The sequence below is a fragment of the Chionomys nivalis genome, chromosome 6, assembly GCF_950005125.1.
Source record: "Chionomys nivalis chromosome 6, mChiNiv1.1, whole genome shotgun sequence".
NCBI lineage: Eukaryota > Metazoa > Chordata > Mammalia > Rodentia > Cricetidae > Chionomys > Chionomys nivalis.
In genome coordinates, this window is record NC_080091.1 from 11,562,023 (window position 1) to 11,840,811 (window position 278,789).

Genomic DNA, 278,789 nt, shown 5'->3' on the forward strand with positions numbered 1-278,789 from the left:
AAAGCCAGAAGGAGCCCTGACAGCTGACAACGTGGGGAGCCGGGGTGCTCTGACAAGCCCACCAGTGACCCCAGGCCTGAGCCAGCTCCTGCGTACCCATGGCTCCTGAGCCACCCACACAGCACACCTGGCTCCCGGCGTGCAGGAGGGGCCGAGGAGGCCACGGCTGGGGCTTGCTTGAACAGCAGGGGAAGAGCAGGTCCTGAGTCCATGGGGGATGGGCATGGGTTTGAACCACAGGGTGGTGAATGGTCCCCAGCCGAGGAGCAGACCCCTCCGCCATTGCAGCCCCCCAGGTCTGGGAGATGAAGTTCCAGCAGGTTTGTAAGCTGGGGCTGAGGGGAGCATTTTAGGGCCTGAGGAGACCTAAGACCCTCAGAACACATGGATGGCCCACCCCAGCCTGGAAGTTGGTCCCAGCTGGCCCTGAGCCTGGGGGAGGGACTTCCAGGGGCCCTACTCTGTACATTGGCACCTTTCACTCAGAGAGGGTCAGAGGAAGCCTCTGGGCTCACAGCACTCTGCGGAGGAATGCTGGCCCCCAGTTGCTGGACAGGCGTCCCCTGACCCTAAGGACTGGCCCTGCCACGTCAGTGTCTGGTCCCTCTGACTCTCTCAGGTTCTTGACCACTTTGCCCAGCTGTGTGACTAAGGTGGGGACCAGGAAGATCAGGCAGAACAAACATTTCTGAAAAGGAAACTGTACAGGTGGTGTGCAGGCATAAAGCCACAGTGGTGTTGGGTGGCAGGTTAAAGGATGGGGCAGGGTGCTCAGGGGAGAGGTGCCTGAAGCAAGACCAGACCCTGAGGTGCTTCCTGTTGTCAAAGGGCTAGGGCAAGCAGGGCAGTGGTGGTGCACACCTTTAGTCCCAGCACTCTGGAGGCAGAGGCAGGCGGATCTCTGTGAGTTCGAGGCCAGCCTGGTCTACAAGAGCTAGCTCCAGGACAGGCTCCAAAGCTACAGAGAAACCCTGTCTCAAAAAAAGGGGGGGGCTAGTGGACTACTCCAGGCAGGGTGCTTACCGTCCATGCCATGAGGACCTGAGTTAGAATCTCCAGGACCCACGGAGAAAGCTACACTTAGTGGTGTGTGCACCTGTAACCCAGCCCTGGGGTAGACACAGGAGGATCCCTAGGGCTTGTTGACCACTAGCCCAGCTCAGGCCAGTGAGACCCTCAGAAAACAAGACAGAACAACGAGGCAGACAGCCAAGGCTGACATCTGGTCTTCATGCGTGTGCGTCCACACGCACACACACGGCTGCTGGCTCATTTCCAGTCATGCTCACATACTCATACATGCATTTGTGCACACGCACACACGCACACACACAGGAATACGGGTTAATTTCCAGGCACCCAGGCACACATACATACATACATACATACATAGGATTTCAGATTAGTTTCCAGTCTTGTACACACACACACACACGTAAATACACACACACAGTACACACACGCACACACACATGCACTCGTGTGTGCACAAACAGGACTGCAGGGCCATTTCTAGTTCCCATGGACAGATGGCATTCTCTGGGATGGGTCAGAAAGGACCTGATGGAACAGAGGCTCTGAACCCCAAGACTCTCTTATCTACAGTTGAGGTTCAGAGTTGGGGTTCAACTAGGACCTGGGCTCAGCCTAAATTAGGAGTCAAACAATGATCAGGGCTCAGCCTGGGGTCAGAGACTCAGCCCGGGGACCAGGGTTCAGCATAGTACTCTGGTACTGTCCTTGGGGTCAGCACCATTCCACCGTCCTGGTAGTCTGGCCTTCACCACCGTGCTGGGCGGCACCCAGGAGCTTCCAGACGGCTTCCAGACTCAGCAGGTCGGGTTTAGGAGCGTGGAAAATTCCTGCCAGCCCTGGGGCCTGCTGGATCTCACCTACTGCAGCCCACACCCCACAGTGACCTGCTGATGGATGGTTGCCTCTTGCTCCAGGGACTTTAGGGGCCTCACACCTGCGTGCTGGTGTGTGATGCCAGCACCCCCACAATCCATCTGGCCAAGGGTCACATGAGAGAGTCTTTCTGCCAGAGGCAGGTGGGATACCCGGAGGCCACCACATACCTCCTCTGAGGCAGAAAGGCCTGCTGGGACGGCCAAGCTCCCCTTGTGGCTTTGGGGACGTCCAGAAATCAAACATCCCCTACTGCTATTCTTTGGGTCGGCATGCTGTGTTGAAGAAGCTGGAAACAGAGTCCAGCTCAGGCTGCCTCTGTGACCAAAAGTCACAACCGCACATACAGACTACACGCCCATCTTAAATGACAAGAGCCCTTTGGCCTCCACTGGAGGACAGCGATTAGGGCTCATTGTATTCATGCTGGGCGGTGGTGGTGCACGCCTTTTATCCCAGCACTCGGGAGGCAGAAGCAGATGGATCTTTGTGAGTTCGAGGCCAGCCTGGTCTACAGAGTGAGTTCCAGGACAGCCAGCACTACACAGAGAAACCCTGCCTGTCTCAAAAATGAACAAACAAACAAACAACAATTATCAACAACAAACCCCGAATAAGTAAATAATTCATTTTATTCTGTGAAATATGATCGAGTACTTCCCAGCCCTTCTGTCTTATCCTCCTTAGCCCAGGCAGGAAAAGCAGGCTGAGCCATCCTACACCCAGGGAACTCAGAAAGCTGGAAGGACAGGGGAGTTATAGGCTGAGGAGGTTTCCTGGAAGAGCTGCCCGCCCATGGAGACTGCAGAGTCCAAAGCTCACCCATCCAGTGCCTGACCACGGGCCTATGTCACCGTGACATTAAGATTGACAGCTCAGAAATCATGCCCAGAAGTCATGTTAATCCAGCCACAGAGAGGGCAAGAGAGCGTCACTTCCTTCAGCAAACCAATTCCTGGGGCGCCCACCTGGCACGGCGAGACTCGGGGTGACACAAAACAGAGCGACTCAGGAGAGCGGAGACTTCAGCCAGTGGCTCCTGTCCCTGGAGAAGACAGACCAGCCGTCCAGAACACGTCTCCATCCACCGGATAGCCAGAGCTCGTGGGAGGAGACACTGGTTTTACAGTCACAAGTACGTGACCTTCCTGTGCCAGAGCCCCTGCCTCTGCCAGGGACAGCCACTGACACCACAAGCCTCATAGGATAAAAGGGCAGATTATTGAATCTACTCTGAAAAGAAAAAGGGAGGATTTAGGTACAATAAGACAAAAGACAGATTGCAGAATCTACTTTTAAAAAGCAACTATTAGTAGTTTTAAACGTTCTACATTGGATCGGACTTTTGTATATTGTATACAAATTTTGTATATTGTTACAAATTTTGTATATTGTTACAAATTTGAGATTAATTTTGTTAGAACATACTGTACATACATTTCTACTCTTGTTCAAGGTTTTGTATCTATGCAACTCATTCAACAATGTAATGCAAATTTCTAGACCTTGAAAATTATTATTACAAACTGTTTAGGGTAATAAGGAAATACAGGGGTAGTAATTAGTCACCTAGTATAACTGAACTTATGGTCACATTTAGGTATGTTTGCAAGGTCAAACAAATATATATTTTAGATAGACAAGTCATCTTCAAATGCTTCAGAGAGCCGGGCGGTGGTGGCGCACGCCTTTAATCCCAGCACTCGGGAGGCAGACGCAGGTGGATCTCTGTGAGTTCGAGACCAGCCTGGTCTACAAGAGCTAGTTCCAGGACAGGCTCCAAAACCACAGAGAAACCCTGTCTCGAAAAACCAAAAAAAAAAAAAAAAAAAAAAAAAAAAAAAAAAAAACAAATGCTTCAGAGATCTACAGAATATGGCATTTAAGATGTTTTAATAACATACGGTCTTTTTTTGTGACAATGAGACATGTCTGCTCCTGGCAGCACCAACCTACTTCAGAGAAAATAACAGACATCGAAGAAACTCCATGGGGAGTTTACTTTCTTTGTGGCAAAAGTAAATCACTAGGGGCTGGAGAGATGGCTCAGAGGTTAAGAGCACTGACTGCTCTTCCAGAGGTCCTGAGTTCAATTCCCAGCAACCACATGGTGGCTCACAGCCATCTATAATGAGATCTGGTGCCTTCTTCTGGCATGCAAGCATACATGGAAGGAATGTTGTATACATAATAAATAAATAAATCTTATAAAAAAAAAAAGTAAATCACTAAGCAAGAAAATGCCCTTGCCTTAACTGCTGACAGTATGCTGTCCTAATAGGGCAAGCAGGACACAGAAGAAAGTGACTGCCAAATATTGTCAAGACAAGGAGAGACAGTCCTTCAGAATGCCCTGCTTCACAGAAAAGTCTATCGGATATGCTAGGCCTGTAGAGCGAAGATGGATGCCCCAACCTTGCAGAGGAACCTTGGGTGTGTGTCCAGGCAGCCAGCTGATTCTGTCATTTCTCACATTTTTTGGAAGTCGCTTGCTTGCACTTTCTGCTTACTCAGTTTGTGTTCATTTGTATTTTAATAAGTAAAGCTTGCCTGAAGTTCAGAGAGTAAAACAGCCACACTGATCAGCCTTACAGACCAGGCACCTCTGGAGTGGTAGCTCAGAGGCTGGCTCTTAGCCAAGCAACCCGGACCAAAGATAGGGATTGGACCTTAAACTTAGGTCACCGTTCATCTGGAAGCTGTGGGCTGGGTCATAAAAAAAACAATTGTAAAACATTTCCTCCTTCCTTTCTTTCGGATCATCATTATTCTGAGAAGGATCCTGTGCTGATCAGATCTGGGCTGTGCCTGCCTCATACTCCAGGTAAGGCCACTTGGGAAGACCATTTCACCTAGCCCACTCGGGAGCACTTCTCTTGGGAGAAACCTCTTTAGCCTGTCCTTCCTCTCGTCTACCCTTAACTGGCTTACATTTTATTCCCAGTAAAGCCGGGGCTGGCCCAGGACTGATGGCCCAGAGCCAGCAGCTTATACTCACAGGCAGGGGCTTAGCAGTGGTGGGGATCTGGGTTTGTGGAGCAGGAAACGGGTCCCTGACTTTCCAAGGACAGAGTCAGGGGAGTTTAAACCTCATGCTGACCCAGGGCTGGTCTGGAAGTCATACCATCCACGGGCCATCCTGGCCCTCGCCCTGTTTGTTCTCACATGACAAAGAAGGGACGATCCCAGACGTGGGCTGTGTCCATTTGTGTCTTAAGTTGTTGCTATTGTTTTTATTTTCTTTCTGAGGGTCTCACATAACCCAGGCTGGCCTTACGTAGCCAAGGATGACCCTAACTCTTGATTGTCCTGCATCTATCTCTACCATGCTTGTTTGGGGGACAGAATCCAGGGTTCCCTGTGCTAGGTGAGCACTGCCCACAATCCCTACCCCTCATTCTCTGTTTTGTTTGGTCCGAGATGGGGTCCAGGTTAGCCCGAATGCTCCACTTTCCTGTCTCAGTGTCTGGAGTGAGTCCTGGGATCAAGAGTGTGTTGCCATGCCAGGGTGCGAATTTACGGCCATCCCCCCTCACACTGTTGGTTTTTAGAGACAGGGTTTCTCTGTGTAGCCCTGGCTGTCCTGGAACTCACTCTGTAGACCAGGCTGGCCTCTATCGAACTCACTGAAGCCCACCTGCCTCTGCCTCCTGAGTGCTGGGATTAAAGGCGGGCACCACTGAAAGACCCCCAGTGCTGGGGAGACTCTCACTCAAGTCTCGGGATAACACGACCCCCCCCCCCCCAGTAACTCACAAGAGACCGTCCTTGCTGCAATCACACGAGGCTTTAATGATGGAGATGAGACAGGAACCAGTGCAATGGGGCTGAGACTCATAACCCATGCAGGGGAAGAGTTCGACCCCGAGTGACCAGGAGAAGTGATTTTTAAGGGAAGAAACCACAGCCCAGTGATCTGGAATTGGCAGGAAGTGTGTCACAGAAAATTCCGAAAATACCAGTGAAGATTACAAGGGGGCAACCCCCTGCCTCTCAGGACCACTCCTAAGGTCATAATCAGCTAGTTCTTTTTTTTTTCCCACGTGGCATGCGAGGTTTATTGCAGCGTGTGGGAGAGGAGGGGAAAAGAGCTCAGCTAGTTCTTAAAACACATTACAAGGACAATCACAAGGGGGAAACTCCCTGTTTCTCAAGATTATTCTCAAGATTATAACCTAAGCGGGGCGGTGGTGGCGCACGCCTTTAATCCCAGCACTTGGGAGGCAGAGGCAGGCGGATCTCTGTGAGTTCGAGACCAGCCTGGTCTACAAGAGCTAGTTCCAGGACAGGCTCCAAAACCACAGGGAAACCCTGTCTCGAAAAACCAAAAAAAAGGGCTGGAGAGATGGCTCAGAGGTTAAGAGCATTGCCTGCTCTTCCAAAGGTCCTGAGTTCAATTCCCAGCAACCACATGGTGGCTCACAACCATCTGTAATGAGGTCTGGTGCCCTCTTCTGGTCTGCAGCCATACACACAGACAGAATATTGTATACATAATAAATAATTTTTTTTTTTTTTAAAAAAAGATTACAACCTAACTTCATCTTCAGCTAGTTCCTGAAACATAGTCACTAACCGGCTAATCCTAGATTTCTGATTCTTCTCTTCCTGCTTGGATTTTTGGCTATTTTCTTCTTGCTGGGGAGGTCTGGATTTATTCAGGTCTTTCACCACCGCCACCTGGCACAGGAAGTCACCCTCCTTTGTCCTCTTCAGGTCGCTGTGTAACTCATCACTCCCTGTCCCTTAGGGCTGCCCACACCAGAACCAAATGACACTGGCGTAAAAACCAAACATTGTAACCTGAGGCACAGAATCCCTCAGAGTAATAAACAGCAGTGACTTGAGGGGACCCACCCAAACTCAAGGCTGGGCCAACTTGTCACCTACTTTCTTTCCAAACACCTTGCTGGGGCCCAGATGAGGACATTACCCACCCACCCTGCCAGGGTTTATAGCACACAAACTTCCAATTCAAATTATATATGGCAGGAAATGTCAACAAGATCACTATGGGATGGAGCAACCCCCAGGACCCCATAGTGAGGGTTTGGGGCGTGGTCAGGGTGGAGCCCCGCCTAGAATCCCCCCAGTGAGGGGTTGGGGCATGGTCAGGGTGGAGCCCCACCTAGAATCCCCCCAGTGAGGGGTTGGGGCATGGTCAGGGTGGAGCCCCGCCTAGAATCCCCAGTGAGGGGTTGGGGCGTGGTCAGGGATATTTTACTATTTGTGTTGTGTGCTTGTGAGTGCAGTGCCTGAAGAGGCCAGCAGGGGGCGCTGGGTCTCCCTGAGCTGGAGATTGTGAGCTGCCTGCTGTGTGGGTCCTAGGAATGGAACATGGCTCGTCAACAAAAGCAGCCTGTGCTTGTAACAGCTCAGAAATCTCCAGTTCCAAGTATCGGTATTTACAGGACCTGTAAGGCAGGCAGGGAGGAACAGCACAGCACCCAAGGAGGCCAAAATAGGGAGATCACCATGGGTTTGACGTTAACCCTGGGATACATGAGGCCTTATCGGAAAAATCCAAAAAATAAAGGCTGGGGAGCTGACTGAGTCTATAGAGTACTTGCCACCCTGAAATTAGGACTTGAATTCAAATCCTCGGTGCTTACATAAAAAAGCCAGTATACGCCTCAAATCCCAAGGATGGGGAGGTAGAGATAGGAGAATCGCTGGGTCCCAATCAGGTGAACCATCAGGACTCTGCCTCCCATCCAAGTACTAAGTATTAACCGGGCCCAACCCTGCTTAACTTCCGAGATCAGACGAGATCAGGCACGTTCAGGGTGGTATGGCCAAAGACGACTCCGTCTCTAAATATAAGGCAGAAAACAATTGAGGAAGATGTTTGACAGTGACATATGCAGCCTCCAACAGCCACACTGAAAGGGCTCTGTGGTTCTCTCATTAGAAAGCACCTAAGGACGGGATCCCCATCATCCTATAGACCCGAACTGTCTGTGGATTGGGGTGACAACTGATAAGTGGGGGCCAGTTGGGGTAGAGGAATGGTTGGCCTGGGTCATCAGTGACTGAATGTACCTGGCTAGACGCATGCCATTCTCTGAGCCTCAGTTTCCCCTTTTGTTAGACGGACGGTTCCAGGGTGCGTAGGTCAGAGACGGTGCGTCTCTGAGAGCAGAGGTCCCTGATGAGCATCATCTCCTGGGTGAATGTGGGACCCTCTTCCACAGCCTCAAGCCTTACCATCTCACGCCTTCCAGCCAGAATCCTGGAACCAAAACTCCAGAGACATCTGTGAGATTTTCTATTCGGGTCTAACTTCCGTGAAACTGGAGAAGAAACTGGGAAAAGGTGGAACCGAGGTGGGACCAGAGTAGAGAGAGGGTCATTTCTCCAGAATTAAGGAGGAGGGGAATCCGAGGGGGCAAGACCTTGGGTCTCTGGATTTTTGCTCTAAGTGTCATTGTTTGAGTTCTGTCTTCTGAGATAGACGGAACGCTAACCGCGTCTATCGAGACTTAGCTGGGCATAGGGGCACATGCCTGTCATCCCAGCACTCGGAAGATGGAGGCCAGAGAGCCAGGCATTAAGGGCATACTTGACTACTGAGCTATTATAGGCCTCTGTGGGCTACATGAGACCCTTTTGAAACTGTCAAATGGCCATGAATAATGTTGGGCCTCATGTTCCTATCCTTCCCTCTCTTCCCAGGTCCCCAGGCCATGCATATGCCCCGAGCAGGAAAGGCACAGTGTCCCTGGCGCCCATGCCTCGTCAGCCTGCTGCTGCAGCTGCTCTTTGCTCTGGGTTTCTTCTCCTACACACGAGTGTCCTATGACCGACCTGGACCCCCTGCTCCTGGTCGCTCCTTGGGACCAGCCTCCACCCCGACTCCCCCTGCCCCCAGACCTCTCCTCATCTTACTGTGGACATGGCCCTTCCACACACCAGTGGCTCTGTCACCCTGTTCCAAGATGCTCCCGGGCACCGTCGACTGCCAGCTGACCGCCAACCGGAGCTTGTACCCCCAAGCAGACGCGGTCATCGTCCACCACCGCGAAGTCAGCGCCAACCCCAGGTCACAGCTGCCACCTCAGCCGAGACCACCAGGCCAGCGCTGGGTGTGGTTCAGCATGGAGTCGCCCAGCCACTGCAGCCATCTGTCAGCCCTGGATGGTTACTTCAACCTCACCATGTCCTATCGCAGTGACTCTGACATCTTCACGCCCTATGGCTAGCTGGAGCCGTGGCCGGAGCCTCCAGGCCAAATCCAGGTCAATCTGTCTGCCAAGACTGACCTAGTGGCCTGGGCCGTGTCCAACTGGAACCCCAAGTCGGCCCGGGTGCAGTACTACGAGAACCTGAAGAGTCACCTCCGTGTCGATGTGTATGGCCGAGGGCATAAACCGCTTCCCCAAGGCAACATGACGGAGACACTGGCCAGATACAAGTTTTACCTGGCGTTTGAAAACTCCCTCCATCCAGATTACATCACAGAGAAGCTGTGGAGGAATGCTCTGGAAGCCTGGGCCGTGCCTGTGGTCCTGGGGCCCAGCAGGAAGAACTATGAACGGTTCCTGCCCCCTGATGCCTTCATCCACGTGGATGACTTCAAGAGCCCAGGGGACCTGGCTCGGTACCAGCAGGAGCTGGACAGGGATAGCCTGAGCTACCAGCGATACTTTCGCTGGAGGAAGACGCTCAGGCCTCGCCTGTGGAGCATGGCCCTGGCCTTCTGCAAGGCGTGCAGGCAGCTGCAATGGGATCAGAGGTACCAGACGGTCCCCAGTGTGGCCTCTTGGTTCCACTGAGGTGGCCAGAGTCCTGCAGGCAGTGTCCAGCCCAAAGTCACTGTCTGTAGCACCTACGTGACAGACACCCCCCTTTACCTGGGACCCCTTGATGGGCACCTTAGCTTCTCAGAACCTTGGTTCTGGAGTCTTCATCTAGAACTTTGTCCACTGTGGGTGTGGGTAGCTAGAAACCTGAGCCATGGAAGAGAACCTGCTTCTGACACACTCCGCTCCAGGCCACGACCTCCCAGGTCCCTCCCATTCGTGGGTAGGGGGTCTGCCTCAAGTGCTAGCTGTGTTTATGACACAGCTATCCCTGCGGTGGCTGTGGGTGTGGAACGGACACAGCCATCTACATGAGACCTTATTCTGTGATTCTCACTCAGGGAGGGAGTTGGTGTGATCAGGAGCCTCAGCCCTGTGGGTGGCCCTGTGTGGCTCCTCAGCCTGGGTGCAGAGCTGAGGCTGTGGAGACGCTCTGTTTACGTTTCCATCTCCGGTAGGTTCCACCCTGCTCTGCGGCTGGCATGCTGGAAGTGGGTGGGAGACGGGACGCCAAGGTCCCCGCGGGCCTGGGTGGGAGCTGCTTCCCTGAGCACAGGGACACACACCCACTTGGGCAAGGGAGCCTTGGGGAGCACAGCTTTGGACTCCCAGACCAACTCTGAGGCTCCAGAGTCTGACCACACTGGGGAAACTGAGGCCAGGAACAATCACTACCAGTTAGTGGGTTCCACGGCACATGGTGGTTCTGGCCTTTCAGCCACCATTGGCCGATTCAGATGAAACAGAATGGGAAATTCATCTCCTCACTCCTGGGGTCTCCGGAAGCTGGGGTGCTGGACAGAGCTCCAGGGCAGGTGTCTGAGTCTAACCTTGGTTCTGGGGTCTTCATCTAGAATTTTTTCTCCAACAGAGAACACCCACGGGCTGGGGCCAGCACCAGTCCTGCAGGGCACCCGGGAGGTCTTGCTGAAAATATCTGGGTGAAGAGGGGTGCTCCTGGGAGCCCCCACTCTGGAACATGGGGCAGAGGTGCATCTTCATCCCACTGACCACTGGAAGCTGGACAGGATAGAATTCCCTAAACGCCAACCTGAGAGTCTGTAGATGTCAGGATCATAGCAAGCTGGGATCAAAGTGTCCTCACCTTTTGTGGTACCCACACGACCCCATCTCTGGGAACACAATACTGCTTGGCACCCTTCAGGCCTTCCAAAGGTCAATGTGGCACCAAGGCAAAGACTCCTGCACCCCAACCTATGGTACCCCTGTCCTTCCACACCCAGCCAAGGTTTTGGGTACAGGATCCAGGTCCTTGGGGACCCAGCTGTGCCCAGTAGATGCTGGCTTGGACTGGATGGGGGCTGACAGCATGCCAGACCTGTCACCACCCACAGGTGGGCAGCGAGTTATTTTTAGCCGGTGGAAGGAGACAGTCAGTGCCATGGGGAGCCAGTCAAGTGTAGGGGTCCGGGGTCCACTCAGACAGCGGCAGAACGGTCCTGTCCTCCACTCGTGCGCCCCAACCCGTATCTGTCACGAGTGGCTCTAATGAGCACAGGTAAGGATGGCATCACTGTCCCCTCAACTTATTTTCTCTGTAGGGGTTTGGTTTGAGAGTCTCGGGTGAGTCTAGAACTCCAGACATCGCAAAGCTTGGTCTCGAACCCCTGATCTTTGCGTGCTTTCCGAATGCTTGGATGACAGGCCTGTGCCAGCCCACTCCGGTGCCACCGCACCCAGCCTCAGCCTTCTCTCTCCTCTGCCTATGTGGTCTCTAGCGTGTGCAACCCGCGCATGCACGCGTGCCAGTCCCTGCTGGGGTAGAAGCTTCTTTGCCCATGGAGAACAGGGTCTCTGGCTGCACCTGGTGCGCTCTCCTTCCGGGATGCTGGGTTTCCCGGAGCTCCCCAGTCCCCGGATCGAGTCATCCCCAGGTCCCCGGCCTCCTGCAGCTTTTCACGTGGGCCCTGAAGATCCAAGTCAGGTCCTCGTGCTCACAAAGCAGACGCAGCAGGCACTGAAGCACTGTCCCAACCTTCTGGTCTCACTTTTCTCCCAGGACACTAGGAAGCCTCCCACTTCCGCCATCGGGCGAGGCCTGCACGCAAGCGCAGATGGGTATGGCGCACTGTCTGCCACGCCCAGGAAGGAAACCCACACGCACGTGGACGTGGGCTTGCACGTGCACTCACCCCCTGCACGTGCATCGCCTGTCTGTGCTGACACTACCGGCCCGAGAAATTCACAAAGATCTGTAGCATAGCCGGGCGGTGGTGGCACACGCCTTTAATCCCAGCACTCGGGAGGCAGAGGCAGGCGGATCTCTGTGAGTTCGAGACCAGCCTGGTCTACAAGAGCTAGTTCCAGGACAGACTCCAAAACCACAGAGAAACCCTGTCTCGAAAAACCAAAAAAAAAAAAAAAAAATCTGTAGCATTTCTGCAGATCTTCGAATCTATCGCACAGCCTGCGGAGGATCTAGGGAGACAGACGGTTCAGGGGTGAGGGGTCCCCACATCACACCTTACCCCCACCCTGCTGCAGTGCACACGCGCCCTTAGGGCCATGCCTAGACCCCTGCCCCCAGTCGGCTCTTCACCCTCCCATCCCGGATGTTGACCTCCCTGCATCTGGGCCCCAGTGTGGCTGCCATTGCCCCTGCCATCTCTCCAGCTCCCAGTCTAGTTGGGCTCAGTGTGCCCGCTCTAGGAGGGGATGCCTTTTTCACTTTTGTAGAAATAAAGGCACGTGTCTCTCACCCTGACACTTGAAAATCTGAGGCAGGAGAATTGGGGGAAGTTTGCCAAGGGCAGTTTGGAATGGAGCGATCTTTTTTGTGTTTTGTTTTTAATCCTCCAAAAAAGGTTGAGTCAGGCGGACCTCTGTGAGCTCAAGTCCAGTCCGGTCTACACAGTGGTTCCAGGTCAGTTGAGCTACAAAAATAAAGAAACCCCGTTTTAAAAAAGAAAAAAAGAAGACATGTGGGGCCTCCAGGTGGCTCAGTGGGCCAAGACACTTAAGGCAGGTTCTCTCTGTGTAGCCCTGGCTAACCTGGAACTCTCTCTGTAGCCCAGGCTGGCCTCGAACTCAGTGCTGGCAGTAGAGGTGTGTGACGTGTGCCAGCACACCAATATTTGCTGAAGTCTAGCCTTGACTGCTGACAGATACCATGTGCCTTAGGGGTTCATTGCTGTAACAACACCACGGCCATAGCGACTCTTATAAAAACAAACATGTAGTTGGGGCTGGTTTACAGTTCAGAGACCGAGTCCATTGTCATGGTGACGAAAGGACACATGGTGGTGCACCAGCAGAAGTGCTGCTGGCGCCGGCGCTGAGAGACAGAAAAGGCAAGTGCGTGCCTGTGCCTGTGCGTGTGTGTGTGTGTGTGTGTGTGTGAGAGAGAGAGAGAGAGAGAGAGAGAGAGAGAGAGAGAGAGAGTGCATGTGAGTGCGGGTGCATGTGTGTGTGTGTGGAGAGAGTGTGCGTACGTGAGTACGTGTGCGTGCGTACACGGTGCGCATACATGTGCGAGTGCGGTGTGTGTGTGAGAGAGAGTTCGTGCGCGTGTGAGTGCGGATGCGTGAGTGTGGGTGTGTATGGAGAGAGTGCGCATACGTGTGCGAGTGCGGTGTGTGTGTGTATGGTGCTGGTGCCAGGTGATGGCGCACATCTGTCTCACACACACACACACACACACACACACACCCCACACTTGAGGAGGATCTGTAGTTCAAGCTTGCCCTACAGAGCCAGCCCGGCAAAGTTAATATATCAGGGGCTGGGTACTCGTAATGCTCCTGCAGAGGACTTGTGTTTGGTCCCAGCACAGACAGCAGCCCATAACTCCAGAGACCCAACAGCTTTGTGATCCGTGGGTACCCATGATCACGTGCACACACCAGTGAAGGCACGTGCACGCAAAATTTTTTAAAGGCAAAAATTCCATATCCAAAAGAATGAGGGTTCACCATGTGAGTAACTTAAGAGTACCCTACCACAGAACCCTGTGTGGGCCTAGAGGCGTGGTCAGGGTGGAGCACCCCCCCCCGAATTCCCCAATGAGGGGCTGGGGGCGTGGTGAGGGTGGAACCTCGCCTAGAATCCCCCAGTGAGGGGCTGGAGGAGGGGCTCAGCCCCCCATTACTTGCCCCAAACCCTGGGTTCCATCCCTGACAGAAGGAAAGGACAGCTTTAGGAAGGAGATGGCAATGAGGCTGCTACCAGCAGCCGTCCCTGGCTGTCTGTCACAAGAACGTTCTCCTCCCCAATTGCACCACAGTTCACCAGGCCCACAAAGTGCACACGCCTTTCGTTTTTTTTTAAGTATGTTTATTTATTGTGTGCATGTGTCTGTTCATTTATGTGTGTATTTTTTTGTTTTGCTTGTTTTTTGTTTTTTTTTGTTTTGGTTTTTTGAGACAGGGTTTCTCTGTGGCTTGCTTGGTTTTTTTGAGACAGGGTTTCCCTGTGTAACAGTCCTAGCTGTTGTTGTAGACCTGGCTGGCCTCGAACTCACAGGGATTCAATTGCCTCTGCCTCCCGAGTGTTGGGATTAAAGGCGTGTGCCACCACCGCCCAGCCGTGTGTGTGCATTTGTGTTTGCGTGTGTGCATATGTGTGTACTGGTGTGTGAGTGTGTGATTGTATATGTATGTGTAAGCGTGTATATGTGTGTGTTTGTGCCCCTGTATATAAGTATGTATTGTGTATGCATACACGCACATGGAGGGCAGAGGTCGGCCTCAGGAGTTGGTTCTCTTCTCCCCCCCTCCCCCCCCCCCCGCGGGAATCCAAAGGATCACCCTCTCTCCCTGGGCTCAGGTTCTGCATTTTTATGCTCTAGAAAACGTCTCTAGGTGATAGTTTCCTTTGTTAGAATAAACCGGCTCATACAAAAACAGCAAAACTTGGTTTTATGGGGAAGCATTTTGAGTTTGTGAAGTTTCAATTTTTAATTAAAAAATGTTTTTTCAACGCGAGGCTCTGATTGTGGGGGTGCACATGGTTTGTCTTGTACTTGGAAGCCCGAGGCAAGAAGAATAGGGGTTCAAGGCCATCCTGGGCTACCAGGCAGTTTGGCATGGTGGTGCGCCTAAAATCCCAGTATTCAGGAGGCAGAGGCAGGCAGATCTCTGTGAGTTTGAGACCAGCCTGGTAGAGTTACAAAGTGAATTCAAGGACTGGCTATATAGCTATTGAGAAACCTTGTCTCGAAAAAACAAATAAATATATAAATAAAAATAAATAAGTAAAAATAAAAAGAAAGAAAAGACAGAAAATGCCCTGGGCTACGTGGCATGGCAGGTCAACCACAGTCAGTCAATCAGTCTTTGTAAAGAGTGAGACTAAGCCAGCTCGCTGCTCCTGCTCCACACAGGCAGAGGCACACAGGATCTAAGGACAGAAACCAGGTTCCAGTATCATCCACCCTCCACCGGCAACTTCTTGCTAATAAGCATGTGACATCATGCCCTCTTTTCTTCCTCTTTTCCCTGGTTTTTTAAATTGGTTTCCCAGTTGTCTTTGAGTCTGGGTCTGGCCTCCAACCCACTCTGTACCTAAGGATACTTTTGGGTCAGATCCATGTACTGCCATTCCAAATGCTGGATGCGGTGTGCCCCCTTGGGGGTGGTGGGTTTGTCCTCATCGTCCTGTGGTGTGTGGGGTGCTGAGGTTTGGACTCAGGATGCTCGTCCACCCTCAACAACTGCTCCACAGGTCGCCTGCTGCAATTCTGGATTCGGGGTTTGGCAATTATAGTTCCTCTTTTCTGTTTAAAGATTCATTTGTTCTACCTGCATTGGTGTTTTGTCTGCATTTATGTCTCTGTTGGATCCCCTGGAGATGGAGTTACACAAAACTGTGAGCTGCCGTGTGGGTGCCGGAAATGGAACCCGGATCCTCTGGAAGAGCCGTCGTGCTCTTGACCACAGAGCCACATCTCCAGCCCACTAGGGAATCCATATATCATACGACTAGGAGGAAGTAATACAGATTGGCTTTTCTAGAAAATAGGGTTCAGTCTTTCACCTCTGGAGGTCCCCGGGGAAAGCAGGCCTGCCCTCGCAGCTCCCTCTCTGTGGCGATGTCCCCACTGGAAGGCGTCCGCATTCAGGAAGTCTCAGGTCACTCTGGTTTGGGTTTCAGTCCTGGATATGTGAGCAGTTCCCATGGCCAGAGATGTTTCATTCTCTGGAACGCTGGGTCTGAGGAGCTGGGAATGGACCCAGGGCTCCGTGAAAGCTGTGTGAACTCTCTGCCCACTGAGCCCCACCCCCAGGGTCGGCCCAAGATGGGCCACTTCAAGTCTGTCCCTGGCCATAGGCCTGTTCACACTTGCAGCATTAGTGACATGCATCAGCAATTGGCAGCCAGCCCTCGGTGCCGGGAGAGAGCCAGCAGCAGCGTGGGGTCTATAGCACCCAGGGTTTTAAAAATTCTATTGCACAAGGATCAAAAAATATAATATTCTCGCTTTTACTTCTAAATGTGTTTCAGAACACAATGAAAGCATCAGAATTTCTTGATTCTGCTTTTAGAGACAGGGTCTCACTCTATGGTCCAGGTTAGCCTGGAACACACTCTGTGGACCAGAGATTGACCTGCCTCTGCCTCTCAGGTGCTGGAAATATACAGGTGTCCACCACATCCAACCAAGTGCCAGGCTAAGGGACAGAAAACTGAGGCAAACGTCATATTAAGCTACATACAAATATGGAGGCTAGCCTGGGCTACAAGATACCTTGACTGAAACGTTTTAAAAAAATGTAGTGTTGCCAGGCGGTGGTGGCGCACGCCTTTAATCCCAGCACTTGGGAGGCAGAGGCAGGCGAATCTCTGTGAGTTCGAGACCAGCCTGGTCTACAAGACTTAGTTCCAGGACAGGCTCCAAAGCTACAGAGAAACCCTGTCTCGAAAAACCAAAAACCAAAAAAAAAAAAAAAAAAATGTAGTGTTGGACATGATGGCACATGCCTGTCATCCCAGCACTCAGGAGGCAGAGGCAGGTGGATCTCTGTGAGTTTGAGGACAGCCTGGTCTACAGAGCGAGCTCCAGGACAGTCAGGGCTGCACAGAGAAACCCTGTCTCGAAAAAAAAAAAAATTGTGGAGTGTTTAACTTGACCATTTTCCACAGAGATGACCAGTGACTTGCTCTGCCTTCCCTCTCTTCCCAGGTCCCCAGGCCATGCATATGCCCCGAGCAGGAAAGGCACAGTGTCCCTGGCGCCCATGCCTCGTCAGCCTGCTGCTGCAGCTGCTCTTTGCTTTGGGTTTCTTCTCCTACACACGAGTGTCCTATGACCGACCTGGGGGGGGGGTCGCTCCCTGGGACCAGCCTCCACCCCGACTCCCCCTTCCCCCAGACCTCTCCTCATCTTACTGTGGACATGGCCCTTCCACACACCAGTGGCTCTGTCACCCTGTTCCAAGATGCTCCCGGGCACCGTCGACTGCCAGCTGACCGCCAACCGGAGCTTGTACCCCCAAGCAGACGCGGTCATCGTCCACCACCGCGAAGTCAGCGCCAACCCCGGGTCACAGCTGCCACCTCAGCCGAGACCACCAGGCCAGCGCTGGGTGTGGTTCAGCATGGAGTCGCCCAGCCACTGCAGCCATCTGTCAGCCCTGGATGGTTACTTCAACCTCACCATGTCCTATTGCAGTGACTCTGACATCTTCACGCCCTATGGCTGGCTGGAGCTGTGGCCGGAGCCTCCAGGCCAAATCCAGGTCAACCTGTCTGCCAAGACTGACCTAGTGGCCTGGGCCGTGTCCAACTGGAACCCCAAGTCGGCCCGGGTGCGGTACTACGAGGACCTGAAGAGTCACCTCCGTGTTGATGTGTATGGCCGAGGGCATAAACCGCTTCCCCAAGGCAACATGATGGAGACACTGGCCAGATACAAGTTTTACCTGGCGTTTGAAAACTCCCTCCATCCAGATTACATCACAGAGAAGCTGTGGAGGAATGCTCTGGAAGCCTGGGCCGTGCCTGTGGTCCTGGGGCCCAGCAGGAAGAACTATGAACGGTTCCTGCCCCCTGATGCCTTCATCCACGTGGATGACTTCAAGAGCCCAGGGGACCTGGCTCGGTACCAGCAGGAGCTGGACAGGGATAGCCTGAGCTACCAGCGTTACTTTCGCTGGAGGAAGACGCTCAGGCCTCGCCTGTGGAGCATGGCCCTGGCATTCTGCAAGTTGTACAAGCAGCTGCAATGGGATCAGAGGTACCAGACGGTCCCCAGTGTGGTGGCTGGCCAGAGTCCTGCAGGTGGTGTCCCACCCAAAGTCATTGATTGTGGCCCCTGGGTGACAGGCACCTTGTGCTGGGTAGTTTATTCATAGAAGCTAGAGTCACGTGGGTAGAGGGAGCCGCAATTGAGAGAATGTCACCACTATCCTGTGGTGTGTTTTCTCGATTAGTGATTGACGGGGAGGACTTAACCCACTGTGGGAGGTGCCATCCCCAGGCTGGTGGTGCTGGGTTCTATAAGAAAGCAGGTTGAGCAAGCCAGTGAGCAGCACCCTCCACGGCCTCTGCATCAGCCAGATTCTCTGGATGATGGAGTGTCACTGAGACGTGTAAGCTGAAGTAACCCTTCCCTCCAGATTGCTGGCCCCCTACAGTGTTTACTGCAGCTGCAGACAGTCTGACTAAGAATACCTGGTACACACACACACACACACACACACACACACACACTCCGTTCCAGCCACTGACTCCCCAGGGTCCCTCCCAGCCTCACACTGGTGGGTGGGGGTCTGCCTCAGTTGCTTGTGGTGCATACGACACAGCTATCCCTGTGGCGTTGGTGGTGTGGCACTATCACAGATGTCCAGATGGGACCATTGCAAGAACTGACCTGAGACCTTATTCTGTGACTCTCATCCTGGGTGATGGTGTCCTTTCCCTGGTGATGATCAGACAATGCCTGGGGATAACTGTGGCTTTTCACTCTGGAGGAGAGGGACTGGGGGCCATCACAGGACCCTTTAAACACTATTACACACAGAGGGGTCTGAGTTCAGATCCCCAGCACCCATGTAAATTGCCATGAACCTCTGTGCTGGGAGTTGGAGACAAGACGGTCCCCGGTGCTCACTGGTCAGTGAGTCCTGCTGAACCAGCAGCTGCACTGTTAGTGAGACACCCTGCCTCGAAACACACGGGGGAGAGCCTCACCGCCTCAAAACACATGGGGGAGAGCCTCACGGCCTCCAAACACACGGGGGAGAGCCTCACGGCCTCCACACACACGGGAGAGCCTCACGGCCTCCACACACACGGGGAAGAGCCTCACCACCTCAAAACACGCGGGGGAGAGCCTCACCGCCTCAAAACACATGGGGGAGAGCCTCACGGCCTCCACACACACGGGGGAGAGCCTCATGGCCTCCACACACACGGGGGAGAGACTCATGACCTACATGTCTGTGCCCATGCATACAACTGGCCAGTCAACTGCCAGCTTTGCCATCTCTCAAGGCTGATGTCCCCTTGGTGAATTCCAGGAAGACGCATAGGTCAGGCTGAGATGGCATGGGTGAGGGGACAGGCTGCCTCACACAGGAGGTGGACGATGTGGCCAAGGTGTTCGGGTAGGAAAGCAGATGAAGCACGAAGGTCAGGCCTGTGTGTGTGTCCACCTTCAAGGAGGAAGTGCACAGGACTTCAAAGAACGGGGTACCCAGTCAGCTGGGAGCAAATGAGTAAGGCTCTCTTCAGCACCTGGGAGGCAGAGGCAGGATGACAAGGACTTCACAGAGAGCTGGAGGCTATCCTGGGTTCCCGGAGTCTGCTGCCAATGACACAAGGTGGGAACTAGTGTGATCGGGAGGCTCAGCCCCGTGGGTGGCCCTGTGTGGCTCCTCAGCCTGGGTGCAGAGCTGAGGCTGTGGAGACGCTCTGTTTACGTTTCCATCTCCGGTAGGTTCCACCCTGCTCCGCGGCTGGCATGCTGGAAGTGGGTGGGAGACGGGACGCCAAGGTCCCCGCGGGCCTGGGTGGGAGCTGCTTTCCTGAGCACAGGGACACACACCCACCTGGGCAAGGGAGCCTTGGGGAGCACAGCTTTGGACTCCCAGACCAACTCTGAGGCTCCAGAGTCTGACCACACTGGGGAAACTGAGGCCAGGAACAATCACTACCAGTTAGTGGGTTCCACGGCACATGGTGGTTCTGGCCTTTCAGCCACCATTGACCGATTCAGATGAAACGGAATGGGAAATTCATCTCCTCACTCCTGGGGTCTCCGGAAGCTGGGGTGCTGGACAGAGCTCCAGGGCAGGTGTCTGAGTCTAACCTTGGTTCTGGGGTCTTCATCTAGAATTTTTTCTCCAACAGAGAACACCCACGGGCTGGGGCCAGCACCAGTCCTGCAGGGCACCCGGGAGGTCTTGCTGAAAATATCTGGGTGAAGAGGGGTGCCCCTAAGATTCCCCACTCCGGGGCATGGGTCAGGGGTGCATCTGTCTTCAGTCCATTGACCACTGGATGCTGGACATGGACAGACATTCCCTAACTCCCCAACCTGAGAGTCTGAAGATGCCAGGGTCATGGCAACCTGAGGGTAAAGTGACTTTGCTCTTTTCTGGGTAGTAATTCCCTCCCAGATGAAACAATTCATCCTGCAGAGAGGCTCCCTGAACTGGAAGATAAACAAAACAGCTTCAAGATGTCCCTGAAACACACCAGTTTCACCAGGCCCCTCCTCACCAGAGTGAGCAATAAAAGCTGTGTGTCATCTCCTGGGGAAGCCGAGCTGCCTGGAGGAGGCTCAGAGCAGCTGAGGCGTCTGCAAAGGATGCTCTCCAGCCTGTTGTGGCCCTGCAGGCTGTGCAGTGTGCTCCAGGTGCCCAGCTCTGTGAGTTGTCATCCACAGGCCTGTCAGTGACCCCAGTAAAGCTCACGGTCCACCAAGTGGGACTTGGGTGGTGTCTGTACTCAGTCTGCTGTGGGCTCCCTACCTGGTGTGTGGCCCTGAGCGCTGCACCTCCTCGGGAAAAGTCTTTCTGGTCACACAACATTGGCACCTGACGAGGTTCTGCCACACCAGAACCAAAGATGAGTTGAGGAGGAGTGAGTGCATGGTCCAGGGTGTGGGTGGCAAGGCATTCTGCTGAGGTCCGTCAGCCTGAGAGGTGGACATGGCGGAGGAGACTCCGGGAGAGTCGTCCTTCCCTGGGTTCTGTATGTTGGTGTACTGTGGTGGTGGTGGCTGCATGGTTTTTCCTGTGGGTAGTGAGATGTGGACCTGAGGCTGAACCACCATGATCAGGAGTGTCCGCAGGAAGAATCCCAGCATGACAGACAAGTCTTCCTCTGGGTGGCATGAGGTGGCGGCCTACTTGATGAGTGGGGTCCTCCACAGGAATACGGAGATGCCCTGAAGACACTTCAATGTTTAGAGGCCATTTTGTAGTCCTAAGATTAGCACAGGAGGGTCAGGCTCGGCAGCAGCAACAGGGGCACCAGGTTGCTATTGTGAGTGCCAGAAATGCACCTGGGGCTGAAATGGTGCCAAGTGGGAAGCCATTTGTGTAAAGGACCGGTTGCAACAAGGGAGATGCAGCAGCATTCTCTGTTAGCCCCGGACCTGGCAAGTGCGTTAGATGAAGGAGAGGATGAGATGGAGGTGACGATGGCTCACAGCTTCTCAAGGCTTGGCAGACAGAAGGGAACGAGCACACGGCAGACCCATGCTCAGAAGCCCTTCCTGGGATCCTTGGAAGCTGTGTGGAGATGCAGAATGAGGAGAACATGGAAAAAGCACCAGAAGATACCCCTTAACAGAAAAACAGGGGAAGCCTGTGATCCAGTGTGCAGATGGGGCATCAACCACAGTCCAGAAGCTACGGTGACCAGGGAACGTTCAGCATCTGCACTGGAAGAGTCTGTGGCAGCCTGACCACAGGCCGCAGGAGAGGATGGACCGCTCTGACTGTGGTGTGGACAGGGAAACTGAGTCATATGATTTCCCCTTAAGGCAAAGGCTGCCTTAACTTGAGCCATTGTGAGGGAATTAGTCCCAGATGGACTGGCTTTTTAGATCCTTAGAAACACCTGGAGTCCCCACAAATATCAGGGGAGCATAGAGCAGGGGCAGACGCTATTGAAGGAACCAGGGACAAGAGGAGCTGTGTTTGAACTGTGTTCACAGTGGGGACCTCGAAGCCTGTTTGCAGCTTTAGTGGCTTTGTTGAGCCAGACGGAGAGAGCAATGTCTTTATAAAGCAGGGAAGACTTTGACAGCTCTCAGCGACTCAGACTAGCAGGTAAAGAACATCTGCATATTGAGAGCAATCTAGCAGAGATGCGAAAATGGCAATGCTGAGGAAGGTCTGTCCTGTGTCTGCTGGAGCTCCTATGGAAGAACTGAGAGACAGAGCCACACTGTGTGCTGAGCCGCCTCTGGAAGGCTTGCAGAAGACATTCTAATAGGACCACACGGGTTAAGACAATTAAGCTATGTCCACTGTGCCAACCTGGGAGACAGAATGTGCCTTGGGGGACAGCAGAGCCTCAGTCCCCTTGGCACTGGGCAGATGTGAGTGGATTCAGTCAGGCCCTCCTCAGCTCAACAGACGGAGAAATGCAGGGAGGCTCCAGGACACAAAGGCTCAGAGAACAGCCAAGGTCTGTGCCATATTAGTTCCTGTTCCACTTTAGAATCTCCTTAGATGTGAGCTTCCGGGGTCACCTGACACTGCTGATAACAGATGATGGGAATTCGATGACACCTCACTGAGTTTCTGCTTGTGACTCCAGTGTTTATTATGGGACATTGTGGTGTCCTACTCATCCTGGACACGGCTATCATAGGAGCCATAACAGCAACCCGAATGTCTTGTGGATTCGGAAAACCATCACAGAGACACCCAGGGGCAATGGTGCCTCTGCCTGTCTCACAGTCCTGCCAGGGCTCGGTTATCTTTAAGAGAATAGCTAAGAATTTAAATCCAGAAGGCACCCTATGTGGGTGGAATGAAATGCTCCCTGAAGTAAGGTTCCTGAATGGAGACCCCTGTTGTGGAATAATCTTTTTGTACACTATGAAGATTTGCCACTCATATTGGTTTAATAAAAAGCTGAACAGCCAATAGCTAGACAGGCTTTTCTGGGCAGGGGCACTGGGAAGAGGAAGGGCAGAGATTCAGGAAGTCAACAGCCAGAAGGAGAGGAAGCAGCAAGGGCAGTACAGAGTAAAGGTAATAAAGCCAGGAGACAGCAGATTGGTCAAAATGGGTTCAGTTATAAGAGCTAGTTAGTAAGAAGCCTGAGTTATTGGACAAGCTTTTATAATTAATAAGAAGTCCCTATGTGGTTATTTGGGAGCTGACGGGTGGAACAAAAGGATCTGCCTGCAGACCCCAGGGCTGGGCTCCCTGTGAGCTGTTGGCCTGGGAAGACCCCGAGGTCCCACAAACATCAAGGCTGTGGCTGCTGCTCTTGATTCTATGCCAGGACTAGATGGTGAGACCCTATTGCCTAAGACACCGCATGCACACACTGTGCCTACCAGACGGGACTGACCAAGAAATCCCCACCCTGCCGGCTGGCTTTCACAGCTGGTGGAGAACTGTCACAATATCTGCTCGGCTATGGACCGTTCATGCGGAGACACCACACTCCAGGCAGGGTGTGTCTGATGTGCAATAGTGGCTCAGCTGTCATGGGCAAGATTAACAGCCTTTAGATTGGGCTTAAGGGCTGCTCCACAAAACGAGCTCCCATCTGGTCCTGTATGCCAGGACAGCACCTGCAGCTGGGCCTCCCCAGGACCCAACAGGAGAGCATCTATGGTTTTTCTACAGAGATGTGATGTGCCTGTCAAAACATCCACAGTATTAGTTTCCTCTGATACTGAAGCATCCTATCCTGCAGGAAGCTCCTTAAGCAGGAAAGTAAACAAAAAAAAAAAAAACTTTAGGAAGTCCCTGAAACGGACCAGATTCACTAGGCCTCTCGCCCTGTCAGAGTAAACAGTGTCTCAACACCCTGACCATAGATCGCCATGGTCAGCCTCAAATCATAACCACTGGTGACGTTCCTCAACATGTGACTGCTACTGTGCCATGGCCTGATTCATGGTTACAGGTGGACGTCTACAGTTACCCCTTCCATGGCTCAGTGACCACTGCAGAAGATGGGGTGCAAAGGATGTATGAGTGGAGAAAGGGGTAGCACGTTGTATAACTGTTTCCTCCAGTGCTGAAGCATTCCATCCTGCAGGGAGGCTCTTTAAATAGGAAGGTGAACAAAACAGCTTCAGAAAATCCCTGAAACTGACCAGTTTTGCGTGTATGTATGTCCCACTCCCAGAGAGCAATAAAAGCTGAAGGTCAATCCCCTCGGGAAGCCGGGAAGCCGAGCTGCCTGGGGAGGCTCAGAGCAGCCAAGGCATCTGCAAAGGATGCTCTCCAGCCTGTTGTGGCCCTGCAGGCTGTGCCCAGCTCTGTGAGCTGTCACCCACGCTGGGGTGGCCTTGGTGACAATTGTCACCTCACCCATATGCCTGTCAATAACCCCAGTAAAACTCATGGTTCATCAAGGAGAACACTGATGGTGGTGTCCATACCTGAGGTGTCTGTACCTTGTAAGCTCCTTCTCTGAGGCGGGTAGACTGTGTGTTGAGCCACCCCAAGGAAAGTCTTTGTTATCACCCACCTATCTCCCACCTTGAGACCCACACCCCCATCTCTAGGAACCCAAAACTACCAGCACCTCCAGGCCTGCCAGGGGTCAAAGTGATACCACGGCACAGACACCAGCATCCCAAATCCCTGGTGCTCCCGGCTTTCCACATACAGTCAAGGTTCCAAGGGTCCTTGGGGACCCAGCCGTGCCAGGCAGGCACCAGCTTGGGCTGGATGGGGCTGGCATCAGCCCCAGACCTGTCCCCGCCAGGAGGTGGGCAACAAGTTATTTTTAAGCTTGTGGAAGGAGATACGGCTCCCGCCCTCTCTACACAACAGAGCGGGCCCCCAGGGATCCAGTCACTCTGTGACCCAGGTTGGCCTCCAACTCACCATCCTCTTGCCTCAGCATCTCCAGAGCTGGGAGAACTAGCTTCACCTACCACATGGGCTATCTTCCTAGTTTCTCCTTATTCCCTACCCACCCTTTTCCTCTCTCTCGACACTGTGTGTGGTGCTTTGTGCACAAGCAAGCCGCTCCCACGGTGTGGGGAGGGAGCATCTGAGCTGGAGTCACAGGTCGAGCCACCACCTGGGTGCTGGGAAACGTACCTGTTGCTCTGACCACTGGGCCACCCTCCAGCCCCCACCAGTGCCTTTGTGTGTGTGTGTGTGTGGTATAGCCAGGCGTGGGTACTGAACTCCGCCCTGGGCCTCTCCTATCTGTCCATGGGCGCAGATGGCTCCTCCAGTGGGCTCCTCCAGCAACGCCATCTCCCACGCCTGGGCTTTCTTTCATTGCATCTATTTTCCCCGTCTCTCCCAGGCCATCGGGAACCGCGACCTCCCACAGCTGGCAACCCACTTCGCGCAGAGTGAATGAGCAGTGACCAGGGCAGTTCCCACACTTTATGTGAATTCAGTTCTCGCGAGGGTCGGCATGGCTCCCGGGCAAGTGCCCAGGGCTGGGGTGTGAGGTAGCTTCACACGCACGCGCACTCCCGCGCCGACAGCTCTTGCAGCGTGTGGTAGCGGCTGTGCACGTCCAGGAAGGAGACCTCGTCCTCGTAGGCCGTCGGGCGGCAGCACGGGTGCGCGCGCACCCGCTCCTTGCGCACGCGCCTCCGCTGGCGCAGGCGCCGCAGGCCCAGGTCGTAGATGCGCAGGGCCGCCTCACACGCGCCTGCGCAGTAGCGGAACAGCACCGTCTCGTCCGACGTGTAGCCCAGGCCCAACTCGCTTACGCGCACCTCGAGCTCGCGCAGCCCGCAGGGGCGCGCGCCCGACCGCGCACGCGCACGCCGTCGCCGGGGACCCGCTCGACGGCGCGGGCCCGGAGCGCGCGCGGCCCACGGGGAAAGTTCTCGAAGCTCCACCGCGTCCGGGGCGCCCTGCAGCAGAGCTCGGTCTGTGGCGGGAAAAGGAAGACAGAGGATTGGACCATGAGAGCTGGCCCCGCCCCTTTCCCTCCGCCCCGCGCACGCGCACGCCTGGGGCTGCGGAGGAGACGTGACTAGGGACGCCTGTGATAGCTGGAGCTCGGGCTGCGGCCAGAAGGAGACAGACGATTGGCCGGTGAGGGCTCCGCCCAGCCTGTCCTTGGCTGCCATTGCTCCCCACTCCATCTGTAGTTGAGGAGTGTGCGGACAGGACGGGGTTCAGTAGGCAGAGGCAAGGGGAATCACGTCAGGGGCATCCTCATCTACTCCGAGGGTCTGAGGCCAGCCTGGGCTACATGAGACCGCACCCCCAGCTAAGTGGCCCGCCCCTTCCGGTTCCCGCCCCCTGGCCCCTCTGGGGCGGGGCTTACACTGCGCCAGGCGGGCGAGGCGCGCGTCCAGGGTGCGTGGCGGGCGTCGCAGTGGCGCGAGCGCAGGTCCCAGGCGGTGGCCCAGCAGCAGACCCTCCTGGCACATCCAGACCGAAAGCAGGGAGCTGCAGACGAGCGACACCAGGGCCGCCGCCTTCCAGCGCCTCATCCTGGGCCTCGGCCTGCGGGGACACGGGGTGGTGGGCGCCGGCAGGTGGGGGCGAGGGTGTGCAGCCATCTCCGGGGCAGCAGTGGGTGCAAAGGCCCTGAGGCTGATGGTGCCTGGCGTATCCTAGCAACGAATACCAGGCCAAGCAGGGAGGGGTAGACAGCAGGAGGTGCCCCCAGCAGGTGGCTAGCGAGAGGGGCTGTCCTGCATCTCGTCTGCCCTTGGTCACTTACTGCGTGCCTCAGTTTACCCTATCAAGCCGCATCTTCCGGGAAGGCTGCCCATCCCAGCCTCTCAGGGATGTCCCCTCCATCAGGGCACCCATACTTCCTGCTTACCGCACACAGTAGGTGTGTAATAATCCGCCACCCTCTAGTTTACCCAGAATCCCCTGCTTCAGCCTGAAGTCCCTTGCATTCGGTTTGCATGGCCCCACCACAGCACAGGCCACTACACGGAGCCCCAAATGTGTACCAGGCCTGACCCTGCACACACCGGAAGGCGTCTGTGTCAAGCTGGGGATACAGACACAGAACAGGCGGAGGCCCGCTGACCCCGAACTCTGTCCCTCCTATCCGCCTTGGACCCCGCCCCCCGTTATTGAGCACCGACTGTACACTCTCCATCCTCTCAGTAAACGACGCGTGAGTTAGTCCACGGCTGACATTTTTTGAGCGGGAGGAGTGTGTGCGGGATGGACAGCCGCACGGGTGCCCGTACATGCGCACATCCCTGCACCGCAGTGCAAAGGCCCGGGAACAGGAGGGTGGGCACATTACTATAGTAAGTCCAGGCTACGTCACTGCTAGGACCCGGCTATTGCCCAGTAGCCGACGCTAGACCAGGGTCTCCGGGGCCGAATGCCAGGGCCCAAGCGCTGAGTGCAGGTGCTGGGAACCAAACCCGGGTCCTCCGGCGCCCACAGGCGGGAATTAACCTCTGTCCACGGTCTACAGCGGTGGAGTCTCTGTCCTGGCATGCCTGCCTCACCCCCACCCCCGCTGTACCTCTATTACCCCCACCTCCTTCCCGCTAACTCCGGACTATGCATCCCAAGCCCCAAGGGTTGTTCCTCCGTTCACCCTCACCTCCCTCCCCCCGTGGGCTGTGCTTCCTTCCCCCCTCTCCTGTTTCCCCTGTTTCCCTCTGTGGACTCTATGAGGAAGCATGATGGCAGAGAAGACCGTGGACCCCCAGCCGAGCTCCGAACCCGTCAACAATGGCCTCTCTGTCCAGGGTCACCCGACTGCTTTGTCTGCCATGGAAGGGGGAACTGGGGGACGAGGTGAATACGCAGAGGTTCCTGGACAGGGCCCAGTGGTCACCGCGTCCTCCTGTCCCCGTCCTGTTTCCCCATCTGAGGTGGTGTCCAGCAGACCCACCCGTGTACGGGGGGGGTGTGTGTGCACACGACCCGGGGTCCCATGGCGCTCAGCCTCCTCACTCCCCTATGATCCATAGGGTCTCAGGTAGCCCAGGTTGGCCTCCTGCCTCCACCTCCTGAGTGCTGGGGTGGTCATTCAATTTTAGAAAATCATTGGGGCCCCGGGGGAGGGGGTTCTGTACATATGCTTTAGGCAAAGTCCGTGCCTCAGTTTCCCCGTCAGCACTGACAGTTTTTCCTCTGGTCTGTGGGGAAACTGAAGCCTCCCGGAGCTCGGGTCCTCACCTCCCTCTGAGGGCCCCACCCGCCGGCGGGACGCACATCTGGGGGCAAAGCAACAACATCTGCAGAGCACAGCTGGTTCCGATGAGCTGTGGGGGCCGCGGCCTGGGGTGCCCTTTGGGGTTTGGTGGGTTGGGGGGCGCAGGCAAGAACTCAGGGCCGCTGGCAGCCCCAGGGATTGAGTGAGGCCTGATTTGTTCAAACTCCTGCTCGGACCTTAAAGCCCCAATTTCAACACGCCCCCCCCCCACACACATACATTTTCGAGATTTCATATTATTGTGGTCTGCGGGAGCACGCGCCGCAGAAGCGTGAGTGCGTAGGTCAGAGGGCAACTGTGGAGTCAGTCTATGGGTTCAGGTGGCCAAGCTAGTGACAAGTGTCAGCGCAGGACACTGACCGCTCAGCGTCACACAGCAGATGGGTTTAAACGTGTGGAAGGGGGGCCCTCGGTGACTGCGACCTCTGCTAGGTAGTGCGCCACCCCACCCCCGACACCACGCAGGCAGGACCAGAGGGGTGGACTGTCACCGCAGGACACACAGCGCCCCCCCCCAGGCCTGGCTGTGCGCATGCCCCGCGGATAACAGGATCAGGCTAATGCCGGCTGAGCCGCTGGCACGGGGCGCAAAGACGGCAGGAACCCCCTCCCCCGTCCCAGTCTGACCATCTGGCTTGGAAAGGAAACTGAGGCAGGCTCCGCGGCTACCTGCCCTCTCCCTTCTTCCCAAATCCAAAGTTTGGCCTCACGTCTTAGATGAAGGCATCGCGAACCTCAGTTTCCCAAGACCGGACGAAGCCGGCGCTCGGGAGCTTTTTCCTCTTGAATTAGCCTCATTACTTTAAATGCACGTGTTTGCGCAAGGCGGGTGCAGGGGCGTCGACCCCTGGCGCGGGGTCCCCAGGGAGCACTCTGCCTTCATTGACTTATTTCTATCATTTTCTCAGTGTTTCTTCTCGTTTGAGTCAATGTAGCCCAGGCTGGACCTTGTGAGGCTAAGGCTTACCTTGAGCCCCTGATTCCCTGCCTCCAGCTCCTTAGTAGCGGTGAGGACAGGCTCAAGGCGTCACACCTGCTCCCCATGCTTCCCCGGCCAACCTTCCAGAACATTTTCTCCTCATCCGTCACCGGCTCATCCTGATTGTCCCCACGCGAACCAAGCTTTCCTCAGCTGTAGTGCCCTCCTTCAGGAAGTCTTTCCTGAGCCTCCCACCTGGCTAGAGTGCCCGTGTCCGTGGAAGGCAGTGTTGCTGCTTCTAAGGACAGCCCTCGGGGCTCACATCTCTCGGAGCATCTCTGGGTTTTGTTTTGGTGCCTAGCTTTGTTGGGTTTTATTTAATTCTGAGAACATGGTGGTGGCGTTTCGGACAGGATGGCCGGATGAAGGGGTACCGGGTTGGGGCGGTACCCGACTGGGGGTGTTCCCAGCCTGTGGGGTGTGCCCGACTGAGGGGTGCCTGGCTGTGCGATGTGCCCAGCTAGGGGTGCCTGGCTGATGGTGTCTGGCTGTGGGGTGTGCTTGGTTGAGGGGGGTGCCTGACTGGGGGGAGGTGCCTGGCTGCGGGATGTCCGCAGTTGAGAGGGATACTTAGCTGTGGGGTGCTAGAGTGTGTGTATTTGGCTGGGGGGGGATATCCGGCTGAGGGGGAGCATTTGTTTTTCACCGCACTGCCACAGTCAGCCCTTTGTGGTTTTTGCCTAGGGGTTTGGAGCCAGCTAGGGACTGGGACCCTCAGAAGTCCCCCGGATGAAAGAGCGGGAAGGGGTGTCCTGCCCGGGGCAAGGGGCTGGAGTGGGACGAGCTGGTCAGGCTGGAATCCGCCCGCCACTGACATCCTGCCATCCTGCCCGTCACGCCCCATGGGGCTTCCTCAGCTCGGGGCGCTGACACACAATGGGTGTCCCAGAACATCAGGGATGTGAGGCTCAGCGAAGGAGGCAGGACGGAAACCCAGGCGACTAGTGCCCAGCACAGGCCCCACCCAACCACTGTATTAGGCAAGTGGCAACCTCCCCACCAAGCCCCCCAAATCCGCATCTCAGCATCCAGCCTGGGCTTCACGATTTCTGCCTCTGGTCCCACCTGAAGTCTGCCCACTCTGCAGCAACCCTGGACCTGATGACTTCTCACCCATAAAACGAATTATCCGGGAGTAATCTGGAGCAAGAACTCGGAAAGTGGGGAACACATACATGGTTTCCAATCTGAGCTTTGCCCTTAAGGGACCCCCCTCATCCAAAGAGCCCCACGCCCTCTTGTGGCTGAACAGCGACTCAGGAGCCCAGCAGCCCGGCCCTTACCGGGGAGGACACGGTGTCCCCGGGCACGCAGCGAACGCGCCACTGACGTGTTTACTTCTGTGCGCCGCGGGGCTGTGCCGCGGCTGGGCCCCCTCCTGGGACTCACTGCGACCTCGATGTCACCTCTCCATCCTCCCTGACTGACGGAGCGCTCACGGGGGTCCGGGGGTCCAGCAGCTTAGCACAGGAATCGCGAACGCAGGAGCCGGGAACGCGCCCCGTCGGGTACGGAACCCCGCGATAACCCGGGAGGGGCGACCTTGGGGACTCCCCCCCACCGCACTGCGTCCCGGAACTCAGCTTACCTGTCGGGGTCTCCAGATGACCCGGTCAGTGGTGACTTCTCCGACCACCCGAGCCCGGCCCGGCCCCAGCCACCGCGTGCGCCATCCGGATCGCGGGGACCCAAGGCAACTCGGGGACCCCGTGCCGGAGGAGGCCACCGCGCAGGGTGCGGGACGCGGGCCGGGCCATGGGGTTCCCCCCCTGTCCTCTCTCTCTCTGGCTTTCCCGGGCTCAGTGAACCCCGGGGAGGCACGCGTGGGAGGCTGGAGCGCGCTCGGGACGCGGGGCCACGCGGGGAGCGCGGGGCGCACGGACGGAGCCACCGCGCGCTCTCCCTCCGCTCCCGCCGCGCACCGCTCAGGCCGGCTGGGCTAGAGGGGGCGTGGCCTTCCCGGAGGCGTGGATGTGGGCGTGGCATAAGGTTTCCCGGGCTTGGGAGCCGCCCTCGTCCCGCCCACAGCCGGAGGGGCGCGCCGGGAGAGCAGGTGGCAGGAACGCGGGAGGCCCTAGACGGCCACACCGATCGATCTATCGACTTCCCCGGGACTCTCCTTCATCCGAGACTTTGCGCCCCAAATCTAGTACACACTAACTTTGCGCACCCCTTCCCCATGTTCCCAAATCCCCCACCTAGACTCCCTAAGACTTCCCACTAGGGTGAACCCCTAGAGCATCGGATGCCCCCAAATTGCTGTCACCAGTGCTCTGTGGCCATCTACGTTGTAACCTAGAATCCCTGGACGCCCGTCTGATCAGCCAAAGACCACTCTAAACCCACTCATGATCCCCCATGAGTCCTTCCCATCCCTCTGTCTGCCCCAAGAAGCCTTCCCAGGGAAACTGGGTTCAAGGTTTCTGCTCAGGCACCCTGGATTATGTAGTACTGCCCAAGAATTCGTGGTCCTCAGTGAACCACACCCATTGTCGCTTCCTGTCACCCTGCGCCTCAGAGTCCCGTGAGGAACCCCATTTCTCACTGACGGTTTTCCCCAAAGCACCCCACCATCTCATCCCGGACCCCATCACTGAAGTCCACCACACCCTACTCTACCACCCGCGACTCGTGAGCGCTTCCTAGTGGAGCCTGATCACTCAGGGGCAGGGCAGGCGGGGGCGGGGTGAGGGATGCTGTGACCACGCCCCTCCACACCCAGTTGCCGAGAAACCACTGCCCTGAGGTCCCGCCCTCGACATCCAGAGCCGGCTCCTTCACAGCACCCTTGGCTGCCACCGCTTGATGTGGGTAGGTGGGCTGACCTAAAGTCAACTTATCCCAGAAGCCTTTTCATGACCAAGCCCCAAAACAATTCCACCCCTTGCCCAGGGCCTGTGCTGGGGATCCCCCATGTCGGTGAAGTGTGTGCGCATGTGCGTGTGGGGTACAGAGGGTAATGTGGGTTTGACTCCGTGGGTCAGAACAGCAGACTTCTGAAAGTCACCTGTGCTCTGAGACCTGAGGCAACGACTCCTCCCTGTGTCTGTCTTTGGCTTCCAAGTGGTGAAGGGTATGCCGCAAGCTTCCCAGGGGTGAGGGTATGCCGCGGGAGCGGGGAGATGGGAAAGGGCCTGGTAAGGGGGAGATGGGGTGAAGGCCTGTCATGGGGGAGATAGGGTCAGGGCGTGGCACTGGGGAGATGGGGTGAGGGTGTGGCACAGGGAGATGGGGCGAGGGCATGGCAAAAGGGACATGGGCGAGGACCTGGCACCAGGGGAGATGGGGTGAGGGTGTGGCACGGGGGAAATGGGGCGAGGGTGTGGGTGGGGGAGATAGGTGAAGACCTGGCACTGAGGAGATAGGGTGAGGGTATGGGTTGGGAAGACGGGAAATGATGTTAGACACCGGTGAACAGCACGCTAGCTGAACATGCACATGCATGTTTGGTGGCAGGGCACTCAGCTGTAGGTCCCGTAGACACTGGACGCACACATGCACACTGACTTTACACACGCTCCTGCTACACACGCGCACACACACACACACACACACACACGTTCTTCTTGGCCCGCACAGAGGATCTCCTCTGAGGCTCAGCTCATTTACAGACACCCCATTCCGGTACAGCCAGGTGCTGGTTGACACACACAGACTCACATGAACAATACAGCTACTCCCTGTCTATGTCCTCTGTCACAGTCATCACTGGTGCAAAGGCCCACACTGACACACTAGCACAACATGCAACACGTACAAGAAAAGCTCCAGCAGACACACACATGACACACATGGGGGGCTGGTATGGCAGACCAGGTCCCCCTTGCACACACAACTGGCCAGAGCCCACCCCCACTGGGCCAGCCACCATGAAGCTGTCACCAGTCACCTTGTGGCCACCTCTGCTCCCCCGACCCAGCCGTGACTGGGGGTGGGGCAGGCAGACACATGGGGAGCAGGACACACACATGTGCCCACCATGTGGACGCTCATAAAATGGTTGCCCTGGCAACAGCAACTTGAAAGATCAGGCTCTTCCTCTGGGATAGATAGGGGTGCAGGGGTGGAGCTGACACCAGCAGGCGGGACAAGAGCAGAAGGTGGGGACACAGGACCCGCACCCACCTATGACCCCATTTCTGGGACACGTGGTTTGTTCCAAACACCCACGGGGATCTCATCAGAGACACAAAGTGGCTGCCGCGCTCAGGGCTGGAAGTGGTCACACCAGAAACGCAGGTGCCATCTATCCCAACAGCCCCCCAAGACAGATGCCTTGTTGTGCTCTGAGTCACGCTTCAGCTGGGAACCGGGGCACACACGCATGCACACACACACACACACACACACACACACACTCGCACCTCTCTTTCCAGCATTCTCCACCCCCAGTGGAGGCCGATCTCCCACTGGGATCTTGTTGGGTGAGGGAGATGCTCCATGGAGACCAGCACTGTTGGTGCCACCCCCTTCAGAGAAGGGTCACAGCCGTGTTCCTGTCCAGGAGGCTGAGCTCAGGGCTAGGCTAGTGCTAAGTCCTCTTGTCCAGATGCAGGCCATGTAGGACCAGGGACCGGTGTCAACATCTGAACTTCCCATGCCAGGGGGACAACTGAGGTGAACTTGGTGTCCTACCAGAGCCTAGCTATGGGGAAACTGAGGCACAGAGGCACAGCTGTATGCAGGCCCTTTGATCCATTTCAGTGAAGATATGGGGCCTAAATTGTGGCCCCCATCCCGTGTTGGCCTGGACTTTGTTCCTCTTTGGTGTCCCACATCACCAGGCAGCACTCCTGCCCTGCTACACGGCCTGCTTGGTGACCGACTGGGTAGTTGTGGAACTTGGGGCTCAGAGAGATCATGCAGCAGGCCCCGGTCACACAGCAAGAGGCTGTGGCTTGGGGACTTTGCAAAACGTCCCACCCTGTCCACCCACCCATCTCCCCCTGCTCCGGAGCGGGCCTGACCTCCTGGAGGCCACCATTCCCAAGGGAAAGCACTCTGTTCTTGGGTGGAGACCCAGGCCAAGGCTTGGGCGGCTGGTGGCCTCTGGCCAAAACATGAACTTGGCTGGTGGGGAAGTTTCCATCTTAGCATCAAGAATTGGTCCAGGTTCAACTGGCTGGGGGCTAGACCCTCGGGGGGACCCCCAGGGACTAGACTGGAGGTGCCTGGGAACTCAGTGTGTCCTCTCTTCCCCTAGGCCACCTCTATGTGACTGGGAACTTCACAAGCACCATCCTGCACAGTGTCTGGAGTCACGGTGAGAGACTGCTCGATCTGTTTCATTTGTGAAATAGCTCCTAGGTGTGTTGCGGACCTAGTCTTGGATACCCCTATATGACAGGAGTGTCCTTGGGCTTTCCTTCTAGTATGGGCTTTCCTTTTGAGAAAGGCTCCTATACCGTAGCCCAGGCTAGCCTAAACTTAACTTCTGATCCTCCGGGCATGTTCCCAGGCTGGTCTGAGGTGCTCCGGATGGAACCAGGACTTCAGCTGTTCCAACGAGGGCTCTACCCACTGAGGGCCCAACCCCAGGCTGACCCTGACAAGGCTTTGCTGTGTACTGTGTGCATAGCCCAGGCTGGCCTGGCGCTCCCCCATCCTGTCCTGCCTCAGTTTGCAGCACTGGCTTCTGGGACTTTGGGGTGATTATCATTTCAATGTGGGAGCCGCAACTGGGCCTCCGACTTCACCTGACACTCTCTGGTGGGGGTGGGGAGTCACGGCAAACCGAGGTCAGGCAGGGACCCTGGGGGCCCGTGGGCGGCAGGAAGGAACGGGACTGCAGATTCAGGCGGGGATGGTAAAAACAGGACCGGGCAGTTCCCCCGGGGGCCATCGACAGCCCAGGGTCAGAGGTCAAGGCCCGGTCCCCACGGGTCCGGGGTCAGGAAGGTGGGAAACACATCAGGCCGGCCACCTGGGCAGCGAGCGACACCCGCGGAGGGAGCAGGGGAAAGGGGCGGGGCTGAGACGGGCTTGCTCCCGGGTGGGCCGTTCTGCGCACGCGCACACTTGCACGGGCGCGGGCTTTCCACAGCCGGCTTGGCCCCGGCTGCTTTAATCCCCCTGCTCCCGACCTGCAGCCCCGAGATAAGGACCCAGCTGCAGACGCAGATAAAAGAATCGCTGCCACACAAATCCGGGAGGCCAGCCGTGGGCACTCGGCCCGGGCTGCACCTGCTAGACCTGGGGGAGGGGCGGGGGGAAACCCAGGCAGGCACAGACCTGGAGATAGAAATGAAGGGAGCCAGACGCGGACAGGGGGGACTGCCGTGAGTTTGGGGTTGCCGTGGGATAGAAAGTGAGCCTTTGCCACGAAAGGCAAAAATAAGAGAATGCCAGAATCAGGAGTTCAAGGTCATTTTCAGCCACAGGTAGAGGCTAGCATTGGCTAGGTGAGACCTTACCTCAAAATAAAGAAAAAAGAAAGAAAATCATTGAGGCTAAGCAGGAAGAATAGGAGAGACAGGCAGAGAAGAAGGTGGAAGGACGCAGCAGCTGGGACCCGGAGTCTTCCCTGCGCCCACTTGGTGCCTCAGTCTCCCTCCTGACCCCCTTGTTTCCCGGTGTGAGCCGAGTTCAGGTCTGGGTACGGCTTGCCACAGCTCCGGGGGATTATCCGGATCCCACTGTTCAGGGAGCACGGACGCCCCAAAGGCGACGCCGGGGTACCCCTGGGTGTGGAAATGCCAGAGAGAAAGGGGCGGGTGTGCGGTGTCCCTGGAGGAGGGAACACCGTAAGCGAGGGGTGGCGAGGACTCTGGCTGCGCTGTGGGGCGGGGCGGCGATGGCGGCTCGGGCCGGAGTAGGAAATCGAGGCCCGGTACGCGGTAAGCGCTCGCCAACGGCGCCGTCGCCGCGGTTAACGTCGGTACCGTACCGCGGCCGCGGGCTGCCTTGCGCGGAAGGAGGGGGTCGCCCTCTGCGGGCCTCAGTTTCCCCCACTGTGTCCTCGTCGCAATCCAAGGGACACTACAAGGAGCCCCAGCCTTTCCAAGCGCATCGTGTTATCCCCACGTCGTCCTGCAGGGAGAGGCAGAGAGCAACAGGCCACCACCGAGGTCTCAGGCTTATTAATGCCTTTCTCTCTCTGGGCCTCGGTTTCCCCTTGTGTCTGCTTCGTGCGTTGAGGACCAGCCTGGGCTACAGAGTGAGACCCCCTGACTCCAAGAATTAAATGAATATACCTATTGATTTGTTGGACTTGGCTTCGGTTTTTGAGACGTGTAGCTCAGGCTGGTCTCGAAACCGGGATGACCTTTGAACTCCCGATCCTGATGCCTCCACCCCCTCCCCCAGGTATCCGGATGGGGGGGCACGGGGCCTTGTGCGCAGTGGGCTCCATCCCGAGATCGGTGGGGAGGAGCGCCTGCTGCAGCCCGCGCGGGAGAGCTGAGAAGCCCCCCCATACACACGTGACACAGAGGAGAAAGGAAAGGCGACAGTGGCACCCGTCTTTACTCCCAACACTCCGGGGACAGAGGCAGGAGGATATCTGAGAGTTCGAGGTCCACCGGTGATCGGTGTGTGAACCCCGCGGGAACCCTCGGGCACTTCCGGTTCCTGGAAGAGCCAACGAGCCGAAGCCCCGCCCCCTGAAGGGCCGTGCGCACGCGCCCCTTAGCGCCATTGGTGCGGTCTGAGCATGCGCACTCCGCTCGGTAGGCTTTGGCGGACACGCACGACCCGGAAGACTTTCGTGCCACACTCCAGAGCTGCCGTAAGGGGCGTCGATGGCGGAGGATGCAGAAGCGGCAGCCGAGAGAGGTGGTGGCGGTGACTCCGGAGTTGGCGCGTGCGAACGGGGCGTAGCGCCCATTAAAGCTCAGTGAGTCACTGGTGCGGGCCGGCGAAGCTGATGGGGGCCTTCCCGGCGTCCGTAGCGCGGCGAACGCGGTGCATGCCGGGAGGTGTGGCGGCCCCACTGTCTCGATGGAGAGTAACACGTTGTCGGCTGTCACAAGCCTTAGAGACGGCTGTGCGCGTGTGCAGTGTGAGGACGCTGCCTCGAGGCTGCGGTGCATGCTGGGGCTTGTAGTTTCCGAGCGCGGGCCAGAAAAAAAAAATGACGCGCTGCATTGCTACTTCCCGATGCGGTTATAGACTGCGTCTCTGTAAGCGGGCCGAAAGGCTACCTGGGAAGCGTGGCAGCTCGAGTCTAACGGCCAAGCGTTCTGGGACTTGTAGTTTCTCTGTAGTCTAACGTGATTTGTTGGTGTTTGTGCATTACAACCTGTAATAGTGCAATTCTCTGAACAGAAACACAAATAGGTGTCGCTCAGTCGCTGGGGTGCCGCAGGGTGAGAGCTGACCTAAGCAGCGAGCCTCTGGTCTATAGAAGTGTGTGAGCGAGGACATTGGTCGCCAGGCCCCTTTCCCTATGCCAACCTCTCTGGCAGGTACCGCACCACCAAGGAACAGTTCCACCAATACCTGGACGCAGACAAGCCGGAGGATGTGTGCCAGGAAACACCCGCCGGAGACCCTGATGGCAGTGACCCAGCCGAGCCCAAGGCCAAGAGGATACGCCTGGAAGATGGGCAGGAGAACGGGAAGACAGAGGAGCCTCCTGAGCCTCCTGAGCCTCCCGAGCAACGACAGGTGCCCAAGAGGGCCCGAGGCCAAAACAAAAGCCGGCCCCACATGAAGCCAACGCACTATGACAAGGAGCGGCTTTGCCCGTCCCTCCTCCAGGTGAGAGGGGGTCTGAGGGTGCACCATGGGCCTGTCATCTCAAAGCCTGCTGCCGCTGTGCTGGAACATGCACACGGCCTTTGGCTTCTTGCTTTCTCGCGGGCGCAGAGTGCTGCCTTCAGGAACTCCTGCACTTAGCCTGCCCACTGCCGCGCTGGCATCTGAGGCCACACTGACCTTTTTGTGTCTTCTGTGGCCCATGCTGGTCTGATGAATCTGTTTCAAGTTTACCATGATGCTGTTTCCAAAGAGACCTAAAACAGAGAGACCTGTCCTTTAAAGAGGGCTTTGGCCACCCTAGTACCCGAGTTACAGGCTGTTGTGAGTCGCCACACGGTGTGGGAATCAAACCCGATCGTGTGCAAGAGCAGCCGGGGCTCTTGGTCACTCCTGAGCCAATGTGATCTCCAGCCTCACGTGAGCCTGGCACGGTTCCAGCTTTAGAGCTGGCCCCACAGGCACGCTAGGGTTGCTCACACACACAGCTGGGAGAATAATCCCTCGCAACCACCCTGGCCACTTTCTCCTCTCCCGGCCCCTCCCTCATGTCCCTCACAGGAGTCGGCCACGTGTGCCTTTGGTGACCGGTGCCGCTTCCTGCACGATGTGGGGCGCTATCTGGAGACCAAGCCAGCAGACCTGGGCCCCCGCTGTGTGCTCTTCGACACCTTCGGCCGGTGCCCCTACAGCGTGACCTGTCGCTTTGCCAGGGCACACCTTGGGCCCGAGGGCCAGAACCTGGTGCAAGAGGAGGTAGTGGCCCGCTGTGCGGACCTCCCGCCAGTGCGCAATGGCCTCAACAGGACCCTGCAGCAGCAGCTGAGGAAGCGCCAAGTGTGCTTCGAGCGGGCCGAGGAGGCCCTGCGCCGCCTCACCCAGGGCCCCATGCCCATCCCTGAGACCTCTGTAGCCACGGTTACCCTAGAGCAGATCAGTTGCCATGCCCAGCTGGACACTGCGGGAGGGGCCAGCACCCCGCATGGCAGCCCTGTGTCCACCTGTGGCCCCTTGACGGACGAGGACGTCATTCGGCTGCGACCCTGTGAGAAGAAGCGGGTAAGAATGCAGGCATGGGAGCTGGATTGTCCATAATCCTGTCTCAGGACGGAACCTGAGGGGCGAAGGGAGCAGCATGGAAGGTTCCTGAAGGGAGGCCATTGAGACGGGTTTTAAAGGTTGAATAGAGCCCTTCAGTATAGGAGCCTGGGCGCTGGTGAACTTGTCTCCTAAGAGACACAGACATGGTGTGCACAGAGGGAGGCCCAGGTGTGGAGGGAGCATCGTTGTGGATGGTGTGTGTGTGGGGGGGGGGGCTGACTCCAACAGACGCTCTCTTCCCCTCCAGCTGGACATTAGTGGGAAACTGTACCTTGCTCCGCTCACCACGGTAGGAGGTGGCTATGGGGGGCAGCTCAGGGGTTTTCTGGGCATTGCCGGTGGCTGGTGTCCCGGCTTTGCTGACTTCTGAGGCCTGAACCTGCCCCTGTCCTGGCAGTGTGGGAACCTACCCTTTCGCCGCATCTGCAAGCGCTTCGGTGCGGATGTGACCTGCGGTGAGATGGCCGTGTGCACAAACCTCCTGCAGGGACAGATGTCCGAGTGGGCCTTGCTCAAGCGCCACCCCTGTGAGGACATCTTTGGAGTGCAAGTCAGTGTTTGCCCTGAGGGCGGTTGGAAGGCGCTGGAATGTTGGAAAACAATGCCTCCCCATTCTGGTGTCTGTGGGCTGTGTGCTAACCCCAGTGGGCTGGTCACTAACCACACTTTGCCTGGGGCAGCTGGAGGGGGCCTTCCCTGACACCATGACCAAATGTGCTGAGCTCCTGAACCGCACCATTGACGTGGACTTTGTGGACATCAATGTGGGCTGCCCCATCGACCTTGTCTACAAGAAGGTGATGAGCCGGGGAGGGTGTGTGGCCCAAGCCGAGGACCCTGTCCTCCTGTCCCTATCTGGACGTGGAGCACATTGAGCCAGATGGCAGGCAATTCAGCTATGTACGGGTGCCCATCGGGAGAGTCTGCCTTTCTCAGGGAGTCACCAGGGTGTCCGTGTCCCACAGGGTGGCGGCTGTGCACTCATGAATCGCTCAGCCAAGTTCCAGCAGATCGTGCGGGGCGTGAACGAGGTAACCTGGGCTCTTGGGATGTGCCCCTCCTCCTCCCCACAGGGTCCTGCCACGTGCTCCCCTCTGCCCTGTGCCCACAGGTGTTGGATGTGCCTTTGACTGTGAAGATGCGCACAGGTGTCCAGGAGCGTGTGAGCCTAGCGCACCGTCTGCTGCCTGAGCTGCGGGACTGGGGTGTCGCACTGGTCACGGTGGGTGTCAGGGGCAGTGTGGTCCTGTCTTGGAGTCACTATGGCTCTCCTGGTTCCTTGCTCTCTGTCTCTCTTTGGTTCCTTGCTGTCTCCCTTGCCCCCACCCCCTCCACCCTTGGCCCCTCCACCTTCCCTCCTCATCACGGCGCCTCCCTCCCAGCTCCATGGCCGCTCCCGGGAGCAGCGCTACACCAGGCTGGCTGACTGGCCCTACATCGAGCAGTGCGCCAAGGTGGCCAGCCCCATGCCCCTGTTCGGTAGGTGCCCAGAGCTTCCGGGGCCACTCAACCCTGCTGTGTCTCTCAGCTAGGAAGACGGGAGACATTGGGTCCCTGGGAAATCCCACTGCCAAGACCCCCCTCTGTCTCTTAAGGAAATGGAGATATCCTTTCGTTCGAGGACGCCAACTGTGCCATGCAGACAGGGGTCGCAGGGGTCATGATCGCCCGGTGAGTGACAGCTGAGCTTGGATGGGGATGCTAGAAGTTTCTACACCTGGGGCTGCTGGGTGGACGAGGCAGGTGCTGAGGTGTCTGGCAGGAGGCAACGGATCCCCACTGACTGCGTCCCTTTACAGTGGCGCCTTGCTCAAGCCCTGGCTGTTCACGGAGATCAAGGAACAGAGGCACTGGGACATCTCGTCCTCTGAGCGCCTGGACATCCTGAGGGACTTCACACACTATGGCCTGGAACACTGGGGCTCCGACACGCAAGGAGTGGAGCGGACCCGGCGCTTCCTTCTCGAGTGGCTTTCCTTCCTTTGCAGGTGGGCATCAGCCAGGGAGCGGGCTCAGGCTGGGGGTCACGGGCTCAGGCCTTCCCGGCCTATGACCTCCTCTGTCCTCCCTGGCCCGCAGGTATGTGCCCGTGGGCCTGCTGGAGCGACTCCCACAGAGGATCAACGAGAGGCCGCCCTGCTACCTAGGCCGTGACCACCTAGAGACACTCATGGCCAGCCAACAGGCCACGGACTGGATTCGCATCAGGTACCCGCCGGCCAGGGTTCTGCGGGGTGATGCTAGGAGGCCCGGACCTGACCTGTCTGTCACCCTCCTCACAGTGAGATGCTGCTTGGACCAGTCCCACCTGGCTTCACCTTCCTGCCCAAACACAAAGCCAGCGCCTACAAGTAGCCAACCGAGACAATAAATTCATTCTTCTACGACTTGTTTTCTGTGCTGTGTTTTTGAAATAAAGCTTTGAGTTTCCTAGGGTGGCCTTGAACTCCTGGAACTTTGGGCAGGCACCTGCCATCATGCTCAGCTTTCTTTACAAGTCTGAGGCAGTGTCCTTCCCTCTTCCTGCAGGTCCCCGTCTGCCCTGTTTCCTGACTCCTGGTTATCCTGTTCTTCTGGCCAGCGCCCTTGTAGTTGTGAATTGGGGTGACCTGGCCCAGGGTGTGTCTGCCCAGGAAGTGGAGGGAGTCACTGTCCTGTCCACCCCCACCCTGGAACCTGGGTGGTGTGCCCACCCTGACCTGGAACCCTCCACCTAGCAACAGGGCAAACAGAACCTAGTGGAACTCTGTCCCCAAGGTGCCTCTGCTGCCACCCGGCGCCCCCCGGGGTGGCCTGTCTCCCCCATGCAGCAACCCAAAACCCTTTACCCCCCAGCCATACCCCAGGAAGGCTTCGGCCCACGGGGCCTGGAGGGCACCAAGGTGCCAGCTGTCCCTGAACCCCTTCCCACCATAGGTATGATGGTAGTGGTGGGCGGGGCATATGATGGCCCTGGGGCCCGGCTCCGCTCCACCCACCGGCTGCCTTTGTCCACAGGCAGCGCCAGCTTGCTCTATCAGACTCCCGCAGACCAGGATGCGCTTTCAGGGCCTCCAGCAGGTACTGGCCAGTGCCCAGAGCATGCCATGCTAAGAGCAGTCTCCATCCTGACCCAAGATGAGACCTTGGGCCGCCTCTGTACCCCAGACAGATCCCCCCATACTAACCCCTGTGCCACTAGAGAGCAGGCTGAAGCTTGCCTTGGTGACAACAGCTCCCACTAGGTAAGGCTCTCCACAAGGCCCAGCCACTCACAAGCTCAGGTTGCGGCTCCCCTGAGAATAGGAGTCTCCCCAACAGTCTCTGAGTGTCGTGTCCCCACGAGTCCCCAGATGACTACTGAACAAAGCCAGTATATATGCAAGGCACTTTCGAGGTGAGGGCTATGTCCTCCGTGCCCCCATGCCATGGCCTGGTTTCCCCATGGACACTCAGAGTGTCTACCACCTACAGGTTTCCAGATGGCTCCCTGCGGCTGCTTCTTCGACCCTCGCATCTACCGAATCGAGTGGGCCCCCTCTGACTTCGGCCAGTCATCTCTGTACAAGGTGGCGGTGGCTGGGGGTCCCACCTTGTCTGGCGGCTACGTGCTGGAGGCCCCATCCTACCTCAAGGCCCCAGGGCCTCCGCCTCCTCTCTACCCCCACTACCAGCCGGCTCCTGGCGGGCCGCAGTACCTCACACACTACCTTCCATCTGAGGAGCCTGGTCCCGAGGCACTGGGCTTTGTGGGGGACGGAGGGCCCCTCAATTTCATGGAGATGCTTAGAGACGGCCTGGCACCCCTCCCAGCCCCCAAAGAGACTGAGCCGTCTTCCTTGCTCGTCACTGTCCCCACAGCACCCGGCCTGCCACCTGGGCCCTATGGCCAACTCAGTGGCCATGCCAGCCAGTTCCCAGGGCCCCAGGTGACCGTGAGGCCCATCGAAGCCCCCAGGGAGCTGCAGGGCAATGCTGTGGCCAGGCCGGGTCTGCAGTTCCCTCCTGGGCCTGTGGAGCCCAAGGTGGTCGGGACAGAGGATGTCACCCCAGTGGGCTCGGGTGAGACCATGCCTCCCGAAGTGGCCCGTGCGTTCTTCCTTCCGGACAAGGTCCTTCTAGAAGATGCCATGAAACTTTTCGATTGTCTCCCTGGTGGCACTGAGCCGGAGGCGGCCCTGCGCAGGGGCTCTGGGCCTGGCCCACGAGGCAGTGGTGGCGGTGGGGACGATTGCTCAGCCGACATCCGCTCCCTGCACTTGCCGGATGAGCTACTGTCCTTCGACTATGGTGTCCCCGAGGTCTTGGATGCCGTGGCGAGTGTGGATTATGTTTTCAGCTTCAAGGCCCTAGATGATGAGCCGCTGCCCCATGTGGGGGTCCCTGTCACTGACATGGCCCCCGGCCTGCAGTCCGATCAGTTGGGGAAGAAGACTGCCGCATCCACCAAGAAAGGGAAACCAGGTGGCAGACACAGGCAGACCGCAGGCCTGGCTGGCCCCGCTGGCCCCGCTGCCACAGGACCCAGGCTGGACCCGGGAGCTGCCCCCAATTAAAGCGATTTGATCTCTGCTGTGTGCTGCTCAGACTGCACGGTGAGGCCAGGAGGACCTGGCAGTTGCCAGACGCCTTCGGAGTTCAGCCGGGAACCTGAGGTCAGGGTTGGCACTGAACTCTTACCCTGTACTCAGGAGGCTGGGACAGGGGAGATGGAGGTCATTTGGGGCCACAAAGGACAGCCCAGTCTAAAAGAAATGAGGACATAGGGGTTGGACTGTACCTCAGTAGGGTGGGGTGTTAGGGTTCAGTTGGTAAAGTACTTAGGGCTCAGCTTGGGCTCAGTTCCTCATACAAGGCCCTGGGCTCCACCCACAGTGTTACATGAAGCACTCATGGTGGTTCACGGCTGTAACCCTAGTGCTGAGGAGGTGTCCCTTGTATGTTCCTTTGGTAGTCCAGAGAGCAGTGGACACCTGCCCAGAGCCACACAGTGTGCAAGGCAGGTCCTGGAGGGTGGCTCTCCCCGACTCCCGCCAGCTGTCCACACCTCGTGTCCCCATGAGGGAGCACAGGGAGGTTATTGCTGCTGTTTGGGGCTGTGGGGTATCTGGGGAGCTGGGTTCAACCTCAGCGTGATTGCTGACATCCGTGTCATGGAGGACATGACTGCCAGAGCTGCTGGCTTGTTTGTGGGGCAGGCGTAGGCTTTGGGGGAGGGTGCCGCGCTGTGGGAGCTTTTCCCAAAAAGCTGAGTGTACCAGAAGGGTGTCTGAGCAAGAACGGCGGGATTCCCAGACCAGACCTGTGTGAAGGTGGAGAGAGCCAGCTCCAAAGAGCTGTTCTCTGACTCCATACCCCCTGCTCTGTCGCGCTCAAGCCTGAGGCCGCTGTCCCACATGGCTGTCATTCTCTCTTGAGACAGGGTCTCGGTGTATAGCCCTGGCTTGGCCTGGAACTCACAGGGATTAGACTCCCTCAAGGCATGTACCACCATGCCCAGTTTGCTTTTCTTTTTCCAGACAGGTCTCTTGTAGCCCAGACTGGCCTCAGACCTCTGGAGTTGAGAGTGGCCTTGAACCCCTGATCTTCCTGCCCCCCCCGCGGAGTCCTGGGTATGGGCAAATGTTCTGCCTGCTGAGCAGCCCACCTTAATTCCGCTGTGATGCGAGACCGCCATCTCCTGGCACCTCCTCCCCTCCAGTGCTGGCTGAGCACTGGGGTGTCGGGATTGGGAGATGTGGCTGTTTGACTGTAGAGCGATGTACACAAGAGCTGGGAATCCTGGGTGGAGAACACCGTAAGGCATGGAAGTGCTCCTCATCGGGCTGGGGGACCCCCAGGAAGCTTCCCCGATGAAATGTCAATTGAGATAAATGATGAAAGGGCTGGGGCGCAGTGGGGAGACCTTTGACTGGCAGGCACCCTCCAGCACCTCAGAGCTAAGTGGGGGCAGGAGGTCAGGACCTCAAGGAAATCTGCTGCTACTCAGCCTTCAAGACCAGCACGCGGGAGGCAGGGGCTGGTGGCGCTCCGGGAGTTTGAGGCCAGCCTGAGCTACATAGTTCCAGCTACATAGTGAGTCCCTCTCCTTGAAGATAAAAGCTGCAGCCAGATAATTCAGCCAGATAATTCCAGCAGCACAGGGATGGAGACAGTGCCGGGTGGGGGTGGGGCTCGGTGGGCATCACCTACTTCCAGTTTCAGCCAGAGACCTCCTCCAAGGTCCTCCTTTGGCTTCCACATCACACACCATTCGGGGCCGATTAGTGCTCTAAACTCCCCATGAGCTTGCCCCAGAAAACAGGAAGGGGAGACACTCGGCTGAAGGGCGATGCCCAGCTGCCTGTCCTGTGAGTGTCTGAATGGCAATGCCACACCTGTGCCACCCCACCCCTGCCACCACTCCAAGAGTCTCTGGCATTTCTGAATTTCTGTGTGCTGTTGCTGAGGGCCAGGTGCTGGCAAGCCCAGCATTCCTGAGAGTGGATATCGCTATTTCTAAAGGGGGTGGGGGTGGGGCAGGGCCTGGAGCAGGACCCAGGGATGGGACACACACCAGCCAGAGATGGGAGGAGAACCAGGGTCAAGGGCATGTGCTTCAGGAAGAGAATGTTTCCCTGGGAGTGGGCATCTCGTTTATTAAGCAACAAGTTTTTGTTTTGTTTTTTTTCCCTTCGAGACGGGGTTTCTCTGTAGCCTTGGAGCTTGTCCTGGAACTAGCTCTTGTAGACCACCAGGCTGGCCTCGAACTCCCAGAGATCCTCCTGCCTCTGCCTCCTGAGTGCTGATGCTTTCTTTCTAAAGCTGCCTTTGTCATGGTGTCTCTGAGTGACCAAACAGGAACTAAGACACAGAAGAGCCAGGCTTCTATCTTATCCCTACCAAGGGACTTCCGTCTAGAGGCCCAAGGTGGCTGGTGGTGTTCCAGCCATCGTATCTTCATTCCAGTGAGCTCGTCCTTCTTGGGACAGCATGGAAATGGTGTGCAGCCTGCTGTGCTCACAGGGCCTCCCAGAGGCTTTCTGTACAAGGTCCCAGCACCCTCAGTCTTGCCAGTATCCCTGCCTGGGACCTGATGGGTCCTGGACTCCAGTGTGACCCTGTTTCAGCCCCAGGGCGTCATCTCCCGTCTCAGAAGCCTCCATTCCCTCACTGCTCACAGAGCACACCTGGCTCTGAGGGAGGCTGGGGGCCGCTCTCCTCAGGGGAGGCTGGGAGCCACTCTCCTCTGGCCACATCGAGTTTCTTTTTTCAACTTTTTTTTTTTTTTTTTTTATTATGTGTACAACATTCTGCTTCCCACACACCAGAAGAGGGCGCCAGATCTCATTACAGATGGTTGTGAGCCACCATGTTGTTGCTGGGAATTGAACTCAGGACCTCTGGAAGAGCAGTCAGTGCTCTTAACCTCTGAGCCATCTCTCCAGCCCCATATCGAGTTTCTGACTTGGCTTTGCCACTTCAGTGGGAGACGAGGATGGTCTGAGCCTGTTCCCCAGAAGGAATGAAGGGCTGTGTGGTTCCTGCTGGACAGTCTGGAGAGTTCTGGTGTGAAATGGGCTGGCAAGATGGCTCAGTGGGTAAGGGTGCTTGCTGCCAGGGCAGATGACCTAAGTTCAATTCCTGAGACCCACATGAGGATGAGAGACTGACTCCCAAAAACTATCCTTAAACCTTCACACACCGCACGCACACATGTGTGCACAAACGCACACGCGCACACTCAGTGTGAAGCAGGAAAAAGCCAGCTGAGCGCCCAGATACCACCTCATGCTCCTGCCTGCCACCAGGCCTTCCTGCATGCCTGGCTGCATTCCGTGAGCCACATCAAGCCCTTCCAGCCTTCGGTCGCTTTTGCTGGTTGGTTTTGTCACAGCAGCCAGAGAAGGGACTAAGATGTCACCTCTGTCCCCACTGGGGTCCCCCAGGGCTCCCTTCCTGGACTAGAGGGTCTGGGCTTGCTGAAGCCTGCTGTCTCACATGTGTGGACCTGGCCCCCGAGCAGCAGTTTGGGGGTCATGTGTCTACCTTCCTGGGGTGTCCCGTAAGGAACAGGGGCCACCCCAGGAGCCTATTCCCAGTTCCACCCTGAAAAGCTCTCCATGGGCAGAGCCACTTCTGGGATACATACTCACCCCAAATCCCTAGGAGAGCCAACATTTGCGCCCACCATGGCACAGACAAAGCCCTAAGAGGTGCCTATCCGGTGCCGGGGACAAGAGCGTGCATTTATTCTGTTGTGTCTGGAAGGGCCACCCCATGCAAGCTTGTGTCCTGCTGTCACCAGCTTGGGGCTGACCTTGCTAGGGTCACCAGCCTGTCACTCCTGGAAGCAAGAGACCCAGGGGTCAAAGGGCTCGGCCTTCTCTCTCTGGTGAGCCAGCCGGCCAGTGCAGGGGGCTGGTTGCCCAAAGCAAGGTGTTTTGGGGGTACCTACATGATCCCCTGAGACTGGAGCACAGGTGACCCACCTACCCGGCAAAGGACAATACAGTGCAAGGCAAAATGCCGGTGTGTATTGGTTTCCAAAAGAGAGCGGGCCTGGCCAGCACCATGTCCTCAGGACACCATCCTTGAGAGCCACTCTGAAGGCTCCACGTGACCAGCGCCGCGTGAATGAAGACAGACAGACTCTAGGTGTGTTGTGACGGACACATTCACAAGAACTTTCCAAGAACAATTACAGCACAAAACTATTGGGGGAACATTTTTTTTCAAAAAGAGGAAAACTATCATATTTCATGAGGCGCTTCCTAGGTTGTGGGAGGAGCTTGTGTTTGGGGCAGAATCCCATCATGGCAACTGTGGTGAGGTGGCACAGCCATGTGCTGGGCGTCTAGAATTCAGGGCCCACACAGCCTTGGTGAGCATTCGTCCCCAGAGATTTTGGGGTCTGGGGTTGAGAAGGAGTCAGCCACAGGCCAGAGAAGGCAGCATAACTTGTTTGGGGGTTGTCTGGAAGACTTCAGGACCCAGGCCCTGTGGTGTACACAGGTTGCAGGATGCTGCCGGGAGGTGTGGACATAGTGCTGACCGCTGCGGCCAATTGGGCAAACCCAGCCTAGACCCGGCCCTGGGCCAGTGTGGTGTCGACCTTGAACTGGACAGTTTGACAGGCTGACACAGGTGGGCCGAACACGGAGCCTGTTTTCTTCTTGGACTTGGACCTGTCCAGGGTAAGACAGGATGTCTTAGCATCTGTGATCCACCTAGGGCCAGGGCCTGCACCTGGAGGCCTCGCCTGTTCACAAGAGGCCATGAGGTGCATGGAACAGAGCACGGGGTCAGTGCCCAGCGAGGGTTAGGTTTTCTTTGAAATGGTGATCTAAGTTGAGAGCAGCTGAGTGGAAAAGCCATGGGGGCGGCCGGGGCTATTCGGAGGGATATGCCTCACAACTTGTACATGGAGCAGGGAAGTTGTTGGGACAAGGGACAGATGGATCCCTGTATCTCCTGGGGATACCTTAGCAGGGAGTGGGCAGCTTGAGCGGCCACCAGCATTCCCCACAGTCTCTGGCCTCTGGGGTGGGCACCGTGGGTCACAGTAAACATGGCATCGTCTAAGAGGCACTAGTGTGAGAGGCTGAGAGTCCAGATCCCTGAAGGGCCAGGCGACGCCTTCCGGAAGTGCGTGGAAGGCGCCAGGGAAGGGGCTAGATGCCCTGTAGTGGGTGATTGGGGTCACTCCGTTCCCGTTTCACCAGGGGCTCGCCCAAGCTGCGGCCATCCACATCTGCCTCACTGGTGCGTCCATCCCCAATGTCCTCTGCAGGGGTGAGGGGACAGTAAGAACATAGTGGCCTGTAAGACTTTCCACCTACCCCCACGTCCTGCCTGACCATGCGGGCGCACCCCCACATCCTGCCTGACCATGCGGGCGCACCCCCACATCCTGCCTGATCATGTGGGCGCACCCCACGTCCTGCCTGACCATCCGGGTGCACCCCACGTCCTGCCTGACCATCCGGGTGCACCCCACATCCTGCCTGACCATCCGGGTACACCCCCACGTCCTGCCTGACCATCCGGGTACACCCCCACGTCCTGCCTGACCATCCGGGTGTACCTCGTGTCCTGCCTGACTATCCGGGTGTACCCCGTGTCCTGCCTGACCATGAGGGTTCACCCCACGTCCGGCCTGACCATCTGGGTGCACCCCACATCCTGCCTGACCATGCAGGTGCACCCCATGTCCTGCCTGACCACCCGGGTGCACCCCCACGTCCTGCCTGACCATCTAGGCGCACCAGGGTCTCCTGTGGCCGCTGGCCTGGGTGCTACCCAGTCTGGCCAGCAATGAATTCTTCTCAACCCCATTAAGCTGTGACAGAGTGTCACAGGGGCCCACACCAAATGGCCAGGATTCCCACCACCTGCATGCCAGTTCCTGGGGTCCTCAACCCACCCCAGAGGCTGTCACAGTTGCTCTGCCCATAATTACGTGCAAGAGAGAGGGAGCCAGGGCACACACCCACCTTTGTCCAGCAGGGTCAGCGACAGGGAGGCCAGATCATTGAACTGTAAGAGAAGGGAGGGGCCTGAGATGTCAGTCAAACCCCTGTGACATAGCCAGAGCTGCCTCTGCCGGGTCCTGGGGGTGGCTCGAGGCTACTGGGCAGAGTGACACAGTGTTCTTGGGGGTCCTGATGCCGGCCGTACAAATTACAAGCATGGCTTCATTTCTTTGCCTTTAGTCTAAGTGTGTGTGTGCAATACCTACAGAGGCCAGAAGAGGATGCTGGATCCCCGGGAGATGGAGTTATAGACAGGCGTGAGCTACTTTATGAAGAATTCCAGGGGCTTTGAGAGACATGAGCCAGCATGAGGGTGTCTGGGTGGACCTGGGCCTCTAGGTCTCCCTGTCTCACCTCGCCCATGACGGCAATGGGCGTCTCCCCAGTGGCCTGAGCCACACGGTGCTCCACCAGGTAGAACATGTACTCGTCATACAGCAGGCGGATGAGGTGGAAGGAGCCGAAGCTGGCGGCACTGCGAAGGGTCAGGTCCCGGATCACCATGGAGCTGGGGCAGAGACAGAGAAAGCTCTGAGCCTGGAGCCAAGCACTGTAGGGACGGCCCCAGGAGGTCTCAAGGTCCCAGGACAGCCTCCACAGGCAGGGGATGCCCGCCCAGCCCCACAAACACACAGGAAAGGAGGGGGACATGGGTGGGTAGAAGGCAGCAACCCAAGTGCTTCACTGTCACATTTCTGCTTTGTTTTTAGCTTTTTTAAAAAATATATTTACGCCGGGGGGTAGTGGTGCACGCCTTTAATCACAGCACTCAGGAGGCAGAGGCAGGAAGATCTCTGTGAGTTTGAGGCCAGCCTGGTCTACAGAGTTAGTTCCGGGACAGGCTCCAAAGCCACAGAGAAACCCTGTCTCAAAAAACCAAAATAAATAAACAATAAATAAATAAATAAATAAATAAATAAATAAATAAAAAAAATACATTTATCTGTCTGTCTGTCTCTCTCGCTCCGTAGACCAGGCAGGCTTCAAACTCACAGAGATTCTCCTGCCTTCCAAGTGCTGGGATTAAAGGCTTGCGCCACACACAGACACCTACTTTTTAAATTAATATTTATTGAGCTCTGCATTTTTCTCTGCTCCCCTCCCTGCCTCTCCCCTTCCCCCTTCAATCCTTCCCCAAGGTCCACATGCTCCCAATTTCAGGAGATCTTGTCTTTTTATACTCTCTACTTCCCATATAGATTAGATCTATGTAAGTCTCTCTTATTGTCCGCATTGTTGTCTAAGTTCTCTGGAAATGTGGTTTGTAGGCTGGCTTTCTTTGCTTTATGTCTAAAAACCACCTATGAGTGAGTACATGTGATAATTGTCTTTCTGGGTCCGGATTACCTCACTTAAAATAATGTTTTCTAGCTCCATCCATTTTCCTGCAAAATTCAAGCTGTCGTCATTTTTTCTGCTGTGTAGTACTCCATTGTGTAAATGTACCACATTTTCCTTATCCATTCTTCAGTGCAGGGGCATTTAGGTTGTTTCCAGGTTCTGGCTATGACAAACAAAGCTGCTATGAACATAGGTGAGCACATGTCCTTGTGGCACGATTGAGCATCCTTTGGATAAGGACCCAAAAGTGATATTACTGGGTCTTTTTTTAAAAGAAAATATTTATGTTTTATTATGTATACAATATTTTTCCTGCGTGTATGCCTGCAGGCCAGAAGAGGGCACCAGACCTCATTACAGATGGTTGTCAGTCACCATGTGGTTGCTGGGAATTGAACTCAGGACCTTTGGAAGAGAAGGCAATGCTCTTAATCACTGAACCATCTCTCCAGCCCCTATTGTATTTGTTTAACTCTGGGTCTTGAGGAAGGTTGTTTGCAATTTTTTTGAGAAATTGCCACACTGACATCCAAAGGGGCTGTACCAGCTTGCATTCCCACCAACAATGCAGAAGTGTTCCCTTTTCCCCACAACCTCCCCAGCATAAGTTGTCATCAGTGTTTTTGATCTTGGCCATTCTTAACGGGTGTAAGATGCAATCTCAGAGTTGTTTTGATTTGCATTTCTCTGATGACTAAGGATGTTGAACATTTCCTTAAGTGTCTTTCAGCCATTTTAGATTCCTAATTGAGAGTTCTCTGTTTAGGTCTGTACTCCATTTGTTTTATTGGATTATGTGATTTATTGGTGTCCAATTTCTTGAATTTTTTGTATATTTTGGAGATCAGACCTCCGTCTGATGTGGGGTTAGTGATCTTTTCCTATTCTGTAGGCTGTTGTTTTGTCTTGTTGACCATGTCCTTTGCTTTACAGAAGCTTTTCAGTTTCAGGAGGTCCCGTTTATTAATTGTTTCTCTCAGTGTCTGTGCTGCTGGGGTTCTATTTAGGAAGTGGTTCCCTGTGCCAATGCGTTCAAGTGTACTTCCCACTTTCTCTTCTATAAGGTTCAGTGTGGCTGGCTTTATGTTGAGGTCTTTGATCCATTTGGACTTGAGTTTTGTGCATGGTGATAGACAGGGGTCTATTTTCATTCTTCTACATGTTGATATCTAGTTATGCCAGCACCACTTGTTAAATATGCTTTCTTTTTCCATTTGATATGTTTTGCTTTTTTTTTTTTTAATCAAAGATCAGGTGTTTGAAGATGTGTGGATTGATATCCGGGTCGTTTATTTGGTTCCATTGGTCCTCCTGTTTGTTCTTATGCCAATACCAGGCTGTTTTCAGTACTGTAGCTCTGTAGTAGAGTTTGAAGTCAGGGATTGCGATGCCTCCAGAAGTTCCTTTATTGCCCAGGATTGTTTTGGCTATCCTGGGTTTTTTGCTTTTCCAAATGAAGTTGAGTACCGTTCTTTGGAGGTCTTTGAAGAATTTTGCTGGGATTTTGATGGGCATTGCGTTGAATCTGTAAATTGATTTTGATAAGATTGCCATTTTTACTATGTTAATTCTGCCTACCCAAGAGCATGGGAGATTTTTTTCACTTTCTGGTGTCTTCTTCAAAGATTTAAAGTTCTTGTCATACAAGTCTTCCACTTGTTTGGTTAGAGTTACTCTGAGATATTTTATGCTATTTGTGGCTATTGTGAAGGGTGTTGATTCTCTGATTTCTTCCCTAGCCCTTTGATCAACTGTGTACAGGTGGGCTACTGATTTTTTTTTTTAGTTAACCTTGTATCCTACTACATTGTTGAAAGTGTTTATGAGTTGTAGAAGTTCCTTGGTAGAATTTTTGGGATCACTTATGTAAACTATCATATCATCAGCAAACAGTGAGAGTTTGACTTCTTTTCCAATTTGTATCCCCTTGATCTCCCTTTGGTGTCTTATTGCTCTAGCTAGGACCTCAAGAACTATATTGAATAGATATGGAGAGAGTGGACAACCTTGTCTTGTTCCTGATTTCAGTGGAATCACTGGGAGTTTCTCTCCATTTAGTTTGATGTTGGCTGTTGGCTTGCTGTATATTGCCTTAATTATATTTAGGTATTTTCCTCATATCCCTGCTCTCTCCAAGACCTTTATCATGAAGGGATGTTGTATATTGTCAAATGCTTTTTCGGCTTCTAATGAGATGATTATGTGGTTTTTATATTTCAGCTCATTTCTGTGGTGAATTATGTTGACAGATTTTCATATGTTGAACCATCCCTGCTTCTGTGGGATGAAGCTGACTTGATCATGGTGGATGATGGTTCTGATGTGTTCTTGGATTCGATTTGCCAGTATTTTATTTAGTATTTTTACATCAATGTTTTGAGTGAGTTGGTCTGTAATTCTCTTAGTATTGTCTTTCTGTGGTTTGGGTATCAGGGTAATTGTAGCCTCATAAAGAGTTTGACAATGTTCCCTCTGTTTCTATTGTGTGGAATAATTTGAGGAGTATTGGTATTTGTTCTTCTTTTAAAGTCCTGTAGGATTCTGAGCTGAAACCATCTGGTCGTGGGCTTTTTTTGGTTGGGAGACTTTTGATGACTGTTTCTATTCCTTCAGCACTTATAGGTTTGTTTAATTTGCTTATCTGGTCTTAATTTAATTTTGGTAAGTGATATTTATCCAGAAAGTTGTCCATTTCCTTTAAGTTTTCCAATTTTGTGGAGTACAGGTTTTCAAAATATGACCTGATGATCCTCTGTATTTCTCCATGTCTGTTGTTATGTCCCTCTTTTCATTTCTGATTTTGTTAATTTGGATATTCTCTCTCTGCCTTTTGGTTAGTTTGGATAAAGGTTTGTCTATTTTGTTGATTTTCTGGAAGAAACCACTCTTTTTTTTTTTTTTTTTTTTTTTTTTTTTTGGTTTTTCGAGACAGGGTTTCTCTGTGGTTTTGGAGCCTGTCCTGGAACTAGCTCTTGTAGACCAGGCTGGTCTCGAACTCACAGAGATCCGCCTGCCTCTGCCTCCCAAGTGCTGGGATTAAAGGCGTGCGCCACCACCGCCTGGCTAAGAACCCACTCTTGATGGAGGAAGGTCATTGGTTAATTAATAAAGAAACTGCTTGGCCCTGATAGGTTAGAACGTAGGTGGGTGGAGTAAACAGAACAGAATGCTGGGAGGAAGGGGAAGTGAGGTAAGACACCTCAGAGAGATGGCATGCCTGCTCCTCTCCAGGGCAGATGCGATGAAGCAAGCCACCAGGTCAGACGTGCTGAATCTTTCCCGGTAAGACTGGTGCTACACAGATTATTAGAGATGGGTTGATCGGGATATGAGAATTAGCCAGTAAGGGCTAGAGCTAATGGGCCAAGCAGTGTTTAAAAGAATACAGTTTGTGCGTTGTTATTTTGGAGCATAAGCCAGGCAGCTGGGAGCCGGGTGGCAGGAACGCAGCCTGCAGATTATTTACTGCTGTCTAGTTCTCTTAGGTCAGTTTGCTTCTTTTTTTTTTTTTTTTTTTTTTTTTGGTTTTCGAGACAGGGTTTCTCTGTAGCTACGGAGCTTGTCCTGGAACTAGCTCTTACAGACCAGGCTGGCCTCGAACTCACAAAGATCCGCCTGTCTCTGCCTCCCAAGTGCTGGGATTAAAGGCATGCGCCACCACCGCCCAGCCAGTTTGCTTCTTTTTGTTCTAAAGTTTTCAAACATTCTGTTAATTCATTAGTGTGGAATTTTTCCAGCTTCTTTATGTAGGCATTAGTGCTATGAACTTGCCTCTTAACATGATTTCATTGTGTCCCATATATTTGCGTATGTTGTGTGGTCATTTTCACTGAATTTCAAGAAGTCTTTAATTTCCCCCTTTATTTCTCTCTTGATCCAGGTGAGCATTTTTAATTTCCATGTGTTTGTGGGTTTTCTGGAATTGGTATTGCTGTTGACTTCTAGTTTTAAACCATGGTGATCAGATAAGGTACATTGGGTCATTCCAATTTTTTGTATTTGTTGAGGTTTGTTTTGTTACCGAGTTTGTGGTCAATTTTTGAGAAGGTTCCATGAGGTGCTGAGAAGAAGGTATATTCTTTTCTGCTTGGATGAAATATTCCATAGACGTCTGTTAACTCCATTTGAGTCATAACGTCTGTTAGTTCTCTTATTTCTCTGTTCATTTTTTGTCTGACTGACCTGTCCAGTGGTGAGAGGGGAGTGTTGACGTCTCCCACTATTAGTGTGCGGAGTTTAATATATGATTTAAGCTTTAGAAGTGTTTCTTTGACATATGAGGGTTCCCTTGTATTTGGGGGTATAGATGTTCAGTATTGAAATCTTCTCTTGATGGATTTTTCCTGTGACTAATATGAAATGTCCTTCTTTGTCTCTTTTGACTGATTTTAGCCTTAAGTCTATTTTGTTAGATATTAGGATAGGCACACCAGCTTGTTTCTTAGGTCCATTTGATTGGTCTATTTTTTCCCAACCTTTTTCTCTGAGATGATGTCTGTCTTTGAGGTTGAGATGCGTTTCTTGTATGCAGAAGAGGGATGGATTCTGTTTTTGTATCCAAACTGTTAGCCTGTGCCTTTTTATAGGTGAGTTGAGTCCATTTACATTAAGGGATATTAATGACCAGTGGTTGCTATCTCCTGTTAATTTAGTTTTCATCGTTGGTGATGTTAATTTGTGCATTTTTTCTTCTTCAGGATTTTCTGTACTGAGATCATCAATTGTCTGTTTTTGTTGGTGTAGCCATCTTCCTTGGGTTGGAGTTTTCCTCCTAGTATTTTGTGTAGGGCTGGGTTTGTGGCTAGGTATTGGTGAAATCTAGATTTGTCATGGACTATCTTGTTTTGTCCTATGGTGATTGACAGACACTTCTTCTTCTTCTTCTTTTATTTTTTTTTTTTTTATTTTTATTTTTTTTTGGTTTTTCGAGACAGGGTTTCTCTGTGGCTGTGGAGCCTGTCCTGGAACTAGCTCTGTAGACCAGGCTGGTCTCGAACTCACAGAGATCCGCCTGCCTCTGCCTCCCTAGTGCTGGGATTAAAGGCGTGCGCCACCACCGCCCGGCCTTCTTCTTTTATTTTTTTATTTTTTAATCACATTGCCTGCCTGTAAGCGCACCCTGAGGATGCAGCACCCCAGGAGGCCACTGCCTGGAACTGCAGTTACAGCTGGGAGCCCCATGTGCATGCTGGGACTCCAGAGCAGCTGCTGCTGGGCATCTTCCCAGCTCTGTCTGCCTCGTTTGAGATGGGTTTGTCTGCACCTGGGCTTGGTGACTTGGTGGTCAGGGAGCCCTGGGGTTACCTCCCATCCCACCTCTGCACGGACATTACAGGCGCGGGCTGTTGTGTGGGCTGCTCGCTTGGGGTCACGCCTGCTCAGAGGCCTCTCGCCTGCTGTTTTTCTCTATTTCACATCCCCACCTCTTTCTTTCTTCTTTTGGGAAAGAGCAGTGTCTTATTCTGTGGCCCAGGCTCATGTTGAACTTAGATCCCCCTGCCTCAGCCTTGCAAACAGCACCTTGGCCAGCTCATGTTTTCCTCCATGAACCCTTCCATATTGACTTTCCCAGTTTCCCGTGGTGCATGTGGTTGAGGGGCCCTGCAGCCGTGACTGAGGGAGCAGTCTGGTGCTGCATCTCACCCGCCCTAGGAAAAGCCTCATACAGAAACAGCCGTTTCCCCTTGAGCTGCAACTCTAACCCCAGCCTGAGTTTCTGCCCCGCCCTGCTGACAAATTTCATGTCAACTTGACACAAGCTGGAGTCATCAGAGAGGAAGGCTCCTCAGCGGAGGAAATGCCTCCGTGGGATCCAGCTGCAGGGCATTTTCTTCTCATTTAGTGATTGATGCGGGAGGGTCCAGCCCATGGTGGGTGGTGCCATCCCTGGGCTGGTGGTCCTAGGTTCTATAAAAAAGCAGGCTTGGCCTGGAGATGGCTCAGTGGTTAAGAGCACCGGCTGCTCTTCCAGAGGTTCTGAGTTCAATTCCCAGCAACCACATGGTGGCTCACGACCATCTATAATGAGATCTGGTGCCCTCTTCTGGTGTGCGGGCAGACATGCAGAGCACTTATACATAAAATATAAATAAGTGAACTTTAAAAAAAAAGAAAGCCGGGCGGTGGTGGTGCACGCCTTTAATCCCAGCACTCGGGAGGCAGAGGCAGGCGGATCTCTGTGAGTTCGAGACCAGCCTGGTCTACAAGAGCTAGTTCCAGGACAGGCTCCAAAACCACAGAGAAACCCTGTCTCGAAAAACCAAAAAAAAAAAAAAAAAAAAAGAAAGAAAGAAAAAAGAAAGCAGGCTGAGCAAGCCAGTAAGTGGCACCCTCCATGGTCTCTGTACCAGCTCCTCCAGGTTCCTGCTCTGTGTGACTTCCTGTCCTGACTTCAGGACACTGCCATCCCTGGGGTTTTCTGATCTGCTGGCCCAGTCTCATCTCTTGTGTCTCCACAGGGTTTTAATGTATTTGAGGCTGATTGTCACAGATGTGCACCTGGTATGCCAGACCTGGCAGGGTGACTCTGTGGGGACAGCGGAACTCAGGTGCCCCCGTTCTCCTCCCCGGCTCTCTCTCCCTGCATCTTAGAGTCTTCAAGGCCCTAAAGGCAGCTCACCATCGGGAAGTTTCAGGTGTTGTTTTCTATGGTTTCTATGTTTCTATGGAGATAGTGTTGTCTGAGGCTATGCTGGGTTCCAGTCCTCCCTTTGCCCACACGGCCCTATCTGCTACAGGCTCAGAGGCCCAGAAGGTGTGTGGACTTCAGGGGTGGCACCTCCCACTACCCAGCTCACCTGTAGAAGGACCACTTGAGCAGGAACTGGCGGGCGGCCTTGGGGAAGCTGGGGCTGCCTGCATGCTGCTTCAGCACCTGGGTGACCACGTTGTCCAGCCAGCTGGCCCACTGGTCCAGCGAGCTCTGCTGCTGCAGGGTCACCTTGAAGTCATGCTCCAGACGCTGCACCAGGCTCTCCTCACACTGGCACACCCACGAGGCCTGCTCCTGGGAAGGGGTAGTGTGTGAGGTTCTGGGGGATTCTCTGCTGTGTTTACTTGAGGCCGGGTCTCACGTAGCCCAGGCTGGCCTTACATTGTGAGTGTAGCCGAGGGTGACCCTGAACCCCTAACCTGATGGAGCCCTGCGTGCTAGGCAGGGCTCTGCCCGCTGAGCCTCACTCCAGCTTTCCTTACTTATCAACAGAGTCTCAAGAGGAATCCCAGAGGTTGGCCTAAGACTTCCAACCTTCTGTCTTAGTCTCCTGAGTGCTGTGATGACAGGAGTGTGTCACTGAGCCTCACAGGGGTCCTTCTTCAGGGCACAGAAGTGTGTGCTGACAGACTGGCATCAGCCGTGCCACAGTGTGCACTTTTCTGGCAAGACAGAGTCAGGAACACAAGGGCCAGTGGCTGGGAGTGTTTGGAATGTGAGCAGACAGGAGTGCGGCTGGGCTAAGCCGGCTACAAAGCGGATCTGCACCACAGCAAGGCGGGCAGGTGGGGCACGAGCCAGCCTCAGGCTTCCCACTGCCGATGTACAGGCCAGGGAGGGATGGCTGCCCGCTGTGGCGCAGCTGTGGGTTTGCGGGCCAGCCTGCGCGGTGAGCACCCAGTGGAGCACAGCAGGGCAAGCAGACAGCACTGCCAAGTCACCTGAACATTGGCAAAGTCCACGCGGTTGAGGTCGCTCAGCATCTGGTTGATCTGTGATGTGTTCTGCAGCACAGCGCGCGCCGCCTGAGCCAGGTGGTTGAGGGACGTGTAGCGCCGCAGGGTCTGTGCAAAGGCACTCACGACGCCCACCTGTGAGGGACGCGGTAACACAGTCAGCAGAGGCCCTGCATGAGGGACGTGGGAGCAGGCAGCGGACACTGGCACACCTGTGCGCACCTCATCACCCTGCTCCCGCAGGCCTGTAGGACTCGGATGTCAGAGGGAGGAAGGGGCGGGGCAGAGGAACCTGTAGGTAAGGGGGCCTGTGACACCACCTATGTGGGCGTCTTAAACGTTGGCCTGACAGAGACACGCTTCACTCGGCCCTTGAGGAATTAGCCAGATTGCAAAACTGAGACAAAAAAACCTATCCCACTGTGGCAGAGCAGCTCCACCATGGCAGACTGTCTCTAGGCACTGCTCAGTGCATGACCCACTGTGCCTCCAGCCACACTCCATGATAAGCCCTTCCTCCACGGCACTGCTACAACAGGCAAGGGACCCATACATAAGGACTGGGGGCGGGAGGCATGCATGAAGGTCTCAACTGCCGCCAGCTGGCTCATCATGGGGAACCTCTATAAGGGCTTTCCTTCCTGGTGGTGTGGTTGTCCTTGCTTCTAGAAGCCTCAGTAGATGGTAAAGATGCAGATCCTGGTGCAGTGGGATGTCCTAGCACTCAGGGAACTGAGGCAGGAGGATCATGAGTCGGAAGAACCTTTGGGCTAAGGAGAGGTGGGGGCCTAGAACCCTCAGGCCCACCGTGCTAGCTTGTGTGTGTGTGTGTGTGGTGGTCAGAGGCTGGGGGTCTTCTCTCTCCACCCTAGCTTTTCTTATGCATGTCCAGGTGCACACATGTAATGGTATGCGTGTAGAGGTCAGAGGTGATCACGGGAGCTGGTTCTCTTCTTCTATCATGTGGGTCCCAGGAATTGCATGCAGGCCATCAGACTTGGTGGCAAGTGCTTTTACCCACTGAGTCATCTCGCCGGCCCCTGCATTGCATTTTCTGAGCCAATCTCTCTGAAGCTGGCCCGGCGAGCCCCCAGGAACAGTCTCTGCCCCCCAGCTCTTGTGGTGCCGGGGCTCAAACTCAGGTCCTCACATTTGTGTGGCAAACACGTTATTTCCTGAGCTGCCTTCACCCCCGCGGCCCTGTACACACGTCCTGGACTGCCGGGGCCTCACTTGCACTTCACGCCGAGGCCCAGGTTTATAGTGAAGACTCTGATTTATGGCTGGGAGGAGATGGAAGTCGGAGCTGTCCACTCTGCAGTGACCCAGGAGCGTCACCTCTGTCGCCTCCACGGCCCTCTCCCCGCCAGCTCCTCCACCCTCACAACATCCCCAGACACACAGGGGAGGTGACCTGAGGGACACAGGGGTCTTCTTGTCACCGTAAAGGCCGAGGGGCCCCACGGACCCATTTGTGCTGGTACCTTAGTCTGGATGACCTGCTGAGGGAAGCCGCTCATGGCACTGATGAGCCAGCCCTCTAAGCTCTTGGCGAAGTTCCTGATGGCCTGGGTCAGAGAACCTGGAGGTGGGAACCAGAGGCTCAGGGTAAGTGGGGTAGAGCACACATGGCAGTCACAGTCATGGAGCTCCTGGCATGGAGACCAGGGACACTTGCCCAGCACCCAGCACTGCCTGAGCTGCCCTACAATCAAGATGCACACGTTCCCAGTATCACGGCCTCAGGGTCAGACACGCACGCGCACACACGCACACTCACTCATATGCACAGTGCATATAGACACACACACGCACAGACGTATATACAAAGTGTATTCTGTCAATATCCAAATTTATTTTATCCTGACCTGCTGTAAGAAGAAAACTGGACTTCCTGTTTTTGTTTTTGGGAGAGGGTCTCTCTACTGGCTATCCTGGAACTCACTCTTTAGCCCAGGCTGTCTCGAATGCAGAGGTCCTCCTGCCCCTGCCTCCTGAGTGCTGCGATAACAGGTATGTGCCACTATGCCTGGATTATCAGGCAATTTATATTTTCAATTTTGTTTTTCTTTTGATTTTAATTTATTTTCAGACTGATTTTAGTGGTTTTTAATTTTAATTTATTTTATTTTAAGAAAATATGTTTTCAACATCATTGTCTTACTGAGAGGCAGAATGGCACCCTGGCCAAGCCCCACATACACACAGCTTGCCTGCAGAGAAGGTGTTCAAAGCTGAAGCTGGGCTCCTTGCCCACTCTGGGGTTGTGGCACTGAGCCCAGAAGGGCCTGTGCGGGTCCTGGCTGTCTCTAGCAAACATCCCTGGTGCCCATGGTGGCCTGGCAATGCCCTTGAAAGTGAGGTGGCCACAATGGTTTTCCTAATAAGTGACTCTTGGCTGCCCTTACCTGCCCTTCAGGGAACCTTCTGGAAAGCCCGGCACCTGCCCTGGCCAGCTCTTGGCACCCTGCTGCCTGGCAGAGTCTCTGGGGGTCAGGAATGGGGAGGAGTCGGCAGGTGAGGGAACCACAGAGCTGAGTGGTGGCTCTGGGGGCAGGGCCTGAGGACGGGGTGGCTTACTGGGGACAGGCCGCAGCACGTCTGGGATAAGGGTCTCCACCAGCGCCTGGTACAGGATGTGGTCGCAGCTGCGCATCCACTGCAGGATTGGCTCGCACCTACACAGACAGATGAGCTTGTCCTTCGGGAGGAGGGTGACTTCTGGCTCCTCGTCGCTGTGGGAGGGGGAGACAGGGTGAGCACAAAGTGACAGGGCAAGGACCAGGATCGGGGCCTCTGGTTCCCCACGAAGCGGCACTGCTCCCTCTCTGCCTGTGGCTCAGGTAACGCAGTCACTGCAGTTGCTGCGCCAGCTCACAACATGGTAGCCCAAGGCTATTATCCTGACTCTCAGGAACCTGAGGCAGGAAGATGACAAAGCCATCCCCAGTCTGGGCTATGGCAAGAGAGCTGGGGGCATGACTTGGGGTAAGACACCCTGCCCAGCATGTGCCAAGGCCCTGGGTCCCCAGTCCAGCAGCAGAACAGGGTGCTGGAGAAGGAAGGCGCTGGCAGGACGTGGGAGAAGGGGTGTCTAGCAATGTCTCAGGCAGCTTAGACACAGGGAAGGGATCAGAAGATTGACTTGGGATTAAACTGGGGAGCATACGGCCTGAACATTTGCCTGCCCTGTCCTGGGGTTGGGGTGTCACCTGGAAGGCAGTGAGGCACGGCCATCGTTGGAGGTGGCCTTGCAGTTCCAAAAGGATAACCACAGCTTCTCGATGTACTGAAACTGGAGGCTCATGACAACGTCTAAGGTGGCCTAGGAGCAGAACGGCCTGTCAGGGGATAGGCCCAGTCACATGCCTGGTGCGCTGGGAAGCGGTGGGAGTTTCTGAGGTCCCCAAAGGGGCTAGTGAGAGAGAGTGGGCAGAGGTGGTGCCCAGGAGGGGGCCATGTTGGGGGGGATGTGGGACCCAGATCTGGCAGTGGTGCCTGGGAGCTGCAGGTGGGGGTGGGTCTGGCCAAGTAGGGCGTCACCTCACAGTGCCTGCGATACACCAGCTGCAGGGCCTTCACATCATGAGGGGTGATACTCTCCTGCAGCAGCGCACTGCTCAGGTCAGGGGCTGGGAACTCTGGGAAGACATGGGACACATCTGGAAGAGACAACACATGCATGTCATGTCACACATACAGGCTCCAGGGGACGACACGGGCTGGGCTTGGATCCTGGCTAGAGCACTTGCTGCGATGCACGGGGCCCTGGGTCCCACCCGCAATACCACAGACCCGTCACCCAGCATTCGGGAGGACTGGGGGTTCACAGTCAGCATGGGGTACAGAAGGGTCACTAATAATTAGCTGTTGTTTGGGCACACAGCCATCATTCCGGATTCCCAGTGATATCAGGAAGACGGTTCATCTAGAAGTTCCTACATATCGGAACAGGTCCCATGCTCACCTATGTACTGCTGGTGATGTTGGCCCTGAGTGGCCATGGCCTGCTCAGGTGTGCCATGCAGGCTGCCATGAGCGCCGCTGTCCCCAAGGCTGTCTGACTTCTGGGCTGGTCGGTACCTGGTCAGGGGACATATGTGCCACCTTGAGTCCTAGGCAGCACTGTGTGGGATGGATGTGCTGAGGCCTCCTGGGGGAGGGAGAATGTACTCGGAGGTGCACAGGAGCTATCTGCAAAGTCCCTTGACAAGGGTGAAGGTTTGCTTCTGTCTTGCTGGTTCTGGAAGGAACCAATGAGGGGCTGGGGGTGTGGTCAGGGTGGAGCCCCGCCTAGAATCCCCAGGGAGGGGTTGGGGTGTGGTCACAGGTGTCGCCCTGCCTAGAATCCTCCTGTGAGGAGCTGGGGAGCTCTGCCCCCTCTTAGAATATTTGAGGTCCTCAACACCTCAATAAAACAAGACAATTAGGGTCTGTGGTTTCAACTACGTGGTCTTCTAGAAAATATCAGAAATATAGACACCCAAAAAGAAAATAAATGAAAAAATTAGTGTTGCCAAGGTCTGGGTGGGAAGCGGCACAGGCGGAGGACAGGATCCCCACATCTGACAGCACACGCCACTGCGTATTTGCCCAAACACACAAGAGGCAGAGCAGGAGACTTGGAGAACGGCCTGTCTTGCCTGCCATGTTTGGGAGACACTGTGGCGGCACCTTAGGTCTGGGGCTGTGGGTCCGGCAGCCTGGCCGGTGTCACCCACCTGGGCTTCTGGTGTGTGGGCTGCTGCCTCATGGCCATGTACTGTGTGTCATCCTGCAGTCGGTTCAGAGGGGAGTCCGGCTTCAGGCGGATCCCATAGTAATGGTACTTCGAGTTGCCCCTGGAAACAAATCAGCACAAGGTAGGCACTGTGTGGGGACATTCTCCTTAGGCTTGGCGCTCATGGGGACATTCTCCACATAGCAGCCACTGACGGGCAGGCAGCTGGCATTGTAGGAAAGGCCAGCTGTGTCCAGCCCAGAACTGCCTACTATGTTTATGGCTGACGATTCTTCCCCAATCTCCCCAGTCTCCCGAATCTTCCCCAAACCCCTGTCTCCCAGCTGGCCTGAATGCACTGTAGCCCAGGAATCTGCCCACATGTCCTGAGTGCTGGGAGACAGCTGTGCAGCACCACACTAGGCAGGAGGAGGTGACCCTGCCACGCTCGGGGCAACACGGACAGATGAGCCCCAGCCTGGAAGCTGGCCTTCACGGCAGAGATGGCTGTCCTCTGCCACTGTCCCCCAGTGCCTCCCTCCTTCATCTGTTCCCAAGGAGAACCCACTTTTGCTAGTGCACAGTGACCCCGTGACTGGACAGCATGCAGGCTGGCTACCGCAGCACTCAGGAGGGCAAGGCAGAATGACTGCCTGTTTCAAAAAGAGCTGTGAAGCTGAGTGATGGTGGTGCACACCTTTAATCCCAGTACTCAGGAAGCAGGAATGGGTGGATCTCTGGGAGTTCAAGGCCAGCCTGGGCTACTTAGTGAGATCCTGTCTCAAAAACAAAACAAAACATAAAAAAAAAAAAACCCAACCCCACAATACAAACAAAAAACTCAACAACAAAATTTACAAAATGAGAGTGAAACCCATCTCCTCCTAGCATACCCCACCCCCACTCTGGGCGACTGCAAGTCAAGAAGCCTCCGCTGGAACTGGGCCTGTGGGCTCTGGGGAGCCCTAGTCGCTGTCACCCACCTGGTCCCCAGGCGCCGCGTGCGCAGGCCCATGAATACAGAGCGGATAAGCTTGCCGAAGGACGCGGCATTGACAGGCTCCAGCTTGTGCTCCTGGCAGTGGCGCAGGTAGTGGTTGTACAGGGAGCTGCGGGGCAGGCTCACGCCCTCCGCTGTCTCGTAATTATCCAGAAGCCACTGGAGCTGGAGGACAGATGGGCATCAAAGGCCTGGAGTCCCAGGGAAGCGGCTCACTTCCCTGTGCTGGCAAGGGTAGTGACAGAGCCACCTGTGTGGTACTCATGTCTGTCCCCTGAACACATATGTCAATCACTTCTGTCTATTCATCTGCCCACCCACCCACCATCCATCCACCCACCCATCCATCAATACATGCATCCACGCATCCATCCACTCATTGCTTCTAGGCATGTACACTTTGGCCTCTGTGTTCTCTGTTGTATTTTATGAGCCCCCATACGATGGAGACAGATCGGGCTATGTCTCCAGGCTGAAACAGACACAGCACCACATACCCAGGAACACCAAAGTCTCGAGGACCCACAGTACAGTGACAGATTGGATGCAGAAACAGGACAGTGGACATGGAGTCTTGCACTCCAGGCCACAGGGGTCCCTGATGGCCTGCTGCCCCAACCCCCAAAGTCAGAGGGCTCTGGGTAAAACCTACACCTAGGGGTGGCTCGGAGGGTCAATGAACGGCACAGGCTGAGGCTGTGTACAGAGGCTGTGGCTTCGGGAGGCGCCAGACTCTACCACCTGCTCCCTGTGGGTGCTGCGCCCTCCTGTCTTGATTCTGTCTCAGGAGTCAGTCATGTGACCTGACCCAGTGGCTGTCCTGTGCCCGTGTGTACGCACCCCGTTGGACCCAGACTGGGCAGCATCTCCAAGGGGAATCACTGTCAGGGAACAGGCTGGCAGCTGCATGGCTACATGGCTGGGTCCCCACTGCAGAGGGGAGCAGGTTGTGATCCTCTCTAAACAGGGGGTGTACTCTGGGGTCAGGCAAGGTGCCCCTGGCACAACCGCTGCACACCCATGTGGCTTCCCCCTGGCCTCCCTCCTCCCGAGTCCCTCCTCCCTCACCCTGGGAACATGCTCATCGTAGAGCAGAAACCCAAGTCAAAGGGCTGCCCTGGGGACACAGCAGAGGTTCCAAACAAAAATGCTGGTGCCACGCTTGCAGGGCAACTGGCAGAGTGGATGGAAGGCTGGAGCCATCTGTGGCTGGAGAGCTCAGAAGGCCCAGGCATGTTTTTCTGGCACTACAGAACCAAGAGTTGGCTCTCGGAGATGGAAGGCCACAGTCTGGGAGAGGTGGAGGGCTGGCTCTACCTCTGGCTAAACCAGGCGGGCTTAAGGGGCTGAGTAGGAGTCGGCCTCCAAGGCTGCTCACTCATCAGGGGCATGCAGATCTCCGAGCACTGAGCTAGGGCTCCTGGCCATACTCCCTCCCTGCTCGCCCAGGCCAGCAGGTACACACGGCCCTCCTGTCAAAAGTCTGACATGGCTGGCACTAATTAGGGTGCCAGGCTCTCAGCTGTGCTGTGCCCCAGGAGTAGAGGTCCTGGGGACAGAGTGCTAGGGCTTTCGTTCCATCTTGACGCCTATCAGTTGGCTTCACTGCCCATCTCTGACTGGCTGGGGACAGTGTCCTTTTCTCTTACCCATCCTGATGCAGAACCCAGTACTTTAGGGCCATCCATGGGCCTCCTACTTGCTAGAACACTGAGGACCGCCGGGCATGATCCGGCCCGAGCGCAGCCCGATGCCACAGGCCCATCGCTGCACAAGGATCCAGAGAGAACTTGGCTCTCACACATCAGGGCCCTTGACCTCCTCACAGCTCCATGAGGCAGCGGCAGAGCTGGAGTTGTTCATGCAGGCGCCCAGCACCTTGGCACGAAGGACACTTAAGGACCAAAGTCCAAGGTAAGGGGTCGTAGAAAGGAGGGGACACTTGTCCATAGGAGCCTGCAGGGAACCTTTGGGGTGGAGGCTGCAGGTGTCCCCGCAAATGTTTTGAATGTCCTACAAACACAACACCTTAGGGACTCTGTCCCCACAGATGGCTTTCCTGGAGTGCCTCCTCCGGCTGTTGATGGTCACAGTCATTTATTTGCCTTCAGTCCGAGCCTGTGGCCAATCCCAGGCTTCTCCTCAAGGTGTAACCTGGGTGGTGTGTGGCCTTCCCTAGAACATGCCAAAGGCTCCTTGGATGCTGTCCCCAGGACACCGTCTAGCAGTGGAGGGTGCTGTCCCCAGGACACTGTCTAGGAGTGGAGGGCGCTGTCCCCAGGACACCGTCTAGGAGTGGAGGGCGCTGTCCCCAGGACACCGTCTAGCAGTGGAGGCGATGTCCCCAGGACACCGTTGAGCAGTGCAGGGGCTGTTCATCCTGGAGGGGTGGAGCCAACCCCGGAGGAAGGAAATGTCCTTGTCATTGCCTCCTGAGACAGAACACTTGCCACACACTGCCTGGGACAGCACCAACCTTATAAACCCTCAAGACTTCTAGACCTTTCTCTAGATCAGCATTTGCCCCTCTTCCCAGAGAGTCACAGTCTCCTACACCAGTCCACTGTGAACCTAGGCCATCAAGAATATATGGGGGGGAGGGGTTCACAGGATCAAGCTGGACAAAAAGCGGATGTTAGAGGCCTCAGGGAAATGCCAATGGCCACAGTCCAACCCAGTCAGAAATGGTGGCACACTCCTGTCATCCCAGCCCTCAGGAGTCTGGGACAGGAAGCTTGCAAGTTCAAAGCCAGCCTCAGACACATAGTGAAACCCAGGCCAGCCTGGGCCACAGGAAAGTCTGTCTCAATAAACAAAAAATCAAATACCTAACAGTCAGGCCTGTGGTCCCAGCAGCTACACCCAGCCCTGGGCAGGAGTATGTGGAGTTTGGGCCAGTCTGGGCTACATAGCAAGGTCCTGCTTCTGAGTAAACAAATACCAAAGCACGGGAGGCCCACCAGCTAGACAGGAGGCATTTGGGGGTGTTAGAGAGCTGAACATTCCCTCTTAGCTCCCCAGGCCAAACACCGAGCCTATGGTGTTCTAGTCCCATCCGGCCATGCTGAGTCTGAACCAGGGCGCTCAGCTCCCTGAGAGGCCTCCATCACAGAGCAAAGCCAAGAATGTCTGCCGCCTGCTGCCTGTCTTACATTTCCAAACTACAGAGCTGAGGGCCTTCATGGCCACCCAGTCCCAAACCACCTTCCCCCTTTAGAAAGTTGTATTTTTGTTTCATTATTTAATTTTTATCATCACTATTTTTAGATGTATCTTATTTCATGTGTACAGGTGTTTGCTTGCATGTAAGTCTGTGTACCATGTGCATGCACTGCCCTCAAAGGCATGAGATACCCTGGAAATGGAGTCAGATGGCTGTGAGCTCCACATGGTGCTAGGAACTGGACCAGGGGCTTCTGCTAGCCTCAGACCTGCTGTGCTGTGGAGGGTGACCTTGACCCCTGACCCCAGACCTGCTATGCTGTGGAGGGTGACCTTGACCCCTGATCTCCTCCCTCAGTGTGAGGTATGAGCCACCAACACCTGCTTTGCAATGGTAGCAAGAATGGATCCCCAGGTCTTACGCTTTGTCCATCTTTTCCATTTTAAGACAGGATATTGTTATGCAGCACAGCTTAGCGGAAGACCTGCCAGCCTTCTGTCTGGGTTGGCAGGGACAAGCCTGGGACATGGGTGTCATCCTCAAGTCTAAAATCCATGCAGCAGTGTGAGGGCGGGCATGGGGGTCTTCCTCACCGGCTAAGGCTTCTGGGATCTTTGGCTAGTGTTTTTCTCTCTCCCGTTAGCCTCTGCAAGGCTGCATTCTGTCACAGCCCTGGCTTTTCTAACATCTGTGAACACTCCAGACAGAGCAGGGTGTCCGGGGCCCCAGCGCACTTACGTGGCTGTTGAGTAGGCCGCCTTTGTGGGGGGCGAGGCCTTCGCTTTTTTGGAGAGTCTCAATCGCCATTTCAAGCTACGCAGATGTGTACAGAGACAGGACAAAACCAAAGAGGTGGTGGGGTGGGTGGGGGGGGGGGAGAGAAGGAGATCAGATGGTTAGCGGCAGGCAGCCACACCAGCCCCAGCCTGTACTAGCAGCTAAACAACAGCAGCAGCGAGCAGCAGGCATTAGCGCGAGTGAAGCTGTGGCAGGCGCAAGCCTGCTCCATGCTCCTGAGCCAGAGCCCAAGACAGCAGCAGACGGGACAGTGGTGGCTGACATCACATCTCAGCATAGGACGCAAGGCACCAGGAGCCCAGCTATGCATCTCTCTGCAGGCCGAGGAAATAGCAGGGTCCTCCTCAGTGGGTCTCCTCACTCACGTGTGTTGCTCTTTATGTATGTGGGTGTTTGGCTTGCGTGTCTGTCTGTCAGTGCAGTAAGTGCGTGTCTGTCTGTCAGTGCAGTAAGTGCATGTGCCTGGTGCCTGCAGAGGCCAGAGAGGGTGTCATATTCCCTGCAACTGGAATTTCAGATGGCTGTGAGCCACTGCAGGCCGGGTCCTCTGTGAGGGCCACTGAGTTACTTCTCCCCCTTATCTTTTGACACAGGGTCTCTCTCCTGACCTGGGGCTCGCTGACTCACTAGCAAGCTCCTGCGATCCTCCTCAGCACTGGGGCCGCAGGCAGACCCCACCATGCCCAGTTTCTCAGGTGGGGGCTGAAGGGGCCAGAAACGTCACCACTAAGCCCTCTCCTCAGGCCCTGAGAACCAAACTTCTGCACAGTTGTGTGAACTCAGATGTGAGCCAGGCCAGAGCTACACATCCCAAACCGCCCCATTGCTGGGGACAGCAGGTGACACTGAGCCCTGCTCAGGGACTGGGGGTCATGCCTGATGAGGAGCTGGGGGACACAGGGGGACGGAGTAGTGACCTGGGCTGAGGCCCCGGGTGGGGTGGAGGAGGGGCGAGCTGCAGTTACGATGCCTGGCTGTGGCAGTGCCATGTGACTGTGGAGCACGAGCTGGCCCTGCAGCAGGAGCTAACATCCAGGACAGCAGAGGCTCCCGTTGGGTTTCGCTCACCAGGCTCCCTAGAACTGTGTTCGGGAGAGGGGGCCCAGGGTGGGTAAAGGTGCTTGACACCAAGCCTGGTGACCTGAGTTCAATCCCTAGGATCCCATGGAAAGAGAGAGTCCACTCCCACAAGCGGCCCTCTGACCTTCTGACCTCACAAGCATGCACTGGGATGTGCACGCACACACAATAAACACAGACAGTGTGATAAGAGAAAGTGAGGCCACGGCTTCGGAGGCCCTGGAGTCATGATGGCCCTGTGATCTCCCACAGTGATACCGGATGAGCCAGGACATGAGCTGTCACACAGCACAGCAGGCACTGCGAGCACCTTCTGCTCCTGCCAGTGTTGGGCACGCTGCCAGTGTTGGGCACAGGCGGGCGTGCCAGCAGCAGAGGGCAGCAGGGGTGACTGGGTGAGTATCTGAATGTGGAGGAGGAGCCCTTCAAGACAGCGTCCAGGAGGTGGACAGTGAGCTACAGCAGGTTTGAACCTGAGCTAATAACTCGGTTACACTATTAAAACTGCTGAGGTCCCCAATGAAAGAGAGCTGGGGGATTGCGGTGGGGAACCTACAGCCTGCTAACTCTGCTGGGCTTGCCCGCGGGCCCCAGGGACGCTCCTGTCCCCGGTTGGGATGACACCTGTGCACCTCCATGCCTTGCTTTCATAGGGCCCATGCTTGCTCAGTAGGCCCCTTACCCACCATCTACTTACTCCCCAGGCCCTATGTCTGTCTGTCTGTCTTTTTAAATTTGAGACAGGGTCTCACTGTACAGCGCTGGCTGGCCTGGAACTCACAAAGATCCTCCTACCTCTGTCTCCTGAGTGCTGGGATTAAAAGTGTGCACCACCACATCTGGCCCAAATTTTGTTTTTAAGGGTTATATTTATCAGGCCAGATGTGGGGGAGGAGCACCATTGCTTGGGAGGATGAGGCAGGAAGATGGCAAATGTGTCTCTCCCAAAACAAAACCCAAACCTCTCAAGCAACAAGAAGGAATTAAACCTAACAATGTTTCCCACAGAATTTATGGTGGAACAATCAAATCTATGTATTCACTCTTTTAAAAGTAATTGGCCCATTATAAGTCACCATTAATGTATTAAAAATAAAGATAACTATCTTCTCTAGTTATCAAAAAACTAGAGGACTTGAACGTGTACATCTGTACGGATCTCTACTATCTCTGGGTCTGGAGGGTGGCAAGGCCTCCGCTCTGCGTCTCCACCTGCTCTCCCAGCTTACAGGGACTGTGTGGAAAGAACCCTATCCTCACAAAAGCAAGCAGCTGTCCTTCCTCACTGTGAGTCGCCGTACCTAACGTCACACTCAGACTGCAGGGTTGGCAGTCTCTAAACTTAGCTGCAACATGGAGTCTTGCCACATCTGCGAGCTCCCCACACGCAGTCGGCATGTAAAATAACCACATCTGGAGCGAGGGCGAAGTCGGGACCACCTCCCCTCCCAGAAGAGCGGTGGATACACAGGAGACCTCATGCAAGTAACGAGTGTGCAGCCACCGGCTGACACCTCATCCAACAACCAGACGGCGGCAGCAAGAGAACCCAGACGTCCCACATGGCCCCTAGAGGCCGGTCCATCAACGCGGCTGGTTCTCGGCTCCCAACAGATTGCAGGGCTCACCATGACAAAGAATACAGATTTCACTGTGGCCCAGAAAGGTAATCAAACAATTGATCAGTGACAACTGCTTCAACAGCAAACCCTGGGAGGACGGAAGGATGGGGCAGCTAGGGCTTCCACACAATGGTGCTGAAGAAACTCTTTGCTACAGAAAATGATGGCACATCCAAATACAGACAGATGAGTCTGCACACAGGGCCATCCTGAGGCCCAGGACAACACAGTGGGCTTATGACCTAGGTCAACTTTCTATGGCCAAGGAGCTAAGAGCAGAAGGACAAACAAGGACGAGGTCCCATAAAACAAAGACCCCACCAGTGGTTCTAGAGCAGGGGAAGGAGAGCAACTTGGAATCTGAAGAAATAATATCTGAAAACATCCCAGACTTGAGGAAAGACACCAGTCCACACATTCAAAGTTTCCTCCATGTCAAACTGCCAATGATAATGATAACAACAATAAAAGACTTTAAAGATAAAAAAGATACAAGGAAACAAAAAGAACTGTTAACTTGAAATACTGTCTACCCCTTTAAAGTACGTGTTTTTGATGTCAGTGTTGACCGCAGCTGCTCCAAGCATCCTGTCTCCCCCTCCAGAGGCAGAAATGACCAGTGGGCCCCATGCCCATCAGTCCATCTGGCACTTTCATGGGTTCTGGGGACCCAGACTCAAGTGCTCATGTTTGCACATTCGAGACACACAGTGGACACTGCGGTTCCTGGGGGGGGGGGGCGATGGCATCTTATAGAAATGCTCTAGGCTGTGAGAACTCCACAGTAAGTTCCCCAGCCCGCCCACTGAGGGACAGGGTTCTATGTGTCCCATGCTGCCAGGCTCAGGTGTCTGCTAGAGCAGCAAGCACAGCACTGGAACCTCACAGCTCTCAGAAAGCAAGTGGCCTGATCTCACACCTGTCCTCGGGGCTGGCTGCTGGGGTCTCGATGGATATAGGAAGAGAGAATATATGGAACTGGCGTGAATATTTGCACGTGTGTGCGCACACGGTTAGGTCAAGGTCCATAGTAGGAATGATGCTTTAGGTTGCTCTTCCACTGTCTTCAATGAGGCAGGCGCTCTCAATCAAACTCAGAGCTCACGGATATGGCTAATCCCTAGAGAGCTTGCCCCAGGGACCCTGGAGTTACAGGTGTGCCTCCCCAGCACTCACAAGCATTTGAGGAGCCAAACTCAGGTCCCTGTGCTTGCACATTTAAGCACTGAGCCATCTCCCAAGACCCTCAATTTAAACAATTTAGAAAAGAAAGCACAGACACAGGAAATGTTTGCAAATCATGTGTCTGATGGGAATTTGTGTCTGGGACATAAAGGCTTCTCCACACTCAGGAGCAGGAAGACACCAGCTGAGCCTTAAGCAGACTATTCAAGTGACACTCAGCCACAGGGCTGGCACCTGGCTGGCTATCGTCCCCAGCTAGAAAACCCAAATTATCACCACAGAGAGGCTCCATGATTCGCCTACCAAGATAGAGAGAATCAAAAGAAATGTCAAGAGCTCCAGTGCTGGCAAGGAAGCAACTCTGACTCCCGAACAAGGTGACTAAAAGTACCGCTGGGCAATGGGAGGTGGACTGGACAGCAACCCCACTTGGAGGCATTTCCCACCCCCGCCCCCAGGAGCAAAGACAGCACCCTGACTGCTCAGCCTGAATTGCTCACTGTGCTCCCAGCCAGAGGCCTCCAGCTGGGCACATAAGGAACTGTGAACTCAAGTCAGGGTCTGATGGCCGCATGGTGAGGGCAGGAAGCCAGCCCCAGGGCAGCCAGCGACTCTGCTTCTGACAGCCCACAAGTGTCAGAGCAGACACAACAGACCCACAGCTGCCAGCATCTAGGCCAGGGTGTTTGTGGGGTTGGTGGAGGATGTGCCATGGGAATCCAGGAACCTACACACATCAAGTCCCACAGGGCTCTGCGTCAAAGAGCGGGTGTGAGTGTGTGGTGATTTAAAAGATAATAAAATAGCAATAAACATCAAAAGCAGAGATGCAGCTGGATACCTGGGAGGCTGAGGCAGAGGACTGGGTCTGAGGTCAGCCTACATTTCAGGGTAAGTTCTGGACCAGCCTGGGACACAGCAGAACCCTGTCTCAGCTCCCCTTTCCTGTAAAACCCCAAAGTCCAAATGAAGTTTTATGTAAAGCAGGAGAGCAGCGAACTGAACTGCATCAGGAGGCTGCAACCTGCTGCAGCACAGCCTCGTGTGTGTGTGTGTGGGGGGGCCTGGGAGGCTGCCAGTGAGAATAGGACCACCAGCAGGGGCTCTGCTCCCCAACATTCTCACGGCCTGGTCCTTCCTGCTCACCTCCCCGCGCGTGCGTCAGATGCCTAGGCTAGCAGGGCTACAGCTGCCCGCAGGGCCTCTGTACATACCGTGGCAGGCGAGGAGCGTGCAGTGTGGGCCAGGGAGTGTCTTGTGCTGTCCATGCCCCCATGGATGAGGTAGGCTCCTGCTCCAGACACGATGGGAGTCCCTGCAACATCCATGGTGATGCCCACCATGCCGTGAGAGGGGACTGCCGGTGGGGACGAGGCTGCCACTGTCACCTGAGCACCACCTGGAGTCTCAAAGTAAGACGCTGCACTGCTGGGGGCGTAGAGCTGAGGGTCTGGGTTGTAGGCATAGGCCGCTCGACTGTGGGACAGAAAGTGCCACCATTTTATAACAAATACACACCAAGAAGACACAGGGCTGGAGGGCTTGCTGTTCCTGCAGAAGACCCAGGTTTGGTCCCAGCACCCACTCCACAGCTCACAGCCACCTACAGCCACCTGTGACTCCAGCCCCAGGAGACGTGACACCCCTGCCGGTCTCGATGGGCACTACACTCAGGCGCTCTCTCTCTCTCTCTCTCTCTCTCTCTCGCTCTCTCTCTCTCTCTCTCTCTCATACACACACACACACAAGTATGCATCACCACTACAAATGCACACACACAAGAGAGAGATAGAAGAAAGAAAATTCTAGAAAGTTTCAGAAGAGCTTAAAAATTGGAAAAAAAGCTTTGTAAATGGCCTAGAGGGAAAGTTCCCGGGCTATTGTTCTCCAGGGGACTGTGGCTTTGGTTTGATATTTTTATAAAGTTTTCTAGAAGCTAAGAGCATAAGGCCAGTGGTTCTGAACTCAGATCTCAGGACAGGAAGGGACATAACCCTGGGGGCATGATTCCACACGAGCCCCATAGAGAACACTGGAGTGGAGAATCTGTGGTGTCCCGGGCCCCACGGGAGACACGTACATGGCTCCATTGGCATAGACTGCATCCCCGCCCTCCACGTACTGCACCTGCGCCGGGTACACATGCTGCACCTGCAACGACATGTAGGTGCAAGTCACACAGGGCCTCGCCACGGGTGATGCTGCTCGGGTCCATGGACACAGAGCTTAGTGATGTATGCATGTACCTAAGTATCCATGAGGCAGCCTCATGTAGCTGAGGATGACCTTGAACTCCTGACCCTCCACCTCCTAAGTGCAGTGCTGTGCCTGGTTTAGGCAGCAGCTAAGCAGCCTCTGTCCCATGTGGGTTGGACTAGGGATGCTGTGGCTGTCACGGAGGAAAGCTACCTGTTTCAGGTATGGCAGAGGGTGTGTGGTCCCCTGCAGGGGTGGGAGATGGGAAGACGAAGACTGGGGTGGAGACAGAGACAAGTCTGGAGAGGGGTTGAAGAGGGACAGAGGCACCTGTGATACCACTCCACTGTCCCCCACATCCTGCCTCCCCTCCCCCCACCCCTACTCACATCCCCCACTCGGCTGCCCCATCCCCACAACCTCCTCTCCCCTGTGGTGGGCAGCCTAGCCCTGGGCAGAGGCCTTAGAGTAGATATCCAGTGTGCTGTGGCCCAAACTTCAGCCTCTTCCCCAGCCAGTCTGTGGGGAACCATCTCAGCGGGCTTGGTGGTGACTTTCTGGGGTCCCAGAGTACAATGCCCACACACAACTTGGGGGCTCTGAGCTCTAAGTGGAATCCCCAAGGAGAGGGAGGGAGAGGAAGCCTGACAGGGGCATCCAGACCTGGGGGGCGGGGCCTCTAGGCTTGTGCTGGTGTTGGTGTGCCTCCTCCTACAGTGCCATTGGCCAGGTCCTGGTGATCCTGTAGACCCCTGGTGCTTGGTGCTTTCTGGGAATCTGTACACGTTCCCCAGTCTTTGACAAGGTCACGGTCACCCACTCCCTGCCTACAGCCAGGAGGCAGCCCCTCAAAAGCAAAGGCCACTTAACCCTGGGACTTTTTGTTTGGTTTTGTTTTTCCAGATGGGGGTTTCTCTGTGTAGCCCTGGCTGTCCTGGAACTAGCTCTGTAGACCAGGCTGGCCTTGAACGCAGAGATCCTCCTGCCTCTGCCTCTCGAATGCTGGGATTAAAGGTGTGCGCCATTGCCCGGCAAGCCCTGTGCCTTTTACAGAGCTTCAGGTGGCCCGAGGCCAGCCTGGCCTGCTGCGGTGGGCAAGTGCCTCTGAGAACAAAGAAGAAACCACTTTCCTTCACTTACTGCATGGGTAAGTGGCTTTTCCTTCTTCTTCTTTTCCTTTTTGAGACAGGGTTTCTCTGTGTAGCCATGGCTGTCCTAGAATTCTCTCTCTAGACCAGGCTGGTCTTGAACTCACAGAGATCCACCTGCCTCTGCCTCCCAAGTACTGGGATTAAAGGCATGCATCACAACCACCCAGTGGTGAATTTTTTTCTCTTTAACACGGCTTCCAGAGCTTCCTGGTGACCCTAGACACTAGTAACAACAGGAAACAGCTCACAAGCCAGAGGCTGCTCACAACTGCTAGGTGCCAAAGGTCCTTACCTGGGGTGGCACCGGCTGGACTCTGGGAAGTGTGAGTGGCTGCATCGGGGCACCCTTGGGAGTTGAGCCTGTGGCTTGGACCAGCACCCTCTGAAACAGACAATGGAACAGTCAGACTTGCTGGAGATCAGCACTGTGGAAGACCCACTCAGAACCATGGCTCGGCTGTCCCACTCCTACTGGGACCCACGGGAATGCAGGCACAGGTAGGCACACAAGCCACACACACGTATGGACACACACAGAAACATCCCTTTGGGAATATGAAGTTCAGGCCCAGGAGCTGGGGTAGGAGGTGGATCTTTCCCTGTCCTGACCCTGTCCCTCACTGACCAGAGCAGTAGCTTGGCTGTTAGACCAGATGTAGGGGCAGAGGCAGCAGGGGAGGGGACACACACACACACACACTTTCTAAGTAGTGCGGAGAGAAGGAGGACTTGTTCCTCTCTGGTGTGCAAACAAGGTCCTGTCAGGACTGGCTGGGCCAGTGGGTGAGGGGCAGCCATTGTGAGCGACAGTCAGACAACCCCACAGGGACACAGGCCACGTAGGACCCCAGCACATGAATGCAGGCACACATGGTGTCTCCTCACTGCTGGAGGAGGCGGGGCTCTGACACCCACCACAGCATGGAGAGAACCTGAGGACGGACGTGGGGCTCCAGGACAGAACCCAGAGACAGGAAGTCATTTGGGACAGGGAAGGGAGGCACAGCTGCTGATGGGGGAGACTGATGGAATATTCTGGAACTAGAGAGAAAGGATGGCTGACTTCTGTGAATACGATAAAAAACAATCTACTCTCAAGTGATTCATTTTATACTGTGCCAATCCTATCTCAAGTAAAGCACAGGGTGGGGTGGGGGCTGGAGAGATGGCTCAGCAGTTAAGAGCACTGGCTGCTCTGTCAGGAGTCCTGACACAAGGTGGCTCCCAACCATGTTAATAGGATCTGACGCCACCCTCTTCTGGCCCTCAGGCACACACGCAGACAGAGTACTCACACATAAAACAAATACCTAAATCTTTACAAGGAAGAGGCCTTAGGAAGGGCTTGGAGAGGGCTCTGGGTAAGAGCCCTCGCTGTCCAGTGAGGACATGTGTTCAAATCCTAGTACCCACACAAAAAGCCAGCGTGGCCTCGAGCTCCTGTGACCTCAGGACACAGGAGGTGGAGACTACAGGGACTGGGGCTCGCAGCCTGGCTCCTGCGACAGAACGTGTCTCAGGGGAATAAGGCGGAGAGGGAAAGAAGCCCCACACTCTCCACCTGGGGGCCACACACTACACACACGTGTGTGCCCGTGTCCAGCACACTCCCTCCCACCATGGCAGCCACACACTACACACTCGTGTGTGTGCCCGTGTCCAGAACACTCCCTCCCACCATGGCAAGCACCTGTAATTCAGCACCCAAGAAACGGAGGCAGGAGAATTAGCTGCGAATTTGAAGCAAGTCTGCACTAAGTGGGAACTCACTTAAAGCCCCACAAAGTATGGTGGCCGCACTTGTCTAACATGAACAATGCTCTGGCCACCATTTCCAACACCGTACAAATGGGGCTCAGGCACCGTCAGGCCCTGTCTCAAAACCCAGAAACCACAAATAATAGGGATAGGGTGGTATGATGGTGACCCTGTGACCCCAGTATTCAGGGTCAGAGAAGGAGTGAGGCTGAGGCAGGAGGATTGCTGACAGTCCCAGGTCAGCCCTGGCTACATAGTGAGAGCTCATCTCAACAAAATAACAGAACAGAACAGAACCCAAGAGTTTGTACCCACAGTTGGGCAGTTAGAGCCTGGCAGGGAATAGCCATTGACTCAGAACCCGGACACGCGGCTCGGCTCACATCTAGGGTGAGCTTTCCTCTGCACCAGGACCCAGGGACCTGAGCTGCGGGGGAGTGGTCATGGCCTGGGGCAGCTTTGAGAGCAAGCTGAGTCACAGCCCCTGAGAGCACCGAGGGCCACATGCACAGGAGCCCTCCACCTCTGCTGCCCTGAAAAGAGAAAGCTACAGGACACAGTGCTGGTGGAGACCCACAATTCCAGGCCCTAGGAATTGTGGAGGCAGGGCTGGGTTACAGACTGAAATTCTGTCTGAAAAGCCCAAGACCTGAGGAGGGGAGGGGACTGGGGAGGTGAGGGACTAGGGAGGTGTGGGAACTGGGGAGGGGAGGGGACTAGGGAGGTGAAGAGGTAGGGGTTGAGGAGATGATGGGTTGAAAAACACTCAAGACCTTGGGCTCTATGCCTATGTGGGAGGGGGCTGGAGAGGGAGGAGAAGGAGGTGATGAAGGAGGAGATAGGGAAAAGAGGGGGAGGGGATGGGAGAGGAGGAGATGGGGTGGGGATGGGGAGGAGTTGGAGGAGAAGAAAGTGAAGGAGGAGGAAGAAGGTGGAAAGAAGGAGGGAAGGTGCCATCCCCAAGAGTCTGTTCACAGCTGTGTTTTCAGGTTTTTTCCTAAGGCACACAAGCTTCCAGTGCAGGAGAAACAGTTAACAGCTGGGGTCGGCCTCTTCTGATCTGTGTCCTGGTTCCTTTGGTGGCACCTTCCAAACCCCAGGGGGGAGCGCGGAGGTGGTGGGACAAGCAGTCACCTGTGGGGAGGCTGGCACCGGCTGGGCTGTAGGCCGCAGAGCCACGGATGCTGGTGAGTCTGCTCCACCCTCGGAGTTCTGCATGCTCGGACCTAGAGTGGAAGAGAACCATGATGAGGAGGCAGCCACACCCCTGGGGTTCCCCAGGAACTGACCTCTGCAGTTGGCTTCTAAACCCGAGTTGAAGCTGAGGGACCCTGGCCACTGAGACTGGGAGATGCTCCATGGATAGAGCACCTACCCCAAAACAGTGAGGAGCTGAGTTCAAATCTCAGAACCCATGTATTAAACAGTCCTGGATGAATAGGCAATCTGGAGCCCAGGTTTAGTGAGGCACTGTCTCAAAGAAGACAACAGAGGTTGGTTCCCGGGCCACACAAATGTATAACTAACTAATACACTCATTTGCGTGTGCATGCACATGCATGTGTTGTGTGTGGGGGTGCCTGTGAGTGTGGGGGGAGGGCACCTGCAGGAGCCGGTCCTCCCCTTCCGGGTTTGATCCCAGGCCTCAGGGTCAGCGCCTTTCTGGCTGGCCATCCTGCCCACAGCCTTCCTTGTTCCTGAGGCTCCTGGTCAGTCCCGAACTCTACCGCAGAGTCTCCGCCAGGCCACATCCACTGCCCCTGTACCGAGTTCTGCAGTGCCGGCGCTTGCACTTTGCCTGCCTAAAGTTGATTATTTAATTTTTATCTTTAAAAAATCTTATTTATGCTGGGTGGTGGTGGTGCACGCCTTTAATCCCAGCACTCGGGAGACAGAGGCAGGCGGATCTCTGTGAGTTCGAGGCCAGCCTGGCCTACAAGAGCTAGTTCCAGGGGCTGGAGAGATGGCTCAGTGGTTAAGAGCATTGCCTGCTCTACCAAAGGTCATGAGTTCAATTCCCATCAACCACATGATGGCTCACAACCATCTGTAATGAGGTCTGGTGCCCTCTTCTGGCTTGCAGACATACATACAGACAGACTATTGTATACATAATAAATAAATAAATAAATATTTTTTTTAAAAAAGAGCTAGTTCCAGGACAGGCTCCAAAGCTACAGAGGAAACCCTGTCTCGAAAAAAAAAATAACAAAAAAAAATTTATTTCACGTGTGCAGGTGTTTGCCTGCATGTGTGCACGCACCATGCTAAGTTGGGTGTGACCGGAACCAGGTCCTCTTGAAGAGCAGACGGCGCTTGAAACCGCTAAGCCGTCTCTCAGTCCCTAATCCTAAATGCTTTTTTTTTTTTAATGTTTAAAGACATAACAGATTAAAAGAGTGTGCCCCCACGATAAACCCCCCGGGTTCCACACCCCGCCTGCACTGCCCCAGGGCGAACACTAGATGGCGCCAGAGCCGCGCAGAGCAGGGGCACAGCCACGGAGGACCGAGGAGGTGGAGACAGGAGCGTGAGGCGGTCAAGATGAGGGGTCTGAAGCTAGCCTGGTCTGCCCATCAGACCCTGGGCTAGAAAAGCGAAACAAAACATTTTGTAAGAAAAATCTCTTGTATATACATCCGCTGGAGTAAGTATCTTTAAGGAGTGCTGAATGAATAAGTCAGCAAAGCGTTCCCCTGAAGGCAGGGGGACCTTGCCTGGAATGCCGAGTTCCTTGCATTCCAGAACCAAGGAGAAAGCACGTGCTTAGCTTCCCAGCGACTGGGGCGAAGGTGGGGGTGGGGGATGAGATGCGGGGGGAGGGCTGGAGTTCATAGCCAGCCTGGGCTACTGAGTCAAACAAATAAAACTTGTCACCAAAGTCTCACAAGAATTAAATGACTGGGGAGGCAGAAGCAAGCGGATCTGGTCTACAAGAGCTCCAAAGCTACAGAAAAACCCTGTCTAGAAAAACAAAAACAAAATAACAAAAAAAGAAGGAAATGACTAACACCTGGCTACTTCCATGTCTGAGTAACAAACACCTCAGCGTCTCTCCAATCACCTCAGCGGCTCTCCAGACACCTCAGCGGCTCTCCAGACACCTCAGTGGCTCTCCAGACAGGCACCTCAGCGGCTCTCCAGACAGGCACCTCAGCCGCTCTCCAGACAGGCACCTCAGCCGCTCTCTAGACAGGTCTAACTGAAACTCCCTCTTCCTCCAGCTCCTTTGCCAGTGTTCATCTGAGAGACTTGGAGACAGTGTGTGAGCATGGGCCCACCCAGGCGGGTGTCTTACTCACCCTGACCAAGAACAAAAACTCTAGAGTTCTTCCTCAGAAAATGGATGAGAACTGTGGACTGAGAACTTTAGTTCTGAGCCAGGGTTTCCTGTAGCCTACGTTGGCTTCAAAACCCTAGGTAGGCCAGGCATGATGGGCACACCTCTAATCCCAGTACTCAGGAGGCAGAGGCAGGTGGAGCTCTGAGCTTGGGGCCAGCCTGGGCTACAGAGTGAGTTCCAGGACAGCCAGGACTACACAGAGAAACGCTGTCTTGGAAAAACCAAGTCCCTATGTAGCTGATGTTGACCAAGCCCTAACCCTCCTGTTTCCACCTCCTGAGTGCTGGAATAGCAGGCGCGAGCCACAGCACCTGCTTTCTGTGAAGCGGGGACTGAAGCTGGGACTTCACAACTTGCATGCTCCACCCGCTGAGCCCAGCGAGTCTAACAGTGGATCAGGTGTGGTGGCCACGCCTCTGTAAGGGCCAAGGAGGTCGGGTCTCTGAGTTCCAGGCCAGCAGGGCTTTTCCTGAGTCCCTGTCTCAGAAACAAACACCACAAGGGGAGAGGGTGGTGAATGGCCTCCAGCCCCGAGGGACAGACCAGGTCTGGCTCCATCCCTGACTCAGGGTGGGAGCCCTCTGTCACTGGGTCCCCTCCTGGCTCAAGACGAGTGATGCTGGAGACGACAGGTGAGGAGTGTGTGATTCGAGTGTGTATGTTCAAGCTTAGCATGTAATAAGGGAAGGACATGGATGCATACCACAGGTGACAGGCTACACATGAGGTGTGCTCGCATGACTATGCCTCTGTATGTGTCTGTGCGTGTGTGCATGTGTGCACATGTGCGTGCGTGTCTGTGAGGGTCTGAGGGACTCAGCAGCAGTGTGAGGGCGGGCATGGGAGTCTTCCGCACAGGTACTCAGCTTCTCTGCTTGTCTTGATCCTGGTTTCTCTCCGGAAGGGCTGTGAGCACCCTGCCATCCTGCCTCTCTGAGACTCAATCATGGTTCCCGGGTGGCCCAGCTCTGTCACACACTGGTCAGTGTCCAAGAGGGGTCTGGAGTGCCCCAAGCCAGTCCCGAGTCCACCCCTGCATTTCTCCTTGACCTTGACAGAGTGCCAAGTGCAGCAACTGCACTGCAGGTCACAGTGGCCACAGCCGCCTGCGGTCTCCAGGCGACTGCAGGGGCAGCAGCTCTCTCACCAGCCAGTTGCAGTGAGCTGGCTGGGGCTGGACGGGGGCCAGGTGGATCTGCTGGGGAAGCGCCCTTTGTTTACAGGAAAAACTCTCCGGTTGCCTAGCAACCAATGGGCAGGCAAGGAGGGGTGGGAGGCTGCAAGCCATTTCTGGGCTGGGTTCCTGGCTGCCCTGACTCACTGTGACCTTAAGCAATCTCTCTCTCTTCTGTCCCCACCCCTACAGGGAAGCTGTGGCCTCATCACACCTCACCTGGAATCACCGGGGTTGGAGTCTGGCTGGTTAAGTTCCGCTTGGGGGACCCAGGCCTCAGTTGGTCTTAGTATGGTCTGGTTGGCACCTGGATAGATGGCACTTGAGGTCCCACTAAGAATGCAGCCGGTATCCCCCCACTCTGAGCAAGAGGGGACAGACCCAGCCAGGTGGGCCCAGGCTCCAACTCCCCATCAGGCCTTCCTCCATGCTCCTGACGTAAAATCTCAGGAGCTGGTGGCCCAGATGTGAGGCAGAACAGCGGCGGCCTGTTGGGGGGAACTGCCCCCTCAGCACAGGTGACACGCTGGATTTGAGGAGGTGGCCTTGGTGGCTGCACCTGGTCCCTTCTTGTCAGAGAGTGTGTCTGTGAACCTAGGCTTCTCTTTCCGGGGCTCTGTCCCCCACACCTCAACTGACTCCAGCAGACATCCAGGGCTGAGAGTGCTGAGTGGCGTTCACACCAGGATCACATGGGTGAGAGTCACACATGTCCCTCAGGTGAGACCTCCAGGAACACTCAGCCTTTCCTAGTCTTTACCTGCCATAGCCAGAGGCCAAACCCACATGGAGACCCATACACAAAAGGAGGGAGACAGATCTGAGAGCTGGGGTACCCTAGCCAATGTCTGTCTCAGGCACCCCATAATCTTTCCTTCAGTTGAGCTTTTGGGGTGCTTGACTCCACTCCTATTTTTGTTTCTTAGAGTTTTGGAGCCTGGGTCTCCAGGAGCCCTGCTGAGGCTGACCTTGAACTCCTGACCCTCCAGCATCCACTACTCCAGGGCTGCAAGGGCAGGTGTGTGACGTCCATCTCCACACCTGGCTTACGCTGGGGGCGGAACTGCCAGCCGAGCCACAGCTGTTTTGTCTTTGGCACCAACAGGGTTTCCAGCTGGAAGTGACATCTATTCCTCAGCTCTGAACCCGGAGAGCCCATTCTTCTTTCCAGCCCACGAGAGGGCTCAGTGGCTCAAGGCACTTGCCACCAAGCCTGACAACCCAAGTTCAACCCCAGGGCCCACTGAAAGCTGCAGCCTGTCTTTTGGCATGTATGTGTGGCACCCACAACACACACACATATAAATATAACAAACAAACCAGGCAGTATTGGCGCACGCCTGTAATCCCAGCACTCGGGAGGTAAAGCCAGGTGGATCTCTGTGAGTTCAAAGCCAGCCTAGTCTACAAAGTGAGTTCCAGAACAGGCTCCAAAGCTACACAAAGAACCCTTGTCTCAAAAAAACAAAAAACAAAAACAAAAAAAGTGAGTTCCGGATAGGCAGGGCTACACAGAGAAACACTGTCTCAAAGAAAAACAAATGATTGTGTGTGCGCGTATGTGTGTGTACGTGTGCATGTGTGTGTGTTTGTGTGTATATGTGTGCATGTGCATGTTTGTGTGCATGTGCGTGTGTGTCTGCCATGAGGGAGAAGCCGTGGAAGGAGCTGTGCCTGCAGAGGTGAGGGACGAGTTTCAACACTGGGAGGTTGGAGTGCTGCAAGCCCTAACTCCAGCTTTTCTTGTGCCAGGCTTAGCTCCTGAGAGGCCATTTCTAGCCTTTCTGTATCAGGTTTAGCATTCAGACTAGAAAACCTTTGGTCTGTATCAACTTAACAGAACCCCGATTCCCACCAACCCACAGGCTGAATCGCTAAGAACATCGAGGCCCACAGCTGTGGCCGCCACTCAGGCCTTCGCCAGTGTGTGTGGGGACCCTCAGCTGGGATCCCCTTTGTTCCATCACCACAAAGCTTCCTGGAATGGCTTCCACATTTGAACACGGAACGCCAGGTAACCTGGTCCATGGTCACTCACATTTGGTTTCAGAATAAACTCCCCTGTCTGAGTAGAGAGCCATGTTTTTGTGTCAACATGGGAAATGTAAACTCACCCCTGGGTCAGGGTGCCCCAAGGCCACCATGCTGGTGACAGGGTTGGGGCTGGGCTGGAGGACACCAGAGTTTTGCCCCGAGGGAGTGGGTAGCAGAAGTGTCACAGGACAAGCTTGAACACAGGCTCCCCCTAGCGTGGCTGGGCACTCCAGAGCATGGCTGTTTCCACCTGCACACCTGAGCCGGACCCTGGGCTGGGAAGCTGAACAGGGCACTGAGCCGAGGTAACTTCTGACCTTGCCCAATGGCTGGGCAACTACCTGCCAGACCTCTGCCCACAGAGCTACCATCCGAGGGGGACACCTCTCCCAGCCCGCTGCTTCCCCAAGCCCTGGTGCTGGAGTCCCTGCTTCTCTGGGCTGGCACCCGATCCTGTCCCCTTATTCCCACCTCCATCACCGTGGCAGCCACTTTAGGCAGGCCTGGCCTCTTTAGACCTCGGATGGCCATGCCCCTTCCCCTCCATGTCTGCTAGCTCCCTTGCTCTGTGGAGACTCAGGAGATGGAGAGCCCGGCGGGATGGTGGAGGATAGGCCAGCGCCCAGGACTGCACCCAGCTAGTGAGAAGAACGTCTTCTCAGAGCAGCGAGGAACTTCAAAAAGATTTCTTATCTATACTGTGGCCTTTTGGAGAGCTTGCTTCAAGGCCACCTCCAGAGTGTGCAAAAAATCCACAATGTGGCAAGGGCTAGACTTTTCTATCTGAGGAGTAAATAAGGAAAGCATGCTTTCTGATGGTAACCTTCTCTTTTTCTTCATCTTGAATAATCTCTCTTGACAATCTCTCTACAGCTACATCTCCCTTACATACATGCATCTTTCTCCTGCATAGCCATGCACTTTTGCACACAGTTCCATCTCCACACGCATTTCTCTTCCATACAGCTACATCTCCTGAATCTACCCACTCAGCTAATCTACTTCTCTCTGCACCTTCAGCACACGTGCGCGCACACACATGCACACTCACACACATGTGCGTGCACTCACACACACGCGCACGCACACACACATAGCTCTCACATCTCCCACCTTCCAACGTCTCTCACACTACCCTCCCCATCACACATCTCCCCTCACAGCAAAGCCTCTGGACAAATATGGATCACATCTGCAGGGTCACACAGAGTCACTTCTAAAGTAACAATAAGAAATGGTCAAACTGATCACACAGTTTCTCTTAGGCCAGAGAGTAAAGTAAGCATGTAGCTCTGAGTGCTCAGGGCTCCCCGACAGGAAGTGACATCGAGATTCAGGACTTAAACAATAAACAGGTAGTTGGCTGAACCTTGAAGTTGGGGAGTATGTGCAGAAAGTCCATTGCTAAGAAAGTTATGTCTACTAAAGTTGCTTCATGCCTGACCTTGAACCAGCAATAAAAACCTTGGAAATTGACCTCATATAATCATCTCCAGGGGCAACCAATTTGCTTTGAATTTGTTCTGAAAGTCTGAAATTAGCTGTCTTAGTGATGGAGAACACTATCACTTTTCTATGTCAGTCTGAGTCATGGAAGATATCCTAGTGTTATTTCTGTCCATCAGAATTACACAGTTAAGCAGAGGTCATCTTCCTGACCACCCACAGCTACATGTGTGCCCAGCAGATGGAGATAAACACACAGGTAGCGGGGAACCCACGGCTGTTTTTAGTGGCATGTGAGAAAAGTTACAAATAGTCACCTACACTCAGTGACCCCACGGCTTTCCCAATGGGGCTCCGTCAGACAGTTACTCAGCTGGCAAACACTAGCTGTCACCTGCAGTATACTCTCAGTGGCCTTTGGCAAACAGCCCTGCCCAGTGCCAGACACAGCAGTCCTACATGCCCGGTATGGTGGTGTACACCTGTTGTCCCAGCACTGGGGAGACTGAGGCAGGAGGATTGCCATTTAAAGCCAGCATGAGCTACATAGTGAGAAACCATTTCAAAAAAAACACAAATGACAAGGCTGGGAGCCCTGGGTCAGCTGGAGAGGGGACAGAGGATGGAGGGCAATGAGGACATGGAATATTGTGTCATAAGGAATCTGCCCCAAGCCTGGGCGGGAGAGCTTTATAGGACTCTATGGGGGTCAGAGGTCAAGAGCCAAGGTGGCAGTAGGGGTGGGGTGGGGGCAGACAGTGGTCATGGTGAGCGGGATGGGGCCAGGGCAAAGCCTGCTAGGCAGAAATGACAACCTGCTGCTACTGCGTACACCTGAGAGTTCAAGACCAGCCTGGTCTACAAGAGCTAGTTCCAGGACAGGCTCCAAAACCACAGAGAAACCCTGTCTCGAAAAAACAAAAAAAAAAAAAAAACAAAAAAAAAAAAAAAAAGAAAAGAAAAAAGAAAAACTTGAGGGACATGAGGTAGGGCTTGTGGAGCTGACTATGCCTCCTGTTTCCATCCTGTCCTGAAGGAAAACAGTGACCTTAGTTGCTCCCTTTGGAAGTTTCTAGAGCTATCTGTGGAGATATATACCTATACACCTCCTAGCACTCAGGAGATGAGACAAGAAGGAACTCTAGTCAGGGCTACCCTGGGGCTACATAGAGATGTCCAGGTCAACCCTGGGAAGAACAAAAGCCATTTGGAATGTGGTAGCTCCTATCTGTCATCTCCATACCCAAAAGGATTGTGAGTTCAAGGCCAGCTTGAGCTACATAATAAGTTTGAGGCCAGCCTGGGTTGCAGATGAGACCCTAGCTAAAAAACACTGGCTACTTTTGCAGAGACTCAGTTCTCAGCACCCACATTGTGACTCACAACCACCTGTAACACTGGCTCCAGGGAATCCAGTGCCTTCTGACCTCCGTGGACATCAGGCACATGCAGGGAACAGTCATGCGTGCAGACAAACACACACACATACACAAAAAGGGACGCTCCGGAAGTCAGCTCATGTTACAAACACTGAGTTAACCGAAGGAATGCTTACAGAACCCAGCTGGCCAGGACGCCCCGTCTTCATACCCATGAGAGATTTTCTCAGAGCAACACTGGCTTGTGGGTGGGTCCCACAGGCTCGTGAGGTGTGGAACGGCACGCTGGATGCCTGCAGCTCCCCTCCACTCCCACCATGACCCTCATGGATCCCTGGGGACAGAAACGCTGGGCTGACAGCCATAGACCAGGCATGTTCCTTCACTTCTGTCTTCCTGTGTTCCTATCTGCCACACTGTCCCCCTTGAAGGCAGTGACGGGGCCCTGTGGAGTCTGGGCCCTGAGCTCAGCTTGTTTATCCATGAGCCCTGAAGCCTGGTCTTGCTGAGGGGCAGCCTGCCCGGGGCCCACTGCCTGCTACTCCCTGGAGCACCACCCCTCCTGCTCGCCTGACTCCTGTTCCTCACGCTTCTGCCCTGGTCCCATTGTCCCTTATGGCAGCTGGGACAGTCAAGGAGAAGGTGGAGCAGGAGTCACTGTCCCCCGCCACGGTCCCTCCTGTCTATGGTGGTGACCACAGGTCACAGCGTCTTCCGGGGTCTAAGACTGGCAGTGGTGGGGAGGGTCATGTCTATCCGGTGACAAGGTCTTGGTTGGCCTAACTGGTACTTCCAGCCCACTAGGGACCTCTCTGACCATGCGGCTGTGCCAATGATGGGGGCTGACTCTCTGGACTCCCTCTCTCCACACTTGCATTGAAGTAGAGCAGCCAATGAGTTGTGCAGGGATTCCCACCTGGAAGCACTCTGAAGCTTCCTGGGAGATCACATAGGACCCCACCACTAGACACGCGGACTCCACCACTAGACACGCGGGCTCCACCACTAGACACGCGGGCTCCACCACTAGACACGCGGGCTCCACCACTAGACACGCGGGCTCCACCACTAGACACGCGGGCTCCACCACTAGACACGCGGGCTCCACCACTAGACACGCGGGCTCCACCACTAGACACGCGGGCTCCACCACTAGACACGCGGGCTCCACCACTAGACACGCGGGCTCCACCACTAGACACGTGGCGACACTTTGCAACCTAGGGTCTATGCAAGTAGCAAAGCCGGACTCATAAGGAACAAGAATTTCCACAGGGAATAGAAAAACAAAAATCAGACGCAGTGGGATGGCTCAATACTTTCCCCAAACCTGACAACCTGAGTTCAATCCCTGGGACCTGCATGGTGGAAGGAGGGAACCAACTTTCAAAAGTGGCCCTCTGGCCCCTACAGGTGAACTGTGGAATGCCCAGGTACACACACACACACACACACACACACACACACTACCATAAATAGAAAATGTAAAAAAAAAATCAATAATAACAATAATAATGATGATGTTTTGTTTGTTCCTCCTTAAGACTGAGGCTCACGCAGCCCAGGCTGGCCCCAAACTCATGATATAGGGGAGGCTGGGTGTGACCCCAGGTGCCCCGCCTCCACTCCACCTCCCAAGTGCTGGGGTGACTGGGGTGCACCACCAAGCCCAGCCCACTAGACCTTAACCATGGTATATGACACAGAGGTGCTGGTTTGCCCTTCAGTTTTTCATGCAACAAGCTGGCTTCGGTTTTTAATAGGACACTGCCACGTTCAGCTGTAAGAACAACCCTGAAAGCTGAGAAACTCCTGCAGGCTGCTTTTAAATGTCCCAAGACAGGAGCTGAGCCACTTGCATAAAGGTTGGGGACAGCCCCCACTCAGCCATCAAATGGTGTCTTTTGAAGGGGTGACAGGCCCTGGGGATACTGTGGAAGCAGCTGAGATGCAGGTAAATGCCCCTCGACCCTGCCCTGCTCTGCAGTATCGATTTATATCCCCCCCTCGGGGGCAGAGCGGCTGGAGGAGGGCGGCAGCTGTGTCACCAGCCCATGCTCTAGGACAGCGAGTGTTTACCTCAGCAACGGAGCTGGTAAATAGTCCCCATCTCCAGCTACAGTGAGTGGGAGGGTCGGATCCTGATCCAGCCAGGGCTGGAAAGTGGCCTGCAAGGGGCACCTGTCAGCGAGACTGTCCCCAGCATTTCAGCATGCCGTGTGGGGTCACTCTGGGTTTGGATTCCAACACCAGCCGGTCTTGTCTTGAGTGGGACCTGCCTTGTCTGCCATCGGGGTGGCCCTGATGGAGGCTCTAGAAACACCAGGAATTAGATATTCTTTAAAATTCCACCAAAAACTTAACTTCAAAGTCAGCAGGGCAGGGCAAAAACTTGAGTGTGCACAGGGACATCAACACAGACCCCGGCAGACACCAGCTACCTGCCATCCCTGAACCCCCACATCATCTAATCAGAGAAAAACACATGCAGATGCTGGATGGGAACCGGGCAGGCTTCTGGCGCCGCGTGCCCAGCCCTCATTGTTTGCTGAGTAACAACAGTTGCCAGGGGCAACGCAGTCCACTCCCGTTTCCAAGCGCCCGTTGCTCAGCAACCAAGAGAATACTTCCCAAACCAAACAATGTCATCCCCAGGGCAACTTCTCTATCTCACGTTAACCAGATCTAAAATAAAAAAATAAATAAATAAGAAGAAAGCCCTTCCAAATATGTAATCTATTATTTTCAGAGGCCTGAACAGCAAGACAAATAATTTCTTCTCTATAGTAACCAGGGAAGGCCGACAGCTCACCAGATCTGTTCTGAGGCCAGAAACCCAGGAACCTGACCAAGGCAGCTCCCAAGGATCCCGGGGACTGACAGGCTGCCACCCTGCCTAGCCCTGGGCTGGGGAGGAAGCAAATCACACACAGCTGTTCTCTAGGCAAAGAACTAGGGCTTCTATCTGAGAAAAGCGTGAGACCAGAGCAGTTGTCTAACATGAAGGACTCCATGGGAGCCCAAAAGCGTGGGAAGAGTCACTCAGCACCCATGGCTCACGGTGGCCCTGCCCCAGGGGACTCCACAAGGGTGGGGACTGTCCCTCTACCTTCCACCCTCCCAGAGAGAGGAACTGGGTGACTTCAGAGCTCCCACCTCGAGGGCACGGTCTTGAAGGTCCTCGTGAGGGACAGCCCTGACCCATGCTCCACGCCCAGTGAGCTTGTCTTCAGTGACAGGGCCAAGGCTTTAAAGCAGTCTCCTGTTTGTTCCCTGTTAATTACATTTACTTACATGCATGCATTCAATTTGCACGTGGAACTCAGAGAACTTGTTGGAGTCTGTTCTCTCCTTCCACTAAGGGGATCCTGGGGATCAAATTCTGGTCTTTTAGTGTCTTTACCCTTGAGCCATTTCTGCATCCCTGAAAGCATTCCAGTCAGACAGAGGCAGGGAGCCCGCCCCCTGGCCGAGGCTGACTCGGGCACCCCCCAGTAGAGCATCCCTGTGGCTCCCGGAGCAGAGAAGTATCTTTAAGCTCCCACCTGGGAGATGAATATATATGAAGGAATGGCTGTCCCTTCAAAGATCTGGGCTGAAGCGCTGCTCGGTGAATGTGGGGTGGTCACAGGCTGGGGGTCACTGCTGCTCTGCACTGGGAAGGAGGCATTGGAGGTGCAGTGGTGAGGCCCCTCAACTTCTGACCCAAAGGAGGAACAAACTTGTACTTAGGCATCCACCAAAACCAGGACTGGGGCAGCAGCAAGGTGGCTCAGAGGGTAGGGGTGTTTCCTGCCAAGCCTGAGGAACTGAGTTTGACCAGAAGAAGCACATGGCGGGAGAAGAGAACCAGCTCCTACGAGTTGTCTTCTGACCTCCACACAGAACCATGACACACATGTACATGCACACATGAATAATTACAATAAATACAATCTGAATGTCTGCATGACCCAGGCTTTGCCTTGAGATCAGAACACACAGACAGACAGACGCACACGCCTGTGTGAAACAGCTCCTCTGTGTGCAGTGTGGTGCCAAAGGGGTGCAGACACTGAGACAGGTGACAAAAGCCACAGTGCTAGGTGGCAGAGGGGAAGGGAGCTGGTGTAGGGCATAGTGGGCTTGTTGGGGTTCAGCGCCCAAAGGGTGGCCTGCTGCCTTCCTGAGCAGCAGGAACAGACACGAGAGCTGAGATGGAGCTGAGGAAGGGGTGGCCCTGGTGGAGGGTTGTGGCTACTAAGCAGAGCAGATTGGACCAGAATGTCACCACAGGTCAACTCAGGGTGAAGTCAAAGTGAGCAGGTGTGACTGGCACCATAAGCAGCCCGAGGCTGACAGCTTAATGGAAGGAGACGGAGGACAGACCCGGAGCAGGGACCCGGAGCAGGGACCCGGAGCAGGGACCCGGAGCAGGGACGATGACGGCCGTGTCGTAGGAGGCAGACCACCCATGGGGCACGAGTGGCACAGGGGTTTGCAGGGGCAGTCACCTGCTCTCTGATTTGCTGTAAGGCCAGTTCTACAGGCCTTAAAGTTTACCAACTCACACCTGGTAAGCCTGGCCAAAGACCCATGGCTGGGTGCCTACAGGCCTCATGGGCAAGCCTATTTCCATCATCTTGCTACTACATGGATGCAGTATCAGCCTGCACCATAACAAGCAGCCTTCTCTTTGCAGACGCGAGCCCAGAGATGAGGACAGTTCTCAGACCTCATCAGAGAAGTGTCTTCATGTAGCGGACAGTGGGCATCACAGAAAAGCAGAACCAGCCAAAGCGCAGAGAGCAAGAGACCAAGGGGTGCTCAGCTAGAGATGGGACATCTATGCCACACCCCTCCCCTCTAGGGACCACCAAAGAAGACAGCGAGAGCCAGGGGTCCGGCAGGACCAGAGCAAACTGGTGTGTTCTGGACAGGACGGGACCTACAGCAGCTGTGGTTGCTGCATTGAATCAGGCCAGTCAGCCTCGAAGCACGGTGGGGGAGAGGGCTCAAGACCACACTCCTGACGGAGGAACTATGGACAGCTGATGGCAGGGAGCAAGAGACAGCTTTCTTAAGGGATGTGGCTACCAGTAGGCCAGCATGTCTAGCGGTCAGCCCCACACCCAGCAGGCCAGCATGCCCTGCAGTCGGCCCCACACCCAGGAGGCCAGCATGCCCTGTGGTGGGCCCCATACCCAGTAGGTCCACATGCCCCACGGTCGGCCCCACACTGAGTAGGTCCACATGCCCCACGGTTGGCCCCACACTGAGTAGGTCCACATGCCCCGCGGTCGGCCCCACACCAGGAATGCGTGAGCAGCACACAAGAAGACAGTGAGTTTAGTGTGGGGGGTGAATCCGTGAGGAGTTGGAGTGAATGTGATCACGACAAACACTTTATTTTAAAAGGAACCTGATTACATGTAGATCTGAGAACAGACATCTCCCCTGCTCCACCTTCCCCTGGACAAGCAGGACACAAGTGTGACCCTCATGCTGCCCAGGGTAGGCTCAGGTCTGCTTTGGTCTGTTTTTGGTGACTCCATTTCTAGCTCTGTATTAAGTCAGCTCCCAAAGAGGAGCTCAGGATAATTTGGGGAAAATGGGATAAAATGTTCTAAGCCTCTGGAAAGTCAGAGAGAGACATGGGGACTCTTTGAAATATAACTGGAAAATGCTGTTTGTTTCCGTGTTGAGACAGTGTCGCACATAGCACAGGGTGGCCTCAAACTCTCCATATAGCCCGGGATGACCCTGAACCAACCCCCTGCCTCCCAAGTGTCCAGATGACAGGTGTGCACATGCACATTAAACTTCCTCCACCGACCATGTTCAGTTCACATTTAAGACTTTACATAGCCAGGCAGGAGTTTGAGGCCAGCCTGGTCTACAGAGTGAGTTCCAGGACAGCCAGAGTTGTGAAGAGAGACCCTGTCTCTAACAACAACAACAACAACAACACAGTGCTGGGGATGCAGCTTAGGGCTCAGCACTCAACTGGCATGCAGGGCCCAGGTTCGATTCCAGGCACCCAACAAGAATGGCAGCACTGTGGCCGACACATGATTGTCTTCGCACTCACTGGGGCTGAAGGCTTCTCACCTGGCTGTTGGCTGCCCATCCTCCTGCCGCCTCCTAATGGCCTGTGTGGGTTTTGTCCGGACACATGGGTTGCCACGGATAACAATTCAGCACTGTAGCATCTCCAACAGCACTGGCCAGGGAGCTGGCATTGGGCTCTGTTGCTGCAGTCATACCAACTGCCCATGTCAAGGTCAGCAGTGAAGGGAGTGAGCATGGCAAGACAGTGGGTCACACAGACACCTGAGACAGTCGCTGAAGTCGACATGAGGACGAACGCACAGGGACACAAGGAGCAGTCTGTCATCTTTCCCTGCCTCTACCCCGTGCCGTGCTCACCAGGAGGCAGAACATCATGTCATTGCAAAACCTTATGTCCCCATGTGTCCAGAGCCCTAAGACCTCCCACAGCACATCACACTCGGCAGGTATTTGCCATGTGCTGCTCCAAGTTTACAGAAACCTGATAGGAATAGAGCAGACCATCCTGAACTTGTGATATTCCAGGGAGGAGGCAGGTGACACCAAGGTCATGGAAAGTCAGGTGACAAACATGCTCTGCAAAAAAAAAAAAAAAAAAAAAAGATGGCAGACAGAAGATGGAGGAGGAGATGAAAGAGGAGATGAAGGAGGAGGAGATGGAGGAAGAGGTGAAGGAGAAGTTGAAGTTGGGGAGGAGGAGGAAGAGATGGAGGAGGAGATGGAGGAGATGGAGGAGGAGATGGAGGAGGGGATGGAGGAGGAGGAGAAGATGGAGGAGGAGATGGAGAAGATGGAGGAGGAGGAGGAGATGGAGGAGATGGAGAAGGAGATGGAGGAGGAGATGGCAGAGGAGATGGAGGAGGAGATGGAGGAGATGGAGGAGGGGATGGAGGAGGGGATGGAGGAGGGGATGGAGGAGGGGATGGAGGAGGAGATGGAGGAGGAGGAGATGGAGGAGGGGATGGGGAGGAGATGGAGGAGATGGAAGAGATGGAGGAGGAGATGGAGGAGATGGAAGAGATGGAGGAGGAGATGAAGAAGGAGATAGAGGAGGGGATGGAGGAGACTGAGAAGATGGAGGAGAGAACAGAACAGGGAGATGGAGGATAAGATATAAGGACATACATGGGTCCCCATGAAAGCTCCCCCCGCCCCTGCCATGGGTGTGGTGAGAAGCCACTGGAAGGTGTCTCGGGACACTGTGATACACATTTAGAAGTATCAGCAGCTGCCATGCGGAGAATACTGGCTGGTCCAGAGCCCACAGGACCTTGGTGGTGCCACACTCTGGTTCCAGGAACTCCAAGGCCCCAAGCAGGGGGAGAAAGCAGGGGAGGCTACCCTGACACCAGACATTAGAGGAATGGAGAGACAGATGAGGCAGGGCCAGGCACCCATGCAGCAGCAAGAGCCTAGAGTGTTGTCAGCTGACACCCAAGGGTAGCTGCCCAAGGGGTAGACACTGAGTCTGGAACTTGGGTGCAAGCCAGGTTAGAGGCTGAACTTAAGGAAGAAGCCGGGTTTGCTTCTTGGGAACCATGGGGTCCCCAGAAGAATAAGGCAGAGGACCCAGAAGAGAGTGTTCCTCCCAGCCAATGGTGCAGCGGCTAGAAACTGACAAGAGGAGGTGGAAGATGGGAGGGAATAAGGAGAACTATGGCCATGGGGAGCTGGACCCAGGGTCAGAGGATGCACAGCTCAAGGTCACCTGATCTGCATTTCGGCTAGGTGACCTTGGCCAGTGTCTCAAAACTCCTGTCTCTTCGGCTTCTTTCCTGATTAGTGGAGAAAATAAAGCAAGCTTTGGGGGTTGGAGTGCATGGGAGGCGGTGAGCACATGACCACAGCACAGAGGCTGCCTGCGGGCTCAGCACAGAGCAGGTGCCCAGTGAGTGCATGCTGGGGACACCAAGGAGATGGAACCCAGCTCATCTACTGCACCCCACCCTAACACACACAGGACGTGTTCTCGAAGACACAAGGCAATTTCAAAAACAAACCATCCTGATAAAGGGTTGGTCCAGTGAATATTTGTGTAGCTCATCATCCACATGGACTCCCTCAGCGTTCTCTCGCCCAGCATCAGGCTCACAGTAGCCACTCAAGTGCAGAGCACCAAGCTGTCCTTGGAGGGACCCTTTTTCTGAAGGACAGCGTGCACTGTCCCATCTACGACAGAGGGAGGAGAACACGCGGGGCAGAGGGAATTAGAGTCCACGGAGATCAAGGATTTACTTCCTCTCTCCAAATGAATTCTGCCCCTGCCTCCCCACTGATCCTGGGGTGGACTCAGCCTTTGCCAGAAGAGCCAGGATGGCTCCACCACTCAGGAGCTGCCCTAAGCCAGGTGGGAGGAGTCAGCTGGGAGGGATGCACCCCAAGAAACACACTGGCCAGGAGATGTGGGCCACACCCACCAGAGTGCCTTTCCACACTGGGCCAATACTGGAGGATGGAAGGGCACCCAGTATGCTCCATCCCCTCTTGGAATATCACTCAGCCATGAACAGCAAGGCCCTGACATACACAGCTACATGCAGCCAACACTGAGGCTACCACACTCAGTGAGAGATCCAGACACAGAACAGGAAGTAAACCTGTAGGGCTGAGGCTGGAGAGAGGAGAGCAGGAAGGTGCAGCTCACAGGGATGGAGTTTCCTTGGAGATCATGGAATATTCTGGTCAGTGGTGATGACTGCATAACTTTGTGAATATACAAAAGTGCATTCTTTTTTTGTTTTGTTTTGTTTTTTGAGACAGAGTTTCTCTGTGTAGCTTGGGTGCCTGTCCTAAAACTTGCTCTGTAGACTAGGTTGGCCTCGAACTCACAGAGATCTACTTGTCTCTGCCTCCCAAGTGCTGGGATTAAAGGCATGAACCACCACTGCCCAGCGAGCAATATATTTCAAATGGGTGAATTTTGTGGTCTAAAATATACCTCATAAGTCTTTTTTTGTATTATATTTTGTGTGTGCATGTGTGTGCTTCTGTGTCTCTGCGCACATGTGAACTTTCAGGAACTGGTTCTCTGCTTCCACCACGCGGAGCCTGGGGCTGAATTGGTAGCCAGTGTTGGTGGCAAGCACCCATACCCACTGAGACACTTTGCTGGCTGCAACAAATATGCTTTAAAAATACATATATGGGACCCAGGAGTGGTGGTGCACACCTTTAATTCCAGCACTTGGGAGGCAGAGGCAGAATATCTCTGAGTTCCAGCTCAGCCCAGTCTACAGAGCAAGTTCCAGGACAGCCAGGGCTACAAGAGAAACCCTATCTCAAACAAACAAACAACAACAAAAAAGTTTTTGAGTGTGCTAGGTGGGACTCTACCCCTGACCACGCCCCCAGACTTCTTTTTATCATGACATAGCATCTAACCAAAGGGCCCAGGCTGGTCTTTTTTTTTTTTTTTTTTTTTTTTTTGAGACGGTTTCTCTGTAGCTTTGGAGCCTGTCCCAGAACTAGCTCTTGTAGACCACGCTGGCCTCGAACTCACAGAGATCTGCTTGCCTCTGCCTCCCGAGTGCTGGGATTAAAGGCATGTGCCACCACCACCCGGCTCAGGCTGGTCTTCGAATTCTCCAGTGTAACAGAGTCCTGCTGGGCTAGCACCGGAGGGTTAACAAGCTTCTTTCTCTAGCCAGTAGCCACATTCCCCGCTGGGCCATACTTGGCCTAGCTCTGAAGTTAGCACCCAGCCCCTAATCCATCCTTTGTGTTACAGATACCTATGTGAATCTTGTCTGGGAGTTTCCCTGGAAACAAACCCAATGCAAAACCTGGTTTAGAGGAAACTGGAAACCATGGTTCCTCATGAATCAGGTATTTGCACTTGGCATTGCATTTTTGGAAGCTTCATTCAGTTTGTCTTGAGATATGGAAATCTACTAGCTGAAGTGTAAACACAGGAAAAAATAAAGATGCTGAAGGGCCAGGAAAGCCTTCAGTCCACAGAGGTGGAGCCCCTGCAGCCAAGAGGCTAAGTTCAAGCTCAAGTGTCTCCTAGGTGAGGCCACACACCTGCACCACCAGGCCCAGCATAAAGGCTTTCTCCCCTCACGGTGCGCCAAGGCCTGTCTCTCAGCATCCCACAGGGCAGCCAGCTAAGGGTTCCATCATGAACTTAGATGGAAGCAACGGCGGCTATGTGTTTTAATGTGGGTAATTACATTCACAGTAAAATCATCACAGCACAAAACATTAGCGAGCTTATTAATTCAGTGTTAAATACCTGATTGTGTTTCAAATGTCTTTCGAAAATTAAAAAATTTGTGTGCACAGTACTTTTTATGTAAAGAGGAGGTAGATGCCTGTAACCTTGGCATCTGAAAGCAGAGAAAGACTGGAGGATCATAGTAAGACCCTGTCAGAACAAAACAGGAAAAGGACCAAGGGGTCGGAGTTCAATCCCTGGGACCCCCCCATGGTAGGAAAGAGAATGGATTGAAGCAAGTTGTCTTTTGACCTCTGCACACATGTGGACGCACAAATACAGAAATAATTTAAAGGTTAACTTTATTTTATATGGATTTTTATTTCCATATGTTGACTAAATGTTGAGGATCACTAACCCCCAGAGCAGGGTGGCTGTTTTCCTCAGAGAGGGCACACATGCATCACCGGTGACCAAGAGACAATCTGGCATGAGAAGTCAGAGTCAAAATCCTTCTGACCTTTGCAGCAATGAACCTGGGGACCAAACAAGTGGAGAGGTCTTGGGGGAGGTCTCCTGCAGAAGGGGAGGGAGGGGAGGGGGGCGGCTGACCTGTTTTAGAAAGGCCACTTGGGCTGCCAAACACTTGCTTAGGCAAGGCCCATAAATAGCCTAGCCCAAGGGGTGAATGGGGAGGAGAGTGGAGGGGGAGGGGCACTGCACAATGCGGATCCCAGAACAACCCAGCCAAGACTTCCAGCCTTCTGGGTCAAGCTCAGTGAACCTTACCACTGGAGTGGCAGTGGTGGGGGATTGAAGCTGGTAGTTTCTGGAAGATTCTACAAGTTTCTTGAAGATTCTAAAAGTTTCTAGGTTATTTATGGGCAAGTCAGAAGAAAATATTTGAGATTAGTGTCTTAGAATGAACGTATTTTCAAAATATTATCAATTGACTTTTAAAACGAGAGGGGACAGTTGACACTAGGGCTGTGTTTCTGTCACCTGGGGCAGCAGGTGCATCTGTGCAGAGCCCGTCACTGGGCAGGACACTGTGGCAGGGTCCGCACTCACAGGAGGACTGGAGGGACAGGAAGCCTGGCTGCTCCTCCAGCTCTGGTGTACTCAAAGCGACAAGCACGGGCCTGTGGCGTGGAACCAGCCTGGCAGGGGTGCAGTTCCTACTGAGGAATGTAGCCAGGCACGCGGGGACCATGAGTGGGTAGGGTGGACCTGACACAGTGAGGTGTGCCTCAGGGAGGGGCCTCAAGGGCTCTAGAACCTTCTCTTGTGCCTTGCTGGGGACGGCACAAGTTTTCACGAGCCGGTCACAGGACCTGTTACCTGACATTTTGGAACAGGTAGAAAGCAGGAAGCCACGAATGGGAAAGAACACACACGTGGTGGGCAGGGAGCCATGAACGGGAAAGAACACACACGTGGTGGGCAGGGAGGCAAGGGCAGCAGTGGAGTCATCTCATCCGCAGGGCAGGAGGAGGAGGTGGGCCAAGGCAAGAAGGTCCGGAATCAGTTGCTTCCTTCTGGACACAGGCAGTGCCACAGCTGCCTCTGATCCGGAGCTCGTGGCCACCCCAGGGCGCATCCGCACAACAGAAACATACGCAGCAAGGCTGGAGCACAATCAGCAGAACAGCCAGGACAGAGGGTAGGAATGTGGCCGCCAGGCTGCCAGAGGGGCATTCTTTCCATGCACAATAACAAGGCAGTGTCAGTTCAGCCTTGGGGGCCTGCTACAGCTCTGACCCCAAGGACATCAGCTTAGGAAGACCCAGATACCAAAGGCCAGAGGGTGTCGGGGTCTGCGACACACATCTAGGGAAACCCAGAGACAGGAAGTGGATTCATGGGGTGATGGATGGAGAGGGCTGTTCAGGAGATGGGGTTTCTTTGAGAGTGATGGAATGTTCTGGAATTAAATGGTGGTAATGGTTACACAAAGTTATTGTGACTATATCAAAAGCCACTGAGCTGGGTCTAGAGCAGGAATATTAAGCCGAGGGCCTTTAGTGGGTAGAGTCTAGCACACATGGACTCTTAGGTTCATCCCTAGCATCACTTAACGATGGGGCCCATGCCAGTCATCCAGCACTCTGGAGGCAGAGGCAGAGTTCAAGGTCAGCCTCAGTTACAGAGGGGCTTTGAAGCCAGCCTGGGAGGAAGGAGGGAGGGAGGGGGAAAGGTGTAAGCTTCCCTGGGATGTGGTTCAGGAGTTAAGGGAGAGCATGAATTCTGATCCAAGATTCTGACCAACCATCACCATGGACAGTCACCCACCATCTGACCCACTGTCACCATGGACACAGTCATCCACCGTCTGACACACTGTCACCATGGACACGGTCACCCACCATCTGACCCATAGTCAACCATGGACACAGTCACCCACTGTCTGACCCACCGTCACCTTGGACACAATCACTCACAGTCTGACCCAGTGTCACCATGGACACGGTCACCATGGACATGGTCACCCACCATCTGACCCACCGTCACCATGGACACGGTCACCCACCGTCTGACCCACAGTCATCATGGACACGGTCACCATGGAGTCATGGCTGCTGTACAAATCTGGCTACCAGCTGTTTGTTTCTGCATCATCTGCCAGCTACTTAGGGTTTCACATTTCTTTCAAGTGGTTGGAAGGCATCAAAAATCAAAACATTTTGTGACAAGTTCAAATAAAAGGAAACTCATAGTTCAGCATCCACAAATAAAGTTTTATTGGCACATGGCCCTGGCTGTGCCTACACGCACTGCTTTTAGCTACAAATGAGAAACATCAGTGGCAGTGGTATGGCCCATGGGCAGTGGACACTGGCAGGAGGATGGACAGGAATTTGAAGCCAGCCTGGGCAACCTAGGGAGACACTACCTCATAAAAAGATAATTTCCTCCATTCTGGTGAGCAGCAGCTCAAGAGGCAGAGGGTCACAAAGTCAGCCTCAGATACCCAGCTGCAGCATCCAAGACCCAGGAACATTGCTAACAGCCATGGAGGACTTTAAGAAGCCAGACCAACAAGATGCCAGGAGCCACAAGGCACAGGGGTGCCAAGGGCCAGCTGCAGGAGTCTGTCTCCTGCGCCACTAGAAACAATCAGCAGTATTTTGCTATCCTTGAACTTGCTGGGGTTTCTTGTTTGTTTATTTTTGCTATATTTAGACAAAACTCAGGCCTCACTTATTAGGTGGCCACCTTGCTGAGCCACGCCCCCAGCCCCTCGCTGGTGGATTCTAGGCGGGGCTCCACCCTGACCACGCCCCTAGCCTCTCACTGGGGGATTCTGGCGGGGCTCCACCCCTGACCACGCCCCCAGCCCCTCACTGGGGGATTCTAGGGGTGTTGCTCAACTTCTGAACTAAACCCATCTCTTTTTTTTTTGGTTTTTCAAGACAGGGTTTTTCTGTGTAGCATTGGCTGTCCTGGAACTCACTCTGTAGACCAGGGTGGCCTTGAACTCACTGAGATCCTCCTGCCTCTGCCTCCTGAGTGCTGGGATTAAAGGTGTGCGCCACCACCGCCCGGCTTCAGCCCACTCTTTAACTGTTTTCTACCTTGAGTGTCACAGGCTGTGGCCCATGGGGAGAGAATGTGCCAGCATGTGTGACCCTGGCTTCCAACCCCAGCACCGCATTACATTACGTCTGGCCCTTGGGAGGTGGAAGCAAAGAGTTCAGGGTCATCCTCAGCAACTAGGAGCTGGAGGTCAGCCTTGGGCTGCATGCTCTCTGTGATCTGGAGTGGGCATTCGCCAGGCAGCAGATGCTGGGGTTTGAGGTCTATAAACAGCAGCAAACCAGACACTCAAGCAACTTTACAGCAATATGAACACTCGGTAGAGATTTTTCTTTCATAATGGACATCTAGCTCAACAGGGAGTCACAGAGAGAGAGAGAGAGAGAGAGAGAGAGAGAGAGAGAGAGGAGGGGGTCTCTGGGTGTCTAACATCCCAAGACCAACACTGCAGGGCAAGAGAGAGCTGAGTTGTGAGGGAGAGTGCAGATCCAGGGGTACATAGCCAGGGGCAAGCTCTGGTAGCATAGCCCCAAAATTCCGATTTACAAAATCAAATAGAACTTTAAACAGCTCTCTCCAGTCCAGCAGCTACTTCCTTCCAGGACACCGCCTGCATCAGGACCAACTTCTGAGATGACCCTGCAGCTCCTACCAACCTGCCAGAGGGCTCAGGGGAAAAGACGCTTGATGCTAAGCCTGCCGACCTGAGTTCTGGCCTTGGGACCCACATGATGGAAGGACAGATCCAATTCCTAAAAGCTGTCTCTGACTTCTACACACAGACACCAAAAGAACTTTCAAAATGTAATAAAGTATTACAATGTCAACAAATAAATGGAAAAGATGTAATGAAGAAATAAAACTGCAATCCTTGGGAGTTTCCTCCCAACTTCTTTTGACTCCAAGTCAAAAAGAAAATCTCCCCTGGTGTCAGGATGGATGGACGTCGAATGCGTGGACAGACAGAAGACAGAACTGCTCTGTCTGCCCAAGGTCTGCATTTGTTCCATGTTCAGTTTTAAACAAAGTGAAACCTCCGGAAACTCCCAACCTAGACCAAGCGGAATGTGGGCACTGCCATTGGCCAAGCATAACCAAGCACTTAATAGCCTCCACTGTATGCTCAGACCTCTGTACTCGCACACTAGGACTTCATATGTGCTTTGAGACTCTAGAACTTTCTGGAAAAAGAACTTGTAACTCTGGGCGCCTGAGCCCCAGGGGTTCCACAGTGTGGGCATGAGCACATATGCCACTGAGGGCTCAGCAATAAAGGCGCCTGCCGCCAAACCTCACACCTGGGGTTTCATCCCTGGTCCCGAGAGTGGAAGGTGCCCTGACTCGCAGGTCTGCTGGCCTCTGGTACTCATGTGTGCGTTTGAGGCGGAAAGACCAGTCCATATAGGAAATTGCTGGGGGCACCATGTTTGGCCTATGCGAGGCTAGGAGCGTGGTTGGCAGTCCCTGGCTGGGAAGACTAGGCTTCTGCAGGTCTTTTAAGGGCGTACACAGCACGCACTCCTGTAGCACAGGCCCGGCTCTCACAGGGGTTGCTAACACTCAACCGCCTCCCCAAGCACCTTCTGCCCTTAGCTTGCCACACGGTGAAACACGGGCAGTCACTCAATTTAAGGGCCTCAGATGATGGCTGATCGGGCACACAAATATTTGCTGGACACTGGCTTCAGAACACTGGACAGAAAAGAAAGGCCCGAAGGAGTCTTCTAGAAAAGTAGGGGGGAAATGTGTTCAAATCAGAACTTTACCGTCCTGGGAACCTGAAGCTCCTGTGCATTTCTGATCTGCTGGTGGCGTCCCAAGACGAGGGACAGGAAAGAGAGGCAGGTACACGGAGAAAGTAGCACGCATTTCTAGAAACTTCTTTCAAGAACCTAGCCTATAGACTACCTCTTGGATCGTATTCTGGACAACGTGGTGTTTCTCAGAGGTAAACGGTTTGCAGGAACAAGATGGCAGGGCTAGGAGGAGCCTGGCACCTGCGACTTCCACAAGTGAGCCAGGGCTGAGGCAAGAGAGCCACCTTGTCTTTTGGGACACAGCCCCTTCCCCTCCAGAGATTTCTCTGCTTTGATCTTTCTGGTCTTCTTGGTGTGTTCAGTCCGGGAAGAGATTTCCTCCTTCCTTTGCCATCCACTCTACTCAGTTCCTTCCGGTCAGAGACCTCGGTTCAACGTGACTCGGTGTCCGGATGGAAACAGCGAAGGATGGACGGGTGGACCGATGGGCATGACTGACGGATGGATGTGTGGGTTGTGAAATGATGAGCAGAGGGTGGGTGGATGGACGAAGGCACAGGCGTAATGTAGCCCATCCACATTCAACCATGAGAATGAAGAAAAGTCTTACACTTGATCCAGCCGATTTCCCAGGGTTCTCTAAGGAACAGAGCTGACAGAATGAACACACACATACATGGGATTGATTAGAGTTGCTCACAGGCTGTGGTCCGAGTCGTCCAACCATGCTGTCTCCTGATGTGGCCGCAGCGGTTCTTTGGTCCCCGAGACTGGACATCTGGTGCCAGAGGCCAGGGAGGTCCCAGAGCTGCCAGGTTTCAGTCCATGGGATCCTGAAGAAGTGGGTTCCAACACCATCAGAGGAACCATCAAGATAAATAAACTTGCCAACGAGTCTGAGGGTGAGCAACAGAAAGAACAGCCATTCTGCCCCACGTCCCTTCACATGTGCTACCTGAAGATTTGGCCCAGATTCAGGGTGGGTCTGAGCTCACAGGTGCCCAGTTGCTCAGGTTCTAATCAGCTTCAGCTGCAGTTGAGTTAACACGATGAGCCATCCGGCCAGCAGAGGGACCTTGAGGACACAGTGCTCATTTAAAATGAGCCAGACACAGGAGCCTGCCTCCGGGGGGTCCCAACATCCCCAGATCCACAGAGACAGGGGCTGAGAGCTGGTGCTGAGCTTCTGAGCTTCATCAGGGCAGAAGGGGGCTCTGGAGATGAAGGTGGTCACAGCGATGACACGGGCCTGCCGTGAGGTGGACATCACTGATTCCTCCGTCCTTGTTTCTCTCATTGTCCACCCATTCTGGAACCTCGTGCACATCAGCATACACCCCTGAAGCCTGACCTCTGGCTTGGATACCCCTCATTCTATAGATGCTTCCCCCTCCACCAGCTCCCTATATTACTGCTGCCCCTCAGTGTCCTGAGCACACAGCTGGCTGCATGGTCCCTGCTGGCTCCTAACCCACCCCTCCACATTCGAGGTCACTGAATTATTAGGCTTTGCCTGGCCCTGAATCCAAACACCCAAGAGGTCACTTTCCTCAGGGTCTGGGACACCGTGGTGAGCACCCAGACCCTGGAGAGCCCTTGGAGACTGACACCTTGGTCCTTGTCACCTCTCCCACTGCGGCTGCAGTCTCCAGTGCGGATAGCAGAAGCTCTGACCCCAGAGGCCTCCAGTCCAGCAAGACACAAAGACAGCGAAGGACCAGGCAGATGTAGCTCGGGCCGAATGATCACATTTGTCTGTGTCACAGATGCTCATGTCTGTCACTGCCTCTTACATGAAGGATTCTGGGGTCCGTGGCTCCGTGGTAGAGTACTTATCACGTAAGGAGCCCTAAACAGGGTGTGGTGGCACTTGCCTGTCATCCCAGCACTCAGGAAGTGATGAGGAAGTCTAACGTCATCCTTAGCTACAAAGCAAGTCTGAGGCTACCCTGCTATACAACAGCCACCCTGCCACACACACAATTTAAAAATAACCACCAGGGCCGGGCGATGGTGGCGCACGCCTTTAATTCCAGCACTCGGGAGGCAGAGGCAGGCGGATCTCTGTGAGTTCGAGACCAGCCTGGTCTACAGAGCTAGTTCCAGGACAGGCTCCAAAGCCACAGAGAAACCCTGTCTCGAAAAACCAAAAATAAATAAATAAATAAATAAATAAATAACCACTAGGCTTTGACCCAAGAGTCATCGTTAACAACCCCTGCTTAGGCAGTTTGGGAAGTCTCCTGAAAACATGGCTATGTCCTCTCTCTCCATCAGCCATTGGCAACCACTGTGAGGTTTGCTGAAGCCTTGGCTACCTTCCCACTTGTCCTGGTCCTCTAGGCAGAATGGTGGCTGGCATCTGATGAGCCTTCCAAGACACAGCTCAACACCCCCACCTCACACATGCCAGCTGATCTCCATGGCTCCACCCCTCCCTCACCTTCCTCCAATCAGCAGGTGGTTCCCAGCCCCCCAGTGGATCCAATACAGCACTACCCCAGGGCTTTTGCCCTTCCTGATCTTCATGACCTAATGTGTAATATCTAATCATGTGAGGCCACAAAACCTCTATCTTGGGGGTAGTCTCCTGTAGCCCAGGCTGGCCTTCATTATTTAATCAAAGTTGATCCTGAACCCCTGATTCTTCTGCCTCTGCCTCCCCAGTGCCGGTTAACAGGCATGCTCCACACACCTGGTTTCTGGAGCCCGGGACTTTGTGTATGGCAGGTAAATGATCCACCTACTGAGCCCCACCGGGCACTTTATCTTTACACTTTATTACTTTATGTGTACGGACGCTTTGCCTGCCTGCATCTGTGCATCAAGAGCATGCCCGGTGCCCAGGGAGGGCAGACGAGGGCATCAGATCCCCAGGACTGTAAAGGGTTCTGTGTGGAAGCAGGGACCAAACCCAGGGCCTCCACAAGGGCAGTGCGTACGTGAGTGCTCTTAACCCCGAGCTGTCCTCCACTCTACCTGTTCTAACGGCTGTATACTACTCCTTGAGTTAATCAGGGCATCCTTGGGTGTGCACAGTAGCAGCTGCAGGCCCTGACTCTATAAGGAATTAGGGGCCAGTCAGCCATCTTGGCAGGAAATCACAGGATTCGCAAGGGCCCAAAAGAAGAAGCCAGAGTTGCCAGGGTGCTGGGCAGGGTGGCAGAACCTGCCAGGCCTACACCTCATATGACAGGAATGTGGCTGTAAGAAAGAGCTGAGGTGCACAAGGCTCGGTGCCTGGTCCTGGGGGCTGAGTTCAAGTCCTGGCATGAGCCAGCCAGCCTGCCTCGCTGTGGCTCCCTTCCAGACATCACAGTATTGGCACGAAAAGCTGGTAAACTCAGAAGTCAAAGTCGCCCTGCCGAGTGGGCTGGCCACCCAGCAAACTTATGGTCACCATGATGCCCGAGGCCAGGGGGGAGGTGGGGGGAGGACACTCAGCACTGGTGGTGAGGTTTAAGTTCCAGTGGCTTTTTTGTAGCTGGGGCCATGGCTCAAGGGTGAGCACCTGACTGGCTCATTTGTGGTCCTGACTCAGTCCTCAGCCCTGCAGATAAACTGTGCACACGCAGAACCCCGGAGGAGACGGAGCAACATGAAACACTGTCATTTTCCAGTATGGAGACAAATGGCACTGGAGGGATGGCGTGTCGTGGGAGCAGCTGGTGGTCCCTAGGTCAGTTGGAGGGCTTCACAACCTGAGTGCCCAGCTGCTGCTCACTAGTAGAACAGTAAGGAATGGGAGGAATGGACTTGGGGGACCGTGGGGAGCTGGACTTGACCACCTCAGGTATCAGGAACAATCTACAAAGGAGTAGTCACCCACCCATCCACAGATTAATGCTGGACGTAGGTGGGCTGGGTAGTCCCACACAGCACCGAAATCCCAGTAAAGGGTTGGGGTGGTGGCACATGCCTTAATCTGAGCACTTGGGATGCAGTGAGGCAAGCAGATTTCGGTGAATTCAAGCAGATTCCGGTGAATTCAAAGCCAGTCTAGTCTACACAGCAAGTTCTAGGACAGCCTGGTCTAAAAGTGAGACACTGTCTCAAAAAATACAGTAAAAATAAAAAGAACTTGCGTAGCATATGCAAAGCCCAGCACCTCAATAAATAAGTGGGCAAAAAAAAAAAGAAAGAAAGAAAACAAAGCATATAACATGCGATTCCTTCTAGCTAAGGATTTAACAAGTTAAGCAATCATTAGTTTATAGATGAACTAATGAATATAGGAATATATTAGCATGTGCTAATAAGCTAATAAGCATATATGAATATTCGTATCACCACTGGAACTGGGAGAGGCTTGCTGCCAAGCCTGATAACCTTTGTTTTTTTTTTTTTTTTTTTGGTTTTTCGAGACAGGGTTTCTCTGTGGCTTTGGAGCCTGTCCTGGAACTAGCTCTGTAGACCAGGTTGGTCTCGAACTCACAGAGATCCGCCTGCCTCTGCCTCCCGAGTGCTGGGATTAAAGGCGTGCGCCACCATCGCCCGGCCTGATAACCTTTGTTTGATCCCCATGTGAAGGAAAGGGCAAACTCTCGTAAGTGGTCCTCAGACTTCCGTATGCATGCACAACAGGTGCTGCACACTCACTGAAATAATAAAGATTAAAAACACCACTACTAGCCGGGCGGTGGCGGCACACGCCCTTAATCCCAGCACTCGGGAGGCAGAGGCAGGCGGATCTCTGTGAGTTCGAGGCCAGCCTGGTCTACAAGAGCTAGTTCCAGGACAGGCTCCAAAGCTACAGAGAAACATTGTCAGAAAGAAAGAAAGGAGAGAGAGAGAGAGAGAGAGAGAGAGAGAGAGAGAGAGAGAGAGAGAGAGAGAAAGGAAAAGAAGGAAAAAAAGCCAGCGACTAATGCAGTTTAAGGCACCAGGGACCCTTCATGCAGCAAGGGAATTAAAAGCTGTATTTTAAAGGCTGAGAGTGGTGACATCGTCTATAACCTATCATTTCCCTAGGGCTCAAGGATCCACACAGAGACCAACCTGACAGGCAGTAGAACATTGTAGTATTGTTAAACCATCACTGATTCAAAGTATCCAAAATCCTCTCTCTGGCTCCTGCCCCTCAGTGTGTAATCCCCTGGATATGGCTGCCTGGTGGTAGGAGCCTTAGATTCCTTTCCCTGAGGCCGAGCTCTCGCTTCTCCAGTGGAAGTGGAGAACATCCGGGTGTGGCACACCCGGGTGGATTTTCCAGTCCATTCCAGTCCTTGAACCCAAGCGGGAGGAAGGGCAGGTCAGCCGCCAGACTCACCGAGCCCTCCCAGTAAACAAGCACACTCCACAGGCTAGCCAAAGAGGTTAAAAAGACAACAGGAAAGGTTCTAAAAAGTTCTGTGTCATTATTTTATTATCAATACCATGACTGCTCTGGAAGTATCTTTACTTCACTTTCAATTAAATCTCATTCCACAACCCGGAGGTGGCTTGGCAGGTAAGGGATCTTGCGGCCAGGCCTGCTCAACCGAGGTCCCGGAACCCATGTACCCACGTATGTGTGAGCACATGCGTATAGTCACACTCAATAAATAAATGCATGTAAAAAGTTAAACAAAAGTGAATCACTTGACAATAATCATCTGATCCCTGAGGACATTTAGGCAGTTACCGCAGCTGCCGCAGAGGGAGCCATTGTCACCCGTTTAAACCTGTCTCCCTTTTGAACCTGTCTCCCTTTCCATCCTTCTGATAGCCAGATGTCCTAGGCTATCGGTATCGACTGGACACAGAAGGGTGGGGTCCTTCTCGTGTGGCAAGATTACTTTTGTTACCAAGGTTACTGGATGCAGCCTTCCTATCTGGCAGGGCCAGATGGGTGTGGCAGCCTCTAAGTGGGCAAAAATGTTCTCTTAATATTTCTCCTTAATAATTTTCTACTTCACACAATTTCTTACTTAATTTTCTATTTTCTATATTATACTTATCCTTATACTATAGATTTCTTACTTTACCTACACTACAGATTCCCCTTTTTTTACTCATTCAGAGGGATCTGTTTCCATGCTCATTACAACTCTCTTCAAGGAAAAAAAGGCAAAAAGTAGAGGAGGGTCTGGGAGGAGGGGTCATCATGAGTGGGCAGGAGTGAGAGGTGAGTGGTGGAGGGTATGAAGGTAACGGTCAGAGGCCACACTTACACAAGTAATACAAGCTCATAAAATTATTTAACACCCAATCATCGTAGGATTTTTCTCGGCGGAACAGGATTCCCATGTAAAGCTGAGAGCAAAGCAAGGCAATGACTGGGGACTACGGTGTCCCCTAGACGGGCTAAAGTAGGGATGAGGTCTCCGGAGTGGAGCGGCCAGCTGCTTTAACAGTGCGCCCCCCCCACCCCGCCCCGTCCCGGTCCCGTCCCCGGGGCGTCACCCCCCCTGGGGTCTGTCCTGAGGCGGCTGAGCTGGGGAGGGGGGGCGCGGAGGAGACAACCGCGGTTCTAGCGAATCCCGACTGCCGACAGGGCCCATGGGGAGGGGCGAGGAGAAACACGGGTGTTTGGGGGTGAGCGTGCGTGTGCACGGGTGGGTCCACACGCACAGGCGCGCACGCACTCGCACTCTCCCGGCCGGCCTCCAGGGTTTCTGCAAACGGGTCACACAATGTTTTCCTTCAGGAAAGTTTTCTGGATTGCGGATCCCCGCGACGAAGAGGAAGCTGCGGATGCGCGTGAGCTTCCCGGGGCAGCGTGGGAAAGGACCGTGGGTCCCGAGATACCCCCAAACGCGTACAGTGAGGTTCCACGCGGCAGGGGAGGGGGATCCGAGGATCTGGGGCGCCGAGGAGTTTGGGATGGACAATAGAGTGCGAAGGGCGGGGAGGAATCCTTTCCAGAAGAAACACACTGACTATTTTGGTCAAAGCAAAGCACAAGAAAGGGGTGCCGGGGGCGGTGTCCCCCAATCCAGTGTGCCTGAGTCAAGGAGGAAACCGGACACTTCGAATTTCGGGGGTAAACAGAAGGATCCCCTGTGAGTCAAGTTCAGTGATGACAGCCGGGGTCCCAGTGCACCCCGATTTCAGAAGTGTAAAGGGGAGACGATGCCCTTGATTTTCAGAGTTGGGTGAGAATGGCTGGCTCTGTGGGAGCCCTCAACCCAGATTTCGATGATATGACAGTGAGGAGCAGACTTGGGGGAGTCTCCAATCCAGGCTTTGGGGGTAGTGAGAGTGAGGAGCTACTTTGGGGGTGCCTCCGCGCTCCCGGAGTTTCGGGGTAAAAAATAAGAGACAAGGGAGCCTTCTGGAGTCCTCACCCCTCAAAGTTAGATTTAGTGCGTCAAACCCAAGAAGAGATCGCTACACTTCACAAACTTTGAAGAGTGTGAGCGGTGTTCCCCTCAGTCCAGGGATCCCCAAATCATTTGTAAGGTTCAGAAGTGGGCGACGTTGGCGTCTGCAAAGTTGGGGCGCTGGGTCCCGCTGGGCCCGCCCCCGCGACTCCCCCAGCGGGGTCCCCGCCAGCCGCTGCCCCCCGCCCGGGCCCGCAGCGCTCACCTGGAGTTCGGCGGGGAGTTCTGGTAGCGGCTCCCGCGGCTGCGGCCACTGCGTGTCGCTCCGCGTTGGCAAGTAACAGTCTCCACGGCTACAGTCTCTATGGCGGCGGCGGTGGCGGCGCCGGCCGCTCCTCCTCCGGCTCCCGCCGCCCGCCCGCCGGCACCTAGCGCCCGCCCGCTTCGGCCGCGCGCCGTACTTGCAGGGCGGGGCGTTGCGCCCGGCAACGGTTACCAAGCTGTGCGCCCCGCCCCCCCAACGGCCCGCCCATGCCCGCCTCCAACGGCCTCTGAGAGGGCGGGCGCTCTTACCATTGGCTTCTCGTGGTGCCCGTCATGGATGAACGGGTAGCCCCTCGAGTAAAAGCCTGGCCAATCGTTGTGGGGAGGGCGGGGCCTGGCAGGAGGTGCGCGGCTCCGGGTTGTCTCCGAGGAGGCGCGCGAGGGCCGGCGCGCTGAGCGCGTCGGTGGAGCGCGCGTTTTCCAAGTTGCGGTGAGTCGGTCAGACGCGAAGGCGTTGACTGTCTAAGAGAGGAGCAGCGGACTCCGGCTTTCCTCCCTTCCACGACTCACAGACTGAAAACCTTTTTCTTTTTGGATAGGTTTTTGTCGGTGAGTGTGCGTGCAATGCCCACGGGGACCCGAAGAGGGCGTCGGCTCTCCTAGCGCCGGAGTGACGGGCGGCTGTGAGTTGGCACCGGAACTCGGGTCCTGGGCAAGAGCAGAAATTGCTGTCACCTGGAGCCTCCTCTCCGGCCTCCTCATTTTTTGGAGACGAGTGTTCTGTACCCAAACTCACTATGTGGCGGAAGCTGGCCTTCAACTCCTAATCCTCCCTAGTGCTGGGATGAGGGGTGCGCGCTAAGCTGAACCCCCATTCTCTCCCTCCCCCGCCCTCTCTCTCTCACACACACACACACACACACACTATATATATGTATGTATGTATGTATGTATGTATGTATGTATGTATGTTAAGAACAGGTCAAAACGTGGGACTGTCACAGCTTTTATTTTGGTGACACCGACAACTCAGGGACACAAGCTGTGAGCAGGGGCAGGCAGGAGGTTGAGGCCCCTTCGACTTTAATTCCACTCTTCATTCCCTGAACAGGCAATTGCGCCAGTGAACACTGGCTCGCTTGTGCTTATGTGCCCAAAGCAACCAAGCTTTTCTTTCTTTTTCTCGGAGGTAGGGTCTTGCTAAGTAGCCCGAGCTAGACTAGATCCCCCTCAAGCTCATTACTTTCCTGCCTTAGCCCCGACTGCTGGGGTGACAGACGTGTGCCAAGCGTTTTCACACAAGTGAGTCTGAGAGAGACCATGGACTCTGTTCCCAGGACTGAAGCTTCCCAAATAAATCTGTCCGAGGAATAGGAAACCTGAGGCCATGGTGCCAGGTTGTTGGCTGCCCACCCTACTGACAGACCTGGTCCCCACAAACTCACCCATAACTGCTCTTGCAGGCAAATAGCTGCACAGGCGAGAACAACAATCTGTGTTTCGACCAAACGGAGCCCCTCACCAGTCAACCCCTTTGGAGACTAAGGGTGCATCCCCGAGGGTCCACGAGGGTCCACGGTTGGAAGCCGGGTGTTTGGCAAGGGGACTCTGGGAAATGATGCCTCACAAGCATAGAAAGACCCGAAACACTTGAGGGCAGGAAGGGAGGACAGAGGGGCCTCTCATCTCACCCTGATCTCAGAGTCCTGAGCCCCTCGCTAGCTGATGGCAGGATGTGGCACACGCATGTCACGACACACATGTAGATGTCAGCTTGAAGATGTCACTTTTTACCTTTTGCCTCGTGTGTTCTGAGCAGCAACTCAGGTCATTAGCTTGGCCTCTGAGCACTCTCTCTCTCCAGTCCCTCTGTCCACATGTACATATTTCATGTCAGGCTGGAGTCCTCAATGTGTGTGACCTTGAACAGGGCCTGGTTTCCCTGGTCAGCCTGGACAGTTTCTGAGAACTTCGTCAGAGCAGCCTGTGGCCGGGAGCCACGAGTTTTCTTCATTGGTTGTTCTCGTGTGGATGCCCCGGGATACTCCTGTAAACTCAGGAGCTTTGACCCCACCCAGATCCTGTGAAGACTTGGAGCCATGGCCCACATCAGAGAAGTTGGCCCCTGAATGCTCTTGGCTTTCTCTCTCTTACCCCTTGTGCTTGAAGTCTTTGGTGCGGGATCAAGACAGGGTTTCTCTGTGTAGCCCTGGTTGCCCTGGAACTCACTCTGTAGACCAGGCTGTCCTCGAACAGAGATCCGCCTGCCTCTGCTTCCCCAGTGCTGGGATTAAAGGCGTGCGCCACCATGTCTAGCTTTAAAGTCTTATTCTAAAGTGTCAGCTGGAGAGATGACAGCAGTTAAGAGCACTGACTCTTCCAGAGGACGCAGGGCCAGTTCCCAGCAGGGTGGCTCACAACCAAAAATAAATACAGTTCCAGGGGATCGATACCCTCTTCTGCCTTCTGTGGGCACCCAGGCATGAATTTGGTGCCCAAATACACATGCAAGAAAAACACACATGCCCAGAAAACAAAAACAAGTCTTTTTCAAAGATTTAAATTTAAATTTAAAAAAATCTTTTAGGGGCCAACGAGATGGCTCAGCAGGTAAAAGTGATTGTCTGTAGGCCCATATTTCGGTTTGGCACAAGAGCCATTAGCCGGGTCTGAGCTGATCACGTAACTGCAGACAAACTGTCTCTGTTTAACAATAGCCAGGATGTGCTGCTCCTAGTTTCTTTTGTTAGAATGTGGATTACCTGAGAAGAGATGTTGGCTAAAGCTGATGACTTAAGAGTTTAGAGGTTCGGTGCTTCCTCCCTTTGTAATTTGGAGGATGTCCTATAGAAATGCTAATTCATGGCCTACCTGACTGCTAGACGTGGATGTGACTTGAGCCCAGGCACCTGGTTGCCTAGGAGACAGCCTAATGTGTCCGTCCCGTCCTGTCCCCACCGTCGCCCCCATATATAAGATGTTTGGAGAATTTTTCCATGATGGCCGTGTAAGCTGTGTCAGTTTTACTCCTCGCGACTCCGCTCCAGCCGGGTTAGGGAATCTATGTTGGACCCACAGGGCTCCGACAATTGTCGTGAAGCCTGAAGACTGAGTTCGATCCCTGGGACTCTCATGCTGGAGGGAGACAACTTACACACGTTGTCCTCCAACCTCCACCTGTACCCCAATACATAGATAGTAAATCAATCAACAGATGTCCTTACAGTGTTGTCTAGTACCAGCCTGCTGCCTCATCCTGGAATTCTTTTCTGGACCAGTGAGTCTTGGTGTGCTTGAGCCAACACCCCCAAAGATTAAGCAAAACGCTCAGGCTGCTGTGGTGGCTGTGTGGGGCTGAGGCTCTCTCCCATTACTACTGCCAGCCGACCTTTAAAAACGGGGTTGTGGGCCAGCCCTGGGAGCATAGGACTTTACTTATAATCAGGAAGCAGAGGTCATCTTGGCCTACATAGGGACACCGCTCCCAAATCAAGTGAAAGAAAAAAGAGTGGAATTTAGGAGTTTGGAGATGACTTGGTGAGTGAGCACGGAAGCCCGCCCCCAGCGCTTATGGATAAAGCCCAGAGAGGCGATGCTGGCCTGTGACCCAGCACTGTGAGTGGGGGCAGTAGATCCTGGGGGCTCCCAGCATCCAGCCTAGCCTAAACAGTGGCTCCAGGGTAAGGGGAATGTCTGCTGGCTTATACATATACATACACGCACACGCGCGCGCACGCACACACACACACACACACGCACACACGAGTGCACCACATGCAAGGGAACAAAAGGATTTAGGTCAAGCCTGGTGGTAAGACACACTTGCCACAATAGCACTGGGGAGACTGAGGCAGGATCCTGAGTCTAAGCCTAGCTTGGGCCAGTTGTCTTTTCCTGCCCCTTTGTTAGCCGCTTGCCAGTGGCTCCATCAACAGGATCTTGGAATTCGGCCTCCATAACTGCGAGCTAATTGAACTTTGTTCCTCAGCCCCAGAGACTTCGTGCCAGCATCAGAAAATGGAGAAGGCCATGCACTCAGCCAGATTTCTGTCGTGCTTCCATTTCACCAAGGTTGATGCCCACATGCTCTTCTGACCAGCTTGAATGTGAGGTCTGATCTGAAGCTTATTTGCTTTGCAATAACCATCCCCTTGGGGCAGACTCATTTTGTTTGTTGGTGATTTGGGTTTTGTTTTGTTCCTTCATTTTGAGACAGGATCTCCCTCTGTAGACCAGGCTGGCCTTGAACTCACCTGCCTCTGCCTCCCGAGTGCTGGAATTAAAGGCGTGGGCTGCTAACTGGCTGCGCCATTCTTAGTTGGCTCTGATCTGCCAACTGTGGTGGGCACTCAGGATGCTGCCTAGACAGATTGCATTAGGGAAGTTCACCATGGGGCAGGTTTGGGGTGGGCAGGTGGGCTTGACTCCCGGGACCAGGGAGATGGCTCAGGGTTCAATTCCCAGCACCCACATCTGTCAGCACACAACTTTCTGCAGCTCCCGCTGCAGGGGATCCCAGCCCTGAGCTCCACAGGCTCTGCTTTCACACACGCGTGTGCACCACAGCGCACACACCAAAAGTAAAGTGAACCGGACATCACCAAAGCTAAACATGCTCTGGTATTAGAGGGTGCTACCAAAGTGGGAATGAGCTGAGGCAGGAGGATTGCTGACAGTTTTCAAGGCCAGCCTGGGCTACCTGAGAGCTGGGAGATGGCTTAGCCTGATGAACTGCCTTGGACCCTCCAGGGCCCACACTGTGGGAAAACTGAAGTTGGCCTCTGACCTCCACATGCAGAGATCCCCACCCCCACAAATAAGTAACAGTAATAAACAATAATAATTTATTGTTTATTTTGTTTTAGAAACAAAATTAAAGGCGCATTCAGAAGGGAAGAGCCGGTGAAGCCACGAGACCCAGAAAGCAACCTCTAGGGTGAGAAGGAGGCACCCACAGATCTCCCAAGAACCCTTTCTGGACCTTTCTCTTCTCTCTGACAGGCCTTGTCCTATTTGCTCATGCAGGGTCAGAACCTTACAGGACACTTGGCCCTAAAAGCGAAGTTCCTGAACATTCTTCCTCCACACACACAGTGGGATCCCGCCCGTGACTCCCTGAGAGGAAACTAACGGGGAGGAGCCCTGGGAGCGGGCTCTGCGTGGACAGAGGGTACTCGGGGCTCAGCATCTCCTCTCCACCAATCCCCACCGTCCTCTGTGACCTGACCCAGAGCCACAGGAGGCTGCATTGGCAGTGGCAGGTGGACAAAGACCTGCCCAGCCACGGACAGCCTTAACCCTTTCCAGACAACCTGGGGAAATAAGGAAAAGCTGACTGGAAATGAGGTGGAGGAAGATGGACGGTTGGGAGGACCAAGGAAGAAAGATGGAGACCTGAAGGCAAACGAAAGAAAGGAAATAGGAGCGAGAGACAAAGGGATGGGGGTGGGGGAGCAAAGTGGGCATGGTCGGCCGCACTTGCCATCCTGGCACTTAGGAGGTAGAGGCGGGAGGATGTGGGATTCAGGGTCATCCTCGGCTACATAACAAGTTCTAGGTCAGCCTGGGCTACCTGAGACTGTGTCACATATGAAAACGAAACCAGGTCTCATATCAGAGACCAGGTAACCTATAAATAGCTCAAGCCAGGGATGGAGACACAAATCTGTTTGCCCAGATCCTGGAAGACTCAGGCAGGAGAGTAGCAAGCTGAAGGCCAGCCTGGATTACATCGCAAGACACTGTCTCAAGGAAAGAGAAAGACTAACAAAACCACCTGGGGGGGATGTGGCCCATTGGTTCAGCACTTGTAGGGTTCATGAAACTGTGTCTGTCCCCAGCCCCCCATAAACTGAGTGTGGCCCCCTGTCAGCCTAGCACTCAGAGAGGAGGGGGCAGGAGGGTCAGTTCAAGGTCATCGTCCACTACGTAGCGATCTGGAGGCCAGCCTGACAGGCATGAGTCCCCGCAAAACCCACTGCCCAGGGCCCGTGCCCAGTAGGCTTAGCACTAGGGTTAATCCGGGACAGGTTTCTTCCTCCCTCCCTCCCTTCCTCTCTCTCTCTCTCTCTCTCTCTCTCTCTCTCTCTCTCTCTCTCCTTTTTTTTTCCCTCTTTCCTTTTTTATTTTTTGTTTTTCGAGACAATGTTTCTCTGTCTTGCTATGGTTGTTGTCCTGGAACTAGCTCTGTAGATCAGGCTGGCCTGGAACTCAGAGAGACCCCCTGCCTCTGCCTCCCGAGTGCTGGAATTAAAGGCGTGCACCACCGCCCGACTGGGGAGGGTCTCTTAACGGTGACCTCTGGGGCTGTACTCCAGCTCCCTCATATTCCTGAGAGCATCAAGGGTCCCTGTGGACATCTGTGAGAGTCCGAGAATCGAGAGACACACCAACATACTGGAGGCCAGAAAACATAGTCTCAAAAACTTTCCAGAAGGCTGGGCCATCTACAAGGTAAAATTTAAAATATTTAAATATAGGAAATAAGCTGGAGTCAGCCTCTGGGATACAAACCACGGGCACCTGAAGAGGGCGCTAGAGACCGCCTGCGACTTCCGTCCACACAAAGCAGACACCAGCGTGTCCCAGAGGCATCCAGTGACAGACTCTGGCCAGGTTAGTGTCTCTGCGTCCACTTTGCCCTTTGGAGTTTGACAACCTCATGACAAGAAGATAACAGAGCTAACAGGATTAGCTATGCCTCCTATCAAGTCCTCAAACTGCCCTGTGCTCTTTATTTTTTTTTCCTTCCTTCAGGATAAGGCTGCACATAGCCCAGGCTGGACCCAAATCTTCAAGCTGCAGAGGGTAACCTTGAACTCCTGACCCTCTGTCCTGCACCTCTTATTGGGACAACAGGCGTGTGCCATTACACCCAACAGTGGTGTTTCCAGCGATTTCTGACCCAAGGAAGTGAGGAAGAACAGGGTAGCATTGTCCTCTGCAGCAGTACTGTGAGAGCCTTGAGTTTGAATCCCTGGCAACCCTGTAAAAAGCTGGACCTGGGGATGTGTGTCTCTGATCCAACCAGTGGGGCAGAGACGGGTATCCTTGGGGCCGGGTGATGGGAAGGTCATTTGTCAATCTGTTGTTTCATTGGTTAATCAATAAAGAAACTGCTTGGCCTTTGATAGAACAGCAGCTTAGATAGGTGGAGTAGACAGAACAGAATTTGGGAGGAAGAAGGCAGTGAGCAGACGCCATGCCTCTCCTCTCCAGGCGGTCGCCATAGCGCTCCTCTCCGAGATGGACGCAGGTTAGGATCTTCCTGGTAAGCCTGGTGCTACACAGATTATTAGAAATGGGTTAATCAAGATGTAAAAATTAGCCAATAAGAGGCTAGAGCTAATGGGCCAAGCAGTGTTTAAAAGAATACAGCTTCCGTGTAATTATTTCGGGTAAAGCTAACCATGCAGGAGCCGGGTGGCCTGCCGCTCCATACTACAGGTGAGGGGCTCTGTCCTAAACACTGCAGTGGGGAGCTCTAGGGCAAGGCACCTGACTTCTGGCCCCCACACACATGACACATACCACACCACACAAACCACACCACACACATACCACACACACCTTACACCACACACACACCACACATACACATACCACACACACTTTACACCACACACACACCACACACATACCACACCACACAAACCACACCACACACACACTGCACCACACACACACCACACACACACACCACACACACCTTACACCACACACACACTACAACACACACACACCACACACACCACACACACACCACACCACACACACCACACATACACACACCACACACATGCCACACACACCTTACACCACACACACACCACACACACACACAAACATAGTTACAGCAGACACCAAAATCACCACACAAGGAGTCCAGGCAACCAAGCCTCCAATCTCAGGAGGGTGAGCCCACAGCTGACTGCAGCACCCTGCTCTCCACACCAAGTGCAGTGGCGTTTGCACCTGGGAAGAATGAGGCTTCAAGGTAGCAGGGAGCCTGACCACAACTTATTTGAGGGTTTCCATGCTGCTCTTGGGAAGGTGTTTTGAGGTCAAGTTCTTCACACCTCTGAAGCATTTCTTTCCCGAATACACAGCCCTAGGGGAGGAGAGCCTGCTGTGGCAGACTGCCTCTCACAGCCGGGAAGGTTTGTCATCTGGGGTGCCTCCTTTGTGGGCCTCCTGTTTTGGAAGTTAAGGCAGCACCGACAGAGAAGCGGGGGACATCTGGCCTCTTCTGCACAGGAGGGGGGCTCCTAGGCGGGGAGTCGCCCACTAAGATGAGGTCTACCTGGGAGAAGTTGGAGAGGAGGGGGCCGAGTTAGTCTGTGGGGTCCCTGGTGGGACACCCTGAGGCTCCAGGTAGTAAATGCCCTGGAGGGAAAGAGCATCCAGCGACCCTGAGAGAACAGCCATGTGGACACCCATGGACACCCGTGGACACCGTCTGCAGTCACAATCCAGTGGCGGGCTAGGAAGATGACCTTGTGGGTAGGAGGGCTGCTCCTGCCTGTGACTAGCGCTGTAGGCCATCAGCCTAGTTCAGTCTCAAGGGAGTAAAGTCTCAGAGAAAGAGCAGGGCGCCTGATGTCGTCTTCTGGCCTGCATGTCTCTCTCACACACTCTTTGACCAATATTGACCTCGGTTATCCCTTTAAACCTTTAGGCTGAGCCTTTCAAGGTGAAGGGGTTTGTGCATGCATGTGGGTGGGAACAGCCCCGGCCGGCTGCTGCTGCGCTCTGCAGCCCCGATTCTCTGCGGGGCAGCTCTTGGCTCTCTGTGAGCTGCACTCTGCACCCTGCTCTGCCTGGCAGCGAACCCAAGGGCTGAGTGCTGTGGGCCAGTGTGCAGCCGGAGCCCCCCCCCCCCCCCCCCCCCCCCGTCTCACGCTGACCTTATTTGGAAATGAGGACCAGCGGGTGAGCCCTAATCCAGTCTGACAGTGCCCTTAAAAAGGTGAAAGGGCTGAGGAGATGAGGTGGCTCAGTGGGTAAAGACTCAGCAAACTTGAGAGGGAGGGGCGGGGGAGAGGAGCTAGGAGCCAGTTACTTGTGGTGCACACTCGTACCCCCGCACATTGGTTCTCTAGCCCACTTAGCCTACTTGGCAGATCCCAGGCTAGCGGGAGACCTCATCTCAAAATACACACACACAGCTCTGTCCGTGTATGGAGGTGGACCGGGGCTCAGCTGTGGTGTTCCTTCCTGGGCAGCCCGCGCCTCAAGACAAGGCGTCAGCTGACTTAGAGTGGGTTATAGGTGCTGTGCATGCACTCAGCACCCCTCCCCCATGCTCCCCGTGGACCCGTCCTGGGGGTGCAGATAGCAGGTATGGTGGGTCAGGATTTCTAGAGCCCAGACCTCCTCTGAGCAAAAGCCTGCGACCCAGCAGGTCCAGCAGGGCTCCCTCGGAGGGGGGCCTGGAAGGTGGTGGGCCATCAAGGCCGGTAGCCACTGTCCCCTGACCACAGCAAAGACAGAAGGGGGAGGACGCTCTGCCAGCGGCCCTCGCCACCCAGTCCCGCTAAGCCAGGCCATCAGGTCTCACCATGAGGGCGGCCAGGACACTTCCACTCCAGCAGTCACAAGTACATGGTTTCGATCTGGGCTCTGTATTTCTGGGTTATGATACGTCTCCGGAGTTTCGCTGTTGGCCCTGTGGAGAAAGGAGAGGTTAGTCAAGCTGAGGAAGGCAAAGTTCCACACTTCTTATGGGCACCTAGGGACAGGGTCCCACGGCTGGACTGGGGCTTTTCCTGCTCTCAGTGAGAGGGTGAGATGTCCAATGGACTGGTGTAGTAATGGTTTGCCTAGAAGAAAGTTTTTAACTGTGTGTGTGTGTGTGTGTGTGTGTACATTTGAATGCATTGTGAAAAGAGGCCAGGAGAGACTATCCGATTACTTGGCAGCTGGAGTTACAGACTTTGGGATCTGAATTCTGGCTGGCGTGTGTGTGTGTGTGTATGCATGCGCACACACAAACCACACACATGCACGTGCATGCACACACGCGCACACCACTGAGCCACTTCTCCAGCCCAATGTGTCTGTCCTAGGGAAGAAGTAACACGGGGAGGCCAGTCGGGAGCTGGACGCTGCTGGTAAATGTCCCATGTTCTAGCTGGTCCCACAGACCTGACCACCAGGGAAGGGTACAGCCCAGAGCTGCCCTCTGAAGGCCCAGGCCAGGCTACTCACCCAGCTCTCCACCTTGGATGGAAAAGTCTTTCTCCAAGATGGTCCACTTCCGAATTCTCTGCGAGTCAGAGATCACTTCCTGATTCACGTTGTCTATGCCACGCTGGATGGCTGTGTAGATCAGTGGGTCTCGAAGCTTCACTACATCCGACACAGTGGCTGCCGTGCTGCCCAGTGTCCGGCAGAAGTTAAGGGCCTCCAGGTTCAGTTTGTCCAGGGGCTCCCCACTCATTCGGTCTGTCTCACACTGCCCCAGGACAAAGCTGTCACCATGCACGTTCCCTGGTCATCCCGGACCCCAACTCAGACCCAGTCACAGAGCCTGAGCTCCGGCCGCCTACGGCCCCGCCCCCTGGGGCTGGGACCGCCCTGGGTACCTTTAGCGTCAGCAGCATGCTCAAGAACTTGGCCTTGTCGCCCACCAGCACAGCGTTGCTGATGATGGGAATCTTCTCCTTCACTAGGGTCTCGATGGGAATGGGGGCCACGTTTTCACCAGCAGCCGTGATCAGCATTTCTGGAACGAGACCCCAGCTTGGTACAGGCCCCCCCCCCGGCCCTCCCTGCCCCCCCCCCCCCCCCCGCCAACCTTAGACCAGGGCAAAGGTTGATATGGCTTCCTTGCGAGCACCCCAAATCCCCACCCACTTCTGCTTCCCTCCCAACATTTATGTTCTCAGGACCCCATGTGGACAGAATCTGTCCTCTTAGCTTTGGTCAACTTGTCAAGCCAGGGGTCTCCTGGGAAGATGGACCTTAGCTAGAAAATGTCTCCACAAGATTGACCTGTGGGGCATTTTCTCAATTAGAGATTGATGTGGTAGGGCCCAGTCCACTGTGGGCAGGGCCACTCCTGACCTGCTGGTCCTGGGTTCTATAGAAAGCAGGCTGAGTAAGCAAGCCAGTAAGCAGCACCCTTCTACGGCCTCTGCATTAGCTCCTGCTTCCTGCATTGACCCCCTGGATGATGGCATGTGGCCTGAGCTGTGAGCTGAAGAAAGCCTTCCCTTCCCGAGCACTTTGACCCTCACTGTGCAGCCCAGGATAGCTCCAGGCTGTGGCTCTCCAGCCCCAGCCTTCCCAGTGCTGTGCTGGTAGGGTTGCCCCCACTCTCTCTGAACCTTCGCTGGGACCTCCTGGCCTCAGGCTGCAGTCTCACTCTAGAGCGACCTGTCCCCAGTATGACAGGTCCCCATGACCTGGGTTGTCCCTAGTATCAGGCACCCTAATGTCCACCATACTGCCTGTACCCCTGGTAACCTGTCAGTTCCCCTAGCACACCTGGCTTTCTTTGCTCCAAAGGTGTGCCGTACCTTTGATTCGGCCAGTGATGAAGAGGAAATCTTGACTGTCCATGCGGCCCATATCCCCAGAGTGCAGCCAGCCGTCCTCATCCAACACCTCCAACGTGGCCTCCTCCCTGTCCAGGTAACCCATGAAGACGTGCCGGCCCCAGATACACACCTCGCCCATGCCGTCTTTGTTCTGCTCGTACAGCATGTTCCTGCAGCCATTGAAGACCTTGCCGCAGCTGCCGGGAGGAGAGCATCAGGGATACAGTGCTGCCGACCCTGGGTCCTCCCACACCAGCAGCCCAGAGTCCTGAGCCCATGTCCCAGCTAAACTCATGTCCCTCCGACACCCAGTGGTCAGGTTCTCCATATTCTGTGCATCTGGAAGCCCCACAGGACCAGAAGTTGTTTCTACATCCACTTATCATTATTGTTATTATTATTATTATTATTTTGGTTTTTCTCGAGACAGGGTTTCTCTGTAGCTTTGGAGCCTTTTCTGGAACCAGCTCTTGTAGGCCAGGCTGGCCTCGAACTCACAGAGATCCGCCTGCCTCTGCCCCCGAGTGCTGGGATTAAAGGCGTGCGCCACCACCGCCCAGCTCTACACCCACTTACGTGGAGAAAAGAAATCCCTGAAGACCTCGGGATGGTGATGTCACCTCCCCTATGAGAACACTGGGGCCAACAGCCCTGTGATGGCCAGGACAGCGGCATAAAGCACCACAAGGTGGAATATCCGCAGAGGGGGAACGTACGGAGAGCTGCTTTCGACCTCATGAGAAGAGGTACGGGATGGAAACTGAGGCAGCACTCTGCGTTCACTGGCTTAGAGACATGCACTGTGTGCTCTATCAGCAGCCATATGCCTGCCCTCCTAGTGCTGGGGGTGGACACGGGAGCATCCTCCTCAGTCCAGCCCACAGCACGACTAGTGTCCTGGTAAAATGGCATGATGTGGCCATGGTGGAGAAGCCTTGGGTGCACCCAAGGGTGTCTGGAGTTCAGGGACACCATCAAGTTCTGGCCATTCCTCTTCCATTTTTATCATTATTGTTATTCTGGTCCCTCGTTTGCATCCTGTACGCTAGAAACCTCAAGCAAAGGCAGAAAGCCACCACCCCAGAAGCGTGGTACGCTGTACTTGGGAGGAAGTGTTCTCTGGTATTTTTGGCACTCTATCTGGGCTAAACACACATTCGTTCAGGTCGCCCCAGGAAAAGTCACACAACATGACAGGTGGTTCTCGAGCGAGTGCCCCTCCTGGAAGGTTGTGGGATAAGCCAGAGGGCTGGAGAATGGGACGGTCAGGATACCCAGGTCAGGATGGGTCTCCACCAGAGGTCACCACCCCCTTCGTGGCCTCACCCCATGACACTGGGGACTTGGGGTACCTCAGAACTCTGTATCTGCTCCGGCTGGAGGCTGTGTGCGGTCCGGAGCACTCGCTCATCCCGTAGATCTCGCCGATAGGGATGTCCAGACTGAGGAAGAACTCCGAGACTTCCTGGGAGAGCGGAGCGGCCCCACTGAAGAAGGAGTGGCAGTTGTCCAGACCCAGGGAGGTCCTGACCTTCGTGAACACGAGGGCCTTGGCCATGCGGTAGTTCATGGGGATATCGCTCTTCCTGGGAACGGCATCATCAAGGACAGCCAGCTTCAGATGCTAGAGCTCCTCCGTGATCCCTCTCCCCCACTCCAGGATACCACGCCTACCCCAGCATCCGCTTGGTGTTGACCTTTAAGCCGAGTATCTTTGCCCATACAAACGCCTTCTTCCTCAGACTTGAGGACCTCGACACATTTTCCTTGATGGTGTCCTGCATCTTTTCCCAGACACGAGGCACCCCCAGGAAAACAGTAGGCTTCACCTCCTGAAGAGTGTACACCAAGGTGCCCTGCGCGGGACAGGGCGCATGAGGCCCCGTGACACCTTCAGGAGTCACACATGTCCCTCTCCCTTCCCCCAGAGCACAGGCACCAACCCCCACCCCGGCTTCACAGCAGCCAGTCAGACTCGGATTCATCCACCCCACCCCATGTGTGCATGTTTGCATGTGTGCACATGCGTACAAATACATGAGTGTATACATGTGTGCACCTGGGCATATGTGCGCATGTGTATGCGAGAACATACAAACAGGTTCACAGACAACATTTTACACTTATGATCACATGCTTTCAGCATGCATCCCCTGAGTAGCTTCCTGCGTCTGGGAAAGGATATTCATGTACAAAAGCAGACAGCCCTGCTTGGGTTACATACAGTCCTCTTTCTCACCTAGCATGATAATCAACTCTAAGTGAGGAGCTAAGAGCAGACGGCACGTCGAGGAAGACGGGGACGCTTTGTCCTAGCAGAGCATGGGGGATATCAGCAAACTGAACTCATCAAAGCCAGACTTCCTTTGCGGGGCGGTGGTGGCGCATGCCTTTAATCCCAGCACTTGGGAGGCAGAGGCAGGCGGATCTCTGTGAGTTCGAGACCAGCCTGGTCTACAAGAGCTAGTTCCAGGACAGGCTCCAAAGCTACAGAGAAACCCTGTCTCGAAAGAAAAAAAAAAAAAAAAAAAAAAAAAAGACCGCGACAGAAAGAACGAAAGAGAGCAGATGACAGGAGAATGGCATCTGGTAAGGACTCATTACCTGAGAACACCTGAAATGGAAAAGATCTGAAGAGAAATTAAATCCAAGTAGCCCTCCATTTCCCTCCAGAGAAGAGAAAGCCTCCCAGCAGTGTCAAGCAAACACAGCCTAACAAGATGCAGCGCGGGGGCTGCGGTCAAGATGATTGTATGAGAGAAGAAGAAAGAAAAAGAAGAAAAGAGAGGCACAAACAGCTGGAATCTAAGAAGTGAAACCCAAGCAGCAGTGTGCCCATGGGAAGATGCTCATCATCATTTATAACGAAAGAAGAATCAGCAAAGGTGGTGACCTGCCTGCCAGCTCACCCCCTAGAGACTACATGGCTTGCACTGGAGGCGATGGAGAAGCGGGCATCCGCACTTGATAGAGATTTCCGGAAAGGGGAACTTTCAAGCCCCTCGGGGCAGTGGAAACACCTGATACACTCAGAGGTGTTTCCACTGCATGGGACTCCGTGCTGGGCACTTACCCTGCATCCCATCCCTCTACAAACAAAACACCCGAGATCAACATGGCCACACACACAAGGGCAGAGGAGGAAGGCCGTGTTCTGAGGCTACTCAATCCCAGAACCCGAGGCTGGGCGGCCAAGTGATTCCCAGAGACCTCCTGCTCCACTCCACAGCACCAGGGTTATGGGTGTGCAGGTGGCCACGCTCAGATTTTTACCTGAGTGTTGGGCATTTGAACACAAGCTCTAATGGTGATGCAGCAAGCGGTCTTACAGCTGAGCTGTCCCTGCAGCTCTACTGTTTGTGGTATGCAATGCCCCTGAGGCCTGGAGGAGGAAATGCATGCCACCAGAAAGGCTGCATGTGAAGACATCGCAGCAGGTGTCATTCTGAAAACCTCAGAGCCCTGGTTATCTGGATCACTCCTGGCCACATATGGCTTTTCTTTTTCCTTCACTTTCTTTATGGTGCTCCTGTGCAGATCAGGGGACACCTGGAAGGAGTCAGTTCTCTCTTCTGTGTGGAGACTGGGGATCACATTCATGGTTACAGGGTCCTCATCAGGCAGTGCGGCTCTGCGTCCGTGCGTGACTGTGTCTGCGTGTCTCTGTGTCTGCGTGACTCTGCGTCTGCGTGTGTCTCTGTGTCTGCGTGTGACTCTGTGTCTGCGTGTGTCTCTGTGTCTGCGTGTGACTGCATCTGCGTGTGTCTCTGTGTCTGCGTGTGTCTCTGTGTCTGCGTGTGACTCTGTGTCTGCGTGTGACTCTGCGTCTGCATGTGTCTCTGCGTCTGCGTGTGTCTCTGCGTCTGCGTGTCTGTGTCTGCGTGTGTCTCTGTGTCTGCGTGTGTCTCTGTGTCTGCGTGTGACTACATCTGCGTGTGTCTCTGTGTCTGCGTGTGTCTCTGTGTCTGCGTGTGACTCTGTGTCTGCATGTGACTCTGCGTCTGCATGTGTCTCTGCGTCTGCGTGTGTCTCTGCGTCTGCGTGTCTGTGTCTGCGTGTGTCTCTGTGTCTGCGTGTGTCTCTGTGTCTGCGTGTGACTCTGCGTCTGCATGTGTCTCTGCGTCTGCGTGTGTCTCTGCGTCTGCGTGTCTGTGTCTGCGTGTGTCTCTGCGTCTGCGTGTGTCTCTGCGTCTGCGTGTGTCTCTGCGTCTGCGTGTGTCTCTGTGTCTGCGTGTGACTCTGCGTCTGCGTGTGTCTCTGCGTCTGCGTGTGTCTCTGCGTCTGCGTATGTCTCTGTGTCTGTGTGTGTCTCTGTGTCTCAGTGTCTGCGTGTGTCTCTGTGTCTCATGTGTCTCTGTGTCTGCGTGTGTCTCTGTGTCTGCATGTTTCTCTGTGTGTCTGCATGTTTCGGTGTCTGCACATGGCTCTATGTCTGCGTGTTTCTGTGTCTGCGCGTGGCTCCGTGTCTGTGTGCAGCTCTTTGTCTTTGTCTGCATGTAGCTGTGTCTGAGTCTGCATGTGGTTGTGTCTGCATATGGCTGTGTCTATGTCTCATGTGGCTCCGTGTCTATGCATCCACATGCTTCACTGTCCCCCTGGAGAACCCCCTGTAATTGACACTGACGCCTTCACCCCCCACCAGTACTCACTGTAAATTTAAACTTTAATACAAGTTCAAAAAGTAGCAATAAATAAAGGATCTTGAGAAGTCAGATGTTCTGGATGATCAGGTGGCTCAGTGTCCGGTCCAGGGTCCACATGGGAGGGAGGCGGGAGCCTCAGCAGGGACTGAGGCTCATGTGTGTGCCGTGTGATCACACTTGTAAGTATGGTACCTGAGTGTGTTTACATGCTCATGTCCGTGTTTGTGCTCTTGCACTTACGTGTTTGTCACTGCCTGTGAATGTACATTTATGTTGTGGGAGCTGTGGGCTGCGTTCCTGCCGCCCCAGCTCCTGGGCCGCCTGGCTAGCTTATGCCCCAAAATAACAACACACAAACTGTATTCTTTTAAACACTGCTTGGCCCATTAGCTCTAGCCCTTACTGGCTAATTCTCATATCCCGATCACCTCATCTCTAATAATCTATGTAGCACCAGTCTTACCGGGAAAGATTCAGCATGTCTGACCTGGCGGCTTGCTTCATGGCGTCTGGCTCTGAGAGGAGCTGCCCTGCATCTGCCCGGGAGAGGGGAGCATGGCGTCTGAGCTCACTTCCTCTTCCTCCCAGCATTCTGTTCTGTTTACTCCACCCACCTATGTTCTAACCTATGAGGACCAAGCAGTTTCTTTATTTTTTAACCAATGACCTTCCTCCATCATTTCCCCTTTTTCTGTTTAAACAACAAAAAAAAAGGCTTTAACTTTAACATAGCAAAATTACATATAACAAAACAGTTATTAAGTAAAAATTACAATATTTATATCTATTTTATCTTTATCATAACTAAGGAAAACTATAACTATAACTAACTAGCTATTCTTCAACTCCATCAAAGACTCGAGAAGGATACAATATTACCCAAGCAAACAAAAAATAAGCAACTTTCAAACTCTAGAAATGACAGAGACATCTCGCTGCCTTGACAGTCACCCAAAGTTTCTCTGTACCGTTGGGGTTTCTCTGTACCGTTGGGGCATCCATCTTCGGCCTACAGGCCCATAGTTTTCAGCAGACATTTCCATGAAGCAGGAAATTTCAAAGGCAGTTTAGTCACTATCTGCTGTGTCCTGCAGAATGTCTCGCAGACTCTTTCATGAATCAGGAACCCCGAAAGATCATCTCACCTTTAGGCAAGTTCAGCAGTCCTCTCTCTGCGGGTTCTCTGTGTCCAGTTTATACAATAGTCCAGGCAAGAGCAGTTTCTTGCCCAAATGGCTATCAAACCCCATAAGGATCCTCTTTGATGCCCATCTTTTTCTTGAAGTAGATTGGTGTTGCCAGGAGCAGAGTGTCTCATTGTCATGAAAAGTCCTAAGTTATTAAAACATTTAAAATGCCATATTCTATAATCTTTGAAAGATATGAAGAATGCCTATCTAAAATATATCTATGTACATCTAGAAAATCTTAACTAACATGACTACAAGCTTGACTATTATGATTATCTATTAACAACCTATATACATTACATTTTTAAGTGAACTACACAATCACAATACCTTAATCAAGATCAGAAATACATATACATATAACAAAATTGACCTTAAAATCTATAGCAATGTAAATTATTGTATGTTTATTGTATGTGTTTATTGTATGTCTAGGCTTATGTTTGTATGTGTTTTTGGTTAGTGTTTTGTCGACTTGACACAAACTCGAGTCATTAGGAAGAGGACTCCCAGTAGGAAATGCCTCTACCAGGTTGGCTCTAGGGCATTTCCTTAATCAGTGATTGATGGGGAGGCACAGGCCACCCTGGGAGGGGCCATCCCTGGGCTGCTGGTCCTGGGTTCTATAAGAAAGCAGGCTGAGGAAGCCAGTAGGCAGCATCCTCCATGGCCTCTGCACCAGCTCCTCCAGGTTCCTAGTCTGTGTGTGTTCCTGTCCTGACTTCCTTCAGTGACAGACTGCGACGTGGAAACGTGAGAAACCCTTCCCTCCATAGCTTGCTTTGGGTCCAGGGGTCTTCTTATCACTACAATGGAATGTCTAACTGAGACAGTGTGTTTACATACATATTTGTCTATGTCTGTTTGTGACTGCTTAGGGTATGTTCACGTGTTTGAATGCGTGAGTTGTGTTCATGTGTGCTTTTCTGTGGTCACATACATGTGTGATGAGGAGTTACTTTCATTGGTTAATAAAGAAACTGCCTTGACCCATTTGATAGGCCAGCCCTTAGGTGGGTGGAGTAGACAGAACAGAATGCTGGGAGGAAGTGAGGCAATTGCCATGCCTCTCCTCTCTGGGTCAGACGCCATGAAGCTCCAGCCCAAGATGGATGTACACTAGAATCTTCCTGGTAAGACACCACCTCGTGGTGCTACACAGATTATTAGATATGGGTTAAAGCAAGATGTGAGAGTTAGCCAGAAAGAGACTAGAGCTAATGGGCTAAGCAGTATTTGAATGAATACAGTTTGTGTGTTGTTATTTTGGGGTATAAGCTAGCCAGGCGGCCGGGAGCCGGGCGGCAGGAACACAGCCTGCTGCTCCTTATTACACATGTGTGTTCATTGATGTTTGTGTTTCTCTGCCTTGTTAGTGGTGAACCTGGCAGGTAATGTGCACCCGGCTTTACAGACAGGGAGAGGAGGCTGGAGGCGGTCTCCCTGCTTAGAGGGCTGGGTGCACCCGCACAGCCCCTGCGTGGAAACTCTTAACCACCTGGAACTTCAGCTCCAGGGGACCAATGCCCTCTTAGCTAGTATGGACACCAAGTACACAACGGGGCACATATATACATGCAGTAAACACTCACAAACACACACACAATGACATGTTTTAGAAAAGTGGAGGAAGAGGCCACAAGCCGAGGAATAAAGGCAGCCTTTCTTCTAGAACCTGGAAAAGGCGGGAGCGTGCATCTCCCCAGGGCCCCACGACAAGCACGTTGGCCACGAGACAGCCTGGTTTGAGCTGCAGCCCAGGCCTCGCGAGGACGCCTGTATGTTGTGTTAACTGGCTTCTCTTGTCGCCAGTTGTCAGCTAGGGGTGATGTGGACTCCAGACTTCTCATGCAGTTTCGTGAAGTTTGGCAAAGTCTGGAACGAAAGGAGCCGGACATTTCTTTCCCATAACTATTCTGAAAAGCCTACCAGAGGGTCATCTCCAGAAACGTGAAGGAATGGTACCAAGAAACTAGGAAGACAACTGCAAAAACCCCGGTAAAGAGGCTTAGGCTGGGGGCCAGGGAGAGGCCTGCAGGGCAACATGCCGAGGGCACCACTCAAGCCTGCCCTGGCCCCTCATGGCCCACAGCATCTTCTTTCCCACAGCACTGCCTTACTGGGCAGATGTACTTGCCCACAGGCACAGTCACGTGCTGAGTTTGTGTCAGTGTTCACCTTGCAGGTAGACGACACACAGGTTCCGTGTCCTTGTGGTCATGCCTGACACTCCTCTCCCCAGGGGTCCATCTGCACAGCTCAGCCTTCTGTTCATGGCTCAGTCCTCTCCCCGGCCCTTGCTTGGCTCCCTTCCTTCCAATAAGTTACAAGCATCTCAGGTCTTGCTTTCAGTTACCCCAATCTAGAACAAACAATGAGCAACCCAACTCCCAGTGGAAGAAAACCTGAGAGGCAAATATTTCGCCTACTGATCACTCTGAGAAATCCCAACAAAACTGCAGCGGAGTTGGGGCCTTGCAGTCAGCCCTTTGTTGCCGTGACAAGGGACAGTTTCTTTTGAGAAGACAGAGAAGGGGAAGAGGGTGGAGACAGTGAAGGAGCTGAATCCTCCTCTAACACATAGGAAAACACCAGATGATGAGTCCAGAAATGGTAACATTATATACTCCAGAACGCTGGAGTTGAATACAAAAGAAATCACTTCTGAACTAAGTCTGCTAAGGGGGTAAGCTGCAACACTGGTCAGGCTTTTGGCTTTTAGATTTTATATATATATATATATATATATATATATATATATATATATATATATATGCATGAGTTTTGCCCACATGTGTGTATATGGCTGGCCCCATGGAGGGCACTGAATCCCTGGAACTGGAGTTACAGACGGTTGTGAGCCGTCATGTGGGTGCTGGGAATCGAACCTGGGTCCTCTGCAGGAGCAGCCGGTACTTCTCAGGCCAAAATCTTCTCCCCAGACTTGAGCCTAAAGGTTGGGAATTCACAGGAGCATGCTCACTCACACACACTCCAAGCACACACTTTTTAAAAGGGAAAACTCACAAGTTGGCTGTGTGGGTAAAGGCACTTATCACCGAGCCTGATGACCTGAGTTTGTCCCCAGAATCACAGGGTGGAAGAGAGAATAGACCCTCAAATGTCCACTGACCATCATATGCACACCATGGCACGCATTCCCAGTAAAACACAAATACCAAAAGTACAGACATTCAACGTCACACAGCCTGTAGCTGAGCTTGTTTAGGGTACAGTCCACACAACTGCACCGCACAGCAAGATAAAACTAAGAGAATTTACTCAGCTGTTTTCAATGCTGTGGAACAGAGCGGAAAAATGAAGATGGAGAAAAACTTCTTAGACTTTGTCCAGTGGACAAATAATATCCACTCCCCTGAAGGCCCCCAGATACTTGGTGGGGCCCACGCCCAGCCTTACCCTGAGTGCATCTGGCTGAGCAAAGAAAGTGAGCGCCCCAATCTTGATGGCCACCCAGAGGTCCATCATCTGGGGTGCAATGTGGCTGAGGGGCAGGTAGCTGACTATTATCTCCTGCTTCATTGAGGCGTAGCTCAGCTCCAACTCCCGCCATGAGGCCGTTGCGGTCCACGTGATCTAGCAAACAAGGATAACCCAGAGCTCTGGTGCCTTACCTGAGGACCACTGTGCACGTGTGTGTGTGAGTGTGTGCGCGTGTGCGTGTGCGCGCGCATGTGAGGAGGCCCGAGACCGAGGACTGTTTCCTACCTTACTGTTTTAAAATTTTATTTACTGGGGCTGGCGAGATGGCTCAGCGGCTTGCTGCCCCTGCAGAGGACCTGGTCAGCTCCCGCACCCACGTGGTGACTCAGATGCCATGCAAAAAGAGCTTTAGCAGCTGAGCCATCCCCCAACCCCTACAGGGTGGCATTTGGTCTCCCCAGCCTCGTTCCTTCCTCCCACCTGCTGGATGCTTCTGCATATGTGGGAGGCCATTGGTGTGCAGCGTGGGGAGTGTGCAGTCACTCTTCACCTTCTGGGGACTATCACTGAACCTGCTGCTCACCTGTGGTTAGGTTGGCCAGCCACCAAGTCACACACACACACACACACACACACACACACACACACACACACACATGCATTTTCTTAAGATACCGACTCTGGGGCAGGCTCTCTTCTCAAAGCAGCTACTCCTGCTCTGTGGCCAGCCTAGAAAAGACCCACCAAGCTTTGTAACCCTCGTGTCTCTGCCGCACTCGCAGCTGGAGGTGGCAGCTTCATGTAACACCCGGACGGCTATGTGGATGCTGGGTTCCAAACTCCACCCCTAACTACTGCGCCATCTCTCCAGCCCGCTCTGCCTTGTCTTCTCATTCAAGGTCTCTCACTGGACCTGGGGCTCCACAGTTTGAGGAGGCTGCCTGGCCAGTGAGCCCCCAGGATCTTCCCATCTCCACCCCCATCACTGTCACGGTTGGGTGTCGCGGACTGAACTGGGGACCTCGTGCTGGCGGGAGAGCACTGCACTAAACACACCCCTCCCCCCCGGACTACGGGCCCGCCTCTCACATTTGTGACACACTACTGTCACACGCGGGTGGATACAGGAGGAGCCAGGGGACTTGGTGGCTGGCCAACGTGGGGAGGAGAGGGTTTCTTTGGCTCACGCTTACAGATAACAGACCATCACCGAGGGAAGTCAGGACAGGAACTCACACAGGGCAGGAACCTGGAGGCAGGAGCTGGTGCAGAGGCCGTGAAGGGTGCTGCTTACTCGCTTGCTTCTTACGGTTTGCTCAGCCTGCTTTCTTACAGAACCCAGGACCAGCAGCCCGGGGATGGCACCACCCACCGTGGGCTGGGCCCTCCTAACTGATCACTGTTGTTGAACATTATTTTAACTGTGTAAAGTTATGTTACTTTTGTGTATGCTGTATTTGTTTAACAATGTAAGAATGTGTCTAATTCTTTTTTTTTTTTTTAAGATTTATTTATTATGTATACAATGTTCTGTCTGTCTGCTTGCTGGTCAGAAGAGAGCACAAGATCTCATTACAGATGGCTGTGAGCCACCATGTGGTTGCTGGGAATTGAACTCAGTACATTTGGAAGAGCAGTCAGTGCTCTTAACCTCTGAGCCATCTCTCCAGCCCCAGAATGTGTCTAATTCTATAAAGATGTGTTGCGTCTGTTTGGCCTTGCCTGCCCAAGACACCCAATTGGTCTAACAAAGGACTGAAGTCAACAGCTAGACAATGGATAGGCAGGGCTGGCAGGCAGAATACATAGGAGAAATCTAGGCTGCAGAAAAGGAAAAACGAGAGAAGGAGGAGGAGGGGGAGAGAATGAGGGAGAGACAGGGCCAGAAGCTAGGCAGCCCCCCCCACACACACACACAGAGCAGGACACACAGAAAGAAGGTAAACTGCCCCGAGGCAATCGGTAGATAAAAGAGAAACACGTTAATTTAAATTAAAAGAGATAGCCAGAAAAAAGACTAAGCTAAGATCAAGCATTCATAACTTAAAATAAGTCTCAGTGTTGTGATTTGGGAGCACATTAGTGGCCCAAAAGAGAAAGCCAGATCTACTACAGATCGCTAAGCAAGTGCCCCACAGGCTTCTCTGCAGCCCAGTCTTCGGGAGGCATTTTTCTGGACTGGAGGGTCCCTGCTCTCAGATGCTCCAGCCTGTGTCAAGTTAACAGAGAACTGTCCAGCACAGTGTATGTGTGGTCACCCTCAATCCCAGTCACTTGGAAGGTCAGACACATGAGCTGAACCTGTGACCCTGGGTCCAAATGGGAGGCCTAGCAAGCGAGAAATACATCATACACACATGTTCTCACAAGCACGCCATCATCCCAACACGCAGGAGGTGGAGGCAGAAAAATCAGGGGTTCAGGGCTATCCTCAGCTACATACAAGCACCCTGTCTCAAAAAATAAACATAAAATGGACTGGAGAGATGGCTCAATGGTTAAGAGCACTGGCTGCTCTCCCAGAGGTCCTGAGTTCAATTCCCAGCACCCACACTGGTGTCTCACAATCTTCTATAATGAGATCTGGTGCCCTCTTCTGGCCTGCAGTCATAGATGCAGGCAGAATACTGTATACATAATAAATAAATAAAATCTTAAAATACAATAAACCAATGAGGCCGGTGAAATGTCTTGGTAGGTAAAGAGCCTGTCCTACATAAAGCCCTGAGTTCCAGTACCCAGAGCCCGTGTGGTGGTGCTCACCAATAGAGCCAGCCTTAGAGAGGTGGGTTTCTAGACAGACAGCCCTGAGGGACCACAGCTGAGGTCAGGCTCTGGCCTGCACACACACAAACAGACACACACACATTCACTCAGACTACACACACACGTACGTACACAAACTAACACACACCCATTCAGACTACACACACACACTCAGACTACACACATGTGTGTGTACACACACACACTCACACACACACTCACTCAGACATCCACCTGATAGAAACCACAAAGCCAACTCCCATTTCACAGACAGGTAAACTTGCCCAAGATTGCTCAGCCCTGTTTGGACCCAGGCCTACTTTTAAGCCTTCAGTTCCACCAACTGTCCAGGTCCCCTGGAGGAAGACCCACACAGACCCCCCCCCCCATATTGCTCTGGTTTGCCCAGGGAGAGCATGCTCCGGGGGAACCCTGGCTTACGTTGTCATGGCTCAGCATCACCCCTTTGGGGTTCCCTGTGGTGCCCGAGGTATAGATGAGGACCGCGCACTGGTTGGCCTTCTGGCTCAGGATGATGCGATCCAGCTGCACATTGGGGATGGCATTCCCCAGCTCCATGAAGTCATGCCACTGCGGACGGGAAGGAGGGTGGAGGGTGGGGACCCAGATGGCTACTGTCAGACCCTGTCCTGCCATCTTACCCCAAGGCATGTTGCCAGCTGGTACTGAGGAAGGGCCAAGGGGCTGGGAGAGACATGCCCAGGACTTTCACACTCCAGCCGCCTCCCCAGGTCCTGTCAGCTCAGACAGGCCTCACCCACACACAGGGATGCTAGCCCCTCTCTTTGGGCTGTCCCGAGAACTGACTGACTGCCTGGCTGTGCCTGGCTTTGGACAGCACCTGTGGTCTCTTCACAGCCCCTCTGGTGTGTACGTTATCCCGAAGGAACAACACGGGTGTAAATAACAAAAGACTGACCCCTCAAAACACTTAAACAAAAACTTTTAAAGTTACATTTAATTACTTATTTTGGGGTGCATGTCTGGGGGATCCCTCCTGCCACCATGTGAGTTCCCAGGATCAAGCCCCTTTACCTGCTGAGCCCTCTCATTGGCCCCTCCCCCAGGAGCCGGTGACCCTGGGAGGGGAGCTCCTAGGCTTTCCTGAGCTCACATGTCCAGGCTTTCTCACCTCAGCAGTCATTCCTGACTGAATGAAGCCGGAGTATCCCGTTGATCCAGGGCTAGAGCTCATGAAGAGGAGGAATGCAGCGAGCACAGCCTGGACTGCAGGGTCCACAGGGGCTGCAGGGTTCCCAGGGGCTAGAGAATAGGACCCCAGAGGATGCAAGCCCCTGGCCGCAGCCCTCTGCCTAAAACCAGCCCTTCTAAGCTGCAGGGAAAGGGGCCGGCAAATGACCTTCCTTGCTCAAGACATTTGGAGTTGGCCTTTTGTTTTGTTTTTCGAGACAGGGTTTCTCTGTGTAGCCCTGGCTGTCCTAGAACTCACTCTGCAGACCAGACTAGCCTTGAACTCAGATATCTGCCTGCCTCTGCTAAAGGGCTAAAGGCAATGGCATCCTTCAAGTTTAGATGATCGTCCAGGGCAGCTAAGCAGACTGAGGCGCTGGTCCTAAAAAAGTGTATTCTTAAACTGAATCTTAAAACCTAGGCTTGAACCCCTGTCATGGTCCCAGCACACAGGAGGTTGAGGCAGGAGGATGTCAAGTTTTAGGCCAGCTGGGCTGTGAGTTCAGGACTAGCCTGAGCTACATACATATCTAGATCTATCTCCACTCCAACCTCATGGGGCCACCCAGCCACCTTAGAGTAGATAATACATTGCTATGTAACAGAACCACCCCCTGTGTGTGTGTACCAGTGAGGGGCACCGCCGCCCAGAGGGAACATGCCAATCTATGTATTGACTCGTTCCTCTGGGACAACCGCTGCTGCCACCTAGTGGCAGTGGTCAGAGGCAAGGCTCCAGGACTATCCCTGCCAAGGGTCCTCTGCCCCAAATTCAAGAGTGCCAAGCGTGGTCAGGGGTACATCTAACTAAGGAGGTTTGCTTTTGCTTTTTCTTTCCTTCAAAGCTCAGCATTAAAAATTGAACCCAGGTTCTCCCATCACACACCAGGCAAGAAGACACCAGACAGCTACACTCCCAGCCCCTCAGTGGGGATTCTAGGTGGGGCTCCACCCTGACCACGCCTCCAGCCCCTCATTGGGGATTCTAGGTGGGGCTCCACCCTGACCACGCCCCCAGCCCCCTCACTGCAGGATTCTAAGTAGCCATTCTGAACCATGCCCCAGCCCTCTTCTTTTAGCTGTTGATCTGGCAGGCCTTAAACTTAGAATCCTCCTGTCTGAACCTTCCTAGTACCTAGGGTGGCAGGCCTGTGTCCCCAGCCTTGCTTCCAACATAAACTTTAAAGCGATCCAAGACTCACGATATTCTTGCTGTAGTGGCATGGGCCCTCTAATGACCCGTGACTGATCTGTGCCTGAAAAACCCAGCAGCTAGAGGAAACGCTCATAATTCCTGATACACATAGTAGAGTAGACTTGAACACAAGCAAAACACTGAAACTGCCTCTGCTTCCTGAGTGCTGAGATTAAAGGTGTGTGCCATTACGCCTGACTTGTCCTGGAACTCTCAATGTACACCAAGTCAGCCTTGAACTCACAGAGATTCTCCTGCCTCTGGCTGCCGAGTGTTGGCTTGGAAGTGTGGCCACTATGCCTGGGGATGAGTGGTTTTTTTTTTTTTTTTTCTTAAGATAAATATTTGAAGCCATGTGTGTTAACTGCCTCAATGTAGTCATTTCACAGTGTACACAGATGTTAAGTATTAGATTGTAGACAGGTGTGACAGCTCAGCCAAGCCTGACGACCTGCATGATGGAATGGGGCGACCTTCCTGACCTCCCCGCATGCCCCCTCCCACAATACATACACGCCTAACACAAATAAATGCAGTAAGATTTGTAAGAGAAAAGAGAAAACGCATGTACTAGGCTCTAAATAACTGTGATGCAGAATATCTGTCTCAAAAAGATAAAACATGCAAATATATATGCAGGCCCCGCCCTTCCCACAGAACACGCCCCTCTTGCAAGCCCCGCCCCCTACACAGAGCACGCCTCGCTCCGCAGGCCCCGCCCTTCCCAGAGGCCCCGCCCCACAGGCCCCCTCCTCCCGTACTCACCGAGTACACCTTCCTCAAGCTGTTTTCCTCCAAGGGCAGCTTGAATTGCACGATGGCTTTCACGGGCTCCATCTTGTCCGGTGGAATCTGAAAGAGTTCCCTGTGGGCTCAGGGTACTGGGACGCAGGGTCCACACCGGACTGCTCGTAAAGGCGTTTGCACATGATGGAAGAGGAGGGCTGACCCCACAAAGCTGTTCTTTGTCCTCCACACACCGTGGCAAATATACGGACACATTCATACGTAAATAAACGTTTGTTTTTTTGTTTTTTTGTTTTTTTTAAAAAAAGGAAAGTAATTTTTTATAAATGAAGGCTGGGGCTGTGCTCAGTGGGCAGAACAGTCACCAGCACTCATAAAAGCCCTGGGGCCTGGACCCAGCACATGTCACCCCAGCTCTCAGGGGGTGAAGGCGGGAGGATCAGGAGGCCAAGGCTAGCTTCAGTTACACGGTGGGCTCGAGGCTCAACCTGGGCTACATAAGACCCAGCTCAATGCTGGCAACCAGGAGTCAAAGGGAGCTGTTGCACATGTCCTCAGACTCCAGCTACCCTAAGGAGAAATTCACTGGGGACACATGACCAACAGCTAGACCACCGGTAGACATACATGTCCCTGCTCACGTTGTTTCTAGAGAATGTTTGATTCGAGCCTAGAGACACAGAGCCAACTGTCGCGGCAGCTCTTGCGTTTTGTTTTTTAACTTTTGTGTCTATGTGTGTGTCTGTCTGTCCGTGTGTCAGAGGACAGTGTCGGGCGTCTTCCCCATCACTCTCTGCTTGTCTTTTCGGGCGGTGTCTCTCAATAACTGACTGGCCAAGGGTCCTGTCTGACATCCTCACACTGTGATGACAGATTCAGGTCCTCACTGAGCCACCTCCCCAGCTACTGATGGCCAAGCTGAACAACATATCCGCCTGGCCCCTTGGGCTCTCCTTCCAGGGACTGTCCCTCCAGACCATCCTGCAAACCCAGGCAGGTGCTGGGCACCTGTGCACAGGTGAGGAATGAGAGGCCTTTCTGGGACAGCTGTATGAACATCTGTATGAACATGAATGCTAAAGGATAGTGCTGGCAGACAGACATGTCAGCCTCCTGTGAATGCAGTCTTCAGAGGGACGCTGGAAAGTGAGGTGAACCAACACCCACAATCACCTTCCCCGCCCCCAAGCAATTTTTTTCTGTGGATGCACCGCAGACAGCGCGCCCCAGCACCGACCCGCCCCAAGTCCCACTCACCGACAGGATTTTCTGCAGCTGTTGGTCATTTTCGACCAGCAAGATGTTCACCTTGGCATGCTTGATGACGTACTGGCAGGCCTCGGCCGAGTTGGTGACATAAATGCCAACGCAGAGGCCCCTGGGGACAGCAGACACACTCAAGTGTGGACAGACTGAGTGCTTTTGGAAGAATTCATTCTTCATTTTTTTTTTAATGTATGTGGGTGTTCTGTCTGCATGTCTGTGTATCCCACATATGTAAAGCACCCAGAGTGGCCAAAGGGACACATCGTATCCCCTGGAGCTGGAGTTACAGACGGTTGTGAGCTGCCATGTGGTGCTGGGAGAACATGGGTCCTTCAGAGGAGCAGCCAAGGCTCTTCCTACAATTTATTCTTTTTCAAATCACAGGTATTTGTGTGGATGCGGTGACTCACCCTGCGGCGAGCAGTGGAGGTGTGTGTGTGGGGGGAGCCAGCGGGTTCTCTCCTGCCACCCTGGGGACCCAGTGCATGGAGCTAAGATCAGCAGGTTTGATGGCAGGTGCCTTTGTCCACCGAGCCGGCATCTCCCGGCCAGTGCTAGCATCTTCTATGGCTTCTCAGAATTGAACTTGGGTTTTCATGCTGGTGCCATAAGGCCGTTAGCATCCAAGCAGCTCCCCTGCTGCAGCTGGGGGTGGGCGGGGGTATGAGGCTCTCTGTACCACAGAGCCCCAAACCACCAGCCTTCCGTAGAGGTCGCCAGCAGTGAGAGCTCGGCCCAGGCTGGGGATGGTTCAGTGATTAGAGAGCTGGCTGGTCACTCTTGTAGGGGACCAGTTCAGTTCCCAGTATCCACTTGGTTCAAAATGGCCTATAACTCCAGCTCCAGGGGATCTGACCCCCTCACCCCATCTCCTGGCCTCTGTAGACATCTACACACACACACACACACACACACACACACCTGCACATCTGCACAAATCTTTACATTTAAATTTAAGAGATTATTTTTAAAAGAAAGATGAGGTCAAGGCCACGGGTGGAAGGTGTGTTACTCTTGACCTCCGAATCTGAATCAGGTTTTTTGTTTGTTTGTTTTTTGGTTTTTTGAGACTGGGTTTCGCTGTGGATTTGGAGCCTGTCCTGGAACTAGCTCTTGTAGACCAGGCTGGCCTCGAACTCACAGAGATCTGCCTGCCTCTGCCTCCCAAGTGCGCCACCACCACCAGGCTCTGACTGAATCGGGGTTTGTGCTAAGTGTGGAGTTCGCAATAATTCAAAACCACTAGTCACCTAGCCTGCTTCTTCTGCCTGAGTGTCCCATATTCTCCGCAGTTATAAAAACAACAGCTGGTTAAACATCAGGACTCTAGCTGTGTCAGGAGCTGTGTTACCATAGCCTTGCGTCAGCAAGCCCCTCTTAAGCTTACGGTGGCTCTGAGTTCTCACAAATTGGATCTTCTAGTTGTAAAGTGTTACTGAGTCGTAAGCTCCTGGAAAGTACCGTCACCGTCACTGGGACTGAACCTCAAATTGTAAAAATCCTTTCTTCTATCACCCCTGATCCCCTTACTCGTGACTTTTGGTTTAAAAAGAGACTACTCCCTCTGTTCGGGGTCACAGTGTCAGAACCCGAGCTGCCCATGACCCTAACTAGTCGGAAGTTCTGGTACCCCGTGGTGGTGGAATAGTTGCCTTAGCTCATCTAACTTTGGTGGCCTCGTCCTCAATATTTGTGTGACTCCCAGACTCAGCACTGCGCAGCTGGTGGTTCGTCCACATGACCCCACGGGGGAACATACCCAGCCAAGACAGCACCAAGGGCACTGATGGCCCATTCAGCGGAGTTATAACCCAGGATGCCAACGCCATGGAAGCGCTGCAGGCCCAGCTGGAGGGAAATAAATCAGAAGGAAGCCACCATCAGCTCCTGGGCATGTCTGCTTCTCAAGATCCGACTGTGAGGTGAGAAGTAAAAGGAAAGCGCCTGCGCGGAGCAGGAAGTTGCCGCCCAGCCTGCACTCGGGTGCCATAAGCTCGGTCACCTCTCTCCGAGCATCCACGTGGAACCTTCCATTGTCCCCACATGAATCTCCACCCCCATTTGACACGAACTCCATCCCCCCCAGGCCTCCTGACAACGTGGGTCTGCTGCTCTGTGAACCCCTTGGGATGGCATCTTGCAGTATGTGTCCTCTGTGTAAGACTCACCCACCGTACTGAGTATCCCGTCCCCGGGGGCCCTCATGTCTTTTCAGACAAGGTCCCGGGCTTTTCCCTGGTGCTCAGCATAGAGGCCAGGCTGCTGGTGGGAACCCAGGATCCACCCTTCTTCATGACCTTTGTTTTGATTATGAGGATGTGTGTGCCTGTGCATGGGAAGGTTTGCAGACAGCGGCTGGGGCACTGTAGACTGTGGAGCCCTAGCTCGAGGGGCTTCAGAGGGAACAATATTAGCAACAGGGTCAGAGATCACTCTTAGGATATTTTGATGAGGGCTGGAGAGATGGCTCAGAGGTTAAGAGCATTGCCTGCTCTTCCAAAGGTCCTGAGTTCAATTCCCAGCAACCACATGGTGGTTCACAACCATCTGTAATGGGGTCTGGTGCCCTCTTCTGGCCTGCAGGCGTACACACAGAAAGAATATTGTATACACAATAAATAAATAAATAAATAAATAAATTTTTTGTTTGTTTGTTTTTGTTTTGTTTTTCGAGACAGGGTTTCTCTGTGGTTTTGGAGCGTGTCCTGGAACTAGCTCTTGTAGACCAGGCTGGTCTCGAACTCACAGAGATCCGCCTGCCTCTGCCTCCCGAGTGCTGGGATTAAAGGCGTGCGCCACCACCGCCCGGCAATAAATATTTTTTTAAAAAAAGATATTTTGATGAAAAATGTACCTGCTTTCTGCCTAAGGCTAAAGTGAAGAGACTTGAACCAATTTGAACCAATGTTGTGGGCAAAGGAGACTTCAAGACAGCCTAATATTGACTGTATCACATGGCTGTTGGTGATTTCAGCAAGTCCACAATGAAAGGAGTGAGCAGGGCAAAGAGAAATGCAAAATGTGCACTGAGCGGCATCAGGAAATGTAATGTTGGGGTCAAGTCCTGTGCTCAAGGGCACGAGAAGCTTAAAGAAAAGCCTGATGCTAAAAAAAGAGGATTGGCACTCACAGAGCAAGACCCCACCCAGTCAATCTTGCAACTAAGAAAGGAATTAAAGGAAGGTTTATGCAACAAAGGACGGTAGCAATGACTCAAAGCGCAGACGCATTGGTCCGGGGTGGCCAGGGCCCATCCCAAGCAAGGAGCGGGACTTGGCAGTATCAGTCATATGGTTCTGGACTCCTTCCGTTGTTAGAGAAGCTGCTGAGGCCAGGCATGAGGCAGGGGAGTCCCCACATGGGGGCTGTGACAGAGAAACCTGGATTGTACTGGAGACCTCAAGATGATGGAGACGCCAGAACTATGGGATACTTGCCAAGGAGAGCCGCAGATCAGGTGGGGAGCCAGCCCAGGGAGGGAAGTGTGCTACTGTCATCGAAGCTGGGAAGAGTGGAGACCCAAAGAGCTGTCCGCGCTCTCTGACACCAGAGTGACGCGACATGGAGTAATCCAGCTCGCCGCTGGATTTCCATCCTTCTGGGGCAGGGTTTCCTTGCTATGCCCTCTTTGCTCCCTTTTGGAATGACGACATACGTTCTGAATCACTGCACGCAGGAAGAACGTGACAGATTGCACTGGGTCTTAGAAGAGACTTTGGACTTTGAAACAGTGTTAGACTGTGACAGACTATGTGGACGTCTGGAGTTGGACTGAATGTATTTTGCATTCTATATCCACAAGCAATGGGTCAGGGAGTGGTGTTTGAGAATGGCCCCCACAGGCTCATACGTTTGAATGCTTGGTCCCCAGTTGACCGAACTGTTTGGGAAGGATTAGGAGGCATGGTCTTGTCGGAGGAGGTGTGTCACTGGGGGTGGGCTCTGAGGTGTCAAAGGTTCACCCCAGGTCAAGTCTTGTGCTCTGCCTCCCACTTACCCATAACATGTAAGCTGTCAGCTGCGGCTCCAGCACCCAGCATCCCGCATGCTCCCCACCGTCATCGCCATGGACTAACCCTCTGGGACAGTAAGCCAGCCCCACAGGTGTTTCCTCAAGCAGCCCAGGCTAGATCCTCCAGCCCAGGCTAGGTCCTCCTGCAGAGGATGGCCTTGAACCTCCTTTGCTCCAGCCTTTCCTGAGGGTGATGGGTGTGCACCACCACACCCAGTTTTATGAGGTACTGAGAATGAGGCCAGGACTCTGTGCACACCCAGAGGCCACTGCAGTCACTGAGGCTCTGCCCAACCTCTTTTAAACCTTATGTTTGTTTTCTGTATGCTAGGACCCCAGAGTCTGCCACTCCACCCTATGAACCACTGCTTCTGAATGGCTGACGGAGGCGGCTGCTCACCTTGAGGAAAGATCTGGCCGCCTTGCGGCATGCTTCGTAGTACTGGCTGAATGTCAATGTGTCCCACCTCTTGCCGTTCTTCGAGGCCAGGGCTGGGTAAGCGCTGAATCGCTCAACAGACTCCTGAAACAGCTCAGGAATGGTCATCGGGGTCTCATGGCCTGGCCCGTGTCGCGAGAGCCTCAGCAGCACCTCTCCGTCGCAGTGACTGCTCCACAGCTTGAGAGGAACTGTAAGAGAGAGTCACGGGTGTTCTCCCAGCGGTGGCGGCGCGCGCCTTTATCCCGAGAGAGTCACGGGTGTTCTCCCAGCGATGGTGGCGCACGCCTTTATCCCAGCACTTGGGAAGCAGAGGCAGGCAAATCTTTGTGAGTTTGAGGCCAGCCTGGTCTACAGAGCGAGTTCCAGTATAGCCAGGGCTATACATGGAAATCCTGTCTCAAAAAAACTAACCAACCAAACAAAAGAGTCACAGGTGTAGGCGGTGCTGGGTTGGAGCTAGAGGCTTTGTATACACCGGGCCAATACTCTACAGTCGAACCACAGCCTCAGCCCTCACAGGCATTTTCAAAAAAGTTCTGGGGTTTTTGTTTTGGTTATTTTGTTGTTTTTTGTTTCTTTCTGAGACAGGATTCCTCTGTGCAGCCTCGACTGTCCTGCAACTCGAGATGAAGTCTAAGCACTTTGCACTTGCAGTACCCACTGTGGCCAACAGAGGGCACAGTAAGCATTCTTTACTGGGCAGCATCTCCAGCCCCCACAGGGAGTTCCACCCAGACTGGAAGGGGCTTGGAGGCTCAGTGGCTAGGCACAAGCTGCTGCCCTGAGTTCAAGCCCCTGAAAGCCCAAGGGGGTGGAGAGAGCTGGCTCCTGCCAGTGGCCCTCTGGCCTCCACATGTATACAGTACAGTGGTATGCCCCACCCTTAAAAAGAGACAAATTTAATTAATTTTTTTTTTTTTAAAGAGGAGCCAGGCACAGTGGCTCCTGTTTATCAACTCAGTACTTGGGGACTACGAGCAGGCTCGCTCAGTGAGGGCTTGATGCGCATGCGTTTAGGTCCATATGTGTCCAGGTTAAAAAAACAAAACAGGGGCAGCATGATGTGCCTGTAACTCAAATAGGCAGGCAGACAGACAGACGTAGATATAGATAGACAGACAGACAGATAGATGATAGATAATAGATGATAGAAGACAGACAGACAGACCAGAGAGTGGCCAAGGGAGACACCTGTCTCCTGGCCTCCATGCGTGTGCATGCACACACACACCACACACACACACACACACACACACGAGTTTGAGGTCATCCTCAGCTTCATTGTGCATTCAAGACCAGCCTGGGTGAAATGAGACATGGTCTCTAAAAAGAGGAAACAAAACAACAGCAGGAAGTGACAATGGCTGTATCAGACAACAGGATCGTGGGACGTGGGTGCACTGTGGTCTGAAGACAGTGAAGTTCCCAGCTGTTCCCAACCCTCCGAACCCTGCGCCCCTTTAACACAGTTCCTCCTGTTGTGCTGACCCCAACCACAGCCACTTCTGTTGCTGCTGCACAACTGTAATTTTATGAATAAATCATAATGTAAAGATCTGTGTTTTCCTATGGTCTTCGGTGACCCTTGTGAGAAGGTCATTAGACTCTTCGCGACCGGCATTGAGGACCACGGCTAATCATCTTGAAACTTTGATCGGTTGTGGTGTTGTGGGGGGAGATTTTAGGGGTGAATTTATTTTTTAAAATTAAAGAGGGATTCCCAGGGCTGGAGAGATGGCTCAGCGGTTAAGAGCACTGAGTCTTCCAGAGGACCCGGGTTCAATTCCCAGCACCCACATGGCAGCTCACAGCTGTCTGTAAGCCCAGTTCCTGGGGATCTGATACCCTCACACCAATGCATATAAAATAAAGTTATATTAAAAATAAAAATAAAGAGGGATTCGCAGCTAGGCCAGTCCTTGCACATGTAGGGGTCTTGAAGCGAGGCCGCTCCGTGTGTGTTGGAACTGTTTTGCAAGCTGCTCTGGCTAGAAGCGGAGGGCACTGAAGCACTCAGAGAGAGAAACTGGGGTTCAACCTAAAGGTCAGAAAACAAAGCAATCAGCCACTGGCTCTTACCTTAGTCTGAAAATGGCGATCCTGTCTCCAGGAATCGCAGAATGAGACTGAGACTGAGCTGTCTCCTTCAGTTTTATATTCCTCTCTAGTTCTTGGATTAAAGGCGTGCACCACTGGGGTTAAAGGTGTGCACCGCTCGGTTTCTATGGCAACTAGTGTGGCTACTGGGATTAAAGGGGTTTTGTTGCCAGTGCCTGGTCTGTAAGGCTGACCAGTGGCGCTGTTTTACTAGGATCTTCAGGCAAGTTTTATTTATTAAAATACAAATTAAATACAGGCACACTGGGAGCAGCACAGGGCTTTCCTAGGTTAAAGGTCGCCCCCGTGACACCCTTCCTGCAGCACCGGCTGGGGGGACCCGAGTTACAATGCCCCGGACTGGACCGTGAGGGAGACTTCTCACTCGAATCCCCACAGCCGGATCAAAGACTCAAACTCTCAAACTGTGCCTCGGCGTGTTTTCCTTCACTATGACGGCACCTCTGAGGCTGGGAGGGCTACAATATCAGCTCACGATCCTGGAGGCCAGGAAGTGGAAAATGAGCCTGTCCCCTGCAGGGACCTTGGACTAAACTATAATCGGTGTGAGTGCAAGCAAAACACAAACAACTTAAAGTAAGAGCTCCTCTCTTGGCTGCATGATGCGGGCTCTGTCCTGTGGTTAGAGAGACTGCTCTCCGTGAAGGTCTACATGAGAAAGAGCGGGCAGGGCAGCGAGAATTTCAACATGTGCAGCGTGCAGAGAAAAAGAGCGCCAGGAAACTCGATGTTGCCCTGCAGGCTGGTGCTGGGGAAGAGCCCCCCCACACACACACACACTGGAATCCAAGGGAGGGCCCTCAGGGAACATGTTACCCAGCTGAGCTCTAACTCCTGAGGGCATCTATGCTCCTGGGAAGATGGATGGGGAAACTGTAGCTGCCGTGGGCCCAGGGAGCTGTCCGTCCCAGGCTGGTAGCACAGGGGACCATGCGGGGCTGACTTTGAAAGGACAAAGGATGCAGGCAGGAGTGAACGAAGCCTGGATTCTTTGTCTGTGGCTTCAGAGAGGTGCTGGCTACATTTGGGTCGACTTGACACAAGGCAGAGTCAGCGTCATCGGAAAGGAGGGAGCCTTGATTGAGAAGACGCCACCTGAAGGTTTGGCTCTTGGGCATTTTCTTAATCAGTGATTGATGGGGAGGCACAGCCCATGGTGGGTGGGGCCATCCCTAGGGTGATGGTCCTGAAAGCAGGCTGAGCAAGCCATGGGGAGCAAGACAGTGAGCAGCATCCTCCGTGGCCTCTGCAACAGTTGCTGCCTCCAGGATCCTGTTCTGTCTGACTTCTTGGGTATTTTGAATGAGAATGGCTCCCATAAGCTCATGTTTGAATACTTGGTCCCTGTTTCTGATACTGTCTGGGGAGTGGTTAGGTGTGGCCCGGCTGCAGGAAGTATGTCACTGGGGCAGACTGTGCTACTTCTGCTTTGTTCTCTGCTTCCTGCCGGTGGCTCCGGATGCGAGCTTTCAGCTTTCTGTCCCTCCCACAGCATAGGCTCTTATTCCTCTGAACCGCAAACCAAATAAACTCTTCCTTAAGTTGCCTTAGGTCGTTGTGTCACTGCATCACAGAAAGTGACCATTGCACCAAGGATCAGAGAAGCCAGAGGGGAGGTCCTGGGCCACAGAGCATCAGCAGAGCGTGGACTTGAACTCCAAGCTGGAGGGGAGTGGCCTTCAGTATGTGTGCTTATGGACATTGTATTGAGTAGATTAAAACACTCTGCCATGCCCAGAATGCTCATGAACGCGGAAGTAAACCATTCGGAACCTTCAGGAAGTCCCTGAAACTGACTAGGTTCACCAATTCCTCCCTCTGTATGCTGGTTGGTTTTTGTCAAGCTGACACAACCCTAGACGTGTCTGGGAAGAGAAACCTGGACTGAGAAAATGCCTCCATCAGATTGGCATGTAGGCAAGTCTGGGTAGCACTTTCTAGGTTAATAACTGATGGGGGAGGGTCCAGGCAATTGGGGTGGCACCTCCCTGGGCAGGTATTCCTGAAAACAGGCTGAGCAAGCCACGGGGAGCAAGCCAATAAGCAACACCCTCTGGGGCCTCTGTTTCAGCTCCTGCCCTGATTTCCCTCATGATGGACTATGAGCTGTAAGATGAAATAAACCCTTCCTCCCCAAGTTGCTTCTAGTCACAGTGTTTGTCCCAGTAACCGATACCCTAAGACCCTCGCAGATGTGTGTAGTGGTGAGGACAGCCGAGAGATGCTTTTAGAGCCGCCCAGCTGCCTGGAGGAGGCTCAGAGCAGCTGAGGCGTCTGCAAAGGATGCTCTCCAGCCTGTTGTGGCCCTGCAGGCTGTGCAGTGTGCTCCAGGTGCCCAGCTCTGTGAGCTGTCACCCACAGGCCTGTCAGTGACCCCAGTAAAGCTCACGGTCTACCAAGTGGGACTTGGGTGGTGTCTGTACTCAGTCTGCTGTGGGCTCCCTACCTGGGGAGTGGCCCTGAGTGCTGCAGCTCCTCGGGAAAAGTCTTTCTGGTTACACAAAGAGAGTGAGTAGGTATTTGTTCAGGTTCCCCCAAGAATAGTGTTACATGGCTGACGGTATGTGTGTGCATGTGTGTCTGCGCATGTGTGTTGATGGTCCTGTGCTTACTTACGTGTGGATACCTGTACCTGTGTATGCACATCTGTGTGAATGAGTGCGTGTATATACAGGTGCACATGTAGCCCAGAGGTCAAGAGCTGTGTCCTCCTCAGTTGCTCTCCACCTTGTGTTTTGAGGCAGGGTCTCTCACTGAACCCAAACTAACTCCCTGACTGGTTAGGCTGGAGCCAGGGAGCCCCAGGGACCCTCCAGTCTCTGCCTCCTCAGTGCTGGGGTCACAGTCGGGAGCCACTGCATGTGGCCATGGGCTCTGGGTCCAACTCAGGCCCCCATGCTTGTGAAGTCATCTCCCAAGCCCTGAGACGAGTTTTTGCAAGACCAGGACTGCTGGAGAAGGGGTCACAGAAGCTGCCACTTACCCCAACCTCTCTGAGAAGGGCTGGTGCAGGGGTAAGCAGAGCCATTCAGATCACACACTGACCCCGAGGTTTGCTCAGTGCATCTTGTGATCCCTGCATGGTGACCACAAGTCACTAACAGGAATGGCTCCTGGGATGTCACCCACACCCCGGCACTGTCTCAACACATAGGTACTGTCAGCTCTTCATGGTGGAGATGCGTGTGATCATGTTCACGTGCACACACATGCACACACATGCACATGCACGCACACAATCTTTTTTTCAAACTTTACGTTCAAGAACGTTGTGTTTGAATGTATGTCTGTGGCTGATGCCCATGAAGGTGTGGCAAGGGCGTCAGAGAGTTACAGGTGATCCTGAACTACCACACAGGTTCTGGGAAGGGAACCAAAGTCCTCTGAAGAGCAGCCATGGATCTTACCCACCAAACCCTCTTTCCAGCCCCATATAGCCTTTTTTTTTTTTTTTTTTTAAGTATTTGTGTGAGCAGGGCAGTGGTATCACACTCCTTTAATCTCAGCACTCAGGAGGCAGAGGCAGGTGGATCTCTGTGAGTTCAAGGTTGGCTACATGGAGAAACCCTGCCTTGGAAAAAAGAAAAAAAGAAAAAAGTATCTGCGTGATTAGTTTTGTCAACTGACACTATTTAGCCTGGCAAACTTCAGTGGGAAGCTGTCCAGACTGCGCCTGAGGCACGCCTGGGGTGTGGGGTCACCCACCTCAGCTGACCCTCTCCCTCTTAGGCCAGTCTTATCATCACACCAGAAGCTAGATACTCCGTAAGTGACAAAGGCCCCTGGGTGTCACCTGTGACCCACGTGACCAAACTTCAAATTGCCAATCACTTGCTACTTTATACCCAACCAGGAAGACTGCGATAGCCCGGCAGGTCAGACAAGCTTGGTTGAGATGGCCATATGGCCCTGCAGGCTGAGGCGTCTACCCCCTCCCCAGTGCTCCCTGGCCATCACAGACCTGGGGTGGCATCCATGCCTTTCTCGGGGTCCTCCACCTTCTTTTCTTGAGCCATTGATGGTTCAGTCTTTCCAGGTCACAAGAAGTATGCGTCACACACTGCACAGGCGCTGAGCCAAAGAGGGAACAGATGAAGTTTGGCAAGAAGAGCAGAGACGCCGACCGCCGTCCGTCCGCTGCGATGTCTCCTAGACCCTGGCTCAGGACTGTGTAGTCTCAGCCGGGAATGATTTCTAAGTTAGAAGGTATTCAGTGGTGAAGATCTCAGAAACCTCTCCCCTCTTCCTTTCCCTCTTCTTTCCATCCCTCTCCTCTCCTCTCTTTTTTTCTCAGAATTTTCGTTGGACCATCCAGACAGCTTGTAGGGAGTTCAATCCCTCGGACCAACATGATAGAAAAACTGCCCCAAGTTGTCCTGTGACATCTAATGTGCGCAGTGGCACACCTGTGACAGGCACACACACACACACAGATAATAAAGTAAGTTGTAAAAGTCTGTCGCTAGGCAGATGCGCGCTGTGACCACAGCTGTCTGGAAGGCGGTGATCAGAGTCAAAGGCAGCTTGAATAATGCAGCAGGACCTGCTCTTGAACAATAACAATAATCCAAACATTTTAATTCTCCACAAGGTTAGAAATATAAAAGGCTGCCAGGCGGTGGTGGTATGCACCTTTAATCCCAGCACTTGGGAGGCAGAGGCAGGTGGATCTCTGTGAGTTCAAGGCCAGCCTGATCTACAGATGAAAGTTTCAGGATAGGCAGGGCTACCCAGAGAGACCCTGTCTCAAAACAAAACAAAACAGAGTTCAAGAGCATGGTCGGTCTGAGGCGATGTTTCTGTGGGAGAATGTGTGCAGTCCAAGCACAAGGACCCGAGTTTGAAACACCGGCAGTCATGCCAAGTCTCAGGTGTGGCGGCATGCATCTGTAACCCTCCTCTGGAGAGGCAGACACAGGGGCATTGCTGGGAAACACCGGCAGTCATGCCAAGTCTCAGGTGTGGCGGCATGCATCTGTAACCCTCCTCTGGAGAGGCAGACACAGGGGCATTGCTGGGAAACACCGGCAGTCATGCCAAGTCTCAGGTGTGGCGGCATGCATCTGTAACCCTCCTCTGGAGAGGCAGACACAGGGGCATTGCTGGGGCTCACTGCCAGCCACCCGATCCACTTAGCAAACTTCCGGTTCTAGGAGAGACACTGTCTCCAAACACAGGGTGAACGGTGCCGGAAAGGCGGCAGTCAGGTTGATCTCTGGCTTCTACAGACGTACACAGTGGCTTTCAGACACTGCCCGTGTACTCCCACAGACTTCAGGACAATGAACCCTGCTACAGCACCCACGACAGGGCATCTTGTTTGACACTGCAGTCCCTGGTTTGCACAAGGGCCCCACCGTGCCTGGCTTTTGTGTGTGTCTAGGAACCTAAACTCAAGCCTCACTCCGTGAGCAAGTACAGGAGCATCAGAAGTTCAAGGCCATCTTCCCTCTGTGGGGAACACAACTTCTGCCTTCCCTAGTGTGGGTTCTGTTCTGAAATGGTCACGTGCCCCACACAGGGATCGTCGCGGGAACCTTACCAAGCGCCATCCTTCACAAGATGCCACTCTGGCCGAGGTGGCCAGGGGTCACAAATGGAGACATTTGGTCACCCAGGTATTCCTCCTTGCACAGAGTTGGTCAGTGGCAGGTCGCCCCAGAAGCTCTGGTCACGCCCTCAGTCTAGCCAGGGTGATGGTGATGGTGGAGGGTGGGACGAGAGTAGATGGGTTTTTCCTGCCCCACAAAGCTTTTACCATTCAGGCTTCTGGAACCTTCCACTCAGGTCACCCCTTGTGACATCACTAGCCATCCTCTCCTGCATCCAGCTGTAGGAGGAAAGTGCTTCTGGGGAAGGGGGAGCGTGGGCTCCCTTTACCCGGCATTCACCCTGCAATGCACTTACTTATCTACTCACCCACCCTCTCGTTCATACAATTTGTGTTTGTGAGGTTTTTGTTTATGTTTCTTTTTACAGTTTCAGGGCTGGGCATTGTGCCTTACACAGGTTAGAAATATGAATGAAACCAGACAGGCCCATTCAAGTACCTGTTGGGAGTCCTAAAGCGCGCGCACACACACAAATCTACCATTGCATCTGGGGCTATAGCCTAGTGGGTGGCGCTTGCGCAGAATGAACAAGTCCCAGGCCCACGCCAAATGTCACACAAATTGGACGTGGTGGCACACACCTCTCCCAACACCAGGGAAGGTGGAGGCAGGAGAATCAGGAGTTCAAGGTCATCCTTGGACACAGTGAATTCAAAGGCAGTCCCAGCTAAATGAGATCCTGCCTCACACAAACAAAACACCTTCACACTGTGTAACCCCGTCACTGTCCGGTGCCGGAACCTGCCTTCTGTCTCGCCACACTGAAGCTCTGCCCCAACCCCCTCCCCTCCAAGGACCCCTCCAAGCACTTCCTGTCTGTGACTCGCTCAAGTAGCCTACAAGTGGCCTTTGGTGCGCATGCCCTCATCTGGGACATTTCTTAGTGTCGTCACTGCTCCTTTTTGGGGTGGAGACTGGAGGGCCCACACCCTCCCTCCCTCCCTCATCTCTCCTTGAGCGTGGGCCTGGGCAGCTGCAGCATGGGTGTGGATACGGAACGTCCCCAAGTCCCTTCTTTTGATGGTTTCTGGCAAATGCCCAGAAGGGGGACTCAAGATCACAGGGTCATTCTACGTTTTTTGACACAGGATCTCATGTAGGCCGATATGCCCTTGGGACACTGGAGTCCCACAGGCTGTCAGACCAGAACCCAAAACTTTGCCACCAGCCTTTGGGGATCAGGGCCTTGGGAGCTCCCTGGCTGGTGGCGGTTAGGCAAAGTCTCCTGTCTTGCACCTGTTCTTGTCCCCCCAAAGCTAGCTTCTTGAAAAGGGGCCTTGGGCCACGTTGCCACTGCGGCCCTGGCTCATGGAATGTAGTGATGTCACAAGGGCCAGGCTGCAGAAGGGAATTGTTCCGGAGGACATCCAGTCTGGGTGCTTGAAGTCTCTGTGGCTAAAGCGGGAGGCGGTGTCAGAGCCGGACGGAGTCACCACCGCCCTACGGATGACAAGGCAGTGAGAGCCTGTGGGGAGAGGGAGGGCTGAAGGCCCCGTGAGCCCCAGCCTCTCTCGGGAAGCACCTGGCAGCAGTCCACTGGGCACAGAAGGTACTGAGAAACCCCATTCTTGCCTCCTCTTTCCCTCCGCAGGGTCTCCTGTAGCTATTCACCTGAGGATCTGCGTTCAGTCCCCACGCCCGGGTAAAAGCACACCCCTGTGAGAGGAGCCCTAGTTCGCACTGGCAGCCAGCAACTACAGGCAAACTCCAGGCTCGGGTCGGGGGCATGGTGGGGACTGATGGTGCGGCCGAGGAAGACAACCTCTGGCCGCAACACGCCTGCACACACCTCCCACGCAGGAAATGCCCTCGCTAACACCCAGTTTGTTTCGTCTCCCGTGCCAGCACCATAGCTGGTCTGTAGGTTCTCCCATCTTTGCCGGGCCAACTCCGCCACCGTCTACTTAACTCTGTGAGGGGGCAGGACCTCTGCTGTGTACACCTGACCCCCCCACAACCCGACCCCTGTCACCTTGTGTGAACACCCGTGTGCCTGGTCCCTGGCAAGAGGATGTCTGACCCTAAGGAACAAGGTGACTCAGAGGGTGGGAATATCCACCATGCAGCAAAAGCCATTCTGAAGACCAAAATCTACAACAAAATGAAGAAGTCACAAAGACCTCAAGACGCAGAGACAAAGGCCCCAGGTGGGAGGCCAGTGGGGGTGAGACCTTGTGAAGGGGCAGCTGTACCGGGGGAAGGATGGTATCTGTGGCCAGGCGACCAACTATCCAGACCTTGTCGACCTGTGGTTGTAGTTACCGTGACTCCATGTCCTCCTTTCTGTGGGTCAGGGGACAGGGAACATCAACCCTCCTGTCCTTTGGCCTGTCCTCTCGGAGACAGTGACCCCTGACCTCTACGGTCCAACCTTCACGGGGTGGGGGGGAGGAATGACCTCTGACCCCATGCCCTCTTGTGTTGGGGACAGTGACCACCATCCCTCCTCCAGTCCCATGGAGTGATCTCTGACCTGCCGCAGGTAACTGCTACTGGACGACAGAGCTTGATGGTGAGGTAAAGCTGCGCATGGGCAAGAATGTGGAGAATGAGCCTCCGGTCACCGTGCCCGACCTAATCATGAGTGCTGCCACCAAGTACTCGCACTACCTGGCGATAGGCTCCAAGTACAAGAAGAGCTGGCAGCTGCTCACCTACATCGAATACTACGAGGCCTGCCGCCGCGCAGCCAAGGCCTTCCTCAAGGTACGCCGGCAGCATGGGACCACGTGACGTGGCTACTGTCGCCCTCGACTTCCGGTTGCTCATTCGCGCCACTGAGGGTCACACCTGCCATTAGTCACGTGGATTACTTGCCACTCCCTGCCTCAGTTTCCCCACATACAAGAGTCATTCTGCATATCAGACGTGCATTAATGTGTGAGTCCACAGAGCTCGAGGGCAGTTTTGCAAGTTTCTGTATTACATGTATTTTGTGTCTTTTAATCTTATAAGTGTATAAAATGCAGAGCTCTATCAGGTGTGCCCCATGTGTACTGCCATATCATACAGATAAATATATTCATATAAATATTGAAATCTAGCATGTGATACTCATAAATATGAGAACCTTCACACAGGGCATATGTGTTGTGTGTATATTGTATGCCTTCCTACATGCAATATAGAGAAGTAGGGACTGGAGATGTGGCTCAGCGGTTAGCTCTTGAAGAGGACCAGGGTTCAGTTCCCAGCCTCCATGTGGTGGCTCCCAACTGTCCGTTGTTCCAGCTCCAGGGACCCAGATGCCCCTTCTCACTTCTGTGGGTGCACACGGTGTACAGGCACAAATGTAGGCACGTCTTTTAAGAAAGACTGATTTCTGTTAAAAACTCTCAGTCCGCGCAGGATTGAGCGTGTCTTATGTGTGTGGCCAGAACAGCCATCTCCTTGCCCTGTCTTTCTGGCTACCTGGTGTTGTGATAGCATATTTGCTAGTTGGCTGTTTCCATTGGAAGTTACCATTCCACCCTCTGGCGTTTGTTGAGTAAATGATTTTAAAAATGTCCATCCTTCAGAATGGGGAAGGGCACAAAACCTGAAGTGACCTGCTGGGTCAAACTGGTAAATAAGGTCAGGATGGGTGATTTGGAGCCTGACGAAGAAAGAGCAGGAGGTTAGGGGCCCTGGGCCAGAGGCTACATGCTTTGCAAAAGATACAGCCTGGGGAGTGGGGAGACAGGGGAGATGACAATGGGTGGGTGGGTGGGTGGATGGGTGGGTGGGTGGGTGGATGGTGAGTGGAAGGGTGGGTGGGTGGGTGGATGTGTGGGTGGGTGGGTGGATGTGTGGGTGGGTGGATGGATGTGTGGGTGTGTGTGTATGGAGAATAACAGGCAGGTGGACAGACGGGTACGGAAGAGTGTGGTGGAGATGCCCTGCTTAGCACTACTACTATGTAGCACCTGGAGCTGGAGAAGGAATGGTCCAGAAGGAGGCTGAGATTACCAGCTAGAGACTCCTGTGAAGTCAGGGTGAGGATAGCTGAGCCGAGTCTCTCAAAGGTGTCTCCTCTCTCAGGTGGGCCTGGAACGCTTCCATGGCGTGGGCATAATGGGCTTCAATTCCACGGAGTGGGTGATTGCCAGCATTGGAGCTATCATGGCAGGGTAAGGGGCACTCAGCCTGGCCCAGGTGGAATCAGCTCTTGACAGGGTTTGTCAATGACACAGCCCTTAGTATGCTCATTCTCCCTTCCAAACATTCTCTCCCCCATCAAACTCATATGCACTCTCTGGAGCCCAACATTCATGCCCCCGCCTCCAGATATTCTTTCAGTACCCCAGCACTGAGCCATCCCTGAGCTCACGTGGGATATTAGTGGAAGCTTTGAAAGGGGTTACCCTGAACCCCACTTTCCAAGGAGGTATGAAGGCCCCCAAGAACCACACAGTTCCCCAAAGCCCCCACTCATGAGGTCTGCAGCCCCTGAATTCTGCTTCCAGCGGCATCTCTGTGGGTATCATGTGCAGCAACTCACCCAAAGCCTGCCAGGTCATTGCCGAGGCCTCCGAGATGGACATCATCCTGGTGGACAATGACAAACAGCTCCAGAAAGTCAACCAGGTGAGAGCCTGGGGCGCAGGGCTCTGGGATGCTCTCAGTGAAAGAACAGGTATCGGCATAAGACACCCAAAACCGAGAGACAAAGAGAAGGCAGGGGAAGGAAACAGGGAGAGGGGCAGGGTGTTTGTCCCAGAGGACAAAGGACAGGACTGCCTCTGGATACAGGAGACAAATATGACCAATAGGAAAATTGTGGTTTATAAAGGTAAAATTGGTAGGAAGAGGTGTTTAATTTTAATTGGCCACGTTAATTAGGTGAGCCAAAGGGGGGTTCTGACTGCTGGACTTCCATACTTTGATAGCTGGACCTTGGTAGTCAGTCACAGAAGGAGAAAGTGGGCAAGCAAGGGAACAGACCTTGGCGCGTAGCTTTAGCAATGCAATCTAACGGTTTCTAGCAAGGCAGAGGGAGTAGGGGAGAGAGGCCAGGCCTGCCCCAGCCACATGCTTGAGTGAGCTCATGCCCCTCCACTCAGGTTTGTAGATCTGGGACTCTGTTGGGCAGTCCGTGGGGTCTGGGACCCCGGATGACCATGCCTGCATCATGCACACAGTAAGAGAACTAAATTTTAAAAATTCTATGGGTGGAGAGCAATAGAGGAAAACAGCAATGCCATGCATTGCATGTGTGAGCATGCGCATTCGTGCATGTACACACACACACACACGAGTCATAAGTGAAATAAGACAGAAACGAATGGTAAGAAACCGGGCTGGTAGCGTGTCTCAGCAGTGGGGCCTGCTGGGGCAGGGGCCTGCGAGCTGGCTCAGAAGTGGGTGCACTTGCAGCATTCTGCTGGCCGCACCTGTAGAGGACCCAGGTTGGGTTCTCATCACCCACACAGTGGCTCGGGACCACCTACTGTAGCTCCAGTTCCGGGGACCTGACGCCCCCTTTGGACCTCCACTTTGTACATGAGCAGTGCAGATGCACATATGATAAAACAAAAAAGAATGAATATGTATTTTAAGAATATATATATATATGTATATGTATTCAACACTGGGACTGAGCTTGGTGGGCACAGTGCTCACCTGGCATGGATGAGGCTCTGGGTTCCATGCCCAGCAACATGGAAACCGTCTGTGGTAGTAAGACCAGTCAGGATTTCAAGGTCACTTTCCATTATATAGTCAGTTTGAGTCCAGCCTGAGCTACAGGCATCCCCCCTTTGCTGGTGTTGACCCCACGGTGTCCTGCAGATCCAGGGCTACCTGAAGCATCTCAAGGCCATCATACAATACAGAGAAGACATCCAGGAAGTACAGCCCAATCTATACTCGGTATGCCCAGACAGGGACGTCAGAGATGGAAAGCCAGCCACAGGCCCAGACAGAGAGGCCAAGCCTGGTGCTGGGTGACATTGAGAGTCCAACGAAGCCAAAGTGGGATTCTTTTTTTTATTAATTTCCCCACCCCAAGTGGGATTCTTTAAGTGTGTGTCCTTACGTGTCTGGCACTACGTTCTTGTAATTCCTCTATCTTGGAACATGTATCAAATGGCCTTCCTTTTCCTGACTGATATTCCAGGGTACAGATGGAGCTGAGGTGGCTGGGCTGGGCGGGTCTCTGGGCTAGCCTTGACTCCCCCAAAGCCCATTGGCTAGCCTTTCTACAGTGGAAAGGCTTCCTGGACCTCGCAGATGGCATCTCGGATGAGAAACTGGACCAAATCATCGACTCACAGAAGCCTAACCAGTGCTGTGCTTTGGTGTACAACCAGGGCACCATAGGGACCCCAAAGGTCATGATGCTCAGCCATGACAACGTGAGTGCTGCTCCCTGAGGGACCCGAGGGACTGGTCCAGCGTGGTGGCTCTTGGAACTAAGGGTCCAGGCCTGACTTAGCGAAATGCCTTTCAGATCACATGGACCACAGCAGCCACCGTTCAGAGCCTGGGGTACAAGTGTCCGCCTGATGGTCAGGAGGTCCTTGTGAGCTACCTGCCGCTCTGCTATGCTGGGGTCCAGATCTTGGATGTGTGGGTGGCCATCTCTGTGGCTGGAACAGTCTACTTCCCCTCATCGGAGGCAGGGAAGGGGAGTGGACCACCACGAGCCCCTGGCACGGTGAGCTCTGGGGGTGAGGGCAGCAAAGGAAAGGGGGCTAGGGATCCTTTGCTGTCTCTGGGCCAGCTGAGGCAGGTATGAGCATGGGGTGAACTAACAAGAGCTGGTGCAGGCTCTGTCCCTGTTTCTGGCCCTTTTCTTCTCTCCCTCACTCGGGACAGGGGCCTCTGTGGCCTGGCACTGCCTGTCACCTGCGCTGTCCTTGGCCCCATCCTGGCCCCCACGCTGAAGCTTCCCGCCTCATGACCCTTGTGTGCGTGGGGGTCCCCCAGCGCCCCATCCCGTCCCATCCAGGGCTTCCTGACAGAGATGCTCCGCGAAGTCCAGCCCACCACGTTCTGCGGCATCCCGTGGGTGTGGGACCGTATGCTGGACAACCTGAAGACCAAACACCTGGACTCCACCGCCTTCCGCAGGAAGATCGACCGCTGGGCCATGCGCGTGGGACTCAGCACCCACAGGAGGCGGCTGCAAGGGTGCGGCGGGCGCTGGGGGCGGGGAGGACGGAGACGGGGGTGGGGCAGTAATCACACCGTGGCCATGGCTCTGCTTCTAAAGGCAGATCCACCAGCCACTGTGCTTCGGCCTGGCCAAGAGGCTGACCTTCGACCCTGCCAGGAAGTTCCTGGGTCTCAACCATTGCCAGCAGTTTCTGAACCTGGGTCCGGGGCTGCCAAGGGCCACGGTGGACTTCTTCCTCAGCCTGAACATCCCCATCTTTCAGCTGTACGGCTTGACCGAGTGCAGCGGAATGCACACTCTGTCCAGCCACCAGGCTTTCCGACTCCTGAGGTGGGTCGGGTGGGAGGCTCTGTCTCCTCCCCACCCCTCGGGACAGCAGCTGGTCAGGGGTCCCCGGGATCCAGGCTACCCCTGAGCAAGGGACTGCTGCGTCCCGTGGGCGAAGTTTCCCTTCACCTTTCTCCTGGATGTTTCTCTCTGCGGCGAGGGGCAGAGGTGAGAAGAGGTGGAATCCAGGTCCCTCTGAGTACCAAGCAGATGCTGGGCACCCACACACGAAGGGCAACCTCCCTCAGACCAAGCCTGGCAAAAGACTGGGAGATGGGGCCTCTCTACACATTGCTTCGGGTTGTGCTCGAGGCGAGACACAGAAGTTTTGAAGGGTTTCTCTGTGTAGCTTTGGAGCCTGTCCTGGAACTCACTCTGTAGACAAGGCTGTCCTCGAACTCAGAGATTCGCCTTCCTCTGTCTCTAAGTCCTGGGATAGAAGGCGTGCGCCACCAACCCCTACCCCTTCCCTGGCTTTGTTGCATTTTGTTTTCTGAGACAGGATCTTCCTGCACAGCTATGCTTAGTCTCACACTTACAGTAAACTTTACTGCTTCACTTCCTAAGCACTGTGACGACAGGCAGGTGCCATCACATCCAACTTTGGGCTGAATCCTAAAAAGAGCAAACCCATTCTGATTGGTTGTTTAGGATGCACCCAGTGGAGAGAGGTGGATGACCAGCCTGTCGGGCCTCGGTCTGATCCTGAGGAGGCAGGGGGACATTTGGTTGTATGTCCTGACTGCACGCTGGCACCTTAACCTTAATTATTTCATGTTTTTCTGCACTGTTTTGTTTTGACTGAGAGACAGTAAAGGGGTAGGAGAGGAGGAGACGGGAGGCCCTAGGGGTATTATGTCCTGGTGGGGAGCATGCCATCCCTGCTATCCCCTCCACGCCCACAGCTATGGGAAGGCACTGCCCAACTGTCACACAAAGGTGGAAAAAGAGAACCGCGAAGGCATCGGGAAGTTGTGTCTGTGGGGCCGCCACATCTTCATGGGGTACCTCAACGACAAGGCAAGCACGAAGAAGAAGATGGACAACCAGGGCTGGCTACACACGGACGACCTGGGCTTCTTGGATGTTGACAAATTCCTCTATATCATGGGGAATAGCAATGGTGAGGAACGTGGCACAGAGGTGCAGGCTGCATACGACACAAGGAAGAACAGCTGGCCCCACTTCCTCCAGGAGGGGATGTCAGGGGATGTCCCCCACGCAGCCCCAAGAAACCACTCGATGTGCCTTTTCAGAGACAAACGCTTCTCGTTCCCGCCACAGATATAATCACACTGAGTTCGGGTGAAGCGGTCAACCCGAGTCCCATTGAGGAGCGAGTGAAGACGCGCATCCCCATTGTACGCTACGTGATGCTGGTGGGCCAGGATGCCCCATACCTGTGCGCCCTCCTCACGTTAAAGGTACCCAGTGGCTCCCCCAGAGCAAGGCTCTGACAGTACCGAATGAGATGGGCTGGATGGGAGTCATTCAGCTCTTCAGTCACCGTTTTAGTGGCTGTTGTCTCTGTGACTAAATACCTAACCAGAGCCATTGAAGGGCAAAGGGAGATGGTCTATAAAGTGAGTACCGGGAGCCTGGGCACGCTGGAGCACACTGTATGGTCCCAGTGCTGGGGACACCGGCGAATCTGCAGGCCAACAAGAGACCATGCCTCAAACTAAAAAAGGACAGTGCCAGAGGAATGCACTGATGTTCTCTGAATTTCATGCACGCACACACACACACACACACACACACACACACACACTTTTGTTTTGGCTTTAGTTTTCAAGACAGGGTTTCTCTGTGTAGCTCAAGCTGTCCTGGAACTCACTCTGTAGACCAGGCTGACCTCGAACACAGAGATTCACCTGCCTCTGCCTCCTGAGTTCTGGGATTAAAGGTGTGCACCACCATCGTCTGGCTTAATTTTTAATTTTTTTTATTATGAGTGTCTGTGTTCATGTACCACAGCACCTGTGTGGACTGCATCCTCTCCTCCCACCTGTACACAGTCCCAGAGATGGAACCCACTGCCTTGGCCTAGTAGGGCCTTCACCCACTGAGTCACCTCTCAGCCCTGCTCTCCACAGGGACCCCTGCCCACATTCCTCTCCGTTATGCTGGAAACCCAGGCATACTCCAGGGGTGTGCTGTCGTGGTGACTGCAGATTCTGTTCTGTCAACACTGAACATTTACCCTTTAGCAGCTTGCATGTGGAGTCACACCCCAGCTCCGGTTGTGGGTTCTGTGGAGAGGTGCAGAGTGCCTCAGAGCATAGAAGAATCTAAAATATTCCCTGTAGACCAGTGTCCCTCAAAGCATGAGCATGGGGCCATTGACATCAAGGTACCAAGTTGAGGATATCAACCACAGCCTGGCTGAGGGGAAGGTGGGCTGCACTGGAGAGCTGTCTCAGTGCCAAGCCTGATGACTTGAGTTCCATCCCCAGGACATACATGGTGGAAGGCGAGAACTGACTCCCAGATGCCTCTGTAGGCTCGCGTGACCTCTGAGCTGCATGCTCTGCCCCTTCCTAGTGGGTTTGGCGGGACTTTCTGATGCACTGGCCACTGCAGCCTGAAGGACGCGCGTACCATGGGAATGGGCCCGGAAGGATGCTCACAGAACACCAATTCTGCCCGCCTGCCTCCGCAGTGTCAGATCAATCCGGAGACTGGAGAGGCTCGGGGCGCCCTGACCAGCGAGGCCGTGGCCTGCTGCCGGAAGCTGCGGAGCCGGTCCACTTGGTTGACAGATGTCCTAGAAAACCGTGACCCCTTGGTCACAGAGTTCATCAACCAGGGTATCCAGGATGTGAATGCGGAGGCACCCTCGGAGGGCGCCAAGATCATTAAGTGGGTCATTCTAGACAGCGATTTCTCTGTTGGCGGTGGGGAGCTCGGTGAGTGAACGGCAGGCATGGGTGGGTCATGGGCCCGCTCGGCCTCCCAGCCCCAGGCTTCCGCTGAGTATGGGAAGGGTCTGTGGTCATGTGGCTTTAGCTGATTTTTCCAACAAAATACATTTAAAACAAGTGTGGTGGTACACGCCTATGAGCCGAGCACGTGGAAGCCAGGCAGGAGAATCTAGAGCTCAGGAGCTGCCCAGGGTAGAGTGAGAGTGAGACCCTGTTTCCCTGGGGCTGGGGAGATGGCTCAGTTTGTAAGGGTGCTGACTGCACAACCATGAAGACCTGAGTTTGAGCCCCCAGAAGCCATTTACAAGCAAACAACAAACCAGAGCATGCTGTTTGACCTTTAAAGTTACTTTTATTTTTATATGTATGAATGTAAGAATGATCTACCACGTCTGTCCTGTGCCCACAGAGGCCAGACGAGGGTGTCAGATTCCCTGGGACAGGAGTCACAGTGGTTGTGAGGTACCATGTGGTTGCTGAGAAGTGAACCCAGGTACTCTGCAGGAGCGGCAGTGCTCTAACCACTGACTTCTCTCCCAGGGCTGGGGAGGCTGAGACTGGAGAATCCCTGATCCTCCCTGAACCATCATCTCTGCCTACTTGGTCAGCACCAGGTCAAAGAACGAGACCATTTCCAAAAACCAGGGGTGGGGCTAGAAGTAGAAGCGCACACCTTTAACCTAGCACTCAGGAGGCAGAGGTAGGCAGATCTTTGTGAGTTCGAAGCCAGCCTGGTCTATAGTGTGAGTTCTAGGACAGCCAGGGCTACATAGTGAGACTCTACCTTGGGAAAAAAACCAAACCAAACCCATTGGGAGCTCAGGAGATGCTAGCTAGGTGGGCTAAGAGAGTTGGTGCATGAGGACCACATGGGCTCACATAAAAACGGGTGCTGTGGGGACAGAGACAGGAGGATCCCTGGGGTTCGCTGCCAAGCAGCTTAACTCAGGGCTGAGCGAGAGCCCCTCTGAGAGTGATGAAGCACGGCATCTGATGCCCCCTGGGCCGGGTGAGCACACGCTCCCACATCTGACGCCTCCTGGGCCAGGTGAGCACACGCTCCCACATCTGGAACCAGATAGCTCAGAGGTTAAAAGGATCTGCTGCTCTTGTAGAAGATCCAAGTTCTGTTTCCAGTGGCCACACACACACTGGGCAGCTCACAACCACCTGCTAACCCCAACTCCAGGGATCTGACGCCCACTTGTGGCCTCCATATGCACACACACATAGTGTAATATAAACCTTTAAAAACACTTCCAACACCCAAATCCCTGCTTGTACAAAATGCAGTGTGCTGATCCAAATCCCAAAACTTTCATCACAGATGAAGATGGGTCAACTCCAGACATAATTCCTGACTTTTTTGGGGTGCAGAGGCAGCATCTGAGTGTTGGAGGATTTGGGGCTGGGTCCACAAAACACTGCACAAGGCTGTTTGGATCCTGGGCCCCTGGGATGACGTCTCTAAGCCTGTTTTAACCACTGGCCCATGGCTGGAGGAAAGGACTCACGAGGTGCCTTAAAGTGGGTTTCTACTCTCCAGTTCTCTCCCCTACCCCAGTTCCCATGCATCCCTAACATGCACATGCTCAGGCGTCTGTGAAGAACTCCTGGGGTAGAATATGAGGAGACTATCACAGCCTTGCTTTTGTCACAGGGCCCATGTCCAAACTGAACAGGACCATTGTGACGAAGATATACCAGGAGGACATCCAGAAATTCTATGAGATAAGCACCTAGCAGCCCCGTGCAGCCCGTCTTCACTCAGGTGCTGGTAGTTCGTGGTTTTCACTCTCCCTATTACAGGACAATTTCTACAGTGGGGAAGTGCTCTGGGTGAGGGCCTGGGCGGAAGGCATACCCTGCCCTCTCGTGTTGGGATCAATTGTAAAGGAATAATTAAATGTGTTCTCTTTAAGAGGTGGCTCTCACCCAGGGGTGATTTTGTCAACGGACACTGGGTGACATCTAGCTGTCGTGACTGGTGTGAAGCGGGTGGAGGTCCAGGACACTGCCCAGTGCTCAGCAGGGCTGAGGCCCCCTCAGATGCCTGGGTAAGATCCTAAATTGTAGTGACCTCTGACCCAGGGATCATGTTGACACCTCAAGCAAAACTCCCAAAATGAAATGGCTCCCACCCTAGACTTTTTTACTTTGAAAACTACATTTTTCCCCCCCTTGGCCATAGTTTTCAGTCAGGCCTCCACCATGACCACGCCCCCCAGCCCCTCACTGGGAATTGTATGGGGGCTCCACCCTGACCACGCCCTCAGCCCCTCACTGGGGATTCTAGCCTGGAGCTTGAGTTATAGTGTTGTGAGCTGCCATGTGGGTCCTCTGTAAGAGCAGCAAATGCTCCTAAGCTCAGTAGCTGCTTCTCCTAATCCACTTATACACTATACTAAATGAGAAGTTGAGGAATTTGAGACCTACAGTTATAGTGCAAACACTTCCAGCTGCTGCGACTCTGGTAAAGGCACCTGACAGCAGCCCTTGGGCATGAAGTTTAGGGAGCAGACTTAGATCTCAGGCTATCTTCATCAGAACCAGCTGGGACTGCCCACCCCCAATCCATGCTCTCAACACCTCAAACTACATTAATGTGCTTAAACTCTTTGGTTTTTGTTTTTCCCAGGCAGGGTTTCTGTGTAGTCTTGAATGTCCTGGAATTCACTATGTAGACTAGACTGGCCTCTGCCTCACTAGTGCTGTGATGTGTTCAAGACAGCATGTGCTAAAGTAGCTCTGGGACACATGGCTGAACACGTTCTGATAGGAGCTAAGGACTCCAGGGAACGTCCTATGAGCTGGGGCAGACCGTGCACACACACACACACACACATTCACAACAGAGGAAATGGAATGCATCTCCTGGTGTCCTGTAAGTCTCATTAAAATGTAGGAAGGTTCTGGAAGAGACAAGTTTCCTGAGACCCCATCCACACGATGTATGCAGTCACGATGGCTGGGAGGGTGGGGAGTCAGCAGAGACAGCTTGGAATGGGCAGCCATGCTGGAGTGGGCTCACAGTGACAGTCCAACTATCCTCAGCAATCTCCCTGACTCTCTAAGCTAGCTGATGTCTTTGGTCCGTCACGGGGACCCTATCTGGAGTGAATCCGCACTACCCAGAAAGTTGTAACAAAGTGCACGGTTCGGGTTTCTGGCTCCCAGCCTGACTTGTAACTTGGAAGACACTTCATCCTCAAGAGAAAGAAAAAAAATAAACAAAAAAAAAAAACCAAACCAAAACAAACAACAACAACAAAAAAAACCCTGAGTATGGGTAGTTCTTGTACCTGTCTAGAGGTGGAGATGGTGATTAGACAATGCTGGCAGTCCAGACCAGCATTAGTAGTAAGGGACACCTCTGTGTGAGACAGACTAGTGGTTCATGGTAAAGTTTCAAGGCAAGGCTTTGGTATGGTCCTGTAGCTGTGTCATAAGGTAGGGGACACTGGCAAGAACACACATGAGAAAGAATATGGTGAGCTCAGGGGATGGGATGGCCTCCAGGATAGCAGTCATGTTCACATGAGAACATCAATGATCCCTAAAGGGATAACATCACCACCACTGGGACATTAGCTGAGTAAGCACTACCACAGGCTGCTGCTGAGTGCAGGGCAAAGTGCTCATCTAGTGCAGGGTCCTGGGCTCTCATCCTCAGTACCATACAGACCAGTGTGGGGTGCACACCTGCCAGCCCAGCATTCAGGAGGGAGAGGCAGGAGGATCAGGAGTTCAAGGCTAGCCTGGGCTATACAAAACTGTCTCAAAACAAAACTACTGTAACAAAAAATGACTGATGGGTCAAGCAGGAGCTGGAGTGTGAAGAGGGCGGGGCTGCAGTCTGAACACGGCCTGTCCTCAGCAGCGCTCTCTCAGAGCTTGGCTCTCCATGGCTGTTGGGAGGTTTGGGGATTCTGGGTGCACAGCTCTCTTCATGTGCACACCAACTCTTCAGGCACTCATGGAACGCACATAAAGACTTCGCCAGAAGCCAAGCTGATGTAGCAGCCGGACTGGAACTCACTTTCGGAACTGCAAGCCACACGAATCTTTTCTTATTTACAAATTACCCAGTCTCAGGTCATTTGTTATAGCCACAGACAGTATTATTCAGTGATCCAGATTCCCAACAAACTTTGCTAAGTCCAAATTTAGTAAATTCAAACTTTATGTGCATACATGTCTTTAATAAAAACAGTGCACATGTATGCTTGTGGAGACCAGAGAGCAAACCTTTGTTCTCATTTGGGAACTGCTCTCATCTTTTTAAATACAACAGGGTCTCTCACTGAACTCACTGGCTGTCAGTGAGCCCCAGAGAGCCCCCTTTTGCTGCCTTGTTTGGGGATGGGGGTGGAGAGGGCTCAGTGCTGATGAGTGCTTGTTGCCCTCCCACAATCACACTACACAGCTCACAAGGACCTGCAGCTCTAGCTGTCCTCTGGCCCACACCAGCACTTCCCAATCACTTCCCAAGACAGACAGACACAGACACACACACTTCGTTACACATGGACTGTGGATTCTGAAATGGAACCCAGGTTCCCAGGCTTATACAGTGATTTTTTTCTAAATGTCTCCCAGCTCTCAAATTTTTTGAATTGCCCATGGATCTCTCTGCAGGGCCCCTGCCACCTGAGGTAGACAGCAAACATGAGTGAATACATGTCTGACAGTTACCACACCAACAGTTTTCTGGAACCATGTCTACAGGCTGTATCCTGATAAGCAAAGTGGTTTGGGAAGGTAGTGTCAAGCCCTAGGGGCCTGAGAAGAGTCCATTTTCACTGCTGAGCATGAACCGCCAGCTACTACCTGCTAACAGGACTCAAGAGGTGGCTGCCCCATGGGCATGGTGGCCAAGATTTGGGTTTCTGTATGCCACCCATATCCAAAGTCTGTGAAAATAGGTCCTGTGAGGGTGACACCAGAGGTTCACAGGCTCCACAAGGTGCAGGAACTTGGGTGTCCCTGCAAAGGTGCCCTCCTTCTACTCCACACCCTCCTTCCCATCTCCACCCCTCTGCAACCCCAAGCTATGTCTGTAACCAGCCCTCAATACCTGTTCCCAAGGTATGCACAACTGTCATCGCCCCCCCAGGCTCCTGGTGTGGCTCTTTCCAGTGTGACTGAATCAAAGGTGGGCCACCCACTACTCCCATCTCACTTTATTTTCTATAAAACTCCTCCATAATTTCACAATTTAACAAAAAGTTTAAAATGCGGGACAAACAGCCCTGCAGCTCATTACAAATACGGCTCTCTTTGTCCCTCTGTCCAGGGCTTGTCTGGGCCGGTGACATGTCTATTCCTGGAGACACGTCTGATGAAGCCCTGGGGAGGGACAGGTATCCAATACCTTTGCACCCAGTGTGGTGAGCTGGTTCAGGAGGCTGCAGCACAGGGACTCGGGATGGGGGTGGTCCTGGTGCCACCCCTTCCTATGGACCGGTCCCTAGAGCCCTCAGGGCTCTGGGTGCAAGCTGCTTCGTTAGGCTTCCAGACAGCCAGTATGGGCCCCAGAGTGGCTCTGGAGGACAGTGGTGTGGCCTTCTGGCCAGAGGAGGTAACTGAGATGGGTGGGTGCTTCCAGGAGGGCCCCGGAAGCATCTGGAAGGGCAGGACACTGAGGCCCAGGGTATCAAGAGGGCTGGGCCACTGGTGACCGCAAGAGGAAGAACGGTACCCCGGGCTGAGGCTGTTTGGGACCCTGGCACATTCCCTGTGGATGCCGATGGCTGCCACGATGCCAGGGCCTTCTGACCAAAGGCTTGGAGGCTGCAGAACGCCTGGTGGAGAGTATTGTCGGCCTGTCTGGGAAGAGATGTGGACCCAAGCCCTGCCTCCTCAGCTGGAGGGAGTCAGAAAGGGGCTGGGGTGGGGGGGGGGGTGGGGCTCTCCTTTTCCTGGGGGTAAGGGAAGCCTTAGAGGCTGGGATGTTCCTGACAGGGAGAGGGAGCTGGGAGGCCAGGCCTCCAGGGGTGAACCCACATTGGGGAGGAAGCAACATCAGAGAGGCAACTGTGAGCCAGCTTGGGCTCTGGCCACTTTCAAACACCTTGGGGCACGAACACTGACAACAATTGGACTTGGGGTTGGGGTGGTCCAGGCTCAGGCATGGGAAAGGGGCTGGCCCGGCCCTCGGCAGTTTATAGGGCATAAGCCCAAAGCCTCTCAAGGCCCACTGTGGAGACAGAGGCAGTCTGGGGCTGGGCCCGCCTCGCATACACCATCCTATCATATTTGGCAAAAGCTCGTTTTCAAAGTTCAAAGACTTGATCAGCGAGAGAACAGAGGAGGTGGCCCATGGGAAATGGTGGCCCAGGCGTGCCAGCACGGCCAGCCTTGGAACTGTGGGTGCTTGGCTGGCACATGGCTACAGAGGTGGCCCTTGGGAGCCCAAGACTGGTGCCCATCGTAGTGTTCACTGGCCTGGGGCCATGAGAGGCAGTGGCATCCTGGGATCTAGAGGGGAGATCCTTCATGCCTCCAGCAGGGGGTGGCATGAGCCTCCCCGGCTGCTGGACACACTTGGAGCACACACAATACACAAGGCTGCATGGCAGGACACCAGGCACAGGGCCTGCCAGGAAGAGCCATGTGTCCATGGCCAGCCCTGGCCATGCTGACAGACCCTCGAGTCTAGGAGGCAGGCCACAGAGGGAGGTCTGTGAACTGCATGGAAGACTGTGGTCATCCTGGCCACTCAGCCCCACCCACAGTGGATAACCGGCAGAATAAACAAGGGGCTGCAAGCCACATGTGTCCTGTGTCACCCCCTCCTGTGGAAGTGTGGCCCACAGCCCCTTTAACACCAACCACTGAGGGGCACCAGGGCACCATGGCGAGCTGGGGGTGGTACCAGGAGCGGGAGCCATGGTGGGCCAGCCCTCATGCCCAGCCCCTCCCGTGCCCATGCCCACCGTGGCTCCACAGTGGTGGCCGGGGTCATGTGGCCACGGCCTCCAGGCAGCTCTGCAGCTTGCGAACGGTGCTCTCGTCCAAGGAGAAAAGGTCAAAGTCGAAGGTGGTGTTGGTGACATTGAAGTGACCAGTCTCCTCAATCAGGTTGACGATCTGTAAGGTGGGTTTGGTGGACTCAGAGGACAGAGCTGGGTGCCCCATGCCCAGGCCCGGGAGGGGAAGGTGCAGTACCTGCTGCAGCACATTGCGCTCACGCAGAGCCATCAGCCTCCGGTGCAGCTCCACCAGCTCATCCGTGTAAGCCTGGGGAGAAGTGCGTCAATGGGCTGTGGTCACTCAGGCGCAGTACAGCTCCAGGCCCCACCCGCCCCCATCCACACAGGCCCAGACACGCCCACCTTATCATAGGTAGCCTTCTTCAGAATCTTTTCAGGTTTGCTGCAGGGCTCGGGGCTCCTCCGGCCAGAAACCTGTGGGGACCCCAGACCTGTGAGCTCGAGCACGCCCCCCCAACTCTACCAGGATAACCACAGGGCCGGGCTCAGAGCCTGACCCCACTCACCTTGCTGCTGGGAGGAGGTGGCTTCTGCGGGTGCGGGGGCTCGCGGCCAGGCAGGCAGGAGTCAGCACTATTGTCACTTTCGCTGTCGCTGAAGCTCAGCCTAAAGAGAAGGCAGGGTGCTGTCAGAGCTGACTCATGTCACACTACACTGGTGGGAATGGAGTGCCCCGTGTTCACACTGCCCTGCCTTCACCCCTGGCTGAGCTCCAGAGCTGTCTGACCTGCCCCTAGCTGCAGAAGACCCCATGCTGACCTTGAACACTTTAGTGACCAGCTCTGCTGGTCGCTGTCCTTAGCAGGGGTGTGTGCGCTGAGGGCCAGAGACCCTCGGGGCAAGTCTCAGCCCCTGCTACAGCCCTACTGTAACCCCTCCAGCAAAGCAGTCCGTGCAGACATCACACAGAATGATGTCCGATCTGAGTACCTAAGTGACAGGTATCTTAGCCCACTGTAGGCAGTAGTACTGAATCACATGATACCCTGACTAGAACATGTCCAGTCGTCACTCACTGATTAGACTACACTCTCAGCCCACTCCTGCTTCCATTCTCTCAGTAACAGGGTATGCAAGAAGTTCCTCAGGGACCCTGGACAAGCACAGTGGCCATAGTCGTCTCCTGCAACTCAACAGCACACTTTGGTTCCAACAAGCCCAGCATTAGTCCTTGCACCATGTGGGCTCTGGGCTCAACCCAGGTCCTCAGGCCTGGTGGCAAGTGATTTTACCCACTGGACCATCCACTAGGGCGGCATCTCCTCCCTCAGCTCCCAGTCAGTTGGCTCTGCTCCAAGGCCACAAGTGGGGCTCCGGGCCAGGCTGTTACCAAGCAACCACAGCCTCAGGCTCCCCTTACTTCTGCCTCTTTCTGTGCTCAACAGGTGGCACCTGGGGATGCTGGGCCTCAGATCTCTTTAGGGAGCAAGGCATCCTTGTGTGCGACCCTTTCCTAACAACAGGGACAATTCCAGCTCTGCTGGCTAGCAGGCTCCCACCCAAGGCCTTCACAAACACCCTGAAGATAATGTCCCTACAGGGTAACTATGGCCCCTTTGGAGGGGACTGCCTGTGACTCTCAAGAACCTGCTTCCCCCTTTTCTCTCAGGGTCAAGTCCTCTCTGTGAGCAGAGGCCAGATCCTTGTGGGAGATAGGCTTGAATCTCATGGTTCTTGGGTGTAGGGTGCTGTGCGGGGGCTCACTTGTAGATACGCAAAAGCTATAGCCCTAGATGACACAGAAGGAGCTATGGCCAGAATGTGTCAAAGTTTCTGGGACTCTCCACAGTAAACTGTTAAATACACTAACCTAAGCAGCATGCCCAGTTCTGCCTGTCACAGCCTAGTGCTCAGCCTGTTGGAGGCCTGAAAAGGAGACCCCAGGCAGATCTCCCATTCTAGGGACCCAGTGTAAGGACATGCTTACTAGGAGTGAGGAAAGGTTGCCTTAACCCTGACTTACCTGGGTAAGGCCACACTTACCACAGGGGAAGATTATGCTGCTCTGTCTCTGTCTCCCCTAAGTAAGGACACGCTCACCATGGGGGAAGGCTGCCTTAATGCTGGCTCACCCGGGACCCCATGCATCCCACTCTCCAGCACACCTCTGCTATGCCCAGTTCTCCTGCAGACAGCTAACCTTAGGCCAGGGTGGTGGATGCCATGATCAAAAGGACAGTCTGGCCAGCTCCAGAGTCCCCCAACCTGCCCTGACAGTGAAGGCCAACACTCAGACGGCTTCTGCACCACCCAGACCCCTCACCTGGACTCTCGGCCTGGATTGGCCTTGACAGTGGTCTCCTCTCCTGACGACGAGTCATCCTCATCCGACTCCTCAGACTGCAGATCCTCCACCATGGAGCGCAGGGGGCCTGCAGCAGATAGGGGAGAGCTGAGCCTCTGGCTGCCTACCCCGGGGTCACCCCAGACTAAACACCATCTGTAGGGTCCCCGACCCATACCTTCCTGGCCCTCCTCACAGATCTCAGGCTCCTGATCTGTGACTGGCCTGAAAGACCTCTCCATCACAGCAGCCAAAGCTCAGAGTCCCAGGTGGCCCATAGATCTGTCTGGGACCACAGCCCCACCCAGCCTGCACCCCTTTGTGAAGGTACTCAGCGCCTCAGAAACCCTGTATAAAGCTCTGGGTCCACCGTCCTCCCCTTTCTCAGAGGCACCCAGTTCCAGTCCCCTACATTCGGCATCTTGGTTTATATTCCTGTTGCCAAGGCAACAAAGGGACACAAAGCCCTCAATTACCTTGGTCATGTGATGCCAATTCAGCTGATTCCCTCTCTAACTAGCAGGCAAGAACCTTGGAGTGTATGAATTTCAAGGACCCCATCCCCCAGTCAACCTTCTGTCCCCAAAGGAGGCTGCCACCATGGGAGGTAGGCTCATCAAAACAGCTTGGCTGTGCTTGGGCCTGATCCCAGTCTGCTGAGGCAGAATACAAAAGCCAGCCTAAATGCCCCTGGGAAGGCCCAACACACAGATAGATCATCCTGATAGATCAGAACAGGCTGGCTCTACAATGCTGAGTGACCATTTCTCAGGAGTGAGCACCTCTCTGGCTACAGGCCTGTGGTTCCCAGGGAGTGACGTGACCACAGCTACTTGTCTTTATCACTCAATCTCTACAGCACCAGGAACTCTGGTAGGTTTCCCGGTTGATAGCATGGCCCAGGAGAAGGGATGCCAGCCCAAAGGAAGGCTTGGCTAAAGAGCGCAAGCCCAGGCTCAGTCTTTCTAAAGCAACAAGCAGTCCGATTTCCCGAGAGCCATGCCTCTCAGGCTGTGCCTACTGTCCACCTCCCCCTCTCCCTCAGACCCACCTTGGCTGTGGTTCTGAGATGGTTCGAAGTCTGAGTCGGAGCTGGAGTCAGAGCTGGAGCTGGCGTTGGCTGGGCTTGACTGGGCCGACTTCAGTCCATGCCAGGGCAAGCAAAGAGGGAGAGAAGAGACTGTCATCTTGTCAGTCGGAGGAGCGGCAGTGAAGCGGCCACACGGCCCCAAGGAGCTAGGACAGGAAGCACATGCTTCCCTGGGGCTGAGTGATGACAATCAAATGTCCAGACTCTACCCAAGCCTTCCTACCACCCACCAGATGCACAGGAGTGATGGTGGGAGCTGTGTGTTTCACGTCCTGGAGCAGGGCACACCTTGCCTGGTCTTCCTGTGGCTGTACAGGGATGGACTTGGCCACTAGGGGGCAATGACAGCCAGGACAAGACAAGGCAGGAGGCTGCCACTGAGTCCTTCAGTGAGTGCTGGGAAAAGCGTGTGTGGTGTGTACAATACCTCAGGTGTGATCTGTGGTGTGAGGTCTGTAGTATGCAATGTTGTATATGGTGGGGGGACATGATCTTGACACACATTCACGGTGGGGGTAGACTAGTTACTGTGGTCACCAGCAAGAGGCTGGCTACGGGAGGAAGCTGAAAAAGCAGCAGGTTAGTAGATCTTCTAGAGCCTGTCCCTTACCTGGGACTGAGTGGCTACAGCCCTTCCCCTGGTCAAAGGTGAGTGTGGAAACAGAATACACCTGTTGTGGTAGAGTTCAGGACTGAGCTGAGTGGCCCTCAGCCTTGCCCAGAACATGGGGCAGGACAGGACCTAGTCTGCAGAAAGCAGAGTCCCCTGCCTGGGAGGGAACACTCCAGGCTAAAGGCAGAACTGTCCTGCTCAGGGCCCACTGCAGCCTGGCCTACTGGAGGCCAGGTGTGCCTGTGAAGTCTCTCCTCACCCACCTTCCACTGGCCAGTAGGAGTCCCTAGGGAACCTGTCCTAGCCATCCATGACTGTTGTCCACTGTAAGGCTCTCAGGGTAGGACCTCACAGCCTGGGCCTGGAGCCAGGGCACCTCCCTTGAACACACCCAACCCCATTTGTTTTCCCTGGGCAGCAAAATGAAGAAAGATGGCTGCTACCTGACATTGCACCAGGTCAGGGTAGGCTCTAGTTTCAAGCCTCAATTTCCCCACCTATAAGGGAGTGGTCCTGCAGGCTTAGGCACAGGCTAGGAGCTGATGGGGACAGGTACCCCTCCGAGGCTTCAGTGGGCTTGTGGTGGTCCACAGACCTGGCACCTTTCTTACCACAGAGAGCCCAGGAGCAGAGTACCGTCACCTACTGCAGCCACGCTTCCCACAGCCACAAGAGCCTGGGGTGTGGACAGCAGGACCAAGCACAGTGGCGAGGCCACCAAGCTTACAACAGCAGCTGCGGCAGACACTCTGACTGGGGTGCTCCTGGGCCATATACTGTCTACACTCTGCTCCAGTCTGAGAGGGAAGTACCCACAGAATGGCTCGTGAGCTCCCTGCCTGGGACCAGAATGCCAGCCCACAGCTCAGGCAAGGCGGGCTAAGTGCAGCTGCCCTAAGTGCCGTGTCCTGCCCTGGTACCCGGAGGAGGGTGTTTTATCACCCAGAGCCACAGTTTCATATAGCAGAGGCTGAGGGATAAGCCCTGGGAGCTGCTAACAGACTGCTCTGCTCTGTCTCTGCAGAGCTGAGACACTTCCCTGAGAACTGTGGAAGGTGGCCAGCACTCAGCAGGCAAAGTGCCAGAACTCCAGGGGACAGAGCACTCACCTCTACAGCTAGGAGCCCATGTCCCTGACACAGGCAGACAGCCCCCCAGAAAAAGGTAGACTGAATCTGTACCCTGCTGCTCAGCACAGGTACAGGGGACTGGAAGCTCCCAGAGAAGCTCTGGATGGCTCCCTTCTGATGGGAGAACAGGGTCAAGGCACACCAGAAAGGCAGGACCTCAGAGAGACTGTCAGGTTCATCTTGAATCAACAGTGTCTGCCTAGCCACCAAAGTCACAGCCTGCCCAGTGGATGGCACCAGGGCTGGGGTTCTGAACTTCAGTACTGCATGGCCCATAGCACCTAGGGACCTCAGTTACTAATGCATGGGCAGGGGAGACGGCAAACTGGCAAGCAGCACCCAGCATGACCTGCTCACCTCTGACCGGAAGGAGGCCTCATCCTCTGAGTTTGAGTCCTCAGCCTGCTGGGTCCGCTTGGCCTCCCGAGCCTCACTGTCTGCCTTCCCCTTGTCACCTTTGCTGCTGCTCTTGTCCCTGGGCACCTTCTTGTCAGGGAAGGAGGAGGAGGTGCGGGGTGAGGTGCCAGGGGCACGCCGTGTCCCCTTCGATCCGCTCTTCTTAGGTTTTTTGGCACTGGGCTTCGGTGAGTCCGTGGCAGCGGGCCGCTTGCTGGAGGCCTTGGGCAGGGTAGGGGGCTGGGGTGCCCCCTTGGGGGACAGGCTTTCCAGCTTTGTCTCCTTTAGGGCCATTTTGGGTTCCTTGAAGGCAGCCTTGGGTGCTGGGGCCTTCTCCTCCTTGGGCAGCTTGCGTACAGCATCCTTGGCACTCTTGGGCTCGCGCTCTGGCTCCTTGGAGCAGCTCCTGCTCTCTGAGTCCTTGCGCGGCCGCTCGCGGTGCTCCCTGGCCACCTTGTGAGGTTTGGACGCCTTACCACTCTCTTTGTTGGCGTCCTGCAAGGCCAAGGGCAGGGAACGTGAGGAAGATGTGTTAGAGGCACCTTAGGGTTGCCGGACTTAACCACCCAGGCCCAGGCAAAGGTTGATTTGCCTGTCTGAAATGTGTAGAGAGAACCTGCAGAGTGAAAGGGTACAGCCAACAGATACAGTAGAGCTATGCCCACAAACCTGTGTAGCCACTATGGCCACCAGCGCCTACAGCTACCTGTGTCTGGGAGACCCAAGGCTGCACCAACCGGGAGGTTGTGGTCAGTCTCCCTCGAGGCCCTAGTCCACATTCTTGGTGCTCGCAACCCATCCTGGAGCTGAACCATCCTGGGCAGCCAGCACCTCCAAGCTGATGGGGTGGGCACAGTACAAGGCACACGACCCCGGTGGCTCTGCTAAAACTAGAAGAGCTCAACTGACAGACATGGGCACCCCAGGGAGACAGAGGCACCCCCCCGGCAGAGCAGTCCTGTTCTAGCCATGGAAACCAGTGGGGAATGCCCAGCTTTCTGCACCCATGTTCCCCCCGAATGTGGGAAGGAGTGCCTACTCCAAAGAGCAAGAGCTCAGCAAAGAGGCCAGTGCCCACGACAGCGTCAGCAGGGCCACAGCCCGAAAGACAGTGCTCTCGCATGCCCTCTCCACACCCCAGTCACCAGATCATTCTGGAGTGCTCAACTTGTGCCTCCACCAGTCCAACCTTCTCTTCAGCAGGTACAGCAGTGGCCAGGCAAAATAGCTCAGAGCTCGCCAGGTGACAGCTCTTCCCATGCAGGCCAGACCCCAGGACACAGACAAGGGAAAGTACCACAGAGGACACCAAGCTGGTGGGACAAGCCCCTGGCAAGAAGGGCTCTGCAACACGCTTAGACCACTCAGGTGTCTAGGGACAGATGAAGCTGCCTCAGGACTGTGGCCTGTGCCATGGCCATGTTCCTGCAAACTTAACAAGGAACACTGCAGGGCGATGAATGCACCATAGGAACTGGAGGGAGGAGGACTGTGTCCCAGCAAGCCACAAGGAAGGCAAGAAACGGAAAGCAGGCGGGCCTCACCCTCTCTTGCTGAGGACAAGTCTACAGGCAAGAGTGGCCGACGAGAATGCGCCCACAGTTGTGAGAGGTTGACAGGAGCCACTTCCCTAGGGCCATGCCTGGGCAACTACGAAGTTCCACAATAGCCCTCCACAGCGAGACCCAATCTCGAACACTGCGAAAGCAGTTGGTGTGGATGGAACCCTCACGGGCTCGAAGCTGCCCTCTCCTCAACAGTGAAGACGGGCACTTCAGAGAGGCTGCCAAGGGCTGGTGGCCTGGTGCCCATCAGGGTGACACAATCTGTGCCTCCAGGGGACAGGTCTGGGTGGTCCTAGCTCCAGTCACAGGCCATGAGAGACTGCTCAATCAAGTTAGTAGAGGGGCTGACACTCAGGTCTGGACCATGCTCTAAGGCTGGGGCTTCTGGGAGTCACAGAGAAGAAGCTGTGCTGCCTAGAAATCTGTGCGGCCCCAGGCAGCACCCACAGAAGTGGGTAGAGAAGATCTGCCCACCAGGGAGGCACGTGCACAGGAGACACAGCACCCTTAGTCTTCAACACTTCCCGGGACCCCAAACAACAATGGCTGAGTGAGAAGCCCCAGGCTGCTAGCAAAGCCTGGCCTCTCCTGCAACCTTCAAAAGTCAGTCAAGGGTGACATCAGGGCCTGGTTGGGACTCGAAGATGTGACCAGCTTGAGGATGATACAGGCCTGCTAGCTTTGTGGAAAGAGCTGGAAGGAGCCTGCCTAGCGCTTGCTTCTCTTCCTGTGGTATCCATGGATAAGCCCAAGGGTGCTTGAGTCTCACAGATGCCCCGCTGACAATGCCCTACAGGCAAGTGAAGCAAGAATATGCAATGAAGGATAAACAAGGTCACGCCGAGAAGTGTCCCAAAAAAGGCCAAGCCCACATGTTGTAAGGGATTGGGCCCAGGGTACTAGGTTCAGATGTCATGGTGGTGCTGATAGCATTGGGCAGCTTGTGGCTGGGGTGGCTGCTCCAGGAGGCCCACCGAGAACCTTCCGGAAGGCCAAGTGATGGACCGAAATACGTGTCCTTGGGATTCAGCTCAATCGCATACATGCTATTCCCTGCATCCCCCAAATCGGTTTCAGGCCAGCACTGCTGAACAGCAGAGCTAGAAATGGCAAGGGCAGGTTTGGCCTGGCCTTGTTGGAGCTAGAAGGTAGCCAAGGGACCACTGATGGAGATGCCCTGCTCAGTGACCAAATCACTGCTGGGCAGGAAAGAGGGCCCAGGAGGCCTGACTCAAGAGGAGCAGGGTGCAGGATGAACAGCCAGATCACAAGCACTACTCCTTGATGCTAGCTAGCGAAGCGACAAGGATCAGGAGCAGAGGCTCGGGATGTAGGCGGCAGGTGTGCAGGCCAGGCTCAGCAGATGGTGGAAATGGCCTGCAATTGCCAGTGGCCAGGTCCATGCTCCGTAGCGTTGGCCTTCCACCTCACTAACCTTGGAGCCGTGGGACGGTTTGTTCTTCTTGGGGTCAGAGAAGGCAGAGAGTGGAATTGTGGGTAACATGGGGTAGTCGGGGCTGGGCCTGGACACCGTGTCCACTCCTTCGGGCATTACCATCACCTAGTGACAAAGAAGAGACAGAGGTTATCCACAGGCCCCAGGCGATGGGCTGGTGGCCGTGGAGCTGGCCTCCTGGGGAGGGAGAAGGGAGCCGGAGGCCAGCTGCCCAGAAGAGTCACAGGCTTATCCTTATGATGGACAGTGGCAGAGGACCAAGATGGCCTTAAGGCCTCCAGGATGGACCCTAGCCAGCAGACTGCAACCCTGGTTAAGAAGATTCAGAGTCTGTGGCAAAGCAAGAGATGCAGCTGGGGCCACAGGCTATGCTGAGCACAGAGGAGGAGGCTGGAGGGAGACACAGCAGGAGAGGCAGAAGCTGGTGGCAGCAAAGTGGCTTCTGAGGGGTCAGCACAGATGTGGCTGGGGAAACTCTTCTCACTTCAGGTACAGGCAGTTGCAGCTGGCCACACAGAGCCCAAGCAGCAAGGCAGAGGCCAAGAACAGGGCCAAGGGCAAGAGAGGGCAAGAGAAAAGCTTAAGTGGCCAGAGCTGGTCACTGCGAGCACCAGCCAGCTCAGGGTCGCGGGCTGAGATGAGGACTGGCCTGAAGCCCAGAAGTACTGCCCGGCTTCAGCAGATCCCAAGACACAAGCAGTAGTTTGGGACTGGACTCCAAACAGCAAGGTCACATAAAGATGGAGGCCAACCATTGAGGACACGATACCGCATAGAATGCAGCAAACAGAGGGAGGATGGGGCATAAGAAAAGGGCTCAGGCTGGCCAAAAAAGTGACGTTTAGCCCTGAGCACCTGGGCTCTGCAACCAGACACACCTGTCCTCTGGGGATGCGGATGCCCCACACCACTCGACACTGCACTGGAAGAGGGCAGGAACTTGACCTGCCCTGCTGTGACTTGCTCACTGGAGCCTGCCCAACCACAATAGAGGTGAGGCTCCTACGAAGGCTGTGTGTCCCCAGCTGGGCCTTGTGAACACCAGTTCCTAGAAGCACCTGCGAGGTTCGAGTCCCAGGACACTGGTCCTATGAGAAAGCGACTTCTAGGACAGGGTAGGAGCACAGTGCAGGAAAACCCAGCTTCAGGGTAGCCAGGCTTCAATGGTCCCTGCATGGCTTGCATTCTTTTCCACTGCCAGCCAGCTTGGCCTCCAGGGCCAGCAGCTTGTGTTCCCTGCCAAGATGCCCGAGGCCAGATGGGGACGGCACACAGACAAGACGCCACATGGGCCAGGTTACCTGGTACAAACAACCCCAGGCCACAAGCGGACGAGACCAAGCTGGGCACTGCTGGCTGCCTGGCTATGGCAGTGATGGACCCCAGTCTGCTCCTTCCTAGGGACAAAGTCAAGTATAGAACCTGGAGCCACTGCAAGAACATGTGACCCTAACATGATATCACCTCCAGTTCCCCAGTGCCCACAGCTCCTAGACAAGCATTACCCCCACAGACATTCACAACCCAGAAGGCCAACAACACAGAGTCACAGTTACCTGGTCCCGGGAGTCACCTGAGAGCCATCGTCCCATAGCGAGGCCACCTGAGGCTGAAAGTGTCTGGCTGGCCAGCTCCCTAGGAGCACTCTAGGACCTCACTGTAGTTTCTCTTCAAGGCCGGCTGAACACAGCTTCCCTCCCTGTTCCTCCTATGCTGTGTCAGGTGATGCCCTGAGAACCTTCTCCACAGTTCGGGTAATACCTCCCCTGGCACCTGAGAGGCTTGGAGAGGCCTGAGACGCTGACGCTCCCAAGAAGCTGACCTGGGGCCCTGGGGACGCCCACACACGCTGTGGATGCGCAGTTCCTAGTGTAGGGCAGCAGAGGGTGGAGCTGCCTCTGCACACACCCACATACCCTCAGTCATTCCAGGACCTGAATGCAGAGCAGTATCGTGTCTGCACGTCTATCCCAGGCTGCCACTGCCCTGCCACCACATAGGCAGTCAGAGAGCTTCATCGGCAGCACGCAGGGTTTGAAACCCACTTAAACCCTTGCCTGGACACAACCACTTCCGTTCTGAGGAGGGAGGTCCTGAGAGACCTGGCTATACAGAACCAAGAGAAAAGGGATGCCTGACTCCAGAAACATATGCTGGCTGCCATGTACCTGGGGAAGAGGGCTAGCCACACACTCAGATACCACTAGAGCCCCAGTCCTACCATACCACAAACCCCCATACCTACACACATACACACACACACACAAAATCTCAGACACTACCACATACTCTGTCCTATGTTTACACACATCCCAAACAACACGACACCACACAGCCCACCCATCTCTACCTCTGTACCTGATACACCACATGATGTGCTTACAGCTCACAACACCATGATCTCCTAAGCAGGTGCCACATATAACCTGCATGCACACTTGTGCACTGACATACAGGCCGAAAGGCAGCCATACAAACTACCCTCTGCCCCTCCCTATATCCTCACACCCCTTGCCAGACCATCACAGGCCTAGGCTAGCACCTGGTTATGCTCTGTGACCTTAGGTCACCGAAAGTGGCTTTGCGACCTTTTCCTTCAGCAGCCAGTTGAGTCGTAGTTGTCTGCCCTTGGCCATGGGCCCCTCCACATCCTCAGGCTGCTACCTGCCCCACCAGTTAAGGGCCACCCAGGCCCAGCCACACCAGCAGCCAGCACAGAGCAGAGGTGGCGGGCAGGCACACTCACCCCGCCAGCCATGAGCAGCTTGCAGCGAAACTCTGTGGTAGGGTTGTTGAAGGTGAGCTTCTCACAGCGCAGGTGGTTGACAGGAGGGTTGCCCTCCAAGTTGAGGAACAGGTCGTAGGTGAAACAGACCTTCCTCGGTTCCTCCTAGAACACAGAACATGGAATTCCATCAGCAGTGAGCAGGAAGCCAGAGCACTGGACAGGACAGGGCCTTCCCAAGCCTGCCCCACGCCTCCTATCTCTCCAGTCATTAATAATAGAGCCCTTCGCTCCCGAGAGGGCTCCAAGCCTCTGGGATTCCCCTTCAACTCGCGAAGCACCAGTGAGGTTGCTCTTCAAGTCTCATACAGCGAGGCACTCCCTGCGCTTTCCTTACAGACCTCCACATACACACTCCTCGGGTCTCAATCCTGTGAGCAGTGCAGGAATGGGGGTCAGATCCCATGGTTTTACCACAGGAGGTCCTCAAGAGCCACCACAGAAACCAAAACCCAGAGGCTTTTTATGTGCAGTAGTGTGGAAGCCACAAGGAACCATTTTCATGGTGAGTAGTTGCCCCACTGCCAGGTATGTGTAAACAAACTACACTCCAGGCTGGCCTTGAACTCCCAGTGTTCCTGATTCCACTTCCTGAGAGCTAGGATAAGCTGAGCACTGCCACACCGACACCCATCCCCAGATACAGGGCAGACAACTGACTTGTGACATGGGTGTGAGGGCAGTTCCATGGAGGCAAAACAACCTCATCAAACAACGGTGTTGGTACAACTAGATAGCAACATGAAGAGAAACAGAATGGAACCCACCTCAGACCAGGCAAGCCTGAGGACCCATATGGTGGAGGGATATGGTGGAGGGAGATGGTGGCAAGTTTAAGAAACCAGGGACACCAGGTGGTGGTGGTACACGCCTTTAATCCCAGAAGGCAAAGGCAGGTGGATCCCTATGAGTTCGAGGTCAGCCTGGTCTACAGAGTGAGTTCCAGGATAGGCTCCAAAGCTACAGAGAAACCCTGCATTGAAATACCAAAAAAGAAAATAAAAAGAAAGAAAAGAAAGGAACACATAAACCAACCAGGAACAAGAAAAGAGGGATAGTCCTGGTTCCTAAAAGTTCCAGAAGCTGCTGAGACCTGAAGGTCCAAGAGCTGGTGACTGTAAACTGGGGGCCATGACATCCAAGATGCCCAAGGCCCAGTTGGGAGCTGTAATTGCTGCAGTCATTCATGGCTGATGGAAAGTAGTCATCACATAGCAGCCAAATATGGGCACGCAGGGTGGACACCTTCAAGCCGAACACCAGAGGCTCTAGCAGTCTCCCGTCCGACTCATGGCGGGGAGTGTCTAGTCAGTCTGTGCAGTCCCAGGTGTTGGGGATTCTTGGGTAGGCAATGGCCAGTCTCAAAGAGCCCCTCCTCCCTCTGATTTCTTCTTTGGATGTATTAGTGGGAGAGCACAGATACTTCAACATCCCTGATGGAGGACCAGTACTCCCTGAGGGATAAGAGGCCTTTGGCCGCACTTCCCCGCTCCCAATTCTATGGAGATGGGCCCAGCTCAGCAAATGACAGCAGCGGGAAACTTAAACCCACAGTGAGCTTCATGTTAGCTAACACCTCACACAGAAAGTCAGGCCGCAGGATAAGAAACCTCTGTGAGCGGCAGCAGGGCAGGCCCCAGTCTACCAAGTGCTCCTCCAGTAGGTGAGGGAAGGGGCAGGGTCTCCCTGGTTTCCTGGGGATATGTAGGTCACAGTTTGCTCAATGGTGGCGTATAAGCTCTGGAGACCCAGGGTGACTCACAGCAGGGTCAGTCAGCTATGTGAAAACCCTCAGCAGCAGAGTGGCCGCTGGATGTCCTTGTTCATCTAACACTAACACTGACACTGGATGGGTCCTCTAGTAGTTGCGAGTGAAGGGCAACAGGGGTGAGGCTAACCTTGAGAATGGGGACCTCACGTTTGGACATGGGTTTCTGCAGAGCCTGTGGAACAGACAGGCTGGCCTAGATGAATGGGGACTGTGCACCCCTCTTGTTCAGGCCACAACACGAAGCAAATGAGGGGACAGGCTAGCACAGATGCAGCAAGAAGCCAGCATCTTGCACTGACTCCCTCCCCTGGCCACCCTTAACTGGGTCCCAGATATCACTCCATTCACAGAGGGGTCCTGTCTGGCTGAGGAGATGACCAGCAGTTAACCTGCATTCCCTATAAAATGGACATCAGGGAGACAAGTAGGCCAAGGAGGGTGACAGAAGAGGGAGTTGCTACTGTGCAGCACTGGGTCTGTGAGCTCAGACAGTGCCCTTGGGACCAGCGAGCCTCAGGATCCAGTGCCCAACTGAGAAAAACTGCTCACAAGATGAACCAGCACCCCAAGTGGATGGGACTGGACAGCAAACAGATACCTTGGGTGCCCAGCAAATGATCTGAGAAACAAAGTGGGGGGAGGGGCTCAGAGACAGTGACGGGAAGAGGAAAGAGGACTAACCACCAGTTTAGTCACCAGTGGCAGGGTCAGGCCAACTGCACCCCATCGTTTCCAGCTGCTGCTCTCTGGGTTGTGCAAAGCTGGCCCATCAGGGGAAAAAGGCTAAGTTCTTGGACATGCGTGTGCGTGCAAAATGTCTTCCTCAGTTACTCTGTACCCTATTTTATGAGGCAGGATCTCACCAAATCTGGAACTTACCCTTGGTCTCTATCAGAGCATAGGGATTATAGACACACAACACACACTCAGTGCTCAAGTCCTCATGCCAGTGTGGCAAGCTCCTTCCTGGCTGAGCCCTGTTCTCCACTTTAGTCACCCCTGCTGACTCAGGACAGGTGAGGGATGACAGAGGGAGACAGGGGCCTCCCCGAGGACACAGTATCTGAAAGCTACACTCCAGGACATGAGGACCAGCAGTGTGCTAACCATCCCCCAAGTTTAAGGCCCACAGACACTTCAGTCGATCCTCAATTTGCCTCAACTCCAAGCAGCTTCGGCACAGGCCCCTCGTGTATGCACTGCAGCCACCTGTACTCACCACAGTGGGCAGCGAGCCAGCATCTCTCTAGCCTCAGACAACTGCAATGCCACCCAACTGGCCAGACCAGTGCTGGTGCCAAGGAGGCCAGGAGTGCACACAGCTCAGGAGAAAGGGCTTTGGGATAGGCTGGCCCCAAGCACCTGAGCCCATCTCCCACTCTGAGTGTGAGAACAGCAGCCACCATGAGGACCCCAGTATGCTGCGAGCCTGGGGTTCACAGACTCACAGTTAGCAGTCAGATAATTCTGAGTGTGGCCTGAAATGACTGCAAGTTCACAAGAGATGCTGTAATGGGGCCATCCTCAGCATCATGCCCTTATGTGACAAGCAGCATCACTGAAAAAGAATGAACAAGGATGGGAGGTGGCAGAGAGAGGAGAAGGGAGGGAAGGGGAAAAGGAGCCTCTGAGACCCAGCCAAAGAGCCAAGACCTGTCCTGATTGCTGATTTAAATCCTGAGCAAAATGGACTAGTAAAACATAGATACAAAGCGGAAAAACCATATAGGCAGACAGACAGACAAACACAAATACACACAGAGAAAAAGAGACAGATATACACACAGACATACAGATACAAACACAGAGTCAGACACACACCTGGGTTAGGTGAGGCTCAATAACAGCGCATGTACTTGGCATGTAAGAGGGCCTGGGTTCTACCCTCAACCACCACTTCAGACAGGCTGACCATCTATGAGGTACCAGAAAGCGCAGTGCAGGTCTGCAGACGCCCTGATGAGGCATCAGTCTTATCTCCTACAGACACGCAGTGGACTGTTTACAGGTCACACATTGAGCCAGCTGAGTCGCCAGGGCTCACTTCCAAACATTGTGGGAGTAGCGAAAAGGCGCTGCAGGCGAGTCGGCAGCTGGCAGACTGCTTTCCACTTCTGCACAAATTCTACACTTCTCTATACTACAAACTGCTCAGTGCATACACCCAGCTCTGTCACATTCTCCTCAGAGCTCTTTGGTACCCGATGTGTCCTATGGGCTTTTCTCCTGCCCTCCCCTGGGTCACCTGTGCCACCAGGCTTTGCTATGTGCCCAGGTTTCCGTACCATCAGGGACAATCTGAGCCCCACTGGCATCTGGTCAGAATCAGGCCACATGTAGGTATACCACCCATACCCACAGGGCCTTCCCAGAGACCTGGTGAAAAAGCTTTCCCTCTAGGGCCCCAGCAATGTGCACTGGCACCTACTTTTGCTACAGCGAGAGAAGTGTCATCTACCCTGAAGTAAGACAGGACAAGAGACTGGAGGACAGGAGGTCCTTGGGTGTGAGGGACAGTGAAGTCACGGCAAGAGGAAGACTGAACAGCAGCGGACCCTGCAGGACAGAGGATCCATGTGACGGTGGGAGCATCCTGAGACAGTTCAGGGACCCACCACCTGGCCTGGAGATGACTTGGATTAAGAGCACTTGTTCCCAGCACCCATAGCATGACTCACAATGGCGTGATAACTCCAGCTCCAGAGGACCAAACACCCTCTTCTGGTCTGCACAGGCACAAGCACACACACGGCGCACAGATATACACATAGGCAAACACTCACACACATGAAACAAAAATAAACAAATCTTGCAGAAAAGAGAAGAATGAAGGACAAGCACAAAAGAGTTCAGTCATCCTTGGCCACACAGAACTTGAGGATAGCCAGATTGCACAAAGCCCTGACCCAAAATAAAGCCAACAGACAGGAGGAGGAAGGACTTGGGCCACCGAGGAACACTGTGATAGCAGGGCAGTAAGGAGAGTCATAGGAAGCGTATAGTGCACAGCTCAGGTGAGGAATTACATGCTGGGAATCCCTTCAAAAAAGCGCAGAGCCTGAGCAGACCTAGATAAGAACTGGGAGCTTGGAGTAGCCACAGCTCACACATCTTGCCCCGATAAACCGAAGCCCAGTGATAAGTGTTTATAAAGGCATCCATTGCCAAGCTAGGCCCAGACCCACACACAGCAGAGCTAGAGCCAAGGGCTCCTCACACCACCGCCTGACAACCCAGAGGCAGAGGTGGAGACTGGAAACAGATGAGAAGTTGCCAGAATGAGTTCAACAGGCTGTGTTTGGGGAACTGGGGGATCAGAACCACTATAGACCCAACATGTGGGCCCCTATATAGTGTGCAAGTGTGATGGGTATGTGACTCCAGGAGAGACTGTGGTGGGACACAATGGACCTAGGAGACTGAGGACACATGGGTCTGTCCATCTTCACAGTCAGATCACATCAGCTTCTAGGTGCACAGCCCTAAACCAAGAGACTTACTGGCTGGCATGTGGTTGTCAGCAGGGAACGACTATCTCAGAACCCGCCAGAGATCAATGTGGCTGTGAGAAGGGCTTTCCTGGTTCAGTCCCCAAGAGGAGCGGGACAGGGACATTGAGTACAGCCCTGGCTGGCGTCAGCCTCCTGCCCTCCAGTGTAAGGCCCAGTGGAGGTCCCCTGGGACAGGTGCAGGGAAAGCGTGAGGTGGAGACGGGACACAGGCTCCTCTCCGAATCACAACACGAGAAGCAGCTCCCAGCAACAGCACAGGGTTCAGCAACAGAATGGGAAGATGCAGGAGGACCCCAGGAAGAAGGACTGCCAGTTGTTCCATGGAGATGGGGGAGAGGCGGGGAAACCTCACGCCAGGCCGGAACCATGCGACACACTCTTCAGCAAGCAAAGACTCAGACAAGAGTCACCAGGGAGCTGGGCACAAGGTAGCACTTGTCATCCAGCATGCAGGAGGCTGAAGTAGGAGGATGCAAAGACCAGGTTAGCCTGAACAGAGTGAGGCTTTGACTCGGAATAAAAAAAACTGCAGCCGGGCGATGGTGGCGCACGCCTTTAATCCCAGCACTCGGCAGGCAGAGGCAGGCGGATCTCTGAGTTCGAGACCAGTCTGGTCTACAGAGCTAGTTCCAGGACAGGCTCCAAAGCCACAGAGAAACCCCGTCTTGAAAAACCAAAAAAAAAAAAAAAAAGAAAGAAAAAAAGAAAAACTGCACTGAGAGCAAAGATGACGGGGGACTCATTCAGCTCCAACTGGCTTGCGTGAGGACATTTACTGTAACCAGCCTGTAGCAGTAGGCAAATCCGCCAGGAGACAGCACGGCAGGCAGTTAAGAGCGCTCACGTGACCCAGTACCAGCTTCTGATCCCTGCTGGTTCTGGACACATGGTACACACACTTGTACATTAAAAACAAACAACAAACAAAAGCCCATAAAATAAGATACCTTCTTAAAACAGAACATACAAAGACCCAAGTGTGAGAGCCAGGAATGGCAGCACATGCCTGTATGCCTGTGGCTCCAGCCATGGAGAAGCATAGACGGGGGCCCTGGAGTTTATCCATCAGCCTGTCCAGCCACCAGTGAGCTCAGGTTCAGGGAGTGAGACCCTGTGTCAAAAATTAAGGAACAGAGGGGCTGGAAAAGTGGCTCAGTGGTTAAGAGCACCCACCAACTGCTCTTCTAGAAGACCTGGGTTCAATTCCTAGCACCCACATGGCAGCTCACAACTGTAACTCAAGTTCCAGGGGATCTGACACCCTCACATAGACACACAGGCAGGAAAAATACCAATGCACATAAAGTAAAAATAAAAAAGCTTTTTTTCTTTAAAAGATAAAGTAAAAATAATTTCTTAAAATGAGGGGCAAGGCAGGGAAGACACTTATGTTGAACTGTGGCCTTCACACACCAAACACAGAGCACATACAATAGAGTGGAACTTAAGGGGACACTATGAACAATGCGCATGGACAGATTAGTCACCTGGAGAAAACATGCATCTTTCTACAGCAAAGCAGACCAGTCACAAGAGAGCCAGCTCAAAAGCTAGAGGCATCCAGGTCTGGTTCCCAGCACCCATCAGTCTCTAGGCCCAGGGGATCCAATGCCCTCTTCTGGCCACCTTGGGTACCAAGCACACATATGGTGGTGCACAGACAGACATGCAAGCAAACACTCAAATGCATAAAATGAAATTTTTCCCTCACACAAAAAAGTAGAAATTCTCAAAAGATTCACCACACACAAGAGACTCAGGCGGTTGTCAGGAATTCCCTGGAAACAACAGGCCAGAGGTAACACCTGCATCTCAGTACTGGGCAGGCTGAGGCAGGAAGACAGTGGATTCTAGACTATAAACATATCCTGACACAGACAGACAGGACCTAGAACCACAAAGCCTCCCTGGCACACCCTACAAAACATGCAAAGACAACAGCTCATCCTACTGAGCTCAGCAGGGTAAGAAGAGGGGTGACCACTCCCTAACACAGTCTATGTGACTGGCATCAACCCACATAGAAACAAAGGACACCACAGGAAGCCACCAACTGACACTGCCTATGAACACAGATGCAAGTACTCTGGGAAAACACAAGGCAAGCAAGCGGACTCAAGCTCTGAAGACGGTATACATCACACACCCAAGGAGAGGCAGGGGTGCAAGGCAGAGCACACAAAGACACCTGCAGTGGTGCACTGGAGACAGGAAGGGAGCAGCCTCAGGGTGTTCTTGATAGTGGCAGAAAAAAAGCCCCTGATAAAGTTTAATACCTCTTCATCATGAAAGAGAACTGCACAGGAAGGTAGGGGCAGGTGTGATATAAGAAAGCTGTGTTAGTCCCTGCCACCTCCTCGTGGTCAGGAGACAGCTCCCACTGAACTGACACAGATGTTGCTGAGGTTCCTGCACTCACAGGTGCTGTGTGCAGACACTGAGCAGGACCAAAGGCGGGAAAAGCTTTTGTTTTTTAGTTTTACAACTGGGCTTCCTAATCCAATAGTGGCATTTACAATGGACCCATAACAGATGTCCCGCTCAACAGTAACAACTGGAAACTCACCAGAGCAATGAGGAGCTGGCTGTGGATGACAGGAGGACACACAGGAAACCCTACCCATGCACACGCACCTAAGCTCAGCACTAATGACCCCACTGAAGCCGCAGCTGTGGGGCTGTGATGGCTCAGCCAGCCGTCACATCGCTAAGATCTGGAGGTACCTGGGAGGCAGGACTCTGACATGCCCATGCGGACTACCTTGATTAGGAAAAGACCTGCCCACTGTGGGAGGTATCACTCCCTGTGCCGAGACCTTGTGCTGTATTAAAATAAACCAAACAGTTCAACAAGATGGTCCCAGAGGTAAAGGTGTTTACTTCCAAGTCTGAGTTTGATCCCCAGGACCCATATGGTGAAAAGCGAGAATGAATTTTTGTATGTTGAGCCCTGGCCTCCTGGTGAGCATACACACAAAATAAGTAAGCATAATAAAATGTACGCACATAAAAATGAAGTTGGGCATGATAGCATAAGCCATTGATCTCAGCACACCAGAGACAGACTCATCTCTGTGAATGGAAGGCCAGCTGGGGTCTGATCTACATAGCGAGCTCTAGGCCAGCCAGGGCTACATAGTGAGACCTTGTCTCAAAAAAAACAAACAAGTGTGAAAACACACTGTCCCTGGAGGGTGGGGGTTCCACAGGTGAACACATTTCCAGGCATGTGTGAAGCCCAGTCTCCTTCCCCAGCACCAAATTAGTCCACAAGTGAAACTTGTGTAGCGTTCAGGGTCAGCTTCTATACTGGCTGGTTTTGTGTCAACTTGACACAAGCTAAAGTCATCAGAAGACGGAGCCTCAGCTGAGGAAATACCTCCATGAGATCCATGAGAAATGTAAGGCATTTTCTCATTTAGTGATCAATACAGGAGGGCTCAGCCCACGTTGGGTCCTGGGTTCTATAAGAAAGCAGGCTGAGCAAGCAAGCCATGGAGAACAAACCAGTAAGCAGCACCCCTCTATGGTCTCTACATCAGCTCCTGCCCTGTTTAAATTCCATCCCGACTTCCTTAGATGATGAACAGCAATGCTGAGGTCTAAGCCTAATAAACCCTTTCCTCCCCAGCTTACTTTTTGATCATGGTGTTTGTCGCAGCAATAGAAACCCTAACTAAAATAGCCTCTATGACCTCAGACAGCAACTGAGTCCACAGACCTGATACCACAGTCATTCACACACACAAAAACCATGCTTGATGGCACACACCTTTAATCCCAGCACTCAGGAGGCAGAGGCAGGCGGATCTCTGTGAGTTCAAGGCCAGCATGGTCTACAAGAGCTAGTTCCAGGACAGGAACCAAAAAAGCTACAGAGAAACCCTGTCTCGAAAATCAATAAAAAAAAAAAAAAAAAAAAAAAAAGAAAGAAAGAAAGAAACCCTGTCTTGAAAAAAAGGAATCAGATAACCAAATTTCATAGAAAGGTGCAATCTTTGTACATAAGGGCACAAATAAGAAAACAACTGCAGACAGAAGAAGACACCTGCCGGCTGCACCAGGCCAGGATACACAAAGAGCTTGCAGCAACAGCAGATCTGAGAATGCAGCATGTTCTCTAAAGAGAAATTACCAGTGACCAGAAGATACCAGCCCTGTGAGCCAATGGGGAATGTCAAGAATCTCAACAAGAGAATCCATCCATCCGTTCTTGGGGAGGGCCATGGCTTAAATAGAGAACAGGCATGGCTGAGGCCACACAGACACAGGAAGTCTCATCACAGGTGAAAAAAAAAAAAATGGTGCAACCACCACGAAGGAGCTGGTCACAGGTGAAGCCAGAACCCAACTCCTCCCACTCACCCCACTCCTCCCAGGTCCCTGCCAGTGCCTCCACCAGCATCTCCCAGAACGAACCAGTACAGGTGTGTAGATGCCACTGTGGCTGCCATGGTCACTCCATTCCCAACAACAGGTGAAAAGCTGCAGGGCTGATCCCCACCTGGGGTCCCATGTCTGTAACTTCTGCAGGACAGCCTGACACGCAACAAACCTGTCTGCTGCCAGTGCCTCTTGACAAATCTCATCCTTTCTGACAACAGGGTGTTTAAGGTAGCCCCTGAGAGTATGCTGAGTGCAGGAGACAGGCGGGATGGACCTCAGGTGTGGCTGGCCACGTGCAAACAGCCAAGGTGCTCTCTACATCCTAACAAACACTGTTAGACTCAGCGTGATTCAGGCCGGTCAAGAATGGCAGCTCAGTCACCTCAATGATGTCCACAATCAACAGACATTAAATGAGGGATCTTTAAAGAGGCACATACAAAGTCACCCACTGGCCAGAGACAAAAGGGCTGATATGAAAAACATGGTTTCCCCTGGGACTGACTATCCAGTCTCTAAACAGAGCTGGCGCTGAAAGCCCTGGAAACACGTGAACAGATGTGCATGGAATGCACCATGAAGGGCCCTTGCCCACTAACCCATTAGAACCTAAGCTCACAGCCTGAGACCCTTGAGAGGTCACTTAGCCACTGTGACACCATCAGTCCTGAGATCCAAGCATAGTATGCCAACCAGAGCCTGTGTTTTTTCTGCTGTTGTTGAGGCAGGGAGTGCCCCGTAATCCTGCCTGGCCTCCAAGAACACTGACAACATCTGAGGACCATGTACATCTGCACGTCATGTGCAGTTCGCACATGAGGGGTATGGTGGCAGGTAGATCTGAGTGCCTCCAGTGTGTCACCTACACGTCTAGCAGCCACCTAGAGCAAGATGCAAACCACAGCTGTGTGACTGGCATGGCGCCACCCTGAGGCTGGAGATGGTGGAGAATGGTGTAGGCCTACAGTCAGGAAGCTCGTGACTGCACTAGGTCCTGGCTCAAAATTTTTCCGTGTGGTGCTTAACTGACACTCCTCCCCAGCATCAAATCCTCAGCAAACCTCCCCAGGAGAGATCCACAAGGCAACGTGCGAACACAACCTGCAGACCACACTGTGGTCACGGCACTGACCTGCAGACTCAGAGCAGCTCCTCTCCCTGTCTCTCAGCATGCCAATATCTACAGCATGGGTGGTGAGGAGGCAGGACCATGCTCAACTTAAGCACTGTTGGTATGACCACAGCTCAGGCTGCTCCCTCCAGGGGACTCATTCCAGAAGGGACACAATTCCCTGGGCCAGCCTTTGTCCTGGGAGGGTGTGCACAGGCAGGAAACCATCATATAGATGTCCATACAAACTCCAAGAGCCTCACCACTTGAGAGAACCTGTGAGGAGTTCAAGAACTGCCCCAGGACATATGGGGACGTAACACTGTGTGCATGATCAGCAGCCCAGAGACAACAAGGGGTTCATGACAGCGCCTGACCTGCAGCTCATATGAAGCCCTAGGGATCCCTGAAGAACAATCAGGGACAGAGAATTCAACCACTTGTCTTGCACCTTCCTGAGGTCCCAGGGCAGTACCTCTCCCCTAAGGAAAGGGCATAGGGACAGAGCTGCCTTGGTTCCTGGTGTGGTTGTGGAGTGAAGCAGACCTGTACACAGGCACCTTGAGCTCTGGGCCCAGAGGGCATGGTGGCACATGAGCAACCAGCTCAGCCTGTACTTCATCACACCTGTGGGCTGCTGGAAGCTTGAGAGTCCCTCCCCAAGGAGCATGAGAAGCAGAGACCAAGCTCATAGTGCAGCCCACCCCATCTTGCTGACAAACTTGACCAGCCAGGTGCAGACACAGCTCTGCTTTTGAAGCCCAGGAATGTGCTGGGTGCTGCCCCGTGGCCCTGATTCATCCCACCATGGCTAAAGTAACTAAGAAGCACCAGGAGCTTGACACTCCCTTTATTTTAAATGGTGCCTGGCCACCCTCAGCATGAGATCTGTCCAAGACACCAGGATACAGATGATAGTCCCACCCTAGGAAGTGCCTCAGATAGACTGGGGGATAGCAACAGGGGAAAACAGCCTCCACCCAGGCCACTGTACAGCGCCCCAGTCCAGGAACTCCGTGTTGTCCCACCCCTGGAAACTGGGAATACCAACAGCATGTAAGGACACAGGGACATATCTGACTACGACCTTGCAATCAGAAAGCCAGACCACTCTGTCCTCTGCCAGCCACAAAGCCAAGACCCTACCCATGCTCAGAGCACTGTGCTTTCCATGGCATGACATGCTCACCACAGTCCCCCCAGCCGTGAGCACGACAGGCTCCAGAGAAAATCTCTGAGGGCTGTGGGGAGCTGGGTTGGAACAGTGCCTAAGAACCAGAGCCCAGCCATCCCACATGCCTGGCCAGGCAGGGAGTTGCCCACAGATGTCAGGGACACAAGGCCTCTGAGCACAGGGGGCTTACAAACAGCCCTTGTGACTCCAGGACGTGGGAGCCTGTCAGCCCAGAAGTGGTTCAACTGCCCCAAGACAGGCAACAGTCCCCTGGCCTGTGCCTAGACCATAGCAGGAACGACTGCCGTGTGTGTCCTAATGCTCAATCACTGAGGGCTGCAGGGAGGAACTCATGACCTTGGCTTCATCCCTGCTGCCACGGCATGGCTGAGACTTGGTGTGCTTACAATCCACTGAAATGGCACTTGGTCCCATGAGGCAGCACATCTGAGCCTGCCCCCAGAAGTCCCTGCCAACAGAATGGTTCGTTGCCACTCTCAATCTCCTGTAGGCCTGATGTAAACAAGGACTGAAGACTTGGGGCTTCAGAGGGAACAAGACCCCTAAGCAGCAGAGGCCTTTTCCAACAGAATGAAGTGTGATGCTCCCAGATGCGCATCAGGGCCTGGGCAGGCAGCTTCATTGTGAAAGTTCACAAGCATGAGGCTGCTTACTCTTGAGTCTGAAAACTGGGAGACAATGCCTGGAGCTCATTGCAGCCAAGCTAGAGAGGCCATTTTCTCACACGGTAGGACGGAGAGCCACTGAGTCTCTGAAGACACACTCTGGCCTCCACGTACGCACATGTAAGCGTACCCACACACACTTCAGGAAAACACACTCTCGCTGCACCACCATTCAAGTCCACAAGGCACCACAGACCTCCAAAAACTGAAAGAGGGCGTATAAGAAGGTTCACTGGGTGGAAGTGCTTGCTGCCAACCCTGAAGGCCTGAGTTCAATCCAATTACCACAAGTTGTCCTCTGGCCTCTAAGTGAGTGCGTGTTTGCACAAGCGTGTATGTGTGCCTCACTCGAGTGTGTACACAGAGTAAACACTTATAAGAAACACAGAGAATTATAAGAAAACTGGCACGGCGCAGATTCCCAGCGTACAGAGTGGAGACTCTGAAGGAAAATGCCTGGGTGCCCTGTGCCACTGCTGGCTGCTCTGTGCCGCTGCGGGAACAGTACAGATGCAGGCTGTTGAAAATGCACTCACGCTGTGTGCTGCCCTAGCTGACCCTTGCAAAAAAAAAAAAAAAAAAAAAAAGGCCCTTCTGCATGTCCACTACTCCTGTGTGCCCCACTCACTCAGGAGCACTGACAAAGCTTCCCCAGCCTCCCCACTTGCCAGTCTAGGGCATTTAGAGAATCAGTAGGTCTGTGCAGGAGAGTGGGGTTCTTTCCTAACTCCATAGCCAGAGGGATAGGAAAGTCTTAGTTGGGGGACACACCACACAGCAATTATAAATTCTCCCCTTGGGTGCTGATAGTCTACAAACTGGTCCCCTACTGAGATTGCTCCTATAGAGAGTAGCTAAATGTGCTTCCCTGTCACACTGTGTGCATAAACATCTCCCCACCCTGTCCAGCCTCCCCGCTCAGTTCACTGGATTGGAGAACTCTGTGCCCTTCTTCATTCCCACTCTGCTCCCTTACATCAGGTGGCCTAAGATCCACTTGCTCCTCTGGGCTGATAGGGACTGAAGCTCGCCCAACCTCCGGTTTTGCTTCTGCTTTTCTTCCTGTCAGTGTCCCTCTAGGCAGTGTGGGTTGGGACCATGATCCTTGCCTCAGCCTCTGAGCTGGGCTGACAGGTGCTTGCCCCAGCTCCACCCATAGTCACAGGTACTTCCCACCCCCTACCCACCCAGTCTCTCACCTTGTTTTTGAAGTACACTTCGATGAGCATGATGAAGCCTGCATAGCCCGATTCCTCCACTTTGTAGGGGGGCTCCTTGCACACTGTAAAGAGAGTAAAAATCTTCCATCAGCCCACCACAGCCCCTCCAGGCCCTCAGGCTGCTCTGCAGGAGAGCTGGCTCCAGGGACAATGGAGCTCCAAGTTAGGGCTTCTGGGAAATGACAGGGGAGAGTGGGGTCAGAAAGAAGGCAAGGCAGGGCCTCTGCATGGTCAACAGAGGGCACATCCAGTGACAAGCACCTTGGCACCAGGAATGCCAGGCAAGGGGCTCAGGGGCACCTCCCCAAGATCCTCAGACACACCAGCCTGAAAAGCCTGCCCTACTGTCTACCCAGTCTCCATACACCCTGCCCACATGAGGCTGCTCAAAGACAGCAGTCATGGAAGCAAAAGAGAAAGGAGAAAGGAAGATGAAAGAGGACAGGGAGCCGGAAGGAGTCATAAGGAGATGACAATGACCTTCTACACTTTGTGTGACTGTGGAGACTTAGCAAGCAGGTGACCTATGGGGCTTAGGGACCCCTGAAGGCAAGACTGAGCAGACAGCTTTGTATGGGACCCAGGCAGGCAACTCCAAGGGCTGGTCTAGCCTGTGGCTCCTCAGGACTGGAGCTGCAGGGCAGGCATGGGACAGGCAGGCCCAAGACTCCCTTCTCCCTCCTCTGCCATGGTTGGGCTGTGCAGCACACTCACTGTTTCCCTGCCCTAGCAGTAGCTCGGGGACACCTGCACCAGCACTTCCTGGGGACAACACATGAGTCACTACAGCCACAAAGCAATGCCTATGCTTGCTCACTCCTTCTCCATTCACTGCGGTGTTCCTGGGGCAGAAGGGCTAGGACAATGTCAGACGGGCCACTGCAGCAACCACCACCCCTGCTTTTTCCTGGGAGAGCAGCATCTTTGAACTGATGGAGGTGGAGAGTGTGGCCCAATTCCTGGTTCCCACTAGTATGGTTTCCATTCCCCATACAGGCTTCCTGCTGGAGATACCTTGGCCTCCTGGTGCCCGAACTGTTCTTCCTAGTGTCCTCAGTCTTGAAGCACCACACCCCACTGTTTCTCCTAAGGTCCTCAGTCCTGGCTCCCCCCCACCCCCCATTCAAGGCCACCAGGCTGTTGTTCTCTGGTCAACTTCCAAACCTGCCAACAGCTCCAGATGGGCCCACGGCGCACTAAGTGCTGCAGGTAGGGTTTTTTTGCTGTTACCCACCCCTGTACTGTCTAGCACCAGGTCCTGCTGGGCAGCTTCTGCTCAGTCAATCAGCCAACAAAACCAATCAACCTATCACCTGAATCCTGCACCTGGCTCCCCTTCATGGTGCCCACTGTGGCTCTCCACCAACCCAGGGGCCACCTCCTGGCTCCAGCTACCTGCAAGGTACTTCACCACTCTTAGACTCTCCAAAGAAAGGCACTGGTTCCTAGGTCCTAGTCCTACTCAGCAAGCAATGGCCAAAAGTCACCCCCCCACACACACACAGAGCTCAGTACTGTGTTCCTCACACACTGGGTGTAAATCTTGCTCCATCCCTCCAAGTCACAAGCTGCTTTGCTTTAGTCTTATCTCTAGGACTCTCCACAGACAGCAGTTCAGAAAGCAGCCACCACATGCCACTGGCTAAGGCAAGCCAGTCTCTCCATATCTTCCTAAGAAAAACAAACCAGACTCTCCACTGCCCAACCCACTGACAGTCTGAAAGCTTCAGAGCACTTCTCAATGAGGTCTGTGTCAAGATGAAGGGCAGAGAAAAGTCCTGCTACCTGCTGAGAACAACCCTTTTCCCTTCCTCCCTTTCTTTCTTTCTTTCTTTCTTTCTTTCTTTCTTTCTTTCTTTCTCTCTCTCTCTCTCTCTCTCTCTCTCTCTCTCTCTCTCTCTCTCTCTCTCTCTCTCTCTCTCTCTCTCTTTCTTTCTTTCTTTCTTTCTTGTTTTTTTGAGACAGGGTTTCTCTAGCTTTGGAGCCTGTCCTGGAACTAGCTAGCTCTTGTAGACCAGGCTGGCCTCAAACTCACAAAGATCTGCCTGCCTCTCCCCCGAGTGCTGTGATTAAAGGCGTGCACCATCACCGCCCGGCTGTAACAATCCTTTTCTACACTATGAATATATATTACTCTCATTGGTTAAAAAGCAGACAGGCCAGTAGATGCGCAGGAAGTTAGGCAGGAAAGTCAAATGGGATGGGAAGGAGAGTGGAGTCAAGAGAGACGCCAGTCAGCCGCACAGGAAGCAGACATGCTAGAAGACAGGTAAAGACTCGAGCCACGTGGCAATATGTAGGTTAATAGAAACAAGTTCAGTGATAAGAGCTAGTTAGTAATAAGCCTAAGCTATTCAGCTGACCATTTATAATACTAAGCCTCTGAGTGGTTATTTGGGACTGGGCAGTCAGGACAGGAAAATCTCCATTTACAGTCACCACTGAGCCTCATCCCTACCCACATACTCTAACCCCAACACCTTTCAATAAGACCTTTAGGTCTCATGTATGAAAGGCCACGTCCCAGCAGGAGAGGTCTGGGTTCCCAGGGTCTCTGACCTTCAGGTCACTAGCTGCTCAGGGGGAATCTCTGCAAGTTTTTCACATCTCAGCCCATCCACATAAAGGAAGAAGCCCTCCTGTGTGTCTAAGGTTCCAAAAAGACCTCACACCCTCCTCCAGTGTCCAGCAGAGACAGACAGGGCTCTACAGGGACTCCTTGTGCCACAAAGTCTCACAAAGCAAAAAGGAAACTGAAATCTGGACTAGCAAGATGACTCAGAAGGAAAAGGAGCCTGCCATGGAACTGACCTAGAACCCACATGGTAGAAGAGAAAACACTGTCTTCTACCTTCACACAGGCACTATGAGCACCCCTCCCCCAACACACACAAAAGAAATTACAACGTAATTTTTTTTTAGGAGCTGGAGAAATGACAGATCTTGCAGAGAATCCCAGTTCAGTTTCCAGCACCCTCACAACTACCTTTAATTCCTGCTCCAGGGGATTCAATGCTCTCTTCTGGCCTAATGGAGCACCTGCACTTTGGTACACACACAGACACAGAATGAGAAATGTAAAACTGGTAAAATATTTAAAGAATACAATGTTAAAGATGAGTAAATTCAATGGAAGCTGCTTGGGCACGAAGTAAGCAGGAGCAGCAGAGCCCAGGTAACTGACAGCTGTTTGGTAAGCACATGGCAGGCACTACAGCATGAAAGCCAGTGAGCAGCTCCTCAGTCAACCATGAGTGCGAACCAGAAGGAAGCAAGTGGGACTGCCAGGCAAAGTGGGCATGGCTAAAACATGAGCCTGGCTGCCCTGGAATAAGAGAAGGTTCCTAGAGCTCAAGTGGAGAGTGCTATGCTGTGCTGTGCTAGGCTGTGCTGGGTTAGGCTATGCTGGGCTGCGTTAGGCTGTGCTAGGCTGTGCTAGGCTGTGCTGTGCTGGGTTAGGCTGTGCTAGGCTGTGCTAGGCTGTGCTATGCTGTGCTATGCTGTGCTGGGCTGTGTTAGGCTGTGCTGGGCTGTTCTGGGCTGTGCTATGCTGTGCTGTGCTCCCAGCACAGCATTCTAGGACAGAGGAGAGTCAGGAGTACAAGTTCAAGGTCATTCTCAGCTACAAACTGGAAGTCAATTTAGGCTGGGGTACAAAACCCTGACTCAAGAAAATTAAAACAATCATGAACCAGGCAGTGGTGGCTCATGCTGATTGCCACAAAGTTTGAAGCCAAGTTGGGTGACATAGTGACTCCCTATCTCAACAGGTTGGGCCTGGCTCACTTGGTAGTCTTTATCCAAGGAGCATAAAGCCCTGGGCTCCACCACCCAGGTGTGGCAGTCTGGTGCATTCAGACCTGTCACCACAGCATTCCAACAGCAGACGCAGGCAGGTCAAGAGTTCAAGGTCATCTTCAGTTGCAGGGCTAGTTCGAGGCCTCCGTAGACTCAAGAAAAAAAAAAAAAAACTAACAATAAAGGTCTAACCTCACCAGCACAGTGTGACTGGGTGGCAATGGCCTTTACAGTGAGCCAAGGCTTGTGGTCATGGAGGCACTGGGTTGACTAGGAACTACCTCCTCATTAAAAGCGCCCCCAAGATCCCAGAGTGCGAGGGGCGCAGAGGAAGATCTTGTGAGGGAGGCCTGAGGGTAGTTGCGGTGCACCACCAACTCTACAGGATGAAGGGAGGGCAAATACACCCAGGGAAAAAGCAAGTCCAGGCCACAGAAGATGTCACTGCGGGGCAGGGTGGGGCACCTGTGACTCCAGCACTCAGGAGGCTCAGGGAACCACAAATGAGGAAAAGCACCTGCCTTCTGACCCTGCAATGACCTCAAGTGCTCTCACCTCAAGTCAGAGGTGAGGTCCAGAGAACAACCAGCTGACCCTACCCTGAGTCCGATCTGTAGTCAGAGCTGCAATCTGTACAATCAGCCTCACTATCCACCACCCCCTACTCTGGAAGGGGGATGCGCATGAGTGTAGAACCATGGTGGGGTGAGGGGCAGGCCCCCAAGAGTACTGTGGAGGTTCCTAGAGAGACAAGTCTATATCACAGGTCCTCAGCCACCAGCCAAAGCTGACAGGGAAAAGAGGCCATGTGTACTCAGTAAACACTGTGGAGGACTCAGGTCTCTGCAGATGCCAGTCCCACAGACAGGGCAATTGATGTGATCTTGGCATTGAGCATGAGCAGGACTAGCCTAGATAGCAACACAGGGCCTCATCGTATAGTCCAGGCATATCCATCAATGCATGACCCTCTAGAGTACAGAGGCTGCAGGGAATGCACCACTGCAGCCAGCTGACCTCACTTTAAATCACAGGTTGACAGGCAGCTTGCACCGCTGAGCTGACTGCTCACCTATGAGGGCTGTCAGGAGATAGGTGCCCGTCTGACACGTCCACAAATACCTGCTATGTTCTAAGATGGAGGAAACCAAGGTGCTGGGGGACGATGAGGGGAGCGGACGGGTGGATGGCCGTGTGGCTAGGTAGATGACTAGAAGGATGGATGGGTGGGCAGGCGGGCAGGGATGGGGGATAGTTGTGTGGCTGGGTAGGGGAGCGAGTAGATGGCCAGGATGGGTGGGTGGGGAGAGTGGTGACGAATGTGTGGGTGTGGGTGGGCGATGGAATGGTAGGTGGCAGGCAGGTCAGTAGATGGTACCTGACGAGAAGGAAGAAGAAAGGCAGGTAGAAATAGAGAAGATGAGCACAGGGGGAGAATTATGACGGACAATACAAAGTCAGAAAAAGAAAAAATAGTAAAGCAGAAAAAAGAAACCCCCGCTGCCCTTAGAAACGCTTGGCCCCAAGCATAACCTTCAATGTGACATATGTCACCCACTGCGGGCCCATAGTCAACATAGCGGGCTACAGTCCACATAGCAATGTCGAAGGTAAATGATCCGGAAACAGCTCTCTCCATCTGAAGAATAGATCTTCACTACAGAAAAGCATTCTGTCCATTACTAATATACCCAAGAAAACAGTATTTGTTGGTAGCTGATCCCACCCCCCTAGTGAGGAGCCCATAGAATCCACCATCCTTGGAGTTGGGGTGTAACCCAGCTGTAAGCACCCCCGTGAAGTGCAAATCTGTGTTCCACCATCACATAGCAAAAGAAAGAAAAGTGCTATGCACTGCGGGACAGGAGCACGCTCAGCTTGAGCAGAGCGGAGACTCAGCAGTGCAGAAGGCGACCCAGCCTATACACATACTTGATAGAAACTATCTGCCAAAGTCTGCCAGGATGATCTTCCACAGAAAGTCACCTTTAATCACAAATCCCAACAGACTGTCCCCCGGGAAATGTGGAGAAGAGTGATGGGAAGCAGGTGCCACAGCCTCGGTGAAACGGTACCAGAAAGAGATGCATGCGCAAGGACAGTAGATATAGGAGTGCCTGGAATCCTACCCTAAAGAGTATACGGTTTTTATTGAAAATAGATTCTTTCATACATTATATTCTGATTAGTTTCCCCTCCCCCAACCCCTCTCAGATCCCCACAACGTCCCCACCCACCCAAATCCACATCCTTTCTTCCCCTCTCTCATTAGAATACAAACAGGCATCTAAAAGCAACAATACAAAATAAAACAAAAACAAACAAACCAGAATAGAAAAAAAGCAAACAGTAAGAAAAAAAGGAGCTAAAGAGAAAGCACAAGTAGTAGTTACAGATGCTGAGACATACACGTTCACACACAGAGAAATCCCACAAGTAACATAAGCCAAAGATCTGCAAGAGGGGGAACCCAAAGCACTGTGAGATAAGGGGAAAAAACCCTCCCAAAATACTACTGAGTTCATTTTGTGTTGGCCATCTACTGCTGGGCATGGGGCTGCCCTTAAGAGTGGTTTGTCTACCCAGCGAGACCCTCAGAATCCTTAAACCATAACCCTGACTGCTTCTGGCCTGTGCTGGTTCTTGGCTATTGCAGTTCCCATGAGTGGGCAGAGCAGTCACTAGTCACACCACCAGGCTGGAATTGGAGGGGCACTGGTAGGGTGGACCAAGGAAAGGGCACTCACCACGCTTGGGTTTGGGGAAGCTGTCATGCAGTCGGAAGATGACCTTCTCCACGAAGTGCTGGATGTCACACTGCTCAGGGCCACGTACGAAGACCATCCAGTCATGGGTGAAGCCCTCAGTGGTGGGCTTCTTGCGCAGCTGGGCACGGTGCCCCAGCTCTAACTTCACCTGGACAGTGCACTGAGCGGGGGGGGAGAGAGAGAGATAGAGAGGCAGGGCCAGGTCAGCATGGAGGCAGAGTTACACACTGCTACCCTGCACTCTGGCCTCCGGGACACTGTCAATGCTGGCTGTGGGTGCTTCTGTGTGCTTCTAGGATGCAAACACACATGTACTACACTCTCAGCATGAGAAAGGGCGCAGGTCCTGGCTCCTCCCACCAGCACAGCAGCTGTGGCCCCTTCAACTCCATGGACATCCCAGCTGATTCATTCATCACTAAGAGGACAGAAAGGTCCTCTCCACAGGGCAGTTTTCCCTGGTCACCTCCCACAGGCTCTGTGGCCCCTGCTGACCACTTGGACCTCACAGAGCACAGCTAGGTCCTCAGCTGAAGGGCCCACGGTGCCGGCCTAGCCAGCACAGCAGCTCCCGAGGGAGCGCTCTCACTCTCCCCACTCCTGAGGGTGTATGACAAGGGATCCTGAAATCCCAGGTGGCTCAGGCCAGCCCCAAAGTAAATGCAAAGACACTAAACTCCAAGAGATTCCCAACACAAGGGCAGGGCCACCTCCAAAAGGCAATCAACTAGAATGTCTGCAACACGGAAAACCCTCTCTAGACACATTATGTGCGCACACGTGCGTGTATGTGTGTGAGTGGTGTGCACAGGCCCTGAGTTGACAATGGGTTCTTCCCCACCATTCTCCACCTTACACATCGATGAAGGGCCTCTTGCCTGAGCCAAGAGCATGTTTGTCTGGCTATTACATGTTGCTAGCTTGCTCAGGTGGTCTTAGTTTTTAACAACCTGACATAAGCCAGAGTCTTCTGAACAGGGAAGTTCAACTGAGAAAAGGCTTCTATTGGATTGGCCTGTGGTGTTTCTTGATTAATGATTGACATGTGAGCGCCCAGTCCACCATGGGCAGGCGGTCCTGGGACGTATAAAAAAGCAGAACTAAGGAAAGCACGGGGAACAGGCATCAATTTCCCTCCAAGATGGGCTGTGATTATGAGGTTGGCAAAATCAACCCTTCCTTTCCTGCCCCAGCTATCTTTGGCCATGGTGTTTACCCCAGCAACAGAAAGTCGGACGAACAGGCCATGAGACCTCTGCCTCCCCAGTGCTGGCCTGCCTTTGATATGAGTGCTGGGAGCTCAACTCCACCTTCATACTTGCACAGTGAGTGTTTTAGCCAATGAGCCATCTCCTCAGCCTTTTTACGTCTTTAATGTAGTGTATGTGCACAGGTGGTGAACATGTGTGTATACATGGAGGTAGTGGACGGCTTTGAACGACACCTCAGCAATACTATTTACCTTTTCTAAGATTTATTTTTACTTTATTTACGTGTTTATCTGTGTATCTGTGTGTGTGGGGCTAGGGGCCGGGGGAGGTCAGAAGAGGGAACCAGATCCCCTAGAACTGCTGTTATAGGTGCTTGTGAGTCACCCTGAGGATGCTGGGAACCCAACTCCAGCCCTCTGCAGGAGTAGCAAGTGCTCTTAACAACTGAGTTTCTCCAGCCCCCCAATTCTGGAATCATGAATACACACCACATCTAGGTTTTACTCTTTACTGAGTTACCCCTTCAGCCCAAAGAGAACTTTCTTTGGGGGGGGGGGGAGTTGTGGTGTGTACTGGGTATTGAACAGAGGCTCTAATGCACGATAGGCAAGCACTGTATCACTGAGCTACAGTACCAGGCGCTCCCTAGACACTGATTTTTGAAACAGGGTCTCACTGTGGAACCTGCCCTGTACACCAGACTTGGATGCAGGGCTGAGACTTAAGGTATGTACCACCACGCTCCACCCTAGCCTTCTCCCTCCACTCACCACCAGATAGGTTTCTCTATGTAGCCCTGGCTGTCCTGGATCTCACCCTCTATACCAGGCTAGCCCTGAACTCAGAACTCCTCCTCCCTCGAGTGCTGGGATTATAATCGTGTGCTATCACTACCAGCTATCCTAGGCTTCTATTTATTTATACATTTATTATTTTGGTTTTCCAAAACAGGGTTTCTGGAACTCACTCTGTGACCAGACTGGCCTCAAACTCAGAGGTCCGCCTGCTGGGATTAAAGGTGTGCACCACCACACCCATCTTTACCCCAGCCTTTTTTTAAAGACGAGGTCTCACGACGCAGCCCAGGCTGGCCTTGAATTCCCCACCCTTCTGCAGCTGAGGGCTGGGATCTCTTTCTCTCCTGTCTAACCCGACAGTCACCCAGGCTAAGCTGGCTTGCTAAGTGCTCTACCTAGATAAGCAAGACAATCAGGCAGGACGTCCAGGCTGCCTGCCAGGAACTCCACACACTGGTCTCTGCTAGCCCTCTCCAGGGGCCCAGACCCTATAGGTCCCACCTATGCCCCAACTCCTCTCCGACACCTGACCACATAGCCCTCCAGAATCTGTGTACTCAGATCTCTGCCAAGACAAGCATCCTTTGGTTTCTTACGAAAAGTTCCATGGTTCTAGGTCTATTGGAGGGCTGGCAAGAGGGCAGGCAGGTAGGAGATGCGAGGGAGTGAGTAAAGGCAGGGCCACCTGAAAGACGTGCTCGACCACAAATGGTGAGTGGGGTAGAGCTGGAGAAAGGGAACGGAGGACTGGCAGGAGAAAGCAGCTGGACCTAAGCGCAGAGACCTATCTCTGGGACAATGGGGGCAGGGCTGCAATTCTGCAAGGAGCGGAGAGCAAGTACTGGGGACGTCCAGGGGAACTACACATCAACTCCTAGAAACACATAGCTGGGTCTGGTGCCTGCCAGTGACTCAGCAGAGGACCAGCCTGTGTTACATGGATGCCTGTGTGGACACACTGAGCACAGGATGGAGAATGTTCAACCTGACTCTGGAGCAATACTGTCAGCACCCTGGCCATTTGTGATCAATAGGGCCACTGCTGGCTGGAGGCTCCCTGGACTCCTAAACACTGGTGACCCTACTCTCTGAGCCACCTGGGAATTTCGGTCTGCTGTGGGCCTGTCTCCCTCAATCTACAACTTGCAGCAGAGCCCTGGGCCGGCTGTCTGACAGTACTGGTGACATGGGGTTCCCAGTCGGGTCACAGCACAGGCAGCACAGTGGCTACTGCGAAAGAACAAATGACCACAGTTCCATTGGAGCTGGGGACACAGGCGCCAGAACTTCATGGCACAAGCCAAAGTAAACAGGAGGTTTCAAGGCTGTGGTAGACTGTGCCCAAAGCACTGGCTGGCGACAGCGATGCCCAAGGGGCCGGTGTCAACTGGGGCCACAACACCCCTAGCCGAGGACGCCACAGTCTGGCCCAGCAGCGTCCCAGTCTCCCATACTAACCATCTTTGTCCTTCCTGAGCTGGACCCTGAGAGGTCACAACTTTCCAAAAATAGTGGCAGTGGGACAGCACAGGACCTGTACCACCAACATGAGAAAGGCACTTGAAGCTGCAGCAGCTTGAGCTGAGCCCCAGCCACCCAGGGGCCATTATCGCACAGGCCCCTCCTTGCTGTCCTCTACCTGGAGCCCTTGAGCCCGCAGAAGTAGAGCCACACTTGAGCAAAGCGGGCAGCTGGTTCTCCAGGAGCGGTGCTGATGCAAGCGGCACTCCCACAGCCAGCACAGCTCTCCTCACGCTGTCTTGCCCTAGAAGGTCCTCCGCACTGTGAGCACTTGTTGCACAGATGCCTCTGCACAACCCAGAACTGGGAACTAAAGCGACCCTGCTGCCTGCACCCAGGAAACCCAGGACCTGCCCAGGAAAGTGTCACCCATCCTGCTGCTGGAGATCAGAAGCCAAGGGATGCAGTGGCCTGAAGGCTCAGAGTGCCATCTGGGGACAGTTAAGCTTGGGCTGGAGGCTTCATGCTGCCAAGTCAACTGGCAGAGGGCATTCAGACCTAGAATCCCAATCCAGCAAGCCAGGCAAACAGCATGTGGGGCATCTCATAGGCCTTTCCTGAGCGAGACTGCTCTCTCTAGGTGTGGATGGGCAAAGGGCCAAAATATCGTATTTCACAGGTCTGTGTGATTCCAAATCCAGCCATCCACCCATCCATCTATTCACCCACCATACATTCACATATCCTCCAATCCACCCATGCACCTACCAATCCATCCATTCACCCACCCACACACCCATGCATCAACCCACCACATCTACCCATCTGTCTTCTCCCACCCAAACACCCAGCCCAGCTGGGGCCCAGGAGGCAGTCATTAGCTGTTAATTTTCCTATAGGCTTTCACCGGATTTCTGGAGGGAATTCTTTGTAACAAATGCCCTTTCCTCTGGGAATTCACATGTTACCCTATGGTGTAATTACACCTATCACCTGGCTCCTGGAGCCAGTACCTTGGTATGTACCTGGCTCTCCCCTTTAATGAGAAAAAACGTCAGGCCCACCCCATAGCAAGGTCCACACACACAGATGGGGAAGGAGCCAGAACCCAGACCCAGGACCCCACAGAGCATCGGTGACACAAGACCAAGTCAACTGAACTCTCTAGAACCTTGTCCCTCTAATCCCAGACAGGGCTCCGGGGGAAGCAGGTGCCCTAAGATGATCAGTAAAGCGAAAAGCACCAGACTAAAAGACAAAATGAGTCTGGAGGACAGCCAAAAACAAACAAACAAACAAACAAACAAACAAACAAAACTAACCAGCAGCTCTGGCCCCGGGCTCCAACCACTACCACCCCTTCGGAAAGGGCACAAGGCTCAAGACAGAGGGACGAGAAGAGGCTGGGAAGGAAGGGGTGTGCTGTCCACATGGGTATGGCGGTACTGAAGACAGATGGGGAGTGTCCACAACACTGGGACAGACACCATGTGTCTCCTAGGGATGTGGCAACAGTCCTGGGCAGGGGTGTTTCAACTGTCAGCAATCCCAGTCCAGGCCCCTCACCCCTGCAAAGCAGAGTAAGAAAGCCTGAGACTAGCTTCAGAGGACCAGGGATGTGGCTCCAGCACCTTACCCACAGCCTCCTATGGAGAGGCAGTAACACTCAGAACATCAGGAAAAGATGCTGGCTCCGACTGTCCCAACCTCCCCACCTGAGCCAAGTCTCTGCTCCCAAGCCAGGCTGTGGGCCTGTGTGCCACCTGCGACCACACTGCACCCCTTCTGAGGCCAGGCCTGTGACTCTGGGAAGGGGGCTCCCAGGTTCTTTGGGGATCAGGAACACTGGGATGCTGACACCCTCTCTAGCTGTCTGCTGGGGAATCCCACTGGACTCTCAGACCCTTCCCATTTTCCAGCATTGTACCCAACAAACCAATTCCATTCCATTCCTCCCCAAGGTGAGTAGCAGTCCTGGCCATGTCCCTGCTCAGCACAGAAATCCAATACAACAGACAGCACTGGAGGGGACAAGGTGGCACGAAGGGAACATCTCAGACACTTTCCCGGCCTTCCTATCCATAAGGGAAGCAAGAAGCCCAGGGGAAAAAGCAAACTACGACTTATGTGCTTGCCTCTGCACTGACCTCTGGGTCAGCACCCAGGGTCCAGTCCACTGCTTCCCTGCAGGGTACAGCCCTGGATGGAGGGAGGCTGGGACTCTACCTGTGCACCTGCACTCCCCACACGGGTCTCCCAGCTGCAATGGGGGCAGCTACTGGGTTCTCTGGAGCTGGCAGAGAAGGAAGGGCAGATGACAATGCAGACCAACAACCCAGCTCAGCGCCACCAGAGCATTTCCGATGGCAGGGTCCTGTCTGTACAGCCTCCTGGATGGCCAGGTGCTCAGTCATGGTGGCTGCCTGTGACCTAAAGTCTCAATTTTTCACGTTACTTGGTTAAAACCTAAAGGCAGCTACAGTCACAACTGAGCTCAGGCTGAGAGGAGCCTTTTCCCCACTGCCCCTGAGACTGCCACCTTTACTCAGCATCCCAGCCATGAAGTGACAGCACCCAGCACATCACAGAGGGAATGGCCTCCAATCTCTGGTGGAGACTCTGGTAGGGACAGAGGCCATGCCCTGCACTTTTGAGTGCAGAGGGTGCTGAAGGGACTGGGACTTTGCGTGTGGTTCAATCAAGGAAGAGCCCAGGTAGCAAGCAGGCTTGCAAAGCAGTCTGTCTGTTCGCTAGCAGAAAGCCAAACACACCAGATCCAAGAGTGATGGCACCTGCCACCTGCCCATGGATAGTGGGAAGGTTCCTGGCCCCTGCAGCTGAAACTACACAGCCACATGGCCAAACCAGACAAAGCCGCCTCCATGGCGCCAGCAGTCAGGAATGCCCCAACCTGCCCTTGCGAACAGCAGAGGAAACCATCAGCTGCCACCCCCACAACCCCATACCTTCCCAGGACGAGGCCCCTGAAAACTTGGGCTTGGGAAGGAAGGGGGAGATGTGACCCTGGTGGGAGTAATTTGAAGATGGGGAGGAACTCACTTGGTGAGATGTGGGTAATACGGGCACAGGGCCAGAAGGGACTCAGGAACCAACAGCAGCGCTGGTTACCAAGTGGGAGGGCTGCCAGTGGGAGCCTGGGGAATCCACCTGTGCCTAGGTGAGGCTGACAAGCGAAGGGAGTGTGAGGTGAGGGGTGGGGTGGGGTGGGGGAAGGAAAGATGGTCCAGACAGAGGACAAAACTGCACTAGGATCACTGGACAGTCTTAAAACAGGTCCAGGAGCAATGGCGGCCAAACCCAAGGGACGTAACAGGAGTCTTAGGGTCTGAAGAGCTTGTGGGTACCAGATCAGAGCAGAGACTGCCCTTGGTCTGTCTGAAGGAAGGTGCCACCCTCGGCACTGGGCACAGAGGAGGGTGGGCAGCAGGGTGGGTGAACGGGGCTGCAGAAGTCAGTTCCCCGGGGCAGTCCTGTGCACAGGGGTAGGAGAACAGGGGCAGGCCATGCAGAAGAATGGGAACGTGGCCTGAAGTAGTATCTCAGATGGGAGCGGGTCTAACTGGGGCAAGAAACATTCAAAACATTTGGGGCCAACCAGTACACAAGTACCTGTTTGGGGGTTCATGGAGTTTGGGAAGCCTTGGGGCCAGAGGTTCAGGAAGAATTCCCTCCACAGAGGGAGGGCCAGATATGGATAAGTGTGTGGCATGTAAGGGTATGAAAGGGGATTTGGGCAGACCGAGAGTTCCTGGACACTTTACTCGAGTCTCCACAGGTTCAGAGCCACGCTGGGACCCCAGAGGCTGGAAGTTCCACTGGAGCTCTGAGACATGTTTCCAAGGGTTCTGGGCCAGACAAGGGTGCCAGGGGCTGTGGGATGCACTGGAGTTCTGAGGGGAGTCTGCCTATGATCCACAGCAACTGTGAGTACCCTGGAGTTCCCAGACAGCCTGGGTGGCTCTGGAATTCTTATGGACGCCAAAGGATTCCTGAGGATTCTGAACCAGAATAGGACCCCTAAGGTGCTGTGGGTGGTTATAGCGTTCCAAGTCTTCCTGGAGAGTTGTCGACCCGGCGGGGGAATCCCCAGGGTGCTATGGTAGCACTAAAGCTCCAAGGGGGAATCCCAAAGGGTTCCCGAACAGGCTGGGATGTCCAGGGTGCTAAAGCCCTGGGATCCTGAGAGGCGCCTCGGGAATCTGTGTGTACACTGGGGTTCTAAGGCATGCCTCCGGGACCTCTGAAACGAAATGGAGTTTCCCAGGGTGCTGAAGCCCTGAGGTCCGGAGTGGTGCCCAAGGGGTTCTAAAGGGTGTCTCAGAGGGCTCTGGGCCAGGCTGTGTCGCCCAAGATGCCGTGGCGGCTCCAGAGCGATGTAGATTCCTCACTCAAGAAAAGGGTTTTCCGGGGTGGAGTGGATGTCACTAGGGTGCTGGAATGCCCCCAGGGGGTTCCGTAGCAGAGTTGGGGTCGCGGTGGGGGAGGGGCGCGTGGGGTCGCGATGGGGGAAGGGCGCCCCGATATGGCGATGGGGGAGGGTCGCCCCGGGGTCGCGGTGAAAGGGGGAGGGGAGAATCGGGCCGTGCACGCGCACATCGAGCGCGCGCGGGGTCGTGTGCGCGCAGGGCCGGCTGCCGCGCCACGGGAGGCCGGTCCCGGGCGGCGGCTTCTCACCTGATTGTCCATGGCTGGCGCCCGCCCCGCCCCCGGGCCCGCGTCGCTCCCGCCGCCGCCGCTCAGCGCCGCCCCACCGCCCTCATTGTCTGTCGGGCGCCACCGCCGCCGCCGCTCCGGGCCGCCCGCCCGCCAGCCGCGCTGAACCGGAAACCGCCGCCAGCCCGGGCCGCTCAGCGACCGCGGGCCCCCAGCGGCCGACTCGGGCCCGGCCTCGCCAACAGACACGCCGCCGAGCCTATCGGAAGACCGGACAGCCGCGCGCGGGGCGGGACTTCCGTACTGGTGGGGGCCCGCCAGGCTGCAGGCCGAGCGACGAAGCCGTCAGCCAATAGGAAGCAGGCGCCATAGGGGGCGGGCGGAGGGAGGGAGGAAGGCGCGAGGCGAGCTCGGCCGAGCGGCGCGAAGTGTGCGCCGCACGTGGAGGGGGCGGGGCCAGGCGGCGGTGTGACGCCTGCGCGCTGGGCCCCGAGCGTCCCCAAAATGGCACTACGGCTTCGGGTACGAGCCCTGGAGAGGGAGGGGACACCGGCGACAAGTCGCTGCCGTGTGGTGTAACGAGAGATCAGTTTACCGATCTGGGTCGTACAAATCTAATGGCTTGAGCGCGTTTCTCCCTCCCAAGCCTACAGTTTGTGCATCTGTAAAATCCGGACGGTGGCGTCAATCCCGGGTCTCCCGCAGCCGAGGCACATAACTTCAGCGCCCTCTTATGGCCTCCTCGGGCACTGCACACAGGTGCAGGAGCTTGCACACAGACACAGAATTTAAGATGTCTTTTAAAAGATTTATTTATTATGTATACAGCATTCTTCCTCTATGTATGTCTGCAAGCCAGAAGAGGGCACTAGATCTGATTACAGATGGCTGTGTGGTTGCTGGGAATTGAACTCAGAACTCTTAACCTCTGAGCCATCTCGTTAGCCCCCTAATTTAAGTCGTTTGAAAAACATACATGCAGAATTGTCCAGTGGTTCTTCCTGTGGCTGTAACAGTGCACATTGAAGTGGTGCCATTCTAAATGGTCAGCAGTCTCAGCACCGGGAAAGGACCCAGTCAGTGCTCTTTTGTAGACTAGAGCTGTTTGCTGTTTGTTTGTTTGTTTTTGGTTGGTTGGTTAATTTTGTTTGTTTTTATTCAAGACAGGGTCTAACTGGGTAGCCCTGGCTGTCCTGGAACTCGCTCTGTAGAAAGGGCTGGCCTCAAACTCACAGAGATCCTACTTCCTCTGCCTCCAGAGTGCTGGGACTAAAGGTGTGTGCCACCACAGCCAGCAAGTATGACTATGGCTGTTTGAATACCCTGCCATACTGAAGATTGAACCCAAGGCCCCCACTTTCACGCTGCACACACAGACCTGTTCTCACTTTTTATTTGGAGGCCAGGACTGGGGCTTAAGTCGTTAGCCTAGACTCAATGCCAAAGCCTTGGGTCCCAGCCTCACACCCCATAAACCAGGTTCAGTGGCACATGCCTGTTCTCCTAGTGCTTGGTAGGTGGAGACAGGAAGATTGTGAGTGCAAGAGCACGGGGAGGAAGCTCCCTGCCCTCCCTTGTTTGCAGAGTCAGGGTGCTAAGCCACTTTCAGAGAGACTAGGATGGGTAAAGGGACATAACCGAAGAGGGACAGCCGTGCGAATGCTGAGAGGGGCTAGAAGGGAATGGCATCTGCATACTGTCCTGGAGACGTGAGCCGAGGGCTCGGGTCTAGTTGTCCAGATCTCACGTTAGACTGGAGGGATTCAAACTCCTGAATGTTCTCCTCTGTCTTCCACGTGTGTGCCATGACAGGCATGCCCACGCGCCCAACAAGAGCCAATGGGGAAGTCACCCCAGTGTGGCTGGTGACTGACTAAACACGGCATTCGACAGAGTAGCAGAGAAGAAGACGGCACGCTAGGACATCTGCAGACAAATGGAAGGATGTCCTAGCTCCAGTGACTTGATGCTCAGTGGCGTGGACCAGACCCAGAGGATACACACTGCAGTATCCCACTTCCAGGAGGGAGGGATGGAGTTGGTGTGGAATGGGGGTGGAGCTGGAAACACATTGGAGCAACCCTTGAGAAATAGAGGCAGGACAGTCTCAGGTCCAGCCTGAGCTACAAAGTAAAACCATATCTCAATAACCCTATCAAAACACCAACCTTGCCCAGCAAAATCCCAGAAAAATTCTTCAAAAACCTCGAAAGAATGTTACTCAACTTCATTTGGAAAAGCAAAAAACCCAGGATAGCCAAAACAATCCTGAGCAATAAAAGAACTTGTGGAGGCATCACAATCCCTGACTTCAAACTCTACTACAGAGCTCCAGTACTGAAAACAGCCTGGTACTGGCATAAGAACAGACAGGAGGATCAGTGGAACTGAAAAGAAGACCCGGATATCAATCCACACATAATCGAACACCCGATGTTTGATAAAGAAGCAAAAAATATCAAATGGAAAAAAAAGCATATTTAACAAGTGGTGCTGACATAACTGGATATCAACATGTAGAAAAATGAAAATAGACCCATATCTATCACCATGCACAAAACTCAAGTCAAAATGGATCAAAGACCTCAACATAAAGCCAGCCACACTGAACCTTATAGAAGAGAAAGTGGGAAGTACACTTGAATGCACTGGCACAGGGAACCACTTCCTAATTAGAACCCCAACAACACAGACACTGAGAGAAACAATAAATGGGACCTCCTGAAACTGAAAAGCTTCTGTAAAGCAAAGGACGTGGTCAACAAGACAAAACAACAGCCTACAGAATGGGAAAAGATCTTCATTAACCCCACATCAGACAGAGGTCTGATCTCCAAAATATACAAAGAACTCAAGAAATTGGTCATCAAGCCGGGCGGTGGTGGTGCACACCTTTAATCCCAACGCTCGGGAGGCAGAGGCAGGCAGATCTCTGTGAGTTCGAGACCAGCCTGGTCTACAAGAGCTAGTTCCAGGACAGGCTCCAAAACCACAGAGAAACCCTGTCTCGAAAAACCAAACCAAAAAAAAAAAAAAAAAAAAAAAAAAGAAATTGGTCATCAAAAGAACAAATAATCCAATAAAAAAATGGAGTACAGACCTAAACAGAGAACTCTCAACAAAGGAATCTAAAATGGCTAAAAGACACTTAAGGAAATGTTCAACATCCTTAATCATCAGAAAAATGCAAATCAAAACAACTCTGAGATTCCATCTTACACCTGTAAGAATGACCAAGATCAAAAACACTGATGACAACTTATGCTGGAGAGGTTGTGGGGAAAAAGAAACACTCCTGCATTGCTGGTGGGAATGCAAGCTGGTACAACCCCTTTAGATGGCAATGTGGTGATTTCTCAGAATATTAGGAAACAACCTTCCTCAAGACCCAGTAATACCACTTTGGGGTATATATCCTAAGGATGCTCAATCGTGCCACAAGGACATGTGCTCAACTATGTTCATAGCAGCTTTGTTTGTCATAGCCAGAACCTGGAAACAACCTAAATGCCCCTGCACTGAAGAATGGATAAGGAAAATGTGGTACATTTACACAATGGAGTACTACACGGCAGAAAAAATAATGACATCTTGAATTTTGCAGGAAAATGGATGGAGCTAGAAAACATTATTTTGAATGAGGTAACCCAGACCCAGAAAGACAATTATCACATGTACTCACTCATAGGTGGTTTTTAAACATAAAACAAAGAAAGCCAGCCTACAAACCACAATCCCAGAGAACTTAGACAACAATGAGGGCACTAAGAGAGACTTACATAGATCTAATCTACAAGGAAGTAGAAAGTAGAAAAAGACAAGATCTCCTGAGTAAATTGGGAGCATGGGAACCTTTGGGGAGAGTTGAAGGGGGGAGAGGAGCAGAGAAAAATGTAGAGCTCAATAAATATCATGAAAAAAATAAAAAAAAACCCCACCAACCTTTGAAGGTGATGCCTGTCTTAAGTCCTTCCCTCCACTTAAAGGCACAAAATCAGCCTTAGTGAAAGAGCTCTTCAGACAGAGAAAACCCAACCCAAGCAATAAAAATAGAAAAGTCAGGGGGAAGGGGACCACCATTTTGAAATTTCTAATGAGTTACATGTCTAGTTATTTGGGTTTTTTTCAACTTTTGAGTTTTCTTTTGTTGAAGACACCATGTAGGCCTGGCTGGTCTAGAACTCCCTCTGTAGGTCAAACTGGCCTTAAACTCACAGACATCCACCTGCCTCTACCCCTTAAGAGCTATGATTAAAGATGTGCACTACCACATCTGTGATATTTGGGGGTTTTGACTGAGTTTCTTGCTGCACTCCAGCCTGACCTCAAATCCCTAGCATCCTCCTGCCTCTGCATCGAAGGTGCTGAGACGACAGCCGTAGGCCTGGCTCTCAACGACTGCTTCTGTTTTCTAGCAGGTCCCTGCAAGGCTCTGCACTGTGTCCGTGGAGGCCAGAGAGCTTTGGGTCCCCTAGAAGTGGAGTGGTAAGAGGTTGTGAGGGCCCAGCATAAGTGCCGGGAACCGACTGTGGGCCCTCTGCGAGAGCTGATAGTCTCTGCAGCCCCTACGTCACCCAGTCATGTGGCAGTAACTGCTGTGTGCTAGCCACTCACCTGAACGGCAGGCAAGCCTAGGCGACAGTTTAGTGCTCTGGGACTCCCACTGGGTTTGGGTTATGCTCACCCACTTCTTTTAATAGTTCACTCGGTGGCCAAATTCCCGAATGTACTCTACAAGCACACCTGCTTCCAAACAGTACACAGAGCAACCTGGAATCCTTGGTCCACATCTGCATCAGGCTGCACACCTTCCCTTCCTCAAACAAGAGGGGACACCTCCCCACCTCTGGTGACAATCGAACTGGAAAGTGTGTTCCCAATGTGTCCAGGGTTGACGATTAGAAGGGCCAGTCTGCCCTGAACTGGTTTGGGGTGCATGCACACAGTAAGGCAAAACTGTGTCTTCTGGCAGCCTTCTGGGGAAAGCCCTTATTTTCCATTTATTTACCATTGTATGCCTATGTGTGATGCATAATCACATTATGGGAACGGACATGGACAGTAGAAAATGCTATATGACCTAATCTACCAATCAAAATAGAGAACCAGGACCTGGGAGGATGGTTCAGATACTAACAACACATCCTATTCTTGCAGAGGACCATGGTCTGGTTCCCAGACCCACCTCAGGTTGCTCACATCCACATGAAACTCCAACTCTAGGGCATCTGTATTCGTACTTTCCTAGTGCTGTGATAAAACACCATGACCAGGACGACTTACAGAAGGAAATGCTTAATTGGGCTTGCAGTCCCAGAGGGTCAGATGTAAATGAAGGCTGCCCCAGACCCAAACAATCACACAGAAACTATACTAATTACAACACTGTTTGGCCAATGGCTCAGGCATACTTCTAGCTAGCTCTTACACCTTAAATTAACCCATTTCTATTATTTTATATTTTACTATGAGGCTCGTGGTTTGTTACCTCTTGCTTCTTGGGCACTACATGGCATCTGCCCGACTCTGCCTTCTTTCCTCCTCTGTCTCTGCTTGGATTTCTCACCTTGCTACATCCTGCCCTGTCATAAGCCAAAGTAACTTCTTTATTAACCATTGGTAATAAAACATATTCACAGAGGGCTGGAGAGATGGCTCAGAGTTTAAGAGCACTGCCTGATCTTCCAAAGGTCCTGAGTTCAATTCCCAGCACCCACATGGTAGCTCACAACCATCGATAGAGAGAAGTGGTGCCCTCTTCTGGCCTGCAGTCATACATGCAGACAGAACAGTGTATACACAATAAATTAATTAATTGATGCCGGGCAGTGGTGGCGCACACCTTTAATCCCATGGGAGGCAGAGGCAGGCGGATTTCTGTGAGTTCGAGGCTAGCCTGGTCTACAAGAGCTAGTTCCAGGACAGGCTCCAAAGCCACAGAGAAACCATGTCTCAAAAAAACCAAAAAACAAAAAAACAAAAAACAAAAAACAAAAAAATCATATTCACAGCATACAGAGGGGACTCTCACATCATTCAGAATTCATCATGGCGGAGCAAAGGCAGGGAGGCAGGAACTGCTGAGAGCTCATCTCTAGATCCACAGCTAGGAGACAGAGAATGAAAGCCAAATTGCAGGAGTCTTTTGAACCCTCAAAGCTCAACTCCATGTGGCAAACTTCTTCCAACTAGACCACACCTCCCTAATTTTTACCAAACAGTTCCACCAAGTGGGGACCAAGTATTCAAACCCATGAACCTGCTGGAACCACTCTCAGACAAACCACCATAGGATCTGATGTGCTCTCGGGTTTACACAGACTCTTGCACGCACGTGGGGTACACACACACACACCAGATAAATAAATAAACCAGGCGTGGTGGCACATGATGATCCCAGCACTCAGGAAGCAGAGGCAGACAGATCTCCGAGTTCAAGGCCAGCCTGGTCTATAGAGTGAGTTCCAGGACACAGAGAAACCCTCTCTGGAAAAACCAAAGCCAACCTAATGAAAAATGATAAATAAATAAATAAATCACTCCTTTTTGTTTGTTTTTGAGACAGGGTCGTGGCACTTGCTCTGTAGACCAGGCTGGCCTTGAACTCACAGATAGCTACCCGCTACCATCACCCGGCAAATAACTCTCTTTATGAGACAAGGTTTCACTGTGTAGCACAGGCTGGCCTGGAACTCACTCGAGATCTACCTGCTTCTTCCCAAATGCTTCAATTAAAGTAAAGTAGCCTATAAACATGCCATGCCCAAGAAAACAGAATATTTACTAAGATTTATTTATTTATTTATTTACTTTACTAAGATTTGGGATGGGTGGTGGCGCACACCTTTGATCCCGGCACTCAAGAGGAAGAGGCAGGAGGATCTCTGGGATCTGGAGTTCAAGGTCATCCTCAGCTAAATAGTGAGTTTAGAGCTAGCCTGAGCTATATGAGCCTGACTCTCAAAAAAAAAAAAAGAAAGAAAGAAATGTCATCCTGATGCCTCCTGAGACTTAGGACAACAGTTGATTTCCCAACAGAGACACAGAAAAGGAAGAAAGCACACAAAACTGTCCGCAGAGCTATTCCTCTCATCCCCCTGCCTCAAAAGCTCTTTTAGTGGGAGTCTTAACTTTCTGGGATCAAACACCTTTCCCTCAGACGCAACAATTTTACTGATAACATCACAGGTTCACACCAGGTGGTGGCGGCGCACACCTTTAACCCCAGCACTTGGTATGCAGAGGCAGGCAGGTCTCTGGGAATTCGATGACAGCCTGGTCTATAGAGCGAGTTCCAGGACAGCCTGGGCTACACAGAGAAACCTTGTCTCAGAAAAAAACTAAAGAGAGAGAGGGTCATAGGTTCACAGGAGTTCCTCCTTCGCTCAAGACTGGACATCCTGGGGACACACCTGAAGAACATCTGGATTTGAAAACAGAAAGAGGGGGCTGGAGAGATGGCTCAGTGGTTAAGAGCATTGCCTGCTCTTCCAAAGGTCCTGAGTTCAATTCTTGGCAACCACATGGTGGCTCACAACCATCTGTAATGAAGTCCGGTGCCCTCTTCTGGCCTGCAGACATACACACAGACAAAATATTGTATACATAATAAATAAATATTAAAAAAAAAAAGAAAACAGAAAGAGGGAACCTAGAAGCAGGGGCCCCGGTTCCATCCCACTCGAGCAGTCCAAGAAGCTTTTGGGAAGGCTAGATCTGACGTGAAGTCCAGGCTGTGTTCTTGGGCAAGGCATTTGCCCTCTCTGAGCCATAGTAGTAAAAGGAAAGTATTCTCGTGCGTCTGAAGCACTGCACGGCAGAGGGTTAGTAGCATGTCCAGACATTTGTGGCGGATGCCAAACGAACCACAGATGAAAAAAATCCCATCCATTGTGAGAAGCCAGGCACAGTTAAGCCTGCTTGTTAGCCTGGGCTAAACAGAAAAGCCCTGTCTGCAAACTCACAACACCTGATGCCACGAGTCCTTCTCCCTGAATGAGCTGAGGAAACACATTCCTGCCGCTTCAGACCCGGCTCCAGGCAGCGACAGCTAGCCTGCCTCTCTTCCCAGGTTGTCTGTGCGGCCAAGGTACTGGAGGGCTTGCTAATTCTGAGGAGGGCACTGCCCCCCTTCCTCGTCTGTGACCCTGTGTGTGTGACCCCGCAGCAGCATCCCGCCTGCCACCCACAAAGGGAGCCCTTTCCCCCATGTGTGACCCCGCAGCAGCATCCCGCCTGCCACCCACGAAGGGAGCCCCTTCCCCATGTGTGACCCTGCAGGAGCATTTTCAGTCACTCTGGTTTTGAAGCACATGTCAGTACCCACGAGTGCCCATGCAGTTTCATGTCACCGCTACCATGTCGGGAGTAGGGGCTCTATGTCTGCTGTCTGACAAAGAGGATAGCATCCTATAGATTAGAGTGAACTAAAAATAAAATCATTTGTGATTTCTTAACTTTATTTTATGTATGTGAACGTTTGCTTGAATGGGTGTCTGCACTTCATGTGTGCAGTGACCGTAGAGGCCAGAAGAGGGCATTGGATCTCCTGGGACTGGAGGTACAGACAGTTATGAGCTTTCAGTGGGTTCTGGGACTCAAGCCTGGGTCCTCTGCAAGAGCAGCCAGTGCTCTAATTGCTGAGTCAATGCCTCCAGCTCCTTATTTGCATCTTTTACGTTTTAGGATTTTTGTCTGTAAATCTACTACACTGGTCACAATGTGTGTAACCACAGCATATGTGCGAAGGGCAGAAGACAACTTGTAGGAGTATCTTTCCATGCCACTTCTGTGGATCAAATTCAGCTCGTCAGACTGAACCACAAGCCATCCGAGCCTTCTCACCAACCCACACTTGCAACTTTAATTTATGTAGGTGAATTAAGGGAGGGAGGAATAGAGGGAAGGAGGAAAGTGGGTGGATGGATGGATGGGTGGGTGGGTGGGTGGGTGGATGGGTGGATGGGTGGGTGGGTGGGTGGATGGTGGATGGGTGGGTGGGTGGATGGATGATGGATGGATGGATGGATGGGTGGGTGGATGGATGATGGATGGATGGATGGATGGATGGATGGATGGATGGATGGGTGGGTGGGTGGATGGATGATGGATGGATGGATGGGTGGGTGGATGGATGATGGATGGATGGATGGGTGGGTGGGTGGATGGATGATGGATGGATGGATGGGTGGGTGGGTGGATGGATGGGTGGGTGGGTGGATGGGTGGGTGTATGGGTGGGTGGGTGGGTGTATGGGTGGGTGGATGGATGATGGATGGAAGGATGGGTGGGTGGGTGGGTGTATGAGTGGATGGGTGGATGGATGGATGGATGCTGTGGGACAATGGTCTGTATCCTGTTAATTATATTTTAAATGAACGCTGATTGGCCCATAGCCAGGCAGGAAGTATAGGCAGGGCCACCAGGCAGAAAATAGAGTCAGGGCAATGAGAACAGGAGAATTCTGGGAAGAGGGCGCAGTCCACAGTCTTTACCCAGCCGCAGAGGAAGCAAGATGTGACTGCCTCACCAAAAAAGGTACCAAGCCACGTGGCTAACATAGACAAGAACAATATAACTTATAATATAAGTTATAAGAGTTAATAAGTCTGAGCTACTAGGCCAATCAGTTTATAAATAATGTATCTCTGTGTGATTTCTTTGGGACTAAATGGCTGTGGGACCTGGTGGGACAGAAAACCTCAGTCAACAGGTGGGTGGATAGATTGGTAGATGGATGGGTGGGTGGGTGGTCAGTGGGCAAGTGGATGGGTTGTTGAATGGATGGATGATGAATGGGTGATGGGTGTGAGAATGGATATTTCCAAGGTAATACTTCACACACATGAGCTAATTTTAATCAACAGAAACCCCAGGAGGAAGAAAATTTTATTTAGAAACAGTGTTTGAACATCTGCACTAGGAAAGGCCACACCCTTATGACTATCCAAGCTGAATACTGTGGAGCAGAAAGTCAGATGTAGGTATGTCTATCTCCATACTCTTCATCACCATGGAAACCACCTGTGCTCAGTAGCCTTCCTTCTAAGTGCCTAGAATGGCCACCATGCTCCCCTCTCACACATCCTGCTCCGTGATGTCACTCAGGTTGGTCCTCTGTTCTCTCCCGCGGCTCTCGTGTGCCTCCAAGGCCTGGGTGTGAATGGCTCAAAGAGTGTATATCCCTGCGCCTAGGGGTGGAGTCTAGAATGTTTTCTAGGATACTTCCCACCTTCCCAGAACACGGTCATGCTCACATTGAATCTATAACATTCATAAATAGTTCCAGATGTGTGAGATGCCAGAGAACAAGCACCGTGCTTCAAGCAGGTGCTGTATCAGCCACATACCCTACCCACCCACCACCACATCGTGGCTGTGGAGAAGCTGCAGCTCCAAAGGCTGCAGGAGGACACAGGCCAGTCATGCAGCACACCAGGCATCCCCTGCCCCTCAGTCACCAAATTAGCTCATCTGGTGGCCACAGCAGGACAAGGAGTGTGGATGAGGGAAAGGAGAAGCAACCACAAGCGTCCTAACTGAAGTAAGTCCTGGCCTTCCGTCCTCAGAGTGCAGACATCTGAGTGGCTGGTCGGAGAGTGGAGAACCCACCAAGGCTCAGCAGTTTTTGTCGTTGTCCTGGATCTCCACATAGGGTAGCCCAATGAACCAACTATCCCGGGGCCAGTAGTGGACTTTGAGGGTTTGACCTGGCATCTCGTACTTTGCGTCCAAAAGGGCCATGGTCACGATACCGTAAGGGAAGGTGATGCTTATGAGGACATGCCTATGGGTAAGGGAAGGGTGATAAGAAATGAAGAGGTGGCCTGGCCCAGTCTTCTTGGATTCTTGTGGATGCTGAGTGGTATCTATAGTTCCAGACTGCTAGGTGTAACCTCTCGCCACCACCACCACAGCCCAGTCTCTGGGTCTTGTTCCTCTTCCCCTCCTACATCCCAGACCTCTGCTCTAAACTCTGGCATCTTATCTCTGACTTGGGGGGTCTTCAGATCCAAAATGGGTGCTTTACCAAATGCTATGCAGGTAGGAGAAGTGGATCCGCTGCCAGAAACTGCAAAGCACACGGTCGCTTATCCAGCTGGTCAACGCAGCAGCCCATAAGATCACAGACATCTCAATCAGATGCCGAAGGTCCCCATTGCTGGTCCTGGGGATAAAAACAATGGCTGAGTCAAGGGTGTGTGGGTGGATGGATGGATGGATGGACAGACAGACAGAAAGATGGATGTATAGGGGTGTGGTTGGGTGGACGGATGATTGAACAGGTGGATGGATGGGTGATGGGCGGATGGGTGGATGGATGGATGGGCAGGTGGATGGATGGATGGGCAGGTGGATGAATAACTGGATGGATGGATGGATGGATGGATGGATGGATGGATGGATGGATGGATGGATGGATGGGCAGGTGGATGAATGGGCAGGTGGATGGATGGGTGGATGGATGGATGGATGGATGGATGGATGGATGGATGGATGGATGGGCAGGTGGATGAATGGGCAGGTGGATGGATGGGTGGATGGATGGATGGATGGATGGATGGATGGATGGATGGGCAGGTGGATGAATGGGCGGGTGGATGGATGGATGGATGGATGGATGGATGGATGGATGGATGGGCGGGTAGGTGGATGGATAGGTGGGTGGGTGTAAGATGGAGGAGAGGTTTGGTGAGTACATTTGCATTAACACAGTGTCCTAAGAGACTGATGGGAAATTCCTCTATCCAAGAGATGTATCTCATAGGTTGGGAGAGGGAAGGAGCAGAAGTGTTTTCTAGGGACCTGGTTTGCTGTAGGTTGGCTCTGAGATGTCCCACAAAGTCCCTTGTATTAAAAGATCTTTCTTCACCTCCACTCTGTAGGGAGGGGATGGAACCTTTCAAAATAGGAGCCTAGATGAGGTCTTTAGGTCACTTACAATGTGTTCTCGAAGGTGGTTGTGGGAATCCCATCCCAGTCAATAGGGTCAACCAATCAGTCCCCAAACCTCTTAAAACTGTCAGCCCAAACAGGAAACACAAAATTGATTGGTTTTGTTTGTTTGTTTGTTTGTTTTTGTCTGTTTAGACAAAAAATGATTAGTCCAAACCAGGCACAGAAAGACACATCTGTCATCCCAGAACCTGGGAGGCTGAGCCAAGAGGATGATTGAGATTTTGAAGGCCAACCTGGGCTACATAGTAAAGGCCTGTCTGAGGGGGAAAAAAAGAAAATTAAAAATACTGGAATGATTCTTGTGGTCTCTGTCTTTTTCTTTCTCTCCGTCTCTCTGCTTCTTTGTGTGTTTCCCTCTGCCTCTACCCTCTGCATCTGTCTGTCTGCCTCTCTCTCCTCTCTCTCTCTCTCTCTCTCTCTCTCTCTCTCTCTCTCTCTCACACACACACACACACACACACACACACACACCATATCTGCCTATATGTTCCAACCTTGCTTCAAACTCCTAGGCTAACCTAATCCTCTTGTTCAGCCTCCACGGTACCTGAGACTGTCTAGGTCTCCATCCTGTGGAGTCATGTGAGACTAATCTTAACTCTTCTTGCTGTTTTAGCTGTGTTTCAGTAGCATCAGAAAGCTAACAATGGTGTCTACTGTGTGCTAACAGCTAAGACTCACTAAGGTGTGTGTGTGTGTGTGACATTTTCTGGTGGCCATGTCTTGAGACCATTCAATCTGGGTTCCTGGCCAGCAGAGTCAAATCCCAGTCCCCAGGAAAAGAATTTCTGGAGATGAATGAGGAAATCATCCTTTATCAGTAGACACACAGACTCTGCCTGCTCACCTCATGATGAAGAAACCATTCACTGGATTCTCTTTGACTAGTGGCTTCTGATTGGCTTGACTAATGACATCTACATCACTTTGTTCAATGACTTCCAGCTGGCTTGACTAACAGTCTTCACATGTGCTGCTCTGTGGTTTCTGGACATGATCAATGGCTTCTAATTGGGTTGACCTGTAGTTTACAGTGTGTGACCTATGCTTCATAGGAATTTCACTTATGAGTTCTGGATGGTTTGGCCTATGGATTTTAGTTGACTCAACCTATGGTACACAGTCACTTAGACCTATTTTATGTGGTTGGCTTGGCCTCTGGTTCACTGCTGGCTTAGCCTACGTAGTTCACTGTCTGCTTGTACTATGGTTTGCTGTTGTCTTGACCTATGGTTCACTGTGGGCTTGACTTAGGGTTCCCTGTTGGCTTGACTTAGGATTCCCTGTTGGCTTGACCTATAGTTCGCTGTTGGCTTGACCTATGGTTCACTGTTGGTTTTACCAATGGTTTCCAGATGGTTGGACTATAGTTTCCAGTATGGTAGACCAGTGACCTCTGCCGGGATTGGCCAATGATTTCCAGTTGGCTTGGCCAATGTGGAGTCCCAGCAGGAACTGGAAGGATTGGATCAGGGCCCTGTAAAAGGACACTCTCCCTAGCCACCTCCTTATGGCTTCTCAATCCAGCTGTCCCAACAGCTGGAGGCCAGAATCTCTGCCAAAGTGGTGCTATCCTGAGGATTACCTATTACCAATTCAAGTTAGTTTAGTTGAATTTAGTGTACATTTTCATTTTGAGGCCAGGTCTCACGATGGATGTTAAGCTGCCCTTGAGCTCACCATGTAGCCCAGGCTGGCCTGGAACTCATGACTCTCCTGCCTCGGGATCCTGCACTTCCGCTGCTCATCTTGCCCAGTCCCCCAGTACCCTTGCCTCAAGTCTCCCAATACCCAGAGATGCCACCCTTATGGCCACAAGGATCCAGCCCCACTCTCAGGATTTCCTTCACTCTGTCCTCTCTTTTTGTAAAGAATCTCCTTTTTTGAAATGTTTCTCAGTTGGTCCTATTGAGTAGCCCTGAATTGCTGAGACCCAGCATGAGTTACAAATACAAAACATAATTATCGCGGCTCTATCTCAGTGGTAGATAACTTGGCTAGTGTGTAAGGGTTCTAGGTTCACCGGGGATGGTGGTGCACGCCTTTAATCCTAGCACTCAGGAGGCAGAGGCAGGCGGATCTCTGTGAGTTCCAGGCCAGCCTGCTCTACAAGAGCTAGCTAGTTCCAGGACAGGCTCCAAAGCTACAGAGAAACCCTGTCTCAAAAAAACAAAACAAAAAAACCAAAAAACAAAAAAAAAAAAGAAAGAAAAAGAAAAAAAGAAAAAGAGGTTCTAGGTTCAATTCCCAGAACTTGGGGCAAGGGAGGGGAACTATAATTATCAAAAAAGTTAAATTCTGCTTTAATACAAGGGCAGGCAGAGGCAGGAGGATTTCTGTGAGTTCAAGGCAAGTCTGGTCTACATAGAGAGTTCCAGGGCAGCCAGGGAGACACAGTGAGGCCCTGTGTCAAAACAAAGAACCAAAAGAACATGTGTCTTAAGGAAAGGGGGGTGAGCTGTGAGCCTCTTGTGGTGGCGCACACCTGTATGGCCAGGAGGAAGGAGTAACAGGAGGTCAAGGTCCTTCTCTGCTTCACAGCCAGTCCAGGTGCACTGAGTCCGTGAAAACCCAAAGCTAAATTTAAAAAAGACACTTTCTGGGCGGCTGAGATGGCTCACAGGTGAAGATGCTTGCCGCTAACCTGATGGCTCACAGGTGAAGGCTACTCTGACAACCCCAGTCTGATGAGCAGGACCCACTCGTTGACCTCTGGCCTCCACACATCACTGTGATGCACTTAAATAAGACGAGTGAATGACTATAAAGCCTGTTTTTAGGTAGACAGTGTTTCAGGCAAACAGACTGACTGCTCTGAACCCGTCCTGTTAATTGGTCATCATGGGGAATGGGCGCCCCCTGCAGGAGACTGGAGTCAATGACCGCTAAGAGCACAGAATGCTGGAAAACAGCACAGGACTCCAAGGGAGAACCAAAAGCCACTAGGCAGCTACACCACCACTTGCGTTCTAAAAAAATTAATTGCTTTTTTTTTTTTTAAAGTGGTACTGGGAATAGAACCCATATACTACTATATATTAAGCAGGGACTTTACGTTTGAGCGCCCAGCCCCTCACTGAGAGATTCTAGGCTGGGACTCCACTCTGACCACGCCCTCATCTCATCACTGGGGATTCTGGGTGGGGCTCCACCCTGACCACGCCCCAACCCCTCATTGGGGATTCTAGGCAGGGCTCCACCATAACCATGCCCCCAGCCCTTCACAGGGGGATTCTATGTGGGGGGGCTCCACCTCTGACCACGCCCCCAGCCCCTCCCTGGGGGATTCTAGGTGGGGCTCCACCCTGACCACGCCTCCAGCCCCCAGCACTCACTTCTTGTACTCCTTGTGCACTATGTAGAGAATGTGTATGGCGATGCTGTTGAGAGCATATGCATTGATCGTGGGCTTCACAAACGTCAAGAAGGTGCTGATTATGGTGGTCGTAATTACAAGGCAGCTGAAGTAGCACCTGAGGGAGGGAAGGGATGGGCAGGTGTCCCAGAGGTGCTGGAGGATTCAACGAGGTCACCTTGGGCAGCCAAAATGGATTCTACAAACCAAGAACTCTGAGGAGTTCAGCTGGGCTCAGGAGGAACCTCCGGGTTCCCTCGGGTCTGCTCAGGAAGGACAAGATTCAAGAGAACCCAGAGGTACCAGACCAGAACTAAAGAGAGCCTGGAGTGAGCTGGGAGGATAAAGGAGTCAGAGGACTCAAGGGGCCTGGAAATGTCAGATGAGGGGTTCAGGGAAGTTTGGAGAGTTCAGAAGATGGGGCACAGGTATCAGTGTAAGGATTACGAGGGTTCTTTGGGTGTAGAGAACCCTTGGCATGGGTTACTAGGATTCCCCTTCCCACAGGTGACTTAAAGCTAGGAAAAACTTCCTGCCTTTCTGGCGGTAATGGACAGGTATGTGGAAGCCCAGGAAAGTCATGAAAGATCTTTGGAGAATTCTCAGGTGGCCTGGTGTTGAGAAGGAACTTGAAGCGCTCTCGAATGGTCTCGAGTGGAGGATCTGGGATGGGAGACGGTCACACGGGGTCCAGAGAGGCCGCGCTACCTGTTTCCTTTGATGAACTTCGGGAAGTAGCAACGGGGCATCCAGACGCTGTAGCCACTGGCCAGCAACCACAGGATGGAAATCTCATCCAGCAGCTGCCCCAGAAAGCTGAGTGTCATGTGGAAGTACATGGAGAACAAACCTGTGGGGAGGCGGAAGCAAGCGGAGGCCGTCAGGAGGGGGCGCTGTTTCCAGAACACTTCCACAAATTCACGCACCAACACATACCTATGACCATGAAGAGGACCGAGACGCCGTAGATGGCCCAGGTCCGTTTTTGGGCATAAGGATGCATGAGGAACATTATGATAGGTCCAAAGATGAGGAAGAACACATTGCTGAACTGCAGGAGAAGCAAGAAGCAGGCTGGTTAGACGAGAACAGAGCAGGGACTCCTATCCACCTAGAGCTCCCCACGGCGGTTCCATCATCTGGGCTGTCCAGGAACGAGCCTGGATTTGTCCGTCACTCAAATGTCAACTTCCCAGAGCATCTTCCTGATTTTAATTTACTACTTTTTAAAAAACAGGGTCTCACGATATGGCTGTCCTGGAACTTGCTATGTAGACCAGGCTGGCCTCAAACTCACAGAGATCCACCTGCCTCTGCCTCCCAAATGTTGGGATTTAAGGTGTGTGCCACCAACCAGCCTTCCCCTCATTTAAAAAAAAAAAATGTTATTCATTAGTATTCCTAGACTTTGTTTGTTTCTTTTTTTTTTTTTTTTTTTTTTTTTTTTTGATTGTTTTTTCGAGACAGGGTTTCTCTATGGCTTTGGAGCCTGTCCTGAAACTAGCTCTGTAGACCAGGCTGGTCTCGAACTCATAGAGATCCGCCTGCCTCTGCCTCCTGAGTGCTGGGATTAAAGGCGTGCTCCACCATCGCCCGGCTATTCCTAGACTTTGATCCTAACATTCAGAAGTCAGAAATAGGTTGATCTCTGTGAATTCAAAGCCAGTTTCATCTATATAGAAAATCCCAGGCAGCCAGGGCTGCACATTGAGGCTGTCTCAACAAACAAACAAACAAAAATCATTGTTTCTAATGGAATCCTGAACCTTTGGCATACTGTTAAAAAAGAACTCCACCCCGACCATGCCCTCAACTTCTCACTGGGGGATTCTAGGCGGGGCTCCACCCATACCCACGCCCCCAGCCCCTCACTGGGGGATTCTAGGTGGGACTCCATCACTGACCATGCCCCCAACCCCTTCACTGGGGGATTCTAGGTGGGGCTCCACCCTGACCATGCCCCCAGCCCCTCACTGGGGTATTCTAGGCAGGGCTCTACCCTGACTACGCCCCCAGCCCCTCACTGGGGGATTCTAGGTGGGGCTCCACCCTGACCCCGCCCCCAGCCCCTTCAGGGGGGTGTGTTCTAGGCAGGGGCTCTATTCTGACCATGCCCCCACTGATCCTGCCATCCATTCCTTCATTCCAGCCATTATACTGTTGGTTCTTTCATTTACTCAGTGAGGGAAGTGTTGAGGACTCACTAAATCTTTTGCAGATATTCTCTCTCATTTTTCCCTTAGTGGAAAAATGTTCCCTTAGTGGATTAAAAATGTTCAGGACAGACATGGTGGCGCACACCTTTAATCCCAACACTCAGGAGGCAGAGGCAGGCGGATCTCCGGAGTTTGAGGCCAGCCTGGGCTACAGAGTGAGTTCCAGACATGTCAGGGCTACACAGAGAGACCCTGTTTCAAAAACCAAAATCCATACATGCATTTAGTTCAGTGGGGTGATACATGCCTGTAATCTCACAGATCTGGAAGCTGAGGCAGGCGGAATGCCAGGAGTTCCAAGCCATCCTGGGCTATGTTGTAAGACCCTGTCTTCACTGGATGGTGGTGGCACACGCCTTTAATCCCAGCAGAGGCAGGTGGATATTTGTGAGTTCAAGACCAGTCCAGTCTACAGAGCAAGTTCCAGGACAGCCAGAGCTGTCAGAGACAAGTAAATTCAGCAATACCTGTGCACAGCATCCATCTTGTCTAAGGAAAAGGGGAGAAGGCTATCTAAACGATATTTAAAGACTATGGGGGCATTACCCAGTCTCGAAACTAACATTCCACCATTGTCTAAAAGGGACATGAGGGCCTGAAAGAGCTCAGCAGTGAAGGTGCTTGCAGTCAAGTCTGATGACCTGAGCTAGATTCCTGGAGCCCACATAGTGAAGGGAGAACTGACTCCCACAGATGTCACCTGCCAGCACTGCCAGCATGCATGCATTCCATAACCACAAAGCCTGAGAGCCAAAATAAACTCCTTTTTAAATTGCTTTTGCCAAGTATTTTCTCACAGAAACACAATAGGTAACCACATGAGTTCCTCACTGCCATCCTCTCTTCTTCCCTCTTGGCTAAATGGTGATGTGTTGTGGCTTAGTCATGTAAAAGGTAAATCCTAGAGAATAACAACACCTAAGCCATGCTGATCTGAGTCTCTGCTTTCTTCTATTGTAGCGAAAGTACTTGTCCGGCTCCCTTGCAGCTACACACAGCCATGTGACTTGGTATTGACCAATGAGATGCAGGCATAACTGTTGCTTCCTGTTTGTGTTTCTAAAGGTACAGGAGTTGCTCTCGCTCTCTCTCCACTTCCTGTCCCTCCCCTCCACTTCTCTCTTTTCCTCTTCTCTTCCATTTCCTCTCTCTTTCTTTCCTTCTCACTCTTCATCCTGACTCAGCCTCCTGAGGGCAGATGTTACAAATGTGCCCTGCCGTGTGAGTAGGAATGTAGAAAGGTAGAAACGGGCTGCCAGCAAGAGGGCCATGTGGGTGAAGCTGCTTATGATTGCCACTAATCCCATCCCCAGGACCGCATGTGGTGGAAGAAAACTTACTCATGAAAGCAAGCCTCTGGCCTCCATATTTCATGCTGTGGCACATGGAAATGTGTGCACACATGTGAATTAATAAAGGAGGAATGAAGCAGTGTTCTCCTTAGTGCTGTGAGACAGCCCAGAATGACCTTGAACTCTTGATCCTTCTGCCTCCATCTCACAAATGCCAGCATGGCAGGTGGTGCCACCATGCCTGGCTGAACCAAGCAATTTGGGCTTTATGCATGCTCAGCTATGCCCAGCTTTTTATGCAGGTGCTGTAGATTTGAATTCAGGCCCATCTGCTTGAAGAGTATGTTTATCCCTTGAGCCGTATCAGCAGCCCCTGGAGGTTTTATTGAGTCACAATTAACAGGTGTGGGGGCCGAGTCCTGCACAGACTATTCCTGGAGACTTGATAGGGGCCATGAGGGAATCAAGAAAAGACATAGACACAGACACTTAGAGAAAAGTTGGGGCCAGATGGGCCATGCCCTCTGATGGAGATGTACCAGCAACAGCCAAGATACTCCACACGTTTTTTATTTGTCTGAGTGAAGGAGGTGGGACTGTGGTACACAGCTGAGATGTGGTTCACCTGGTTCCCAGGGAGGTCTCTGTAAGGGGACCATCTCAGGCTGTGGCGATCTCGGAGGAAGGAGTCGAGATCGCTTGTTTTTGCACACAGTCAGGACCAGTAGCCGGCACCACCGGTTCCCTGAGTCTCACCACAGAAGGCTTTGCCGCTTCCTTGGGTGTGAGGCATCGGGGTCCTTGACACAGCTGTGATCATGCCAATCACACACAGTCTCAGGGCTTCCTCTGATCCCCACACTTAGGGTCTAAGTGGCACGGGCTTTAATCCCTGCTACCTTGCTGACTAACCATGAGGCTCTAGAATGGTAACTGGTTCCCCAGCACCCACATCTGATCTGTGAAACAGGCACAGTCTCCCTTCGCGTTGCTGCCTCAAAGGCTCCAGGACTTACTGGCCTCCATGGCTACAGTTTCCGTCTAGTCAAGAGCACCTGCCAGTTAGCAGTTAAGAGCACTGGCTGCTCTCCCAGAGGACCCAGGTTCAACTCGTGACCCCCATAGGGCAGCTCACAACTGTCTGTAACTCCAGTTCCAAGGGATCCAACACCATCACACAGACACACATGCAGGCAAAACACCAAAGCACATAAAATAAAAATAAAATAAATATATGAGAACACTTGGCGGCTCTGGAATGGCCCGTGAGCCCAGCTACTCCAGAAGCTGACAGAAGAGACCAAGACGAAAGGCAGCCCCAGAGACAGTTTAGTGGGTGAAGTGCCATGCATGAGGACCTGGGTTGAAATCCCCAGAACCCATGCAAACCTAGACAGGCAGTATGCAGCTAGAATCCCGGTCTCTTACTGAGTGGCAAGAGACGGAGACTGGAGAAGGGCCAGAAGCCCGCCAGCCCAGTGTGCTCAGCTCAGAGGCAAACAACCAAGAAAGGCACCTCTAAGGGAGGTGGACAGCAAGGACTGACACCCAGGGCTGTCACCTGACCTGCACACGAGTGCCATGGCCTGTGTGTCCCACATTGTCACACATGAGTGCACACACACATTCACAAATATATATATTCTCCAGTGTCTGCATGTGATCTGTGATATAGACCTCAGACCAGTGCGATGGCTAAAGGTGCTTGCTGCCAAACATTGCTTGCTGATGACCTGAGTTTGATTCCTGGAGCCCACATGGTAGAATGAGAGAAGCGACTCCCATAAACTGCCCTCTGCCAGTCACATGTACACTGTGGCATGTGCACGTGCACACACACACACACACAAATAGGTATGATTTTTGAAAATATACCTATGCTCATGCAAACAGGTGAGTCATAAGATAAGAGAAAAAAGATCTGAAGATGAAGGGGCCTGGTTGGGAATAGGAAGGGGACCCACAGGAGTGGGGGGAGGGCAAGCGAGGATGAAGGGCTTTGGTCAGAACATGCTGTACACGTATGAAAGTGTTACGTGGAACCCGTTACACCAGATAATTGACATCTGCTACCAAGAGCCAAGGCTGAGACTTCATGCGGGGAGAGAGAGAGAGAGAGCTTGGAACACAGCTCTAAATGCGATGTCTCCATCAAATCCCTTCCCCTCAGGACTCAGGGAACCACACGGAAGAGGAGGCAGAAAGGGGAAGAGCCGGGGTGATGGAGGACACCAGGAGAGCTAAGCAAGGCTTCCATGAACTCACAGAGACTGCAGCAACAAGCACAGGACCCTGCATACAGGACCCTGCATACATGTTACAGCTGTTAGCTTAGTGTTTATACAAGACTCCTGAGTGTGTGAACGAACATGTAGGTCTCTGGTTCTCATGCCTGCCCTTGGGCTCTTTTCCTTCTGTTGGTTTGTCTTGTCCAACTTCTTGTGACAGTTTTTATCTTTTTATTTGTTTGTTTTGTTTTTTCAAGACAAAGTTTCTCTCTGTAGCCTTGGTTGTCTTGGAACTCTGTAACTCTGTAGACCTGGCTGGCCTTGAACTCAGAGACCTGCCTCCTGGGATTAAAAGCGTACACCACCACCTCTGGTGGGTTTTTTTTAAATGTTTTCTTTATTATTTATTATGTATACAGTATTCAGCCTGCATGTACACCTGCAGGCCAGAACAGGGTATCAGATCTCATTACAGATGGTTGTGAGCCACCATGTGGTTGCTGGGAAATGAATTCAGGACCTTTGGAAGAGCAGTCAGTGATCTTAACCTCTGAGCCATCTCTCCAGCCCACCAAAAAAAACCTCTGGTGTTTTTGTTGCTGTTTTTGTTTTAGTTGTTTTTTGAGAAGGAACTTAAAGGTGGATGAGTAGGAAGGATGGGAGGGTCTGGAAGAATTTAGAGGAGGGGAAGACTATGATCTAAATACATTTAAATTTTAAAATTCTTTTAAATAAAAATAAACAAGACTGGGTGAGGTAGAGCATGACTTTAGCCGCAGCCTGAGCGGCAGAAGCCGGCAGATCCCTGTGAGGCAGCCAGGATTCCAGGCCAGTTTCACATCAGCCTGCTTCCTCTGTTGTGATGAGCTATCCCATGAGTGACGCAGCCTGGAGGGTAGACAGTTTATATAATCGTCACAGACCGTCATGAACCGACGCTGGGGCAGGACTGCTAGACAAGAACCTAGCGGCAGGAGCTGACGCAAAGGCCATGAAGGGTGCTGCTTACTGGCTTGCTCGCCCTGGCTTGTTCATGCTGTTTTCTTATAGAATCCAGGACCACCTGCCAGGCGCACGCCTTTAATCCCAGCACTCGGGAGGCAGAGGCAGGCCGATCTCTGTGAGTTCGAGGCAAGCCTGGTCTACAAGAGCTAGTTCCAGGACAGGAACCAAAAGCTACGGAGAAACCCTGTCTCGAAAAATCCAAAAAACAAAAAACAAAAAACAAAAACAAAAAAAAAAAACGGGACCACCAGCCCAGGCACAGCACCTCCCACAGTGGCCTGGGCCCTCCCCATCAATCTATCTTTGATGAAGACAAAACCCCACAGCTTGCTCCCAGACTAATCTGAGGAAGGAATTTTCTCAAAGGGAGTTTCTTCTTCACAGATGACCCTAGCTTGTGTCAAACTGACAAACAAGTACAGCTACAATGACTTCGTAGTTTAAAAAGAGGAGAGGAGGAGAGAGGAGAGAGAGAGAGAGAGAGAGAGAGAGAGAGAGAGAGAGAGAGAGAGAGAGAGAGAGAGAAGGAGGAGGAGGAGGAGGAGGAGGAGGAGGAGGGGAGAGGAGGAGAGGAGAGGAGAGGGGAAAGGAGAGGAGAGGAGAGGAGAGAGGAGAGGAGAGGAGAGAGGAGAGGGGGGAGAGGGGGGAGAGGGGGGAGAGGAGGGAGAGAGAGAGAGAGAGAGAGAGAGAGAGAGAGAGAGAGAAACAAAAAGACCCCAGAAAAATAAAAGTAGCTTGGACTAGGTAACAATAGAAGATGGACACGTCTCAGAGGTAGAGTACCCACCTAGAATCCAATGAGAGACTGGGGGCGTGGTCAGAGGTGGAGCCCCGCCTAGAATCCCCCAGTGAGGGGGCTGGGGGCGTGGTCAGAGGTGGAGCTCCGTCTAGAATCCCCCAGTGAGGGGCTGGGGGCGTAGTCAGAGGTGGAGCCCCGCCTAGAATCCCCAGTGAGGAGACTGGTGTGTTGTTCAAGCTAGAGCCCCTGGCTTTGAAGAGGTCATAGGTTTCATACCCAGTACTGTAAGCCAATAAACAATCATTGTAACCAACCCTACTTCTTGTGCCTCTGAAGGAGGCAGGGAGAGGTGGTAGGGAAAACCTGTTGGGTGTCCCGAGTCAGGGACTGTCTCCAGGAATCACTTTGACACCCTTGTTCTACGTTCTGGCTCTCACAGACTCACCTGTCCTCTACCCCCTGTTCCAGGATCGCTCGCTGCCATTCACTGCCTGCCTGGGTTGTGGGTTGGGGCGGAGTACCTGGAGGCAGCGCCTGCTTCAGGACAAGACTTACCTGTAGGAATTACCGTCCACGTGGTGGTAATCAGGCAACCTCCCCGCCCAGTTAAGCAAAAAGAGCTTTCAACCAGGCTCCTGTGCAGTGTTCTGCTGTGTGACCCTGGGAAAGTAACTAAGTCTCTCTGAGCCTTTATTTCCTTCTTGTTAGAATGTGGAAAGAGTCTCTTATCTCAGGACTCAGCGCCCGAAGCTGGAGGATAACCAGTTCTAAGCCAGCCCAGGCTATGTAGCAAAACAGAGGGTGGAAAAGAGCAGCTACTTCAAAGGTGTTTTATGAGGGTTACAGTTAAATATATTGCATTAGATAGGATTAATAAATGTCAGTGGTAATTACAATCATGTTTGCTGTGGAAATAGCTTCAATTATTTTTTCATTTATTTGTTTATTGGGGTAAGAGGTTGCATGACATACCTGTGGAGTCAGTGAGCAAACTATGGAAGTCAGTCCTTTCCTTTCACCACATGGGGCCCAAGGATCAAACTCAAGTCATCACGCTTAGCTACAAGCCCCTTTCCTGCCAAGCCCTCTCGCTGCACAGTCTCAAGTTTTATCCAGTACTTCAACACACCACGAGCTATAGAGGCTCGTTCGCTCCTGTCTGTACTTCCTTGTGTTTTGTTCTGTTGAGACAGAGTCTCTCTGTGTAGCCCTGATTGTCTTAAAACTCACAGAGATCTTCCTGCCTTTGCCTCCAAGTGCCGAGACTAAAAACTTTCACCAACCCTGCCTGATTAGATCCAGTGGTGTCCAGCCTGGCTGTGGTGCAGGAATGAGGATCAGAAGTTCAAGGTCATCCCTGCCGTTGTAGTCAGAGGCTGGCCTGAGCTACACAAGGCCTATCTCAAAACAACAGTTCATTCGTTCAGTCATTGACCGAGAATGGAAAAGTTCAACTCTCCTATCCAGGATCCTGGCCTGACTTCTTGCGCCCCTTGACAGCGGCAATGTCTGTCTCCCCTTCCAAAACACCACATCCACTCTGGCAAGGTTTTCTATTTTGGTCCCCTCTATGTCCCAGAGACCAGAAGACACTGGCGGCTTCTTCCTTCCTTGGCTGGTGAAGAAGGAAATGAAGAGTCCCATCTGCCTGGATGTCTCCATCCACCCCAAGAGCCCAGCAGGGCAGAGGCCACCAACTCACAGAGAACTAGAGGCTGGGGAGACGGCTCAGTCAGCAAGTATGTGCCTTGTGAGTTCAAACTCTTTTCTGTCTTTTTTTTTTTCTCTTCTTTTCATTTGTTTTTTTGATTTGGTTTGGTTTTCTTTTTTGAGACAGGATTTTTCTGTATAGCCTGTCTGTCTGGCTGTCCTGCAAACTCTGTAGACCAGACTGGCCTCAAACTCAGAGATCCACCTGTTTCTGTCTCCTGAGTGCTGGGGTTAAAGGTGGACGCCATCACCCTGCCAGATAGGGGCTGGGGAGATGACTAAGGGGTTAGAGCACTGGCCATTCTCCCAGAGGACCCAAGTTCAGTGGCACACACCTTTAGTCCCAGCACTGGGGAGGTAGAGGCAGGCAGATTCCTATGAGTTCAAGGCCAGCATGGTCTACGTAGTGAGTTCCAAGACAGCTAGAATTCACTTAATGAGACCCTGTCTCTAATAAAGCTAAATAAATAAATAGCAAGGTGGACCTCACCTGACATTGACTTCTGACTTAGACACACACACACACACTCCAACACACACACACTCCAGAGAAGTCTATCTCTATAGATTGGGGCACACACCCTTCACTAGCAATTATGTAATCTCTTATCTGCCAGGGAATATTGTGGGTGTGCCCATTTCCATATCTGTCTGTCTCTTTGTCTGAACTAACCTGTATTTAGCCGTCCTTACTCTACCAGTGGAAAAGCAGGAAAGCAGAGGCTGCAGATAGTAGACCAGAGAGGCTAGACTCCCAGCCTTGGTACATAGCACTCAAGGACAAGCCAGAAGTGACCGACAGTGTGCTGGCTCTGAGGACAACATGGGCAGGGTATGGTGGATGGGAGTTCATGGCCCTTCCAGCGCTCTGCCCTAGCCCCCAGCTCCTGCTTGCTCCTACCTCCTTGTGTGTGCTTGGGCTGTATGATTCCCATGTATCTTCCCAGCCCCCTTGGGGCTGGAGAGAGGACACCTCAGCAATTCGGAGCACTTGCTGTGCTTATAGGAGCCAAGTTCAATTCCCAGCACCCACATCAGACAGCTCACGAGCGCCTGTAAGTCCAGCACGAGTCAGCCAGTGCCTTTTTCTCAAGGCTCCTGGACACATATAGCACACACCCACACAGATACACAGACACATAGGCAAACAAACATACATGTGCAGATAAGTAAATAAATATAGTCCCTGGGAGCCTGGGAGCCTTGAAACTCCAAGCATTTGGCAAACCCAAAGCCAGCCGGCCAGTGCAAACAGGGGCAAAGTGTAGGTCACCCTCCACCCCACTGCAGCCAGCTCTCCTGGGCCTTCCCACAGGTCCTACTTGGTTCCTTCAGCCCACGGACATGCATCATCCAGGTGCCCCAGCCGATGTCGTGCTGTGACGCCCATCCCTCAAGGAGGGTCCATGGCTCCTTGCTTCTGGCTTGGCCCTGGTTCTGTCCTATTTCTTCCACACCACCAGCCAGGCACCCTTCTCCTGGGCACCGTTGTCTCAGGCCATTTTCACTCCCATCCCGATTTCCTGGTGCCGCCATTTCCACTTCTTCTTCTTCTTCTTCTTCTTCTTCTTCTTCTTCTTCTTCTTCTTCTTCTTCTTCTTCTTCTTCTTTTCTCTTGGATTTTCGAGACAGGGTTTCTCCGTAGCTTTTGGTTCCTGTCCTGGAACTAGCTCTTGTACTCCAGCTGGCCTCGAACTCACAGAGATCTGCCTGCCTCTGCCTCCTGAGTGCTGGGATTAAAGGCGTGCGCCACCACCGCCCGGCTTCCCATTTCCATTTCTATTACCCCCTTCCTCAGTTAGCAATCAGGTGCCTGGAACCTTGGCCACACGCCCGGCTTCTGTGTAGTGTATCTTCCACTTGTCCTGACACACACACACACACACACACACACACACACACTTCTGAGGACACCCACACTCACATGCACATATCCCCCCACACACATATGCATAATTTAAAATTTTAAAGAAGTTTTTGGTTACTTTGAGACAGGGTCTCTTAATATAGCCTTGGCTGTTCTAGAACTTGCAATGTGGACGAGGCTGGCCTTGAACTCACAGAAATCCTGCCTGGTTTTGGAGCGCTGGGATTAAAAGCTTGGTTACCATTCTTGGCCAAAATAAGTCTTTGCAACGTGTAATTTAAAAGTTTGTTCAGTGGGAATGGTGGCGTGCTCCTTTAATTCTGGTGCTCTGGATATAGAGGCAGGCGGTTCTTGGTGAGTTTCAGGGCAGCATGGTCTACATAGTATGTTTCAGGACAGCCAGTGCTATGTAGAGAGACCTTGTCTAAAAAAAAGATTATTAAGAATAGACAAGAAAGCCGGGCAATGGTGGTGCACACCTTTAATCCTAGCACTTGGGAGGCAGAGATAGGCGGATTTCTGTGAGTTCAAGGCCAGCCTTGTCTACAAAGTGAGTTCCAAGACAGCCGGAGCTACTCAGAGAAACCCTGTCAGGAACACCACTCCCCTGCCCCCCCACCGCGGGAAAAAAAATGAAAAGGAAAAAGAGAAGACCAGTGCAGTGGCATTGCCTGTTATTCCAGCAACTGGGAAACTGAGGCAGGAAGATCTTGAGTTAGAGGCTAGCCCGGGCTATGAGCCAGACCTGTGACAAGTGCAGGTGATTCATTCTCAAAGCCACCTTCTCCTACTGTGGGCTGTGGCTCAGGAAATCACTGCAAATATGCTCAGCTTTCTCCTGGGTAGCCTTCTGGTGATTTGCTTTTTTTTATTTTGTCCGTCTGTGGATCAGTGGTGGTTTGAATGGAATCAGAATCCATAGCCCCACAGGGAGTAGCACTATTAAGAGGTGTGGCTTTATGGAGGTCTCAAAGGCTAAAGTTAGGCCTAGTATATCTCAGTCTCCTGCTGCCCACAGATCACGACATAGAACTCTCAGCTCCTTTTCCAGCACCCTGTCTACCTGCATGTCACCCTGCTCTTCCCAGGACGACAATGGACTAAACCTCTGAAACTGTAAGCCAGCCCCAGTTAGATAAGAGTTTGTCGTGGTCACGGTGTCTCTTCGCGGCAATAGAAACCCTAACTAAGACAAGGGACAACCTCGGGTGTCATTCCTCAATGGCTCTCCGACCTGTTGGAGACAGGGTTCCTGCTTGCCCAGAGCTGGACTGACACACTCAGATGCACGCCAGCTGCAGACATGCATTCACGTGGTCACAGCCTCCATCACTTGTTCCCATCTATAGGTATAGGCAGTGTAACTCAACGGCCTGAATTGCTTTCTAAGTTTATAAATCCTGTCTGCTGAGATGGTTTCTCATGCTAAAACTGATTGTCAGGGTGCACTGACTAGCCAAGGCTGAACCGTGGTTCCTACAGTCTATGTACTGTATGCCAACGTGGAGCAACAAGAAGGGGATAGCCCACATACACTAAGAACAAACTTGTTTCTGGGAGGTGGTGACGCATGCCTTTAATCCCAGCACTTGGGAGGTAGAGGCAGGAGGATCTCTGAGTTTGAGGCCAGCCTGGGCTACAGAGTGAGTTCCAGGATAGGCAGTGCCATAATGAGAAACTATGTCTCCAAAACAAAGAAACAAACAAACTTATTTTTCTCTTTTTTGACAGTGTCTCCTGTAGCCCAGGCTGGCCTTCAGCTCACCACGTAGCTGAGGCGCTCTTGGGGATAATCTCCCTGCCTCAGTCTCTGAAGTGCTGGGATGGTAGGCGCACCGTGATTGGTTTTCCTTTCTTCCTTCCTTCCCTTCAGTTCCCACCCTGTCCTTCTGACAGCCGCATCCAGTAGTCCAGGCTAGATTGGAAGTCACCACCCAGGCCATGATAGCCTAGCTCTTGGCAATCTTCCCTGCCTCTCAGCTTCCTGAGGTTGGCAGGCATGGGACGTCACCACACCCTGCTTCTGCCAATAAAGTTTTATTGCTTACAACCTTATCCAGGCTCATTTACATATCCCCCAGGGCTCTCCGCCTTGGTGCAGTGGAAATAAACCCTGGAAAAAGACCCAGTTCGCACAGCCAGAAACTCTCACCAGTTAGGTCTCTCTGGTCCCCCAACCTCCATACAGAGGAGCGTGCGGAGACAGACCAAATCCATGAATAAATAAGATATATTAGGAAAAATTAAAAACAAGGTCAGGTGTGATGGCAGGCGCCTTTAATAGCACTTGGGAGACTGAGTTCGGATGGGGTGGATGTGGATCCCGAGATCGCTGTCTGGGCTACAGAGTGAGCCCCAGACAAAACCAAAGAACCAAATGGATTCATACTGAGGAACATTTCATTCTCATTTCCGGACTGCGCGTGGAAATGTCCCAGTGACTGAGGGTGTGAGGTCTCCCTGTCCTGGGCTGCACGATGGGCATTTGGAGATGAGAGGCCGGGGCCCAGCCAAACTTGACTTAGTACACGCTAGGGACCTTTTATTGGGGACCCACCATAGTGGACTGAGATGACTAGAGAATTTCTGGGCCATAAGGGCGTCTGGGAGAGCAGAAAGAGTAACTGTAGAAATCCAGTCTCTCCTGCCTCTCCCAAATGGTAGTTTCAAACTGGTCTAAAAACTAGGTGGTAACAGAGAACCATGGACGGACCACACAGAAACAAGCCCCTCACTGGGGATCCTAGGTGGGGCTCCACCCTGACCACGCCCCCAGCCCCCTCACTGGGGGATTCCAGGAGGGGCTCCACCATGACCACGCCCCTAGCCCCTCACTCGGGGGTTCCAGGCAAGGCAGAGGTCACATGACAACTTTTGATTCTCTCCTTCCAGCATGTCAGCCCCAGAGATTGAATTCAGGTTGTTGGTTTTTACCCCAAACCATCTTATCAGCCATTTCTGCATTTTGTTGCAAGGAAACACACAGACGCACACAGAAACACACACGTGCACCCTCACACACACATGCACACACACAAGTGTGCCTTATATCTGCCAAGCTGAAGCTCAAAGTCTAGTTTTAGGTACGAAGCTAGTTTCCAGCTATCTTGGTCCCCTGGAGCACCTGTTGGCGTCTCCGCGTCTCCCCACAAGGCTGTGTGGATCAGATGAGATTGTGGAGGTGAAAGGTCTGTACGATGTACACACAGTAAGCGCTGAGTAAAAGCTAGCTTTGGGTGTGGTGGGTGCGGGCTTCCAGTCCCAGTGTTCGCATCCAAACGCCAGAGGACACGCGTGGCAGCTAGCCCGGGCTGCATGTTCCAGAACCTGTCTCCGGAGAAGGGAAGTGATGATGCTTGCTGTGGGTAAGCAGCTGTCTCCCAGGCAGTGACAGCAAGCTCGTGTCACCTCCTCTACCTGCCGTCATCTTTCAAGTTTCTCCAACACTGTCGCTGCGTATGAAGACTGAGAGCTTAGTACGCCCAGTGCTGTGTCAGGAGGTACAGGAAGGTAAAAATTGCAGTGGTTCAAATAGGATCATGGAAGGGGAAAAGTGGGATGCGTTGAACATCCTTCGCTGGAGGATTGCAGATAAAAGGACAGGCATCCTTACTTCCTCCAGAAAGTCTGCCTAGGTTCAGCCTCACTGACTCCAAGAGCCTCCTCTGGGAGTTCCAAAGGCTGCCAATGCACCCACCATCACAGCACCATTCCTCAGAAGTGAGTCTAAAAACCTACCATTGATCTCAGTTCTACATGACGACGAATGAATGAATGGATACAAGCTGAGACAGACAACTGCTCAAACAAGATTCCCTGTGGAGGAGCTGTGTCTTAATCCAACATTCGGTAAGCCTTTCCCATCCCACCCTGGCCAGAGCCCCTGCCCAGGCCCTTACCGTATTGTAGAACTCAGCCACCAGTTCCGAGTGCTGGAAATTACTCTCGCACCAATCCACCTCAGAGCTCTGGTAGGCAAAGATGCTGGACATCTTTGCTCTGGAATCGACGCACGCGTCTTGTGCCTGGCAGAGGCGCGCCAGCCGAGTGAGTGAGCCTACGAGTGCCCAGCCCAGGCGAGGTGGGGACAGAACAGCTCAGGGCCCCCGGAGCAGGCTGAGAGGAAAAACCTGCTGGGCGGCTCAAATATTGCACCAAGTAGCCTGGCAGATGTGCACGGTAGGGCACCGAGGCCGCCCTGGGCAGCGGCTGAGGGGGTGGTGCTGTTCGGGTTGGGCGACAATGAGAAGGGTGGAGGCCACCCAAGCAGGCACTTGAGGAGCAAGACGTGAAGGGACTAACAGCTTTAATACTGTGTATTCATACTTTAATACAGAGCAGCGCCCACTGGGTAGAGTGCTCCGCTAACACGTACAAAGCTCCAAGGTCTACCCCAGCACCCACGGAACTAGTTGTGGTGGACACGCTTGTCACCCCAAAGTTCAGTAGCAGAGGCAGGAGGATGGGGCATTTAAGGCTGGACTGGGCTACGTAGTGAGGACCTCATCTCCAAAGAAAAGGTAAAAATCAGGCTAAGGTGCTGGAGAGATGGCTCAGGGGTTAAGTGTGTAACATCGGCTGCTCTCCCAGAGGACCTGGGTTCAGTTTCCAGCACCCGCACGGTGGCTCACAGCCATCACCCACAACTCGGTTCCAGGGGACCAGACTCCCATCTTCTGGCCTCCGTGGGGCACCAGAAACACACGTGGTACACAGACGTATGAACGAGCAAATGTTGAAGCACATAGAATAAAACAGGACTTTAAAAATGTCTCAGGAGGAGCAGGGCTGGACTCTGTGGGGGGGGCACTGACCTGGCGTGTAGGAAGCCCCGGGATCCATGGCGGGAGAGGACAGCATACACCTGTCAACCCGGTATACAGGAGGTGGAGGCAGGAGGATCCGGAGTTCAAGGCTACAGAGTAAGTCTGAGGGCCAGACTGAGCTAATGAGACCCCATCTGGGAGGCAGAGGCATGGGGGTCCCTCTGAGTACAAGGCCAGTCGGGTCTACATAATGAGTTCCCTGGGCTACACAGAGAAACCCTGTCTCAAAAAACTAAAGAACCAACCAAATAAACAAACAAACAAAAATCACCAAATAATAAGTCTGCAGAGGTTCAACAGTTCCCGTTTCACAGTCAGGGAGTAACCTTCCATGGTGGTAAAAGCTCTGGTTGGCTTTTTTTTTTTTTTTTTTTTTGATTGGTGTTTGGGACAGGCTCTCACGGTGTAGCTCAGGCTGACCTGAAACTCGCAATTCTCCTGTTTCAGCCTTCTTAATTCTGAGTCGGCAGAAGTGAATTCCCATCGACTCTTGACCTAATTATCTGGCTGTCATAGAGAACCGGGGCATGTCCCCCCGGACCTGTCCCCATTGGGCTTAGCTCTGCCCTCTTGGAGACCTTCCTGTGTGGCCCGCGCTGTGGAATGTCCCTTGAGGAGCAGGTTGTCTTCCCGCAGAAGTCATCCAGGGATGAGGGAACCTGGAGACATCCCACGTGGGGTTCCTGAGTCCTGACTTCTCAGGACTGAGGGAGAAACTTCAAGGCACCTACCTGGTTTCCTAACTTGGGCCATGAATTCATCTCTCTGATTCTAAATTTGCTCTCCTGTGGTTTAAGGAGATTGATAACCAGCTGCTGGGAGCACAAACAGGGCTTCACCTCCATACTCTATGGCAGTAATCCTTTTCATATGCATTGCATTTCTGCATTTATTTATTTGGTGCCTGTTCAGGTCAGAAGACAACTCTCAGGACTTGCTCTTTCTACTGAGAGGCTGGTGGCCAGGGCCGGCAACAAGTGCCTTTACCCAGAGTCCTGTGGTGCGGACAGTGAGCTTGCTCCTTGAGGACATACACACAGGTCACTGAAAGAGCTTTCTTCTCTTTCCCTTTTGGTTTTTGTTGTTGTTATTTTGTTTTCTGGTTTTTGGGGTTTTCATTTTTTTTTTTTTTGAGACGGGGTTTCTCTGTGTAACAGTCTTAGCTGCTCTGGAACTCACTCTGTAGACCAGGCTGGCCTCAAACTCACAGAGATCCACCTGCCTCTGCCTCCTGAGTGCTGGATTAAAGGTGTGCGCCACCACTGCCTGGCTGGCCTTGCTTTTCTGCCTGCCTAAGTATAGAATTTAGGATGGACTCCAAAATACCTGCCTCAGGCTTCCAAGTATTGGGATAACAGGCTTGGACAACCACACTCTGCTTTAAGTTGTTATTTTCCTGTATATAAGAACTCTCTCAGGGGGCTGGAGAGATGGCTCAGAGGTAAAGAACCCTGACTGCTCTTTCAGAGGACCTGAGTTCGACCTGAGTTCAATTCCCAGCAACCACAGGGTGGCTCACAACCATCTATAATGAGATCTCGTGCCCTACATGCCAGAGCACTGTATATATAATAAATAAATCTTAAAAAATAAAAAACCTCTCTGTGGTGTTAATGATTGGGATGAGTGTCTTACTGGGGGATTCTAGGCAGGGCTTCACCCTGACCACGCCCTCAGCCTTTCACTGGGGATCCTGACAATGCCCCCAGCCCAACACTGGGGATTCTGGGCGGGGCTTCACCCTGACCACGCCCCCCAGCCCCTCACTGGGGATTCTATGCAGACACTTTATGGTTGAGCCATGCCCCAGCCCAGAAAACCATCAGCAAATAGAACACTACTTGGCATTCAGTAAACATTCACTGAGGGTTGAGATGTGGTTCCGTGGTCAAAGCTTACCTTGCCACAAATCCACAAAGGCTTTGGTTCCATCTTTACCACAGTAGTAAAATAAAATAAAATGTGATAATGCTAAAAGGAGAGGAAATTATGCACTCGGAATGCTGAGGGAGGAGGAGATGAGTTCTCCACTGCTCTAGACCACATGAGATGCCATTTAAAAAATATATTAAATAATGCAGATGTGGTAACGCACATCTATAATCCTAGCACTAAGATATCGGGGTAGTAGGATCAGAAGCTTGAGGCCTGCCTGGGCTATGGGAGACTGTCTGAAAAAAGGAAAGTAAAGTCCAGGCATAGTGGTGCACGCCTGTAATCCCAAGGAGGCAGAGGCAGGCAGATCGACAGAGCAAATTCCAGGACAGACAGGGATACACAGAGAAAGCCTGTCTCAGAAAACCAAACCAAACCAAACAAAACAAAAGATAAGCAAAATAAAAATAAATGAATACAATAACAATTTTAGCCAGACTTGGCATGCACCTTTAATCTTAGCACTGTGGAGGCAGAGGCAGATAGATCTCTGTGATTTTTTTGGAGGGGGGTCGAGACAGGGTTTCTTTGTAGCTTTGGAAACTGTCCTGGAGCTCGCTATATAGACCAGGCTGGCCTCGAACTCACAGAGATCTGCCTGCCTCTGTCTCTGAGTGCTAGGATTAAAGGAGTGTGCCACCACCGCCCAGCTGATCTCTGTGATTTTTAAAGCCAGACTGGGCTACATAGAGAGTTCCAGGCTGGGCTACATAGTGAGATCCTGCCTCAAAAAAGCCCATAAGGGCTGGAGAGATGGCTCAGTGGTTAAGAGCATTGCCTGTTCTTCCAAAGGTCCTGAGTTCAATTCCTGGCAACCACATGGTGGCTCACAACCATCTGTAATGAGGTCTGGTGCCCTCTTCTGGCCTGCAGACACACAGACAGAATATTGTATACATAATAAATAAATATTTTTAAAAAAGCCCATAATATCAAAAATAAAGACGGAGATGCAGCTCAGTGGCAAGTCCATGCCTAGAATCTGCAAAAGCCCTGTATTCCATTCCAGTACTAAAGAAAATGTATATGTGTGTGTACATATATATGTATATATGTGTGTGTATGTATGTAAGTATATATGTGTGTGTTAGATTGGGAGCGTAGGCCCCGTCCCTGGCATCTATCTCAGCCCCCAGGCCTGGTCTGGACTTCAAATCCCAGGAGGCCAGGTCCTGACCCCACCCCCAGGGAGGTGGGGTACTTAAGCGATCCCCCAAAAGAAGAACACGTGGTCCCCCTTTCTTCCCCCGGGGGTTGCGTTTCTGTGGCTTCCCGGTTTCCCCCTCGGGGCCACCCGAGAGCGCAGATCTCCCATTAAACCTGGATATTTCTTAATTTGGCTTGTTTTGATTTGGCTTGATTGGGAATTTTTGCGTCATCAGGGAGCTCGCGTTAGGAAATATTTCTAACATTATGTATGTGTATATGTATATGTATGTGTTGAAGACCACTTGTTTGTTCCCGGATGCCCAGAACAAAAATAATCACACAGAAATCTGTATTAATTTCAATACTGTTTCGCCAATAGCTTAAGTATATTTCTGGTTAACTCTTATATCTTAAATTAACCCATTTCTATTAATCTGTGTATTGCCATGTGGCTATGTCTTACTGGCAAGGTTCCAGTGCATCTGTCCCCAGCGGCGGCTGCATGGCTTCTCTCGACTCTGCCTTCTTTCTCCCAGCATTCAGTTTAGTTTTCCCCATCTAGTTCTATTCTACCCTATCACAGGGCAAGGCAGCTTCTTTATTCATTAACCAATAAAAGCCACACATATACAAAAGGATTTCCCACACCATGTATGTATATTATGCATGTGAATATATTCAATGTCTGTATGTATGTGCATGCATATATGCATATGTGTGTATGTATGCATGTACATATGCATGTTGTCTTAGGGTTTCTTTTTTTTTTTTTTTGGTTTTTCGAGACAGGGTTTCTCTGTGGTTTTGGAGCCTGTCCTGGAACTAGCTCTTGTAGACCAGGCTGGTCTCAAACTCACAGAGATCCGCCTGCCTCTGCCTCCCAAGTGCTGGGATTAAAGGCGTGCGCCACCACCGCCCGGCTTGTCTTAGGGTTTCTATTGCTTTGATGAAACACCATGACCAAAAAGCAAGTTGGGGAGGAAAGGACTTATTTGGCTTACACATCCATATCACTGTTCATCACTGAAGCGAGTCAGGACAGGAAGGAACTCACACAGGGCAGGAACCTGGAGGCAGGAGCTGGTGCAAAGGCCATAAAGGGATCGATCCCATGGCTTGCTCAGCCTGCTTTCTTGTAGATCCTAGGACCACCACCCCAGGGTTGGCACAGCCCATAGTGGGCTGAACCCTCCCATATTGATCACTAATGAGAAAAAACCTTACAGTTGGATCTCTTGGGGGTCATTTTCTCAATAGAGGCTCCTTCCTCTCTGATGACTTTAGGTTGTCAAGTTGACACAAAACCAGCCAGTACATATGTATATGCATATGTATGCCATGTATTTGTGAATATATGTGTGCACTGTGTATATGTGTGTATGTATATATGCATGAGTATATTGAGGTGTGTATAGACATACACACTGTATGCATATGTGTATATATGTGTGTATATATGTTGCCTTAGTTTGGGTTTCTATTGCTGTGGAGAAACAACATGACCACTGCAACTCTTATAAGAAAAGCATTTAACTAGGTGATTCACTTATGGTTTAGAGGTTCAGTCAGTTATCTTGTTAGGGAGCATGGTGGTAAGCAGTCAGACATGGCGCTGACTACATCTTGACCAGAAAGCAACAGGAAGTAGACTGAAGTACTGGGTTGTTGTATCTTGAGCATGGGAAACCTCAAAGCCTGCCCCCCAGTGACACACTTCCCCCAATAAGACCACCCTCCTAATAGTGCCACTCCCTGTAAGCTTATGGGGGCCAATTACATTCGTATTTATATGCACATATGTGTGCATGTGTGCATACATATGTATATGCGTGCAAAGGTGTAGGTGTCTGATGCTCTTGTTTCTATGAGACTGTTTCTGTTCACACTGCCCCCTCCTATCTTTTTGAACTTGGAGATCCTCCCACATCTGCCTCCCAAGTGCTGGCATTAAAGGCGTCTTCCTCATTTTTAAATTTGTGTGTGTGTGTGGTGTGTGTTTCTGTGATGTACCTGTGTGGGCCTGCAGGACACATCTGCAGGTCAGAGGGCAGCTGTGTGTAGAGAGTTCTCTCCTCCCACCTTTACATGGCTCCCAGGGTTCGAACTGGGACGTCGGACTTGGGCACCAAGCACCTTCATGCCATGAAACATATGCTCACTCCTCTGTTGGTTTTCAAATTACATTGTGTATTACCCCACGCGTGCGTATGGAGGCCAGAAAGGAGTGTCCATCATTCTCCCAGCCCATCCTTCCAGAGCCTGGGGCTGGAGTCTCCACCCACGCAGCAAGCAGTCCCCAGCAGAGCCATCTTTCCAGCCTGTTCGCCTTGGTTTTTTTGAGGCAGTGTCTGTCACTGAATCTGGCGCCGGGCTGACTGGCTAATGATCCCAGGATCCTCCCGTCTCTTCTTCCCCAGTGCTTGGGATACAGGCACCACGCCCAGCACATCAGTGTTCCTAACTGCTGAACCATGTCTCCATCCCAGGGAACGTCTTAATAATAAGCTAAGGGTTGGAGAGACGGCTCAGTGGTTAAGATCACCGGCTGCTCTTGAGGGGGACCTGGAAACTGAACCCACGTGGAGCAGCTCTCAGTGGCCTGTAACTCCTGCTGGAAGAGGCTGGAAAGACGGCTCTTGGTTAAGAGCCCTTGCTGTATCATCCTGAAGACTAAGTTCAGATCCCAGGACTCGTAAAACAAGCCAGGTGCATCCGCAGATGCCAGCTACTCTGGCTCTGAGTGGGAAGAGACGGGGCTGCTGGGGACTGCTTGCTGTGTGGGTGGAGACTCCAGCCCCAGGCTCTGGAAGGGTGGGCTGGGAGGAGAATGATGGACACTCCTTTCTGGCCTCCACACGCATGCGTGGGTAATACACAATGTAATTTGAAAACAAAAGAGGGGTGAGCATATGTGGATGCCAGAATGGAAAGCAAAACCCTCAGGGCGAGTACCATCTCTCAGGGATGCTCTCAAACTCCCCATCCTCTTGCCTACACATCCCAAGTGCTGGAAGGACAGGCAATCTGCCAGTGTGCCCAACAAGCCCTTCTCTTTTTTAAAATTTAACTTTAACTTTAAAAAGAAACAGGTTCTTTCAAATATTATGGGTGTGCATGCGTCTGTGTATGTGCACGTAAGGGGGCGTTTGATTTCTTCTGCTCCCCGCCCCACATACACCTGCAGCTGGAGTTACAGGCAACCTTGAGCTGCTCTATGTGGGTTCAGTTTCCAGGTCCCCCTCAAAAGCAGCCGTCTCTCCAACCCTTAGCTTATTGTTAAGAAGTTCTCTCGGTTGGAGACATGGTTCAGCAGTTAGCAACACTAGCTACTCTTCCAGAGGACCTGGGTTCAATTTCCAGCACCCACATGTCAGCTCACAACTGTCTGTAACTCCAGTTCTAGGGGATCTGATGCCCTCACACAGATATACATGCAGGCAAAACATCAATGTGCATAAAATAAAAATAAATTTTAAAAAAATCCTTTTTTAAAAAAAGTTCTCATTATGTAGCCCAGGTTGGCCAGGAATTGGCAGTGATCCTCCTGCCTCATCCTCCTGGGTGCTGAGCTGACAGGCAGGTGCCCTCCTGAGACTCAGACATTAGGGAAGACAGCCGGAGGGAACACTGCATGGCCATTCCTGCCCCTGTGCACCAGGCAGCTTGGCTGCAATCAGTCCAACACACCCAGAACCTTTGAACTTGACCATCGGCCAGAAATCCCAGCTGGTGCCAGGCGTGGAGGCACACACCTGTGGTGCCAGGCGTGGAAGCACACACCTGTTTCGGCACTCTGCAGGTGGAGGCAGGAGGATCAGTTGCACAGAGTGAGGAGACCCCGCGTGTCCCAGTGGCTCGGCTCCTGTATTCATTATGTGCGCACGGGCCACAGCAGGTGTGCAAGGACAACTGGAGGGAATGGGTCCTTGTGGGTGGTGTAAGGTCTCAACTGAGGAGAACGGTAGAGGTGCCTGTTTAACATATCAAAGTTGGACCCGGCCTTCGGGCTCTCCCAGCATCCCTCAGTCCTTACCTATTGCAGGGTATGGCTGGCATAATCCCACCTTCTACCCTGAACTCTCCAGTCCAGGGGCTGGGCTGCCCTTCCCCAGAGGCTCCTCTGTATATAGGTCAGACAGGTTGGTTACCCACCCCTTTTGTACCTTTGGCTTCCTGGTGCTACACTGGTTCCCCTCTGTCCCCTCTCCTTTCCCCTCCTCCCGCCTCACATGGCTCAGGGTTCTGTCCACTCTGCTTGTGTCTGCGTCCAGCTGCGCTCTCCCACATAAGTAGGGCACACTTTCCCCTCAGCACACCTAGGAGCAGTCCTGTCCTTCCTGTCCTTTTTATCTCTTTTCTTCATTCAGGTCCCGGGGATGAACTCGGGTCCGCAGTTTACCGGCTGAGGCCTCTTGCCTGCTCTTGCCTAGATTTTATAGGACACTCTTCTCCCTATAACTCACAAACTCGACACACTTTGCAAGGTAACATGACGGCACATGGTGCAATGGCACGGACCCACCATGCCAACACTTTAAGGTCATACTCAGCTGTGGAGCCGGTAGCAGGCCAGCCTGAGCTACATGAGGCTCTGTCTTTAAAAGGCTTTAAAAAAAAAAAAAAAAGAGAGAGAAGCCGGGCGGTGGTGGCACACGCCTTTAATCCCAGCACTCGGGAGGCAGAGGTGGGCGGATCTCTGGGAGTTCGAGACCAGCCTGGTCTACAAGAGCTAGTTCCGGGACGGGCACCAAAGCTACAGAGAAACCCTGTCTCGAAAAACCAAAAAAAAAAAAAAAAAAAAAAAAAAAGAGAGAGAGAGACTTTTAATAAGAGGGGCTGGGAGATGGGCAGTGGAGCAGTGGTAGCGCACACCTTTAATTCCAGAACTCTGGAGGCAGAGGCAGGTGATCTCTGAGTTTGAGGCCAGCCTGGGCTACGAGCGAGTTCCAAGACAGTCAGGGCTACACAGAGAAACCCTGTCTTGAAAACCAAACCAAACAGATGACATAAAACAAACAAATGGGGGGAGGGTCATAAAACATCTGGGGTGGCAGGAGCCCCTCCTCCTGACTAGCCCTCTGGGGTGGCAGCGGCCTCCCCCTCCTGACTTGTCCTCTGGGGTGGCAGTGGCCTCCCCCTCCTGACTAGCCCTCTGGGGTGGCAGTGGCCTCCCGCTCCTGACTTGCCACAGCTGCATAGTGTTCTGAACAATCACTTGTGGCCTCTGAGTCAAGAAAGTATAAGAGATCATAAACCAAAGTGTGTGGGGCTCCCTCTGCCAAGCTTTTAGAGGGTGGTCACCTGTGTTGTGTGGGGCTTCTGCCATGCTTCTGAAAGTGACCCAATAAACTCCCTGCTCACCAAGTCAGACTGGGGTAGGGCGGTTTCCAGGTGTCCTGTCCAAGGAAAGTGACATGTATTCACATTTCCCAGAGAAAAATTCAGGCAACAACTTTCTTTCTCTTTTCCTTCCTTCCTTCCTTCCTTCCTTCTTTCCTCCCTCCCTCCCTCCTTCCTTTCTTCCTTCCTCTTTCCTTCCTTTCTTCCTTCCTTCCCTCCTTCCTTCCTTCCCTCCCTCCCTCCTTTCCTTTCCTTCCTTCCTTCCTTCCTCCCTCCCTCCCTCCCTCCTTCCTTTCTTCCTTCCTCTTTCCTTCCTTCCTTCCTTCCTTCCTTCCTTCCTTCCTTCCTTCCTTCCTTCCTTCCCTCCCTCCCTCCCTCCCTCCTTTCCCTTCCCTTTCCTTCCTTCCTTCCTTCCTTCCTTCCTTCCTTCCTTCCTTCCTTCCCTCCCTCCCTCCCCCCTCCCTCCTCTCTCCCTCCCTCCCTTCCTTCCCTTTCCTTCCGCTATCTCTCTCCTGCTTCTATTACCCAGACTTTCCTTAAACTCAGTAGTTAAGGTTGCCCTTGAACTCTTGACCCTCCTGCCTCCATCTCCTGAGTGCTAGGATGACAGCCGGCTCTCAGACTGTTGTGGCAGTGGTGACTCTTGCTAGGACAGATGACTCCCACAAGGACGAGCCAACGCCCACTGGTGTCACTTGTTATGTAACTCTACTTTCAAAATCAGAGAGTTGGCACTACCGACATCTGGAGATTTTAATCTGGTTTGAATTGTCTTGACCTGGATCCCTTGGGGTTTCTCCCCATTTCCCTGTGTGCAGTTTGTGCAAACCACACAGCTATTATAAGCTTAATCACTAAATTCTAGAGGAAAGGCAGTGGTGGCTCCTGTCTGTCATCCTAGCCCTCAGGAAAGACACTCTGGAATTGGATGCCAATCTTGGCAACATAGTAAATTCCAGGCCAGCCTGAGCTACAGGAGACCCTGTCTCGGACAAAAATCACCAAATAAGGAAATGTAGTAACCCCTTGAAGAATAGAAAGGGGATTCCAACCCCACCACATCCCTCAGAACTTCAGCTTGTTTAAAAGGGATTACAAGGTTATTGCATTTTAGAAAGAGCCAATGACTTGACAAAGTTTTTTTTTTTTTTTGTCTTAAACAATTCATATGTGAAAAGGAATAAGACTTACTAGCAGTGAGCCTGGCACGGTGCTACATGCCCACCATCTCAGTAGTACTGAGGCTGAGGCAGGTAGATTGTCATGATTTCCAGGTCAGTCTTGTCTCAGAAAATCAAAAGTAATACATGCCAATACATACACACAGCTGAACCAACCCCTCAGCCCACTGAGGTTTGAATAGTGACATTGAAGGACTGCGGAAGTGGAATAGCAATTGATAGTACTTGTTGCGTAGATGGCAGTTTCTGTCCTGTCTGGTCCTGCAGCCATTCAGTCTGAAAGAAACACACACAGGCTTATATTAACTATAAACTGTTTGGCCAATTAGCTCAGGCTTATTATTAACTAGCTCTTACAACTTAAATTAATCCATAATTCTTTTTTTTTAAATATTTATTTATTTACTTATTATGTATACAATATTCTGTCTGTGTGTATGCCTGCAGGTCGGAAGAGGGCACCAGACCCCATTACAGATGGTTGTGAGCCACCATGTGGTTGCTGGGAATTGAACTCAGGACCTTTGGAAGAGCAGGCAATGCTCTTAACCTCTGAGCCATCTCTCCAGCCCCAATCCATAATTCTTATCTATGCTTAGCTATGTAACTTGGTACCTTTTCTCAGTAAGGCATTCTCATCTTGCTTCCTCCGCATCCGGATGATAATAGCATCTCTGCCTTTCCTCTTCCCAGAATCCTCCTTCTCCTTGTCTGGTTGCCCCGCCTATACTTCCTGCCTGGCCCATCGGTGTTTTATTAAACCAATACAAGTGACAACTCTTTAAATGTACAAGAGCATTAACCCACAGCAGATAAGGAAAGGGGAGATGATGTGGGATGCTCTTCTGTATATGTTTTGTTTTTATTGGTTGATGAATAAAGATGTTCAGCCAATGGCTTAGCAGAGTAAAGCCAGGCAGGGAATCCGAACAGAGATATATAAAGAGAAAGTAGGCAGAGTCAAGGAGATGCCATGTAGATGCTGAAGGAGAAAGATGCCAGAACATTACCAGTAAGCCACAGCCTCATGGTTAAACATAGGTGAATAAATGGGTTAATTTAAGAGGTAAGAGCTAGTTAGGAATATTACTGAACCATTGACCAAACAGTGTTGTAATTAATATAGTTTCTGTATGATTATTTGGGTCTGAGCAACCAGGAAATGAAAGTGCAGTCTCTGTCTAAAAATGGTGCCCAACCTGGGGCTCGGACCCATGACCCTGAGATTAAGAGTCTCATGCTCTGAGGTGGCTGAATGGCTGCAGAACTGGGTAGGACAGAAACTTCTGTCTACAAATGGCACTGAAATGTTTGGCAAGAATTTCCATATAAAGCCTGAGAAAGCTTAAAAGGGGATTCTAGACAGACAAGAACTGAGACAAGTGTAGCATCTTGGTAAGAGACGTGGTTCCTATAAGAGGTTTCCTGACTCAGGATTAGCAGCAAAAACCTTGCAGCTCTTTTAAGAGGCTTTGCTACCAAACACTTAAATGGTATTTATGAGTAGCTGACGCATGCTTCTTGGTGGTGGCAGGGACCTAGAAACTCCAGAGTTGTAGCAATATACATGGCTCCCATCTGTACCTTTGCCATAAAGCTAGACTCTCAGGAAGCTAAGGATGGGAGAGAGTCAGCCACCAAAGTCACAGCTTTAATCCTAGCCAGATTGCTTAGCAGATTAAAGACTCATGTCAGAAAAAGATAGAGATATACAGTAAAGACAGATTCAAATGAAAAAAGCCTCTAAATGGTTTACAGTGTGTTTAAAAATAAACATAGGTTGGGAGAGAAAAGAAACGGGATATAGAAAGCACTTAGGGGAACAAAAGAAATAGCGTTGTAGGTATGGTGGTGCACACCTTTAATCCCAGCACTCGGGAGGCAGAGGCAGGCGGATCTCTGTGAGTTCGAGACCAGCCTGGTCTACAGAGTGAGTTCCAGGACAGTCTTGGAGTGAGTTCAGCAGGAAGTAGCCTTGAAAACTACACCCACATTCCAAAAAATTTGGTTATGGATATTTGTCTTTGTTTAGTGTGTTGGTTAAAAGTTGCTATCAATAATGGTCAGGGAAAAAAGTTAAACCAAAGAGATTAGATTCAGGGTCTTGTTTTGAAAAGAAAAAAAAGGGGAAATGCTGTGAGATAATGCTCTTATACACTGTAAAGACTTGTCACTCACATTGGTTTAATAAAACCCTGACTGGTCAGTAGCCAGGCAGGAAGTATAGGCAGGGCAACCAGACAAGGAGAAGGAGGATTCTGGGAAGAGGAAAGCAGAGATGCTGTTATCATCCAGATGCGGAGGAAGCAAGATGAGAATGCCTTACTGAGAAACGGTACCAAGTCACATGGCTAAGCATAGATAGGAATTATGGGTTAATTTAAGCTGTAAGAGCTAGTTAATAATACACCTGAGCTAATAGGCTAAACAGTTTATAGTTAATATAAGCCTGTGTGTGTTTCTTTCAGACTGGATGGCTGCGGGACCAGGCGGGACAGAAACTTCCATCTGTAGTTGCTGTTTTCAATTGGGCCTGTATTAAGTTCCCAGCCAGGCAGCTCACAATCATCCGTACACTCAGTATTTAATCCCAGCACTCAGGAAGCAGAAGCAGATAGGTCTCTGAGTTTGAGGCCAGCCTGGTCTACAGTGAGTTCTAGGACAGCCAGGGCTACACAGAGAAACCCTGTCTCAAAAAACAAAAGAAAAAAATGTGCACCACCAAGCCCTGGCTTGTTTTTCTTTTTAACAATTTTTTTAAAAATCTTTCATTTTTTAACAGTTTCATACATTTATGCAAAGTATTTTACAAATCAGATTCATTCCTATTCCTCCCAGTCCTCCTGGCAAAGCCTCCTCCCACCTTCACGTCCTTTTTCTGCAACCCTCTGAGTCCAGTAACTGCTGCCTGCTGGAATACTGACTGATCTTATCCAGGCAGCCGCAGCTGCTGTGAGGTCACGAGTGTGCATCAGACATTTCACAGCCTTCACCCCACCCTCCAGCTCTCGCAGTCGTTCTGCCCCCTCTTCTGTGATGTCCCCCAAGCCTTGAGGGGCAGTGGTGCTGAAAACGTCCCACTTAGGACTGAGCACTTACACCTGCTTCTTCCTCTGCGTCTGACTCGTGAGTCTCTGCAAATAGGCAGGAACATTCCAAAGGCAGTTTCACATCCAGCGAGCAATGAGAGGTAGGTGTCTCTCCTTGGCCTGTGACTTCCGAAGGTGGGCACCAGGCATAATTCCCTCCTGTAGAATAGCCTTGACTCTAACCAGAAGGCTGCTGGCTGCCCGTCACTCTCGGGCCACTATTGCACCAGGGTTGCTATCCTGCCGTTCGTCAGAGTGGCAGTAGTCAGAGGCCACAACCGGATAACACAACTGATTTCTTTTCTTTCCCAACAGACTGAATGTCACCTTCTGGCACTATGAAATCAAACCAGCAGGGAGGAAGGCCCCAGTTCCAGCTTGGCTTTTCTGTGTCCTGCAACCAAAGTGACTGGTGTCTTCAGCAACTAAGTCTTGTCACCTGATTATGGTAGGCAACCAAGAGCCATGGCAAGAGCCTGTGTTGTTGTTGTTTTGGTTTTTCAAGACAGGGTTTCTCTGTGTGGCTTTGGAGCCTGCCCTAGAACTCACTCTGTATACCAGACTGGCCTCAAACTTACAGAAATCCGCCTGCCTCTGCCTCCCAAGTGCTGGGATTAAAGGTGAATGTCATCACTGCCTGACTGAGGCCTGTGTTGTTGGAATAAATCTGGGGAGAAACATTTCCGGCCTTTGATGTTCTTTTCTGGCCTTTGTACAAATTTAAATGCAGGTTCTCAGTTACCAAAATGTACCTTCCTCAGGAAACACAGTGGCTGCTCAGGAAATCTTTTCAGAATCCTGGGATGCACCAGAGACTCCCATTTTATAGGCAAAGAAACTGAGACTCAGGAATTCAGCAGCTTGCCTCAGTTCATTATATGATAGCTGTTTGACCTAGAATAAATTCCTTAACATCTCTGGGCTTTAGTTTCCTTTTAGTAATTCGGAGATGAAGTAGTTGCTATTTCTTGGGGTTGCTAAGGATATTAAATAATATGGGGCTGGAGCATGGCTCAGAGTTAGAGGCCCCCCCTAAGAATCCCCTAGTGAGGGGCTGGGGGCTTTAGTTTCCTTTTAGAAACTCCGAGATGTAGTTGCTATTTCTTGGGGCTGCTAAGGATATTAATTAAGATAATATGGGATTGGAGCATGGCTCAGAGTTGGAGCCCCCCCCAAGAATCCCCCAGTGAGGGGCGGGGGGGGGCAAGGCTTGGCGCTGGGAATCGAGATGAACAACTGTGTAGAATGTCTCCCTATGAAGCTCTTGTTCTACAACTACAAAAGACAAAACCAAAAAGATCAATCAGTGCAACTACTTTAAGTAATGCTTATGTCAGGTGACAACTAATTGGGAAAGTTCCAGACTGTGCTTCTGGTGGTAGCAAAGGCAGTGAGTTTCTGCATACATGTCTCAGCCTGATATAGGTGTGTTGGGAAAGAGCTCAGCAAAGAGCAGAGGGAGTCTCATCTGGAAGGAAGTGTGGCTACTGGAGCCAAGCGAGTGTTCAAGGAAGACTAAGGTGGGTGCAGAGGTGACTGACGAGGAGCCATGATGTCACGGGCTGTCACGGGCTCGATGGCTCAGTTTCACCTCTTCCGAGGACCTCCTAGCACAGGCTAGGCTGGAGGACAATGGAGAAGCAGGTGTGGCCGTGGAGGGAGTTTATGGGATTTGGGTCAGGCGGCGGCAGCTCGAGGTGGCGGGGACAGTATTTCTCAAGGTGGAGGACCGTGCATCTCACAGCAAAAACTGTCCACCTGGAATGGGACAATAAAAGGGACGTTTCTAGAGAGCTGGGCACCCTCCAAGAATGAATACAGCTACAGCGAACATCCGGTGACTCCGGCAAGATTCAGGACTCCTGCTCTGGGGTCCTTGGAGGCCTCCAGGAGCCCTGCCTCAGCGTCCCAACTCCTTAAGCTGCTTTGTTCAATACGTTTCTGAGCGAGTCCAAGGCTCGACTTCTAGCATAAGTCCCACCCCCCTTTTCCGAGCGCCTACACCAGGAGTCATGGCTGAAAGCCCCTGGGAATTGTAGTTCCTAAGACCAGGCAAGCACATGCGATGCACCCAGGGATTGCTGCGGGAGCAACGGTGGCGGGCAGATGTCTCACCTGAGGCATCACCTCACCCCGTCGTGCGCTGCTTCCCGCGTGGGCACCGCGGAACTGCAAAGCCCCTAGCGTGAACCTGCATAAGACCAAGATAGGTTTTCCCTAGTCTTTCGAACGCTAACTTCCAATGAAGACCCCGCCCACAGACTTACCCCCGCCTTCTGCGGCCCCACCCACTCCGTTCTCGGAAGTGGACTAGCGAGCGACTCCCGCAGAGCACGCCGGGAATTGTAGTTCCGGAAGCCACGCCGGGGCGCGCGGAGGTATGTGGCCCCGAGTGCTGCTTGGAGAGGCCCGGGCGGCTGCAGGCGGATACGGTGCTGTCTTGTCTCGCTTCGCCGTGCGTTTCTCTCTGCCATGGACTGCTGGAAGCGGCTCACCACTGCGGAGGAGCCTGCATGGAACTGCTCCGCGAGCTTTCCCGCTCATCCCCATAGTGGTGGAACAGACGGTACGGGGTCCTGGTGGGGACATGGCGTGGAGACTTGAGGCGGCAGGGCGGAGTGCAATGGTCGCTGACCTTTCACCTCTGTTCTTTTCCTACCAGGGTCGAGGAGAGCGCGCTTATGACATATACTCGAGGCTCTTGCGGGAACGCATCGTGTGCGTCATGGGCCCGGTGAGCGACCCCGGTGCGCTCTGGAGACACCTAGCTGAATCTCCAATCTTTCTCCCCTTGTCAAGCTCTTGTCTGCTCTTCCTCATCCCTGGTGACCTCCTAGACCCTAGTCCCTAACCATAAACATTCTTTTTCTTTTGAACCAAACTCTTGCTGTCTAGTCCAGGCTAGCTTCCACCTTGCCATCCTTCTGCCACAGCTTCCCGAATGTTGGGTGTCAGGTGCATACACCACCGTAGTCAGCTGTTGCCAGCTATTCTTTGCTTTGTTGTCTTCTGCGGCAGGGTCTCACGCTGGCCTTGAAGCCCCTATGTAGCTGATGGTGACGTTTATTGGGGTGAAGGTGTACCACCACACCAGGGTCATGCCGTGGTGGGACTGGAACTCAGTGCCAGCGTTCTACCCGCTGAGCCCACAGCCCCAGTTAGATAGTTGACTTTTTGAGACAGGGTCGTATGTAGCCCAGGCTGACTTTGAACCCTGATCCTCTTGCCTCCAACTCCCAAGTGCTGGGATGACTGGTATGTACCACCACACCAGGTCTAGGCAGTGCTTAGAGCATGCTAGGTGAGCACTCGACCCACTAAACTACGTCCCAGCCCTGTCCTCAGCTTATTGCCTTCCAGTGTCTGGGGCTCCCTGACCACCCCCTTTCTATGATGGCTCATTAAGCCTCCATCCAGCCCACCTTCAATCTGGGGACAACCTCTACCCTCCCCACTTACAGATTGATGACAGTGTCGCCAGCCTGGTGATCGCTCAGCTGCTGTTCTTACAGTCTGAAAGCAACAAGAAACCCATCCACATGTACATCAACAGCCCAGGTGAGCAGGGCCTGACCTGGATGGGGCTCGAGAATATCCCCTCTCTGGAGAATAGGTGTGAATCAGCTTTCTGCAGAATCTAACATTTAAACTCGCTCCGGGCATGGCAGGGTGGTGCACTTGGCAGGCAAAGGTGGGCAGATCTCTGAGTTCTAGGACAGCGAGGGCTACTCAGAAATTTAGTATTTTTAGCCAGGTGTGGTGGCGTACACTTTTAATTCCAGTATCCAGGAGGCAGGTGCAGGCAGGTCTCTAGAGGCCAGCCTGGTCTACAGAGTGAATTCTGAGACTGTCAGAAAACAAAGAACTAGCTAATTAATTAAAATCGCTCCGAAAGGGCTGTCACTGGCCTGGAACTTTCCAAGTATGCTGGTGTGGCTGGAGAGTGAGCCCCAAGTATCCTCGTGTCTCCGCCTCCCCGGTGCTGGAATTACAGGCGTATGCTGCCGTGTGTATTTTGTGGGTGCTGGGGAATCTGAACCCACTGCCACATGCTTGTGTAGCGGAAACTCTGCCACCTATAACCCGATTTCCTGTTGGCTTCTCACTTCAGCTGAGGTGGCAGGCATGAGCCCCTGCCCTCTGCAGAAATAGCTGATTTTTTGTTTGTTTGTTTGTTTTGTTTTTCAAGTCAGGGTTTCTCTGTAGCTTTGGAGCCTGTCCTGGAACTAGCTCTTGTAGATCAGGCTGGCCTCGAACTCACAGAGATCCGCCTGCCTCTGCCTCCTGAGTGCAGGGATGGGCAGTGTTGATTGGGCACTCGTCAGGCCAGGGGCCTCTCACGGAATTTTCTACGTAGTGAGCACGCTTATTTCTCAACAAAGTTTCGAGTGGAAGGTGAGGATGCTCACCTCCGATCTTACGAAGGGCAGGTGTGCCTTAGAGAGTGGGAATAGCTGGCCCTTCATGGTGACCAGAGTTCATAACCAGGAGGAGGCTGGCAGAGCCGTGTGTGTGTGTGCGCGCGTGCACGCGTGTGTACATGTGTGTGTTGTCCCATGTACGTATGTTTCCTTGTGACCCCTCCTCTCATTCCTGTCACCCACCCACCCCTATGATGTTTGTACTCATATTTTACTGGAACAGAACTGGGGTGGAGAAGGATCCTACTGGGCCCTGACGTGCTCACTGCCCGCAGGTGGCGTGGTGACTGCGGGCCTGGCCATCTACGACACAATGCAATATATTCTGAACCCCATCTGCACGTGGTGTGTAGGACAGGCTGCCAGCATGGGCTCCCTGCTCCTCGCTGCTGGCAGCCCAGGCATGCGCCACTCACTGCCCAATTCCAGAATCATGATTCACCAGCCCTCTGGAGGTGCCAGGGTGAGTACAGGTCTTGCAGGGACGTGGGAGGAAGTCTAGGCCGCTGGTGTTTGCTTGCTGAGGCAGCATCTCACCTTACAGCCTTAGCGGTCCTGCAGCACACTGTAGACCAGACCGGCCTCCAGCCCACTGAGATCTCTGCTCTGCCTCTGCCTCTGCTCTGCCTCTGCTTCCTGCCTCTGCTTTGAGATAGGTGTTTTCATGACTTGGGAGGTGCTCCTTGGGTAGAATGCCTGCTACGCATCAGCAAGACACTGGGTCCTATCTCCGCCGCCAGAGGAAAGGATAACTAACGAAAGCAGAGCCAGGCATGGTGGGCAAGCGCCCTCAGTTCCAGAACTCGGGGGGCAGAAGCAGACAGATCGCTTGAGTTTGAGGCCAGCCTGGTCTACAGAAAGAGTTCCAGGACAGCTAGAGCTATGTAGAGAAACTGTGTCACAAAGCAAAAGAAAAGTAAGATAAAATAAAATTGATCAATGGGAAGGAAATAGGCTCAGAAACGGCAGGGTTGAAGCACAGGAATGGCTCCCTCACTCTGGCATCCCACTGGGGGGGCGCGGGGAACCCCTCCAGTTCTGGGCTTATCTTCTTCCTGCATTTACCACTCGCTCCTCAGGGCCAAGCCACAGACATCGCCATCCAGGCCGAGGAGATCATGAAGCTGAAAAAACAGCTGTACAACATCTACGCCAAACACACGAAGCAGAGCCTACAGGTGATCGGTGAGCACCCAGCCCGTACAGCACTTCCATGGACTGCATTGTCCTGAGCCAGGACTTCCCCACCTGGACATTACTGTGGTGGGGTCACCCTGGGCCTTGGGCGCGGGCAGCAGACTCACTGGCTACAAATGCTCTGAGCCTGTGACCCCTTTCAATGCTGAGAGCCAGGTGTCTCTAAATGGTGGCGGTGTGGATTAGGGGTGGAGCCCCGCCTAGAATCCCCAGTGAGGGGATGGGAGTGTGCCTTAAGTATAGATTTTATGCCAAGTAGTGGTGGTACATGCCCTTAATCCCAGCACTTGGGAGGCAGAGGCTGGCAGATCTCTTGAATTTGAGACCAGCCTGGTCTACAAACCAAGTTCCAGGACAGCCAGAGCTACACAGAGAAACCTGTCTCAAAAATCAAAACAAAACAAATATACATTTCTTTCCCTTTTTAAAAAAATTCATTCGTTTTTTATTATATGTGTATGTATATGAGTGTTTTTCCAGCGTGTATTCTGTGAATTGCATGTGTGCCTGGTGCCTGTGGAGGTCAGAAGAGGGCGTCAGATCCCCTTGAACTAGAGTTATATAAACAGTTGTGAGCCGCTGTGTGGGTGCTGAGGACTGAACCAGGGTCCTCTGCCAGAACAAGTTCTCTTGGTCCATCCAAGCCAGTTCTCCAACTATCAGCCATGAAAACTGGCTCCATCGGTCCGTGCTGTTTTGACAGAGTATACTTGGGTGGGGGGAGGTAGCAAGGGATACTGATGCCAGCAGGGTTTCCCTGGTGCTTGTGACAAAATGGTTGATTTGGGGAGCATGTGCTTGCCACAGTGGATGTGTGGTGGCGGTCAGAGGACAGTTTGTATAGATCAGCTCTCTCCTGATACTTTGTGCATTGTGGTGGTTGAACGCCAGCTCAGCGGAATTGGTGGCAAGCCATGTGGCTGGCCTGCATGCCATTCTTTGGTCTGTCTTGTTGCTGGTGTGTGTGGGCATGCGTGTACTGTGACGTGTAGAGGCCAGAGGACAGTGTTCAGGAGGCGATTCTCTTCACCGTGGTAGTGCACACCTGTCGTTCCCAGCACTTGGCAGGTACAGGCAGGAGAATCGGGAGTCATCCCTTTGAGGCCAGCCTGGGCTCCATGAGCTCCTGCCTGAAAACATGTATTTCTTACTGCTGGGGAAACTGAGACACAGAGAAGTTCCAAGCCCCATGGGAAACAATTGTCAGAGTGCGTGTCTTAACTCAGGAAGCTGGAACACGCTGTGGGGCTGGAAGATAAAATGCTAGGAATGGGTATCTGAGTCCTGGGAGCAGGACGGTCAGGGACAGCTGGTGCCTGGAAGGCAACCTTTGACCTTCAGCTCCCAACCCTTTGCCTTGCTGGAATTACAGGTGGTTCTGGGGACGGAATCAGGGCACAGAGCAGGCTAGACCAGTGCTCTACCAATTGAGTTTTTTTTTTTTTTTTTTTTAAGACATGATCTTGTTCTGTATCCCTGACTGGCCTTGAACTTTGTATCCTCCTGCTCTAGCCTCTCAAATGGTTTTCTCTTTTAGTAACAGCACCTCCTGTGGTCCCATCCTCACAACTTCATACACCATCTGCTACTGGTGGGGACTTCAACCTAGGTATCTCTGCTCTGACTTAAATGTACTGCTTCCCGCCAGAGTCGGCCATGGAGAGGGACCGCTACATGAGCCCCATGGAGGCCCAAGAGTTTGGCATCTTGGACAAGGTCCTGGTACACCCACCTCAGGATGGGGAGGATGAGCCAGAACTGGTACAAAAGGAGACTCCCACAGGACCGGCTGACTCTCCTGCCCCAGCGAGTACCTAAGGCCTGACCTCATCTCTAGGAGCGTGGAGACCCAGGACTGCCCCACACTCTGTCTGCTGAGCCCAGAGGTACCCCTGGAGAAGATGTGGATTGAGGCTGCCCGCCGGCCTGAGACACTGTGACTTTACATTAAACCTTTGTGGTTTTTGTCCCATGTCTGAGGCACCTTCCATTACCTCTCCAAGACACCAGGCTGCTTTCACTTTGACTCCATGACAAACCACTTTGTCGAGACAGGGTTTCTCCATGTGAACCTGGCTGGATCTCAAACTCATAGATCCTCCTGCCTCTGCCTCCCAGTGCTGGGATTAAAGGTGTGCTCCACCGTGCATGGCTGTTAGCAAGCTTTTAAGCCATATACTACCCCAAAGCCAGTAGGTAGAACTATGGTTTTATGCATTTACTCTTTGTGTGGGTTTATGTACCTGAGTGCAGTACCCCTGGTGGCCAGAAGAGGGTGTTGGGACCCTGGAGCTTCCCTGTGGGTGCTGGAACTTGAGAGAAGTACCTCTTACCTGCTGAGCCTGTCTCTGCCCCTGGAGAGGGTAGGTAGTGTGGGCTAGAGGTCCACCAGACGCGACATGGAGGAGCCACCATCCTCAGACCCATGAGAGCTGGCTCTTTGCCATAGGATCCAAAAGCAGGCTGGAGCCAGAAAGAATGGTAGGGGAAATTTTTGTGGACTTTTTACTAAAAAGGGAAGCAGAGGATTGGGTATATAGATATAGCTAAAAAAGGAAATTGGATACGTTTATTTGTGGGAGAGGGGGCAGGTGCCAGTATCCCTGTGGAAATCTGGAGTGACTTCTCTGCTTCCACTGTGGGGGTGGGGTAGTCCTAGGGATCACACCAACACTACCAGTGCCTTTACCTGCTGAGCCATCTTCGTGAGCCCAGGTGTTATTAGGGTGGTAGACAGTTTTTTGCTTTTAAATTCAGAAAATTTGAGGTGTGGGTTGTATTAATGGGTCTTATTTGTTTGAGCGTCTTATTTTTTTTTTATTGTTTGGACAGCATCTCCTGTAGATCAGGTTGACCTCAAACGTGTGTGTAGTCAAGGCCGACCTTGAAGTTGCCATTCCCCTTCTCTCCGCCAGGGTGTGCTGAATAGCAGCTGTCGGGTCGTTGAACCTCTAACCTTGACTTTGCCCCACGTGACCCCAAGCCTCGGTTAGCCCAGATTCAGCACCTCAAGCACGAACCAGAGAGATCAAGGCAGGGCCCAGAGGCGGGACCAACACTAGACGGTCTGGGGCACAGCTAATAGAACGAGCTCATGTCCACTAGCGTGCGGTAGGAGGCGGGTTCGGAGCTGGCCTCAGCCAATGGCCTGCGGGAACATGGGCCGTCTTTTAAGCGGTCGCCTGAAGATGGCGGTCAGCGGGCGCCTGGCGCTGCGAATGCTTTCTGGGTGCGGCTGGGTTCGCGGCTCGGACCCCGCCGTGCTGAGCCGCCTGCGCGATGAGGCCGTGGTGCGGCCTGGCTTTCTGAGCCAGGCGGAGGAGGACACGCTCACACGCGAACTGGAGCCTCAGCTGCGGCGCCGGCGCTACGAGTACGACCACTGGGACGCGGTGAGTGGGCGGAGCCCCAGGGGCGGGACCGATGAGGGCACGCCCACGGGGCGGGGCTGTCTAGTAGACAGCACTGGGGCGGGACTCGGTGGGCTCGGCCCGGCTAGGGCCGGCGTAGTGCGGCTGGGACTGGGGACCAGTCTCCCGCGGCAGCGTGTGACGCACTGCTTTGGTGTGGGACGTGGCGGGTACTCGGCAGCTCAGGAGGCACAAAGTTCGGAACACTAGGATCCGTACATCCTATGGGACAGTGCTAATCTTAATGCCAGAGCTGAGGAAGGGGGAAGGTCTGCAGCTGGGTGGTGTGGGTGGGACCTAGAGCAGGGGGGGCCTGAGCCTGGAAGGTGAGCCGAGAGTGTTGAGTTCCCGGGGATAAAGCAGTGCATGGGGGCTTGGAATCAGAAGGCCTTTGTGGGCATCAGGGAATGTGTTGCAAAGGCAAGATTCCTTTGGACATGAGGTCTTGCAGCTGATGGCTGTCGACAAGGTCAGAGGTGGGAAGAAGCCTCAGGTGAGGGGGTGTCAGCAGTTGGGGTCTCTCTAGGGTCTTAGTGAGACTGAATTGAGCCCGGAGACAGACTCCGAATACTGGGGCAGCACCAGGGACTAGGAATTGGAGCCCGGAGACCAGATGTGCGGTTGAGACCTCTGAGCAGGAAAAACTACCTGTGGACTGTGCCCTCTCCTGTAAGTTTCCAATCACGACCTGAGCTCTCTGTGCAGGCCATCCACGGCTTCAGGGAGACCGAGAAGTCCCGCTGGTCTGATGCAAGCCAGGCCATCCTGCACCGGGTCCAGGAGGCTGCCTTTGGCCCTGACCAGACCCTGCTATCCTTGGTTCACGTGTTGGACCTGGAACCCCAGGGCTACATCAAGCCCCATGTTGACAGTGTCAAGGTGGGCAGAAGGTAGTTTCTCAGAACTCCCAGGATCTGGGTGGGCAGGAGGGCAGATCTGAGCCTGACCCCACCCCCTCTTTCCAGTTCTGTGGATCCACCATTGCTGGCCTCTCCCTGCTGTCCCCAAGTGTTATGAAGTTGGTGCACACCCAGGAACCTGAGCAGTGGCTGGAACTACTGCTGGAACCAGGCTCCCTCTATATTCTAAGGTAATGCCTTGCCCAGAAGCCCTCAGATGAGGTCAGGTGCTTCTAATACCTCTTGTTTGTGCTCTCACAGCAGAGGAAGCAGCCACCACCACTCAGAAAAAACTGTAGAAATGCTGGAAGGGCGGGATTTCCCCCTACCCACCCCAGTCAGCCTCTCTCTTCTTGCAGGGGTTCAGCCCGATACGACTTCTCCCATGAGATTCTTCGAGATGAAGAATCATTTTTTGGGGAGCGACGTGTACCTCGGGGCCGACGCATCTCAGTGATTTGCCGCTCCCTCCCTGAGGGGATGGGGTCAGGAAGGCCAGGAAAGCCACCCTCAGCCACCTGACTTCTACGCCTGTCCTCTGGACTTGTGAATAAAGTTGGAAAAAGAATACTGTGGTTGTCTTCAAATTACCATCTGCCAGGGCTAGGGCCCCCAAGAGACAAGTCTTAGAACCCACATAGCCTGGAGGCTGCCAGGGTGTACCCTATCACACAGACTCCTAAAGCCATTAGAACATTCCTTTTATTGCATTAATTGCTGATCCCCAGTCCCGGGTCTCTTCCTTCTCCTCTTCACCTAGACAGGTTTCTAATAAACGTTACGTGAGCCCTTCAAAGCCCAGGTTGCCTCATGCTTCTGATTCTGAGACACAGAGCTGGCCACCTTCAGCCACCACAGCCACAAGCAGCCGCTGAGAGCTGAGGCAGCTGCTGCCAGCGGTGACGGTCATCGAGGAAGGTCACATCAGCATAGCTGGTGGGCCGGCAGCAGGGTCGACCATGGGCCCGACCCTGCCCACGCAGTCGGGCCAGCACCAGGCTGTGCTGGGTACGGGCCTCTCGGGGACAGCTGCCAGCACAGTATCGAAAGATGACCTTCTCCTCTGAGGCATAGCCCAGGCCCAGCTCAGCCACCGGCAGTGTCAGGCTCCACAGCTGGCATGGACCAGCCAGAGCTCTTGGAAGGCGGACATGGTTGTTACCTAGTGCAGGGTAGAACGGGAATATGAGGCAAGAAGAGGGCTTTAGAAGGAACTGGGGAGTCATGAGGCGCCCCCAGGAATTCTTACCCTCCTGCGGCTTCCAGGTCCCTCCAGTCTCTGCCATCTCGTCAGATGAGATCTCTTCTGCCGTTGCAGCCCCTTGAGGATCAGAGCCCCACCTGAGGCCCAGGTTCAGGTGCAAGGACAGGAGCAGCAGAAACGTGAGTGTTAGTCCTCCTGCAGCCATTGTGACAGGGAGGTCCCAGGACGCCGAGACCCTGGTCCCCTCAATTTATTCACTGCCTGTTCTGGGGATTAAACTCACTGCCAGCACCATGGCTTAGGGAAGCCACTGGGGTTCCACCCACCTTGTCCCCACATCCTCACCCCTAAGAATTGATGGCTTACCCACCCAGACATTCCATAGATCCATTTCCGATGCCCCTGATTTATGAGTGCCATAAACATCAGCCAGAAACAAAGCCCAGAGCTGGCCACCAATCTGTGTCCCCACCCCACCTGCTTTTGCTGGGAAGTGCAGGGACACCAGAAGAGAGTCTCTTGTAGGTCATGCCCTAGAGTGTGGGCCATGTGGGGCCAATCAGGACGGGAAGGGCTCATGGCAGACGCAAGAGTCAGTGGGCTTCCATCCATCTCGGATTCAGTTAGGATTAAGGCATCGCACTCTTGTCTCCGGGCCTGGTTGAGCCAGCATCAAAACAGGAAAAGGGAGTCTAGGCGATAGCCAAGGACTGGGACTCCCCTTCTTGGAAGGCCAACCTGAAAAGGCACAGCCATAGCCAATCTGGGTTTTAGAGCATCAGAGCCCAAGGGGAAGCTGGAGCTTGCTGAATCCCATCATTCCCGAGAAGGAAGAGGTTTTGCTGACTTTTATACCCTAAGACCCAGCAGTGGATATGGGCAACATCAAACCAAGGACGTTGGAGGCAAAGGAATCCAAGTGGTGCTGGACGTGGCAGTGCATGCTGTCCACTCCTGGACACCTCGGCGCTCAGGAGGCTGGGGCAGAATTGCTGCAGGCTGTAGCCGGCATAAGCTAGAGCGAGGCCATCTCCCACGTTCGAAGCCCTGGGTTTCATCCAAAGCACAGCATAAAATGACATGAGGGGCATATCTGTCATCTCAGCACTGGGGAGGCTGAGGCAGGAGAATCACTAGTTCAAGGCCAGCCTGGGCTATGTGAGACTCTATCTCAAAAGGAAAAGAAACAAAAACATTGGCTTTCAAAACCAAAGGTCACTTGTATGTCACAGAATCAAGTTTGAAACAGGTCCCCTGAACACGAGCTCTGCCCCTAACCACAAGGCCATGCATATCCTGCCTGCCCTGGGTGGATGGCACCTTAAACCCAGGTCCAAAAGGCCAGAGAGAGTGGGGTAGGATGCTCAGTGAACAGGGGCATCCCTAGGAATTAGCCCCTTTTCTCAGCCAGGGGCGGCTGAAGCGGGAGTGGGTTTCCCCTGGTGCCACTGAGAGGAAGCCTCTCCCCTCCCTCCCTCCAAGGCTGCTCAGGACCCAGTTTTCAAGGTAGCAGCTGAGGCCAAGAACCAATCAGCCATGTCACCACCCAAGAATGTAAAGCACTCTCCCTGAGCAACGCCCGGCTGGCCTGGATAAAATATATCACTGGGCCTGTCAGGAGATAAGGGTGACCCCAGGAATGTCACTTGGAAAAGGAAAACAGCATCCAAGTGCCAACACTAGGAATAAGTTTGGGTTTCAGTGGCCATGGAAGGAAGCACCTGAGCCAAGAAATGCAACAGTGGCTGGGCTGTATGCAGCAGTACTGTCATCCTAGAAATGCAACAGTGGCTGGGCTGTATGCAGCAGTACTGTCATCCTAGAAATGCAACAGTGGCTGGGCTGGATGCAGCGGGCACAACTGTCATCCTAGCATCTGGGAAACCGATTTCCCAGATAGCCTGGGCTACACAGCGAGACTCTCTCTCGAAAGATAGAAGAGCCATGCCTGCGAGTGGTACATGCCTATGACCCTAGCACTCCAGAGGTGGAGGTGGGAGGAAAGATCAGGAGTTCGAGGGCAGCCTCCACTCTAACAGTAAAGAGAGGACTGGGCACGTAGCTCACTAAAAAGCACCGAGTAGCGAGTCTGAGTCCCGCCATTTCATCACTTGTGCTCAAGCACAGCGAATCCCCATCCTGCACTCCTGGAGGACTGCTGGGAACTGAGCATTCCCAGACAAGGTCCATCGTAAACCCCACACAACACAACGGCACAGGTAGGGCTGGGCGTGGGCAGGGCAGAGCTTCTCCAGGTGAAATTAACTCCTGAAGATGGCACAGGGGACAAGCCCTGGCCATGGACTGAGCTCAGCGGGCAGGAAGGCTGTGTCCGCCCCAGGGGAGGGCTGGGTGGCAGTGAGGACTCGCTTGCACTCTGGGGCAGCTCTTTATTCACGTCACTCTTTGAGGGAGAAGTGCATCTTGTCACCAATCATCTTGCGCTCAGGGTTGAGGCGCTTGAGGATCTGCGCCAGCACATTCACCGTCTGCTCGCTGCTCAGCCCTGTCTTTTTGGTCTGGAACTTTTTCAGCAGGTCCTTTGTGGTCATGGGCTTGCGGGTCAGGTAGCGGCGTACAGCGTCCTCTGTCACCTGGACATCACTGTGGGAGGTGGAGGGAAGGAGGCTCTGGTCACACAAGAGTCCCTTGTGGCCCAGTCCTGTCTTGTAGCCTACTCAGATCTGAACCTACCCGCTGCTGGGTGTAGACTTCCCAGACAGGCTCTGAGGGGCTGTGTCCATCCGCAGGCGCTTGGCTGCTGGAGTCTCACCTGTCCGCTTCCCTGCTGGAGAGAGGAATGTCAGGTGAGGGCAGGGGAGCAGATGGGGCACCAGGGATACAGAAAGATATGGGTTGCCATTGGCTCTCAGTTCCCCCAGGGACACTCACCCTGTTCCAGCTTGCTGGCTGCAGCCCGCAGGGTGGAAGAGGTGCTTGCTGCCTCTGTACTGGGAGTTCCTGGTCGACTGGGGCCCTTAGAACTCCCCCCTGATGGTTTCCGCTCCCTCTTGGGGGGTGTCTTCTTCTTCTGCAGAGATTGGGGTGTGAGTCTGTAGGCTTGGACTACCACTCCCATCCCAGTCCTGGGCTCTGCCTTACCGCCATGAAGAGTGCAGAGGAGGTCTCGCTGTCGATGTCACTGTCCTCCGAACTGTCTGACTCATCGCTGCTGTCTGCACAGGCCAGAGGAGGGTCATAAGCAGAGACCCTAGAGCCCACCCACCACCAGTGAGCAGGAGGATACTGTGACCCTGAGGCTCAAGTGCCCCATGTACCTTTCCTGCGTTTCTTCTCCTGTGGGGTGGGGACCTTCTTCTCTTCCTCCTCCTCCTTGTCTTCCTCAGGAGGCTTCTCCTCCTCGCTCTCCTCACTGCTTTCGCTCTGCTCATCCACGCCTAAAGACATAGGTATAAGCAGAGGGACTGCCAGGAGGGCTCCCATCCCCAGCTGGTCCCTGACACCTACCCTTGGGGCCATCCTCCTGCTGCAGCACTTTGGGCTTGCCCTCTGTCTCATCCGGGGAGCTGCTGTGGGGCAGAGAAGGGCAAACATGAAGACGGATGACCACAGACCTACCACAGCCTACCATGGCCTGCCTCACACCTGCCTCACCTGGAGCCATCTGACATGTAGTCCACCTCCTGGCCCTCAAAGTCCCCATCGTCGCTGTCCTCAAAGGCCTCATCATCTGAGCCCTTCTTCTTTTTCTTCTTCCTGCCTGCCTTGGTCAGTGGGGCCTTTTTCTTAGCTTTGGAGGCTCTGTTGCCTATGAAGGAAAAAGAAGATGTGGGGGGATCAGACTGGATGAGCCCAGAGCGTTGTTCACAGCTAGGTGGGGGCTCCACTCCACCCCAGAGTCATGCCACCAGCCCCTACCTTGTATCACTGTGTTGTGTGGGGCTTGGGGGGAAGGGTTCTCTATCCCTAAGGCCCAACTAATCCTTTTTTAGACATTTTTGGGGCGGGGGCACGTTCAGATAAGATTTCTCTGTGTAGTCCTGGCTGTCCTGAAACTCACTCTGTAGACCTGGCTGTCCTTGAACTCAGATCAGCCTGCCCCTGCCTCCTGAGTGCTGGGATTTAAGGCATGCCCTTTATATTTTAAGATGGGGTCCAGGTAGGCAGGCAGGGCTGGCTGTGAACTCTGGATCCTCTTGCCTAGGCCTGAGGTTTGGGATTGTGGCCAGCGCATCATATGAAGTAAGTCTTCATGTGTCATACCCTGACAAGGAGACTGCACCCCGTGTTAGGCCAATTCATAGAGAAAGCAGAGGCTAGTCTGGGCACTTACCCCTCCCGTGCAGGCAGCTCAGCCTGCCGCCCTCACCCCACTCCACCAGTGGGGTGACTGTCACTCAGTCACCCAGGCCTGGGACCTGCAGCAGAGCACCCTCGGAACAGTCAAACAAACTGCTCCCCTGGAAATTCTGCTAAGGTGCCATGTGTCATGTGCTTCCCTGGGGGCCCTGTCCTTGAACTAGGACCTCTAGGTCCCCGCTCACCCTCCTCGCCACTGGCATCGCTGCCATCGGAGGACATTTCCAGGTCATCCTCCAGGTCATGGATACGCAGCTCACTGGGCTTCTTGCGGCTGCGCTTCTCCTTCTCCTCCTCATCTTCGTCCTGGTCCTGGTCCTTGAGCCGCCGCTGCTGCATGATGCTGAAGTGATTCAGAACCTTGTTCCTCCTGCACATGGGGACAGAGACTGAGCACTCTGGGGATGGTAGAGGATAGTGACCAGGTCACTCAGGCGGGCAGAAAGGATGACCCCGCAAGGTCGCTGATATGAGCCACACAGTATACCCTACGTAGCCTGTCTTCCCATTCAACCAACCAACCAACCAACCAACCACAGAAAAAAACAACCTGGATCATTTCAGACACCCAAATCTTGTAACCATACAGGGTGAACCCTCAGGTCTATGAACACTAAACACTCCTCCAAGCTCAGGGTCTATTCCAGCCATCACATTGGTCAGCTGATTAATATTCCTTTCTATTTTTCTTTTGAGACAGGGTCTCTCTACACAGTCCTGGCTGTCTTGGAACTCATTATGTAGACCAGGCTGGCCTTGAACTCACAGAGATCCTCTTGCCTCTGTCTCCTGAGTGTTGAGATTAAAGGCATGCACCACCATGCCTGGTAAGTTTTGGAGTGTTTTGAGACCAGATCTCATATAATCCTGGCTGACCTCAAACTTAATAATACAGCAAAGAATGAAATTCAACCCCTGCTCCTCTTGCTTCCACCTTTAGGGTAACCAGTGTGCAGGTGTACAAACACACACCACATCCCCCACAATTAATTTATCTCATGAATTACTTAGAGCCGGGCGGTGGTGGCGCACGCCTTTAATCCCAGCACTCGGGAGGCAGAGACAGGAGGATCTCTGTGAGTTCGAGACCACCCTGGTCTACAAGAGCTAGTTCCAGGACAGGCTCCAAAACCACAGAGAAACCCTGTCTCGAAAAAACCAAAAAAAAATAAAACAAAAAAACAAACAAACAAACAAAAAAAAAACAAAAAAAAAACATGAAAAGGGGCTGTACCCCTCATTAAAAAAAAAAATTACTTAGATAGAGCAGGGGTCTTCTGGACAAGGAGCTGTTGTGGACACATGTATGTATTGGGAAGAGACTGCTTTTTGACCTTGTAGTCCTGGCCCCTTGAGAACCAGCACTGGTCCAGGCTTGCAAGCAGGCACACAGCAACCCCACACATCACATAAATACCCATAGCCCTCCCTGGACGCCTTATTCTGGGCCTCCCCAGTTCTCTGTCCCAGCTTCCTTGTATCAGTTTCAACTCTACCTCCTAGGCGGCTGCCATCAGAAAGTTGTGCCCACCCGCGGTGCCACCACTCCCTCAGTTCCCGGCTGTCCTGCTGCCTGTGCTGGGCAGGCTTGCTCCAAAGGTGTTCACAGCGCGACCCCTGTGGCTCACCTCTCCCATTCCTCCTCAGCCTCCTCAGCAGTGAGTGTGCGGTGTCGGGCCAGCGGTGTGAAATTATACCAGTTCTGCACAGGAAAGGCCTCAAAGGCGCCATCGGCACACTGGGTGAAGATGTAGTAGGCTGTGTTCTCTGTCACCCCACCCTTCTTTATGCCTTTGAACCTGTGGAAAGTCTTGGTCAGGTCACAACCTTACCCATAGGGTTGCCTGCACCCCCAGCTACCTCATCAGCACCCATTTGGGTTCTCCTAGGAATGCCTGGGACAGAAGGGCACAGGACACAGCCTCCTTAGCTCAAATCATCGCTTGGCCATCGTCAAAGCTGCTGCTGACAGAATCTGGCCCTGCTCCCAGCCTATAACCCACCATGGCTTCTGTGAACAGAACACTGTCACTGGCTCCATCAGACTCCACCTCCTTTGCCATGGATGGTCCTCTCCCAGGGGTTGTGCCAAGTATTAAGACCTCATTTCGAGGCTACACTCAGGCTGCTGAGCCAGGCCAACAACACCCAGTTGGCTCACCTTCAAGACTAAACCTTGGTTAGTTAGGGCAGTGGTACTAGGACGCCCCTTCTGCTGGAACACACTTGGGGAAGGTGCCCCTCAAGTGTGCACACGTGTGAGAGCACAAGCTAGCCCTCCCCACCACTGGCGCCACTCACTTCCTGCCAGATTTGCCGTTGACCCGGAGCAGCCAGGGCTGGTCCTCAGGCCGGAACTCCTTCAGGACAATGCCATACTTCTTCCGTCGTGCCTCCTCCCGCAGCTTTCGGTTGAATTCGCTGCCTGCTCCGGACTCCGGCATCTCCTCCTCCTGGTAGATCTTCTTGTTGCTCAGATCTCGCTCCAGCCGGGCCTGGGGGAACAGCAGGCATGGTCTCTCAGCCTCTCACAAGAACACCCTTCTGTCTCCCTGTGCTGGGTTCTGTATGCTCCCAGCATGAGGAGTGGGAGTTCATATCCCCAGTACCTTTGTGCAGCTTAGACCCCAGCAGGGAGGGACAGACAGCAAGGCCCAAGTTCAGTGAGATACCGACTCAAAAACTAATGCAGGCAGAAGACAAGAACTGACTCCTGAAATGTTCTCTGATCTGCACACTGTATACCGCACACACCTGTACCCCAACAAATGTCACTGGATAACACGTGCAAAGTGACTTCAGAAGACAGCTGATGTCAGCTCCGGCCTTGACATGCACAGCACACCCACAAGCACGTGTGCACACACAAACAACATACACATCAAGATTCTGGCCACAGGAAATGGGGAACTCAGAATAACAAGAAAACAGACTGGGGCAGAAGACCACAGAAACACGTAGGTGGCATAATGTCCCTCCGGCCTGATGCCAGACTAAGTAACCCTGCTAGCCATAAACTCCCGCTGGGCTGAACCCGGCCTAGCTGTGGAGTTTTCACTCAGCCCTAATCCATCCTTTGTGTGACAGATTCCTTTTGTGGAACCATGTGAACCTTGTTCGAGAGTTTCCCATGGATACAAAGCCTATGCAAAACCTGGTTTAGAGGAAACCCGGGAACCATGGTTCCTCATGAATCAGGTATTTGCACCTGCCCTGGTATTTTCGGAAGCTTCATTCAGTCTGTTTTGAGATACAGAGATCTACTAGCTGAAGTGTAAACACAGGGAAAATAAAGGTGCCCAGAGGAGAAGGGAAACGACTCTGGGTCACGGAGACTGAGCTCTGCAGCCACAGAGGCTAAGCTCATTCTCGTGTGTCTGAGTCTTCATTTCACAGACCGGCGGGAACCCACACATCCGTGCGGTGTTACACACGACACACGTACAGAAAGACTATAGACAGTGTCCACCTGGAGATGGACAGGGGCAGCCCAGACAGTATGGAGATACATTTTAACATGGCACCCAGAATAGGGGGTGGGCACTTTAAAACTTTGGTCTTTAAATTTCCCGATTTATTGGTGTTTTTGAGACAGGGTTTCTCTGTGGATCCCTGGCTGTCCTGGAACTCACTCTATAGGCCAGGCTGGACTCCACTCAGAGATCTGCCTGTCTCTGCTCCCCGAGTGCTGGAATTAAAGGTGTTTGCTTCTGTCACCTGGCTACTATTAACCAAAGAATCCTGTTGTTTAGCCAGACTGGCTTCACACTTACGACTCATCTGCCTTCCTGATGCCGTGGCAACAATCCCGGTGGCTGTTTCCATCTTGTGTTTTGACTTTATCTTTTTGAGACAGGGTCTCGCTGTATAGCCAGGCTGTTCTGAAACTCAGTGCAGACCAGGCTGGCACTAATCTCAGGAAGATCCTCCTGCCTCTACTGCCCAAGCTGGCATTAAAGGTATGTGCCATCACACCAAGCAGGTTTTATCATTAAAAAACTTTTTTTTTTTTTTTTTTTTTTTGGTTTTTCAAGACAGGGTTTCTCTGTAGCTTTGGAGCCTGTCCTGGAACTTGCTCTGTAAACCAGGCTGACCTCGAACTCACAGAGATTCACCTGTCTCTGCCTCCCAAATGCTGGGATTAAAGGCATGTGCCACCACCACCCAGCTAAAAAACTTTTCAACTGCATTTATATTTGTTGTGGGGGAGACTATATGTGTCATGGCATGTTTGTGAAGTCAGAAGACAAATCTGGAGAGTCGGTTCTTTACTTTATCTTTTTTTTTTTTTGTTTTTTTTGTTTTTCGAGACAGGGTTTCTCTGTAGCTTTGGAGCCTTTCCTGGAACTAGCTCTGTAGATCAGGCTGTTCTCGAACTCACAGAGATCCGTTTGCCTCTGCCTCCCAAGTGCTGGGATTAAAGGCGTGCGCCACCACTGCCCGGCTCAGTTCTTTACTTGCTGAGCCATCTTGCTGTCCCCTACTTTTATCTTTTTTAAGACATGGTCCATGTCTCCTAGGCTTCACTTGAGCTCACTGTGTAGCCAAAGACGCTCTTCAACTTAAGATGCCCCTCCCCCACCAAATTCCAGTGCTGGGGTTACAGATGCATGCCACCATGCCAAGTACTATCTCTGCCTCAGCCTCCTCCAGACGGCTGGAATCGCACAACTGCTGGGTTATAGGTGTAGCCACCATCATTTCAGGAAACTGATTACTGCAACCACCAGCCCCGTCAGGTCCCTGCCCAGCCGCCCAGAACGACAGACTCACCTGGTTCCAGGTAGCAAAGTTGACCTTATCCGCCGCATTAAAAGCCATTATGTTGTACTTTTTGGTTGTGTTCCTGGAATGGACAAGACAATTCAACAAATCCACCACGACTGCTGCATGGTTGCAGGTAACGCTGGGAACTCATAGAAGACTTTAGAGCAGTGGTTCTCAACTCTTTAACACAGCTCCTCACACTGTGGGACCCCAACCATGCATTATTTTTTTTTTTTTTTTTTTTTTGGTTTTTTCGAGACAGGGTTTCTCTGTAGCTTTGGTGCCTGTCCTGGAACTAGCTCTTGTAGACCAGGCTGGCCTCGAACTCCCAGAGATCCGCCTGCCTCTGCCTCCCGAGTGCTGGGATTAAAGGCGTGCGCCACCACTGCCCGGCCATGCATTATTTTTGTTGCTCCTCTCAGCAGTAATTTTGCTACGGATCGTAATGTAAATATCTGTGCTTTCCAATGGTCTTACACAAACCCATGAGAGGGTCACTTGACCCCCGAGGGGTTGTGACCCATAGGTTGAGAACCACTGCTCCAGAGTTTCCCTGTCTAAGAAGCTGGATCCATCTCCTCCAACTCAGAAAGAGTGAGACAGATCCACGGGCACCAAACATGCTCACAGTGCATATCTGTACACCCAGACAAGACATTCATAAAGAATAATAAAGCTTTAAGAAAAAGTGGGCCAAAGGTGTAAAAGACCCCCCTACTGTAGAGAGGGGCGCAAGCAGGCAAGGAGTGAAGGCAGATGGGTCTTGGTAGGTTCAAGCCCAGCCCGGTCAAATCAGCTAGGACTGACTACACAGTAAGGCCGACTTCAAGAGCCCGGATAGCTCAGTCGGTAGAGCATCAGACTTTTAATCTGAGGGTCCAGGGTTCAAGTCCCTGTTCAGGCAGAAGTTGTTTTAGACACTCATACACTAATGCTGCCGGGCAGTGGTGGCACATCCCTTTAATCCCAGCACTTGGGAAGCAGAGGCGGGCAGGTCTCTGTAAATTCGAGGCCAGCTGGTTTACAAGAGCTAGTTCCAGGACAGGGACAAGCCCCTGAGCTACAGAGAAACCCTGTCTCGAAAAGCATCTTCAAGGGTGGAGCGCTTGCCTAACTAGCATGCACGCACCTAAAATTGGAGTTGAAGGATATCTCACTCTTAACAGATGTATAACATCTGTGACTAGTTCGGGTTGGTTTGTGTGTGTGTGTGTGTGTGTGTGTGTGTGTGTGTTTTACGATCGAGGATTTCTCTGTGTACTCCTGGCTGTCCTGAAACTCGCTCTGTAGCCCAGGCTGGCCTCGAACTCAGAGATCCCCCTGCCTCCGCCTCCCGAGTGCTGGGATTAAGGCGGCCACCATGTCTGGCCTGAGCGTCTGAAACAGGACAAAGAGGCCGACGCTGACATCAACTAAGGTGTAATTGCTACTGAGGCAAGGGCGGGAAGCCGACCAAAGAGTGTGTGGCGTGGGTGACTTACTTGGGGACACGGACGACATACTCGGTGACATTCTGGTTGCCGGGGCCCTGCAGAGGATGCACGGGTCTGTGAGGCGAGAAGAGGTCGCGAATCTGTCCTGCGACCCCCCAGTTCCCGCCTCATCCATACTCACTATAGCCGCCATGGCCGTTGTTCAAGTGGTTCCGGGTCGGCTTGACCCGGATCCTTTGTGGTGTCCCTGGGTCCGGAGAAGGCAACTTCCGTGTCACGTTAGTAGGATCTTGTGTTTCTGATTTCCAAACCCTTAAGTCTCAGAAAAAGCTGGGAGAGCTTTAAAAAAACAAAACAAAAAACACCCTCTCGGCGCGTGCGTCACAGCCTGACCCGGAAGCAGAACTGCCACTCTGACGGCAGTTACCTCAGCGCCCACTTCAGCTTCGCCTCCAACCTCGGAGAGGAATGAAGCCGCCTGCAGCCGGCGTTCTCTTCTTCTATAGCGTGAATGATTGACTCACGCCGCGCGGCCACGCCCTCCGTGACGTCACGGCGCAGGCACCGCGGGGCGTCCTGGGTAGGGTGGGAACGGCGCCTGGCGGGCGTGTCCTTGGCGCTCTCGCGCGCGCGCGCGTGCGCCGAGGGCGCGTTGCCGTAGCAACCGCGGCCGGCTCCGCGGTGGGGGGGCTCTCGGGGCGCCTCCGGGGTGGGCGCGGGATTCCGTTTCCTCTGCGTCCCGGTGCCGAGGGAGTCCCGGGGATCTTGCAGCATGAGCCCCTTGTGACGCAGAGCGGAGCCGAGGGCTCAGGGGTGGGGAGCAGACGGGGTCTCGCGTAGCCCGGCCTGCGGACGGGATGGGTCTGTGTGAGTCCACGCTGCCCCAGACGGGCAGAGCTCTGAGGCCCCAGGAGAAGGGTAACGCGGGGAAGGGGGCGTGGGAGGGGCAGGCGTCCTCGCCGTCAGGGTGTGCACACACTAACAGGGCAGAGGCGCAGCTGCGCATGCCCCCGCCCCACCGTTGTTGGTGCCTTTGGGAGATAACTTAACGGGTAGCGAGGCCAGTCTCCGAAATGGAAATTACAACTCTAGAGGGAGCGCTCAGAGAAAGGGAGTCAGCGGGACGCATAGGAGTTGGTTAAGCGGGGCTGCGGGGAGACACAGACGTGGAACCATAAACTCTTGACTCCACAGATATGTCTAGTAGCCAAGACATTGCTTTCTTCGCCATCAGAGGCCGTGCGCCCTGCATCAGAGGCTGACTAGGAGGACCAGAGCGAGTGGAAAGGGGGAAAGAACCATGGCTGACTGTGAGGGTCTGAGGCAGGGAGAGGAAAGGGCAGAGACGCCAGCAGGCGGAATAGACAGCAGCACCTCACGGTGGGCGGAGCAGGGTGCGGCTGGGTGAGTTTGAGGACCTTTCCTTTCCCTTTCATCATCTGTAAAATGGGGTGGTGGAGTTACTGAGGTGCTCCGAGGAGGTCTTTGCAAATGGCTCAAGAGAATCCCAGCGGTGCGAATCCCTTCGATGCGAGGCCACGATCCCTAAAGACACGCACTAGTACCCGCTCTGTCTTCCCTGAACACCATAGATGTCCTGAAGTCCCTCCTGATCATCTTCGTGGTGGGCGGCCCCGGCTGCGGGAAAGGGACCCAGTGCAGAAACATGGCCACCAAGTACGGCTTCTGCCATGTGGGGCTGGGCCAGCTGCTGCGGGAGGAGGCTCAGAGGAGCACCAAGCGGGGCCGGAAGATCCGGGACATCATGCAGCAGGGACTCCTGGTGCCCACGGTGAGAGTTCAAGGGAAACGGGGGCACAGCAGGACAGAGTCCCCACGACGCCAGGGTGTCCTGGCCAGCCATTGCCTTGTCATGCTGATGGTCGTCATGAGAAGCTGTGAAGTGGGGCCGGTTAAGGGCCTCTGTTGCTCCAGCCCAGGACCCACGTGGTGTCTCACAACTGTAACTCTAGTTCCAGGGGGATCTGACGCCTTCATCTAGCCTGAGGGCTCTACGCACATGCACAGACATCCATGTAGACATGGATAAATAAATAAACTCTACCCCAAAAAAAGTCATGTTAAGGGCTGTGGCGGAGGTCAGTTGGCAGAGCGCTCACCTAGCATGCACAAAACCCTGGGTCCCATCCCCAGCACCGCAGAAACTGGGTGCACACTGGACAACCCAGCACTCAGGAGGTGGAGTCAGGAGGATGAGGAGTTTGGTGGTATCGTGACTACAGAAAGAGTCCATGCCAAGGACCAGAGAGATGGCACTGTGGGTGAAGGTACTTGCAGCCAAGTCTAACAACCTAGCTCAGTCCCTGGGGCCTCTGTGATGGAAGGAGAGAACCCCCTGCTCTAAGCTGTCCTCTGACCCCCACACACGCTGTGGAACATGCGCCACCCCTCCACAACTAGATACATAATAAAGAGATCTAGTAAACTTTGTTTTTGAGACAGGGTTTCTCTATGTAGCCCTGGCTGTCCTGGAGCTCTGGAGACCAAGCTGGTCTGGAACTCAGAGATCGGATCCAAGTGCCTCTACCTTCTGAGTGCTGGGATTAAAGGTGTGAGCCTCCATCACCCAACAATATCTAATAAACTTTTAAGAGTCCAGCCTTGAGCCTGGCGGTGGCATGCTTCTTTAGTCCCAGCATTTGAGAGGAAGAGGCAGTTGGATCTCTGCAAGTTTGAGGCCAGCCCAGTCGATGAGTTCTAAGATAGCCAGGGCTGCACAGAACAAATGAAAACCTACAAGCAGAAAGAAAGCTAGTGATGAAGGTGCCGGGTCCTGCTTCCTCCGCAGCACCTGGCCTCTGAGGGGCGGGGCGGGGGGCGGGGCCTGCGCACTGAGTCCCGAGTCCACGCACTTTCCTTCCCAGGGTCTCATTCTGGACATGGTCAGTGACAGCCTGTTGTCCGGTCCAGAGAGCAGCGGTTTTCTCATCGATGGCTTCCCTAGAGAGCTGGAACAGGCCAAAGAGTTTGAGCGAATTGTGAGTGTCCCGACCCCACAATGTTCTGGATGTGCGATATGCGTGCCTGCGTGGAGGTTCCAGGCTACCCCTCCCCCACTCCTCTCAAAGCCCGAAAGGATGATGCCTGAGGGTCTGAGGCTGGGAGACCTCCTTTCTTTTAGCTCTAGTGGCCTAGGCTGCTCTCAAACTCACAACTCGGACAGGCTGACCCTGAAGTCGTAACCTTCCTGCCTCCGCCTTTCGGGTGCGAGATGGCAGCCCCGTGCCACCAGAGGGTGGAACCCAGGCAGGGCTGCGTGCTAGGCAAGCCCTCTGCCTGCCAGGACCGTGCCCAGCCTCATGCGCAGTAAGGGTCAGAAGCAGGGATGCATGAAGGCGTAGGCCTGGACGCCCAGCACTGGGAGCCTGTGAGGCAGGAGTATTGTGGTTTCCAGGCCAGCCCAGGCTACATGTAGAGTTCAGCTGTCTCAAACAAACAATAAAAATTGAACAAAACAGGCTGCAGTCTAGAGGGCTCAGCAGTTAAGAGCAGTAACTGTACTTTAACTCAGTTCCCTACGTGGTGGCTCACAACCACCTGCAACTCCTGTTTTAAGGGACCCGCCGCCCTCTTCTGGCCCCTACAGGCTTCTGTGTGTATGGTGCACATAAACTCACCCAGGGAAAGCTTATACACATACGTTTTTGTTCGTTTATCGAAACAGGGTTTCTCTGTGTAGCCCAGGCTAGTCTCAAACTCTGAGGTCCACCTGCCTCTACCTCCGAGTGCTGGGATTAAAGGCGTTAAAGGCGTGTGCCGCCACCACCTGGCTCACACACATGCACACACAATTTTTTTTTTTTTGGTTTTTCGAGACAGGGTTTCTCTGTGGTTTTGGAGCCTGTCCTGGAACTAGCTCTTGTAGACCAGGCTGGTCTCGAACTCACAGAGATCCGCCTGCCTCTGCCTCCCGAGTGCTGGGATTAAAGGCGTGCGCCACCACTGCCCGGCCACAAATATTTTTTAAATCATAAAAAAAAAAAAAAAAAAAAAAAACTAAGGTGGGAACAACTGTGGAAGGCACAATTGGCCTCCACACTCGGATGCTGGTGGTGCAAGCTGATGGAAGAATCCAGAGAGTGAATTTACCCATGCAGAGAGTTGCCAATGAGCTCAGTAAGCATCCCCCTGCTGTTGCCATGGGGACGTGCAGGCCCCATGTTCCCAAGCCAGTGGTTTTATGAGAAGCTGGGAGCTTTGCTGCAGAAGTAGCATCCCTGCCCCTTGTTTAAATATCAGTCAGATCCTTAACATGTGAAACTGTGTAAACGAAAGGGAACTGTGGGCTGGGAGTCAGGGTGGAGCAGCCTCAGTCCTCAGTGTCTCATGGCCTTTCTTTTTTCTTTCTTCCTTTCTTCCTTTCTTCCTTCCTTCCTTCCTTTCTTCCTTTCTTTCTTTCTTTCTTTCTTGAGAGGGTTTTTGTGTGTAGCTTTGGTTCCTGTTCTGGAATTTGCTCTGTAGTCCAGGCTGGCCTCAAACTCACAGAGATCTGCCTGCCTCTGCCTCCTGGGTGCTGGGATTAAAGGCGTGCGCCACCACCGCCTAGATTTGGCCTCCACCTTTTAAGTACCCAAGGGTGACATTGATGTCGATGCCTCTACCTCCCCTTCCCCAGTGCTGGGAGGACAGCGAGACAGCACTGTCCGTCTGGCTGGCTTTGTTTTTTGTTTTTTTTTTCTGGAGACAGTGTCTCTCTGTGTGGCCAGGCTGGCCAGGAAGTCTCTGCAGTCCTCCTGCCTAGGCCCACTGAATGCCAGGAACACAGGCGTGCAACATCACAACAAGGTGTTGGCTGGACAGTAGCAGTTAATTCCTTTTTTCAGAGATTCAAATTTATGCATGTGAGTATTTTGTTTGCACGTCTGTATGTCCACTACAGATGTGCCTGGCTTGCCCCTTTGAGGTCTGGGTCTGAAGATGGCATCAGGTCCACTGGAACTAGACTTAGAATGGTTGTGAGCCCTCATGAGGATGAGGTCCTCTCCAAGGACACAAGCACTCTACCACTGAGCCCTAACCACGCACCACATGGGTGCACTTGACAATACCTACACAGAATAAGTCTTTGTCTTAAAGACCTGAAGATTGAAGCCTGGTGGTGCACTGACACCCCCAAAGTCCCCAAGAGAGGGGCTGAGATACAGCTCAGGGGTGGAGCCCCTGCTTAGAATCCCGCAGTGAGTGGCTGGGGGCGTGGTCAGGGTGCCCACCTAGAATCCCCAGTGAGGGCTAAGAATGTAAGAATGTGCCTTAAGTGTATATATATATATATATTTTTTTTTTTCCCCCCGAGACGGGGTTTCTCTGTAGCTTTGGTGCCCGTCCCGGAACTAGCTCTTGTAGACCAGGCTGGCCTCGAACTCCCAGAGATCCGCCTGCCTTTGCCTCCCGAGTGCTGGGATTAAAGGCGTGTGCCACCACTGCCCGGCTAAGTATAAATTTCTTGCCAAGTAGTGGTGGTGCACGCCTTTAATACCAGCACTCAGAGGCAGAGGCAGGTGCTGATCTCTTTGAGTTTGAGGCTAGCCTGGTCTACAAAGTTCTAGGACAGCCAAGGCTACACAGAGAATACTTCCTTTCTCAAAATAAGAGAGAAAGAAGGAGGGAGGAAGGAGAGATTTTGGCTGAAAAGATGACTCAGTAGTTAAGAGCACTCAATGCTCTTTCAGAGGATCTGCATTCAGTTCCCATCACCCACTTCAGGTGATTCCCAACTGCCTGCACCTCACTCCTCTGTGGGTACCAGTGCTCGCTCATGTGTAGCACACACATATACTCGTAGTTTAAAAAATATTTTAAAAAAGAATGAAGAATGGGCTGGAGAGACAGAAGTTAAGAGCACTGCCTGCTCTTCCAAAATCCTGAGTTCAATTTTCAGCAACCACATGGTGGCTCATAGCCACCTATTATGAGATTTGGTGCCCTATTATGGCATGTAGGCAAACATGCAGACAGAACACTGTATACATAATAAATAAATCTTTTTTAAAAAATATTTATTATGTATACAATATTCTGTCTACATGTATGCCTGCAGGCCAGAAGAGGGCACCAGACCTCATTACAGATGGTTGTGAGCCACCATGTGGTTGCTGGGAATTGAACTCAGGACCTTTGGAAGAGCAGGCAATGCTCTTAACCACTGAGCCATCTCTCCAGCCCAATAAATAAATCTTAAAAAAAAAAAAAAAAAGGATGAAGAGAGACCAGTGAGATGTCTCAGCAGGTAAAGTGCTTGCCACCAAGCCTGGAGAGAGAAAGACAGAGAGAGACAGAGAGACAGAGAGACAGAGAGACAGAGAGACAGAGAGAGAGAGAGAGAGAGAGAGAGAGAGAGAGAGAGAGAGAGAGAGCAAGCCCGTGGAGGGACAGGGGAAGGGCAGAGAACTGTCACCCTTCCCATGTTTGTCTTACATGCTCTGCACATGCAATGCCCACTACTGCAAATCAAGCCTTGACTTGGGTGGGG

At 53.1% G+C, this 278,789-nt stretch overlaps 15 protein-coding genes, 1 long non-coding RNA gene and 1 other non-coding gene across 23 annotated transcripts in view; 10 read left to right on the forward strand and 7 right to left on the reverse strand.

Annotated features, from left to right (window-relative positions):
* The first annotated feature begins 8,594 nt into the window (after nt 1-8,594).
* LOC130876620 (3-galactosyl-N-acetylglucosaminide 4-alpha-L-fucosyltransferase FUT3-like) lies at nt 8,595-9,683 on the forward strand. The gene is given in 1 exon segment (XM_057773259.1): nt 8,595-9,683. A coding segment is annotated over 1 exon segment (1,089 nt).
* Nucleotides 9,684-16,862: 7,179 nt separating this feature from the next.
* LOC130875659 (3-galactosyl-N-acetylglucosaminide 4-alpha-L-fucosyltransferase FUT3-like) lies at nt 16,863-25,196 on the forward strand. Its single transcript, XM_057771697.1, is given in 3 exon segments — nt 16,863-16,986; nt 16,989-17,986; nt 25,140-25,196. Coding segments are annotated over 3 exon segments (1,179 nt in total).
* Nucleotides 25,197-25,220: 24 nt separating this feature from the next.
* Nrtn (neurturin) lies at nt 25,221-30,903 on the reverse strand. Its single transcript, XM_057772606.1, has 3 exons — nt 30,566-30,903; nt 26,124-26,305; nt 25,221-25,721 (listed from the first exon to the last, which is right to left on the reverse strand). The coding sequence occupies exons 2-3, from the start codon at nt 26,290-26,292 to the stop codon at nt 25,297-25,299; spliced, it is 594 nt and encodes a 197-aa protein (XP_057628589.1). The 5' UTR covers nt 26,293-26,305; nt 30,566-30,903; the 3' UTR covers nt 25,221-25,296.
* A 5,738-nt stretch (nt 30,904-36,641) lies between these two features.
* Dus3l (dihydrouridine synthase 3 like) lies at nt 36,642-41,158 on the forward strand. Its single transcript, XM_057772045.1, has 13 exons — nt 36,642-36,811; nt 37,383-37,677; nt 38,236-38,733; nt 39,023-39,064; nt 39,173-39,325; nt 39,456-39,572; nt 39,741-39,806; nt 39,887-39,997; nt 40,158-40,254; nt 40,371-40,446; nt 40,575-40,763; nt 40,855-40,983; nt 41,058-41,158. Exons 1-13 carry the CDS (start codon nt 36,717-36,719, stop codon nt 41,128-41,130), a joined length of 1,941 nt encoding a protein of 646 aa, XP_057628028.1. The 5' UTR covers nt 36,642-36,716; the 3' UTR covers nt 41,131-41,158.
* Nucleotides 41,159-41,579: 421 nt separating this feature from the next.
* On the forward strand, nt 41,580-43,310 carry Prr22 (proline rich 22). Its single transcript, XM_057771024.1, has 3 exons — nt 41,580-41,691; nt 41,773-41,835; nt 42,229-43,310. Exons 1-3 carry the CDS (start codon nt 41,580-41,582, stop codon nt 43,308-43,310), a joined length of 1,257 nt encoding a protein of 418 aa, XP_057627007.1.
* Nucleotides 43,311-47,408: 4,098 nt separating this feature from the next.
* Rfx2 (regulatory factor X2) lies at nt 47,409-109,496 on the reverse strand. 2 transcript variants are annotated; one of them, XM_057771763.1, is made up of 18 exons: nt 109,337-109,496; nt 78,085-78,176; nt 75,485-75,574; nt 73,926-73,996; nt 73,060-73,321; nt 67,899-67,973; nt 63,981-64,162; nt 62,999-63,118; nt 62,245-62,360; nt 61,821-61,939; nt 61,490-61,602; nt 60,858-61,012; nt 59,762-59,859; nt 58,263-58,412; nt 57,407-57,615; nt 49,623-49,776; nt 49,230-49,272; nt 47,409-48,520 (listed from the first exon to the last, which is right to left on the reverse strand). In XM_057771763.1, the coding sequence occupies exons 2-18, from the start codon at nt 78,166-78,168 to the stop codon at nt 48,408-48,410; spliced, it is 2,154 nt and encodes a 717-aa protein (XP_057627746.1). In that variant the 5' UTR covers nt 78,169-78,176; nt 109,337-109,496; the 3' UTR covers nt 47,409-48,407. The 2 variants fall into 2 exon arrangements, with proteins under 2 accessions (XP_057627746.1, XP_057627747.1); XM_057771764.1 differs by lacking the exon at nt 67,899-67,973.
* Nucleotides 109,497-113,326: 3,830 nt separating this feature from the next.
* Nucleotides 113,327-114,757, forward strand: LOC130875387 (uncharacterized). Its single transcript, XR_009057231.1, has 3 exons — nt 113,327-113,446; nt 114,201-114,271; nt 114,361-114,757. It is a non-coding gene; the product is annotated as an uncharacterized LOC130875387 (long non-coding RNA).
* A 4,171-nt stretch (nt 114,758-118,928) lies between these two features.
* Nucleotides 118,929-147,929, reverse strand: Acsbg2 (acyl-CoA synthetase bubblegum family member 2). The gene is made up of 13 exons (XM_057773004.1): nt 147,875-147,929; nt 141,754-141,983; nt 139,101-139,189; nt 137,333-137,453; nt 136,094-136,180; nt 133,363-133,512; nt 130,132-130,308; nt 122,553-122,734; nt 122,231-122,464; nt 120,858-121,075; nt 119,922-120,061; nt 119,545-119,791; nt 118,929-119,002 (listed from the first exon to the last, which is right to left on the reverse strand). The coding sequence occupies exons 1-13, from the start codon at nt 147,927-147,929 to the stop codon at nt 118,929-118,931; spliced, it is 2,004 nt and encodes a 667-aa protein (XP_057628987.1).
* Nucleotides 147,930-151,459: 3,530 nt separating this feature from the next.
* On the forward strand, nt 151,460-162,032 carry LOC130876181 (long-chain-fatty-acid--CoA ligase ACSBG2-like). Its single transcript, XM_057772632.1, has 13 exons — nt 151,460-151,672; nt 152,008-152,231; nt 153,546-153,634; nt 153,971-154,091; nt 155,295-155,375; nt 155,711-155,860; nt 155,956-156,162; nt 156,457-156,638; nt 156,721-156,954; nt 157,857-158,074; nt 158,236-158,375; nt 159,614-159,860; nt 161,536-162,032. Exons 1-13 carry the CDS (start codon nt 151,537-151,539, stop codon nt 161,616-161,618), a joined length of 2,112 nt encoding a protein of 703 aa, XP_057628615.1. The 5' UTR covers nt 151,460-151,536; the 3' UTR covers nt 161,619-162,032.
* An 84-nt stretch (nt 162,033-162,116) lies between these two features.
* Nucleotides 162,117-206,977, reverse strand: Mllt1 (MLLT1 super elongation complex subunit). Of its 2 annotated transcripts, XM_057772472.1 has the most exons (12): nt 206,780-206,977; nt 198,595-198,775; nt 192,029-192,111; nt 178,151-178,294; nt 175,384-175,509; nt 172,345-172,878; nt 170,206-170,293; nt 169,134-169,242; nt 167,377-167,476; nt 167,213-167,284; nt 167,046-167,117; nt 162,117-166,967 (listed from the first exon to the last, which is right to left on the reverse strand). In XM_057772472.1, exons 1-12 carry the CDS (start codon nt 206,789-206,791, stop codon nt 166,839-166,841), a joined length of 1,650 nt encoding a protein of 549 aa, XP_057628455.1. In that variant the 5' UTR covers nt 206,792-206,977; the 3' UTR covers nt 162,117-166,838. The 2 variants fall into 2 exon arrangements, with proteins under 2 accessions (XP_057628455.1, XP_057628456.1); XM_057772473.1 differs by lacking the exon at nt 175,384-175,509.
* A 10,398-nt stretch (nt 206,978-217,375) lies between these two features.
* Acer1 (alkaline ceramidase 1) lies at nt 217,376-237,120 on the reverse strand. The gene is made up of 6 exons (XM_057773196.1): nt 237,028-237,120; nt 223,008-223,122; nt 222,780-222,921; nt 222,052-222,189; nt 217,788-217,925; nt 217,376-217,544 (listed from the first exon to the last, which is right to left on the reverse strand). The coding sequence occupies exons 1-6, from the start codon at nt 237,118-237,120 to the stop codon at nt 217,376-217,378; spliced, it is 795 nt and encodes a 264-aa protein (XP_057629179.1).
* Nucleotides 237,121-252,977: 15,857 nt separating this feature from the next.
* Clpp (caseinolytic mitochondrial matrix peptidase proteolytic subunit) lies at nt 252,978-258,221 on the forward strand. The gene is made up of 6 exons (XM_057771361.1): nt 252,978-253,214; nt 253,311-253,382; nt 254,110-254,206; nt 255,345-255,532; nt 256,149-256,254; nt 257,915-258,221. Exons 1-6 carry the CDS (start codon nt 253,029-253,031, stop codon nt 258,082-258,084), a joined length of 819 nt encoding a protein of 272 aa, XP_057627344.1. The 5' UTR covers nt 252,978-253,028; the 3' UTR covers nt 258,085-258,221.
* Nucleotides 258,222-259,272: 1,051 nt separating this feature from the next.
* Nucleotides 259,273-261,198, forward strand: Alkbh7 (alkB homolog 7). Its single transcript, XM_057771362.1, has 4 exons — nt 259,273-259,658; nt 260,382-260,555; nt 260,642-260,766; nt 260,935-261,198. The coding sequence occupies exons 1-4, from the start codon at nt 259,410-259,412 to the stop codon at nt 261,095-261,097; spliced, it is 711 nt and encodes a 236-aa protein (XP_057627345.1). The 5' UTR covers nt 259,273-259,409; the 3' UTR covers nt 261,098-261,198.
* A 104-nt stretch (nt 261,199-261,302) lies between these two features.
* On the reverse strand, nt 261,303-263,861 carry Pspn (persephin). Of its 2 annotated transcripts, XM_057771364.1 has the most exons (3): nt 262,257-263,861; nt 261,825-261,916; nt 261,303-261,737 (listed from the first exon to the last, which is right to left on the reverse strand). In XM_057771364.1, exons 1-3 carry the CDS (start codon nt 262,307-262,309, stop codon nt 261,421-261,423), a joined length of 462 nt encoding a protein of 153 aa, XP_057627347.1. In that variant the 5' UTR covers nt 262,310-263,861; the 3' UTR covers nt 261,303-261,420. The 2 variants fall into 2 exon arrangements, with proteins under 2 accessions (XP_057627347.1, XP_057627346.1); XM_057771363.1 differs by having other exon boundaries at nt 261,825-263,861.
* Nucleotides 263,862-264,043: 182 nt separating this feature from the next.
* Gtf2f1 (general transcription factor IIF subunit 1) lies at nt 264,044-272,800 on the reverse strand. 4 transcript variants are annotated; one of them, XM_057771360.1, is made up of 13 exons: nt 272,481-272,800; nt 272,348-272,394; nt 270,873-270,945; nt 268,401-268,594; nt 267,728-267,898; nt 266,285-266,469; nt 265,395-265,548; nt 265,248-265,306; nt 265,058-265,177; nt 264,882-264,955; nt 264,672-264,810; nt 264,474-264,564; nt 264,044-264,383 (listed from the first exon to the last, which is right to left on the reverse strand). In XM_057771360.1, exons 1-13 carry the CDS (start codon nt 272,490-272,492, stop codon nt 264,179-264,181), a joined length of 1,524 nt encoding a protein of 507 aa, XP_057627343.1. In that variant the 5' UTR covers nt 272,493-272,800; the 3' UTR covers nt 264,044-264,178. The 4 variants fall into 4 exon arrangements, with proteins under 4 accessions (XP_057627343.1, XP_057627342.1, XP_057627341.1 ...); XM_057771359.1 differs by having other exon boundaries at nt 264,474-264,567; nt 272,481-272,799; XM_057771358.1 differs by having other exon boundaries at nt 265,248-265,309; nt 272,481-272,797.
* On the forward strand, nt 271,698-271,770 carry Trnak-uuu (transfer RNA lysine (anticodon UUU)). The gene has a single exon. It is a non-coding gene; the product is annotated as a tRNA-Lys (tRNA).
* Nucleotides 272,801-273,104: 304 nt separating the features above from the next.
* Nucleotides 273,105-278,789, forward strand: part of LOC130875661 (adenylate kinase isoenzyme 1-like) — an 8,353-nt gene continuing 2,668 nt past the window's right edge. The window contains exons 1-2 of the mRNA XM_057771699.1: nt 273,105-273,217; nt 273,892-274,091. Of these exons, the coding sequence (XP_057627682.1) occupies nt 273,157-273,217; nt 273,892-274,091 (261 nt within the window). The 5' untranslated portion in view covers nt 273,105-273,156. The remainder of the gene's footprint in view (nt 273,218-273,891; nt 274,092-278,789) is intronic.

Coding starts and splice junctions, on each gene's coding strand:
- Clpp (XM_057771361.1), top strand. CDS start 253,029: ATGTGGCCCCGAGTGCTGCTTGGAGAGGCCCGGGCGGCTGCAGGCGGA. Junction 253,215..253,310: donor CCATAGTGGTGGAACAGACG/GTACGGGGTCCT, acceptor TTTTCCTACCAG/GGTCGAGGAGAGCGCGCTTA. Junction 256,255..257,914: donor GCAGAGCCTACAGGTGATCG/GTGAGCACCCAG, acceptor GCTTCCCGCCAG/AGTCGGCCATGGAGAGGGAC.
- Rfx2 (XM_057771763.1), bottom strand. CDS start 78,168: ATGCAGAACTCCGAGGGTGGAGCAGACTCACCAGCATCCGTGGCTCTG. Junction 75,575..78,084: donor CGGTGCCAGCCTCCCCACAG/GTGACTGCTTGT, acceptor TGTCTGTTTCAG/AGGGTGCTGGTCCAAGCCAC. Junction 49,273..49,622: donor CCATTGCCGTCATGGGCGAG/GTGAGACAGGGA, acceptor CTTCTCTTACAG/TTCAATGATCTGGCCTCCCT.
- Nrtn (XM_057772606.1), bottom strand. CDS start 26,292: ATGAGGCGCTGGAAGGCGGCGGCCCTGGTGTCGCTCGTCTGCAGCTCC. Junction 25,722..26,123: donor CCTCGCCCGCCTGGCGCAGT/GTAAGCCCCGCC, acceptor TTCCCGCCACAG/ACCGAGCTCTGCTGCAGGGC.
- Prr22 (XM_057771024.1), top strand. CDS start 41,580: ATGCAGCAACCCAAAACCCTTTACCCCCCAGCCATACCCCAGGAAGGC. Junction 41,692..41,772: donor TGAACCCCTTCCCACCATAG/GTATGATGGTAG, acceptor CTTTGTCCACAG/GCAGCGCCAGCTTGCTCTAT. Junction 41,836..42,228: donor GCTTTCAGGGCCTCCAGCAG/GTACTGGCCAGT, acceptor TACCACCTACAG/GTTTCCAGATGGCTCCCTGC.
- Mllt1 (XM_057772472.1), bottom strand. Junction 167,285..167,376: donor CACCTCCTCCCAGCAGCAAG/GTGAGTGGGGTC, acceptor GGGTCCCCACAG/GTTTCTGGCCGGAGGAGCCC. Junction 167,118..167,212: donor AGAAGGCTACCTATGATAAG/GTGGGCGTGTCT, acceptor ACTTCTCCCCAG/GCTTACACGGATGAGCTGGT.
- Dus3l (XM_057772045.1), top strand. CDS start 36,717: ATGGCGGAGGATGCAGAAGCGGCAGCCGAGAGAGGTGGTGGCGGTGAC. Junction 37,678..38,235: donor TTTGCCCGTCCCTCCTCCAG/GTGAGAGGGGGT, acceptor TGTCCCTCACAG/GAGTCGGCCACGTGTGCCTT. Junction 39,573..39,740: donor TCGACCTTGTCTACAAGAAG/GTGATGAGCCGG, acceptor CGTGTCCCACAG/GGTGGCGGCTGTGCACTCAT.
- Alkbh7 (XM_057771362.1), top strand. CDS start 259,410: ATGGCCTGCGGGAACATGGGCCGTCTTTTAAGCGGTCGCCTGAAGATG. Junction 259,659..260,381: donor AGTACGACCACTGGGACGCG/GTGAGTGGGCGG, acceptor CTCTCTGTGCAG/GCCATCCACGGCTTCAGGGA. Junction 260,767..260,934: donor GGCTCCCTCTATATTCTAAG/GTAATGCCTTGC, acceptor CTCTTCTTGCAG/GGGTTCAGCCCGATACGACT.
- Pspn (XM_057771363.1), bottom strand. CDS start 261,984: ATGGCTGCAGGAGGACTAACACTCACGTTTCTGCTGCTCCTGTCCTTG. Junction 261,738..261,824: donor GACCTGGAAGCCGCAGGAGG/GTAAGAATTCCT, acceptor ACCCTGCACTAG/GTAACAACCATGTCCGCCTT.
- Acer1 (XM_057773196.1), bottom strand. CDS start 237,120: ATGTCCAGCATCTTTGCCTACCAGAGCTCTGAGGTGGATTGGTGCGAG. Junction 223,123..237,027: donor TGGCTGAGTTCTACAATACG/GTAAGGGCCTGG, acceptor CTTCTCCTGCAG/TTCAGCAATGTGTTCTTCCT. Junction 222,190..222,779: donor AAGTTCATCAAAGGAAACAG/GTAGCGCGGCCT, acceptor TCCCTCCCTCAG/GTGCTACTTCAGCTGCCTTG.
- LOC130876181 (XM_057772632.1), top strand. CDS start 151,537: ATGTCTGACCCTAAGGAACAAGGTGACTCAGAGGGTGGGAATATCCAC. Junction 155,376..155,710: donor TACAGCCCAATCTATACTCG/GTATGCCCAGAC, acceptor GCCTTTCTACAG/TGGAAAGGCTTCCTGGACCT. Junction 156,955..157,856: donor CAGGCTTTCCGACTCCTGAG/GTGGGTCGGGTG, acceptor CCACGCCCACAG/CTATGGGAAGGCACTGCCCA.
- Gtf2f1 (XM_057771357.1), bottom strand. Junction 265,178..265,247: donor GCAGGAGGATGGCCCCAAGG/GTAGGTGTCAGG, acceptor CTATGTCTTTAG/GCGTGGATGAGCAGAGCGAA. Junction 264,568..264,671: donor AGCCAGCAAGCTGGAACAGG/GTGAGTGTCCCT, acceptor TCCTCTCTCCAG/CAGGGAAGCGGACAGGTGAG.
- Acsbg2 (XM_057773004.1), bottom strand. CDS start 147,929: ATGGCTCAAGAAAAGAAGGTGGAGGACCCCGAGAAAGGCATGGATGCC. Junction 122,735..130,131: donor CTCAGCCAGATGCACTCAGG/GTAAGGCTGGGC, acceptor TGTCCCGCGCAG/GGCACCTTGGTGTACACTCT. Junction 122,465..122,552: donor AACACCAAGCGGATGCTGGG/GTAGGCGTGGTA, acceptor TGCCGTTCCCAG/GAAGAGCGATATCCCCATGA.